This window comes from Hyla sarda, chromosome 1, assembly GCF_029499605.1.
Source record: "Hyla sarda isolate aHylSar1 chromosome 1, aHylSar1.hap1, whole genome shotgun sequence".
Taxonomy (NCBI): Eukaryota; Metazoa; Chordata; class Amphibia; order Anura; family Hylidae; genus Hyla; species Hyla sarda.
Window position 1 is genome coordinate 107,294,342 of NC_079189.1, and position 236,317 is coordinate 107,530,658.

The 236,317-nt window shown below is 42.6% G+C and overlaps 2 protein-coding genes across 8 annotated transcripts; both read right to left on the reverse strand.

Moving 5' to 3' along the window:
- Positions 1-1,701: 1,701 nt before the first annotated feature.
- Positions 1,702-123,228, reverse strand: KLKB1 (kallikrein B1). Of its 7 annotated transcripts, XM_056559366.1 has the most exons (16): positions 123,106-123,218; positions 99,243-99,301; positions 97,379-97,538; positions 93,470-93,576; positions 72,107-72,266; positions 71,121-71,230; positions 62,898-63,057; positions 60,379-60,488; positions 60,146-60,299; positions 58,072-58,184; positions 56,085-56,259; positions 24,949-25,124; positions 23,552-23,647; positions 21,303-21,442; positions 3,064-3,218; positions 1,702-1,899 (listed from the first exon to the last, which is right to left on the reverse strand). In XM_056559366.1, coding segments are annotated over exons 1-16 (1,887 nt in total). In that variant the 5' UTR covers positions 123,108-123,218; the 3' UTR covers positions 1,702-1,889. The 7 variants fall into 7 exon arrangements, with proteins under 7 accessions (XP_056415341.1, XP_056415354.1, XP_056415392.1 ...); XM_056559379.1 differs by lacking the exon at positions 3,064-3,218 and having other exon boundaries at positions 123,106-123,221; XM_056559372.1 differs by lacking the exons at positions 1,702-1,899; positions 3,064-3,218 and adding an exon at positions 4,208-4,382 and having other exon boundaries at positions 123,106-123,228.
- An 11,285-nt stretch (positions 123,229-134,513) lies between these two features.
- On the reverse strand, positions 134,514-205,265 carry LOC130302245 (cytochrome P450 4V2-like). The gene is made up of 11 exons (XM_056551688.1): positions 204,912-205,265; positions 198,798-198,910; positions 174,833-174,918; positions 166,900-167,090; positions 166,447-166,516; positions 162,143-162,269; positions 147,903-148,118; positions 145,396-145,498; positions 142,592-142,726; positions 135,435-135,614; positions 134,514-134,932 (listed from the first exon to the last, which is right to left on the reverse strand). The coding sequence occupies exons 1-11, from the start codon at positions 205,114-205,116 to the stop codon at positions 134,745-134,747; spliced, it is 1,614 nt and encodes a 537-aa protein (XP_056407663.1). The 5' UTR covers positions 205,117-205,265; the 3' UTR covers positions 134,514-134,744.
- Between the last annotated feature and the right edge of the window lie 31,052 nt (positions 205,266-236,317).

The following is a 236,317-nucleotide window of genomic DNA, read 5'->3' on the forward strand; positions in this document are numbered from 1 at the left end:
GAGTCACTGCAATGTCCCAATCAGCCAGGAAGCATAGGAACTGAGAAGTGGTCTGTGGTCACATTCTGAAGAACCACTCCTTTATTGGGGGGTGTCTTGTTAATTGCCTATAATTTCCACCGTTTGTCTGTTCCATTTGAACAACAGCATGTGAAATTGATTGTCAATCAGTGTTGCTTCCTGAGTGGACAGTGTGATTTCACAGAAGTGTGATTGACTTAGAGTTACATTGTGTTTTAAGTGTTCCCTTTATTTTTTGAGCAGTATATATAAGTCTTCCCTATGCTGTGTCTTATGTGAGTCTTTTCTCTGTATATACCCTGCAGGAGTAGTGACAGCTTACAGTGAGCAATCTGTTCCCAGTTTTCCCAGTCCCCTTACTGTCAGCCACTATTTGTTATCGATCTCTGACCCAGCTCCTGTGCTGTGATCCTGTCAGAGTGTCTCATCTATGTATATACAGTTCAGGTCTTTGGAAAGACATAACAGCTTGTTGCAACTAATCTCAGACTTGGCACCTAGCATAATAAAAGCTGTTTCTGCTCCTTCACATGGGATATATTAACCCTTAACTACCCCCATTTGTGAGGGTCTGGGTTTTTGTTAAAAGTCCCATGCAAATCAATGGGAAATACATGTTCCCACATAACTTCCGTACGGCTGGAGATATTTCAATAATACCTGGTACACCTATTACTTATATGTCAAATGAAAAGATATGACAGTTAAATTAACCCTTACTTACACCCTTATATAAAAGATGGGTTTTTGTTTCAAGTCCCATGCGAGTACATGGGTCTTCCAGTACCTTATTCCACAAACTCTGCTCTGCATCTCCTGGTGAATGTGTCAATCCGGCTTGCAAGCCACACCCCATTTCACAAAGAGAGGAGGTCGGGATAGGAGGTTAAGATATGAGGATGGGGTATGAGGTCAGGATATGAGGACGGGATAGGAGGTCAGAATATGAGGATGGGATATGAGGTCGGGATAGGAGGTCGAGATAGAAGGTCGAGACATGAGGTCAGGAAAGGAGGACGGGATATGAGGACAGGATAGGAGGTCGAGATAGGATGACAGGATGGGAGGTTGGGATATAAGGTCGGGATATGATGACGGGATATGAGGACAAGATATGAGGTCGGTATATGAGGTTGAGATATGAAGACGGGATATGAGGTGGAGATATGAGCACGGAATTTGAGGACAGGATATGAGAACATCATAAGAGGTCGGGATATGAGGACAGGATATGAGGACAGGACATGAGGTTGGGATATGAGGTTGAGATATGACAACAATATATGAGGATGGGATATGAAGTCAAAAGCTTCCTCCTTTGTTGATTTTCGTCCCCAACAAGTATGAGGAAGGAAAAACCAGGCAATGCCGGGTACTCAGCTAGTATATATATGTAATAAAAAAATTCAGATACGTTGATTAACCAATGCCCATTTCTCATACTAAAACATGTGCAAATAGCATGTGCACCAGAAAAATGTTGCACAGTAAATGTAACATGCACATTCCCACATGTGTTCTCATATTAACATGTTAACAGCCCTTGATAAATGCCATCCATTATTTCTTGCCCAGAAGACATCTTTGGGGACTCTTAGAAGACCACATGGACTTCTCCCTTTCTAATAGGAAACACTAAAAATAAATATTACTATTTTAATTTTATAAGACACATACAAACTGTAGAATAGACCCTGACAGACCTTTTCATTACACAGTTTTTATATTTCTAACTGGTACAAATAACTAACAAACCAAACATATTCTTGGAAATGTAAGACTGATAGAAGCTTAAGCTCATCTCCAGTATATCATTGCTGTTGTTGAGACTTGCAGAATGTCCATGTCTTCTTAGCAAATATTTAGTCTCAAATTATTCTGGAAAAGAAATGGTATAATAGCGATATAAGTACTTTAATTACTGTTTCGACCAAAAGTCTAAGATCATTTTGCCAGAGACAAGAGATACAATTTTTGGCTTCTGTCTAGCTGATATACCTCTAGCTGATATACCTCTGTACACCTTCTTGTGGTGCTATGGAATTGTAGAGTAGAGTATGCTATTCTACATAAAGGTATACAATAAACTGCACATTTTTTACACTGGATGACATATCACTTTATGCCCTTACACTGGGAGACATTTCAGCCTACCATGAGAAGTATGTTGGGACTAGCTTTTCTCTGCACTGTTTTTGTGGCTTTTCACTATACTTTTTCTTCTTGTCACTGTGCACAAGGAGAAGCCTGTCAATCATTAACGGGTGGGCGGGGGCAGGGGAGCCTAATTAATACTACAGACTAAATTTTACAGTGCTGGACACGTTTGCCAGCATTCATTGTATAAGTTTTGCTAAACTACTCATCGTATCTGCACAAGCTTGAAACATCATGACTGTCGTTACATTATGACCTCAGTTTATATCTATTAACAAGTGTTTAAACAGTACCTGTTTGCAAAAACGTTGTATATAACATAGATAATAACATTGAATGTATATTTGGTTAAAAAATGTCTATATTTTTTGGGTGAAAAAATGCTGTTTTACCCCTGCTTGTCCACCCACATTTCCTGTATTTGATCTCCTCACAGAGACACACAGACAATAGCTGCAGGTACAGCATTTTATCTCCCAAAAATTTACACACTTTCAAACTAATATATATATATATATATATATATATATATATATATATATATATTACAAATATACATATGGGCCCAGATTTATCAAATTGTGTTAGAGAAAAAATAGAGGAGTTTTCCCACAGTGACCAATCACAGCTCAGCTATCGAGATGAGGTAATATGAAAGCTGAGCTGTGATTGGTTGCTGTTGGAAAATCCCTCTATTTTCTCTCTCACACAGTTTGATAAATCTGGGCCATGATGTTAATTATCTACGTTATATAAAATGTTTTTGCAAATGACAGGTACACTTTAAAACTAAAGAGTCTTTACTGGGATGTGCGGTTATATTTACGCATACACACTTTATAAGAAGAGATAAAGAATACCATTTTATAGGATTGGTCATCTTACATTTTTGTATGTTTCACAATCCAGTCTGTAAATTCTGTGACTTTAGTGTAAACTCCTGGCTTGTCAGCTCGAGCGCAGCCTTCACCCCAGCTTGTAATTCCAATTAAATACCACGTCTTGTCCACTTCGCAAGAAAGAGGACCACCCGAATCTCCCTTTAATCAAAACACAATAACACATATACTGATGTATCAGTTTGTAGTGTTTTTAAGTGACATCCACATTGTTGAACAAGTTGTGTGTGCCATACAATGAGAACAATATTGTGTTCCATAGTAGTCCATAGTAAATTCTGACAACCAGCCGCTAGTGGTCTTTGGGAGACCTTTTAATCTGTCTTGGTCTAGTAGGAGAGGAAGGACATATAATATTATGTGGTATTTATTACAGCTGGATGTTGTACTGTATGGTTGCAGAACACCAAAATGTGCAATTTCAGAAGTAATCTCATACTAGGGCCCAAAAGACAGTGAGATACTGCACACACTCAGAGGTTCAAGTTGCACCCTAGATGGCTCTTATTTGAATCGGCTGAGCCGTGCCATCTCCTACTCCACCTAAATATTACTTATAGGGTTGCACTACCCACTTGTCTGGTTTCCCCTTTGCCTCCAGGCATCCTTGTGAAGGATAGGTTACTACCTTTCATAGAATTATCTGCTGACTGCCCTTGGCTGTATATGCACAAACATGCATGTTGCAAAACAAAATATTGACCATGTATAAAGCAAATGGCCTTTGTCATTTTCTTTGCATGAGTGGTATATAGTTGCTTGCCATTTTAAAAGGAAACTTCTGAGAATCTGCATCTGAGAAACTACTCAGTAATACTTTTACTTGTTCTGCTTTGTCTTTACCTGAACGTGTAAGGTGTGTGTACTGTACATATGCTATGTTTGTGATGTTTGGTGCTACCACCATATTGGATTAGTTTCCAGGCTAAGGAATTACATTCAAAATGTGTCAGCTGCTACAATAACATTTTCCATTTATATTTAAATGCTTAATCAACAAATAAACAAGGGTTTATGGACTTTCTGCTAAGGTGGCTTCTTTTATATATCTTTTCTCACTGTCTCAGCTACTTTGAAAGCACCCTTGTAGACTCACTGCTCTTTGCCCCTCTGTCACCAGTACATTCCCTGTGCTGGCTTTTCCATCCAATGCTCTTCCTAGTCCTCAGGGCAGCCAGTCTTCACTGTGTGCTGATCCTTACTGTAACTGTAAGCTGGCACACCAAAAATATATCACATTGGCTCCAACACTTTCTAAGCTCCTGCCTCTTTCTGACTCGCCATCTTCTCCTGTAATCTGGCATCCTGGAAACATTAGTTACCTGATATCATTTTTTCTGACAGGGGGCCTTTCCATTCACTGGTCACTTTGTAGGATACACTAGTTTAATTGGTTGTTACTGCAAATACCTAATCAGCTAATCAAATAGCAGCAACTCAATGCATTTAGACATTTAGACATGCAGACATGGTCAAGACAATTTTTTTATGGTTTAAACTGAGCATCAGAAAAAAGGGGATTTAGGTGACTTTAAATGTGGCATGGTGCCTGGTGCTAGACGGGCTTGTGGCATCCGCTGCAGAACACACCTGTCTTCCTGGTCAGGTGGATGTTGCATCACATATCTGCTTTGGGCCCACTGCTCAGGTTTAAATGTGTTATTTATTACCTTGCAATATATTGTCAATGCACTTATTGCACTTATCTGCTTTATTGTGCCCCAAGGGGTTAACCTGTCTGTGCAGGAGGATGGTAAGGGGATCACATGCTTGCTTAAGCCAACCAGGGCTGCTGCCCTGCCTGCCTCCCACAGGTTTTCTAGACTAGGAGGAGTTAGTCAATGCCTAGTGAGGAGGAGAAGAGAGTAGAGGTCACCTCTATACCTTTGCTGTGGACCTGTACATTACCACATGCGGAGAGGCCTAAGTTGCTGCACAAAATTGGTCCAGATCACAGAATCCCACTGATCAGGACTTCTATTCCAGTCAAAAGCAAGTCTGCCGTGGGGAGAAGAGCCAAGAGAGCCCATGGACCCTGTTAGCAAAGAAGAGGATTACAGGACATAGAAAGCCCCGGGCAACTCAGGTCCATAAATCTACTGTTTTCATTTGGTTGTAAGCCCTAATTCTGAATATCTATGTGGAAAGTAGAGTCAGTGTCTGTCAGCTCCTAAGTCTTATACAAGTTAAACAACCCAAACCAGAAGAATTCTGTCAGGACCGACTGGAGGAGACAGGAAGAGTGAGCCCTAAACTGACCCTAAAAACACTGTCCCTGCCTACTTACAAATCCACCCTAACTGATGGATCGACAACTGGGAGTCAGTCCCTCCTTGCACTAAAGTGCAGTGGCGTAAAAACACATAAAAATACAGTCAGTCACGAGCCAGAAACATTACTGGAATATAGAACACTATATATATACTGGACTCAGATAACTAACATAAACAGATACAGTTCAGAGGACACAGATCAGTGAGTAAGCACAGAGGACACTATAGACCAATGGTAAAGCACAGAGGAAGCACTAATTCAGTGATCATGAACTCTATGATTAGTGCATGTACTAACAAACGCTAAAGATCAGATCAACCAAACAGGATATAAATATAGAACACTGTTCACACTGGACACAGATAACCAACAGACAGATTAGGTCCAGAACACAAGATTGGGAAATGGACACAGGAACGTCTTGGTACTAGAACTAAATCTCCTAGAGTCCATCATGGAGCAAGGAGATATCTTGTACTAATTCTCAATTCTCCAGAGTTCAATAAAAAGGTAACAGGGATGTCTTGCTACAAAAACTCTTAAAATTGATACAAGAAAACACACAGTATGAACAGCTACTTAGCAGAAAGGATATACTAATCCTAAAAACCGACTAATCAAACACAGATAAAAATCTACTATGAGCATGCTATATAACCATGGCTAAACACCCAGAACTTCTCAAAGATAAATACATAGTGCATGCTAAGGTAGACATAGTAGAATTAAAGCACAAACAGATAAGGAGTATTGCAACTTCATAGCAGCATGTCAATCACCAGCTCAGAACCTAGACTGAGCTGGAGATATCTAGACATGCCCACACAGCCATTGGGTGAAAGGAAAAAAGCTTTAAATGGGCACTGTCATCAAATTTATTTATTTTTTTTATATGGTTTAGTACATATATACTACAACATATCTCTAATATATTTTCATTATTTTTTTTTAAATTAAAACGTTTTAATTTAAGTTTGAAAACTTTAGTGGCCGGCTGCAGGCTGGCGTGACGTCACGCCTGAATTCGGACTGATGCCGGCCAGGCATCGGTCCTTATTCATTCAGCCTGCGCTCGCTCCCTGCCTGTCAATCAGACAGGCGGGAGTGAGCGCATTGGCTCCCTGGGCTCACACAGCCACTCCTCCCGCACATGTCGCCGCCGCTGCTGCTGCCCGCTGCTGGACTCTGCAGTATGTATCTATCTATAGAGGAGTGCAGGGTTCAAGGTTTTTACATGGGGGTTGGGGGAGAGCGGGGTTCGGGATTTCAACATGGGGCGGGGGCGAGGGGCAGGGGGTACGGAAAGGGGTAGCGCCCCATGGCCCTAACTTATTGTTGTGTTGTTTTCAACACAGGGTGCCTCCATATATTACTGAAAAAATAATATTTGGGGTAATCTACAGACCCCCTAATATCACTGAAGAGATAGAAGTTCGGCTTCATAAACAAATAGAGAGGGCCGCCCGGGCAGGTACAGTGGTAATAATGGGAGATTTTAACTATCCAGATATAGATTGGGGGTTGGCTAAAACTACAAAGGGGCGTCAATTCCTAAATTTATTGCAGGATAATTTTATGGGCCAGTTTGTGGAGGACCCAACAAGAAGTGATGCCTTGTTGGATCTGTACATTTCCAACAACGCAGAGCTGGTTGGTAATGTAACTGTGCGGGAAAACCTTGGTAATAGCGACCACAATATAGTTACTTTTGACTTAAAATGTAGAAAACAAAGACAGGGGGGGAAGGCAAAAACATATAACTTTAAAAAGGCAAACTTCCCTGGGCTGAGGGCTGCACTATAGGACATAGACTGGGGGGAGGTGTTGTCAAATACTGATACAGAAGGTAAATGGGACATCTTTAAATCAACTCTAAATAACTATACAGCTAAATATATACCAAAGGGGAACAAATATAAACGATTAAAACTAAATCCTACATGGCTGACAAATGATGTTAAAAGAGCAATAAACAACAAAAAAATAGCCTTCAAAAAATACAAATCTGATGGGTCAGCGATAACATTTAAACAGTACAAAGAGCTTAATAAAATCTGTAAAAATGTAATAAAAACAGCAAAAATTCAAAACGAGAGACAGGTGGCCAAAGAAAGCAAAACTAATCATAAATATTTTTTTAGATATATAAATGCAAAAAAACCAAGGACAGAGCATGTAGGACCCCTTAATGATAATGGGGAGGTTGTAACAGGCGATCAAGAGAAAGCGGAGCTACTGAATGGGTTCTTTAGTTCTGTATACACTATGGAAAAAGGAGCTGACATTGGCCAGGTCAGTGCTGGTAACACATCATGTAATGTACTAAACTGTCTTAATGTAGAGATGGTACAAGGTAAGTTAAGTGATATAAATGTAAGCAAATCTCCAGGGCCAGATGGATTGCACCCAAGAGTTCTTAGAGAGGTAAGTTCAGTAATATCTGTACCCCTGTTCATGATATTTAGAGATTCTCTGGTGTCTGGTATTGTGCCAAGGGACTGGCGCAAGGTGAATGTGGTGCCAATCTTCAAAAAGGGCTCTAGGTCTTCCCCAGGAAACTATAGACCGGTAAGTTTAACGTGCATTGTGGGTAAATAGTTTGAAGGACTTATAAGGGATTACATACAGGAATACATAGGGGATAATTGTATTATAAGTGATAGCCAGCATGGGTTTACTAAGGATAGAAGTTGTCAAACCAATCTAATTTCCTTTTATGAAGAGGTGAGTAGAAGCCTTGACAGAGGAATGGCTGTGGATATAGTGTTTCTGGATTTTGCTAAAGCGTTTGATACTGTCCCTCATAGACGTCTGACAGGTAAGTTAAGGTCTTTGGGTTTGGAAATTTTAGTTTGTAACTGGATTGAACACTGGCTCATGGATCGTACCCAGAGAGTGGTGGTCAATGATTCGTACTCTGATTGGTCCCCGGTTATTAGTGGTGTACCCCAAGGTTCAGTACTGTTCCCGCTGTTGTTTAATTTATTTATCAATGATATAGAGGATGGTATTAACAGCTCTGTTTCTATCTTTGCAGATGACACCAAGCTTTGTAGCACGGTACAGTCTATAGAGGATGTGCATAAGTTACAGGATGACTTGGATAGACTAAGTGTCTGGGCATCCACTTGGCAAATGAGGTTAAATGTGGATAAATGTAAAGTTATGCATCTGGGTACTAATAACATGCATGCATCGTATGTCTTAGGGGGGATTTAACTGTCAGAGTCACTGGTAGAGAAGGATCTGGGTGTACTTGTAGATCACAGACTACAGAATAGCATGCAATGTCAGGCTGCTGCTTCCAAAGCCGGCAGAATATTGTCATGTATCAAAAGAGGCATGGACTCAAGGGACAGGGACATAATACTCCCCCTTTATAAAGCATTGGTACGGCCTCACCTGGAATATGCTGTTCAGTTTTGGGCACCTGTCCATAAAAGGGACACTGCGGAGTTGGAAAGGGTGCAGAGACGCGCGACTAAACTAATATGGGGCATGGATCATCTTAGCTATGAGGAGCAATTAAAGGGGTTACAATTGTTTAGTCTTGAGAAGAGACGTTTAAGGGGGGATATGATAAACGTATATAAGTATATTAATGGCCCATACAAAAAATATGGAGAAAAACTGTTCCAGGTTAAACCCCCCCAAAGGACGAGGGGGCACTCCCTCCGTCTGGAGAAGAAAAAGTTTAGTCTCAAGGGGCGACACGCCTTCTTTACCGTGAGGACTGTGAATTTATGGAACGGTCTACCTCAGGAACTGGTCACAGCAGGAACAATTAACAGCTTTAAAACAGGATTAGATACATTCCTGGAACAAAATAACATTAATGCTTATGAAGAAATATAAAATCTCATCCCTTCCCCAATATCGCGCCACACCCCTACCCCTTAATTCCCTGGTTGAACTTGATGGACATATGTCTTTTTTCGACCGTCCTAACTATGTAACTATGTAACTATGTAACTATGTTTCACCACTACAACTCTCAGCATGCCCTGACAGCCAATAGATGTCAGGGCAAGCTGGGAGTTGTAGTGGTGAAACAGCTGGAGGCACCCTGTGTAGATGAAATAAGGGCAGAAGTGTGCCTCCCCCAGCAGGCATCAGTGAAGTCGTGCCTGCTAGGGAAGTTTGCCTGGTAGTGAGTACATACTAGGCAGACAAAAAGGCAGATTTAATATGGTAAAAAAAAATAAAAGCATGGAGGGGTTAGGGATAGATAGGCAGGGACAGTAAAAAAATAGGGCAATAGACAGGGACAGTAAAAACAAAAAAAATAAGGATGGAAAAGATCAAACTGTTCAGACACAACCTAAATCCAATGGCCATGTCTGAACATAACCAAGACAGACATTACATGTTCAAGCAAGAATCTAGATAGTCAGCCAGGAAAATAATTCCCATAGTGCCCTGAAGCAACTGTGATACCTGCAGCAAATCCTATTGAATGGTGCACTACTGTTGAACTGTTCCTGTATATTTTTGCAAGTTTCTGAGTAAAAATTTGTAGTTTTCGCAACTACGTAGTTTTTGCATTTGCGTTTGTTATTACCCCAGTGCTTGGCCCAGGAAGCTACTACCCTTTGAGCGTGGTGGTCAATTCTTTCTTGGCATCACAAACTGTTAGTTGCTATTGCCACACTATTCATGTACTAAAACACACCATCTTAGCCTGGCTTTCCAAAGGCTGGTCTGAGTATTTCAGAAACTGTTGATCTACTTGGATTTTAACAAACAACTTTCTCTAGGGTTTACAGAGAATGGTCCAGAAAAGAAAGAAAATATCCAGTGAGCAACAGTTATGTGGATGAAAATGTCTTGTTGATGTCAGAGGAGAATGGGCAGACTGGTTCAAGATGACAGAAAGGCAACAGTAACTCAAATAACAAATTGTTACAACTAAGGTATGCAAAATATTATATTTGAATGCATAACACATCTAACCTTGAAGCAAATAGGCTCCAGAAGCAGAAGACCATATTGGGTGCTTCTCCTGTCAACTAAGAATATGAAGTTAGGTGTAGAATTTGAGCCCCTTTAAACACGAAAGCCTACCTGAGCCTACCTGAGTATTGAGCATGTCAAGGTGAAAGGTATGATACAAAGGTATGAGCCCCTTAAGGACTCAGCCCATTTGGACCTTAAGGACTTTATTTTTACGTTTTCATTTTTTCCTCCTCGCCTTCAAAAAATCATAACTCTTTTATATTTTCATCCACAGACTAGTATGAGGGCTTGTTTTTTGTGCGACCAGTTGTCCGTTGTACTGCCTTCACTCACTTTACCATAAAATGTATGGCGCAACCGAAAAAATTCTATTTGTGTGGGGAAATAAAAAAGAAAACCGCAATTTTGCTAATTTTGGAAGGTTTTGTTTTCACGCCATACAATTTACGGTAAAAATCACATGTGTTCTTTATTCTTTGGGTGTTCAATATGATTAAAATGATACCCATGATAATATACTTTTCTTTTACTGTTGCCCTTAAATAAAATCGCAAACTTTTTAACCAAATTAGTACGTTTAAAATCCCCCTATTTTGAAGACCTGTAACTTTTTCATTTTGCTGTATAAGCGGCGGTATGAGGGCAAATTTTTTGCGCTGTGATCTGTAATTTTTATTGATACCATATTTGCTTATATAAAACATTTAATCCATTTTTTATTAATTTTTTGGGGAATAAAATGTTATAAAAAAGCAGCTATTTTGGACTTTTTTTTTACGTTCACGCCGTTCACCGTACGGTATCATTAACATTTTATTTTAATAGTTCAGATATTTACACACGCAACGATACCAAATACGTATATAAAATATTTTTTAACACTTTTTGGGGGTGAAATAGGGAAAATGAGACAATTTACGTTTTTATTGGGGGAGGGGGTTTTTCACATTTGTTTTACTTATTTTTTTATTTTTTTTTCCTTTTATTCTTACACTTTAAAAGTCCCCATAGGGGACTATTTATAGCAATCACTCGATTGCTTATACTGTTCAGTGCTATGTATAGGACATAACACTGATCAGGATTATCGGTCATCTTCTGCTCTGGTCTGCGGGAAGGCAGATCAGAGCAGAAGACTCCCGGAAGACAGCAGAGCAAGGTGATGGGACCTCCGGCTGCCATGCTGGATGATCGGATCGCCGCGGCAGCGCTACGGGCGATCCCATCATCCATTTTTGTGACCGCGATACTGCAGATGCCGTGATCTGTATTGATCATGGCATCGGAGGGGTTAATGGCAGACATCCGTGGAATCGCGGATGTCCGCCATTACCGGTGGGTCCCTGGCTGCGATCAGCAGCCGGGACCTGCCGCGCATGATCTGGGCATCGCTCTGATGCTCGCGGTTATGCTTAGGACGTCGTCCTGGTGCGTTAAGTACCAGCTCACCAGGACGTACATTTACATCCTGTGTCCTTAAGGGGTTAAAGCTCAGAAAAATTTTTAAGGGCAAAATGGGTGTTACGAGTAGTTAGGGAATATAATCTGAGTTAGTTTAGAAAATATGGTTTGATGACAGGTACTCTTTAACCTCTTCAGGACACAGGGCGTATGGATACGCCCTGCATTCCGAGTTCTTAAGGACACAGGGCGTATCCATACGCCCGTGGGAAATCCGGTCCCCACCTCTAGCCAGTTGGGGACCGGAGCCGGATGCCTGCTGAAATCGTTCAGCAGGCATCGTGGCATATTGCCCAGGGGGGTCATGATGACCCCCCATGTCGGCGATGGCCGCAGATCGCTGGACAATTCAGCCCAGCGATCGTGGCGGATTCCGGGTCAATCGGGTCTCCAGTGACCCGGTGACCCGGAACAGCCATAGCCAGCAGGGGTGAGGTGGCACTGGTGCCACCTCACGATCGCCCTGATTCGTCGGACGGTTTACCGGCCGACCAATCAGGGCACCTGCTGCGGGTGTCACTCCCGCAACCCGCTCCGCCCCTCTTCCAGAGGACGTGATCGGGTGCGGGAAGAGGACCCCGGCAGCTGGGGACCCCGATCCCCGGAGTCCCTGTTGGGATCGGGGCCCCAGGAGCGGCGGCGAGGGACTGACCTGCAGCAGCGGCGTGGATCAGCAGTTGGAGCTGAGTGACAGCCTCCTGCTGTTGCTTAGCAACTGCTCCCAGCATGCAAAAAGGGCATGCTGGGAGCTGTAGTTATGCAACAGCAGGAGGCAGACCACCACAACTCCCAGCATTCCCTTATGGGCATGCTGGGACTTATAGTTTTGCAACAGCTGGAGGCACATTTTTTCTATGGAAAAGTGTACCTTCAGCTGTTGTATAACTACAACTCCCAGCTTGCACAATCAGCTAAGGTGCATGCTGGGAGTTGTAGTGGTGCATCTGCTGGTTGCATAACTACAACTCCCAGCATGCCCGTTTGCTGTCGGTGACTGCTGAGAGTTGTAGTTTTGAAACAGCTGAAGGCACACTGGTTGTGAAACTCAGAGTTTTTTTTACCTAACTCAATGTTTAACAACCGGTGGGCCTCCAGCTGTTGCAAACTACAACTTCCAGCATGCACCGTACATGCTGGGAGTTGTAGTTTTGCAACAGCTGGAGGCACACTGGTTGTGAAACACTGAGTTAGGTCACAAACTCAGTGATACATAACCAGTGTGCCTACAGCTGTTGCAAAACTAAAACTCTCAGCATGTACAGTCTGTCAGTGCATGCTGGGAGTTGTAGTTTTGCAACAGCTGGATGTCCCCCCCCCCACCCCCAATGTGGACACTCATATGGGTGGAGGTTTACAGTAAGTATCCGGCTGCAAGTTTGAGCTGCTGCAAATTTTCTGCTGCAGCTCAAACTGCAAGCGAGAAACTACTGTGAACCCCCGCCCGTGTGACTGTATCCTAAAAACACTACACTACACTAACACAAAATAAAATAAAAAACACTACATACCCCTACACAGCCCCCCTCCCCTCCGCAATAAAAATGAAAAACGTCAGGTACGCCACTGTTTCCAAAAGGAGCCTCCAGCTGTTGCAAAACAACTACTCCCAGTATTACCAGACAGCCACTGACTGTCCAGGCATGCTGGGAGTTTTACAACAGCTGGAGGCACCCTCTTTGGGAATCACTGACGTAGAATACACCTATGTCTACCCCTATGCAAGTCCCTAATTTAGGCCTCAAATGGGCAAGGCGTTCTCACTTTGGAGCCCTGTCGTATTTCAAGGCAACAGTTTAGGGTCACATATGGGGTACCGCCGTACTCGGGAGAAATTGTGTTACAAATTTTGGGGGCTATTTTCTGCTTTTACCCTTTTTTAAAATGTAAAATTTTTGTGAAAACAAGCATTTTAGGTAAAAAATAATAATATTTTTTTTACATATGCAAAAGCCGTGAAACACCTGTGGGGTATAAAAGTTCACTTAACCCCTTGTTACGTTGCCCGAGGGGTCTAGTTTCCAAAATAGCATGCCATGTGTTTTTTGTTTTTTTTTTTGCTGTCCTGGCACCATAGGGGCTTCCTAAATGCGGCATGCCCCCAGAGCAAAATTTGCTTCCAAAAAGCCAAATGTGACTACTCCTCTTCTGAGACCTGTAGTGCGCAAGCAGAGCACTTTTCACCTCCATATGGGGTGTTTTCTGAATCGTTAGAAATTGGGCTTAAAATTTTGGGGGGTATTTTTCTGCTATTACCCTTTTTAAAAATGTAAAATTTTTGGGAAAACAAGCATTTTAGGTATTTTTTTTTTTATTTGCAAAAGTCATGAAACACCTGTGGGATATTAAGGCTCACTTTATCCCATGTTACATTTCCCGAGGGGTCTAGTTTCCAAAATGGTATGCCAGTGTTTTTTTTTTTTTTTTTTGCTGTTTGGACACCCTAGGGGCTTCCTAAAGGTGACATGCCCCCCAAAAACCATTTCAGTAAAATGTTCTCTCCAAAATCCCCTTGTTGCTCCTTCTGAGCCTTCTTCTGTGCCCGCCGATCACTTTACATAGACATATGAGGTATGTGCTTACTCGAGAGAAATTGGGCTACAAATACAAGTAAAAATTTACTCCTTTTACCCCTTGCAAAAATTAAAAAATTGGGTCTACAAGAACATGTGAGTGTAAAAAATAAAGATTTTGAATTTTCTCCTTCACTTTGCTGCTATTCCTGTGAAACACCTAAAGGGTAAAATACTTACTGAATGTCATTTTGAATACTTTTGGGGGTGTAGTTTTTATAATGGGGTCATTTATGGGATTTTTCTAATATGAAGACCCTTCAAATCCACTTCAAAACTGAACTGGTCCCTGAAAAATATCGAGTTTGAAAATTTTGTGAAAAGTAAAAACTCATCAATTTTATGATGCAAACATAAAGTAGACATATTGTATATGTGAATAAAAAAAATGCATTTTGAATATCCATTTTCCTTACAAGCAGAGAGCTTCAAAGTTAGAAAAATGCAAAATTTTCATTTTTTTCATCAAATTTTGGGATTCTTCACCAAGAAAGGATGCACGTTACCATAAAATTTTACCACTATGTTAAAGTAGAATATGTCACGAAAAAACAATCTCGGATCAGAATGATAACTAAAAGCATTCCAGAGTTATTAATGTTTAAAGTGACAGTGGTCAGAATTGCAAAAAAGGGCTTCGTCCTAGAGGTGAAAATGGGCTGCATCCTTAAGGGGTTAACCCCTTAAGGACCAAGTCCATTTTCCCCTTAAAGGGGTATTCCAGGCAAAACCTTTTTTCTATATATAGCAACTGGCTCCGGAAAGTTAAACAGATTTGTAAATTACTTCTATTAAAAAACATAATCCTTCCAATAGTTATTAGCTTCTGAAGTTTTCTGTCTAACTGCTCAATGATGATGTCCCGTCCCGGGAGCTGTGCATGATGGGAGAATATCCCCATAGGAACTGCACAGGACGTGAGTCATCAGAGAGCAGTTAGACAGAAAACAACAACTCAACTTCAGAAGCTAATAACTATTGGAAGGATTAAGATTTTTTAATAGAAGTAATTTACAAATCTGTTTAACTTTCCAAAGCCAGTTGATATATAAAAAAAAGTTTTGGCCTGGAATACCCCTTTAAGGACCTGAGCAGGACCTGAGCATTTTTTGCACATCTGACCACTGTCACTTTAAGCATTAATAACTCTGGGATGCTTTTACTTTTCATTCTGATTACGAGAATGTTTTTTTGTGCCATATTCTACATTATGGTAGTGGTAATTTTTTGTCGATACTTGCATCATTCCAAAATTTGATGAAAAATTTGAAAATTTTGCTTTTTTTTAACTTAACTCTCTGCTTATAAGGAAAATGGGCATCCCAAATAAATTATGTATTGATTCACACGTACAATATGTCTACTTTATGTTTGCATCCTAAAGTTTACATGTTTTTACTTTTGGAAGATATCAGAGGGCTTCAAAGTTCAGCAGCAATTTTCCAATTTTTCACAAAATTTTCAAAATCAGAATTTTTCGGGGTCCAGTTCAGTTTTAAAGTGGATTTGAAGAGCCTTCATATTAGAAATACCACATAAATGACCCCATTATAAAAACTGTACCCCTCAAACTATTCAAAATGAAGTTCAGAACGTGTATTAACCCTTTAGGTGTTTAACAGGAATAGCAGCAAAGTGAAGAAGAAAATTCAAAATCTTCATTTTTTACACTCGCATGTTCTTGTAGACCCAGTTCTGGAATTTTTAAAAAAGGGGTAAAAGGAGACAAATCACCCTAAAATTTGTAACCCAATTTCTCTTGAGTAAGGAAATACCTAATATATTGATGTTAAGTGCTCTGTGGGTGCACTAGAGGATTCAGAAGGGAAGGAGCGACAATGAGATTTTGGAGAGGGAGTTTTTCTGAAATGGTTTTTGGGGGGCATGTCACATTTAGGAAGCCCCTATGGTGCCAGAACAGCAAAAAAAAAAAAAAAAAAAAAAAACAACAACAACATGGCATACTATTTTGGAAACTACACCCCTCAAGGAATGTAACAAGAGGTTCAGTGAGCCTTAACACCCCACAGGTGGTATTTAATTACTTTTTGTTAAAGTTGGATGTGTAAATTAATAAAAAAAATTGTCACCAAAATGCTGGTTTTCCCAAAAATTTTACATTTTTGCAAGGGGTAATAGGAGAAAATTCAGAGCCAAATTTGTAACACCATCTCTTCTGAGTATGGAAATATCCCATGTGTGGATGTCAAGTGCACTGCTGGCAAACTACAATGCTCAGAAGAGAAGGAGTCACATTTGGCTTTTGGAAAGCAAACTTTGCTGAAATGATTTTTTGGGGGGCATGTCGCATTTAGGAAGCCCCTATGGTGCCAGAACAGCAAAAAAAAAAACACATGGCATACTATTTTGGAAACTACACCCCTCAAGGAATGTAACAAGGGGTACAGTGAGCCTTTACACACCACAGGTGTTTATGCTAAAGTTGGATGTGAAAATGAAAGTATAGATTGTTTTCACTAAAATGCTTGTGTTAACCCAAATTTTTCATTTTCATAAGGGGTAATATGAAAAAAAAGCCTCCCAAAATTTTTAACCCCATTTCTTCTGAGTATGGAAATGTGGATGAAATGTGGATGTAAAGTGCTCTGCGAGCGAACTACAAAGCTCAGAAGAGAAGGAGCGCCATTGAGCTTTTGGAGAGAGAATTTGTTTGGAACGGAAGTCGGGGGCCATGTGCGTTTACAAAGCCCCCCATGGTTCCAAAACAGTGGACCCCCTCCCCCACATATGGACCCATTTTGGAAACTACAACACTCACAGAATGTAATAAGGGTTTCAGTGAGCATTTACACCCCACTGGCATTTGACAGATCTTTAGAACAGTGGGCTGTGCTCTTTCTCTTTACGTCTACATATGGGGTATTTATATACTCAGAAGAAATGGGGTTACACATTGTGGGCTGCTTTTTTCCTATTACCCTTGTGAAAATGAAAAATTTGGGATAACACCAGCATTTTAGTGAAAAATAAAACATTTTCATTTTCACATCCAACTTAAATGAAAATTCGTCAAACACCTGTGGGGTGTTAAGGCTCACTATAACCCTTGTTATGTTCCGTGAGGGGCGTAGTTTCCAAAATGGGGTCACATGTGGGTGGTTTTTTTTTGTGTGTGTGTTTATGTCAGAACTGCTGTAATGATCAGCCACCCCTGTGCAAATCACCTCAAATGTACATGGTGCTCTCACTCCTGAGCCATGTTGTGCGCCCGCAGTGCATTTTACATCCACAGATGGGGTATTTTCGTACTCAGGAGAAATTGCGTTACAAATTTTGGGGTCTTTTTTTTTCCTTTTACCTCTTGTGAAAATGAAAAGTATGGGGCAACATCAGCATGTAAGTGTAAACATTTTTTTTTATACAATAACATGCTGGAGTAGATCCCAACTTTACCTTTTCATGAGGGGTAAAAGGAGAAAAAGATCATTAGAATTTGTTAGGCAATTTCTCCAGAGTATGGAGATACCCCATACGTGGCCCTAAACTGTTGCCTTGAAATACGATAGGGCTCTGAAAGAGAGAGCGACATGCGCATTTGAGGCCTAAATTAGGGATTTGCATGGGATGGACCCAGATGCAAGAATTACACTTGCCTCCGATACCAAAATTACCCTACGGCAGTGTTTCCCAAATAGGGTGCATCCAGCTGTTGCAAAAATTACAGCATGCCTGGACAGTCAATGGCTGTCCGGCAATACTGGGAGTTGTTGTTTTGTAACAGCTGGAGGATCCGTTTTGGAAACACTGCCATATGAGACGGGTTTCATTTTTATTGGGGGAGGGGGGTTAACCCCTTAAGGACGTAGGGTTTTTCCTCATTACCTTCTAAAAATCATAACGCTTTAAATTTTGCACCTAAAATTCCACATTATGGCTTATTGTTTGTGCCACCAATTTTACTTTGCAATGACATTTAGAATTTTACCAATATATCCCCTATAACTTTTTTTTTTTCTGCATACGGGCCGATATGAGGGCAAATTTTTTGTGCCGTGATCTGAATTTTTTATCGGTACAATTTTTATATTGACCGGACTTTATGATCGCTTTTTATTAATTTTTTCATGATATAAGAAGTCACCAAAAAATACGCTATTTTGGACTTCGGAATTTTTTTGCACGTACGCCATTGACCGTGTGGTTTAATTAATGATATATTTTTATAGTTTGGACATTTCCGCACGTGGCAATATCACATATGTTTATTTTTATTTACCCAGTTCTTTTTTAAATTGGGAAAAGGGGGGTGATTCTTTTATTAGGGAAGGTGTTAAATGATCTTTATTAACTTTTTTTTTTACACTTTTTTTTTTGCAGTGTTATAGCCCCCCCCCCCCCCCGGTGGCTATTTCACTGCACAGACCGATCTCATACACAGATCATTGCTGTACATTGACACGGCAAAGATCAGTGTAATTGGCGGTCGATTGCTCAAGCCTGGATCTCAGGCTTGGAGCAATCAATCGCCGATCGGACATGACGGAGGCAGGTTCTAGCTGATCAGGACGTCACGATTTCAACTTTGAACGCCGTGTCTAAAGGGTTAATAGCGTGCAGCACCAAGGTCCCGGCTGTCATTAGCAGTTTTATACTGGGCTGGGCGCAGGGCGTACAGGTACGCACTGCGTCCTTAAGAGGTTAACTTTGTAGGGGCGTGTGTATGTATGTAGTGTTTTACTGTGTTTTACTTATTTTGTGCTAGTGTAGTGTGGTGTTTTTAGGGTATGTTCACACAGGCGGAGGATTACAGCGAGTTTCCCGCTGGGAGTTTGATCTGCAGCGGAAAATTTGCTGCATCTCAAACTTTCAGCGAGAAACTCAAACCCCTGCCTGTGTGAATGTACCTTGTACATTCACATGGGGAAGGGGGGTGGCAAACCTCCAGCTGTTGCAAAACTACAACTCCCAGCATGCCCTTTGGCTGTCCGTGCATGGTGGGGGTTGTAGTTATGCAACAGATGGAGGCACACTGGTTGCAAAACACTGAGAGTTTGTTGCGTAACTCAGTGTTTCACAACCAGTGTGCCTCCAGCTGTTGCAAAACTACACCTTCCAGCATGTATGGTCTATCAGTGCATGCTGGATGTTATAGTTTGCAACAGCTGGAGGCACAATGGTTGCAAAACAGGGATTTAGGTAACAAACTCTTAGTGTTTTGCAACCAGTGTGCCTCCATCTGTTGCAAAACCTACAACTCTCAGCATGCAGTGACAGCTGAAGGGCATGCTGGGACCTGTAGTTATGCAACAGCTGGAGGCATACTACTACAACTTCCAGCATGCACTTTGGCTGTCCATGCATGCTGGGGGGTTAGTTATGCAACAGCTGGAGGCACACTGGTTGCAAAACACTGAGAGTTTGTTACTTAACTCAGTGTTTCCCAACCCATGTGCCTCCAGCTGTTGCAAAACTACAACTCCCAGCATGCATGGTCTGTCAGTGCATGCTGGGAGTTATAGTTTTACAACAGCTGTAGCCACACAGGTTGGGAAACACTGAGTTAGGAAACAGACAATGTTTCCCAACAAGTGTGCCTCCAGTTGTTGCAAAACTACAACTCCCAGCATGCCCAGACAGCCGAAGGGCATGTTGGGAGTTGTAGTTATGCAACAAAAGGAGGAGAACAGTTTGGAGACCACTGTGTAGTGGTGTCCAACCTGTAGCCCTTTAGATGTTGCAAAACTTCAACTCCAAGAATGCCAAGACTGCTACAACTCCCAGCATGCCTGGACAGTCTTGGCATGCTTGGAGTTGAAGTTATGCAATATCTGGAGGGCAACAGTTTGGACACCACTCTGCAGTGGTCTCTAAACTGTGTCCTTCCAGATGTTGCAAAACTATAACTCCCAGCATGCCGGGACTATCCAGGCATGCTGGGAGTTGTAGCTCTGCAGCATCTGAAGAGCCAGATGTTACAGAACTACAACTCTCAGCATGCCTGGACAGTCTGGGCATGCTGATAGTTGCAGTTTTGCAACATCTGGAAGGGCACAGATTGGAGACCACTGCCCTCCAGATGTTGCAAAACTACAACTTTCAGCATGCACACACAGCCATGCTGTCTGGGCATGCTGGGAGTTGTAATTTTTAAACTCCTAGAAGCAGCATTAAGATCACTTTACAGCGATCTTCACTGCTGCCTTTGACGTCGCTGCTGCTGCATCCACTTGCCTGTGCCTCCTTTCTGCCGCTGATCCCCGGTCCCCATGTGTCCTCCAGGTATCTGCCGCCGGTCCCCACCCCCTCCCCCGCATCAACGGCCTCTGCCTCCATCTTCCCCCACTCTGCCCGGACTTCTAGGGACGGGGAGAGCCAGGGAAATGAACTTTCCTCCCCTCGCCTGCCCTGCGATTCGCCGGTAAGTCCTGATCGGCCAATCGCAGGGGATAGGAGGAGCCTTTGGTACTTGTTTCACTTGACGTATATGCCTATTGTTATCTATCACTTTGCTATAATGTTGGACATACCAGATCTATATGTATTCCAAAAAACATGACAAAATGCAGTGTAGAGGTGCTGGGGGTGAGCATCCCTTGCCAAATCTAAAGAGGAAGCCAGTGGTCTTCACGGCCTGAGCACCTACAGCTTTCAGTCTTGATCTTACACTTGGTGGTTAAATCTATGGATTGGCTGCCTTTTTAAAATAGAATTTCTCTGAAACGCCTGAGCATTTCAGAATAAATCATAGTGTGTTGAGTTCCCTGCACCTGTTTTATGAGGGTGACGGGGTAACATTGGGTAAAAGTGTAAAATTCATATGTGAGGCTGGTATAAATTCATAGATGTGGGTTCAAGTTTATAGAATAAATTCATATGTGGAGGCCAGTATACAGCATAATATATGGCGCATGGGAGCCCCATTAACTTATTTTGCTTGCAGGCCCTACGACTTGTCAGGCCACCCCTGTTTCCAGATATTGCAGTATTCATACAGTTCACTTACCTGGCATGAATCAACCTGTCCCTGTTTATATCCAGCACATAAGACCTTATTGCTAATCATTTGTGATGGATAACTTTTTTGACATTCCATGCTTGACTTTGGAGGTATCTCAGCCTTCTGGAGCACATCGGAAGCAGTTCCTTGAATTACATGGAAACACCTTACACATTCATCCATTTCATATTAAAATGGTCACATTTTTGTTTTTGGTCAAACAAATGTAAATTGGATTAACTTAAAGAGGTACTCCAGTGCTGAGCGTTTGGAACAAATAGTTCCGAAAGCTTAGAGCAGGCGTTGGGGCTCGTGACATCACGGCCCCATCCTTTGAGACGTCCAGGCCCGCCTCCTCAATGTAAGTCTATGGGAGGAGGCATGGTGACCACCACGCCCCCTCCCATAGACTTACATTGAGGAGGGGGCGGGGCTGTGACATCACAAGCCCCGACGCTGGCCCTTAGCTTTGGGAACTATTTGTTCTGAACGCTTAGCACAGGAGTACCCCTTTAAGTGTTTTATAACTACATGTTATCTTTTGCATGTTACACAGGGCTGACACATAGCGGATATAATGCTAACATAAAAAAATGGGTTATTGCCTGTGTCACAGGAAACTACAAACCTGTGGATTTAACCTAGATTGTGGGGAAATATGCATTTATGAGGCTAAATCATAGCTGTAGGTGTAGATTTTTAACACTATATAAATAAAAACACTGGGAAGGTAGAAAATAGTACTAAATTGTGTTCAGAACTTGCATGCTTCATTAAATGGGGGAAAACGCTATGGAGATCTATGGGAGAAAAATGTGTCAAACTGGATGAAAACACACCATAGTTACTGAAAAACTGCCACTGAGCCAAAAAATGCTCCACAAGTTAGGAAAAATGCCACAAACAAAATAGTTTGTTATAGCACTCTATATTTGCCTTGACTTCCAGCTAACAACCGGCCACAGCATTTTCTCTCTACTAAGAGTGGAGTGTAATCTTCTTTGTGGGTATTTTTCCCAACAATTATTTTACTGTGGAATGTACTAAGTTGGTGCTTTTCCCTACGTTTTGCTTTATTTACACCTGCTCTGCGCTGTCAGGTTTTCCAGAGCTCAAATCGACCACATTTTATCTGGGAACAATAGTACATTTGTTGGGATTTTTCAAAACTTTCAGGGCCCCGCCCGTTTTCTGAGGCCACATCCCTTTTTTTTTAAATAAAATGGAGAATTGGTTGTGTTTTGGGGATAAATGAGGGCCAATGTTTTTTAAGGGCATTTTACCAGAAATATTACACCCTTGTGAACCTTTTTTCCAGCCAAAATCAACATGTAGTACAAGTATGTTCTCAGTACAACATCTGCTGCAGGTCTTCTGCTGAGTTTCTCAACCATTCACTTGAACAGATCCGCAGTCAATCAGCAAATCTGCCACTATTGCAGATTTTCCACTGGCCCATTGAAATAAATGGTAGCGAAACCTGTAGACGATTTTTTACGTGTGAATTTACCCTAACAGTTAATCTGGTATGCTTTAACAGAGAATAGGCCAAGTGCTGTCCCTTTAAAATCCTCAGCCATGACAATTTCTATCACCAGGACTAATGGTCAGCTAGAGAAGATAACCCCTTCCCCTGTGACAGTGGTGCCCACTGTCACAAGGGAAGGGGGTTATCTTCTTTAGCTGACCATTAGTCCTGGTGATAGAAATTGCTCTTCTTCACAGTCCTACAGAATTTTAGTTTTTTTTTTTTTTTTTTTTTTTTTTTTTATTGTCACGAAAAGGCAGCTGTCAATCACATCCACCTGCCCACAGATGATAGTCTAGGTAGAAATTCTATGTCCCACAATCACAGCATGCAATATGTATACAATTTACTCTGGGTGCCTAGTGCCATATGTGTCACAATGTTACACAATGTGCCATATGTGTAACAAAATAAAAATAAAGCAACTTGGCCAACAGTCTAAAGAACAAATAGATAGTTGTTTATCAGTACATTCTCAGTCCTATTTGCCTACATGATAACAAAATACAAGGCCTTGTGTGGTTTCATCCAGCAGTCTTACCGCTTCCCAGTTGTCCTCTTATATGTTGCTAACCTACCAAATATATGGACATATCCTTTATAATTTGTAGAACAATAACTAGCTAGGGAATCATTTTATAGTGACAACTACTGATTATTATGTGAATGGGTACACACTGAAAGGCTGAATTATAGAACTTCTAAACAGACAGCAAAATACAGTTACCAGACTCATTGGTGTATCCCCATCCTGTTATCCAGCACGTGCTAGGCAGGACAAAGGAGTCTTGAATTGGTGGTAAGCAGATGGCTTGTTGATAATCTAGAATAAACCAATGAAAGAAACAAGATGACAATGTTGCTTTACATCTGATATTTTAATTAAGGTTTAATGTACATGTTATTGGAACACGGTTCTATTTGCCTTGTAATGTGAATTATAAGTTTCTAAAAGAGCAACTCCAGTTACGATCCAGTGACAGGATATGTATTTCAATTTTCATGGCACCTTCTGAACCCAAGACTTGTCTATGGGACTTCTGTCAAATCTGCATCCTGATCACTGTAGTCTCGGGAAAGTCTCTGGCCACGAAGAAGCTGCGGAAGTTTAAACACATATCATGCCACCAGAGTGTGATTGGAGTTACACTTTATATCCAGTAGCATTTACAATCATATCAAACTTTTAAAGTGTAGCCACAATCTTTTTTATAAGTATTTGGTAATAAAAAGGATTGATCTACATTCATTTACACAGGCAGGATGGAAGAGGAAGGCCAGGGGATCAAAGGTTCTACAATGGCTGCCATTGGTTGCCAACATCATCTATCTAATCATCACCACCCTCTCTATATACCTTATAAGGGCAGTATTGAAAATATACTGAAAATATATGATTCTGAGCAAGCAATGGCTGACAAAAGTGTGTTAGCTCAGGTATCTGGATCCCCAGACATCAGTCCATCTTCAGAAAAGTTGCATATTCAAAGAGAGTTGTCTTGTGGCACAGTTGTTCTGCACCATAGGACTTAAATAGTTAAAGGGGTATTCCAGGCAATAAACTTTTTTTTATATATCAACTGGCTCCGGAAAGTTAAACAGATTTGTAAATTACTTCTATTAAAAAATCTTAATCCTTCCAATAGTTATAAGCTTCTGAAGTTTTCTGTCTAACTGATCAATGATGATGTCACGTCCCGGGAGCTGTGCATGATGGGAGAATATCCCTTGCATGATGGGAAAATATCCCCATAGGAGCGGAACAGCTCCCAGGACGTGAGTAATCAGAAAGCAGTTAGACAGAAAACAGCAACTCAACTTCAGAAGCTAATAACTATTGGAAGGATTAAGATTTTTTAATAGAAGTAATTTACAAATCTGTGTAACTTTCCGGAGCCAGTTGATATATAAAAAAAAAGTTTTTGCCTGGAATACCCCTTTAAATATGTTAAGTATTTCTGTCTACTTAATGTTCAGCATGTCTTTATATATATTTTTTTTCTGTTATGTAATAGATATATAATTCAAGAAGTCATCTGTTATATGAAGACATTAAGCCATTTGTGCTTTTATTCTAATAACAACTATTATTTCTTACTCTTATCACAGTAACAAAACACTTACCATTATATGCGATGGGTGTCTTTAGTTTTAATAATGCAATGTCATGGCCACTTTCTGCTCCAGCATAATCAGGGTGAACTATAATTTGTTCAATATCTAAAACTGGTGTAAATGGAGTGATTTCTGACTGGTTTACAATGCCAGCATAGATGTTCCAAAATCTTGGCAGGGGCCACCTAGACAAAAAAAAAAAAAACACATACAGCGGATATTTGTTAAGTTTACTTTATCAAATGCATTTTGTGGTGTGGCGGGGTGGGAGGTGCAGGGCAGATGTAATTACCCTAGTGGCAGATATCATTAACCCCTTGTGTTTGTGATGCCAGGGCATGGTTTATCCTTAACTACCCAAAGGTATACCGCTGGATCCTGGGCTAGGCAGGGGGGCAATGAAGACACTGATGCCGAACTACGGATAACGGTAGCTTTACTGGTACACAGTTGTTACAGGCTATGCAGTACAGCCCGGGCCAGAGGAGGTGACCAGTGACACAGAGACCTCGCAGGCTTGCTGGGACTTGTAGTTGGACGGGAGAATTTAGTGCAAGCCACACTGGGTAGACAGATGACTTGACTTGACTGACTTGTGACTGACAGGACGGTGACTTTATCTTACTTGCACTTGACTTGTGGCTGCAGGACTTGACTTCACTACTCTGGACACACACTCTAGGCACAACTTCACTGGACCTCAACAGGAAGCATGAAAGAGAAGCTAGCTCCATCCAGGGCTTATTGGAGAGTTTGGAAAATGTATTTCTTGCATTTACTGTACTCAGGTGAATGGTGTTTGGTTACATGTTACTGCTAGTCAATCATTGCAGGAGTCCCTAATTCAACCTCTCTCCCAGGAGAAGAGAAGGATCTAAACCTGTTTAGATCCTGTTAAGAAAAACTAGTTTAGGTTTGGCCTTTGCCAAAGCAACATCTTCTACACCCTTCTAGTCAGTAGTTTGACGCTGGGATTAGCCAGTGCCATATGTATATTTCCTATATCTGCTATTGCTAAGCATAATAATACCTAGGCCAGATGTATTAACTTAGCTATCATCGTGTCTACCATCAAGTCACCATTCCTGCTCCAATTCCCATCCACACTGTAAGAATATAATTTACTTTCCTATCTATGAGAGGAAAACCATTAACTCAGGGCTGTTTTAAAATTACATTACATATTTACAATTTATATGCATTGAATATATTTAAACACACAGGTGTTCCGAAACGTTATGCTTAAAAATAAAGCATCCTAAGAAGAAGTCTCCTTTAGTCGATCTTAACCCCTCCAGGACACAGCGCGTTCAGGCACGCCCTGACATCCTGGGACTTAAGGAACGGGATGCCTGCTGAAATCATTCACCAGGCACCCCGTGCAAATCCCTGGGAGGGTCCTGAGACCTCCTTATGTCGCCGATCACCGCAAATCGTCGATCAATTTAGAAAAAAAGGGAGATAGGTGCTGTCCGAGACAGCACCTATCACCCTTTACTAGCAGGAGTGAGGTGGCACCAGGAACTGTCACGATCATCCTGATTCGTCACCCGGGAATTAGGACTCCTGCTGGGGGTGTCACTAACGGCACCAGCTCCACCCCTATTCTGGAGGGAGAGCGGATGCCGCGAGTGGACACCGTCACCTGATGGCATCGGAACAAAAAGTTCAGAATGCCGGGGTGGCATTCATGTGATATTAAAAAATGGAAATATTCCTTGCTTATTGATACCAAGTTATAATACTGTGTAATATTCTTTTATTACCTCAATGCGCCGCTTTGTCCCATTTTCATGTATTGGATCCACATTCAGAAGAGCTGTAATGCAAGACTTTTAATTTTACTGTTGTCTCTGACCTTTCCTAGCATTCCATGCGGCCAGAGACAATATGTCATAGGTCACATGGTCTCCAGGGCTCCGGACTATGTCACAGCTGGTGGGTGGATAGTAAGGGTGGAATGGATTTACTGAAGTAATGCTACCCACCAGCTGCAGATTAGCCATGCCCCCTGGAGATCATGTGACATGTTGTCTCTGTCATGGAATGCTGGGAAAGGTCAGAGACAACAGTAAAATAAAAGGACTTGCACCACAGCACTTCCAGGTGTGGGTCTCGTGCATGAAAAAAAGGACAAAGCAGAGCACAGAGTTAATAGAAGCCTTTTACACAGTATTATAACTTTGCATCATGGTCTGAAAAGCTGGGGGGGGGGGGATTTAGAATACACCTTTAAGGCAAAATATTGCTGTGATTTGAAAGGGTTAAACAGCTTTACTGTTTGTGATTATCCCAACTATCGCCAACTCACCGTCTATGGATTCACTATTGTCAGCAAAGAACTTTATTTAGCTGCAATGTGATTGAAACAGGTTGCAGTTATCTACAACTAAGTTTCTCTGAAGTTTAACACTGACCCCTTAAGAACCCAGAACAGTTTGGTTTAAATAAAACCAATTGAAGTGTATATAGAGGAAAGTGCAAGATCTGGGCAAATCACATGAGATCAAATTATCTACTGTGAATTTCTTTAAAAGAAGCTGTTCATGGGTCAGAAATGTCACATGGAAAGAAAGAACTGGGATATTTTAGATCCATACCTCCAAGCAGAAATCAAAGGTAACACAAAAGAAAGGAAAAAAAGATATAAACCAAATGACATTGACAAAAAATAGACAGGAATGAAAAAGAAGGTCTTTTTGGGGGGGATTTCTAAAATAATATTTTAGGCTTCTCTAAAATTATTGGCACCCTGCTAGTCACTGAAATCTGACTAATTTAACAAAAATAAAAGCAATTCCAAATTGTATTTAAGTGTATATAAATGAGTGAAAAACCTATTTTCTAATTTAACTCCTTAAAAGGGTACTCCGGTGGAAAACTTTATTTATTTATTTATTTATTTATTTTTTATCAACTGGTGTCAGAAAGTTAAAAAGATTTGTAAATTACTTCTATAAAAAAAAAAAAAAAACTTCATCCTTTCAGTACTTATTAGCTGCTGAATAGTAAAAAGGAAAGACAGAAAAGAAATCCAAAAAGAAAAGAATTTCCTCTATAGTATTCAGCAGCTGATAAGTACTGGAAGGATTAAGATTTTTCAATAGAAGTAATTTACAAATCTGTTTAACTTTCTGGCACCAGTCGATTTGAAAACATTTGTTTTCCACTTGTTTCCATCAGAGTTCCCCTTTAAGTGTATATACATTTTATTTCTATCAACTGGTGCCAAAAAGTTAAACAGATTTATAAATTACTTCTATAAAAAAAAATCTTAATCCTTTCAGTACTTATTAGCTGCTGAATAGTAAATAGGAAACTCTTTTCTTTTTGGATTTCTGTCTGTTCACTGTGCTCTCTGCTGACACCTCTGTACATTTAAGGAACTGTCAAGAGCAAGAGAAAATCCCAATAGCAAACATATGCTGCTCTAGACAGTTCCTAAAATGGACACAGGCATCAGCAGAGAGCACTGTGACCTGACAGAAAAGAAATCCAAAAAGAAAAGAATTTCCTCTGTAGTATTCAGCAGCTGATAAGTACTGGAAGGATTAAGATTTTTTTTATAGAAGTAATTTACAAATCTGTAAACTTTTTGGCACCAGTTGATTTAAAAAAAAAAAATTCCACTGGAGTACCCCTTTAACCCCTTAACCTGTTGGGGACGAAGGTCGTATGCATACGCCCTTGCGTCCTGGTACTTAAAGACGAAGGGTGTATCCATACGCCCGTGGGAATTTTGGTTCCCGCTGCGCGCCGGGCGGGGACCGGACCGGGTTGACTGCTGATATCCCTCCGGAGTTTGCGGGTGACGGTGATCGGCGGGCGGCGACGGAGATCGGCGGGGGCGGCGTGAGGCAGAAGAAGACGGCTCCCTGTATCCTACGAAAGTCGGTAAGTTGCCTAGCAACATCTGGAGGGCTACAGTCTGAGACTGCAGCCCTCCAGATGTTGCAAAACTACAACTCCCAGCATGCCCAGACAGCTGTTTGCTGTTTGGGCATGCTGGAATATGTAGTTTTGCAACAGCTGGAGGGCTGCAGTTTGAGACCACTATATAGTGGTCTCTAAACTGTATCCCTCCAGATCTTGCAAAACTACAACTCCTAGCATGCTCAAACAGCTCTTTGCTGCCTGGGCATGCTGGGATTTGTAGTTTTGCAACTTCTGGAGGGTCCCAGTTTGGAAATCACTGTGCAGTGGTCTATAAACTGTAGCCCTCCAGATGTTGCAAAACTGCAAATCCAAGCATGCTCAAACAGCAAACAGCTGTCTCACCATGCTGGGAGTTGTAGTTGCGTAACCTCCAGCTGTTGCATAACTACATCTCCCAGCATGCCCTTCGGCAATTAATACATGCTAGGAGTTGTAGTTTTGTAACAGCTGGAGGCACACTGGTTGGAAAATTCTGAGTTAGGTAACAGAACCTAACTGAAGGTTTACCAACCAGTGTGCCTCCAGCTGTTGCAAAAGTACAACTCCCAGCATGCACGGTATGTCAGTACATGCTGGGAGTTGTAGTTTTGCAACAGCTGGAGGCACACTGGTTGGAAAATACTGTTAGGTAACAGAACCTAACTGAAGGTTTTCCAACCAGTGTGCCTCTAGCTGTTGCAAAAGTACAACTCCCAGCATGCACGGTATGTCAGTACATGCTGGGAGTTGTAGTTTTGCAACAGCTGGAGGCACACAGGTTGGAAAATACTGTTAGGTAAAAGAACCTAACTGAAGGTTTTCCAACCAGTGTGCCTCCAGCTGTTGCAAAAGTACAACTCCCAGCATGCACTGTCAGTGCATGCTGGGAGTTGTAGTTTTGAAACAGCTGGAGGTTTGCCCCCCCATGTGAATGTACAGGGTACATTCACACGGACAGGTTTACAGTAAGTTTCCTGCTTCAAGTTTGGTCTGCGGCAAATTTTTCGCCGCAGCTCAAACTCCTAGCGGGAAACTCACCGTAACACGTCAGTGCGAATGTACCCTAAAAACACTACACTACACAACACTAACACATAATAAAGAGTAAAACACTACATATACACCCCCTTACACTGCCCCCCCCCCCCCAATAAAAATTAAAAACGTATTGTACGGCAGTGTTTCCAAAACGGAGCCTCCAGCTGTTGCAAAACAACAACTCCCAGCATTTCTGGACAGCCACTGACTGTCCAGGCATGCTAGGAGTTAAGCAACAGCTGGAGGCACCCTGTTTGGGAATCACTGGCGTAGAATACCCCTATGTCCACCCCTATGCAATTCCTAATTTAGTCCTCAAATGCGCATGGCGCTCTCTCACTTCAGAGCCCTGTCGTATTTCAAGGAAACCGTATAGGGCCACATATGGGGTATTTCCGTAATTTTGGGGGGCTTTTTCTCCTTTTACCCCTTATGAAAAGGAAAAGTTGGGGGTTACACCAGACTGTTAGTGTAAAAAAAAAAATGTTTACACTAACATGCTGGTGTTGCCCCATACTTTTTATTTTCACAAGCAGTAAAAGGAAAAAAAGCCCCCCAAAATTAGTAGCGCAATTTCTCCTGAGTACGGAAATACCCCATATGTGGGCGTTAAACGCTCTGCGGATGCACAACAAGGCTCAGGAGTGAGAGCGCACCATGTACATTTGAGGCCTAAATTGGTGATTTGCACAGGGGTGGCTGATTTTACAGTGGTTCTGACATAAACGCAAAAACATAAATACTCACATGTGACCACATTTTGGAAACTACACCCCCCATGGAACGTAACAAGGGGTATAGTGAGCCTGAACACCCCACAGGTGTTTGATGAATTTTCACTAAAATGCTGGTGTTACCCTAAATTTTTCATTTTCACAAGGGAAAATAGGAAAAAAGCCCCCCAAAATTTGTAACCCCATTTCCTCTAAGTAAGAACATACCCCATATGTGGATGTAAAGTGCTCGGCGAACGCACTACAATGCTCAGAAGAGAAGGAGCGCCATTGGGATTTTGAAGAGAAAATGTGTCCGGAATTGAAGGCCACATGAGTTTACAAAGCCCCCATAGTGCCTGAACAATGGACCCCCCCCACATGTGACCCCATTTTGGAAACTACACCCCGCTTGTAATGTAATAAGGGGTACAGTGAGCATTTACGCCCCACATGTGTCTGACAGATTTTTGGAACAGTGGTCCGTGAAAATGAAAAATTTTATTTTTCATTTGCACAGTCCACTGTTCCAAAGATCTGTCAAACGCCAGTGGGGTGTAAATACTCACTGCACCCCTTATTAAATTTTGTGAGGGGTGTAGTTCCCAAAATGGGGTCACATGTGGTGGGGTCCATTGTTCTGGCACCACAGGGGGCTTTGTAAACGCACATGGCCCCTGACTACCATTCCAAATGAATTCTCTTTCCAAAAGCTTAATGGCGCTCCTCCTTTTCTGAGCATTGTATTTCGCCCGCAGAACATTTTACGTCCTAAAAAAGGGTTTTCCATACTCAGAAGAGATGGGGTTACAAATTTTGGGGGGCATTCTCTCCCATAACCCTTTGTAAAAATTGTAAATTTGGGGAAGAAACTGCACTTTAGTGAAAAATTTTTTTTTTTCATTTACACATCTGATTTTAACGAAAAGTCGTCAAACACCTGCGTGGTGTTAAGGCTCACTAGACCCCTTGTTACGTGCCTTGAGGGGTGTAGTTTCCAAAATGGTATGCCATGTGGGGTTTTCTGCTGTTCTGGCACCATAATGGCTTCCTAAATGTGACATGCCCCCCAAAAACCATTTCAGCAAAATTCACTCTCCAAAATCCCATTGTTGCTCCTTCCCTTCTGAGCCCTCTACTGCGCCCGCCGAACACTTGACATACACATATGAGGTATTTCCTTACTCGAGAGAAATTGGGTTACAAATTGTTGGAGGCTTTTTCTCCTATTACCACTTGTAAAAATTCAAAAACTTGGTCTACAAGAACATGCGATTTTGAATTTTCTCCTTCACTTTGCTGCTTTTCCTGTGAAACACCTAAAGGGTTAACAAACTTACTGAATGTCATTTTGAAAACTTTGAGGGGTGCAGTTTTTATAATTGGGTCATTTGTGGGGTATTTCTAATAGGAAGGCCCTTCAAATCCACTTCAAACCTGAACTGGTCGCTGAAAAATTCCGATTTTGAAAATTTTGTGAAAAATTGGAAAATTGCTGCTGAACTTGGAAGCCATAGGCGTGCGCACGGGGTGTGCCGGGTGAGCACAGGCACACCCTAATCACCGCAGCCGCAGGACTTTTTTTTTTTTCTCCCTACTAAACCCCAGCCCCACCGGACATCCCCGACAGTCACAATCATACATGATGGGGATGTAGTCCTGAGCTGTGAGCCTACATAATGTAAGCTCACAGTTCAGGACTACATCCCCATCATGTATGGCAGCAGGCAGCAGGGATAGAGCGGCCGGAGCCGCAAATTTAAAAAAAAAATGCATTTTTAAACATCCGGTGTGCCCTGAAAGACTTTCAGGGCACACCGGATGTTTAAAAATGCATTTTCTTTTAATTTGCGGAATTTGCGGCTCTATCCCCTGTCCTCCGGGCCGCTCTATCCCCTGTCCTCCGGGCCACTCTATCCCCTGTCCTCCGGCCGCTCTATCCCCCCTTCCTCTGGGCCACTCTTTTCCCCTTCCTCCAGACCGCTCCTCCCCCTTCCCCGGCCGCGCACACTGCTGCGCTAACTGCAGACGCAGGGGCTGCCCCGCAGCTGCGCACGTCTGCTTACACCTATTGGGTTGATCCTGGCCGCAACTCCTGGCACCGAGTGTCCATTCCTTGGCGTGAGGAAGAAGTGGGCGATGGTGCAAAGTGTGCTGCAGATGGGAGTGGACGTGCCCGGCCTCTGACCCCAACATGGCTGCCGCAGGTAGGAAATGTGAAAAGACCGAGGACGGGAGGGGGGTGGGGTGTGTGTAATATGTATGTATGGTGTGTGTAATATGTATGATGTGTGTGTAATATGTATGTATGTATGGTGTGTGTGTAATATGTATGTATGGTGTGTATTATGTATGTATGGTGTGTGTAATATGTATGTATGGTGTGTGTAATATGTATGTATGGTGTGTGTAATATGTATGATGTGTGTAATATGTATGTATGGTGTGTATTATGTATGTATGGTGTGTGTAATATGTATGTATGGTGTCTATTATGTATGTATGGTGTGTATTATGTGTATGTATGTATGATGTGTATTATGTATGTATGGTGTGTATTATGTGTATGTATGTATGGTGTGTGTAATATGTATGTATGGTGTGTGTAATATGTATGTATGGTGTGTGTAATATGTATGTATGGTGTGTATTATGTATGTATGGTGTGTATTATGTGTGTGTATGTATGTATGATGTGTATTATGTATGTATGGTGTGTATTATGTGTATGTATGTATGATGTGTGTAATATGTATGTATGGTGTGTATTATGTATGTATGGTGTGTATTATGTGTATGTATGTATGATGTGTGTAATATGTATGTATGGTGTGTATTATGTATGTATTATGTATGCATTATATATGTATGATGTGTGCATGTGTATATTATGTATGTATGTATTATATATGTATGATGTTTGTATTTATGCATTATGTATGTATAATATATATATATATATATATATACAGAAAAGTTTTTTGTGGTACTGACCACTGCATAGGTTAGGTCTCCCAAATTTTAATTAGAAAGAATTTTCGTAAAGGGAACCTTTAAAATATTGCTTTTAATTTATCCTTTAAAAAATATACAAAAAACAAAAAACAAAATAATGAATGAAAGATTTTTTTGGAAAAAAATTTTTTTGGAAAAAATCTTTTGAAAAATTATTTTCTTGACCGCCACCAGTGTATATGATTAACTTGTGTTCAAACAATGTTCATAATTCCGTAATAATTCTGAAAGTTCAAACAATGTTCATAAGTTCCTGTGTGTTAAAGGTCTATCGATCAATCTCAGTATCGGTGCCTATTCACATAGGTAGCCGCTGTGCCTGCGTTATTCTCCTTTTCTTATTTCGATATGTAATAAGCGCATCCACATTGGAATACCAGTACAATACAACAACAATTCCGTAATATAGTGCTGTGTTAAATTGCAATTAATCTCATATTGCTATATGCTTGTTCACATTCATGCCGGTTGCGATATATTGGTTATACTCCACATGAGTGTGTTCATTGGTATACAGGGTTAATCACCATCCCGGGCGTGTATCCAACACCTTGTATGTGCGCTTGTTCACACTCCTGCTAATGGATCGTCAATCTGGGTATATGTACGAACCCCTATATATGTGTTTGTTCACACTGCTGCCGGTTGATTGCCCTTCTGGGCGTATGTCCAACACCTTATATAGGTGCTTATTCACACTCCTACTGGTTGTAATATTTGAATAGTTTACAGATTAAAGTTCCTAAATAAATCGTTTTATCACCGGCTGAGGCATATATCCTCCACTGTATAACACTCTCCGATTGGGATCAATTTAATTCACATATGAATATATACGGTCCTGGTTGTTCGTCCTCGTATTTGTTTTATTTTTGTAGTTCTAATATCCACTCTGCGTTATTAGGTTTTAGCTTTCTGTTCACATTGATGTATTCATGTCTCAGCCTTTTTTAACCCTCTACATGAGACATTCGCAGTCACCACAGCACCTCATTCATACAGTGTTATCTGTTAATTATTATTATACTGAGGTGTATATATTCACTGCACTGTGGAGCTCTATATAGTGAATACTCAGGGTGTAATTCATACACCTCGATTCTTCACTATTACTTGTAGTGAGTATATTACTATGTATGTGAACCCATCAATCATCACAATACCAATAAATCACCACATGCATATTTCACACAATTTGTAGCCTTTTTGTTACTCATGCACAAATAGATTCAGGTATGATTGGACGATTGCATATAAACCTCTGAGTACGTAAAGACTCTATTCACATTGTGTTGCGGTCACACATATTGTTCAGCGTATATGGAGCCAATTGCAGATATGAGGATATTATCCAGTTTAATAATTTGTAGAGTTCAAACGTTAGTAGTCATTAATTGTAGTTGTATTTAGTATGCACAGTCTATAATGCGATTGTCAGCAACTTATGACCTTTATCATATTGATATATTTAAATATGCACTTATTTCTTTTTGTTATCCATTTGCATATTTGATATATTTTATACAAGTGTTCCGTAATTATTATTCACTTAGTATCATATTTCCTTTCCCACAGGAATCCATTTACACTTTGCATGCATGCATTGCCTTATATCTTGTTTTAGAGAGGTCAATAGAAAAAAGTGCAAATGGAAAGAAAAAACCTGGTGTAGATCAAGGATGCAGTTCACATTGTCTAGGTTCGACGCGTTTCTTTTGCCAGGTCTTCAGGAACCATATTAGGCCATTTTCTTTCATCAAAAGTATAGAGCCATGTTGTTTGATGTCCGACACTGATGGCGGTCAGCACCAAATGCCGCCATTGTATCTTCCTTAAATAGGACGTCATTCCCACTCCACCCTCCTTCCTTTCTGGTTCTACCTATCACTGCTTGCTACGTCAGTTACCTGTCGTGTCTATGTGCAGAGAAGGTGATTGGGACCAGGTGTATGGGGGAGTGTATTCTGGTCAGGGTTAGGGTATTGCTACACGTTCTAACCAATCTGTCAGTTTTTGTTTAGATGGATTTATTGAGGCTGCAATGATATATTAATACGGAGATTCGCATTGTTACCGAGAAGCTGCAAATTCATTGACCGATCCAATATAACTATGAAAAATTATATATTTATTATTTACTTTATTTTGTTGGTCTTTCTTACTTTCTAGGGAGTATATTAGGGACGTTGGGGGAGGGATTATTTATTTCTCATTTAAATGAAGCTTGAAAATGCTATGAATTCATTCAATCCCTTGGGTCTGACTGAATCCATAAGAAATGTCCATTTAGCTTCTACCTGCAAGAGAATTTTATCCCAATTCCCCCCTCTGGCTGGGGGCTTAACCACTTCCAGTACCTGTACCATAAGTTCTCTAGGGTCACCGTCGTGGCTGCATGAGAAGTGATTTCCTACTGGGGTGTCTCTTCGATGCCTTATATCAGCCAAATGTTCCTGTACCCTATTTTTCAATGTTCTAAATGTTTTACCTACATAGTTGACCGGGCACGGGCAACTCAACACATAGACCACCCCTTTCGTGTTGCAATTTGCCCAATGCTTCAGGGGAAATGACTTTTGATTAGTAGCACTCATACAGTGATTACCCCTTTTGATATGTGGGCATACAATGCATCCACTACATGGATAGGTACCTTTTGCTCCCGTTTTTAGCCAGGTCTCCTGGTTTGTTTCTGGTTCCAAATTGCTTCTAATGAGTCTATCTTTTAAACTTCTACCTCTTCGATATGTTATAGAGGGATCTTCTGGTAGCACTGTTGCCAGTGTCTTATCTGCCTTCAGGATCTCCCAATATTTTTGGAAAATTTCTTTTACCTCCCTCGATTTAACATCATAGTTACCTATTATTCTGAGAATCTCCTCTCCCTCCTGTTTAGGTTTTGGAATCAAAAGTTCTGTCCTAGGGCTATTCAGGGCCCTATGATAGGCTTTTTTCAGGACTTTATTGGGGTATCCCCTTTCCCTCAATCGCTGTCTTAACTCCATAGCTTTGGTTTGAAATTCCGAAAGACTTGAGCAATTGCGCTTTACCCGTAGGTATTGTCCTGTCGGAATACCCTTCCTCAGGGGGAGAGGGTGATGACTCTCCCACCGGAGAAGGGTATTAGTAGCTGTCTCTTTCCTATGAAGCGTGGTCTCAATATTGTTATTAGTTGTCAATTTTATTTTAATGTCCAAAAATTCAATTTCATATTGACTAATTGTGTAGGTAAATCTAAGATTCAATGCGTTTTTATTCAGACTTTGCACAAACTCTTCAAATTTGCTTTTGGATGACGTCCAAATTAGCAGGATATCATCTATAAATCGTATCCATAAACTGATATGTTGTGTCCATTCGATCATTTCGTCTCCGAATACGGTTTGGTCCTCCCACCAGCCTAAATATAGATTAGCGTAACTGGGGGCGCAGGGGCTCCCCATAGCTGTTCCACGCTGCTGGTGGAAGGACCTCCCCTCGAAGACAAAATAGTTTTTAGTAAGGACAAATGATAGCAATTGGATGACAAAATCATTGTGTGGAGTGTATTGAAGTCCCCTAGTTTTTAGGAAGGACTCTGTGGCTTGAAGCCCCAAGTCATGTGGGATGCTCGAGTATAGCGCCTCTACATCCAAAGACGCCAAATAGGACCCTTCCTCAAGTACTAACCCCTCGAGTCTTCTCAGTACATCCATTGTATCCCGTACATATGATGGTAATGAGTATACAAATGGTCTAAGTACTTGGTCCACATATTGACTTGGGGCTTGCGTCAAATTATCAATATGTGGACCAAGTACTTAGACCATTTGTATACTCATTACCATCATATGTACGGGATACAATGGATGTACTGAGAAGACTCGAGGGGTTAGTACTTGAGGAAGGGTCCTATTTGGCGTCTTTGGATGTAGAGGCGCTATACTCGAGCATCCCACATGACTTGGGGCTTCAAGCCACAGAGTCCTTCCTAAAAACTAGGGGACTTCAATACACTCCACACAATGATTTTGTCATCCAATTGCTATCATTTGTCCTTACTAAAAACTATTTTGTCTTCGAGGGGAGGTCCTTCCACCAGCAGCGTGGAACAGCTATGGGGAGCCCCTGCGCCCCCAGTTACGCTAATCTATATTTAGGCTGGTGGGAGGACCAAACCGTATTCGGAGACGAAATGATCGAATGGACACAACATATCAGTTTATGGATACGATTTATAGATGATATCCTGCTAATTTGGACGTCATCCAAAAGCAAATTTGAAGAGTTTGTGCAAAGTCTGAATAAAAACGCATTGAATCTTAGATTTACCTACACAATTAGTCAATATGAAATTGAATTTTTGGACATTAAAATAAAATTGACAACTAATAACAATATTGAGACCACGCTTCATAGGAAAGAGACAGCTACTAATACCCTTCTCCGGTGGGAGAGTCATCACCCTCTCCCCCTGAGGAAGGGTATTCCGACAGGACAATACCTACGGGTAAAGCGCAATTGCTCAAGTCTTTCGGAATTTCAAACCAAAGCTATGGAGTTAAGACAGCGATTGAGGGAAAGGGGATACCCCAATAAAGTCCTGAAAAAAGCCTATCATAGGGCCCTGAATAGCCCTAGGACAGAACTTTTGATTCCAAAACCTAAACAGGAGGGAGAGGAGATTCTCAGAATAATAGGTAACTATGATGTTAAATCGAGGGAGGTAAAAGAAATTTTCCAAAAATATTGGGAGATCCTGAAGGCAGATAAGACACTGGCAACAGTGCTACCAGAAGATCCCTCTATAACATATCGAAGAGGTAGAAGTTTAAAAGATAGACTCATTAGAAGCAATTTGGAACCAGAAACAAACCAGGAGACCTGGCTAAAAACGGGAGCAAAAGGTACCTATCCATGTAGTGGATGCATTGTATGCCCACATATCAAAAGGGGTAATCACTGTATGAGTGCTACTAATCAAAAGTCATTTCCCCTGAAGCATTGGGCAAATTGCAACACGAAAGGGGTGGTCTATGTGTTGAGTTGCCCGTGCCCGGTCAACTATGTAGGTAAAACATTTAGAACATTGAAAAATAGGGTACAGGAACATTTGGCTGATATAAGGCATCGAAGAGACACCCCAGTAGGAAATCACTTCTCATGCAGCCACGACGGTGACCCTAGAGAACTTATGGTACAGGTACTGGAAGTGGTTAAGCCCCCAGCCAGAGGGGGGAATTGGGATAAAATTCTCTTGCAGGTAGAAGCTAAATGGACATTTCTTATGGATTCAGTCAGACCCAAGGGATTGAATGAATTCATAGCATTTTCAAGCTTCATTTAAATGAGAAATAAATAATCCCTCCCCCAACGTCCCTAATATACTCCCTAGAAAGTAAGAAAGACCAACAAAATAAAGTAAATAATAAATATATAATTTTTCATAGTTATATTGGATCGGTCAATGAATTTGCAGCTTCTCGGTAACAATGCGAATCTCCGTATTAATATATCATTGCAGCCTCAATAAATCCATCTAAACAAAAACTGACAGATTGGTTAGAACGTGTAGCAATACCCTAACCCTGACCAGAATACACTCCCCCATACACCTGGTCCCAATCACCTTCTCTGCACATAGACACGACAGGTAACTGACGTAGCAAGCAGTGATAGGTAGAACCAGAAAGGAAGGAGGGTGGAGTGGGAATGACGTCCTATTTAAGGAAGATACAATGGCGGCATTTGGTGCTGACCGCCATCAGTGTCGGACATCAAACAACATGGCTCTATACTTTTGATGAAAGAAAATGGCCTAATATGGTTCCTGAAGACCTGGCAAAAGAAACGCGTCGAACCTAGACAATGTGAACTGCATCCTTGATCTACACCAGGTTTTTTCTTTCCATTTGCACTTTTTTCTATTGACCTCTCTAAAACAAGATATAAGGCAATGCATGCATGCAAAGTGTAAATGGATTCCTGTGGGAAAGGAAATATGATACTAAGTGAATAATAATTACGGAACACTTGTATAAAATATATCAAATATGCAAATGGATAACAAAAAGAAATAAGTGCATATTTAAATATATCAATATGATAAAGGTCATAAGTTGCTGACAATCGCATTATAGACTGTGCATACTAAATACAACTACAATTAATGACTACTAACGTTTGAACTCTACAAATTATTAAACTGGATAATATCCTCATATCTGCAATTGGCTCCATATACGCTGAACAATATGTGTGACCGCAACACAATGTGAATAGAGTCTTTACGTACTCAGAGGTTTATATGCAATCGTCCAATCATACCTGAATCTATTTGTGCATGAGTAACAAAAAGGCTACAAATTGTGTGAAATATGCATGTGGTGATTTATTGGTATTGTGATGATTGATGGGTTCACATACATAGTAATATACTCACTACAAGTAATAGTGAAGAATCGAGGTGTATGAATTACACCCTGAGTATTCACTATATAGAGCTCCACAGTGCAGTGAATATATACACCTCAGTATAATAATAATTAACAGATAACACTGTATGAATGAGGTGCTGTGGTGACTGCGAATGTCTCATGTAGAGGGTTAAAAAAGGCTGAGACATGAATACATCAATGTGAACAGAAAGCTAAAACCTAATAACGCAGAGTGGATATTAGAACTACAAAAATAAAACAAATACGAGGACGAACAACCAGGACCGTATATATTCATATGTGAATTAAATTGATCCCAATCGGAGAGTGTTATACAGTGGAGGATATATGCCTCAGCCGGTGATAAAACGATTTATTTAGGAACTTTAATCTGTAAACTATTCAAATATTACAACCAGTAGGAGTGTGAATAAGCACCTATATAAGGTGTTGGACATACGCCCAGAAGGGCAATCAACCGGCAGCAGTGTGAACAAACACATATATAGGGGTTCGTACATATACCCAGATTGACGATCCATTAGCAGGAGTGTGAACAAGCGCACATACAAGGTGTTGGATACACGCCCGGGATGGTGATTAACCCTGTATACCAATGAACACACTCATGTGGAGTATAACCAATATATCGCAACCGGCATGAATGTGAACAAGCATATAGCAATATGAGATTAATTGCAATTTAACACAGCACTATATTACGGAATTGTTGTTGTATTGTACTGGTATTCCAATGTGGATGCGCTTATTACATATCGAAATAAGAAAAGGAGAATAACGCAGGCACAGCGGCTACCTATGTGAATAGGCACCGATACTGAGATTGATCGATAGACCTTTAACACACAGGAACTTATGAACATTGTTTGAACTTTCAGAATTATTACGGAATTATGAACATTGTTTGAACACAAGTTAATCATATACACTGGTGGCGGTCAAGAAAATAATTTTTCAAAAGATTTTTTCCAAAAAAATTTTTTTCCAAAAAAATCTTTCATTCATTATTTTGTTTTTTGTTTTTTGTATATTTTTTAAAGGATAAATTAAAAGCAATATTTTAAAGGTTCCCTTTACGAAAATTCTTTCTATATATATATATATATATATATATATATATATATACACATAATGCATAAATACAAACATCATACATATATAATACATACATACATACATAATATACACATGCACACATCATACATATATAATACATACATAATGCATATGCACACCATACATAATACATACACAAATCCATAATATATACATAATACACATCATACATAAATACATCATACATACACACATCATACATACAGTATGATGTATTTATGTATGATGTGTATATGTATATATTATGGATTTGTATATGTATTATGTATGGTGTGCATATGTATGTATGTATGATGCATGCATGTATTATATATGTATGATGTATGTATGTGTGTGTATATATATATATATATATATATATATATATATGTGTGTGTGTGTGTAGGTTATGCATGTATGATGTGTGTATGTATTATATATGTATGATGTTTGTATGCATATAGTATGTATTTATGCATTATGTATGTATGTGTGTATATATATATATATATATATATATATATATATATATATATGTGTAGGTTATGCATGTATGATGTGTGTATGTATTATATATGTATGATGTTTGTATGCATATAGTATGTATTTATGCATTATGTATGTATGTGTGTGTATATATTTATATATATATATATATATATATATATATATATATATAATATATATGACAGCAAAGAAGATAGTCCGGCACAGAACTGAAGTATGCAGGTAAAAACTCAGAATTTTATTTCAGCATAACGCAGTACACAGAAGCCTGACGCGTTTCGCTCCGGAGTGCTTAGTCGTAGGTAACAAACAACCACAATGAACGTCTTAAAATACACAAAATAGCGGTCACATGACCATACACATCATAAAATCGTTCTCATACAAAACATGGCGCTGGAGCATCGAGTTGGGAAACACCAATTTTTTAGAACATGTTCACACCTGGGTGCGCCCAAGACATTTGTTGTTACAATAGGATTATTCTAAAGAACAGTATAGACATTTACATCATTGATTCCTGACTTGAGTCGAGGAAAACCAAGTAAAAGTACTCATCTGCAAGAACAGTAATTTAGGTATCATATTTTTTGTTTAGAATATTTATCATTAATATGTATTAATTCATAATTAGATATTAGTTTATATATGTATCATTCTTAATTATGTTGATGATACATTTAAACATGACTATCTATTTGGGGTCTAAGGGCAAGTGAGAGCTAAATCTAATCTCTTGTTTAGACCGAGGGGATGCCTCGTGCCAAGGAGGAATATCCAATATGCCTCCCTGTTAAAAAGTTTATTCCTAAGATCTCCCCCCCTCGGACCCAAAGTAACCCTTTCTACCCCCGATACCCGTAGGCCCGTCACATCTCCTCCATGTACCTCCCTAAAGTGACGGGATAGCATCGACATACCTGTGATATTGCTTTTAGCATCTGAGACATGTTTTCTAAATCTCATTTTTAGAGAATTACTAGAACAACCTACATACTGTATCTTGCAGATGGTGCAGGTGGCTACATAGACAATAGACTTAGTATTACAATTTGTGAAATCCCGTAGTTTATATAAATTACCTGTGGAACACGATGTCACCGTGTCAGTGTTTACCATATGGTCACACGTGAGACATCTTGTATGTCCACATTTCCTATTTCCCACAGTTTTTAACCAATTGTGTTTACTACTCGACGATTTGTTACTCTGAAACAGACTGGGCGAAATTTTTGAGCCTATTGAGGGGCCCTTTTTAGATACTATTTCTATACCTTCCGACACTATTTCTTTTAGTATCGGATCAGATTCCAATACTGGTATGTATTTTCTGATGATACCCTTAATTTGTCCAAAATTTACACTATATGGTGTTACGAAATATGGTTTGGTGACACTTTTGTTTTTACCCACTATCCCCTCAGTGTTATATCCTCCTCTCCTTGGTTGCTTTCTCCTAGAGTAGGTGACTAACTCCTTTCTGGTAATACCACTCACTTTCTCCTGAGCTAAATCAATGGTGTGCTCACTGTACCCTCTATTCTTAAACCTTTTGTGTAGTTCTGATGCTGCCACTCTAAATTTGCTGTCACTGGAGCAATTCCATTTTATTCTACACAGTTCCCCAAAGGGGATATTATCCAGGACATGTTTAGGGTGGCAGGATGAGGCCAACAGTATCGAATTAGTAGCTGTCTCCTTTCTGAACGGGAGTATTTCTATATGGTCTCCTTCACCTACCACTGTGATGTCCAGGAAATTAATCTCCTTTTTATCGAAATGGTAGGTGAATCTGAGGTTAAGATCATTTCTGCCTACATAATGTACAAATTGTTTAAACTGTTCCTCTGACCCTCCCCAAATTATGAGGAGATCATCTATGAATCGTCCGATCCAATATATGTGGCTGCTAAAGGGGTTGTCAATATTGAAAATGAACATCTGTTCCCACTGGAACATAAAAATGTTCGCAAAGGAGGGGGAGTATTTCGCCCCCATTGAAGCTCCCCTGGTCTGAAGGTAGAAATCACCATCGAACACGAAATAATTATGCCTAAGCAAAAATTCCGTGGCGATGGTGATAAATTCCCTCAGACCAGGGGAGTACGTACTAAATCTTTCCATATGTATAGATAACGCCTCCAATCCCTTATTCCAAGGGATGGATGGATATAGACCAATAACATCGCATGTTGCCCATGACAACTCCTGATTCCATTGTATTTTATCCAGGATGTTAATGACATGTTTCGTATCCTGGATAAAAGTGGGGGTAATTTTTGTTAAAGGTTGGAGATAGTGGTCCACCCACTCCCCAAGGCGCTCCACAAGGGACCCAATGCCTGCGACAATGGGTCTCAGGGGAGGTGGAAAAACCCCTTTGTGTACCTTGGGGAGTGAGTGAAACACTGGTGTAATGGGATTGGCTACAAAGAGATATTCTTCCAATTTTTCATCTATAGCTCCCAAAGCCACACCCTCCTTAAGCGTTTTTTTAAGGTCTATTTGGAAGGATTTAGTGGGGTCACCTCTAAGTTTCAGGTAAGTATCCGTGTCTGATAGGACTTCTGTATTAAGTTTCTTATAGAGACCTGCATCTAGGACAATAACGTTACTGCCTTTATCGGCATTACGTATAACAATGGACTTGTTATCCATAATTTCTTTCAATGCTTTACGTTCACATTTGTTAAGGTTATCATAGATTTTAACAGAAGAGGTCCTATCCCTTAATTTCACTAGATCCCGCTCTACCAACTCCTGGAATCTATCCAGGGCTTCCACACGGGAAGCCACAGGATAGAAACCAGGGTTGGCAGAGCGGTATGATTTCTCAATATAATATATATATATATATGTGTAGGTTATGCATGTATGATGTGTGTATGTGTTACGCCGAGCGCTCCGGGTCCCCGTTCCTCCCCGGAGCGCTCGCCTCTTCCTCGTTTCTGCAGCGCCCCGGTCAGATCCACTGACCGGGTGCGCTGCGGTACCGCCTCCAGCCGGGATGCGATTCGCGATGCGGGTGGCGCCCGCTCGCGATGCGCACCCCGGTCCCCGTACCTGACTCGCTCTCCGTCGGTCCTGTCTCGGCGCGCGCGGCCCCGCTCCCTAGGGCGCGCGCGCGCCGGGTCTCTGCAATTTAAAGGGCCAGTGCACCAATGTTGGTGCCTGGCCCAATCTTCCCAATTACCAATTAGTGTGATCACCTGTGCACTTCCCTATATTACCTCACTTCCCCTGCACTCCCTTGCCGGATCTTGTTGCCTTAGTGCCTAGTGAAAGCGTTCCCTTGTCTGTTCCTAGCCCGTGTTTCTGACCTCCTGCCGTTGCCCCTGACTACGATCCTTGCTGCCTGCCTCGACCTTCTGCTACGTCCGACCTTGCTTCTGCCTACTCCCTTGTACCTCGCCTATCTTCAGTATCTTCAGCAGTCAGAGAGGTGAGCCGTTGCTAGTGGATACGACCTGGTCACTACCGCCGCAGCAAGACCATCCCGCTTTGCGGCGGGCTCTGGTGAAAACCTGTAGTGGCTTAGAACCGGTCCACTAGCGCGGTCCTCGCCATCCCTCTCTGGCACAGAGGATCCACCTCCTGCCAGCCGGCATCGTGACAGTAGATCCGGCCTGTTACGCCGAGCGCTCCGGGTCCCCGTTCCTCCCCGGAGCGCTCGCCTCTTCCTCGTTTCTGCAGCGCCCCGGTCAGATCCACTGACCGGGTGCGCTGCGGTACCGCCTCCAGCCGGGATGCGATTCGCGATGCGGGTGGCGCCCGCTCGCGATGCGCACCCCGGTCCCCGTACCTGACTCGCTCTCCGTCGGTCCTGTCTCGGCGCGCGCGGCCCCGCTCCCTAGGGCGCGCGCGCGCCGGGTCTCTGCAATTTAAAGGGCCAGTGCACCAATGTTGGTGCCTGGCCCAATCTTCCCAATTACCAATTAGTGTGATCACCTGTGCACTTCCCTATATTACCTCACTTCCCCTGCACTCCCTTGCCGGATCTTGTTGCCTTAGTGCCTAGTGAAAGCGTTCCCTTGTCTGTTCCTAGCCCGTGTTTCTGACCTCCTGCCGTTGCCCCTGACTACGATCCTTGCTGCCTGCCTCGACCTTCTGCTACGTCCGACCTTGCTTCTGCCTACTCCCTTGTACCTCGCCTATCTTCAGTATCTTCAGCAGTCAGAGAGGTGAGCCGTTGCTAGTGGATACGACCTGGTCACTACCGCCGCAGCAAGACCATCCCGCTTTGCGGCGGGCTCTGGTGAAAACCTGTAGTGGCTTAGAACCGGTCCACTAGCAACGGCTCACCTCTCTGACTGCTGAAGATACTGAAGATAGGCGAGGTACAAGGGAGTAGGCAGAAGCAAGGTCGGACGTAGCAGAAGGTCGAGGCAGGCAGCAAGGATCGTAGTCAGGGGCAACGGCAGGAGGTCAGAAACACGGGCTAGGAACAGACAAGGGAACGCTTTCACTAGGCACTAAGGCAACAAGATCCGGCAAGGGAGTGCAGGGGAAGTGAGGTAATATAGGGAAGTGCACAGGTGATCACACTAATTGGTAATTGGGAAGATTGGGCCAGGCACCAACATTGGTGCACTGGCCCTTTAAATTGCAGAGACCCGGCGCGCGCGCGCCCTAGGGAGCGGGGCCGCGCGCGCCGAGACAGGACCGACGGAGAGCGAGTCAGGTACGGGGACCGGGGTGCGCATCGCGAGCGGGCGCCACCCGCATCGCGAATCGCATCCCGGCTGGAGGCGGTACCGCAGCGCACCCGGTCAGTGGATCTGACCGGGGCGCTGCAGAAACGAGGAAGAGGCGAGCGCTCCGGGGAGGAACGGGGACCCGGAGCGCTCGGCGTAACAGTACCCCCCCCCTTGGGTCTCCCCCTCTTCTTGGGGCCAAAGAACCTGAGGAAAAAAAAGTCAATTTTTCCGTGATGAGGTCCGATGCACATTAGGAGGGGTTCTGTGCGGAAACGCATGAGACAGTCTCTACATCTATTGTATTAACAATAAAAGATTGGACTGTCTCATGCGTTTCCGCACAGAACCCCTCCTAATGTGCATCGGACCTCATCACGGAAAAATTGACTTTTTTTTCCTCAGGTTCTTTGGCCCCAAGAAGAGGGGGAGACCCAAGGGGGGGGGTACTGTTACGCCGAGCGCTCCGGGTCCCCGTTCCTCCCCGGAGCGCTCGCCTCTTCCTCGTTTCTGCAGCGCCCCGGTCAGATCCACTGACCGGGTGCGCTGCGGTACCGCCTCCAGCCGGGATGCGATTCGCGATGCGGGTGGCGCCCGCTCGCGATGCGCACCCCGGTCCCCGTACCTGACTCGCTCTCCGTCGGTCCTGTCTCGGCGCGCGCGGCCCCGCTTCCTAGGGCGCGCGCGCGCCGGGTCTCTGCAATTTAAAGGGCCAGTGCACCAATGTTGGTGCCTGGCCCAATCTTCCCAATTACCAATTAGTGTGATCACCTGTGCACTTCCCTATATTACCTCACTTCCCCTGCACTCCCTTGCCGGATCTTGTTGCCTTAGTGCCTAGTGAAAGCGTTCCCTTGTCTGTTCCTAGCCCGTGTTTCTGACCTCCTGCCGTTGCCCCTGACTACGATCCTTGCTGCCTGCCTCGACCTTCTGCTACGTCCGACCTTGCTTCTGCCTACTCCCTTGTACCTCGCCTATCTTCAGTATCTTCAGCAGTCAGAGAGGTGAGCCGTTGCTAGTGGATACGACCTGGTCACTACCGCCGCAGCAAGACCATCCCGCTTTGCGGCGGGCTCTGGTGAAAACCTGTAGTGGCTTAGAACCGGTCCACTAGCGCGGTCCTCGCCATCCCTCTCTGGCACAGAGGATCCACCTCCTGCCAGCCGGCATCGTGACAGTATGTATTATATATGTATGATGTTTGTATGCATATAGTATGTATTTATGCATTATGTATGTATGTGTGTGTATATATATATATATGATGTGTGTATGTATGTATGTATGACGTATGTATATATGTATTATGAATCAGAACAAAAGAAAAAAGAAAGTTTCCTCCGGCTCTTCCAAGGATAACGGTGCTTGTAGTATTAAACCATCAAACCTTTAATCTGTAAACATTATAAATAGAAAAAGGTGACATCATAAAAGAAAAGTGAAACTCCAGTGTGTTTGGGCTACATATAGCCATGATAAAGAGCTACATTTTGCTCAAAACGTGTTGGAGTTTCGCTTCTCTTATATGATTGATGTCACCTTTTTCTATTTTTAATGCATACAGATTAAAGGTTTGATGTTTTAATACTACAGGCACCTTGAAAGAGGCAACTTTCTTTTTTCCTTTGTTCTGATACACGGGACACGGCCCACTCTCTGCAGTCCGTGCTCTTCTACTATACTATATACTATACTTCTGGCCCACTCTCTGCAGTCCGTGCTCTTCTACCAGCAAATATACTAAAAACTACTACAGCACCGACCCGGTAGCTGAAATAAATTTTTTTTTTATGTATTATGTATATATTTTATATCATGCATGTATTATGTGCCCAATCCCCCACACAGCACCCATAGCACCCCTCAAACACACAGCACCCCTCAAACACACACACACAGCACCCCCCCACACTCACACACACACACACACAGCACCCCTCAAACACACACACACACAGCACCCCCCCACACTCACACACACACACACACACACAGCACCCCTCAAACACACACACAGCACCCCCCCCCACACACACTCACACACAACACCTCACACACACACACACACACACACAACACCCCCAGTGCAACATAATGGGAGTTGTAGTTTTGGTCACCATATATTGTATCAGGGCATGTTGGGAATTGTAGTTGGTAACTGAAAATCCCAGCATTGCATTCCTTGAAGGAATGCAACGCTGGGAGGTGCAGTTACCAACTACAATTCCCAGCATGCCCTGATACAATCTATGATGACCAAAACTACAACTCCACACATCTTGCACTATATAGGAGTACAATTTAGATTATGGCGCAACATCCTGGGAGTCTTAGTTTTGGGTCAGCTGCAGACCCAAAACTACAACGTGCACGCTGCTCCAAGCTTGCTGGGTGCCGCATCACTTTTTCAACCAATTTGGTGCAAAAAAAAATTTCAATTTGGAATATTCCCCCCTCTGTGCCACCATCCTATAGTAAAAGTGTTCTTCTGTTTGCCAAGTAAAGAAAAACATGAGTTTTACCATTCAACTTACTATTTTTTTTCAAATCCACATCAAATGCCTCCCTATAAACACCAGCAACATACACACAAGTGGGAGGTCTAGTCAGGGCTGGTGCATGGATTTTTGACACTCTAGTCAAAACCTAATTTTGACAACCCTTTGGCTCCGCCCATTGAACCCCTTGGCAAATATAAGATCAGGGGTAGAATTAGTCCCGTAAGCCTCATGGTAAATTCTAGACTTGTCCTCCTCCCTACAATTATAACTATACTGCACCTAATGTGGGGGAACTATATTGCACCTAATGTGGGGGAACTGTACTGCACCTAATGTGGGGGAACTGTATTGCACCTAATGTGGGGAACTATATTGCACCTAATGTGGGGGAACTATAATGCACCTAATGTGGGGGAACTGTACTGCACCTAATGTGGGGGAACTGTGCTGCACCTAATGTGGAGGAACTGTGCTACTAACCTAATGTGGGGGAACTATACTACTAACCTAATGTGGGGGAACTATACTACCACCTAATGTGGGGGAACTATACTGCCAACCTAATGTGGGGGAACTGTACTACTAACCAAATGTGGGGGAACTATACTGCCAACCTAATGTGGGGGAAATATATCCCCATCCTAATGTGGGAGATTTATACTGCCAACCTAATGTGGGGGAACTATACAAAAATATAAAATTGTACTATTCTGATCCCTATAGCACTTTTATTTTTCTGTATATGGGGATGTATGAGGGTCATTTTTAGCGCTGTGATTTGTAGTTTTTATCGGTACCATTTTTTTTTTTTTTTTTTTGCTTTTTAGATATTTTTTATGGTATTTGAAGTGACCAAAAATGTGCTAATCTGATTAGTGCACTATTATAACTTTTGGGACCCCACTTCTGATTTTGCCCAGGGCCATGCTAAGCCTAAAACCGGCCCTGGATCCAATCCTCCTACACTATGCAAGCAAGAGTGTGTGTGTATATGTATGTATATATATATATATATATATATATATATATATATATATATATATATATATATATACACACACGCGTGAGCGGAGTGAGTTTGTGCTTTAGGGTGCACACCCTAATGCAGTAGGCTGCGCACGCCTATGTTGGAAGCCCTCTGATATCTTCCAAAAGTAAAAACATGTCAACTTTATGATGCAAATATAAAGTAGACATATTGTATTTGTGAATCAATATATAATTTATTTGTAATGTCTATTTTCCTTACAAGCAGAGAGCTTCAAAGTTAGAAAAATGCTACATTTTTAAATTTTTCTGCACATTTTAGAATTTTTCACCAAGAAATGATGCAAGTATCGACAAAAATTTACCACTACCATAAAGTAGAATATGTCACGAAAAAAACAATCTTGGAATCAAATTTATAAGTAAAAGCATCCCAGAGTTATTAATGCTTAAAGTGACAGTGGTCAGATTTGCAAAAAATACTCCCATCCTTAGGGTTATAATGGGCTCCATCCCCAAGGGGTTAAGGACCCAGCCAATTTTCACCGTAGGACCCGGCAGTTTTTGGACATCTGACCACTGTCCCTTTAAGCATAAATAACTTTGGGATGCTTTTACTTTTCATTCTGATTCCGAGATAGTTTTTTTGTGACATATTCTACTTTAACATAGTGGTAAATTTCCGTCATTATTTGCATCCTTTTTTGGTGAAAATCCCCAAATTTCATGTAAATTTTTAACATTTTGCATTTTTCTAACTATGAAACTCTCTGCTTGTAAGGAAAATCAGAAATATGTCTACTTTATGTTGACCTTATAAAGTTGACATGTTTTTACTTTTTGAAGAAATTAGAGGGCTTCAAAGTATAGCATAAATTTTCAAAATTTTCACAAAAACTTAAAAATCTGAATTTTTTAGGGACCAGTTGAGTTTGAAGTGGATTTGAGGGGCCTTTCTGTGAGAAATACCATATAAATTACCCAATTATAGAAACTACACCCCTCAAAGTATTCAAACGGACATTCAGAAAGTTTGTTAACCCTTTTAACCGTGTTTCACAAGAATAGTAGCAAAGTGGAGGAGAAAAATCTAAATCTGTTCTTGTATACCCATATTCTGAGCCCTCTAGTGCACCCACAAAGCACTTTACATCCACATATGAGGTATTTCCTTACTCGAGAGAAATTGGGTTACAAATTTTCGGGGGCTTTTTCTCCTTTTACCCCTTGTAAAAATAAAAAAAATATGGGTATACAAGAACAGATTTAGATTTTTCTCCTCCACTTTGCTACTATTCTTGTGAAACACGGTTAAAAGGGTTAACAAACTTTCTGAATGTCCTTTTGAATACTTTGAGGGGTGTAGTTTCTATAATGGGGTAATTTATAGGGTATTTCTCACAGAAAGGCCCCTCAAATCCACTTCAAACTCAACTGGTCCCTAAAAAAATTCAGATTTTTAAGTTTTTGTGAAAATTTTGAAAATTGATGCTATACTTTGAAGCCCTCTAATGTCTTCAAAAAGTAAAATCATGTCAACTTTATGATGTCAACATAAAGTAGACATATTGTATTTGTGAATCAATAAGTAATTTATTTGGAATATCCATTTTCCTTACAAGCAGAGAGTTTCAAAGTTAGAAAATGCAAAATGTTCAAAATTTTCATGAAATTTGGGAATTTTTCACCAAAAAAGGATGCAAATATCGACAAAAATTTACCAGTATGTTAACGTAGAATATTTCACGAAAAAACTCTCGGAATTAGAATGAAAAGTAAAAGCATCCCAAAGTTATTAATGCTTAAAGGTACAGTGGTCAGATGTGCAAAAACTGCCGGGTCCTACGGTGAAAATTGGCTGGGTCCTTAAGGGGTTAAAGGGGTACTTCGGTGGAAATTCTTTTTTTTAAATCAACTGGTGCCAAAAAGTTTACAGATTTGTAAATTACTTCTATTAAAAAATCTTAATCCTTCCAGTACTTATCAGCTGCTGAATACTACAGAGGAAATTCTTTTCTTTTTGGATTTCTTTTCTGTCAGTTCACAGTGCTCTCTGCTGACACCTCTGTCCATTTTAGGAACTGTCTAGAGCAGCATATGTTTGCTATTGGTATTTTCTCTTGCTCTTGACAGTTCCTGAAATGGACAGAGGTGTCAGCAGAGAGAAAGTGGACAGACAGAAATCCAAAAAGAAAAGAGTTTCCTATTTACTATTCAGCAGCTAATAAGTACTGAAAGGATTAAGATTTTTTTTATAGAAATAATTTACAAATCTGTTTAACTTTCTGGCACCAGTTGATAGAAAAAAAATAGTTTTCCACCGGAGTACCCTTTAAGGAGTTAAATTAGAAAAAAGGTTTTTCACTAATTTATATACACTTAAAGGGGAACTCCGATGGAAACAAGTGGAAAACAAATGTTTTCAAATCAACTGGTGCCAGAAAGTTAAACAGATTTGTAAATTACTTCTATTGAAAAATCTTAACCCTTCCAGTACTTATCAGCTGCTGTGTAATACAGAGAAAATTGTGAAGTTATTTCCAGTGTGACCACAGTGCTCTCTGCTTACACCACTGTCCTTGTCAGGAACTGTCCAGATTAGAAGCAAATCCACATAGAAACCCTGTCCAGCTCTGGACAGTTCCTGACATGGACAGAGTTGTCAGCAGAGAGCACTGTGGTCAGACTGAAAAGAAATTCACCAATTTATCTGAAGTATATCTGTAGTATACAGCAGCTGATAAGTACTAGAGGGGTTAAGATTTTTTTAATAGAAGTAATTTACAAATCTCTTTAATTCTATGGCACCAGTTGATTTTAATTTTTTTTTTTCCATCGGAGTACCCCTTTAAAGTGAATGGGAGTTGTGTTGCAGTAGCCTGGTACCACCATTACACAATGAACTAAGCCATATGCAATTGTGTATATGCCGGAGACATAGCTCTACCTGCCAACTAGACATGGTCTGTCCTGAAGATGTTAAATACCCCCCCCCCCCCCCCAAAAAATAAAAATAAAAAAAAAAATACAAGCAATTCCAAATTGTATTTAAAGGGGTACTCCGGTGGGAAAAAATGTTTTCAAATCAAATGGTGCCATAAAATTAAAGAGATTTGTAAATTACTACTATTAAAAAAAATCTTAACCCCTCTAGTACTTAGCAGCTGCTGTATACTACAGATATAATTCAGAGAAATTGGTGAAGTTCTTTTCAGTCTGACCACAGTGCTCTCTGCTGACAACTCTGTTCATGTCAGGAAGTGTCCAGAGCTGGACAGGTTTTCTATGTGGATTTGATTCTAATCTGGACAGTTCCTGACACGGACAGTGGTGTCAACAGAGAGCACTGTGGTCAGACTGGAAAGAACTTCACAATTTTCTCTGTATTAGGCTGGGTTCACACTACGTTTTTGCCATACTGTTTTCAATCCGTTTTTCTAAAGAAAACCGTATGGCAAAAAACGGATGGAACAGTATGGAAAAAAGTAAACCGTATGCGTTTTTAAACAGTATACTGTTTTTAAAAGTGCATACAGTTCCGTCAGTTTTTATAGAAAAAAAACCCATACGTTTTTGAAAATTTTGTCAATTTTTAATGGGAGGGGTCTTGGGTGGGGACTTTAGGATTCAAATGCGCATGTGCAAAGTAAAAACATATACGTTTTTCCCGTATGGAACCGTATACATGTGCGTTTCCCACTGACGTCCATGTTAAAAAAAACTTATGCGGTTGCAGTACGGTTTTTAAACCGGAGACAAAATCGTGGTCAACCACGGTTTTGACTCCGGTTTAAAAACCGTACTGCAACCGCATACGTTTTTTTTTACATGGACGTCAATGAGAAACGCACATGTATACGGTTCCATACGGGAAAAACGTGTCCGTTTTTACTTTGCACATGCGCATTTGAATCCTAAAGTCCCCACCCAAGACCCCTCCCATTAAAAATGGACAACATTTTCAAAAACGTATGGGTTTTTTTTCTATAAAAACTGACGGAACTGTATGCACTTTTAAAAACAGTATACTGTTTAAAAACGCATACGGTTTACTTTTTTCCATACTGTTCCATCCGGTTTTTTTGCCATACGGTTTTCTTTAGAAAAACGGAGTGAAAACAGTATGGCAAAAACGTAGTGTGAACCCAGCCTTACACAGCAGCTGATAAGTACTGGAAGGGTTAAGATTTTGAAATAGAAGTAATTTACAAATCTGTTTATCTTTCTGGCACCAGTTGATTTGAAAACATTTGTTTTCCACTTGTTTCCATCGGAGTTCCCCTTTAACCCCTTAACGACGCAGGACGTATATTTACGTCCTGCGCCGGCTCCCGCGATATGAAGCGGGATCGCGCCGCGATCCCGCATCATATCGCGTCAGTCCCGGCGCTAATCAACGGCCGGGACCCGCGGCTAATACCACACATCGCCGATCGCGACGATGTGCGGTATTAACCCTTTAGAAGCGGCGGTCAAAGCTGACCGCCGCTTCTAAAGTGAAACTGAAAGTATCCCGGCTGCTCAGTCGGGCTGTTCGGGACCGCCGCGGTGAAATCGCGGCGTCCCGAACAGCTGACCGGACATCGGGAGGGCTCTTACCTGCCTCCTCGGTGTCCGATCGACGAATGACTGCTCCGTGCCTGAGATCCAGGCAGGAGCAGTCAAGCGCCGATAACGCTGATCACAGGCGTGTTAATACACGCCTGTGATCTGGATGAGAGATCAGTGTGTGCAGTGTTATAGGTCCCTATGGGACCTATAACACTGCAAAAAAAAAGTAAAAAAGAAGTGTTAATAAAGGTCATTTAACCCCTTCCCTAATAAAAGTTTGAATCACCCCCCTTTTACCATAAAAAAAATAAAACAGTGTAAAAAAATAAAAATAAACATATGTGGTATCGCCGCGTGCGTAAATGTCCGAACTATAAAAATATATCATTAATTAAGCCGTACGGTCAATGGCGTACGCGCAAAAAAATTCCAAAGTCCAAAAAAGCGTATTTTGGTAACTTTTTATAACATTAAAAAATGAATAAAAAGTGATCAAAAAGTCAGATCAAAACAAAAATCATACCAATAAAAAGATCACGGCACAAAAAATGAGTCCTCATACCGCCCCGTACGTGGAAAAATAAAAAAGTTATAGGGGTCAGAAGATGACATTTTTAAACGTATAAATTTTCCTGCATGTAGTTATGATTTTTTCCAGAAGTGTGACAAAATCAAACCTATATAAGTAGGGTATCATTTTAACCGTATGGACCTACAGAATAATGATAAGGTGTAATTTTTACCGAAATATGCACTGCGTAGAAACGGAAGCCCCCAAAAGTTACAAAATGGCGGTTTTTTTCGATTTTTGTCGCACAATGATTTTTTTTTCCGTTTTGCCGTGCATTTTTGGGTAAAATGACTAATGTCACTGCAAAGTAGAATTGGCAACGCAAAAAATAAGCCATAATATGGATTTTTAGGTGGAAAATTGAAAGGGTTATGATTTTTAAAAGGTAAAGAGGAAAAAACGAAAGTTCAAAAACGGAAAAACCCTGAGTCCTTAAGGGGTTAATGGGAGCTGCACTGCAGAAACCTGAAACCATCAGTGCACAATGAATGGAGCAATATGTGTATACCAGAGATGTTGCTCTACCTTACAGCTAAGGTGTCAGATGTCCTGTGGATAGCCATCAATTATAAATGCCCGAAAAAACACCCCCTCAAGAATTTTTTAACAGAAACTTAGGCTGGGGTCACACTACGTTTTGTAACTACGGTTCCCGTATACGGCTGGGAGGAGGGGGGGGAGAGCGGGCGGCGCTTAATTGCGGCGCCCGCACTCAGCCGTATAGGGAAACCGTATTTAATGCATGTCTATGAGCCGACCGGAGTGAACCGCAGCCTCCGGTCGGCTGCTTTTTCGTCCGTATGCGGTTTCCCGACCGTAGGCAAAAACGCAGTCAACCACGTTTTTGCCTGTGGTCGGGAAACCGCATACGGCCGAAAAAGCAGCCGACCGGAGGCTGCGGTTCACTCCGGTTGGCTCATAGACATGCATTCAATACGGTTCCCCTATGCGACGGAGTTCAGGCCCCGCGATTAAGCCCCGCTCCCCTCCTTCCAGCCGTATACGGGAACCGTTGTTACAAAACGTATTGTGAACCCAGCCTAAGCTGTGGCCCCAGTAACTAAACATTCTGCACATAATAAAGTTATCTGTATTTGTGAGGATATACTGTAGATACTTACTGCACAACACAATGGGCAGCTGTTACAATCCACTGGTTGCTGATAATGGATCCACCACACACATGTCTACCAGAGGATACTTTAAGATGGATGCTTACTTGCCATGGCCATTCACCGAGAGTGCTACTCCTGCCACCGACAATTCTGCCTGCCTGATCGACAGGCATTCCACATCCTATAAGAGCAAAGAAGAAACTTCTAAACCTTTATTTTGTGAGCTTTCACTTAGATTCATGTATGGTGCATAAATAACCAAATATATAGAACAACTGTAAGAAGTTCAGTTACCCTTCAATATTTTGATGTATTATTTTAGAACAGCAATGAATCACAGTAGGGTTTTATTACTTTTTTAAAGCACAGTTTAGACCTCAATCCACATACACCACTCCTTGATCAACTGTAGTAAGTACAGACAAGGGAATTGAATGTAAGAAAATTGAATGACCAACAGACTTCTTTATAGTTTGTTTATTGATATTCAATGAATTAAAAAAAAAATGTTGCTTTCTCTCAGTAGGAAAATAACTTACCGTATATACTTGAGTATAAGCCAAGTTTTTCAGCACAATTTTTCGTGATGAAAACGCCCCCCCTCGGCTTATACTCGAGTGAACTCTCCACCTGTCAATTCCTTCATCAGTGGTCTTCAACCTGCGGATCTCCAGATGTTGCAAAACTACAACTCCAAGCATGCCCAGACAGCCATCGGCTGTCTGGGCATGCTGGGAGTTGTATTTTTGAAACATCTGGAGGTCCGCAGGTTGAAGACCACTGCGGCCTTCGTCATCATCCAGACATCCCTTTAGTTTTCTACTCGCCTCCCCTGCGTCCGTGATGTCCCTGCGCATGAACGTCCCTGTGCATTGTCGTCAAGGCAACGTTACTAGTCCGGGGTGAGCCCGGAACGGAGAAGAGGGCTTCCCGGTGAAGATGGACAGCCCGGAACGACTAACCCTTCCCACTGGACGGTCCCTGCAGCATTGATGGCCTAGACCAGCTCACCCTTCCTTCCCAGCGAGGGGAGGTGAGTAGAAAACTAAAGGGGGGGTCTGGATGATGACAAAGGCCGCAGTGGTCTTCAACCTGCGGACCTCCAGATGTTTCAAAACTACAACTCCCAGCATGCCCGGACAGCCGATGGCTGTCCGGGCATGCTGGGAGTTGTAGTTTGGCTGTCCGGGCATGCTGGGAGTTGTAGTTTTGCAACATCTGGAGGTCCGCAGGTTGAAGACCACTGATGAAGGGATTGACAGGCGGTGATGATGAAGGGGGGGATGATGACGAGGGGGATGATGCCACGGTGATGATGACGGGGGTGTTAATGACGGTGGTCTGGATGATGACAGGGGGGGATGATGACATGGGGGATGATGTTTTTCCCCACCCTAGGCTTATAGTCGAGTCAATAACTTTTCCTGGGTTTTTGGGGTGAAATTAGGGGCCTCGACTTATATTCGGGTCGGCTTATACTTGAGTGTATACGGTAATTGTAAATAAAACTTCCCACTACCAGCCCCTCTGCTTTGAATGAAGGTTAGTCATTTGCGGTCCTTGGTGGTACTACATCCCTTTGCCACGCTAGCAATTGTCGGCATGGCTTGGGCCTATGAACACAACATCTCAATGTCATGATTAGATACCATAGTCACTTGCCATCAACATGAACCTCCCATCACTATCCAGCATTCTAAAGAGAAGACGGACTTCAAGTAGATCTTAAAATTTTTAATCAAGTTTTAAAAAATTATTACATTTGTTTATAAAACACAGGAGCCTAAAGGATTTAGAAAGAAGGATAAACTTTATGAATTAATTGTTAATGCATCAAATGTATCTGTTAATTTACAGATACATTTGATGCACTAACATATGGCAGATTGCACATGACTGACAAAATAAGAAATACTTATTTGTTCAAATTGTTCAAATCTCATATAAAACAGTAGAGTATACTTAATTTATACATATAAAATATTTACTTTACCTCCAACTGTTCTGGTTTTGCACAGTCTTAAGGAAAATCCTGAATTTCCTCCTTTCCCATATTTTATAGCAGTTGGCAAGCCGTTGGATGACATCATCAATTGGCATTTGCACCTTCATGAGAATAGGTATATTTGTATAAAAGTGTCCATTTACATACATCTGTTATAACATACGTGCTTTTTACTGTTAAATATATTAACCCCTTAAGGACCAGGCCAATTTTATTTTTGCATTTTCGTTTTTTTCCTCACCTTCTAAAAATCATAACTCTTTTATATTTTCATCCACAGACTAATAAGGCTTTTTTTTTGTGTGACCAGTATTCCTTTGTAATGACATCACTCATTTTACCATAAAATGTATGACATAACCAAAAAAATACAATTTGTGTTTGGAAATTAAAAAGAAAACCGCAATTTTGCAAATATTGGAAGCTTTCATTTTCACGCCGTACAATTTACGGTAAAATTTACATGTGTTCTTTATTCTGTGGGTCAGTACAGTTAAAATGATACCCATCATTACATACTTTTCTATTTATTATTTTTAACCAAATTAGTACTTTTAAAATCCCTCCATTTTGACGACCTATAACTTTTTAATTTTTCGTATAAGCGGCGGTAAGAGGGCTCATTTTTTGCGCTGTGATCTGTATTTATTATTGATGCCATATATGTGTATTAATATAAAACTTTTATACATTTTTTTTACAATTTTTTTTTTAATAAAATGTGACAAAAAAGCTGCAATTTTGGACTTTTTTTTATGTTCATGCCATTCACTGCACAGGATCATTAACATTATATTTTAATAGATCAGACGCCGAGATACCAAATATGTTTATAATTTTTTCTTTTTTTTTACACTTTTTAAGGGTAAAATGGGAAAAAGGGACATTTTAAATTTTTATTGGGGGAGGGGATTTTTCAAAATGTTTTTGTTTTTTTTTTCTTACTTTTTTCACTTCTCTTTTACACTTTTTTCTGTCCCCATAGGGGACTATTTATAGCAATAATTTGATTGTTAATACTGTTCAGTGCTATGCATAGATCATAGCACTGATCAGTGTTATCGGTGATCTTCTGCTCTGGTCTGCTCGATCTCAGACCAGAGCAGAAGAAGCCAGGAAGGCATTGGAGGCAGGTGAGGGGACCTCCATCCACTGTGTTAGCTGATTTGATCCCCGCAGCCGTGCCGCTCAGATCAGCATAAAATTTTAAAGGCAAACATCCCAGGGGTTAGGGGTTAAAGGCAGACATCCGAGCGATCGAGGATCGCTACGATTCTCGCGGTCATGATTCTCGCGGTCATGTACAGAGTGTAAATGTACGTCCTGGTGCACAAAGTACCGCCTCAACAGGACATTTACATCATTGGTCGTTAAGGGGTTAAATGATTGTTATAATGATTGCACTTGGCCAGGCTTTGCATTCTGCAGTTACAGGTTGGGGCCAATAAGCTCTGATGGATATTTTATTCCCCCTCAGCCTTCTAACTTGAATTCAGCTTTGTTCTAATTCAGTTCTGTTTGGTTTTTGGCTTTGTAGTTTTGACCTGTTTGTTTAGCTTTTAGCCTAGTCCTTTTTGTCTTGTGATCTGTCTGTACTCATAGTTGGTTTAATCCTATTTTGTTTTGTACTCTGCCACGGTATGGGTCCTGATCCATTGCGTTGCCCTTATATGTAGTGTTGTTTTACTGTGTTTAGTCTTGTGCGATCCACAACCTGTGTATCCTGATCTGTCTAGAATCCTGTTGCATTCTGACCTGTTTGTGTTTTGTAGTCCACCACGGTAGGTATTGATCCTTTACTTCTTGCATTGTCCCTACCTGATGTTGTTTTACTGTGTTTAGTCTTGTGCGATCCAGAATTTGTGGGTCCTGATCTGTATAGTATGCTGACTTCAGTTACTTGTTCACTCACCTTCATTCCTGGTTAACCTGGTTAACTATATCCCCTGGCACTATTCCATGCCCTATGTGAAATTTATACTAAAGGATGACATTTTCAAATTGATCATTTAATTTATTACCCTTCAAGCCATAGGTACATGAGATTGGCCTATAACCTTACTTGTTTTGATTACAATCATTTGGTTTGTAGGTGAAGAACTGGCATCGGATGTTATTTGTACAAAGTTGTTGACAATCTTTTTCCCCATTAACTTCTCCAACATGAAGATTAGTGCCAAGAAAAACTGTGTTGTTAACTGAAGGCAATGGGCATACTACAGAGAGAAAATAATATATGGCACATTAGTTTACAACTTTCACTATAGTCCTGTAATCTTTTGTTATTGTTTTTACCTGAAAGGCTCGTTCTACATGACAGGAGGCTGAATCCTGATACAACATTGTCTTTGAACAGAACATCACTAGGTGCCGATTGTTGTCCTGTCTTTAGATAACAAAGATGTCTAAAGCAAATATAATTAAATAAATTAGAAAATTACTGTACTGCAATATACTGTAAAACCTTACAGCCAACAGCACAGACTAGTACTGCACTAACAACTATCTCAATTGTTTTATCTGTATAGTCACATTTTAAGGGAAGACATGAGGACACAAAAAAAAGTTTCACAAAAAATGTTTTCATTATTTATTCAAACATAAAAGACAGAGCATCATACAATAGTGAGATAGCTCAATATAGATCAAAGTACAGGGTGGGCCATTTATATGGAAACACCTTAATAAAATTGGAATGGTTGGTGATATTAACTTCCTGTTTATGGCACATTAGTATATGTGAGGGGGGGAACTTTTCAAGATGGGTGGTGACCATGGTGGCCATTTTGAAGTCGGACATTTTGAATCCAACTTTTGTTTTTTCAATAGGAAGAGGGTCACGTGACACATCAAACTTATTGGGAATTTCACAAGAAAAACAATGATGTGCTTGGTTTTAACATAACTTTATTCTTTCATGAGTTATTTACAAGTTTCTGACCACTTATAAAATGTGTTCAATGTGCTGCCCAATGTGTTGGATTGTCAATGCAACCCTCTTCTCCCACTCTTAACACACTGACAGCAACACCACAGGAGAAATGCTAGCACAGGCTTCCAGTATCCATAGTTTCAGGTGCTGCACATCTCGTATCTTCACAGCATAGACATTTGCCTTCAGATGACCCCAAAGATAAAGATAAAAGTCTAAGGGGGTCGTATCGGAAGACTTTGGGGGACTTTCAACTGGCCCACATTGACCAATCCACTTTCCAGGAAACTGTTCATCTAGGAATGCTCGGACCTGACACCCATAATGTGGTGGTGCATCATCTTGCTGGAAAAACTCAGGGAACGTGCCAGCATCAGTGCATAAAGAGGGAAACACATCATGATGTAGGCCACTGGATATGTGAAATAGCTACATGATGATGTGTTTCCCTCTTTATGCACTGAAGCTGGCACGTTCCCTGAGTTTTTCCAGCAAGATGTTGCACCACCACATTATGGGTGTCAGGTCCGAACATTCCTAGATGAACAGTTTCCTGGAAAGTGGATTGGTCGTCGTGGGCCAGTTGAATGGCCCCCAAGGTCTCCCGATCTGATCCTCTTAGACGTTTATCTTTGGGGTCATCTGAAGGCAATTGTCTATGATGTGAAGATACGAGATGTGCAGCACCTGAAACTACAGATACTGGAAGCCTGTGTTAGCATTTCTCCTGCGGTGTTGCTATCAGTGTGTGAAGAGTGGGAGAAGAGGGTTGCATTGACAATCCGACATAATGGGCAGCACATTGAACACATTTTATAAGTGGTCAGAAACTTGTAAATAACTCATGAAAGAATAAAGTTACGTTAAAACCAAGCATATCATAGTTTTTCTTGTGAAATTCCCAATAAGTTTGATGTGTCACATGACCCTCTTCCTATTGAAAAAACAAAAGTTGGATTCAAAATGGCCAACTTCAATATGGCTGCCATGGTTACCACCCATCTTGAAAAGTTTTCCCCCCTCACATATACTAATGTGCCACAAACAGGAAGTTAATATCACCAACCATTCCCATTGTATTAAGGTGTATCCATATAAATGGCCCACCCTGTAGAAAGAGAAACAAAGAGTTGAGCAGATGCCAAAAATAAGTTACTCTAGAGTGTTTCTTTTAGAGAGTTTTCATAAAACAACTAAAGCGTAATCCATTTATAGGGATTGTCCTGTTTAGTAAATACATTTTTTTATAAATTAGAGGATTCTGAAATATTAGGGGATATTAGAAGGAGTCTTCTCTTCAGCATCCTCATCTCTATTGTAGCATTAGGAGCCATTGCAAAACTTGTCTCTCGTCCTGGAGGACCTGTCCTGTCCTGCATTATGCAGATAATTAATTGATTAGAATGTGTAATGTAGAATGCTCAATTTCCCCATTGGTGGTGCAGAAAATTGAACACTTATTGGCAGGTTCCCCACAGATTTCTGGTGGCCCAAGTAGCTTGACACTTTATCATCAGCTTATTGTCAAGGGGTCGTCAAACAAGTAAAATTGTCCAAAGTGGATAAATTTGATGTGTTGATGCATTGCATTAGGAAACAGAGCCCTGACGATCGAATATGTATTAAGGAATGAACATCTAAATACTGGCCCTTAAAATTATATATTAAAAAACGGTGTGCACACACCATTTTCGAGCCTGATTTTAAATCATAAGCAGTTTTTTGCATTAGGCCTGTTTTCCTTCAGCCATTTATTACTTAAAATAAGGCTGAAAACAACAGTGGAAACATAGTCTGACTTTTCTCTCAATAAAATGTTTCAAATATTACAGTTTACTTTATCTTCCACAACTGTTAGCTCTATATTGTAATTGCCACTAACCTTTCCTTTGGTTTTGACCAGTCCTCTGTTACATAGGTAAAAAATAAACAGTTTGGGTAGAATGTACAAATCTTCTGACACATATGCACATTAGGTGCAAGAACACTTGCAAGATTTTCTCCAGGAAATTCCATATGCTGAAAAATATCTCTTTGACAATCTAAAAGATAGGATGAAACAAAATGGAAATATATTTACAGATACAGTGGGGTTGGTTTCTCACAGAGCTTCTACTGGATTTATTTCCTTTTTTGATTTATGTATATCGTCTTTTCCTCTGCAATTTTTAGTGATGCTATAGGCTAAGTTTCCTCTTATTTTTTTTTTTTTTTTCTGGCAGTTTTTGGAAAACTGCCACTGCATTTTTGGAGCCAAAGCCAGAAATGTATTCAAAAGGAATAGGACATATAAAGGAAGGACTTACACTTCTCCTCCCTTATGGATCCACTTATGACTTTGGCTCAAAAACTGCAGTGGCAGTTTTCCCAAAACTGCCAAGAAAAAAAAAAAACTAGTGGAAATTTAGCCTTAGGCTAAGTTTCCACTTGGTTTTTTGCACTGCGTTTTTAGGGATTAAAAAAACGCCGGAAAAATTGCCAGTGCAAGTGACGTCATCATGCATTTTTACTGGCGTTTTTTCCGGCGTTTTTTTCATTTGTGTGGAAATTGCACCTTGGCGTTCTTTTTTTTTTTTTTTTTGGTACCCAAAATTTCTTGGGTACCAAAAAAATAAAAAAAAGGATGAAGCAGTGATGGAAATTATTTTTTATTAAGCGCAATGTATATATTTTATAACCCAATTTTTATAATTTTTTTATAAAGTGTGTGTTTCACTTTTTTTAAAATACATTTTTAACATTTTTATGTAGTACTACTACTCCCAGCATGGAACAGACTGTTCCATGCTGGGAGTGATAGTACCTGTACTATAGACATATCGCCCCGGGTGTCAGTCCTGACACCCGATGCGATCGTCCATAATATAGCAGACAAGCGAGCGGGTCTATACATCGCTCGCCTCTCTGCACTATACTCCGGCCATTGATGTCAACAGAAATTTATATTTCCCACCCAGAGCTGTGATTGGCTGGATGGTTGCAGCCAATCACAGCTCTGAGGAAAACATGAATGAATGAGTGGCCGGCCTAGAGTATAGTGCAGAGCAGGGATGTGAGCGATGTATACAGTCACTCCATCTCTGCTATAGACAGGACGATGTGATGGGTCCTTAAGCAGGCACTACTACTCCCAACATGGAGCACACTCTGCTCCATGCTGGGAGCTGTAGTACCTGTATTAATAGACCGATCAAAGCAAGTGTAACTTCTGACACCCGCTGCAATCTGTCTTTTAATGCAGGTACTACAGCTCCCAGCATGAGGCAGAGTGTGCTCCATGTTGGGAGTAGTAGTAGCTGCAGTTATGGAAAGATCACAGCAGGTATCACTTCTGACAGGTATCACTTCTTTGATCCTCCTGTATAATGTATAGATGCAGCGGCCGCTCTCCTATGGTCCCCTGCACGGCCGTATATATACACATGCTCCTATTTCTCACAGAGGGCTGGGATTGGCTGGAACCATCTGGCCAATCACAGCTCTGTGGGAAATATGAATAAGTGTAAATATACGTCAGGGCAGGGGACCATAGAAGAGCGGCCGCCGCATCTATATATTATACAGAAAGATCGCAGCGGGCGATCTGTCTATTAGTACCGGTAGTACTACTCCCATCATGGAACTAACTAAAAAAAATGTAGAAAATAAAACAAAAAAGTGAAAAACACACACACAATACATTTTTATAATTGTCGGCTACATTTTTATTTCCCCGCACACATAAATTGATCCCTGTTTAAAAAGTAATATTTTTTTTTCAATAATATACATTTCGTTAGATACAATTTTTTCCTTCACTACTGTATATTTTTGGAAAAAAAAATGTTAATGGTACCCTACGAAATTTTATTAAAAACAGCTATCTACATCACTTTTTTGGATCGCTAAAGACCAAAAAAGATTAAAAACCGCCTGCAAAAACGCCAAAGTTAAAATCCACATAGCGTTTTTCTTGGCGTTTTCTCAGTCCCATAGATTTCTATTGGAGCAAAACGCCACGATTTTGACAAAAAACACCGGTTTGAGGGAACTACAGCGTTTTTTTCAAAACGCCAAAGAGCGGGAAAAAACACAGAAAAAGTGAAAAAACGCCAAAAGGATTAAAAAAACGCCAAAGTGAAAAAACGCCAAAGTGGAATTCGAAATTTGCGATTTCTCATTGACTTACAGCTAACATCTGGGCGCGGCGTTTTTTGACCAAAAAAACGCCATGCGGCAGAATTGGTGTTTTTCTTGGCGTTTTGCAAAAAAAAAAAAAAACAAGTGGAAACTTAGCCTAAAAGATACATTTTTGTGTTCCTTCTTTCTGTTATCCATTCCTTGACATACCAGTCTCTTCTCCAGTGCAACATTCATCAACAAGGCAATAAATAATGTGGACAAATCTAGTGTAAAATGGGATGGTGTAGCATAAGTCTATCTAGAAAAATATTTAAAACATTTTAATAAATGTGTATCGCCCCATACGTTGTTCCCCAATGCTGACATATGCCAAACAGTTTTTCATGAAAATTTCTAAATTAGAATTTTTCAGCGACCAGTTCAGTTTGAAACTGATTTGAGAGACCTTTCTGAAAGAAATACCCCATAAATGACCCCATTATATAAACTACACCCTCAGGCTAAGTTTCCACTCAGTTTTTCTGGCAGTTTTTGGAATATTGCCACTGCAGTTTTTGAGCCAAAGCCAGAAGTGTATTCAAAAGGAATAGGACATATAAAGGAAGGACTTATACTTCTCCTCCCTTATGAATCCACTTCTGACTTTGGCTCAAAAACTGCAGTGGCAGTATTCCAAAAACTGCCAGGCAAAAAAACAAGGGGAAACTTAGCCTTAAAGTATTCAAAATGATATTCAGAAAGTTTGTTAACCCTTTAGGTGTTTCACAGAAATAGCAGCAAAGTGAAGAAGAAAATTCTAAATCTAAAAATTTTACACTAACATATTCTTGTAGACCCATTTTTTAAATTTTTACAAGGGGTAAAAGGAGAAAAAGCCCCCAAAATTTGTAACCCAATTTCTCTCGAGTAAGGAAATACTTCATATGAGGATGTAAAGTGCTCTGAGGGTTCACTAGAGGGCTCAGAAAGGAAGGAGCGACAATGGGATTGTGGAGAGCAAATTTTGCTAAAGTGGTTTTTGGGGGGTATGTTGCATTTAGGAAGCCCCCATGGTGCCAAAACAGCAAAAAAAAAAAAAAGCCCCACATGGCATACTATTTTGGAAACTACACCCCTCAAGGCACGTAACAAGGGGTACAGTGACCCTTAATACTGCACAGATGTTTGACAAATTTTCACAAAATTTGGATCGTGAAAATGAAAAATGTTATTTTTTTCACAAAAATGCTGGTGTTACCCCAAAGTTTTCATTTTTATAAAGGGTAATCGGAGAAATCTCCCCCCAAATTTGTAACCCCATTTCTTCTGAGTATGGAAATATACCACGTGTGGACGTCAAGTGCTCTGCTGGCACACTACAATGCTCAAAAGAGAAGTAGCACCATGGAGAGAGAATTTGGTTGGAATAGATGTTGGGGGCCATGTGCATTTACAAAGCCCCCATGGCGCCATAACAGTGGACCCCCCCATTACAACCCTCACGGAATGTAATAAGGGGTGCAGTGAGTATTTACACCCCACTGGCGTTTGACAGATCGTTGGAACAGTGGGCTGTGCAAATGAAAATAAAAAAAATTTCATTTTCACGGACCACTGTTCCAAAAATCTGTCAGACACCTGTGGAGTGTAAATGTTCACTGCACCCCTTATTACATTCTGCGAGGGATGTACTTTCCAAAATAGGGTCACATGTGGGGGCAGTCCACTGTTCTGGCACCATGGGGGGCTTTGTAAACGAACGTTGCCTTCAATTCCAGCCAAATTTTCTCTCCAAAAACCCAAAGGCGCTCCTTCTCTTCTGAGCATTATAGTTCGCCCATAGGCACTTTACATACACATTTGGGGCATTTCCTTAATCAGAAGAAATGGGGTTACAAATTTTAGGGGGATTTTTTTTTACTATTACCCCTTGTGAAAATGAAAACTTTGGGGTAACACCAGCATTTTAGTGAAAAAAATAAAATTTAAAATTTTCATGTCCAACTTCAACGGAAATTTGTCAAACACCTGTGGGGTGTTAAGGCTCACTATACCCCTTGTTACGTTCTGTGAGGGGTGTAGTTTCCAATATGGGGTCAAATGTGGGTGTTTTTTTTTTTTTGCGTTTATGTCAGAACCGCTGTAACTATCAGCCACCCCTGTGCAAATCACCAATTTAGGCCTCAAATGTACATGGTGCGCTCTCACTCCTGAGCCCTGTTGTGCGCCCACAGAGCATTTTACGTCCACATATGGGGTATTTCCGTACTCGTTACAAATTTTGCTGGTCTTGTGTTCCTTTTTCCTCTTGTGAAAATGAAAAGTATGGAGCAACACCAGCATTTTAGTGTAAAAAATGTATTGTTTACACTAACATGCTAGTGTAGACCCTAATATTTCATTTCCATAAGGGGTAAAAGGAGAAAAAAAACACAAAATTTGAAACACAATTTCTGCCGAGTACGGAAATACCCCATATGTGGCCCTAAACCATGAAATACGACAGCGCTCCGAGGTGAGAGAACGCATTTGAGGCCTTAATTAGGGATTTGCATAGGTGCGGACACCGATGCAAGCGTTACTCTGGCCTCCTCTAGCACAAATACCCTATGCCAGTGTTTCCCAAACAAGGTGCCTCCAGCTGTTGCAAATCTCCCAGCATGCCTGGACAGTCAATGGCTGTCCGACAATGCCGGGAGTTGACGTTTTGCAACAGCTGGAGGCTCTGTTTTGGAAACGCATTTTTGTTAATTGTGTAATTGTGTTTATGTAGTGTTTTACTTTTTATTTTGTGTAATGTAGTGTAGTTAGTGTTTTTAGGGTACATTCACACTGGCATGGGTTTTCAGTGAGTTTCCTGCTGGGAGTTTGAGTTGCGGTGGAAAATTTGCCGCAGCTCAAACTTAAATTGGGAAACTCACAGTAAAGCCCCACCCGTGTGAATGTACCCTGTACATTTCCAAACTGTGGTCCTCCAGATCTTGCAAAACTACAAATCCCAGGATGCCTAGACAGGAAATGGCTGTCTGGGTATGCTGGGAGTTGTAGTTTTTCAACAGCTAAAGGAACACAACTACAACTCCCAGCATGCACAGACAGCCGTTTGGGCATTGTAGTTTTGCAACATCTGGAGGACTACAGTTTGGAGATCACTGTGTAATGGTTTCGAAACTGTGGTCCTCCAGATCTTGCAAAACTACAACTCCCGGCATACCCAGACAGGCATTGGCTGTTTGGGCATGCTGTGAGTTGTAGTTTTGCAACATCTGGAGGATCACAGTTTGGCAACCACTACACAGTGGTCTCAAAACTGTAGTCCCCCAGATGTTGCAAAACTACAACTCCCAGCATGCCCAGACTGTCTGGACATGCTGGGAGTTGTAGTTTTGCATGCTCTTGAGGGCCACCGTCGATCACTCACCGGCCAGTCAGATCCCTCCGACACTGCCGGATCCCCACATGCCGCCACCGGGTAAGCAACGACTTCCCCTTAGCTCTCACCCCGCTGTGCCCTGCTCTCCCTGGACTTCCACACGTGGGCAGAGTGTCAGGGGGAGGGCACTTACCCCCGTCATCGCAGCAGACCCACCATCACCGCCGCCGGATCTCCGGATCGCCGCGCATCTGCCACACACCCGCCGCCCCTGCATACCCGATCGCTGATTGGGTTAATCAAATGGGGTCCCGGGATGTCGGACGGGAGTGGTTTCCCGCCAGACACCCTGGGACTTTAGCTAATTAACCCGATCAGCGCTGCGGAAGAGCGCATTTAATGAACGCCGCCTTTATACGGCAGAATGCGCAAAGGTATTGCATCATCCGTCGTATAAAGGCGGCGTTCTGCGCGAAGGGGTTAACCACATTTAGCAGAACTTGTCACCTGCCAGAGACAACCGGAGGTGAGGAGTTCAAACCACTTGATGCAGCAGCAGCTGCAATTATGTGAATGACGGGTATACCCAGCCCATTTCAGCAGCCGACGGGAATGCCCGTTGTTCTGCGTTAAGGGGTTAACAACCCTCTTGGAGTGAACATCTTTCTGCATGCTACATATTAATGGTACACAATAATGAGATTTACTTTCAATGTACACTTTGTATGAGATTTTGCACAGACTGGTAATAATACAGCAAAACTAAAAGCTGGGTTTACATTTATCAGTTGCCTCAAGCTCAGTATTTTTTAATGACCACAACTGATGAAAAAAAATTTAAATTATTAAAATATTCTAAAAAAGAAAATCCCAAATAAGGGGACGTTCCCATCAAAATATCAATATATGTTCTGAAAGTTGTTTGCAAAAGATATAAATCATACTAACCAATATTTCTTGTGAAAAACAGATTTGTCATTGACCAGTGTGCTTTATGTTTATTGTCATAGCATCAGGGAAACTCATACTTCTAATATCCTCTCCAGAATTAAAACACATTTTACCAATTAGCTCTTGGAGAAGTAATTGATACACTTGACTTACTTTTTCTCCTTGCACTGTGGATGTTTGCTCTGAGATTATTGAAATCAACCATTCAGGATCATGCTGGATTTGCCAAAATGTACTACTTTTACAGTAAAGAAGAAATCACATCCTTTACTTCTAGTTCCAATAAATAAAAATAAATGGACTAAAAGGCTAGTCATTCCATTCCATACATGCACTCCTTTAAAAAAAAAATAGTTTCACCATCATGAGAAATACCCAAGACGCGTTTTATGATGGCAAACCTTTGAGTAAATTTAAGAGAAGAAAATGCAGTTTTGCGTTCACAATCATTTGACTTTTTGCTGTTTCAGTTTGCCTTTAATTATAAATGTATGTACTAAGGGCAGCAACATGTATCACATGTTAACCCCTTGCAGATGCCTCTGTTTTGGGCCTTAAAGGGGTAATCTGCTGGAACACAATTTTTTTTTTTTAAATCAACTTATGCCAGAAAATTAAACAGATTAGTAAATTACTTCTATTTAAAAATCTTAATCCTTCCAGTACTTATCAGCTGCTATTTGCTCCACATGAAGTTCTTTTCTTTTTAAATGTAATTTCTGTCTGACCACGGTGCTCTCTGCTGACACATCTGTCCATTTTAGGAACTGTCCAGAGTATGAGAGGTTTGCTATGGGGATTCTCTCCTACTCTGGACAGTTCCTGACATGGACAGAGGTGTTAGCAGAGAGCACTGTGGTCAGACAGAAAGGAAATTAAAAAAGAAAAGAACTTCCTCTGGAGCATACAGCTGATGATAAGTATTGGAAGGATTCAGATTTTTATATAGAAGTAATTTACAAATCTGTTTAACTTTCTTGCACCAGTTGATTTAAAGAAAAATGTTTTCCAGCAGAGTACCCCTTTAAGATGACAGCAATTTTTATTTATATCTTTATACTCCTGCAATCCATGAGGAATAACTTACATTTTTTCAGTGTAAGTATAGGAGGACTTGAAAAATATGTTTTGTTTTTATAGCACCATTTTGAGTACAATGGGGGAATAATAAAATAATACAATTATTTAATGGGATTTTTGTTAACTGAACAGTATTACTTTATTTTACAGGTTGATATTATAATGATAATGCCACATTTATGCTTTTCGTATGTAGGACTTTATACACATGAAATATTTTCTTTTTCTTATACACATGTAACCAAACCAGGCTGGTATGTTCAATACTTTACAAATTTTTGGTTAGCAATTACATCAAGTCATGTTGCACAGCTCAACATTCATTCCTGTTCCAGCCCATAATGGAGGTTAGCTGCCAATATATGGCATTACATATAATACTCTGGTTCATGCACAAGTAACTAAAACACAAGGTCAAGGACTGGATCCATATTGCCTGCAGTTTATACACAATTCCTATAACCTTGGAACCACAATAGATGCTTTCCTTTTTACTTACAAGTTTAAGCCATTTCATAGCAGTTCTAAATTAATTCCCCCCACTGCCACAGTTATAGCTAAATAAGAATAAACACAAAATATGTAATAACAATTATTTACCCAGTGAAGACTTGCCACAAGCTTTTAATGAGAATCCACAAATGACATTGGAAACTTGCCTTATTTTCGTTGGCATTCCTTTGCCAGAGTATTTGAAGTAACAATTGTTCCTGGAGAAAAAATGGCAGCAGGGATTATGACCACATTTAATTCTACATGATAACATAAAGGAGTTCTCTACTTTAGGAAATTTCTTTACAATCAGCTGGCTACAAAGTATCCATCATTCTGCTTTGGGTGGAACTCTAGCAGCAAGTGTCTAATTTCACTACAGCACCTCCAGAGGAAATATTAGGCTTTATACAAAGTCATGTGATGTGCATTTTAATTGCTGTCCACCAATAAACAGAGCATCCCCTTTGAGTAACTAAACATTCCCTAATAGTGCATGTGAAAATAGGTCAACCTCTGACCTATTCTACTGATACACCCCTTGCGTAATCTCCAATCTTCTCAAGACCATCACCAGTGCTATCCCCTTTCACACACAACTGTCTACAAGATTTCTCATGTGCTTCCCCCATACTCTGGAACTCCCTAACCTAACACATCGCCCACCACCAAGACTTTCAAAATCAACCTGATAACCCATCTCAAGACAACCTACAGCCTACTATAACCCTCCTGCCACTGCACTGCGCCATGAAGGACTCCTTCTTTTACTGCTCACAGATGACCAGCTGTCTTCTCTCCCTCGCCTTGTAGAGTGCCATTGTGGGCAGGGCCCTTTCTCCCACTATACCATTCTGTTATTTACTCTGTGTCACATACATACTATGTATTTTAACCCTTATATATGCACAGTACCCTGGAACCAAGGATGCTATAAAAATAAATACATAATAATAATGAATAAACATTTTTATTTCTAGATAAAATTAAAGTTTCCCCAATGACAATATCCATTTATTTTATATAGCTGATTGAGTATGAGCTAAAGATATTACCGTATCATAAATATTTGTAGTTTCTGCTATGCCACTTACCGAAGTTGACTGTTGTGGTATTTCTCTGTAACATAAGTGAAGAACAGGCAATGTTCATTATTGGTGCAGCGTTCTCTGCATTCCTCCACACTGGTTACTTTTGAAATATTAAATGTTGTCCCAAGCATGTCAAGTCCAGGGTAAAACTTATCTCTGCAGGCTAGAGCAATTGAGTCAACTGTGTATTATTTATTTTAGAAATAAATAGCAATATTCCGACATAAAAAGATTACTCAACGTATACCATATACTTCTGCAGGATTATTTGATGATGTATACGGTATGTTGGTGCAAGTGGATAATTATCACTGTCAAATGTCCTTATTAAATGACATACACATCTAAATTTTATCTTAAAAATGTCACCATTAAAAGAACATTTTAAATGCTTGTGTTATCCAACAGTTTTACCAGATACAAGTTATGTTAGGATACAATTTATTCATGGTAAATACAAATTGTCTATAAAACTCACATTCTGTCCCCTAAAATGGAATATTATAGAGCTCTTCAGAAAACAAAAGTATACAGAAATAGTTTGTAAAATTAATTCAGAGGTTTTAGATGGGTCCTGTGAAATACATAAACATAGTAGTATATCTTGGCAAAAAAAATTACCTTTCTAATATACTAAGAAAATTGTATTTCCTTTTTTAAAGAACTGATGGCTTATAAAATCATGGCTTTGTCCAAGCTGAAGCACAGACATGGACAAAGTCCAGTAAGTAAGAGTGGGCTTGCATTCCTCTGTACTGACTGATAGGACAGGATAGAGCACAGAGGAGTACTATCAGACAGGAGAGAGCACAGAGGAGACCAATCAGACAGGAGAGAGCACAGATGAGTCCTATCAGACATAAGAGAGCACAGAGGAGTACTATCAGACAGGAGAGAGCCCAGAGGAGTCCTATCAGACAGGAGAGAGCACATAGGAGACCTATCAGACAGGAGAGAGCACAGAGGAGTCCTATCAGACATAAGAGAGCACAGAGGAGTCCTATCAGACAGGAGAGAGCCCAGAGGAGTACTATGAGACAAGAGGGAGCTCAGAGGAGTGCTATCAGACAGGAGAGAGCACAGAGGAATCCTATCAGACAGGAGAGAGTACAGAGGAGTACTATCAGACAGGAGAGTGCGCAGAGGAGTCCTATCAGACAGGAGAGAGTGCAGAGGAGTCCTATCAGACAGGAGAGAGCACAGAGGAGTGCTATCAGACAGGAGAGAGCACATAAGATTGCTATCAGACAGGAGAGAACATAGGAGTACTATCAGACAGGAGAGAACACAGTGGACTGTTAGCCCACCCTCACTTACTGGACTTTGTCCATGCCTGTGCTTTAGCTTTGACAAAGCCATGATTTTATAAGCTATCATTTCAGTAAAAAGGAAATAACATTTTGTCCATGCCTGGGCTTTAGCTTTGACAAAGCCATGATTTTATAAGCTATCATTTCAGTAAAAAGGAAATAACATTTTCTTATGAAGTATATTAGAAAGTTTAATGTTTTGCCAAGATGTACAACATATAAAACATTTTTTTTTAATCTGACAATGCCTATTTAAACTATTGTTAAACAAAATATTTAAAAAAATGACAAACATTTGTAAAGCCGATCAAGGCCCAGGTAGAAATGTCCCCAATCAGCTGAAAAACAAGCCATAACCTTGTATATCAGAAAAGTAAACAATAGCCTTGAAAAATCTTAATGAATGAAATGCTTCTTTATTCTATCACAACATAAGAATTCTGGATGCATTGTGGCACATGCACAGACCTTACTTAACAGATGGACAACCAGCAACATGATTCCCTACCTTACATAATTCCCCGTACATTGTCCAATCTGACCATTTATGTGGGGAACAAATGACAGCTTGAATAATCATTTGGGTTTGAAGCAATATGTGTCAGCCTGTGTGAACAGCCTTTAAAAAAAGAATGCTGATCAACAAGCTTTATAGTAGATTGGTGCACCTTATGGGTAATTATTTCCCCATATAAAAAGACCTTAAAGGGATACTCCAGTGGAAAACTTTTTTTTTAAATGAACAGATGCCAGAAAGTTAAACTTCTATAAAAAAAATCTTTACCCTTCCAGTTTCATTTTTTAGCAGCTATATGCTACAGAGGAAATTATTTTCTTTTTGAATTTATTTTTTTTCTTGTCCACAGTGCTCTCTGCTGACACATCTGTCCATGTCAGGAACTGTCCAGAGCAGCATAGGTTTGCTATGAGGATTTCTTCTACTCTTGACAGTTCCTGATACGGGCATCAGGTGTCAGCAGAGAGCACTGTGGACAAGACAAAAAAGAAACTCAAAAAGAAAATAATTTCTTCTGTAGCATAAAGCTGCTAAAAAGTACTGGAAGGGAAAGATTTTTTTAATAGAAGTAATTTACAAATCTGTTTAACTTTCTGCCACCAGTTGACTTAAAAAAATATTAAAAAATTTTCACCGGAGTACCCCTTTAAGGAACGAAATGCTTTATTTCAGGTACACAAGTAAACAATAAGGTGCAAAATACCTAAACAGCTGTTAAAATTTAGGTTAGATATTTGCAGTAATAAAAAAAAAAAAGCTAATGCTAAAAAATGTAAGACGGGCATTGAAATAACAGATGTGTTTTTCCCTTAAAGTGTGCACTAAAAAACTTTCATTTAATTACATTGCAACAAATTAATTGATGATTAATTCATGATTTTTTTTACAGAGTATTTGTCATGTTGGAACAGGGAGAAGTGCAATTCTGCTCTCACCCAAAACCATTTTCACTGCCTACTTGCGTATCCGCCCTAGACAGCAGATCCACAACTGGACAACATTCCCTGCGCAGAGCAGGGGTGTAACATGAAACAATAAACAACACTGTAAAACTGGGAAACAGATCAGGACAGACAGAGTTAAAAAGCACAGGACAAAATACAAACTTCTTATAGCATAAATCAATTCACCTACCTGGGTAATGCAGCTGAGACGAAGACAAGTTGAAGACTTTTTTGAGAGTAATCCCTTAATGGACAAAAAAGTCTTCAACTTGTCTAGCATTTCAGCTACATTGCCCACGTATGTGGATAGATTTATGCTATAAGGAGTTTTATAGAGCATGCTACCAAAAGTGTTCTATGGTGGTAGTATCTACATGGATTGTGAGGGCACAACTACAGTTTTGAAAAACAAAACAAACTTCAAAACACGGGGGATAAATAGACAAACAGAAATATAATATTCTAACAAGCCGGGTCAAAATCGAGATAGCAGCATATGTACCAAATCATTAACCAGAGACTAAACGTACAGGAAGTCGAGGTCAGAATAAAAAGAATAAAACAAAGCAGGAGAAGACTAACAGGATATTTATTTGAACATAGGATGGGCCTGGATGCTGAGAGCAGAAGTAATAGACTGCAGATCCAGGCCCGCTGATAGGACCAAGCATCTTCACAGCAATGCATGTGCTACGAAGAACACAGGAAAATGTACCCCTGAACTCAGAACCCCACCCTACTCATTACAGTTTACAGAAACAGAGAATCAATGGAGGACACATAGAAAGGAAAGGCTAACAGTTCTCATGTTTTTAAATCCATTCCTGACATTGTATACAATAAAACCTGAACATGGGAACACAGCCTTATTAGTAATTAATGATCAGTAGTTTACTTAGATAGATAAAGTACTATAATAATCATTAACTTTGTTAAACATTCAAGTCAGTGGATGTGAACATATGATCTAAATGGTGGCTTAGCCAGTATAGAAACTGATCTACTGCATTGATCTACAATAGAATTCTACACAACCATTGTACTCTTTAGCCCGGTTTAGTAAAATATGGTATGTTAAAATTTGAATATCAGTAAGTTAGACATTATGCCTTTTTTCAACAACAAAGATGAGTGAAATGAATCTGACAAATCTGAACTTGTTACGAATTTCAGGAAAAATTTGATTCGCAACGAATGTGAATATCGCCATGATTTGATCGTGCAAATCGTTTCATTAAACTCCATTTACTGTGGTCCAGGCTCCAGGGCATCTAAAATGGCAGATCCACATGTGAGGACATGGGGCAAGAAATCATGGGAAGGCGGGATGACCCTGAATCACATCAATCTTTTTTTGAGGACCCATTATAGGGCAAGTTTGTTACCAGCAGCCGCGGTTATTCCAGCTCCAAGTAATGGAAGTGTTAAGATTTTTAAGCAGAATAAAATTACAAATCTGGATAAAATTGTTTTGAAACCAACTGGTGGCAAAACATTAATCTAAGAGTTCCTCTAACTCAGGGTTATGGAACGGACTGTGAAGAAAGAGAACAAAATGATCCATCACTTGACAAAATTCACAGCTTTATTCAATCCTCTATAAAAACAGCATGGCAACACACAATTCACAAGGTATGTACAATCTTGACGCGTTTCGAGCGCATGCGCTCTTTGTCAAAAGATACGTTCTATGATAACCAGTATTACTAAATAGGTCGGGCTCCAGGTGTGCTGCATTAATAAAAAATGACTCCAACATAGGAGTTCCAATAGTTACAACAAAGAGTTAAAACCAAAGATAGAACTTTAGATCCAATTTCAAGCAACCTGGTTTTGTTCATCAAATATGCAACATGTTTGCAAAGAAAGTATTGAGCAGCAAAATATCCATGATGGGAAGCAATAGATGATAAAATCAAGGATATATAAAGAAAATGATGAGGTGCAATATAAATATTTCTTAGTAGGAAAAATATGATGTGTAAATGATGATGCAAAAAACACAAGGTGTAACGCACTGTGTGAACTGTAACAAATGCATGTGAAGATGGATATTGAAAATGATGTGTGATGAGTTAGCGGATGTCGGGAACAATATAATTCCAAAGTATGGTATATGTATATAGGAAAAATATATGGAAGCTTTTGTACATGGACGACTATCGAAAAGATATTAAATATATGTGATAAATATTCACTATTTGTTTTGTCCATGTACAAGAGTTAGTAGATGTCAAAGAATGGTATTAATTCCAACATATGATATATGTATATGGAAAAAAGGGACATGGAAATGTATGTATATGGACAAGTATTATAACAATATTAAATATGTGTAATAAGTATACACTATTATTATGTCCATATGTGAAATTGTTACTAACTCGTCCTGTTCATAAAAATGAAGTTAATAATGAAAAATAAATTCCTTTCTTAGGTTCAAACCATGGGGCATTCTGGAGTTTAATGTAAACTGCCAGAATGCCTCTTGATCCATGAGTTTGCGCTGTGTGTCTCCACCTCTCATGTTCATTACCACCTTCTCTTTGACAAATATTCGGATTGACTGTATGTTACTATTCTGTTCCTGTATGAAGTGTAATGAAGCACTAGATCGATGGAACAGCAGAAATTTCTACAACTTAAACTGCCCCCCCTTTAAATCCATCCTTGATGACCTTGTCACAACCTCTTTTTTGATAGCACTTTTATCACAGATTTTAGTGTTTTTTGAAGTTTGTATTTTTTGCACTTGCATGTTCTGTAATCAGGGCTGTAGGGTGATCGCCTCAGGTGTGCTGTTGCAAGGGGGCATAAGGGGGGTCCAGCACACATTATACTGAGGCATTGATTCCCAACCAGGGTGCCTGGACACACTGGTGGGAAATATGGCTGTAACGCCGAGCACTTCGGGTCCCGCTGCTTCCCCGGAGTCCTCGCGGCGTTACTCTGCTTGCAGTGCTCCGGTCAGCGCTGCTGACAGAGAGCGCTGCTACCCTGTCACCGGAGGGGATGCGATCCGCGGGACGCGACGTGCCCGCTCACGGATCACATCCCATGTCTCTTCTCACCTGCCCCGTCCTTCCTCTGTCCCGTCTGGCGCGCGCGCGCCAGCTCTCTGAAATTTAAAGGACCAGTGCACCACTAATTGGTGCCTGGCCCAATCAAGTCCAATCACTGTTTTCCCTATAAAACATCACTTCCCCTTCCTGTCCCTGCCGGATCTTGTTGCCTAGTGCCTAGTGAAAGCGATCCAGTGTGTCCTTTGCCTGTGTTTCCAGAATCTTTGCTGTTGCCCCTGACTACGAACCTTGCCGCCTGCCCTGACCTTTCTGCTACGTCTGACCTTGCCTTGCCTTGTCCTTTTGTATCGAGCCATCTCAGCTGCCAGAGAGGTTGAGTTGCTACCAGGTGGAACGACCTGGGGGTTACCTGCCGCAGCAAGTCCATCCCGCTTTGCAGCGGGCTCTGGTGAATACCAGTAACCCCTTAGACTCCGTTCCCCTGGTAAGGCCCACGCCATCACCTCTCTGGCACAGAGGATCCACTTCCAGTGTCCTCACCCTCTGCCAGCCCGGATCCTGACAATGGCGCAAACATGTTTCGATTTTTCTGCCCAGGCCTGCGCACCTGTGAGTCACAGGCATGCAGGCCAGGCGGGAGGGAAGTCTGTGTGCAGTGCTGGGAAGGGTGATGCTGCAGTTCCAATCCATGTGTATCCTCCCTCTCCTGTGGAGCAGCTCTGGACTCTGGATTCTCCCTGGACCCTCAGTAGAATGATGTGGATGGAGGGAAGGAGCAGGGGCAGCACTGACAGAGGCCTACTCAGCTTCAGGTAGTGCACCCCACCCTTCTTTCACTCCTCTACACCTCTCTGTCACCGCTCGTAACCTCTTTGTAACCCCTGGACACCCCTCTGTTATCCCGTACACCCTTTTGTCACCCCTCTACACTCTTCTGTCTCCCCTCTAAACCCCTCTGTCACCCCTGTACACTCCACGGTTACCTCTAGACCCCTCTGTCACTCCTCTACACCCCTGTATCACCCCTTTATACCTCTCTTCCCCCATGTACACCCCTCTACACCCTGTTTCCCATATATACCACTCTGTCACTGTGTGTGGTAAGGCTAGTTATAAAAGCCTTGTAGTTTGCAGAGTTTGGAGGAGGCTGGAGTCATTTGTAGGGAGAAGGGGTGGATAATGCTGGAAAAGTGCAGAGCCTAATACTAATATGTTCGTGTTGTAGGTTCTGCCCAAAAGTTTTGGCTGGAACAGATTATCATGGTGTCCTGTGCCAGATGGGGAAGAAAAAAAGAAGAGAATGACTCTGATCAGTGAATATGTAATTTGTCAGTCTCTGCATAAAACTGTACTGCAATCTACATAAGAACCATATTTAAAAAAAAAATTTTTGGTAAGGGTGTCCCGCCAATTTTTTTCCCCAAGGGGTAACCCAAGCCAAAATGGAGGGGGGGGGGGGGGGGGGAGGGTTACAATTTTCTGTTCAGCTCTGTCTGTAATGCACATCATGTAACAATGTTTAGCACTTATCTGATCGCCTCGTAGTTTGCAGACTTTTTATAATTTATGAAAAGTGACTTGTACATTTTGAAATAAAATTTTATAGAATTTAAATAAACAATTGCTGTTGGTAACTCTTGTCACTACATTCTCATTGCCTGAAGGACATTTCTAAAAGAATCTGCATGTCATATTAAATAACAGTTTTATTTCACTAACCCAGCACACACCCTATGCGTGTTACAGCAAGGCAAAGTGTTCTCCACCTCTATTAACCCGTACAGGACCTAGGGCGTATGGATACGCCTTCTGTACCTGGGTCTTAAGGACCCAGGGCGTACCTGTACGCCCGTGGGAATTTCGGTCCCCGCCGCGCGCCGGGCGGGACCGGGCCGGGGTGACTGCCGATATCGATCAGCAGGCACCCCGTGCAAATGCTGTGAATTCACACTTGCGATTTGCGCCGATTCCGGGTCATTTGGGTCTATGGTGACCCGGAATAGAAGGGGGATCGCGGTTGTCTAAGACACCCACGATCCCCCTGTAGCCATAGGAGTGAGGTGGCAGAGGTGCCACCCCTCCTATCTCTGCTATTGGTGGTCTAGACGTGACCACCAATAGCAGATTAGGGGCGGGGGGGTTTACTTTCATTTTCCCCGTTCTGCCCACCCACAATAGGCGAGGCAGGTCGGGGAAATGATGGGGACCGAACGCCGAAGATCCACTTACCCGTCGGTGGAAGCTGCGGGACCGGATCGGCGGCGGTGATCGGCGCGGGCGGCGATGTCGTGCAGCAGAAGAGGACGGCTCCCTGGATCCGATGGAAGCCAGTAAGTTGCCTAGCAACATCTAGAGGGCGACAGTCTGAGACTGTAGCCCTCCAGATGTTGCAAAACTACAACTCCCAGCATGCCCAGACAGCTGCTGGGCATGGTGGGAGATGCAGTTTTGCAACAGCTGGGGGTCTACAGTTTAGAGACCACTGCACAGTGATCTCTATACTGTAGCACTCTAGATCTTGCAAAACTACAACTCCCAGCATGCCCACATAGCTGTTTGCTGTCTGTGCATGCTGGAATTTGTAGTTTTGCAACATCTGGAGGTCCACAGTTTGGAGATCACAGTTCAGTGGTCTCTATCTGTAGCCCTCCAGATGTTGCAAAACTGCAAATTCCAACATGCCGAAACAGCTGTCTCTGCATGCTGGGAGTTGTAGTTGCGATCCCTCCAGCTGTTGCATAACTAGATCTCCCAGCATGCCCTTCGGCGATCAGTACATGTTGGGAGTTGTAGTTTTGCAAAAGCTATAGGCACACTTGTTGGAAAATACTGAGTTAGGTAACAGAACCTAACTGAAGGTTTTCCAACCAGTGTGCCTCCAGCTGTTGCAAAACTACAACTCCCAGCATGCACGGTCTGTCAGTACATGCTGGGAGTTGTAGTTTTGAAACAGCTGGAGGTTTGCCTCCCCATGTGAACGTACAGGGTACATTCACACGGGCGGGTTTACAGTAAGTTTCCTGCTTCAAATTTCCAGCGCAAATTTCTAGCGGGAAGCTCACTGTAACCCGCCTGTGTGACTGTACCCTAAAAACACTACACTACCCTAACACATAATAAAGAGTAAAACACTATACATACACCCCCTTATACTGTCCCCCCAATAAAAATGAAAAATGTATTGTACGGCAGTGTTTCCAAAACGGAGCCTCCAGCTGTTGCAAAACAACAACTCCTAGCATTTCCGGACAGCCACTGACTGTCCAGGCATGCTGGGAGTTTAGCAACAGCTGGAGATACCCTGTTTGGGAATCACTGGCGTAGAATACCCCTATGTCCACCCCTATGCAATCCCTAATTTAGTCCTCAAATGCGCATGGCGCTCTCACTTCAGAGCCCTGTCGTATTTCAAGGAAACAGTTTAGGGCCACATATGGGGTATCTCCGTAATCGGGAGAAATTGAGTTACAAATTTTGGGGGGCTTTTTCTCCTTTTACCCCTTACGAAAAGGAAAAGTTGGAGGGCTACACCAGCTTGTAAAAAAAAATTACAATTTTACACTAACATGCTGGTGTTGTCCTTTACTTTTTATTTTCACAAGTGTTAAAAGGAAAAAAAGCCCCCCAAAATTTGTAACACAATTTCACAAGTACAGAAATACCCCATATGTGGGCGTAAAATGCTCTGCGGGCGCATAACAAGGCTCAAGAGTGAGAGCGCACTATGTACATTTGAGGCCTACATTGGTGATTTGCACAGGGGTGGGTGATTTTACAGCGGTTCTGACATAAACGCAAAAAAATAAATACCCACATGTGATCCCATTTTGGAAACTACACCCCTCACGGAAAGTAACAAGGGGTATAGTGAGCCTGAAAACCCCACAGGTGTTTGGCGAATTTGGATGGAAAAATGAAAAAAATAAAATTTTCACAAAATTTGTAACCCCATTTTTTCAGAGTAAGAACATACCCCATATGTGGATGTAAAGTGCTCGGCGAGCGAACTACAATGCTCAGAAGAGAAGGAGCACCATTGAGATAAAATTTGTCCGGAATTGAAGGCTACGTGTGTTTACAAAGCCCCCATAGAGCCAGAACAATGGAACCCCCCACATATGACCCAATTTTAGAAACTACACCCCTCACGTAATGTAATAAGGGGTACAGTGATCATTTACGCCCCACAGGTGTCTGACAGATTTTTGGAACAGTGGTCCGTGAAAATGAAAAATTTAATTTTTCATTTGCACAGCCCACTGGTCCAAAGATCTGTCAAACGCTAGTGGGGTGTAAATACTCACTGCACCCCTTATTAAATTCTGTGGGTGGTGTAGTTTCCAAAATAAGGTCGCGTGGGGGGGTCCACTGTTCTGGCACCACGGGGGGGGGGGGCTTTGTAAACGCACATGGCCCCCGACTTCTATTCCAACGAAATTCTGTCTTCAAAAGCTCAATGGCGCTCCTTCTCTTCTGAGCATTGTAGTGCGCCAGCAGATCACTTGATGTCCACACATTGGGTATTTCCATACTCAAAAGGAATGGGGTTACAAATTTTGGGGGTCATTCTCTCCTATTACCCCTTGTAAAAATATAAAATGTGGGGGAAAACCAGCAATTTAGTGAATTTTTTTTTTTTCATTTACACATCCGACTTTAGCAAAAAGTCGTCAAACACCTGTGAGGTTTTAAGGCTCACTGTACCCCTTGATGTGTTCCTTGAGGGGTGTAGTTTCTAAAATAGTATGCCATGTGTTTTATTTTTTTTTTTGCTGTTCTGGCACCATAGGGGCTTCCTAAATGCGACATGCCCCACAAAAACCATTTCAGAAAAACTCACTCTCCAAAATCCTATTGTATCGATGCAAGTATCGACAAAATGTTGCCACTAACGTAGAGTAGAATATGTCACGAAAAAACAATCTCGGAATCAGAATGAAAGGTAAAAGCATTCCAGAGTTGCTTAAATGCTTAAAGTGACAGTGGTCAGATGTGCAAAAAATGGCCGGGTCCTACAGTGAAAATTGGCTGGGTCCTTAAAGTTAATAGCGATTCTCTGCGAATAAATTCGTACCGAAACAATTTTTTCCGAAAATTTGGCAAATCGTCCGCATTGAATTTCTCAAAAATTAGCTCATCTCTAGTCAACAACCTACTAGTGCATACTTTACTAATCTGAAATTTTTGATGGGTACAAATGCTAAATTAATGAGATTAATGAAAGGCAATAATTAGAGATAAGCGAACTTTTGAAAAATTTGATTCGATCTGAATTTATTTGCGGCAAATCTATATCTACACTTTGCTGTGTTCTAACATGCATATGGAGTATGCTGGGGTAGTAAATACTGTTATTCAGTATGACATGCAGATTACAGGCATCACTTTTAGAATCACTGCCGCAGAGCGGCACAATTACAGAGCCTGGAGGTGGCATCAGTATGAGGAGACCATATAGTGGCTGAATGATACAGCGTGGAGGTGTTGGCAGCATGAGGAGACCATATAGTGGCTCAATGACACAGCTTGGATGAGGCTGAAGCATGAGGAGACCATATAATGGCTGAATGACACAGTGTGGAGGTGTTGGCAGCATGAGGAGACCATATAGTGGCAGAATGACACATCCTGGAGCTGGCTGCATGAGTAGGCCTGTTACGCCGAGCGCTCCGGGTCCCCGTTCCTCCCCGGAGCGCTCGCCTCATCTTCGTTGTTGCAGCGCCCCGGTCAGATCCACTGACCGGGTGCGCTGCGGTCCCGCCTTCAGCCGGGATGCGATTCGCGATGCGGATAGCGCCCGCTCGCGATGCGCACCCCGGCCCCCGTACCTGACTCGCTCTCCCTCGGTCCTGTCCCGGCGCGCGCGGCCCCGCTCCCTAGGGCGCGCGCGCGCCGGGTCTCTGCGATTTAAAGGGCCAGTGCACCAATGATGGTGCCTGGCCCAATCTTCCCAATTAGCTTAATTGGCTCCCACCTGTGCACTCCCCTATATCTAGTCACTTCCCCTGCACTCCCTTGCCGGATCTTGATGCACTTGTGCATAGTGAAATCGTTCCCTTGTCTGTTCCTAGTCCGTGTTCCTGACCTCCTGCCGTTGCCCCTGACTACGATCCTTGCCGCCTGCCCCCGACCTTCTGCTACGTCCGACCTTGCTTCTGCCTACTCCCTTGTACCTCGCCTATCTTCAGCATCTTCAGCAGCCAGAGAGGTAAGCCGTTGCTAGTGGATACGACCTGGTCACTACCGCCGCAGCAAGACCATCCCGCTTTGCGGCGGGCTCTGGTGAAAACCTGTAGTGGCTTAGAACCGGTCCACTAGCGCGGTCCTCTCCATCCCTCTCTGGCACAGAGGATCCACTACCTGCCAGCCGGCATCGTGACAGTAGATCCGGCCATGGATTCCGCTGAAGTTCCTCTGTCAGTTGTCGCTGACCTAACCACGGTGGCCGCCCAGCAAGCCCGACAGATCGCCCTTCTAACCCGTCAGCTGTCGGAAATGTCCACCATTTCGCACCAACTTCAGTCGCAACTTCTCCAGCAATCTTCTCCTCCGCCAGCTCCTGCACCTCCTCCGCAGCGAGTGGCCACTCCTAGCCTCTGCCTGTCCTTGCCGGACAAATTTGATGGGGACTCTAAGTATTGCCGTGGCTTTCTTTCGCAATGTTCCCAGCACTTGGAGATGATGTCGGACCAGTTTCCTACTGAAAGGTCTAAGGTGGCTTTCGTAGTCAGCCTTCTGTCCGGAAAAGCCCTGTCATGGGCCGCATCGCTCTGGGACCGCAATGACCCCGTCACTGCCTCTGTACACTCCTTCTTCTCGGAAATTCGAAGTGTCTTTGAGGAACCTGCCCGAGCTTCTTCAGCCGAGATTGCCCTGCTGAACCTGGCCCAGGGTGTTTCTTCCGTTGGCGAGTACGCCATTCAGTTCCGTGCTCTTGCTTACGAGTTGTCCTGGAATAGTGAGGTTCTCTGCGCGACCTTTAAAAAAGGCCTATCCAGCAACATTAAAGATGTTCTGGCCGCACGAGAGACTCCTGCTGACCTACATGAACTCATTCATCTTGCCTCTCGCATTGACATGCGTTCTTCCGGATGGCGTCTGGAGCTTCGCCTGGATATGGACTTTGTTCGCACGAAGCGTTTTTTCTCCCCGGCTCCTCTCTCCTCTGGTCCTCTGCAATCTGTTCCTGTGCTTCCCGCCGCGGAGGCTATGCAAGTTGACCGGTCTCGCTTGACACCTCAAGAGAGGACACGACGCCGCATGGAGAATCTTTGCCTGTACTATGCCGGTACCGAACACTTCCTGAAGGATTGTCCTATCCGTCCTCCCCGCCTGGAAAGACGTACGCTGACTCCGCACAAAGGTGACACAGTTCTTGATGTCAACTCTGCTTCTCCACGCCTTACTGTGCCTGTGCGGATATCAGCCTCTACCTTCTCCTTCTCTACTATGCTCTTCTTGGATTCCGGATCTGCAGGAAAATTTTTTTTGGCCTCTCTCATCAACAGGTTCTACGTTCCTGTGACCAGTCTCGCCAGACCCCTCTACATCTATTGTTTTTACAATAAAAGATTGGACTGTCTCGTACGTTTCCACACAGAACCCCTCCTAATGTGCATCGGACCTCATCACGGAAAAATTGAGTTTTTTTTCCTCAGGTTCTTTGGCCCCAAGAAGAGGGGGAGACCCAAGGGGGGGGGTACTGTTACGCCGAGCGCTCCGGGTCCCCGTTCCTCCCCGGAGCGCTCGCCTCATCTTCGTTGTTGCAGCGCCCCGGTCAGATCCACTGACCGGGTGCGCTGCGGTCCCGCCTTCAGCCGGGATGCGATTCGCGATGCGGATAGCGCCCGCTCGCGATGCGCACCCCGGCCCCCGTACCTGACTCGCTCTCCCTCGGTCCTGTCCCGGCGCGCGCGGCCCCGCTCCCTAGGGCGCGCGCGCGCCGGGTCTCTGCGATTTAAAGGGCCAGTGCACCAATGATGGTGCCTGGCCCAATCTTCCCAATTAGCTTAATTGGCTCCCACCTGTGCACTCCCCTATATCTAGTCACTTCCCCTGCACTCCCTTGCCGGATCTTGATGCACTTGTGCCTAGTGAAAGCGTTCCCTTGTCTGTTCCTAGTCCGTGTTCCTGACCTCCTGCCGTTGCCCCTGACTACGATCCTTGCCGCCTGCCCCCGACCTTCTGCTACGTCCGACCTTGCTTCTGCCTACTCCCTTGTACCTCGCCTATCTTCAGCATCTTCAGCAGCCAGAGAGGTAAGCCGTTGCTAGTGGATACGACCTGGTCACTACCGCCGCAGCAAGACCATCCCGCTTTGCGGCGGGCTCTGGTGAAAACCTGTAGTGGCTTAGAACCGGTCCACTAGCGCGGTCCTCTCCATCCCTCTCTGGCACAGAGGATCCACTACCTGCCAGCCGGCATCGTGACAAGGCCCTAGGGCTTCACAATCCCTAAGATTAAAAGATGAATTTTGAAATTTAAATTGAAGATTTATGGTAGCTAGTTCTACTATCAAAATTTTTTAGGCCCAGACCAAGGCCCAGCAGCATCAGTAAACCATAAATTGGCTGAGTGACACAGCCTGTAGTTGGCTGAAGCATGAGGAGACCATATAGTGTCTGAATGGCACAGCCAGGAGTTGGCAGCAGCAAGCAAGAGTAGACACTAGGACTTCCTAAGATTAAAAGATGAATTCTGAAATTTAAACCGAAGATTTTGGGTAGCTACCATAACAAAAGTTTTATTCCCAGACACAGGCCCAGCAGCATCAGTAAACCATATTTTGCCTGAGAGACACAGCCTGTAGTTGACTGAGGCATGAGGCGACCATTGAAATTTATGATTTTTAAATGAAAATTTCACTACTCTGCCTGACATACTTATTGCGTATATGAGAGGAGTACAATACGCTTCACTTCGCTTAATACAGAATTTGTCTAGAACAGCAGAAGGTGTGTACTACTGGGTGTCCTTTCACAGTATATAGATCTTTGACAGATTAAGAGGTACAAATTAGTACACTACTTAGATGTAGGAATGTGGTATGCACTTATGAGGGCAGAAAAATGTGCTAGAGTACACTTACAAATACTTATTTTTACCTGTGTCCCAGATTCCAAAATTCCTTTATAATCAGAAATTGTCAGAATACCACCTGACATTCAAAATAAGAAAATGATACATACGTTCTCTGAAGAAAAGGATCCTTCATTAGATGACAATATGAGTATTGTGTGTACCAGTGACATTATCTCATTGGAGTAAAAATGAACAAAAAGAGGTGCGGTCCTAGTGAAATATTGCGGGGTAATTCAGTAAGATGAACATAAATAATGCACCTTACCATGTGGTGTTGCACTGAGAGTGCAACACCTCCGATGACATATAGACTCTATGAGCCAATGAAGGTAGCAGCCTCCGCTTCCCTTTTCCCGTGACTCTGCGGTCCGGTGAGAAAATGAGGAAAGGATAAAAGATATGGAACCTCCGGACAGCGCCTTCCTTACGAATGGAAAAAAACTTGCCAGAGCGTTAAAAAGGCAAATTTTTATTGGTAAAATGATGCAACTTAAAAGTTTTGAATCCGGACCGGATTCTTCGTCAGGCAGTATGATACGCTCTGGCAAGTTTTTTTCCATTCGTAAGGAAGGCGCCGTCCGGAGGTTCCATATCTTTTATCCTTTCCTCATTATCTCATTGGAGGAACAGGAAAACATGATACAATTTAATTCTGCAACTGAGAAACCACAACAAAGAATAAACGACTTAAAGCCTACTGGAACTGAGGAACTTCAAAATGGCAAATCTACCACATGGGATAGTTAGTGAATTCCAACAGCCGTAGGTCAGTATCTGCTAGTCCTTGGCAATATTGCTTATTTTACTGGTCTGGTACCAACATGGTAATAATGCTGGGAAAGTAACTCAAGGATACCCACATGTTTCCTATAATACACAGTCAAGTTATGGAAACCATATAGTGGCTGAATGACACAGCCTGGAGGTGGCTGAAGCATGAGGAGACCATATAGTGTCTGAATGGCACAGCCAAGAGTTGGCAGCAGCATGAGTAGACCCTAGGGCTTCACAATCCCTAAGATTAAAAGATGAATTCTGAAATTTAAACCGAAGATTTTGGGTATCTAGTGCTACCATAACAACATTTTTATTCCCAGACTCAGCAGCATCAGTAAACCATATATTGCCTGAATGGCACAGCCTGGAGGTGGCTGACGCATGGGGAGACCATATAGTGTCTGAATGGCACAGCCTGGAATTGGCAGAAGCATGAGGAGACCATTGACATTTTAGAATTTTATATAGAAATTTAAGATTTTTAAATTGAAATTGAGAGTTTTGAAATTGAACTCTCAACTCCCAAGTTTTAGTGTCCCGGGCCCCGGCGTGTGGGTACAAAGGAAATAATCTAACAAGGAGTCACATGTCAAATGGCAGCACAATGACAGAGCCTGGAGGTGACATCAGTAGGAGGAGACCAAATAGTGTCTGAATGGCACAGCCTGGAGTTGGCAGCAGACGAGGAGACAATAGGGCCTCACAATCTCTAAGAATAAAAGATTAATTTTAAAATTTCCATTGAAGATGCATGGTATCTAGTACTACCATAAACATATATAGGTAATATCTTAGGCCCAGCAGAACCATGTAGTTGCTGAATGGCACAGACTGGAGCTGGCTGAAGCATCAGTAAACCATACATTGGATGAATGGCACAGCCTGGAGGTGGCTGAAGCATGAGGAGACCATATAGTGGCTGAATGAGACAGCCTGAAGGTGGCAGAGGCAGCATCAGGAGTCCTGAAAGTGACCCGGTAACAGAGTGGTGCAGTAGGTGGCAATACCAGTACTAAAGTGACAAAGGTGGTCCGAAAAAAGGTCTGATGCGGAAGAATGTTTGTAACTTGGGAGCAGCGCCTTAAATCTGTTTGGCACTATCCATATTTGTGAAGTGTTGGTGTGGCACCATGGTCAATCTATTCTCATGCATCAGGCAATGGTGGTTGGAAATCCTGGCGGATCCGTGCTTGATTCATCTTCACAAAGGTCAGACTCTCCACATTTTTTGTGGACAGACGAGTTCTCCTTGGGGTGACTATGGCCCCAGCCGCTCTGATGGCACACTACTGACCGGGCAGGACAGCTTTTGCAGGGAAAACTCTACTAGTTGCGGCCACAAATCAAGTTTGGCAGCCCAGAAGTCCAGCAGATCTTCAAGGTGTGTTGGCATGGGCATGTCAAGGAATGCCACCACCTGCTGGTTCGGGTCCTGCTCCAGGTCTACCTGCTGCTGATGAGTTGCTTTACTATGCGGGTGAAGAAAGCTAGTCATCAGTGACTGTAGACTCAGGCTGCTGCTGATGAAGCTGGAACTGCTCCTGCCACCCCTCCCCTCCCCATCAGCCATGACAGTGGAAGGTGAGCGCAGGGGGCCTCCCGATTCAGACTTGCGAGAGGATGGACGATGGTGTCGATAGGCATCTGCCAACTGACTACATAGGATGCCTCTGTAGTAGGTAATTTTGTCCTCCCTCTCAGTGGGTGTAAAAAAGGCCCCTATTTTGTGGCGGTAGAAAGGGTCCAATAAGGTGGAGATCCAGATGTCATCCCGCTGCTAAATGGTGACAATTCAGCTGTCAGCATGCAAGCTGGTGAGCATGCAACGTGCCATTTGTGCAAGTGCATACTGCCACGGTGTGTGTCTGGGTCCTCTGTCTCACCTTCCTCATAACCCTCTAGCTCCTCTGGCTGCTCCTGCTCCTCCTCTCCTGTCAGATTACAAGAAAAAATGCCCATTTGGTGAAACCTAAACTGTGCTCCACTGTGCCTCTCACCCTCCTCCTCCTCCAGTTCAGCCCCCACAGGGCTCGTGTGGCCGTGAGATGTAGGCGCCACATCTCCAGTGCCCTCACCAGCCATTGTTTCCAACACGTGTTGTAAGAAATGAAGCAGTGGAATTACAATGTTCCTCCCGTAATCCTGGCAACTGACTAATAATGTGGCTTCCTCAAGGGGCCAGAGAAAACAGCCGGTGTCACGTATTAGCTACCACTGGTTCACATTAAAGTTACATAGGGGAGTCCCCCTATCCGCTTGGATCATCAAGAAATCGGTAATGACTTTTCTCTATTCGTACAGTCAGTCCAACATATGGTGGGTTGAATATCAACGTGTGGCAACGTCACAAATCAGACTATGTCGGGATACCATTCTGATGCTGCAGCTCAAGGAGGGTGTGCTTTGCAGTGTATGAGTAGCTGAAGTGCATGCAAATTTTCCTTCCCATTGTTAGGATATCTTGCAAATGTGGGGAACACTTCAGGAATTGTTTCACAACCAGATTGAACACGTGTGCCATACAGGACACATGGCTCAGCCTTCCCAGTCGCAGCGCATGCAAGAGGTTCTTCCTGTTGTCAGTCCCCATGGTTCCCATTTCCAGTTTTTGTGGAGTAAGCCATTCTCTGATTTCTTTACGAATGACTTTTAGAAGTTATTCCCCTGTGTGACTCGCCAAGCAAACCATATGAAGAACAGAGTGACACCGCCGTGCCCTGCACACATGGTATGCTGAAGGGCCACTGAGACTTGTCTGGGCAGTGGAGGCTGAGGACAAGGTGAAGGATGAGTAGGCGGAGTCACACACTGTCACAGGACCAACAGAGTGTGAAGGAGGAAGTAGCGTGACCTGTCCAAGTTGAGGTTGTGGCTGTGCAAGTACCACATTCACCCAGTGAGCCGTAAAGGACATGTTTTGTCCCTGACCGTAGTTACAGCTCCAGAAGTTGATGCTGCCGTGCACTTTGGTACACACCGACAGACTCAAGGACTGGCCCACCTTCTCTTCCACAAAATTGTGCAGGGCTGGTACTGCCTTCTTCGCAGTACCAGCCCTGCACAATTTTGTGGAAGACGGGTTGGCACTCTCCTCCTCAGCTCAGCACAAGCCATCAGTTCTCTGAAAGGTGCAGAGTCCACCACTTGAAAAGGGAGGGACTGCAGCACCAGTAACTTAGACAGAACAGCATAGGACAGAGGCAATGGGAGGACAGGGACTGCTCCCGGGCCATTCTAACTTAGGGTTGTGTCTGAGGAATCCACCGACTGTTGACTGGGGGTTTCAAATGTCACTTGTGATGAAGTGGATGACTGTGTTAACCAATCGACAACGGCAGATGGGTTGCTGGTCGAGATACAACCGCTAGCTGAGAATGGGAGCTCAGGCCTCTCGCTGCAACTCCTGCTGCCACTCGCCCCTAGTCTGCTGCGACCTCTGCCTGAAGGATTTACGCCTCTCCTCTGTGAACATCCTGGCACTTCTCTGCCTGACATACTTAGTGCATATATGAGGGTAGTAAAATATGCTTCACTACGCTTAAAACTGTATTTGTCTACAACAGCAGCAGGTATGGACTTTTGGCTGGCCTTTCACAGTATCTAGGCCCTTGACAGATTAACAGGTCCAAAATAGTACACTACTTAGATGTAGGTACGTGGTATGCACTGACAAGGGCAGAAAAATGCTCTGTAGTACACTTAAAAAAGTATCTGAGTACAACACCAGTGGGTGAGTACTTTTGCCTGGACTTTCACAGTATGTGGGCCCTTGACAGAATAACAGATAAAAAATAGTACACTGCTTAGATGTACGTATGCGGTATGCACTGATGAGGTCAGAAAAATGCACTACAATACGCCTAAAACTCTATATTTTATGAAACACCAGCCGGTAATTACTTTTGGCTGTACTTTCACAGTATGTAGGCCCTTGACAGATTAACATGTACAAAATAGTACAATACTTAGATGTACGTATGCGGTATGCACTGTTGAGGGCAGAAAAATGTGCTACAATACGCCTAAAAACTCTGTCGTTTTGTACAATGGCCGGTGAGTACTTTTGGCCCTCCTTTCACTCTATGTAGGCCCTTGACAGATTAACAGTTACAAAGTAGAACACTACTTAGATGTACGTATGCGGTATGCATTTATGAGGGCAGAAAAATGTGCTACAATACACCTAAAAACTCAGTATTTTTGTATACTACCAGCCGGTGATTACTTTTGGCTGTCCTTTCACAGTATGTAGGCCCTTGACAGATTAACAGGTACAAAATAGTACACTATTTAGATGTACGTATGCGGTATGCACTTATGAGGGCAGAAAAATGCACTACAGTACCTTAAAAAAAAACATATTCTTGTAAAACACCAGCAGTACGCAACAGGCTGCTGTCAAAAAAAGCTGTGTACTAAACACAAAATTGCACTCTGTCACAGACTATTAGGAATGGACTGCTGTGTGTTATACCGTCTACAGACTAGTATAGCCAGTAGATGATTTTTTGTGGAACAAAGACACTGAATTGCACTGAAAAATTATTCCTGCCTCCTCTGCTAAGGTTTATGAAGTTGAGGCAGCTTGTTGAAATGTATGAGGCAACACACAGCTATGTGCCCCTTTCTGTACTATGCTGAAGAAAGGGACTGGGAGGTTAATGCCTGCAGCTGCAGTAAAAATCCTTTTCAGTGAAAAAAACAATGCTCTCCGTCCACGAGAATGCTGATGTGACTAAGATGATATTAAACGCTGCTGGAACGTGCTTTTCTCTGCTGTAACATACACACACAGGCTCTGAGTCATTTGATCCTTCTGCAATGTATTGTAATGAAGTGACTGGCCGCAAGATGGCTTAAAGAAGCTCTCTTGTTTTTGTTTTTTTGCCTATAAAGTATCATGCACATTCAACGTTACTAGTTTTGCAGCACCATTTGTTTTATTCCTGCTGTACCCTTGTGTTTTATTACTCTGATTAAGTCACATGATTACAAGTCTGACTGATTGTGGGAGATTAGTTCCGCAGAGACGGAAAAATAGCAGTCAAAGGCAGAAATATGGAGGTAAGGTTTAAACAGGGTTTCACCAACTAAACAGGGTCTCATCAACTAAAAAAAATTACAGCCTTAAAAACACAAAATAGATCCTCCTTGTCCAGTGTTAACTATACATAAATTGTCCTTGTCTATGCATGTGGCATGCTACCAGCCACCCAACAAAGTAGACAACAAATGTGTTGCTCACGCGATTCACAATGTCCCCTTTTTGAAGCTGCAAATATTGGGATTCAAATTCTTATCAGTGGTGCATTTTCTTCACAGCCTCACTTGCAGAATGACTGCCCCCTAGTCCTAAAAGCATGGTGACGAGCACCTGTGCTGGCCTGGACTGGCCCATGAAGAGAATGAAAGGCCCAACCCCAGATCTGCCTATCATCCCATAAAAATAATGTCCTGAAAAAAAAAGTACTTAAAAAAGCCACAAGCAAGCCAAGGGATTTTTACTGTTTCTGGATTTTCCATATTTTACTCAACTTTCCTTGATGAGATATGCGCTTTCTGAAGCTTGATAGCTATATACAACAGATATCTTGGGAAAATATAGTGTTCTGTGTCCACAATTCCCGTCACTGTGTCAAAGTACACATAGACCAACTAGATAACAGGTTCTTGTATGAAACACTAAAGTGGTAAATGAAAATGGAAGTTCTCACCATATATTCTCTTTGTACAATGTTTTAAGGAATGCCCTGAAATGGCTCCTGGCACCATCGTTTTCGTTAATGTTAATGTTGGACTGTCCTTCAGAAAGCATGCAAACCTGGAAAATGAAAGAGAAAATTATTTTTTTCTTTTATGTCAATATTCCAAAGCAAACATATAGGCCTCATTTTATTTCATAGTAGACATATAAAGCACATTCTACCCCTTATGTTAGCCTATGAATGAACATAAGATAGAAACGTATAAGATTGCAGGCAGTAATATACCACTTGCTCCATCTCATCTGTCTTTTACTATTTTAATTTTCTCTTTTATTTTTTACTAGGATAGACGTCTGTGTATCCCAGACAGTTGCCCATAGCAACCATTCAGATTGTTTCTTTCATTTTAGGAAGGCCTTTTTAAAAGGCTAGTTGCTATGGGCAACTGACTAGTTACTATGGGCAACTACATCACTCCTTTTCTACACCATCTGAAGGATAGGAGCGAGGTGGCAGTGGTGCCACCTCCTCCTATCCCCTGTGATTGGCCGATCAGGACTGACCAGGGGTGACAGTTGAGATCCCCTACTCTGCCCACCCCTGAAAGGCCGGACAGAACGGGGGAAGATGGCGACATGTGGGCACGCGGGGACCGAGGACCGGGTACCGGCGATTGGAGCAGGGGAGGACCGGCAGGAAAGCAGCCACAGTGTCAGAGGCAGCAGTGAAGATCGCTGTAAAGTGATCTTCACTGCTGCTTCTAGGAGTTTCAAAACTACAACTCCCAGCATGCCCAGACAGCCTTTGGCTGTCTGGGCATGCTGGGAGTTGTAGTTTTGCAACATCTGGAGGGCCACAGTTTGGAGACCACTATGCAGTGGACCCAAACTGTGTCCTTCCAGATGTTGCAAAACTACAACTCTCAGCATGCCCATACAGTCCAGGCCTGCTGGGAGTTGTAGTTCTGTAACATTTCGCCCTTCAGATGTTGCAGAACTACAGCTCCCAGCACGCCTGGACAGTCTCAGCATGCTGGGAGTTGTAGTTTTGCAACATCTGGAAGGGCACTGTTTGGAGACGACTCTAAAGTGGTGTCCAAACTGTAGCCCTCCAGATGTTGCAAAATTACAATTAAAAGCATGCCGAGACTGTCCAGGCAAGCTGGGAGTTTTAGTTCGGCAACATCTGGCCCTTCAGATGTTGCCGAACTACAACTTCCAGCATGCCTGGGCAGTCTGGGAATGCTTGGAGTTGAAGTTTTGCAACATTTGTAGGGCTACAGTTTGGATACCACTACACAGTGGTCTCCAAACTGTTCTCCTCCAGATGTTGCATAACTACAACTCCCAACATGCCATTTGGCTGTCTGTGCATGCTGAGAGTTGTAGTTTTGCAACAACTGGAGGCACACTGGTTGGGAAACATTGTCTGTTTCCTTACTCAGTGTTTCCCAACCTGTGTGCCTCCAGCTGTAAAAAACTAAAGCTGTAAAACTATAACTCCCAGCATGCACTGACAGACCATGCATGCTGGGAGTTTTAGTTTTGCAACAGCTGGAGACACACTGGTTGGAAACACGGAGTTAAGTAACAAACTCTGTGTTTTGCAACCAGTGTGCCTCCATCTGTTGCATAACTACAACCCCCAGCATGCACGGACAGCCAAAGGGCATGCTGGGAGTTGTAGTTTTGCAACAGCTGGAGGTTTGCACCCCCCCCCCCATATGAATGTACAGGGTATATTCACATGGGCGGGGGTTTACAGTGAGTTTCTCGCGGAAAGTTTGAGATGCAGCAAATTTTCCAGCCGCAGCTCTAACTCCCAGCGGAAAACTCACTGTGAACCCCCGATCGTGTGAATGTACCCTAAAAGCACTACACTACACTAACACAAAATAAAAAGTAAAACACTACATGTACACCCCCTTACACTGTCCCCCCATCCCCCTCAATAAATATGAAAACATCTCATACAGCAGTGTTTCCTAAATGGAGCCTCCAGCTGTTGCAAAATAACAACTCCCAGTATTGCCGGACAGCCATTGATTGTCCAGGCATGCTGGGAGTTTTGCAACAGCTGGAGGCACCCTGTTTGGGAATAACTGGTGTAGAATACCCCTATGCCCACCATGCAAATCCCTCATTTAGGTCTCAAATGTGCATGGTGCTCTTTCACTTCGGAGCCCTGTCGTATTTCAAGGCAACAGTTTAGGGCCACATATGGGGTATTTCCGTACTCGGGAAAATTTGCCTAACAAATTTTGGGGGGCTTTTTCTCCTTTTACCCCTTATGAAAAGGTAAAGTTGGTGTATACTCCAGCAGGTTATTGTAAAAAAAAATTACTTTTTACACCAACATACTGGTGTTGCCCCATACTTTTTATTTTCACAAGAGGTAAAAGGAAAAAGAAACCATAAAAATTTGTAACACAATTTCTCCTGAGTACGCAGGAGTGAGAGCGCACCATGAGCATTTGAGGTGATTTGCACAGCGGTTGCTGATTGTTACAGCGGTTCTGACATAAACACAAAATAAACACCCACATGTGACCCCATTTTGGAAACTACACCCCTCACAGAATGGAACAAGGGGTATAGTGAGCCTTAACACCCCATAGGTGTTTGAAAAATTTTCGTTAAATTTGGACGGGCAAATGAAAAATTAGCATTTCTTCACTTAAAAGCTGGTGTTATCTAAAATGTTTCCTTTTCACAAAGGGTAATATGAAAAAGCCCCCCATAATTTGTAAACTCATTTCTTCTGAGTATATAAATAACCCAAATGTGGATGTAAAGTGCTCTGCTAGCGCACTACAATGCTCAGAAGAGAAGGAGCACTATTGGGCTTTTGGAGAGAGAATGTGTCTGGAATTGAAGGCTATCTGTGTTTACAATGCCCCCATAGTGCAAAAACAGTGGAACCCCCCCACATGTGACCCCATTTTGGAAACTACACCCCTCACAGAATGTAATAAGGGGTGCAGTGGGCATTTAACCCCCACAAGTGTCTGACAGATTTTTGGAACAGTGGTCCGTCAAAATGAAAAATGTAATTTTTCATTTGCACAGCCCATTGTTCCAAAGATCTGTTCAACACCAGTGGAGTGTAAATGCTCAGTGTACCACTTGTTACGTGCCTATAGGGGTGTAATTTCCAAAATAGTATGCCATGTTTTTTTTAATTTTTTTTGCTGTTCTGGCACCATAGGGGCTTCCTAAATGTGACATGCCCGCGACACAGAGGAAAAAATTAGCCCTCATACCGCCCCATACGCGGAAAAATAAAAAAGTTATAGGGATCAGATGACAATTTTAAACGTATTAATTTTCCTGCACGAAGTTATGATTTTTTCCAGAAGTACGACAAAATCAAACCTATATAAGTAGGGTATCATTTTAATCATATGAACCTACAGAATAAAGATAAGGTATAATTTTTACCGAAAAATGTACTACGTAGAAACGGAAGCCCCCAAAATTACAAAACGGCGATTTTTTTTTTCAATTTTGTCTCACAGTGATTCTTTTTTTCCGTTTCACCGTAGATTTTTGGGCAAAATGACTGACGTAATTACAAAGTAGAATTGGTGGCGCAAAAAATAAGCAATCATATGGATTTTTAGGTGCAAAATTGAAAGAGTTATGTTTTTTAAAGGCAAGGAGCAAAAAACGAAAATTCAAAAACGAAAAAAAACCCGGTCCTTAAGGGGTTAAACTTCTTTTTATGGATTGAGAACCTCTAAACCAGGTTTGCACACCTGCGAGCCCCCTGCTTTTTCTAACTTATGTGGATGTGTCGTTCTTCTACTTTTTTGGATATGTAATACTTTTTTTCCCCAACATAATTGTAATAAAATAAAATAAAGAAAAACATTTAAACAAATTCAAACAATATCAGCCTTCCTCCATGCTGCCTTACCTTTCATTATCATTTGACCAGCTTGCTGGTAGATAAGAAAACATCAGGCAACGGGCACTGAAGGTACAGACCATTTGGCAGTACTCAACATCTGGAGCAAATACATTACCCATGTCTCCACCTTGTAGAAGCACATCATGTTCTAGTTCAGGTACACAGTCTATCAAAAGGAAATTCATGAACTGTGTTATTTTATGTAGTGATATGTTGAGTTAGAGTGGGTTCACACATAGTATTTACGTAATTAGGCGCAATATATATATAATCGACTATAACTTATGACTGTGCTGCTATCATCCACCACTCCACTAAAACATCTACCACTCCATTACAAAACACCATAGTGCCCTGATTTTATATATGGGGAAGCACGTCGGGACATGTTCTGTTGACTGGGACGATTTTTTCTATCATATTATTATTGTTCTTAGCAAACACATTTCAAAGCAATTGTTTGAGTTAGTATAGGGTATTACAGTCAAGGATGTCCTTGAAGTTAGGACTTTTTTGGTGTCTAGACATATACAGCAAGTATTCTGTTTGAAGAATTACATTTATTCTGTAGGAACTACATTTATGTGTCATTCACCTGAGAAGTTTCTATCTACATTGGGGGACATTTATCAAAGCATTTAGTAGTTTTTTTTTTGCTTAAAATTGTCGCAAAAAAGTCGCACTTGCGACTACGCTCTTTTTTCTGCGACTTTTTGCATGTTCAGTGTCCTCAGCAAAAAATAAAAATCTTGCTTACCAAAGCAAAAAGTGATTTTTGACTTGCAGTGATCAGAGATTTATCAAGTGCGAAAGTCGCAAAAAAGTTGCATCTCATGGAAAAACCTACTAAATTTACTCCAGCTCAGGCATGGAGCAGAAAAAGCCACTACCAAAGCAAAAAAAAAGAAAAAGTGCTTAAGTGAAAGAAATTTATCAACAGGCTGAAAGCAGTTGATAAATAAGTCGCACATAAGCAAAAAAATAGTAAGAAAAAATAACTAAAAAAAAGGTATACATAAGCAAACATTGATAAATGTCCCCTATTGTCTTGCACATGGATCTATGACATGTAAGTTATTATACTTAAGTGGTACTTGGTCAATCAAATGGTCAATCAGGGCTTTTGTATTTTTGGGACTGATGTGAGTATTTGAAACTTTAAAAAAATGTTTTTATGTGAAATTCTTATAAAATGTATTTTTTTAGCTTTGTTGGTTGGTATTAAAATGCTTATTAGGAAGAACTACTTACTCCCCTCAACCCACTTACCTACACACTTTACTATTGAGGACAACTAGGGAGCATTATCATGGTTTAAGCGCCGGGGCAAAGTTAGGAGGATGCTGGAAAAATGTTGAGACTAAAATGCATCTTTGAGTTATGGCAGACAGAAATCACCCTGGTAGTCTGGGTTGGATGGGCACACAAAAGGGAGAGTGACTAACAGTGATTAGAGATAAGTTCAACTGTGAGTCATTGGATGTAACTGCACTAAAACCAATTATATGGTCTTCAGGAACTGTGTAGAGCTGGTATGGAATAATCTTGGTCTGTAACAATATTGTGATAACATGTGGTCATGGAATGGCGGAATTACCTCTTTTAACATTCAGCCCCCCACACCACAACACTCGCCCCCCCCCTCCCCCCCCCCCCCCACACACACACACATACACACACCTACCTTAAACTGATTCTAAGGCCATGTAAGTAAAATCATAGAAAACACCTTTACAATTTTAATATTTAAACTGTTAATGATATTTTAGATTAATGCACATCTCATGTCACATTACATCTGATATTTAAGCAGTTTTGGGTAAACATATTTGTTATACATTAGCTAATATTCACAGACATGTTACTTCACCTCCACAAGCCAAATCAAACAGCAAGAGAAGACTCGTCACAGTGTAATAAAATTTCATCCTGTAATGAATCATAACAGATATATAAACCCTTCACAAACAGACAAAATACTGTAATCCTTATTGAAGAAGATTTTGTTTTTAGTTCAAAATTACGAAAAGAAAATGATCATATAAAGTACCTGATGTGCAGATATTAGTTCCCAAGCTGTGACTGCAGTATCTCCCTCTATCCTTTGCCTTTTCATTCAAAAAGGGGGCATGTTTACATTGTATTACAAAACTGTGTGTTTGGGGGCAATGTTTAACTATCTTGCAGTTCAATGCTTGCTTATGCAATAAACCTAGTTAGTACATAATAATCCTCTGCATACAAGAATTGCAACTGAGAGTGTCTTTTTTGACCTGTCAAATACATAGTGCCACTAGTCATATTGTTTTAGCATAAGACTAGTATAGTTTAAAAAAATGTAAACATGTTAGTGCAAAGGGTGATATCATAACTGGGATAGCCTGTCATATAACTCATCACAGGAAGAATTGCATTGAAATGTTTTTGACACAATAAAGTCAGTTTCTTTTGTAGATTTTCTAATGCTTTAACCACCTTTAACCCCTTAAGGACTCAGACCATTTTCACCTTAACCTCTTCAGGACGCAGGGGATATGCAAACGCCTATTATGGTCTACGCCGCTGATCACTCCCGGAGGAAGCGGGGCGAAACGCGTTGGAGTGTTGAGGTGGGGGAACACCGGAGCACACCAGCCATATACATCTTGGTTTGTATAGTGTCTATTGTCCTCGTGCACTGTAACGATTATGTGTTAGTGGTTTAGGATATATAACCCATATAGGACTCCTTCTTATTGTAGTAAAGGCACATGCACTTTGTGTATGGTGCACATTATCTGGTATATGTTGTGACCATACTGTTTACATTGTACTTCATTGCACCATATAGAAATTGCATGCACTGTTTGCACTTTTATACCATACACCCCTATTGTATCTATCAGTATTAGGCTTGGTCTGTCTCTATATTACAATGTTATTTATACAGGATTAGAGTTTGTTACCTCTGTATGGTGTTCCCCCACCGCCTGTCTTTTAATTTTGTCCAATGTGTGTGTGTTTTTTAGGGAGGGGGGGGGTTCTTGCTGTTCATGTATTATATACCCAATAAAATTGAGTCATGATTTTTCTACATTTTGTGTCTGTATATTATTTTTTATTGAGGGGTATTCTGCAGGTTTTTTGTTTTTTTCCGGTTGGGGACTAGACCTGGATGCCTGCTGAAATCATTCAGCAGGCATCCCGGCACATCGCCGAGGAGGGTTCTGAGACCCCCGCCGGTCAATTCAGACCAACGATTTTCGTCGATTCCGTTCCCGACGCTCGCCGGGCAGGGACTGGACCAGGATACCTTCTGAATTAATTCATCCCGGATGATTGCTGAGACCCCCTCATATCGGTGATCGGCACAGTTCCCCGGTAAATACAAATGGCGATCTGCAGCGATTCCAGATCACATGGGTCACGTGTGACCTCATGACCCAGATAAGGATGATGATCGCCGGTGTAACATACACCACCAATCATGATCCGTACAGTACTGGGAGGTGGCAGTGTTGCCAGCCCCCAGTACAGCTGTGATTGGGCGGCCATAGTGACCGCACCAATCACAGCAGTATGGAGAGGGGAGGGAGGGTGAAGGAGCATGTTGCTCCGTCTTGTCCTCCATTATTCAGAGATCTGTTGTGCAGGACGGAGCCCTCATAGTTAAAAAAAAAAGTGCCCCCTTGCCCCCTTTCTGTTGCCCCTTGGCACATAAAGCAATCAGGGACAGTTTAGATTAGGCAGGGACAGGTTTGGAGTAAAAAAAAAATATAGATTTGTAGGTGTCTGCGGGTCCGTAGCACCTTTAGCTGCGTGACCCCTGGGTCACTGCCGTCTGCCGCCGTACTACTGATCATCTTATTATTATTTTTTTTTTGGTGCAGGTGCTTTTTCGGGTTATAGTGGCTTTTTTATTTTTATTTTTTGCCGTTATAGGCGGTCTGTGCCACCCGTATCAGGCCTGTCCTGTGTGGACGGACTGTACCTTTGTGTGTAGCCTGCCCCACGGCCAACAAGCAATAATCTGTGTGCACACCACTGATTAGGTACACGCTTTTTTTTGCGCTAGAAGTTTTTTTTTTTTAGTTTTTTTTTTCCTTTTTAGTTTATATTTTTTCTGTTAGGGCGGGTTTAGTTAGTTAGGTTAGGGCGCGTTAGGGAGGTAGTCTCGCACCACACCAAACACAGCACATACAGAAAGTTTTCCCCACACACATATACACACACCCCCATCCCGTTTAGAGTAGGGAAATGGCCCGCAGGGCGTTTTCAGAGGAGGAGGCATATGCCATACTTGCCTCTGACACTGAAAGCACCACAGAGGACGAGGAAGACCCCAGATTCCTTATTTCCTCGTCCTCCTCATCATCTATTTCTGATGATGGGCCACCAAGGCGGCGGAGGCGCCCCCATGCAGGACCGCAAACCTCACAAACCCGGGCTCACTTTTGGCTTGGACGGGTGGCTGGTTCCCAGTCGATGCAGCCGAAATGAGGACATTTTGGGGCCTCGTGCTGCATATGGGCCTGGTAAAAAAAAAAACAGTGTCAGGCAATATTGTAGTGGGGACTTTCTTTACCAGACCCCGCTCTGCAATATGGCCATGGCACGTCCCCGGTTCAAGGCCATTCAGAAATGTTTGCATTATGCTGATAATGCAGCATGTCCCCCCTAACTGATCCCGTGTATGACCGCCTGTATAAAATCAGGCCGGTCATCAATCATTTCGAGGCCATATTTTGGGAGGCCTATGTCCCTGGAAGGGAGGTTGCTATTGATGAGTCTCTCTTCAGCTTTAAGGGGAGACTCAGCTTCCGGCAATACATCCCAACCAAGCAAGCACGGTATGGCGTGAAGATGTACAAACTTTGCAAAAGTACCTCAGGGTACACTTGCAAGTTTAAAATTGGGCTTAAAATTTTGGGGTCCATTTTCTCCTATTCCTCCTTCTGAAAAAGACAAATTTGGGGTAACACCACAATTTTAGTGTTAAAAATAAAATTTTTCATTTTCACGTCCAAATTCAACACAAAGTCGTCAAACACCTGTGAAGTGTTAAGGCTCAGTATACCCCTTGTTACGTTCCTTGAGGGTGTAGTTTCAAAAATAGTATGCAATGTGTTTGTTTTGTTTTTTTACACCATGGGGGCTTCTTAAATGACACATGTGCTCCAAAAACCATGACAGCAAAATTTGATAAAAAAAATCCCACAGTTGCTCTTTCCCTCTTGAGCCATGTTGTGAGCCCGCAGAGCACTTTATGTCAACATATGAGGTATTTCCATGCTCGAGAAAAATTAGGCTGCAAATTTTGGGGGGCTTTTTCTCCTTATACCACTTTTAAAAATGAAAAAAAATGGGGCTACAAGAACATGTTAGTGTAAAAAATGCAGATTTTGATTTTTCTCCTCCATTTTACTACTATTCTTGTGAAACACCTAAAGGGTTAATAAACTTTCTGAATGTCATTTTTTATTCTATGAGGGGTGTTGTTTCTATAATGTGGTCATTTATGGGATATTTCTTACAGAAAGGCCCCTCAAATCCACTTCAAACTTAACTGGGCCCTGAAAATTTCAGATTTTGAAATTTTCGTGAAAATCTCTAATGTCTTCAAAAAGTAAAAACATGTCAACTTTATGAGGTCAACATAAAATAGACATATTATATTTGTGAATCAATATATAATTCATTTGGAATATCCATTTTCTTACAAGCAGAGAGTTTCAAAGTAAAAAAAATGCTAAATGTGCAAAATTTTCATGACATTTTAGGATTTTTCACCAAGAAAGGATGCAAGTAACGATGAAAATTTAAGTAAAATATGTCACGAGAAAACAATCTCGGATTCAGAATGAAAGGTAAAAAGCATCCCAGAGTCATTAATGCTTAAAGTGACGGTGGTCAGATTTGCAAAATAGGTCTGCATCCTTAACCTCTTGGGGACACAGGGCATATGCATATGCCCTGCATCCCTGGTATAATGGGTTTAAACCATTCTCACTGGCGGGGAACGGGTTAAACCCGATGGGTCCTGGTTGCAACGGGCAGTCAGGACCCAAGTCTAATGCTGGGCACGGCCAATCAGGCCGATGTCTGGCATTAACCCTTTAGACACCATGATCAAAGTTTATCGCAGCATCTAAAACAAAAGTAAAATAATCCCGACAGCTCAGCAGAGCTGATCAGGACTATCGTGACAAAATTGCGACTTCCCGATCAGTTTACAGGACAACGGAAGGGTCCTCATCTGCCTCTCCGTTGCCTGATTGGCGATCTACTGCTCCATGCATGCGCAGCAGGCTAGAGCAGCAGATCACCGGTTACACTGATCAGTGCTTTACAATGGCATAGCACTGATCAATATATGCAATCAGAAGATTGAATGTTTTAGCCCCCTATGAAAAAATTTTTTACATTTTTTTTAAATAAAAGTTCATTAACCCCTTCCCTACTAAAAGTTTAAATCACCCCCTTTTCCCATTTTTTTTATAAAATTATGTAATAAAGAAGAAAAATTATCATATGTGGAACCAAAGCATGCGTATTTGTCCGAACTATTAAAATATTAGGCTAGCCAAACCACACGATCAATGGCGTAAAAGTAAAAAAATACCAAAGTCCAAAATTGTGCATTTTTGGTCACTTCATATACCATAAAATTATTAATGAAAAGCGATCAAAATGTCCCATCAAAACAGAAATGGTACCGATAAAAAGTACCGATGACGGCGCAAAAAATTAGCCCTCATACACTCAAAAATAAAAAAGTTATAGGGGTCATAAGATGCCAATTTACTCCACTACAGCATTATGTCGTGCATTGGGCTATAGGGAGCAAGTACTAGCAGAAAGAGAGCTAGTGCTTGCTGTAAGTGCTGGCTGCCCCCATCACCGGAGTGCATAGATGAACGGGCGCCGTTTATTCTTCTACAGTACAGTACAGTAATAAGGGCTCTCAGTGCTGGGACCTGTGGACCAATCACACAGCATCCCCAGCACTGATATACAGGGGATAGGCGTGGCAGCTGTGGGCATAGCCACGCCTATCCGACTGTTGCTGACTATCGTTAAAAGCATTTTTTTAGCATCATTAAAGCTGCTAGAAAGAAGAAATTTTATTTCTAGCAACTTTGACAAGCTGGGGCTGGTTTAAAGGGGTTAAAACTCCTGACAGTTGAGCTTTAAGGTAAAAATAGGCGGAGTCCCTAAGGGGTTAAGGTGAAAATGAGCTGGGTCCTTAAGAGGTTAAGGACTCAAAACAATCTTTGTTTTTGCACTTTCGTTTTTTCCTCCTCATCAATTTTGCACCTGCAGACCCACGTAAGGGCTTGTTCTTTGCGTCACCAATTGTACTTTGTAATTACATTACTTATTACATAATCTGCGGCAAAAAAAAAGATATTTGTGGGGTGAAATGAAAAAAAAAAACGCCATCTACTTTTTAGGGCTACCTTTCTACGCAGTGCACTTTTCGGTAAAAATGACACATTATCTTTATTCTGTAGGTACATACTGTCACGATGCCGGCTGGCAGGAGGTGGATCCTCTGTGCCAGAGAGGGATAGCGAGGACCGTGCTAGTGGACCGGTTCTAAGACACTACAGGTTTTCACCAGAGCCCGCCGCAAAGCGGGATGGTCTTGCTGCGGCGGTAGTGACCAGGTCGTATCCACTAGCAACGGCTCACCTCTCTGGCTGCTGAAGATAGGCGAGGTACAAGGGAGTAGGCAGAAGCAAAGTCGGACGTAGCAGAAGGTCGGGGGCAGGCGGCAAGGTTCGTAGTCAGGGGAGATAGCAAAGTTCTGGTACACAGGGTATAAACACACAAAAACGCTTTCACTAGGCTCTAGGGCAACAAGATCCGGCAAGGAAGTGCAAGGGAGGAGACTAGATATAGCCAGGAAACAGATGGGAACCAATTAAGCTAATTGGGCCAGGCACCAATCATTGGTGCACTGGCCCTTTAAGTCTCAGGGAGCTGGCGCGCGCGCGCCCTAGAGAGCGGAGCCGCGCGCGCCAGCACATGACCGCAGGAGACGGGAACGGGTAAGTGACCTGGGATGCGATTCGCGAGCGGGCGCGTCCCGCTGTGCGAATCGCATCCCCAACGGCCATGACAGGGCAGCGCTCCCGGTCAGCGCTGACCGGGGAGCTGCAGGGAGAAAGGCGCCGTGAGCGCTCCGGGGAGGAGCGGGGACCCGGAGCGCTAGGCGTAACAGTACCCCCCCCCTTAGGTCTCCCCTTCTCTTTATCGGGTAACTGCCTCCCCTGGGATGAGGACACCGGGAAAGGAAGGAGGGATTCCTCAACGGCAGGCAGAACCGCAGGAGTAGGAATGGGGAGAGAGGGCAGAGGGCGAGACCTGGCACGGGGCAGTGTGACACCAGGACGGGGGCCATGGGGTGGCACAGAGGCTTGCCTGACGGGACTGGGAGGGGGGGAGGGGCATTTCCTGTGGCAGGCAGAGTCCTTAATGACCTTAGGGGGACCGGAAACAGGAGGAACCACAGGGTCACGGCAGGGAGTACTGGGAACCGGTTTTAGACAGTTCTTGGAACAAGAGGACCCCCAACTCCTGATCTCCCCAGTGGACCAATCCAGGGTAGGGGAATGAAGTTGAAGCCAGGGAAGTCCAAGGAGAATTTCCGAGGTGCAATTGGGGAGGACCAAAAGTTCAATCCTCTCATGATGAGATCCGATGCTCATAAGAAGGGGCTCCGTGCGGAAACGTATGGTGCAATCCAACTTGGCTCCGTTGACCGCGGAAACGTGGAGTGGCTTGACAAGACGGGTCACCGGAATGCGAAATTTATTCACTAGGGACTCTCGAATAAAATTTCCAGAAGCTCCAGAGTCCAGGCAGGCCACGGCTGAGAGAGAAGAGCTGGCTGAAGCAGAAATCCGCACGGGTACCGTGAGACGTGGAGGAGCAGACTTGGAACCAAGAGACGCCACACCCACGTGAGCTGGGTGCGTGCGTGCGTTTCCCAGGCGTGGAGGACGGATAGGGCAATCCACCAAGAAATGCTCGGTACTGGCACAGTACAGACAAAGATTCTCTTCCTTACGGCGATTCCTCTCTTCCTGGGTCAGGCGAGACTTATCCACTTGCATGGCCTCCTCGGCGGGAGGCCCAGGCGTAGATTGCAACGGATACTGTGGGAGAGGTGCCCAGAGATCTAAGTCTTTTTCCTGGCGGAGCTCTTGGTGTCGCTCAGAAAAACGCATGTCAATGCGGGTAGCTAGATGGATGAGTTCTTGCAGATTGGCAGGAATCTCTCGTGCGGCCAGCACATCCTTGATGCGACTGGATAGGCCTTTTTTGAAGGTCGCGCAGAGTGCCTCATTATTCCAGGATAATTCTGAAGCAAGGGTACGGAACTGTACGGCATACTCGCCAACGGAAGAATTACCCTGGACCAGGTTCAACAGGGCAGTCTCAGCAGAAGAGGCTCGGGCAGGTTCCTCAAAGACACTTCGGATTTCCGAGAAGAAGGAGTGTACGGAGGCAGTGACGGGGTCATTGCGGTCCCAGAGCGGTGTGGCCCAAGACAGAGCTTTTCCAGACAGAAGGCTGACTACGAAAGCCACCTTAGACCTTTCAGTGGGAAACAGGTCCGACATCATCTCCAGGTGCAATGAACATTGCGAAAGAAAGCCACGGCAAAACTTAGAGTCCCCATTAAATTTGTCCGGCAAGGACAGGTGGAGGCTAGGAGTGGCCACTCGCAGCGGAGGAGGTGCAGGAGCTGGCGAAGGAGATGATTGCTGAAGAAGTTGCGAATGTTGGCGCACAATGGTGGACACTTCCGACAGCTGGTGGGTTAGATGGGCGATCTGTCGGGCGATATCAGAGACAACTGGCAGGGGAACCTCAGCGGGATCCATGGCCGGATCTACTGTCACGATGCCGGCTGGCAGGAGGTGGATCCTCTGTGCCAGAGAGGGATAGCGAGGACCGTGCTAGTGGACCGGTTCTAAGACACTACAGGTTTTCACCAGAGCCCGCCGCAAAGCGGGATGGTCTTGCTGCGGCGGTAGTGACCAGGTCGTATCCACTAGCAACGGCTCACCTCTCTGGCTGCTGAAGATAGGCGAGGTACAAGGGAGTAGGCAGAAGCAAAGTCGGACGTAGCAGAAGGTCGGGGGCAGGCGGCAAGGTTCGTAGTCAGGGGAGATAGCAAAGTTCTGGTACACAGGGTATAAACACACAAAAACGCTTTCACTAGGCTCTAGGGCAACAAGATCCGGCAAGGAAGTGCAAGGGAGGAGACTAGATATAGCCAGGAAACAGATGGGAACCAATTAAGCTAATTGGGCCAGGCACCAATCATTGGTGCACTGGCCCTTTAAGTCTCAGGGAGCTGGCGCGCGCGCGCCCTAGAGAGCGGAGCCGCGCGCGCCAGCACATGACCGCAGGAGACGGGAACGGGTAAGTGACCTGGGATGCGATTCGCGAGCGGGCGCGTCCCGCTGTGCGAATCGCATCCCCAACGGCCATGACAGGGCAGCGCTCCCGGTCAGCGCTGACCGGGGAGCTGCAGGGAGAAAGGCGCCGTGAGCGCTCCGGGGAGGAGCGGGGACCCGGAGCGCTAGGCGTAACACATACGGCTACAGGGATACCCAATTTATGTAGGTTTGGTAGGGCCTTGGGGTGTAGTGTAGTTGGGGTGTTGCTTCAGTAGATGAGGGGTTAATTTAACCCCTGTCACTCGTGACGCCAGGGTGAGGGTTAATACGCTGAGGTAAATCTTCGGCCTATCGCCACCCTTCCCAGAAGCGATAGGTGTGTGCTTAAATGAATGAAGGTCCACAATAGGGATGAACTTGAACTTGTATAAACTTTACTGAGGTACTTACGGTACATCCAATTAACAGCAACAGTCTTAGCAATACAGTCTCTATGTAGTACGGCAGTGATTGACAGATGCCGTCAGATGCAGTGATTGGGAGAGGAACTAGACAGAATCTTTATCCTGACAAAACTTTTATATACATTAGGTACTTTTAAACCTACTAGATATTTTTCTAGACATTATAAACATTTGAGGACTAGTAATCCTACTAGACAATTATAAAGGCTTCCTAGACAATTATGAAGCTATCTGGACAATTATGAAGCTATCTAGACCTTTAATTTCTAGCTTCTAAAAAATTTTAACTAAGCTTACTATACATTTTAAGCTTACTAAACATTTAGGCTGCTATCTGACATTTAGTTGCTAGCTCCTAAAACATTTTGTTTTAGCCCTCTTACACATTTTATGAGGCTAACTTGACATTAGTACAACTCTCTATACATTTAGCTTCAAGCTAACTAAACATTTTTTATTATCTCACACATTTTTTTTTCTTTTTGCCAACAATGAGTTACCTGTTAGTACACGAAAGGTATACTGGCTAGCCGGAAGCTAGGTCACAGTAAGATTGGCTACTAGGGTCTATTGGCTGCATGCTACTTACCCCTAGAGCACTTCAAAATAACCTACCTAGGTTACCTTTAGAACTACGTGTTTAATTCTAGGCTTGCAAGAGAACCTACTGGCCAGGTAGAGCATCTCACACACGTAATGCAGAAAAGAGAAATATGAGTGCACCTAACAGTGGCAGGAATTGGGTATCAATATGCTACAATTCCTAAGTGTTTTTTGAATGTGAGATACATTTTGTTTTTGTGTATGTACTGAAATAGACTGAAGTAGTACATTTAAGTGAGTAGTCTAGAGTACTATGTGTGTAAGTACTATCTTAAGGATAAGTTACCCTATTATTTTCGTTGAGACAGGTGCTAGCGATTGGCGACAGCAATATTACTACCCTCGGAGGAGCCGAGGTGTCACCTACTGAGTAACTACTAAAAGACCTTTGAGCATTTTTATACCTTTGTATGTACATGTGTACAAGTATTATCTACATTATTGGGTTTGGTGTACACATGCATATAGCGGGCAATTTTCTGTGTACAACCTTTACTTACTTTTTATGTACACAGACATGAAGCTATCTTCCTTGTGTACAAGAACCATATACATTTTTATTATACATTTACTAACACTCCAACAAGGTTCAGGCGCATACACCTGATAAGTGCAACATTTAGCAGAGAGTCCCATAAATATAGGATTATATACATAGAACGGACGTGTAAGGATCTGCAGTCCACCTACACTAAGAGTTCATGGGAAAATATACAAATTGGCATGTAAGGATCAGCAGTCCTCCTACACTAAGAGTTCATGGGAAGGGAAACGAAAACACGTCCGTACCACAAATCAGCCGGGTACAGTCCTTATGAATCTCCTACTGGCTAGGAGTCTCTTGACTTAATAGTCAGGCACAAAGCTTAGTGGTTACGTTGCTGAACTTTGAACTGGAACAATCTTAGCACAGTCCTGCTAGGCACAATTCTTGAACTCGGTTGCTGTAAAACAAAAGTGGTTAATAAAACAACAAGCCATTACTTTGAAGTCCTTTAGAGGATATTCTTCCTCACTCTTGTTGTGCCTCTCCTGGTTCCTCTGTACCTCCCAACATCAGGGGCAGGTATTGAATTAACATAGCTCTGCCACACCACATTGGAGGGTGGAGCGGTTGATAGTAGGATTCAAAGAGGCTATAGGCTTACTAGAATCAAAGTGGGGCAATAGGGCTTGAGCACCATCTCCAAACTAGGATGGACCCATGACCCTTTTGTCGGTACCTCAGGAACAGGCAAACTGTCATGGCTCCAAGAGGGTCTATGGACTGATTTTGGTGGTCGCAACTTTGGCCTACTTTCCTGATCCTGTGCAGGACTTGGCTCTTGGCAGTGTCACGATTCGGCAGGCTGGAGGTGGATCCTCTGTGCCAGAGAGGGATTGGCGTGGACCGTGCTAGTGGACCGGTTCTAAGCTGCTACTGGTTTTCACCAGAGCCCGCCGCAAAGCGGGATGGTCTTGCAGCGGCGGTAGCAACCAGGTCGTATCCACTAGCAACGGCTCAACCTCTCTGACTGCTGAAGATAGGCGCGGTACAAGGGAGTAGACAAGAGCAAGGTCGGACGTAGCAGAAGGTCGGGGCAGGCAGCAAGAATCGTAGTCAATATGGCAATAGCAGGAGGTCAAGTACACAGTATGGACAAATACAGTAAACGCTTTCTCTAGGCACTAAGGCAACAAGATCCGGCCGGGGAGTGCAAGGGCAGTGATCAGATATAGTCTGGGAGCAGGTGGAAGCCAATTAAGCTAATTGGGCCAGGCACCAATCATTGGTGCACTGGCCCTTTAAATCTCAGAGAGCTGGCGCGCGCGCGCCCTAGAGAGCGGAGCCGCGCGCGCCAGCACATGACAGCAGGGGACCGGGACGGGTAAGTGACCTGGGATGCGATTCGCGAGCGGGCGCGTCCCGCTGTGCGAATCGCATCCCCGACGGCCATGACAGTGCAGCGCTCCCGGTCAGCGGGACTGACCGGGGCGCTGCGGAGAGAGAGGCGCCGTGAGCGCTCCGGGGAGGAGCGGGGACCCGGAGCGCTAGGCGTAACAGTACCCCCCCCCTTAGGTCTCCCCTTTTCTTTGTCCGGTAACTGCCTCCCCTGGGATGAGGACACCGGGAAAGAGTGGAGGGTTTCCTCAACGGCAGGCAGTACAGCAGGAGTGGGAATGGGGAGGGAGGGCAGAGGGCGAAGCCTGGCACGGGGCAGTGTGACACCAGGACGGGGGCCATGAGGAGGCACTGAGGCCTGCCTGACGGGACTGGGAGGGGGGGAGAGGCACTTCCTATGGCAGGCAGAGCCCCAGTTCTTGATCTCTCCTGTGGACCAATCAAGGGTTGGGGAATGGCGTTGAAGCCATGGTAGTCCAAGGAGAATTTCGGAAGTGCAATTGGAGAGGACCAAAAACTCAATTTTTTCGTGATGAGGTCCGATGCACATTAGGAGGGGCTTCGTGCGGTAACGCACGGTGCAATCCAACCTGACTCCGTTGACCGCGGAAATGTAGAGTGGCTTGACGAGACGGGTCACCGGGATGCGGAATTTATTCACCAAGGAATCCAGAATAAAATTCCCAGAGGCACCAGAGTCCAAGCAGGCCACGGCTGAGAGGGAGGAGTTGGCTGAAGGAGAAATCCGCACGGGCACCGTGAGACGTGGAGAAGCCGACTTTGAATCAAGAGACGCCACACCCACGAGAGCTGGGTGCGAGCGTGCGTTTCCCAGACGTGGAGGACGAATAGGGCAATCCACCAAGAAATGTTCGGTACTGGCACAGTACAGACAAAGATTTTCTTCCCTACGGCGATTCCTCTCTTCCTGGGTCAGGCGAGACCGATCCACTTGCATGGCCTCCTCGGCGGGAGGCCCAGGCGTAGATTGCAACGGAGACTGTGGGAGAGGTGCCCAGAGATCTAAGTCTTTTTCCTGGCGGAGCTCTTGATGTCTCTCAGAAAAACGCATGTCAATGCGGGTGGCCAAATGGATAAGTTCTTGCAGGTTGGCAGGAATCTCTCGTGCGGCCAGCACATCCTTGATGCGACTGGATAGGCCTTTTTTAAAGGTCGCGCAGAGAGCCTCATTATTCCAGGATAATTCGGAAGCAAGAGTACGGAATTGGATGGCGTACTCGCCAACAGAAGAATTACCCTGGACCAGGTTCAGCAGGGCAGTCTCAGCAGAAGAGGCTCGGGCAGGTTCCTCAAAGACACTTCGAATTTCCGAGAAGAAGGAGTGTACAGAGGCAGTGACGGGGTCATTGCGGTCCCAGAGCGGTGTGGCCCATGACAGAGCTTTCCCAGACAGAAGGCTGACTACGAAAGCCACCTTAGACCTTTCAGTAGGAAACTGGTCCGACATCATCTCCAAGTGCAGGGAACATTGCGAAAGAAAGCCACGGCAAAACTTAGAGTCCCCATCAAATTTGTCCGGCAGGGACAAGCGGAGGCTAGGAGTGGCCACTCGCTGCGGAAGAGGTGCAGGAGCCGGCGGAGGAGATGGTTGTTGCTGCTGTAGCTGTGACTGAAATTGCTGTAGCTGTGACTGAAGCTGCTGTAGCTGCGACTGAAGTTGCTGCGTCATGGTGGTCAAGTACGACAGCTGGTGATCTTGTTGGGCGATCTGTCGGGCTTGCTGGGCGACCAGCGTAGTGAGGTCAGAGACAACTGGCAGGGGGACCTCAGCGGGATCCATGGCCGGATCTACTGTCATGATTCGGCAGGCTGGAGGTGGATCCTCTGTGCCAGAGAGGGATTGGCGTGGACCGTGCTAGTGGACCGGTTCTAAGCTGCTACTGGTTTTCACCAGAGCCCGCCGCAAAGCGGGATGGTCTTGCAGCGGCGGTAGCAACCAGGTCGTATCCACTAGCAACGGCTCAACCTCTCTGACTGCTGAAGATAGGCGCGGTACAAGGGAGTAGACAAGAGCAAGGTCGGACGTAGCAGAAGGTCGGGGCAGGCAGCAAGAATCGTAGTCAATATGGCAATAGCAGGAGGTCAAGTACACAGTATGGACAAACACAGTAAACGCTTTCTCTAGGCACTAAGGCAACAAGATCCGGTCGGGGAGTGCAAGGGCAGTGATCAGATATAGTCTGGGAGCAGGTGGAAGCCAATTAAGCTAATTGGGCCAGGCACCAATCATTGGTGCACTGGCCCTTTAAATCTCAGAGAGCTGGCGTGCGCGCGCCCTAGAGAGCGGAGCCGCGCGCGCCAGCACATGACAGCAGGGGACCGGGACGGGTAAGTGACCTGGGATGCGATTCGCGAGCGGGCGCGTCCCGCTGTGCGAATCGCATCCCCGACGGCCATGACAGTGCAGCGCTCCCGGTCAGCGGGACTGACCGGGGCGCTGCGGAGAGAGAGGCGCCGTGAGCGCTCCAGGGAGGAGCGGGGACCCGGAGCGCTAGGCGTAACAGGCAGGATACAGAAGATGATGAATTTGGCTCTTTGCGGTACACAGAAGATAATCTTTGCTGTTGAGGCTCCTCCTCCTACGTTGATGGAGGCTTTAGGAGCGGGCCATTTCGGCCTCAAGTTAAAGGGATCGGACTCCCAATCAGTTGACGGGAAATACTTGAAAGGAAGCTGTGTTGGGGCAGTTGGTCTTGTGACCGCAGCAGCCCATTCCCCTCGAAGGCTCTGGACGGTGGTGTACTCCACAATTTCACCCACCTCCAGGGTGTAGAACTTCTTGTGTAGATATGGCCTTTGTACTGCTCGCCGTTTTACGAGGATGGTCTGCCCAGTGTGGCAGTTAAGAAGTGTCCCATAACATCTGACCTTGTCAAACTTTGCCATAGTTGCTCTTCTTCTTTCCAATGGCTCCTTCCCTTCTCGGAGGGTGATCCCATCTGCGTATGTACAATGCCTCCATTTCTTTGGTATTTTCTTGATACCGCACTTTTTCTTCATGAGGCAAATGCACGTGTTTAGGGGCATACAATTCTTTGTGTCGGGCCTTTAACTTTTCCATCAATTCGGCCAGCTCTACTTCTTGACGGGCCCTTTCTCTCCAGGTATTGGCTGAAGTACCTTGTGCATATATTCGATCAGCTCCGGCTTATCTCCAAACACCTATTGCGGCAATTTCGGTGAGCACGGTCGTGCACTTGGCAAAGCAGATGGAGGTATTTTAGCTTCAGGGTTGGAGGAGGAAGAGTAGTCAGCCTCTGGCGGGGTACTCACTGCAGACTCCTCCGATGGGATCTCGGCCCACGAGCACCAAGTTCTGTGGTGAGGGGACAGTCTCACCGGCGATGCACCTCCAGGTGTCCCTGCGCTCTCAGCTGGAGGTGTCTCTGGCCAATAGTCATCATCATCAGGCAGTGGGGGAAGATTGCAGGCCCCCTCTTCGTCTAATGACAACCGCTGCAGACGGTCAGCAAGTTCTTGGAAAAGTCGGGCTGCGACTGCCACAACTTTCCGCTGTTCCAGTGCCATTTTGCCATCTTCACCACGTGGAATGCTGCTCTCCGCCATGTCTGCACTCTCTGGCTCCCTGTGCAGACTGAAGAGGTCGCTGTGCGTGGTGTCTTTTAAAGTGGGCTTCCCAAAAATGGCAGACGGCAGGAAGGACATCATCGGTGCAGCTCTCGACTTCCGGTCCCTCCAGAGACGACTCCTGTATCGCCAAGTTCCCTTTCGGCTGTGATACAGCAACTTGGCAGCCATGCCCAGGGGAGGGGCGTGGCACAGTGCGGGCCTTCTTCGCGCGCTTTTCCGGCAGCAGTTTAGCTCCGCCTGTGCTGACCGGACCGAAGGATCGGAGGATGAACTGATTGCGCAGTTTATACTTACTTTTCTCGTGGCCCCCTTGTATGGTGCACCACGGACACCGCTCCCGTACACAACAGCACAGTTTACAGCACATGAATAAAGTTCCTTGCTTGGGGGGGAGTACACGTTCACAGTAGTAGGCACATACCCGTGCAACGTCAAAAAGGCTTTGTGGTGGGGCCTTGGGGGTGTAGTGTAGTTGAGGTGTTGCTTCAGTAGATGAGGGGTTAATGTAACCCCTGTCACTTGTGACGCCAGGATGAGGGTTAATACGCTGAGGTAAATCTTCGGCATATCGCCACCCTTCCCAGAAACGATAGGTGCGTGCTTAAATGAATGAAGGTCCACAATAGGGATGGACTTGAACTTGTATAAACTTTACTCAGTTACTTGCGGTACATCCAATTAACAGCAACAGTCTTAGCAATACAGTCTCTGTGTAGTACGGCAGTGATTGACAGATGCCGCGGACCAATAGCTTATCCAAGAGGTTATTAGAATTAGGATTGATGCAGAGATCCGTCCGGATTTAGGGGTCTGTTTAGGTCCAGTGATCTTGCAGACTTAAGAGGGTTTGAGATAACTCACAGTTTCGCAAGATGGCCGTTGCCGCAAGGCTTGAGCCTAGTCTGCTGATGACAGCTGCGCAGATCCTCCTCTATCAGCAGCCCACGAGGAAAGAGCGCGAATAATGGCCGCCGCTTCCTTATATGGGCAGGGCCGTTTTGGATTGGTCCGAGTCAGCTGTCACTCACCATTACAATGCATGGTGGGTGATCACCTGACTTCCTCCAAAGGTCCTTGAACCATAAAATCATAGAGTTTTGGAAACGCACCACGTGACCCGCAGGTCCTGCGACGCTACAACAGGATAGGGATACATTATATACATATATACACTTAGAATTTGAATAGTTTTAACTATTTAAAGGGTGACAAGGGGCTAACTATAGATGAGGACCCCACCGGTAACTAGGGACTCTGACTTTGGGGACCTCACCACAAGGTAACGGATGCAATCCGGTACCGGGATACAACATAGGTTTCACTTATTTTACTACTTAAAAAAAATATATAACTGCATGCACCAAAATTGTCATCTTCTGACCCCTATAACTTTTTCATTTGTCCGCATATGGGCAAGTATGAGGGCTCATTTTTTGTGCTGTGATTTGTAGTTTTTATTGGTACCATTTTTGTTTTGATGGGAGTTTTTGATCGCTTTTTATTAATAATTTTATTGTATATGTTGTGAACAAAAATTCACAATTTTGGATTTTGGTATTTTTTTTACATGTACACCATCGACCGTATGGTTTAGCTAACCTTATATTTTATTAGTTCGGACATTTACGCATGTGGCAGTGCCACATATGATTATTTTTTTATTAGATTATTTTATAAAATAAAATAGGAAAAGGGGGGGGGTGATTCAAACTTGTATGGGGGGGGCTTATTCACATTTATTCTCTTATTTTTTTTACCACTTTTAACTTTTTTTTTAGCCCCATTAGGAGGCTATACCTTGCAATCTTTTGATTGCATACACAGGCATGGAGCAGTAGATCGCTAATCAGATGATGAGGAGGCAGGTAAGGACCCTCCCATCGTCCAGTAAGCTGATCAGGACATTGCAGTTCTGTTGCGATAGTCCTGATCAGTTCCGCTGAACTGCAGGGATAGTTTCACTTTCAGTCTAGATGTCGCAATCAACTTTGATCGCGGCTTCTAAAGGGTTAATGCTGGGCATCGGCCTGATTGGCTGTGCCCGGAATTAGCCGTGGGTCCTGGCGGCCTGTAGCAACCGGGACCCACAAGGTTTAACACGTTCTCCGCTCGTGAGAACGGGTTAAACCCCATGGGTCCCGGTTGCTTCTTAGGCTCGGAACATCACATTGTAGTCAGCATATCGCCGGTTGCAGTTGATGTCCCACCTCAGCCGGTGATAGGCTGAGCGCACTGTCATGTAAGGAGCTGGCCCAAGCTCCTTACATCACAGAACACTGTGAGATAAAATAGATTTATGAGTCAGGTTGGTACAATCATTATTATTCCCAATTTGTATAGTTATGTTTTACTACATACGCCATATTCTTACTGAGTTGTGACATTGCCTATGTTCTGTGCTCTGTAGCTTTTATCTTTACCATTTCAGAGTAGATGGGAGTTTTTGATCAATCTATATTCCATTTGTTTGTATTATGTAATGTAACAAAAAATGCAATTCTGTTTTTAATTTTTTCCTTTACACCATTCACCGTGCAGGATCAACAACATTGGGAGTCATTTACTGAAGTCATCCTGGCAGTTTTTTCTCAGGGTTTGTGCCTGAATTGTGTCGCACGTTTCGTACGCCAGAATTTGCAACCAAAAATGTTTTTTTTAAATCTAACCAACTCTTCACTCAGAAAACCAGGAAAGGGGCCTGGCCACTGGTTAAAGGGACATGACCACCGAAAAATGGGCGTGTCCCCAACAGTATAAAATGTGGCAAATTTGAGCTCTGGAAAACCCAACAGCTCAGTGCAGTTGTAAAAAAAAAAGCAAAACATAGGGAAAAATCCCTATTTTATTAAAAACCATGGAAGAATACCTGTCAGGAAAAAAAACTAAAAAAAAAAACTTCATTCTTAGTAAAGTACTATGGAATTGGCGGGAGTACCAAGTAAACACACAACCTTACACTTTATGAAAAGATGTTTGAACTCTGCGGTGTCTGTGCACTATTGTTTATATTGATTCTTTCTTAGTTCTTGAGTTCTTACTACAACCCGGTTGTTGTCCTCAAGACAGTTAGGCATGGTATAAGACCTCTATGTATATTACTGCTAGGTATATCAAATGTCTGACTAGTTCTTTGGTTCACCTTCAGTAGCCAAATAATATAATATACAAGTGTTTTGTGTGACAGTTGTAACGCCATGTCTCAAGGTGAATTCTCTATTAGCTATGATGGTCCTCACATGGCTCTAACTGTTAAATGCTGATTACCATGACTGTACTTTGGATGTTGTTCCTACGTGTTGGCTTTTGTTTTTCCCTTCCTTATGACCCAACTGCATTGTGAATCGTATTTGGTTGTTTACATTGTGAAAATCAATAAAATATGTTTAAAAAAAAAAAAGATGTTTGAACTCAAAATTGGATGTATAATTCTATATAAATGAAGCTTTCCTTGCAGGCATAAATCATTGTATTATTGAATTTAAAGGTAGAAGAGCTAGAGCATCGCTAATGTCACCTATTAAAGTTATCAGGTTTCCAGCTGTTGTATCCCAAAAATGACAAGTACAAATAATATTGAATTCAAGTAGAGAAAACATCCATGATTTGTATTTTGATCTACTTGCTTCTCAGCATAAATTCAAAAACTAACAGGTTGTTAGTACTGAATACATTTTGATCAAAAAGTACAAGCCCACTCGCCACGTCAAGGCCACCTATTTAGAGTGGGTCCCTAACCTCCCTAGCATGAAATGGCGTACCACTAAGTGGCGACCACCACGCCACAGCACCAGTGTCCACAGGGAGAACGACCAACTGGTAGAGCAGCCCCAATGCCACTCAGACCAGTCCCAGGGCCACGCCTCCCCTCAGACGCGGTGCCACGGCAGCAGCGGATGCCGCTCAGCACCACACCAGTGGGAACTAGGTGTAAAAGCTCACTTACCATTGCTGACAGTCAGACTGGGAGGCTGCCAGAAAGGAAGGGGCCCTGTGCAGCTTCCTGCTAATTATATAGGGCTGGGCTGTGGGGGAGTAGCAGAGTGCAGACCAAGTAAAAACAAACAAAAAAAGAAAGGGCTAGAAAACACAATGGGAATTCAAGTAGAGAAAACAGACATGGTCGCACATCCACAATTTGTATTTTGATCTATTTTCTTCTCAGCATAAATTCAAAAACTTACAGGTTGTTAGGTGGGGTGTGGTGCTGTGTGGCATCCATTGATGCTGTAGCACCGTGTCTGTGGGGAGGCGTGGCCCAGGGATTGGTTTGAGTGGCATTTGGGTCACACTGCCAGTGGGTCGTTCCCCCTGTGGACACTGGTGTTGCGGCGGTGGTGGTCACCTCCCAGTGCTATGCCATTTTAGGCTATGGACGTTAGAGACCCACTCAAAATAGGTGGCCTTGACATAGTGAGTGGGCTTGTACTTTTTGATCAAAATGTATACTAACAACCTGTTAGTTTTTGAATTCATGCTTAGAAGCAAATAGATCAAAATACAAATTGTGGATGTGCGACCATGTCTGTTTTCTCTAGCTGAATTCACAAATAATATTGAAATGGGGAGTCTCTTTACAATGAGAAGCATACACCGGCTTGGCAGCATATTTATAGCTGATGTAGATAATCATTCTGCATTTTTATAATATGAAGATAGATTATTTTATATCTCTGAAGGGACTCATCTAGCTAACAAGATGTCAGTGTATGATATTGTCTGTGATAATGTGCAGAGCGCTGACACTGTGAGATATGTAACATTATCAATTCTTCCTCGTCCATTTTACACGAGGGTACTGAATCATCCTCTATGCTATGCTTGTCACACACATTTGGGAATTAGTTTTTTACAAGTAGTAAAATGGTACTGAGAATGTTGTTACTAGAAATATCCTAGCCCAGTGCAAATAACTTATATAACTGCTTTCAGAACAAAGAACAGTTGGGTGTTTTTGATTTCACAAATCATAAATTATATATATTTATACTAGTTGAGTACACGGCGTTGCCCGGTTTTTCCTTCCTAATCCTTGTTGGGGAGGAAAATAAACAAAGGAGGAAGCTTTTGACTTCATATCCCTTTCTCATATATTGTTGTCATATCCCAACCCCATATCCCATCCTCCTATCCCGACCTCCTATCCCGACCTCCTATCCCGATCTCCTCTCTCGACCTCCTATCCCGTCCTCCTCTCCCGTACTTATATCCCGACCTCCTATCCCGTCCTCATATCTCAACCTCCTATCCCGACCTCCTTTCCTGTCCTCATATCTCGACCTCCTTTCTCAACCTCCTATCTCGACCTCCTATCTCGACCTCCTATCCCGACCTCCTATCCCGTCCTCCTATCCCGGTCCTCCTATCACGACCTCCTATCCTGTCCTCATATCCAGACCCATAATATGTGTACCAGGTATTGAAAATTCTCCAGCCGTACAGAAGTTATATGGGTCTGGACATTTCCCATTGATTTGCTTGGGACTTTAAACGAAAACCCTGACCCTCAAAAATGGGGGTAGTTAAGGGTTAAATTAACTATCCTATATTTTAGGTGGACATATAAGTAACATGTGACCAAGTATTATCGAAATATCTCCAGCCGTTTGGAAGTTATGCAGTAACATATATTTCCCATAGACTTGTATTGGACTTTAAACAAAAACCCCACCCCTGGCAAATGGGGGTGAGTAAGGGTTAAATTACGTATCCTATGTTTGTTGTTGACATATAAGTAGCATGTGTGCCAAGTTTCATGTTAATATCTTCAGCCATTTGGACGTGATGCTGGAACATAAACACATACATACACACATACACACACATTGGGGGAGATTTATCAAAGGAATTAGACTGGTTTTTCCCTTCTAAATTTGTCGCACAGAAAGTCGCAGTCTAAATATGTGCGACTCTTTTGCGACTTTTGCTCTAGAAGATTTTTAGAACATGATGCATTCTAGTCTATTTTAGACAGCAAAATGCATTGGTGCTGAATTTAACAAAATCGACTTTTCAGCGACAAGTCACATCAGCTGAAAGTACGCTGAAATGTCAGACCATGTTGAAGCAGGTTTAAATACAGTCTTAAATAGAAGTAATTTACAAATCTATATAACTTTCTTAAGCGCAGAATGATCGTTAAAAACTAAAATTTTTCATTTTAGCACAAGTTGACAACATTGAAAGGGGCTAAGTAAACTGATTACACTGTAAAAGAACTGAATAAATAGTGATATAAAACTGATTAATGTCTGCATTCTATACTCATTCTATAAGCTTTGACAATCAGTCTAAACAATCACTGTGGAAATTTTATATTCATGTCTACATTGCCTCACCACTCTTCATACATGCTTGTAAGACCTAAAATTGATCCACATGCCACTTCACTCCACCCCGCTTGGACTTGTCTCCTAACTTCACAGAAACAACAGCTACTGAATAGTGATGTCGCGAACATAAAGTTTTCGGTTCGCAAACCGGCTAACCGGGTGAACCACCATTGACTTCAATGGGCAGGCGAATTTTAAAACCCACAGGGACTCTTTCTGGCCACAATAGTGATTTAAAAGTTGTTTCAAGGGGACTAATACCTGGATTGTGGCGTGCCGGAGTGGGATCCATGGCAAAACTCCCATGGAAAATTACATAGTTGATGCAGAGTCTGGTTTTAATCCATAAAGGGCATAAATCACCTATTATTCCTAAATGGTTTGGAATAACATGCTTTAGCCCCCTTTAGGCAGCACATAGAGCCCCCCTTTAGGCATCAAATAGTTAGATTCCCCCTTTAGACAGCACATAGATTCCCCCATATTAGGGAGCACACAGAGCCCCCCTTTAGGCAGCACATAGATTCCCCCATATTAGGCAGCACATAGTTAGAGCCCCCCTTTAGGCAACACATAGAGCCCCCCTTTAGGCAGCACATAAATTCCCCCATATTAGGCAGCACATAGAGCTCCCTTTAGGCAGCACATATTTAGATCCCCCCTTTAGGCAGCACAAAGATTCCCCCATATTAGGGTGACACAATTTGCCCTGCAGGCAAAAAAAAATGGCAACTGTGACGTGAAATAACAGTGACGACCGATTTTATTTAACAGCCAAAACATTTTTTTTTTTAATTTGCACAACTATCACACCTAATGTGATTTGCACTAGGGTGACACAATTTGCCCTGCAGGAAAAAAAAAATGGCAACTGTGACGTGAACTGACAGTGACGACTGATTTTATTTAACAGCCAAAAAAGGTATTTTTTTTTAATTTGCACAACTGTCACACCTAATGTGATTTGCACTAGTGTGACAATGAGCAAAAAAACTTGCCAGCGGAGTTCCCCTTTTATGCAGTGGTCCCCAACCAGGGTGCCTCCAGCTGTTACAAAACACACGGACTGATATCTTTCAGCCCTTTGAATACTGTAGTAGTTAGTTGCTTGAAGGAACTTAAGTTTGATTCTGGAGTACCCCTTTTAACCAGCGGTTCCCTCCCAACCAGGACTGATATCTTTCAGCCCTAAAAAGGGCTTTTTTGGGTGCTGTCCTTAAAGCAGATGTTACACTAGTGCTTTAGGAGTAAACTGGACCCTGAATACACCACCTAGCAGCAACCTAGCTATCACTTTCCCTATACAGCAGGAGCAGCTTCTCTAACCCTCCACTTCCTAAGCCTGCAGCATGCTGAATGAGGCTAAAATGGCGTCCGTGCAAGAGGTAGGAGGGTCTGGAAGGGAGGGACTGCTGCTGATTGACTGTAATGTGTCTGCTGACTCTGGCTCACAGGGTCAAAGTTTACTGGAATGTTAAAGTATAGGGGGCGGATCAAACTTCACGTATGTTCGCCCGGCGATGCGAAAGCGAACATGCGAAATTCGCTGGGAACTGTGCGCCAGCGAACAATTCTCGACATCTCTACTACTGAACCTGTAGCCCAAACAGACCTCTGTAGGACTCGCTCTAGACTTTGCAGACTCTAGAATGTTGCACAGTGTTCTGGGCCTCTATAATTATTACTATCAATAGATAACAGCAAAGAGATACTATAGGCCCAGATTTATCAATCTGTTAGATAGACAACTACTGAACTGTTTTGTCCATAACAAGCAATCACAGTTCAGCTTTCATGTCCTCACGAGCTCTGGTAAAGTGAAAACTGAGCTCTGATTGGTTGGTATGGGAGAACACTTGTCTCCAACAGATTGATGCTGTGTGTGTGTATGTGTGTGTGTGTGTGATGTGAATCAGATTAACTCTTTAATTTTTCCCTAACACATGATGCAAAGAACATTAAAGTTTATCAATACACTGTTCATCATGTTATCAGGATGGCATATATATATATATATATATATATATATATCCAACAAAGAAATGTTGCAGCACTCCAACGAAATATCCAAAAGAAACTGTTAGTTTATTCACAACATGTTACCAACAGCAACGTTTCAGCTCAACACTAGAGCCTTTTTCAAGCATAGTGACAATCAACAAGTAAGGGGATTTTATACCCAATCACAAATCATTTCCAATACAGTCAATAAACATCAATAAAGTGCAAAATATCAAAATTACATACATACAGTGCAATACAAAGTGCATATACAATTCTTCATTTAAGAGTACTCATAAGTACATATGGTGTAAAGTGCTTATACAGACAAAATTTTAAAACCAGCGCTTGAAAATTAATATTACAATATAATTGAGCTTCAATATTTATCAATATCACCTGTAAAAATATTCATTTGTACCATGTGTGTAAGGAGAAGACTTACATGCTTCGTAGCTATCATGGCGCCGTTGGCTTGTGGCAAATCGCCGTGCGCATGCTCCAGATCCTGCGTTCATGTGACACAGTCACGTCAGCATCTGGTCACATGACTCGTCTCTTAGGAAACCGCCGACGCCCACTGGCATCAGCGTCTTTCCAAAGATGTATAAAAGAGACTGGTTTACATCATGTGACCTGTTATCTGGATACCATTGACGCTTGTAGGCTGTCAGTGGTAGACTAGGGTTTCTATCACTGCCTAAACTAAACAAAGATTCTTGGTCACTGGCTGGGCAAACAAGCTTACTCCTATCTCATACAATATATTATTTACACCGAACAATTACTGTATTATATTCAACAAAGTATACTTAAAAACTCCCAAATTAACAATAATTAATAGGGGGTCTCCAAGTATGTGCACCACCGTCTCTCATTATACGGATATTGTGATGAAATTAATCAAAATTAAATCAAGATTTTTTTTTTTAAATTAAAGAAATTAATAATTTAATAAAAAAATACAAAAAATATTTTTTTTATATTATTTATTAAATAAACATAAAAAAATAGAAATAAAAAACAAAAAATAAAAAAATGAAACAATAAAAGAATGAAAATATTATTTTTTTTACATTTTGTCTGTATAAGCACTTTACACCATATGTACTTATGAGTACTCTTAAATGAAGAATTGTATATGCACTTTGTATTGCCCTGTATGTAGGTAATTTTGATATTTTGCACTTTATTGATGTTTATTGACTGTATTGGAAATGATTTGTGATTGGGTATAAAATCCCCTTACTTGATGATTGTCACTATGCTTGAAAAAGGCTCTAGTGTTGAGCTGAAACGTTGCTGTTGGTAACATGTGGTGAATAAACTCACAGTTTCTTTTGGATATTTCGTTGGAGTGCTGCGCCATTTCTTTGTTGGATATCCTAATGGGTCCCGATCAGACCTAGGACGCTTGGCACCCACATGCATTGTTTTGGAAGTGCTGCAACCACTCTGGTATTTATATTTATATATATATATATATATATATATATATATATATATATATATATAGATATCCAATAAAAACAGCACCTCCAGAAATGTATAGAAAAAAAGAAATCGGGGTGCCCGCATATTCTGAACCTCGGTCCACTGGTTCCTCAATGCATACAAAAATATAGAAGCGGCACACCACAGGTAGACTTCAAAGGAACGGTGAGTTTATTCCATGATGTGAGAGACTATGTTTCTCCAGCCTCACGCTGGCTTTCTCAAGTGCTTAATAAGTGACACATATGAGGCTTAAATAAGCCAACCAATTACAGAGTTGTGACATCATCACATAGTGATTATCATATATAAACAATGTGTAAAACCATAAATTATTAAGACATCGTATACAAAAATGTGTTACATAAATTCAAGTACATGTGTGTCAAGTGCAGATCCACACCTGCTTGTCACCCGATCGTGACGTGTAACATAGTGTCCATAAAAAAAGTCCATACTTCTACTATACCTAGAATACCTTCTGAGCCGCTCTCATGACACCATCCTTCCGGGACACCGATATCTCGTGGTTACAGCTGATTAGGCTTCCGGAGTAAAGGTACGTCACCAAGCGTCTATAGCAACCTCCGAATCGTCACGCCAGTCTCGCGATCAGCGAGTCTCTCACATCATGGAATAAACTCACCGTTCCTTTGAAGTCTACCTGTGGTGTGCTGCTTCTATATTTTTGTATATATATATATATATATATATATATATATATATTTTTTTTTTATTTTTTTTTTTTTTTTTATTATTATTATTATTATTATTATTATTACTATGTAGCCCCATTTCCCTGTGTATCTATTAGATCTATTTAGATTACTATTGATTACTCCCGAACAGGGGCGGACACAGACAGCAGAGGGCCCCTGTGCAAAAAATGTGTGCTGTAGATATAGGGCTCCCCTTTAGGCAGCATAGATTTAGATCCCCCTTTGGGCAGCATAGATTTAGAGCCCCCTTTAGGCAGCATAGCTTTAGATCCCCTTTAGGCAGCAGATATTTAGAGCCCCCACATCAGGCACTGGCAGCATACTTACATCTACCGGCGGGTCGCGGGATGCGGGGACTTCTTGGAGGTGCGCGCTATAAGTCATGTGTGCACGTCATCACATGTGCCGCTCAGGAAGTCGGCGTAGCGGAGCAGCGCTGCACTTGCAATGACGTCACTATGCGCACCTCCGCCAGGAAGTACCCGCAGGCAGATGTAAGTAGCTATTAGCAGAAATCTCCTGCCCGGCGCCCCGGGACTGCATGTCCCGGGTGTCGGGACACAAGAGCAGGGCTGCCATCCGGCCTGGGCCCCCTGGACACCCCTCACAGTACCGTCAATTGCACATATCGTGTTGCATGTCCTACGACATATAACATGATACCAGTATCAGCATTACAAATTGGGCTGCTACCCCCATGCATTCTCCCCCTTGATCAACCTCCTGTGCCATTTCAACCACTCCCCACTGTGCTATTTCATTTGCCACCCCCCTGATCCTCCCCATGCCACTTTATTTCCACTCTCTGATCCCCCCTGCCACTTTATTTCCCCCCCCCTCTGATCCCATTCCCTGCCATTTTATCCCCCCCTCTGATCCCCCCTGCCACTTCATCCCCGCTCTGATCCTCCTGCCACTTTATTCCCCCTCCCCGATCCCCGCTGCCACTTTATCCCCCCTGCCACTTTATTTTTTTGTTTTGTGTAGGTTTTGTGTAGGTTTTAACCCTTACAGTTACAGTCGCCTGCAGATCAGCCAGATATTGTGGCAGCAGTGGTGGCCGGTCACAGGGGGCTCAGTCATGATTGTGACAGCTGCGACCATGATATTTATACCACTTGTGTATTAGAGCCATAATACTTTTAATTTTCAACTTTCAGACCTATATGAGGCTTGTTGCTTTTTGTGCCACCAATTTTACTTTGTAATGGCATCAATCATGCTACCATGAAATACACAGTAAAAAAAAAAAACGCCATTTTGCCACTTTTGGGGGCTTCCGTTTATACAAAAAGTAGTATACGGTACTTAAAATCATCCTCTTCTGACCCCTATAACGTTAGCATTTTTCCATATACTGGGATGCGTGAGGGCTCATCTTTTGCGCTTTTATCTGTAGTTTTTACTGGTGCCATTTTTGTTTTGATGCGACTTTTCAATCGCTTTTTATTTTTTTTATGGTATATGAAATTACAAAAAATTAGCAATTGTGGACTTTGGTACTTTTTAACAATTATGCCATTGACCGTGTGGGATAATTAACATTATATTGGAATAGTTTGGACATTTATTTATTGATTCTTAAATCAATAAATGTGGTGGGTGTGTTAAATGCAGTGTGTGGGAATTATATAGTGCAGTGTTTTCCAAACAATGTATCTCCAGCTGTTGCAAAACTACAACTCCCAGCATGCCCAGACAGCTGTTGGCTTTCTGGGCATACTGGGAGTTGTAGTTTTGTAACAGCTGGAGGCACATTGTTTGGAAAACACAGACATAGTAATTTGTGTGTGAGTATGTAGTATAGATTACCTTCACATGATACACATTCCCCTATACAGGAACTTCTTCCTGGGCCTCCATTGCATAGTAGTCAGGCTCCTCCCACCCATGTGACTGATCACATGGTAATGACATCACCAAAGGTCCTCTGCCTCCCATACACAGCCCGACGTTCGGCAGTTATCGCTCCATTGTGCTGCTGTGGTCTGTAAGAGCCTTATCCAGGGAGGAGAGGACAGATGGCAGAAAGTATTTTGCAGCTGCCAGTGAAAGCAGGAGGCTGCTGCTTAAACAGCAGTATTCTGTGCTGGGGCTGCTGCAGGGGGGTGCAGCAGGGGCCCGGCCCCCCTGGGAGATGGGGCCCCTTACTGGAGTACTGGCTGTACCCCCCTGATGGCGGCCCTGCACGAGAGATAAAAATGCCGCCTGCATCATTCAGGTCCCATGGTAGGGCCGGCCTAGCATGAGAGGGGGCCTGCCGCCGACGGGCCCCCTCTCACGCTGGGCCCCTGTGCAGTTGAAAATGTTGCACATGTGATATGTCCGCCCCTGCTCCCAAACAGCAGAGACATTGTAACAGAGACTGAAGATTCAAGCTGTATCACAAATTACAATGTGTAAAATTATTTATAGCATGAAAAATACATATTGCTTGTGATATATTAGACAGTGACAAATACTGTTGAGCCTTCATTGCAATGGAACTCTACAAAGACATAAACTAAAATACAATGAAGGAGATTTATCAAGCTCCGTAGTAGATTTTTTTTGTGTAAAAAAGTTGCACGTACTTGTGCACATTCAACTTTTCTATACATGCTGCGACTGTTCAATTTTTGCTTATTCCAAAGCACATTTCAGAAATTTGATCACGTAGTAATATTTTTTTACTTTGCAGTGGTCATGTATTTATAAAATGCGATAGTCGCTATTTATGAAGAAAAAAAGTTGCATTTCCATTTAAAAGTTGCATGTGTATTCCAGGTCCAACCAGGCTTACAGAAAGTGTATGCGTCTGCAGAAAAGGACATTAACACCCACTTTAACAACTGTTCTTGTTCTGCATCATGAAACAAAGCTACTACATTAATGTAAATTATAGAAAAAAATAATTATATAACTAATAACTTTATAAATTTTAAGGTTGAAAATACACACTGCACATCTTACATGCTGGTGTACATGCTGGCGTACCCACTAAAATGTAAAATTAATGTTGTGTTAAAATAAAATAAGGCACAAAATACTTGTGTAAGAATTTTATAATTGTGTAAGAAGCTTCATGTACATTTTGGGGTGGGTAACGTATTGAGCCATTTTTTTTTGTGCCTTCACTATTGTTGCCTGTTGGTTTTTTAAATATGTCCCCATGTACTTTAATGACATTACCATTTGAGGCAAGGAATAATTACAAACATTATTGTTATAGTGTCAATATTGACATCACGCTAGGAAAAATGACAACAACAATTCTGACATCCTCATAATAGAATTGGAGGAAGAACAATCACTCTTTTGATTTTTATAGGAATAAAACTCTGAAGGATGATAAACGCTATTGTATTTATCTTTATTCACTGACAAAGTCGTGCCACTACAAGAATGAGTGAAGATGTCCATACGCATTAGATAAAGATGATGAAATGGATGACCTCAACCAAACAATTGTTCATCTGGGGAAATATAACAACTAAGCATAATTTTTTCTGACAAATGGCAGACTGTTATCATCTGAATGGAAGTCAGCCAATAGTCAGACAAAAGATATTTTGTTCAGGAAAGATTTTTCCTTCACGGAAGGAATATTCCCAGATTGCTCCTATAAATTTTTTTATCCTTAGTCATTGGTCATGTATAACCAGTTTGGGTGATGTACTGTAATGTACAATATAGACTAAAATGTGTATGACTTTGTTTGCAAATAATCATTCATCCATCAGACAATCATTTATTCATCAGTTTCTGAAGCATCAATCTACTTCTATATAATGTGTATGGCTACCTTAACCCCTTAAAAAAGTAATCTCATAGAAAAACTGGATAAGTTTTAAATAGCGGGGGGTCCGAGCACCTGGGCCTCCGGTGATCTACTATACGGGCCCTCTTGCTCTCCCTTGGAGCGGCACGTCACGACTTCCACCCAAAGCAGGGGCCGCCATGCCCCCTCCATATATCTTTATGGGAGAGCCATTCGGCCATCTTCGGCTCTCCCATAGAGATATATGGAGGGGGCATGGCAGCCCCCACTTCAGGCGGGGTTGGGATGCGCCGCTCCCAGCGCTTGGAACCCCTGCGGATAGGGGATGCGTTTATTTCAATGAGATATCTTCTTTAAGGACAAGCCCATTTTGGCCTTGAGGACCCAGGACATTTTGATTTTTGCATTTTAGTTTTTTCCTCCTTCGAAGAATCATAACTCTTTTATTTTTCCCCTACAGGTGGCTGATATGATCGCCCGTGTTGCAGAAGATCAAATCAGCCACCAGAACTGCCACGATCAATATTAGTCACAGCATCTGAGGGGTTAATGGCAGACATCAGCGCAATCACTGCAATAGCAGCTGGGCACCCAGTGATACTAAAAGTGATGCCGGTAATCTGCATGTTATTCTGAATAACAGTATTATTTCACTACCCCAGCACAATCCATATGCATGTTAGAACAAAACAAAGTGTTTTACACCCCTATTGAAGCTCTCTGTAGTCCAGAAATAGCCGTTTTTTATATAGATTCGCCGTGAATAAATTTGCATCGAAACAATTTTTTTAGAAAAAATTTGGCAAATCGTCCGAATCAAAATTTTCAAAAGTTCGCTCATCTCGACATCTCATACAAAAAGATTACTCTCCAAAAAAATAGGGGGGGGGGGGCCACCTTTATAACATCAATAAAATATATGAAGGACACCCATTATTTAGAGAATCAAAGGGTATTATTTGCAGAGTCTAGATTCTACGGAATTGAGAGAATCCCCCCACATTGGAGTGGGGAAGGGATATAAAGCACAATCAAAAGCTGACGGAAAGTGAATTTTTCATTTGGACACTCAAGTGCCAGACCGCTTTTTTTTTTTCTTAAATGTTTGCTCTTTTGTAATATGTATGGTATATATATGTATGTAAGTTTACCCCTGTTTTACTGGTAAATAATTATGATTACTCTGTGGAAATTAATGTTTGACATCCTTATTTCAAACCATGAAAATAATACTGTAAAATGTTTAAGTTTATTTGACAGAAACGCTAGACAGAGGTCAGATAGAGATTTTTTTATGTTGCATTTTTTATATAGAGCTGTTTAACATGGTGGTAGTATCAATATAAAGTGAACCTGCTCAATGCTGATAGTCCGTGGTGAAATAACAAACAGTTGAAAAGAAATAAAATTGCAACCTGGAAGTCACCTAACAGACCAATCTCTGGCACAAGAAAGTGACTTGGTTGAGCTTGGTTGAGTCGCAGTCCTGGACAGTCTACCAGCTGCCTGAACTAACATAGGCATCAATATTCATATTGTTATTGACTGTCAGCAGGATTGCCAGTACAGACTTATCGATTAGGCAGAGGAGGCAGGTACAAAACCTACTGTTACACCTCTGTCCTACCATTTATCTATAGAACTAACTGTCTTTTTTTACTTTATGTGGTCTGAACTAGTGTTGAGCGGCATAGGCCATATTCGAATTTGCGATATTTCGCGAATATATGGCCGAATATTTGTCATATATTCGCTAAATTCGCATATTCGTAATATTCACGTTTTATTTTCACATATGCGAAAATTCTCATATGCAAAATAGTAACATAAGCGAAAATTTGCATATGCGAAAATTCACAAATGCGAAAATTAGCGTAAGAGAAAATTTGCATATGTGAAAATTAGCATATGCACATTTTCGCATATGCGAAAATTCGTACGCCAGTCTCACACAGCAGTATTAGAGCCTTCTTTACACCACACAAGCTGGAAGCAGAGAGGGATGATCACTGTGATGTGTACTGTGAAAAAAAAAAATGAATATTTGTAATTGCGAATATATAGTGCTATACTCGTGAATATTCGCAAATTTGCAAATATGCGATATTCGCGAATAAAATTTGCATTGCGAATATTCGCGAGCAACACTAGTCTGAACTAACTGTCTTTTTTCAGCTCCAATGGCTGTCCTGTGACTTCGGACTGCTTTGGGCAGCCCAGCAGCATAGGTGTTCGGCCCACTGCAAGACTGATTGTAATATTAATTATGTTTTGCACTTTATTTAAAAAATTTATATATTTTTATAATTATCTTATTGTTGTTATTCTGATTTATGTTAAATGTGTTACTGTACCCTTAAGGAGCAGTGTAAACCTCATGTGACCTTGTCTGCCAATGGGAACCCCTAAATTCTTCTCCATATAGTGTAGTGGGGGGAGGACTAGTCTGAGCCACAGTGTGGTTAAGGTTGTTGTGTGTAGAAGCCACAAGGGAAGGCCCAGATCAAATTTATTCAATACGGTCATTCTGCAATGATTACATGTGCAGTGTTCCCGTGTCTGGCCCAGGAGAAGCTGTCTCCAACCTCGGCCCGTGTATAGGATAACGGTGCCTTGGTATCCCAAAGTGATAAGGTATATTCCTAACACCCCAATGGCTACCACACTATGGGGGAGATTTATCAAAACCTGTGCAGAGGAAAAGTTGCCCAGTTGCCTATAGCAACCAATCAGATCGCTTCTTTCATTTTTAACAAGGCCTCAGCAAAATGAAAGAAGCAAACTGATTGGTTGCTATGGGCAACTGGGCAACTTTTCCTTTCCACAGGTTTTGATAAATCTCCCCCTATATATCTATCCAAGCTTGTGTACTGTAGGTCATATAAGAGACAGTTTTTTGGGAAGATTACAGTGTGACCAGATGGTAACTCTGGAGTATATATCTTATTTTTAGAGCAATATAGTAAGGAATGCACATTTGTGTTCACTATTGTTTTTTATTCTGTCTTTGTACTCTCGCTAGGAGCGTACAGAAGGAGAGAGTAAAAATCCCAGGATAGCATTGTTGCATTTTGATTTCTCTTATTTTCTGCACATTTTAAATGTTAGCACATAGGGGGAGATTTATCATTGCTTTTAGAGCGTTTTTAGAGCATTCAGGCGCAAGCAGCATATTTTGAGACTTTTATGCGTCTTTTGATATAGACAGTTTCACTCTTTTTGCCTATCTGTAGAACATTTTCTTTTTGACCATGCAGTGGTCATGCATTAATCATTTGCAACTTTTGTCAAAAGTCGCTATTTTGTGCACAAAGGTACTTTTTTAGGCGCAAAGCTACACCACCTACCAGTAGGTATGAGAATAATTTCTACACAATCCAACCTTTAACCCCTTGTGGACAACAGCGTCCCACTCCCCTTCTATGACACGTGCTCAGGAGCTGAGCGCGGGTCATAGCTTGGTGGTCCTGGCGGCTATCTGCTACCAGGACCCATCTCTAATGCCAGACATCACCGATCATAGTAATGCCCGGCTTTAACCTCTTAGACACTGCAATCAAATTTGATTGTAGCGTCTAAAATGCAAGTAAAAATGTCCATGTAGCTCTGTGAAAGTAAGTAAAAACACCTAACCTGCCAAATTCAGGACCCAGGAAAGTGTCTACTTCCCTCCCTCACAAGCGTCTAGAAAAAGTGTATGTGGTAGAGCTTTTCCCACCACAGCAGAGCTGCGCAAAATTCATCATCCTGCTGCACCTTCTTGATAAATAAGATGCACGCTAGTCAGACCCACCACCCAAATAATCATGGGAAAATAGCTCTACCGTACACATTCTTTGATAAATCTGGGCCATAGTATACATTTCATCAACATCTCTAAGTGCAAGTGTATCAATCTTTTGATATCTTCAGACTATTGAAAAGGGTGGACTTTGGTAGAGATGTGTATAGAAGATGGTCACTGTGCACATATGGATCGCCACTAGGCAAATTATTGGGGGTAGTGGGAGTTTTTCATTTACTTTGAGTTGTTGGAAAAATATTTCTTTGGCAGAATTTGATAAAATGATGTATTATAATGTATAATATAGAAAATGTATAAATAATGTAAGTCACTTGTTTGAAGTGTGTCATTTAAGAGATTTTAATAAGTTTCAAGATATCTTTGGAATTTGGAATTTAAGCTTAGGAAGTCATAAAGTAGTAGTATATGGAGTAGTAAATAAAACCAAGGACATGTTGCACATGTTCCAGGAAGTAAACCAAGATATAAGAGATATTGGAAAAGAGTATTAGGAAGCATCTCAAAGTGGGACAGAAAATGTATATTTATGAATGTTCCAGGAGCATCTACTAATGTTAATTATAAAATATACCAGCTAAAAATTGATTGTGGTCTACATAATAATCTGAAGAGATTAAATAGGATATAAATAAGAATCAACACCTGCTGATGTAGGTGTTGACAAGAAGGCATAGATTTGTTGTATATACTGTAATATGAAGATGTCCCGTATTCATTATTACAAACGTATTGGTTAGAGGTATTTAATAGACTAGAAAACAAACTATAGACTGCAATGCCAATTGATCCAGTAATAGTAATCCTTGGTAACACTTTAAAGATTAAGGAGAATACCGGTATGGTCAATTAGCTTTTATTTTTAGCAAGGCTTTTGGTTCTTAGAGGTTGGTTTGCACCTATGTCCCCAGTGTGACAGCCTGGGAGAATGTAATAAATCAAATATGTCGCTATGAATTAGTCTTCAATAATGGGGAAAAAAGTTTGTAAGGGTTAAAAAGAATATATATATATATATATATATATATATATATATATATATATATCTTATTCATTATTTTTTTTCCTCTCAAGGGGATGGGGGGAATGGTGGGAGGAGATATGGGAAAATCTATGTAATCATTTATTCACAGTGGATTGCATTCTTATTGTCTAAGTTTATAAAGATTTATATATAATCATCAATGTATACATCATTGGGAGGGAGCCATACATCATTAGACAAAAGTTAAAGATTTTTCTGGTTTGTGTGGGCGACCCTGCTATCAGTTTACCTTTGATGTTTTATTAGCAGAACAGTGAAAAACATAAGCAGTGACATAACATAATGCAAAAAATTGCTTGCTTAAAGGAGTAGTTTTATGGATAAAAATGTATCCCCTATCCACAGGATAGCGAATAAGTTCTAGATCGTGGGGGTCCGAATGCTGGGCCCCTCTGCGATCTCCTGTATGGAGCCCCGGCTCTCCCCTGGGCCTCCACGCCCCCTCCATATGTCTCTATGGGAGAGCCGAAAATAACCGAACAGCTCTCACATAGAGATATATGGAGGGGGCGTGGCGGCCCCCACTTCGGGCGGGGGTAGTAACACGCCATTCCATACAGGAGATCGTGGGGGGCCCCAGCGCTCTGACCTCCCGCAATCAAAAATGTATCCCCTATCTTTTATCCATGAGATTTCTCCTTTATGGTCTATTCACACGTACAGTATTCTGCGCAGATTTGATGTGCAGGATTTTCTGCTGCAGATTTCAATGTAAACTGAACGACTGAACAAAGTTTGAAATCCTGCTCATCAAATCTGCACAGAATACTGTACGTGTGAATAGACCCTTAAAGAGGAAGTCTTCCTTGCGTAAGCTGTTCACCATTGGTTCAGCTCCTAAAAATGTATACAAGTCTGGCCAGCCACACATTATTCCTGCTCATTCCAATAACTATATGACAGTGAAATACAATACATGACTGCACAGAGTCTGCTGCTGCTCTTATCGGCTTTGCAATCTGGCTAATTAAATTCTAATTGTAAAATTTGTTCCGTGATAGTGAAATAAAACAGGATGCAACCTATGTGATATCAATAAAATAAGGATTTAATAATTTCCTTTTCTTTTTTTTATGTGGATGATCTGCAGGGAATATTATGATTTTAAAGCAGAGCATCTTCAGAGACTAAATGAAAAGAAGCCAAAATCCAGTAAAGTTCTGACAAAATTGAATAATGGTCAAAAGTAAAACATTACATTTACAGGTGCTATACAGCACTGCAATCATTTTTTTATTAACTATTTATAATGTTACAAATTCATTTACTGGTCTTCTTTTTCACTTAAAGTTTGTCTTCTGTCTTTAAGTTGAATCCAAATTCCTTCTTGTGGACGAAGGATGAGCTCTCCTACAAGACCCAACTCTTCACGTTTTTGTTTTGCTTCAATCCAATAATTTCGTAATAAGGTAGATAGAACAACTTTTTCCTCCATTAAAGCAAAACGTTGTCCTATACGGTTTATAACAGAAAAAATAACATACAAAAAGAAATAGATTATAGCAATAAAATGTAAGTGTTAAATGTACTAGTTAAATATTTCTTTGTCCTTCAATATAGAAATGTAGTAATGCAGTCATTTAATATCAAATGCACATACAAATCAGGTCACAGACTGGCAATATGTAGTTTTTAGCACTATACACAACAGCTTTCACTATAACTTGATGCTCTGCTTTATCTGCCCCAACAATATACACTATATGGTCACATAACAACTACAGATATAGACATTTTTATCTTGAGTGTGTTAACCCCCACAGCATAGCACTGTGTAAGGATATCCTAATGCACCATGAATCAAATTAAGGCCAATAATAGGGGTGTAATATTAAACTTTGCGTAACATCTCAATTTTAGGAGAGCAATACAATATCTTAGCACACCATAAATCAAGATGAGGATGGCTACATCTGTATGTGAGCTTTTTGGACATAAATCTGCTTTTACTTACCAATACAGTTTCGGAGTCCTGCAGAGAAAGGAACATAAGCATATGGGCTGCGTCCATTGGAAGCTTCAGGAAAAAAACGCTCTGGCCTAAATTCTTCTGGTTCTGGGAAGTAGTGCGGATCTCGATGTAACGCATAGGGAACAATTAATACATTCACTCCTTTGGGAACCTTAAAACCCCCTGAAAAAAAATTAGATTTGTGTAAACATTGAATTTGTTATAATGATACAATGACTTACAATGTAATATGTATTGTATTCCAAAGGGGTATTCCAACACTTAGAGGATAATGACTGATCACAGTGGTTCTGACCACTGAGACCCCTTGCGTCTCACCTTAGAACAGCTATCTCTGGCAGTTCCTTAGACAATGAATAGTGCGGCAGTGGCATGCATGTGAGACCTTTTACTGTATTTCAAAGTGAGACCATGGGGGTCCCATTGGTCAGACCTCCCCCCCCCCCCACACACACACACCTAAAGGTTGACTGGCAATTTTTAGTCTGGGGGACAAACACACAACACTGGCCCATGAGTAGCAGCTTATTCATAACTGAAATATGTCAGTTCCACGCCAGTTATGGAGCAGTAGATCCCAGCAGACAGGTGCAAGGGAGATATAACTGACAGTACATTTAGTGCAGTTGATACATAAAGGTACGACAAATAGGTACGACAATTTTCTATGCAAGACAATACTATATGGGGGAGATTTATCAAAACCTGTGCAGAGGAAAAGTTGACCAGTTGTCCATGGCAACCAATCAGATTTCTTCTTTTATTTTTCAGAGGCCACTTTCAAAATAAAAGAAGCAATCTGGTTACTATGTGCAACTGGTCAACTTTTCCTCTGTGCAAAGAGAGAAAAAACAGGGAGACAGAGGACAGCGTCTCGTGTATTATCCTTGACACCAGCAGTCCAAAATAGGACTCTAGGGGCGTAGGCTTTATAGAGTGTTCGCTCACCAGATTTTAGAAGAAAGAGTTACCCAAGTTGAGATGGTGGGTGAAGGCAAGCTGCAAGCCCGAGGTCCGGATGGGGGAGGAAGGAGTCTTCTCCCATAAATGTGTAGACAGGAAAACAGGAAAAAAGGACCCAATAAGGCGCTGCTCCCAACCAAAAACAGGCAGTACAAGGTAGTAGACGGAAAGTGCCAGAGGTACTGTATTTATTTCATCCAATAACGTGTTTCGGAGGGTATCTCCTCCTTCATCAGATTAGCATAAGAACAGACATCACAAACAGTGTATTTATACACTAAAACGGGCGCCCAAATTAAGTGAACGGAGCCAACACAAAATTTTAAAAATGTCAATACAGAACATAAAATTCATCAGATCAGACAGCAAAAAGCACAGTATAATAGAAGCAAGCAGCATACATAGAATAAATACCATAATTTCATAAAGTATAGTATCACAGGGCAGTGTGACTGCAGGTCAAAGCATGCCCTGTGATCCCGTGCTCCAGCGGTAATAGTTAGAAGCGAGGGTGAATGAATGGAAAGTAAACAAACGTAATGTAACATTGTGCACATCCGCTCGTTTGTTGCGGAGCAGGTAACCAAGGACGCGTTACCAAGGTTCGGGGCATAAGCGGCTTCGTAGCATGTAGGGAGAGTGTATCCAAGAACGCGTCACCATGGCCGGGACCCATGAGGGAGCAATTCACCAATCCCAGAGAAGGAAGATGAACACAGTGGAGTGAAACACGTCGTTCACTCTTGCTGTCAGGAGCAGTGTCCAGTGAAGGTCACGGGCCAATGGTGGCGTTCCTGGGGAGAATCATAGGATAAATGGGTAAGTAACACATGGGTAAGTACTCTTTTCTTGTTACTTACCCATTTATCCTATGATTCTCCCCAGGAACGCCGCCATTGCCCCGTGACCTTCGTTGGACCCACCTCTGACAGCAAGAGTGAACGACGTGTTTCACTCCACTGTGTTCATCTTCCTGCTCTTTGATTGGTGAATTGCACCCACGTGTGTCCCGACCATGGCGACGCGTCCTTGAATACACTTTCCCTACATGCTGCGAAGCCGCTTATCCCCCTGATCCTTGGTAACGTGTCCTTGGTTACCTGCTCCACTACAAACGAGCGGATGTGTACAATGTTACATTACGTTTGTTTACTTTCCATTCATTCACCCTCGCTTCTAACTATTACCGCTGGAGCACGGGATCACAGGGCATGCTTTGACCTGTAGTCACGCTGCCCTGTGATACTATACTTTATGAAATTATGGTATTTATTCTATGTATGCTGCTTGCTTCTATTATACTGTGCATTTTGCTGTCTGATCTGATGAATTTTATGTTCTGTATTGACATTTTTAAAATTTTGTGTTGGCTCCGCCCACTTAATTTGGGCGCCTGTTTTAGTGTATAAATACACTGTTTGTGATGTCTGTTCTTATGCTAATCTGATGAAGGAGGAGATACCCTCCGAAACACGTTATTGGATGAAATAAATACAGTGCCTCTGGCACTTTCCGTCTACTACCTTGTACTGCCTGTTTTTGGTTGGGAGCAGCGCCTTATTGGGTCTTTTTTTCCTGTTTTCCTATCTACAACTTTTCCTCTGCGCAGGTTTTGATAAATCTTCCCCTATATCCCTAAATAATAGACATATAGTTTCAAAATACCAGCATACAAGGAGCAGATATTATCACCACACATATTACCCCCATACTGTTACTACTGACCCAATCCTGTTCACCATTATCAGAGGAGGGGTTTCTTTACTGTCAGAGCAGTGAGACTATGGAACTCACTGCCACATGATGTTGCGATGACTGACTCAATAAATTATTTCAAGGGGGGGCCTAAATTGTCTGGAAAAATATAATATTACAAGCTATGGATACCAGCTTTGTGGGGAGAGAATGTTGATCCAGGGAATAATTCTGATTGCCATCTGGAATTTTTTTTATTTTTTTTTGCTAAGGGGCAATTGGCATCAGCCTCATAGAGGTGGGATTTTTCTGTATCAATACAGTAGAGTTGTAGGTTAGCTAATAGAAAAAAAATTGTTCATTTTTTTCAACTTATGAACTATGTAACTATGTATACCGAGCATGCTATAACCAATAATAATATACATATTACCATCACATGGTTACTCACCAAATCCTCCTGTATACTGAGACCAGTATTACCAATAATACCAGTATACAAGGATAAATATTTTCACCATACATATTACCATCATACTGATACTGACCAAATCCTGTATACTGAGACCAATATTACCAATAATACCAGTTTACAAGGAGGAAAATTTTCACCATACATATTACCATCATACAGTTACTGACCAAATCCAGTATACTAAGATAAGAGATGAGCAAATTTTTGAAAAATTTGATTTGGCCGATTGCGGCAAATCTCTATTGAAAATGGCTATTTCTGGCCTACAGAGAGCATTAATAGGAGTGTAGAACACTTTGCCTTGTTGTAACACGCATAGGGTGTGTGCTGTGTTAGTGAAATAATACTGTTATTCAGTATGACATGAAGATCAGAGATGTCGCTATTAGAATTACTGTCGCAGAGCGGCACAATGACTGCCTGAAGGAGACATCAGCATGAGGAGACCAAATAGTGGCTGAATGACCCAGCATGGAGGTGGTAAGAGGAGACCATATAGTGGCTGAATGACCCAGCGTGGAGATGGCAGCAACATGAAGAGAACACAAAGTGGCTGAATGACACAGCGCGGAGATGGCTGCAGCATAAGGATACCATTTAGTGGTTAAATGACACAGCGTGGAGGTAGCGGCAGCATGACGAGACATACAGTGGCTGAATGACACAGCGTGGAGGTGGCAGAAGCAAGAGGAGACCATATAGTGGCTGAATGACACAGCGTGGAGGTGGCGGCTACATGAGGAGAACATATAGTGGCTGAAAGACACAGCCTGGAGGTGGCGGAAGGAGTGTAGAACACTTTGCCCTGCTGTAACACGCATAGAGTGTGTGCTGTGTTAGTGAAATAATACTGTTATTCAGTATGACATGTAGATCAGAGATGTCGCTATTAGAATCACTGTTGCAGAGTGGCACAATGACTGCCTGAAGGAGGCATCAGAATGAGGAGACCATATAGTGGCTGAATGACACAGCATGGAGGTGGCAAGAGGAAACCATATAGTGGCTGAATGACACAGCGTGGAGGTGGCAGCAACATGAGGAGAACACATAGTGGCTGAATGACACAGTGTGGAGGTGGTGGCAGCATAAGGAGACATATAGTGGCTGAATGACACAGTGTGGAGGTGGCGGAAGCATGAGGAGACCATATAGTGGCTGAATGACACAGCGTGGAGGTGGCGGCAACATGAGGAGAACATATAGTGGCTGAATGACATAGCCTGGAGTTGGCGGCAGCATTAGGAGAACATATAGCGGCCTAATAACACAGCCTGGAGGTGGCGGAAGCATGAGGAGACCATATAGTGGGCTTAATGACACAGCCTGGAGTTGGCGGCAGCATGAGGAGAACATGTAGTGGCCTAATGACACAGCCTGGAGTTGGTTGCAGCATGAGGAGACCATAAAGTGGCTGAATGACACAGCCTGGAGTTGGCGGCAGCATGAGGAGAACACATCGTGGCTGAATGACACAACGTGGAGGTGGCATTAGCATGAGGAGAACATATGGTGGAAGAATGAGACAGCCTGGATCTGGCATCAGCATGAAGAGAACATATGGTGGCAGAAAGAGAAAGCATGGAGGTGGCATCAGCACGAGGAGAACATATGGTGGCAGAATGAGACAGCCTGGAGATGGCATCAGCATGAGGAGAATATATGGTGGCAGAATGAGACAGCCTGGAGGTGGCATCAGCCCGAGAAGAACATATGGGGGCAGAATAAGACAGCCTGGAGGTGGCATCAGCATGAGGAGAACATATGGTGGCAGAATGAGGGTGGCCTGAGGGTGGCAGCAGAAGCATCAGGAGTCCTGAAAGTGACCCAGTGACAGAGTGGTGTGATGGGTGGCAATACCAATACCTGGTGACAAAGGTGGGTGAAAAAAAGGAGAACTTGGCATCAAATGTGTGGCATCGGGCGGGTGGCAGGATCAGAATAGTAGTTGAGGCAGGCAGGCAGAAGAAAACGGTCTCTTTTGTAAAAGTGTTAGTGGGCAAAAGTAAGTATTAAGGATATGCATTACGTAAAACTTAACTTTTAATAATATGCTTAGGATAAAATATATGTACAATTCGGTGGTCACTACGCAAGCAAGTGAGCATGCATCGTGCCATTTGTGCAAGTGACTCGGAGGGACTCCCTGCCTCCATCTCCACTGCATACTGCCACGGTGTGTCTGTGCCCTCTGTCTACCCTTCCTCACAACCCTTGAGCTCCTCTGGCTGCTCCTGCTCCTCCTCTCCTGTCAGATGGCTAGAAAAACCGCCCATTCCCTGAAACCTAAACGTTGGCACTGCCGTGCACTTTGGTACACTCTGACAGGCTCAAGGACTTGCCCATCTTCTCTTCCACAAAATTGTGCAGGGCTGGTACTGCCTTCTTCGCAAAGAAATGACTGCTTGGGACTCTCCACCTTGGCTCGGCACAAGCCATCAGTTCTCTGAAAGGTGCAGAGTCTATCACTTGAAAAGGGAGGGACTGCAACACCAGCAAATTGGACAGGAGCACATTCAGCTTCTGTGCCGTTGGATGAGTGGGCACATACTGTTGTCTTTTGAACATGGCCTCGCCAATTCATTGCTGGCTGAATGACTGACTGGAAGTAGGAGGAGCAGGAGCATCTGGAGTGACAAAAAATGGATATAGAAGAGGCAAATTTTCACACCGGTCAGGTGTAAACAGAAGAGGGATACTTCTCAGCACTGTCCACAAGCCAGGTAGGTAAAATACTTTTTTTTAATACATGTAACGCGTTTCAAGGATGCTCCGTCCTTTTCCTCAGACATGCTCAATATGACTAAAAACAGAAAATATATGCTCATTTGGTCATGCCAGTGACACCGGAAATGACCTCATAATTGATTTGCATAAAATGACGTCTTTCCATATAATACAATATAATATAAAATAAAAACACTTGGTTATTAGTAGTTAAATAGTAATAAATAGATGAACAATGCTCCGAACCTGTTATTGGATTGTTTTGTCTATTGTCTCATTTAATCCCCTTGGTCACAAAGAGTTAAGAGAGTAAATCCAAAAGGATTCCCTGTTCACTAGCTTTTGGAAGCGATCATTGTGTTCTAAAGGGATGCTTTCCAGAATAGCTAGTTTCAAACACTTATGGTTATTATTATGTACAACCATAGTTTTGGAGGCGGAGCCGTGCGTCACAGTCATGCCGGCACACAGCCCCGTCTCCAAAGCAATTTTTTTTAAATCAACTGGTGCCAGAAAGTTAAACAGATTTGTAAATCACTTCTATTAAAAAATCTTTACCCTTCTAGTACTTTTTAGCAGCTGTATGCTACAGAGGAAATTCTTTTATTTTTTAATTTCTTTTTTGTCTTGTCCACAGTGCACTCTGCTGACACCTAATGCCCATATCAGGAAGTGTCCAGAGCAGGAGAAAATCCCCATTTTATTGTGTATATGCAAGTTCTCCAATAAAGAAATACCCTGCTTTTGACTTCAACCTGGATGCGGGATGTTCTTCTTGTACATTTAGTATTAGGCTTCCTTTGTGCCACCATAAAGTTTTAGGTACCTCTGTGTCCCCATATAGCATTTGGTTCCTTTGTGTCCCAATATAGTATTAGGGCCCCTCTGCATCCCCATTTAGTATTATGCCCCCTCTGAGCCCCCATATAGTAAAAGGCCCCCTCTGTGCTCCAGTCTTATATTATATCCTCTCTTAGGTCTCAGTGCAGGCAGCCTGGTACAATAACACTGCCTTCTCCAAAATGTTCCCAGCAATCTGCTTTGCAACACTGTTTGCATCTTTAAGATACTCAGCCAGGGATCAGGGACAATTATTCCAGATCCGTAAGTGGGCCCCCTTTAATCTGGGGACCTGATCATTGCACAACTGGTGGATGAGGCCTTAGATATTTAAAGGGGACCCCCTTAGGAGGAATGTGCCACCTGCCCAGCCTACCCGTCCCACTGGCTTTAGGCAGACACTTATTCCCTAATCAGAATACCCCTTAAAGACTCATACTGATAGTGCAGTCTTCACAAATGGTGCGGGCATAGAAAGGAACTGAAGGAAACAATCTCAAGGCCTCCTTGATCACTGCTTCAAGATATCGTAGATTCTTAACATCCTCCATTGTGACAGGCCGAGCAGATCCCCCTAAAATATAAAGTAGAAGTTAACTTTAAGAAAACATTTTTAAAAGTTTTACTATAAATTAACATATAAATAATAATACATTTTATTCTGTGTAAACTATTTTTGAATATTGGGGAGATTTATCAAAACCTGTCCAGAGGAAAAGTTACTGAGTTGCCCATAGCAACCAATCAGAGCGTTTCTTTCATTTTTCTGAGGCCTTTTCAAAAATCAAAGACGCGATCTTATTGGTTGCTAAGGACAACTGGTCAGCTTTTCCTATGGACAGGTTTTGATAAATCTTCCCCAGTGTACACAGGCTATTTTTTTTTATCACATACTAACAAGCAATATTTTACAAATAAGTGCAATTTTTAACTGAATAGATCATTTTCATAGGTTTTGTCTTACAGAAAAAAAATACTCCTTCCTGGCATCACTTGAATGAATTTAACCCCATACTAATCTTAAAATTTAAAGGAGTTGGCGACAGATTAGTAGAAAGAATCTGATATTTTTTATTACTACTTTTTTATACAGCCTGTGTCTGATTTTGTATTTTCTTGGCAATTGAGTGAGGCTAAGCTGCTGTAACTTACTTTGTTCATGGATAGTAGTGGTACTGCTATATAATAGACTTTTATTTTTATTTTTGGTTAATCCTAAAGTGTCTGCCTATACATAAGATAACAAAATCAGCAGAAATGTGCAATTTTTACCATTGTTGGAAAATTATACATGAACAATTCTTTGGGAAGGCTCACAGCAGATAATTGCCTGTTTACCAATGTGGTCCATCTCAACCTGTATGGGATGAAAATGGTGAATGGCATGATCAGCCATCGGACAATCTGATATCTGAAACCTTACAGTGTAAGGGCTCATTCCTGCTGCATGTTTGAAAGTGGGCGGGTTCTCCGTGGATGTCCACAGGAGATTTTCGGCTGTAGAATTTCTGATGCAGAAAATCCACCACAAGCCCCATTGAAGTCAATTGGGTCTGTGGCGGATTTTCCGCAGCGGAAATTCTACAGTCAAAAATCTGCTGTGGATAACCATGGAGAGCCACCCCCTTTCAAACATTCAGCAGGAAACCCACAAAGAAATCCGCTTGTGTCAACGAGCCCTAAAGCTGACCGTATACTTTGGACAGCTGTCAGCCAGTATCTTTACTTAGGTAAGCATGCATGTTTTCTGAATGAGGAGAGGGAAGGGGTAAACTAATGCCAGACAAATTTAGTACTGACTTATCTCCCCTGAGAACAAATGATCAGTCATCTCATAAACATTAGCTGGTGGGCCAGTTCCTGCAAAGCTCAGCATCCAGTTATGTCAGCTATATAAATGATTACAGGTGTTGTCTGATTAGACACTGGATCTTGCCACAGGAGGGCGTAAAAGTGATTCCCACATTGCCCTTAAAGGTTCCCAGAGGCAGCTTTTAGGTTGTGTACCTTTTGCTGAGAGATCATTGACTGCTATACATGCCTCTTCAAAACACTCAAAGACATTTTGCATAGTTAATAGACCTTTGACAGGTGGTGCATTACTGGACTTAAAAAAGCAGAATGGCGGTTTCAATGAATTATACAGCGAACAGGCTCCAGAGAGACCACCAGTAGAGAGGAATGTATGACCCTTCGATAAGCCTGTGCAGCTCCTACCATCCAGACATAGGGGGCACCTTCATTACACACCCCTGTCACTGCCTGGACTATTTCCCTAAGTAGATGTAAATTTGGTGTCAATTACGTGTACTGCCATTCAAGCCAGTCACAGTTGCCTTAATTTATTTTCAGATGTTTAGAGAACAAGAAAACTGGATTGATACAGACTAGAGCCATATTGTTCCTTGTTAGTGACTGATCTAGGTTCTGTTTGGGATCCAACAACAGTCGGGTTCCAGTATATAGGCTTCAATCCTGCCTTTGCTGTGTCATGACAAACTGCTCCAATTGCTGGTGTGGTGATCTGGGGAGCCATCACATACAATGGCTGGACATCCTGACATCCTGATGTATGTGTTGCCTCTCATAACAGTGCTTTACACTGGCATTTTTCAGCAGGATAATGTCTACCCATGCAAGGGTTTCCCCAGAATATCCCTGTTAGATTGCAATGCATCCTTGGCCTGTCCAATTGCCAAATCAAGCATTTATGGGACCATCTGGGACTCCAGCTTAGGCAACCTACTTGGTGTAGTTAAGGTGATTGACATTGTCATCCCTCAAAGTACACCATAGCTTCAAGCTTCCTTTCTATGGCATAGAAATGTATTCATATACATACTGGGTGGGAATATGTGTGGGGCAGAGGTGGGGCCAGGGGTGGAGTCTTGCTGGGGGCCCTTGCTTTATTTGGTTTGTGGCCCTGAGTGGTGTTAGTCCGCCCCTGCTACTGTCAGTATTAATCTTTATCATCAACCCCTCTAAATGAGCTCCCTTGATAGTCGCACAGATCTGATCTTTTATAATGCTGAATCTATAGAATTAACATTTTTCTTTTCTTAAAAAAAAAAAAAAAAAAAAAATTGCAGGAATAAAAGATATTACTTGCAGGTATAGTATAGTTAAGAATTGATATAGTTTAAAATAACCAAATTTAAACTTTTTCTATTCATTTATGATGTACAATAAGAATAAGTGTATGAAGACCAGAAAGAAGGATAAACAAATGGCATAAAAACTTACCAAATATTTCATCTAACTCTTTATGGACTTGTAGCTGTGCCTCTGGGTGAGATCCCAGCAAATATAAAGACCAATTCAGAGCAGCAGCCGTTGTGTCATGGCCCTGTGAAAAGCATAGAAATGCATGTCATCATTTTATTAAAGAGCATTGGTGATATAACAGGACTTTCCGTAATAGCTGTATATGATTTTTTGTAAATACAACAAGGCCATGAAACAAATGATAAGGATCATGGCAAACTGCGTAAGGTATCCATACTCTGATCAAGATGCAGGAATTGTTGGTTATGGTTTTGAAAGAGGGATCACTTGACATTGGGAAATGGAGTGGAAATGCTGTAACATATACGGGGACATTTATCATTGTTTGCTTTGGTAAGCGAGTTCTATAGTCATTTTTTTTTGTTTTTGTTTTGCTTATGTATGACATATTTATCATACTATCACAGGGGGTTGATACATTTGGCTTACATAAGCAAAAACCAATAAATTACTTTAGAATGCAAATTTTTATAGTACACATAAGCAAAAACCAATAAATAACTTCAGAACACCACTGGGAAACACCACCTCATCTCCTCTGTGTTTATTAAAAGTTTTTACAACTTTTTTTTCCGCCAAAATGTACTAAACTATTTATTGTTTGTTTGTTTGTTTTCTTATTTCAGATCCGTGTATGCAGAGGACTTCTTTGTCTTCAGTAGACTATGTAGATGACCAGTGTTTTTTTTTATTAATGAAATGCTTAAAGAGGGCTTGTAGGGGGAGTTTTTTTGGATTTTTTTTAAACTTGTTGTTTTTTTAAATTAAATTTACTTTACTTTCTTAGTAATGGAAGCCGTCTTATAGACCAAATTCATTACTAAGCAGGGTGATAGTGTTTAGCTTAGTGTTAGCCTCAAAAACAACTAGTGCTATCCCCAATTTATACCCCAGTACCCACCGCCACAGGGGTGCCTGGAAGAGTCGGTACCAATAGGCCCAGAGCATCAAAATTGGCACTCCTGGGCCTAGGTGGTAACAGGCTGGCGTTATTTAGGCTGAGAAAGACCAGTAACAATGGTCCTTGCCCACCCTGGTAACGTCAGTCTGTTGCTGCTTGGTTGGTTTCTGGCTGAGAATGAAAATATGGGGGAACCACACACGTTTTCTGGAAATATATATATATATATTTTTAAGCGTGAGGTTCCCCCTATTTTCATTTTCAGCCAGATACCAACCAAGCAACAACAGCCTGATGTTACCTGGGTGGGCAAGGACCATTGGTACTGGCCCTCCCGAGCCTAAATAACACCAGCCTGTTACCACCTAGGCCCAGGAGCACCATTTTTTACCCTCTGGGCCTGTTGGTACAGGCTCTTCTTAGCACCCCTGTGGCAGTGGGTTCCAGAGTAATAATTGGGGGTTAGCGCTAGTTGTTTTGGGGGCTAACGCTAAGCCCAGGCTTAGTAACGGATTCCATCTATAAGACAGCTTCCACTACTAAGCCTGTAAATAAATAAAAATAAAAAACACAACATGTTTAAAAAACTTTTATTCCAAAAAACACTCCCCCACAAGCCCTTGATAACCATTTTATTATTTAAAAAAAAAACATGGGTCAGCTGGAGGCACCCCATTTCTAAACTGGAGACACCCCATTTCTAAACTACAATGTCCATGAGGGGGGGGGGGTAGTGTAGAAAAAGCTGGAGGCACCCTGGTGTTAAAAATAGCTTAGTCGCACATGCGTCTTTTTGTGCGACTTTTGTAAGCAAAAAAGAGCTTTAAATCCCTTGATAAATCTCCCTCATGGTAGTTATATAGCTTAGAGGGGACCTTTCAGCTGTACTAATGTAAGGTATGAAATAACAATGATGGAGCATCTTTTCTTAGAATATTGCATTGTGTCATTCCTTTTCTACACTTCCTAAAAATGGAAAGATACAGTTTCATTACCCTTCTTTTTGTTAGTAAGGTGGGCTAGATGTGAGCAGATCTACAAAGGATTGTTTGGGGTCCAATTCGGCAAATCTGAATGTCAGATTTGATTCTGATTCAATAGTGCCTCTATTGTCCTAATGCAAAGTATGAACAGGAGCGGAAAATCCTGTCAAAGGTAGAAGTCTCTGTTCCTGTACATAACACTGAGTGGCTGTGATGCATACAGCAACTCTGCTTACTTCTATGCCACTCAGTGTACAGGAGCAGGAACAAAACAAATCCATAATGAATCACAAAAGGTTTAGATTCAAACCAATTCATTTGTTGTAAAATTTAGACCACTTCATATTCATGCCAATTGATCAGTTTATCTCTATGTCTGTCTTTTCCAAAATTGATTGGATAGAAGAGTGTAGTGGTACAACCTTTCAATAAAGGAAATAGTAACACCCAGTTTTCAATTTATGTGCACATATCCAGGAGAAAAATATAGAATTCTATGAAAAGATTTATGAGAGTTTTTATTCTAGGTGGGAAAGGCTAAAACACTGTGAAGTTGCTCATTAAATTGTTACCAATAATACCTCAAACATAAATGTATCAACTTCTTCCCGAATGTCCTGGTAACTTAACGCATTCCCTGAGTCATCTGTTGTATTCAGAAGCATATCTAGGAAAGCACTTCGCTTCTTTCTTTTCTTTTCAACTCGCTTCTTTCTTTTCATGGAGTCTAGTTCACTGGTTAAGTTTTGTCCCTCAGAATCTTGTGTCTTCAGCTCATTGGCCCTTTCTTGAATTACCTTATTTATTGAAAAGATATATTTGAAAATGGGTCTTTAATACTCAGCACATTTATTGCATTTAAAAGCCTTTTTATTGAATTTTACTACAAAAACATTTAAGGGGTATTCCAGGCCAAAACCTTTTTTTATATATCAACTGGCTCCGGAAAGTTAAACAGATTTATAAATTACTTTTATAAAAAATTCTTAATCCTTCCAATAGTTCCAATTGTTGTTTTCTGTCTAACTGCTCTCTGATGACTCACGTCCTATGGGGATATTCTCCCATCATGCACAGCTCCCGGGACGTGACATCATCATTGAGCAGTTAGACAGAAAACTTCAGAAGCTAATAACTATTGGAAGGATTAAGATTTTTTAATAGAAGTAATTTACAAATCTGTTTAACTTTCCGGAGCCAGTTGATATATATAAAAAAAGGTTGTACCTGGAATACCCCTTTAATATACAATTTGTTGTCTGCATAGCATTATCTAAAAATGCGCAACTGCTAATTTAAAACGTATAAATTTACTATCCAAAATTTTGTAGAATCTATTGTTTATTATTGTAGAATATTAATTGAAAATACCATTGCTTTTAGTTGATCACTTACCATCCCAATTTGCTTTCATATATTTCAATATAATCAGACATGAAAACAATGTTATTTAAAAAAAAATAATAATAATATGCAAAGCAGCTTTTTGACACCACCTTTTAGACATAACTTTCCCTTAGAACATAACTATAGATTAAGTAAGCCAAACCAAAAACTCCCCAGAAGAAGAAGTTGCCCATCTGTAGACAGCTGTTTTGGGGTTGTTGTCTTCATTAGTACAAAGCATGGTGGGATAATGTTTCTCCATGACAAGAGCATTATAAAGATGTGTGGAGACTCATAGGCCATCATTGATCCCATCACAAGAGCTCTCTCTGTAGCCAACCATCATCCTGCTCTGTAATGCTTAGGGCCATTAACCTTGAAATAACCGTCCACAGATGGGCAACTTCTCCTTTCTGGAGTTTTTGACTTGTCATGTTCTAAGGCTTCTTAACGGAACTACCTTCAAAAAAGAGCTTCTTTGACTATACTTCTTATAACACTCTTCTCAAGGAGAAATGTTTGAACTGATAGCATGAAAAAGTAGTGTCCCATTGTAGGATGATGACTGTGGCAAACCAGCAAGACGTTAGAAGAAGACTGGTGATGATGGTTTACAAGTTTTTCCTATGCATATTGCATAGGAACATGCATCAGAACTTGACGATTGTGGATTTAAATGCCACTGCCATGGATCCCTGAGAGGTCTCTGCTTACTTGTCACAAATTACACAATCTTTCTAAGTACATTGCATAGGAAGATTGTGTTTCTAGCTCTTTATGACTTGTTTACACCTCTGGCCGGCAAGCTAGATGTCGGATGGAATTACACTATTGGGGGATAATGAATTCTCACTTGGCGATGTCACCTTTCTTTTGGGCTGTCACCAATGTGTGATAGCACCGCCCCCCTCCCCAGCACCCCAATACCAACCGCACTGTACCTGGCAGACAGGTTTATTTTTTGCCACTATCTCTACAACATTAACAAGAAGTGCTGCATCCACTTCGCTGTCATTCTCTGTACAGATGTGCTCCCAACCATGAATGAGAAATGCAGAATGTCGCATACATTCGAATAGAGCTGTGTTTCCCAAACTGTGGCTTGATAGCTCTTGTAAACCTACAACTCCCATTTGTAGATTAGCAACAGCTAGAGAGCCGCAGGTTGTGGACAAAGAGCCCCGCTGCGATGCCTTGGCATAGAGTGGGTGACTGGATGCTACTGTGAAGGGGTTGCAGCTTTCTTTCTGAAGATTAGACAGGATTATTCTTTAAACATTAACCTTGTTGTACTTTCCACATCTAATCACAGTTATCATTTACACGTTGTACATAATTACATCAATATTCTGTACTTTTCTTTTGTATTTGGAAAAAAGGAAGGAAGTAAACCATACATTTTGCTGAACTTTTTTTTTATCATATACTGAATAATAGATATAATTGGCGTCCATTCAAATAATTACATTAATTACAAAATTCCTGCTTCTTGTATATTAGTAATGAAAGTGCATTATATTTAGGTATCCTGTTTCTATGTAACACCCTGTCCACTGTCATTTACTCTATATATTTCTGTTTACAATGTAGGCTAGAGAGGCACATTAAATTGCTGGTCTTTTAGAGGATATTTTTCTATGGATATAAAGGCATATTAGTCAGAACTATAACAGGATAATTATGTAAATCATTGAGAGGCCTCATATGGTTGCCATGGTTGAAGTAGGCAATAAACTTGTTTATTGTAAGTAAAAGTGAATTTATAAGTAGTTTGGGTGATTGAATCAAAAAAATCAGGGTGACAGAAAAAAAATAACAACTCATAGCCCCAAAACTCAGTGGGCGACATTTATCAAGCACATCACCATTTTTCTCACTAAATATATTTCCAAAAGTGCTATTGACATGAAACCAAAACAAATCAGCTCAGAAATTAAATTATGTGTTATAATGTGAAATAAATAGGGAAAAAGTATTGAACATACTTTCTGATATTTATTTAATACTTTGTACACAATCATTTGTTGGTAATGACAGATTGAAGATTCCTCTTGTATGGAGAAACTAGTCACATGAATTGCTCTGGTGTGATTTTGGCCAATTCTTCCAAACAAATAGTCTTTAACCCTTTAAGGACCAAGCCCATTTTGACCTAAAAGACCAATTATAATTTAGCATTTTCGTTTTTCCTCTTCGTCTTCTAAAAATCGTAATTCTTTTATATTTTCATCCACAGACTAGTATGAGGGCTTGTTTTTTGCATGACCAGTTGTCCTGCTTATTGAAATCACTCACTTTACCATAAAATGTATGGCGCAACCATAAAAATACTATTTGTATGGGGAAATTAAAAAGAAAACCGCAATTTTGCAAATTTTGGAAAGTTTTTGTCACGATGCCGGCTGGCAGGTAGTGGACCCTCTGTGCCAGAGAGGGATTGGCGTGGACCGTGCTAGTGGACCGGTTCTAAGCCACTACTGGTTTTCACCAGAGCCCGCCGCAAAGCGGGATGGTCTTGCTGCGGCGGTAGTGACCAGGTCGTATCCACTAGCAACGGCTCACCTCTCTGGCTGCTGAAGATAGGCGCGGTACAAGGGAGTAGGCAGAAGCAAGGTCGGACGTAGCAGAAGGTCGGGGCAGGCAGCAAGGATCGTAGTCAGGGGCAACGGCAGAAGGTCTGGAAACACTGGCAAGGGACACACAAGGAACGCTTTCACTGGCACTAAGGCAACAAGATCCGGCAAGGGAGTGCAAGGGAAGTGAGGTAATATAGGGAAGTGCACAGGTGATAACCCTAATTGGAACCACTGCGCCAATCAGCGGCGCAGTGGCCCTTTAAATCGCAGAGACCCGGCGCGCGCGCGCCCTAGGGAGCGGGGCCGCGCGCGCCGGGACAGAACAGACGGGGAGCGAGTCAGGTAGGGGAGCCGGGGTGCGCATCGCGAGCGGGCGCTACCCGCATCGCGAATCGCATCCCGGCTAGCAGCAGGATCGCAGCGCCCCGGGTCAGAGGACGTGACCGGGGCGCTGCAGCGGAGGAGGTGAAGCGAGCGCTCCGGGGAGGAGCGGGAACCCGGAGCGCTCGGCGTAACAGTACCCCCCCCCTTGGGTCTCCCCCTCTTCTTGGAGCCTGAGAACCTGAGGAGCAGACTTTTGTCAAGGATGTTGTCCTCAGGTTCCCAGGATCTCTCTTCAGGACCACAACCCTCCCAGTCTACTAAAAAAAAAATTTTTCCCTCTGACCTTTTTGGCAGCCAAAATCTCCTTGACCGAGAAGACGTCCGAGGAGCCGGAAACAGGAGTGGGAGGAACAGATTTGGGAGAAAAACGGTTGAGGATGAGTGGTTTGAGAAGAGAGACGTGAAAGGCATTAGGGATACGAAGAGAAGGAGGAAGAAGAAGTTTATAAGAGACAGGATTAATTTGACACAAAATTTTGAAAGGACCAAGATAGCGTGGTCCCAACTTGTAGCTAGGGACACGGAAGCGGACATATTTAGCGGAGAGCCATACCTTGTCTCCAGGGGAAAAAACGGGGGGAGCTCTTCTTTTCTTATCCGCGAACCTCTTCATGCGTGAAGAAGCCTGTAAGAGAGAATTTTGGGTCTCTCTCCATATAATGGAAAGGTCACGAGAAATTTCATCCACAGCGGGCAGACCAGAGGGCAAGGGGGTAGGGAGGGGGGGAAGAGGGTGACGGCCGTACACCACGAAAAATGGGGATTTGGAGGAAGATTCAGAGACCCTGAAGTTATACGAGAATTCGGCCCATGGAAGGAGATCTGCCCAGTCATCCTGGCGGGAGGAAACAAAATGTCGCAAATAATCACCCAGGATCTGGTTAATTCTTTCTACTTGTCCATTGGACTGGGGATGATATGCAGAGGAAAAATTTAATTTAATCTTGAGTTGTTTACAGAGAGCTCTCCAGAATTTAGACACGAATTGGACCCCTCTATCCGAGACAATCTGCGTAGGCAACCCGTGAAGACGAAAAATGTGTACAAAAAATTGTTTAGCCAACTGAGGCGCAGAAGGAAGACCAGGAAGAGGAATGAAATGTGCCATTTTGGAGAATCGATCAACGACCACCCAAATAACGGTGTTGCCACGGGAAGGGGGTAAATCAGTAATAAAATCCATACCAATCAGAGACCAAGGCTGTTCGGGGACAGGCAGAGGATGAAGAAAACCAGCGGGCTTCTGGCGAGGAGTCTTATCCCGGGCACAGATAGTGCAGGCTCGCACAAAGTCCCCAACATCCGTCTCCAGAGTCGGCCACCAATAGAAGCGGGAGATAAGTTGCACAGATTTCTTGATGCCCGCATGACCTGCGAGATGGGAGGAGTGACCCCATTTGAGGATTCCGAGGCGTTGGCGTGGAGAAACAAAGGTCTTTCCTGGAGGAGTCTGCCTGATGGAGGCAGGAGAAGTGGAGATCAGGCAGTCAGGTGGAATGATGTGTTGCGGAGGGAGATCAACTTCTGAGGCATCCGAGGAGCGAGAGAGAGCATCGGCTCTAATGTTCTTATCGGCAGGACGAAAGTGAATCTCAAAATTAAATCGGGCAAAGAACAGAGACCACCGGGCCTGGCGAGGATTCAGCCGTTGGGCCGACTGGAGGTAGGAGAGGTTCTTGTGGTCGGTGTAGATAATAACAGGAAATCTTGATCCCTCCAGCAGATGCCTCCATTCCTCAAGTGCTAATTTAATGGCTAGAAGCTCTCGATCCCCGATGGAGTAGTTCCTCTCCGCTGGAGAGAAGGTCCTAGAGAAAAAACCACAAGTGACAGCATGCCCGGAAGGATTTTTTTGTAGAAGAACAGCTCCAGCTCCTACTGAGGAGGCATCAACCTCCAATAGGAAGGGTTTGGAAGGGTCAGGTCTGGAGAGCACGGGAGCCGAAGAAAAGGCAGACTTGAGTTGTTTAAAGGAGTCTTCTGCTTGAGGAGGCCAGGACTTGGGATCAGCATTTTTCTTGGTTAAAGCCACGATAGGAGCCACAATGGTAGAAAAATGTGGAATAAATTGCCTGTAATAATTGGCGAACCCCAAAAAGCGTTGGATAGCACGGAGTCCGGAGGGGCGTGGCCAATTTAAGACGGCAGAGAGTTTGTCTGGATCCATCTGTAGTCCCTGGCCAGAGACCAAATATCCTAGAAAAGGAAGAGATTGGCATTCAAACAGACATTTCTCAATTTTGGCATAGAGTTGGTTGTCACGAAGTCTCTGAAGAACCATACGGACATGCTGGCGGTGTTCTTCTAGATTGGCAGAAAAAATTAGGATATCGTCCAGATATACCACAACACAGGAGTATAATAGATCACGAAAAATTTCATTGACAAAGTCTTGGAAGACGGCAGGGGCATTGCACAGTCCAAAGGGCATGACCAGATACTCAAAGTGTCCATCTCTGGTGTTAAAAGCCGTTTTCCACTCGTCCCCCTCTCTGATGCGGATGAGGTTGTAGGCGCCTCTTAAGTCCAATTTAGTGAAGATGTGGGCACCTTGGAGGCGATCAAAGAGTTCAGAGATGAGGGGTAAGGGGTAGCGGTTCTTAACCGTGATTTTATTAAGACCGCGGTAGTCAATGCAAGGACGTAGGGAGCCATCTTTTTTGGAGACAAAGAAAAATCCGGCTCCGGCAGGAGAGGAGGATTTACGGATAAAGCCCTTTTTTAGATTCTCCTGGACGTATTCGGACATGGCAAGAGTCTCTGGGGCAGAGAGAGGATAAATTCTGCCCCGGGGTGGAGTAGTACCCGGGAGGAGGTCGATAGGGCAATCATAAGGCCTGTGAGGAGGTAGAGTCTCAGCTTGTTTTTTGCAGAAAACATCCGCGAAGTCCATATAGGCCTTAGGGAGACCGGTTACTGGAGGAACCACAGAGTTACGGCAAGGGTTACTGGGAACCGGTTTTAGACAGTTCTTGGAACAAGAGGACCCCCAACTCTTGATCTCCCCAGTGGACCAATCCAGGGTTGGGGAATGAAGTTGAAGCCAGGGAAGTCCAAGGAGAATCTCCGAGGTGCAATTGGGGAGGACCAAAAGTTCAATCCTCTCATGATGAGATCCGATGCTCATAAGAAGGGGCTCCGTGCGGAAACGTATGGTACAGTCCAATCTTTCATTATTTACACAATTGATGTAGAGGGGTCTGGCGAGACTGGTCACTGGGATGTTGAACCTGTTGACGAGAGAGGCCAAAATAAAATTTCCTGCAGAACCAGAGTCCAAGAAGGCCACTGTAGAGAAGGAGAAGGCAGAAGCAGACATCCGCACCGGCACAGTAAGACGTGGAGAAGCAGAGTAGACATCAAGGACTGTCTCACCTTTGTGCGGAGTCAGCGTACGTCTTTCCAGGCGGGGAGGACGGATAGGACAATCCCTCAGGAAGTGTTCGGTACTAGCACAGTACAGGCAGAGGTTCTCCATACGGCGTCGTGTCCTCTCTTGAGGTGTCAGGCGAGACCGGTCGACCTGCATAGCCTCCACGGCGGGAGGCACAGGAACAGATTGCAGGGGACCAGAGGAGAGAGGGGCCGAGGAGACGAAACGCCTCGTGCGAACAGAGTCCATATCTTGGCGGAGTTCCTGACGCCTTTCAGAAAAACGCATGTCAATGCGAGTGGCTAGGTGAATAAGTTCATGTAGATTAGCAGGAATTTCTCGTGCGGCCAGAACATCTTTAATGTTGCTGGATAGGCCTTTTTTGAAGGTCGCGCAGAGGGCCTCATTATTCCAGGACAATTCTGAAGCAAGTGTACGGAATTGTACGGCATACTCGCCAACGGAAGAATTACCCTGGACCAGGTTCAACAGGGCAGTCTCAGCAGAAGAAGCTCGGGCAGGTTCCTCAAAGACACTTCGGATTTCCGAGAAGAAGGAGTGTACAGAGGCAGTGACGGGGTCATTGCGGTCCCAGAGCGGTGTGGCCCATGACAGGGCTTTTCCGGACAGAAGACTGACTACGAAAGCCACCTTAGACCTTTCAGTGGGAAACAGGTCCGACATCATCTCCAGATGCAGGGAACATTGGGAAAGGAAGCCACGGCAAAACTTAGAGTCCCCATCAAATTTATCCGGCAAGGATAAGCGTATCCCAGGAGCGGCCACTCGCTGCGGAGGAGGTGCAGGAGCTGGCGGAGGAGATGACTGCTGAAGCTGTGGTAGCAACTGTTGTAGCATAACGGTCAGTTGAGACAGCTGTTGGCCTTGTTGCGCAATCTGTTGTGACTGCTGGGCGACCACCGTGGTGAGGTCAGCGACAACTGGCAGAGGAACTTCAGCGGGATCCATGGCCGGATCTACTGTCACGATGCCGGCTGGCAGGTAGTGGACCCTCTGTGCCAGAGAGGGATTGGCGTGGACCGTGCTAGTGGACCGGTTCTAAGCCACTACTGGTTTTCACCAGAGCCCGCCGCAAAGCGGGATGGTCTTGCTGCGGCGGTAGTGACCAGGTCGTATCCACTAGCAACGGCTCACCTCTCTGGCTGCTGAAGATAGGCGCGGTACAAGGGAGTAGGCAGAAGCAAGGTCGGACGTAGCAGAAGGTCGGGGCAGGCAGCAAGGATCGTAGTCAGGGGCAACGGCAGAAGGTCTGGAAACACTGGCAAGGGACACACAAGGAACGCTTTCACTGGCACTAAGGCAACAAGATCCGGCAAGGGAGTGCAAGGGAAGTGAGGTAATATAGGGAAGTGCACAGGTGATAACCCTAATTGGAACCACTGCGCCAATCAGCGGCGCAGTGGCCCTTTAAATCGCAGAGACCCGGCGCGCGCGCGCCCTAGGGAGCGGGGCCGCGCGCGCCGGGACAGAACAGACGGGGAGCGAGTCAGGTAGGGGAGCCGGGGTGCGCATCGCGAGCGGGCGCTACCCGCATCGCGAATCGCATCCCGGCTAGCAGCAGGATCGCAGCGCCCCGGGTCAGAGGACGTGACCGGGGCGCTGCAGCGGAGGAGGTGAAGCGAGCGCTCCGGGGAGGAGCGGGAACCCGGAGCGCTCGGCGTAACAGTTTTGTTTTCACGCGTATTTTTCTATTATTGTTGCGCTTGAAAAAAATTGCTAACTTTTTAACCAAATTAGTATGTTTAAAATCCTTCCATTTTGACGACCTATAACTTTGTTTCCGTATAAGTGGCGGTATGAGGGCTCATTTTTTGCACCATGATCTGTACTTTTTATTGATACCATATTTGTGGTTATAAAACTTTTATAAATTTTTTTAGATTTTTTGGGGAATAAAATGTGACAAAAAAGTAGCAATTATGCACTTTTTTTATTTTTACGTTCACGCCGTTCACCGTACGGGATCAATAACATTATATTTTAATAGTTCAAACATTTACACATGCGTCGATACCAAATATGTGTATATATATATATATATATATATATATATATATATATATTATTTGTTTTTTTACACTTTAAGGGGGTAAAATGGGAAAAAAGTTAATGTACGTCACGGTGCGTTAAGTACCACGGCACCACAACGTACATTTACATCCATTGTCGTTAAGGGGTCATGGTTCCGTGGGCCTTTTCTATGAATCATGATTTTCAGTTTTTTCTATAGGATGAATTGAGTCAGGTGTTTGGATCAAATCCTAGGCCATTCTACCAGCTTTATTTTCTTACTTTGAAACAATTTGAGAGTTTTCTTGGCTGTGTGTTTGGGATCATTGTCTTGCTGAAATGTCTGCCCTTGTTTCGTCTTCATCATCCTGGTAGATGGCAGCAGGTTTTTATAAAGAATGTCTCAGTATATTTGCCCATTCATCCTTTCTCGACTTATGCAAAGTTTTCCAGTATCATTTGCTGAAAAGCAGCCCAACTCCATGATGTTCCTACCTCCAAACATCACTGTTGGTATGGTGTTTTAGGATGCCATTTCCATGCCATGATGTGTATTACTGCATCCAAATAGTTAAATGTTGCTCTCAATTTCGCTCACTGAGCTTCAAAATATTTTTTATTCAGCAATTGAGTTTTGAGTAGTAGATGTGCATACAGGCCATGGCAGCGGAGTGCATTACTTACTGTTGTCTTTGAGACAACAGTACCTGCAAATTCCAGGTGTTTTTGAACTTCACAAGTGTCCTTGGCTTTTGGACAACTCTTCAGATTATTCTTTTTATCTCAGAAATCTTGTGAGGAGCACCTGGTCGAGGCAAATTTATGGTGAAATGATTGTATTTCCACTTCTGTATTGTGGCACAAATAATGTTCACTGGACCATTCAAAAGCTTAGAAATTCACCTGTAACCAACACCATTGTTATGATTTGCAACAATTAGGTTGAGATGTGTCTTGTGTGACACCTGTGACAATGAGACCTTTTGTAGGCCATTACTTGGAACTGAACTAGCTGATATTAAAGGAGATGTCCAGTGCGGACTATTCCTATTCCATCCTGCCCGGCTGCAAAAAAAGAGAACAAAATTTTCCCTTACCTTCCTACGTTCCCCCGGAGCTCTGCAATAGCTGATTGGTCAACCGGGCTGTCTGCTTCCTCCTTTCTTTACCTCGGGACATCACACAGTGCTTCAGCCTATCATATCGCTGCGGCCAGTCATAGGCTGAAGTGCCGTGCAATGTCCCGGGCTAAAGGAGGTAGGAAGCAGACAGCTCGGATGACCAATCAGTGACCAATCAGTTGCGGAGCTCCGGGGAACGTAGGAAGGTAAGTGAAAGTTTTTTTTCTCTTTTTTTTTGCAGCCCAGGCAGGATGGATTAGGAATAGTCCGTACCGGACATCTCCTTTAACACTGAAAAGGGGCTGGATTGCTTTTAATTACTGATAGATTTCAGCTGCTGTCTTGGCATTCCATGCCTTTTTCTTCCAGTGTCCAATACTTTTTCCCTGTGCCATTTTACATTATTACACATAATTTAATTCCTGACCCTATTTGTTTTGGTTTCTTTGTATGCATAGATTACTTGGGTTATTACCAACATCTGTTAAAATTGCATGTAAATAGCACCTTTGGAAAAATGGTGATGTGTTTAACCCCTTAAGGACCGGAGGTTTTTCCATTTTTGCATTTTCGTTTTTTGCTCCTTGCCTTTAAAAAATCATAACTCTTTCAAATTTACACCTAAAAATCCATATGATGGCTTATTTTTTGCGCCACCAATTCTACTTTGTAATGACATCAGTCATTTTGCCCAAAAATCTATGGTGAAGCGGGAAAAAAAATCATTGTGCAACAAAATTGAAAAAAAAAAACGCTGTTTTGTAACTTTTGGGGGCTTCCGTTTCTACGTAGTACATTTTTCGGTAAAAATGACACCTGATATGTATTCTGTAGGTCCATACGATTAAAATGATACCCTACTTATATAGGTTTGATTTTGTCGGACTTCTGGAAAAAATCATAACTACATGCAGGAAAATTAATACGTTTAAAATTGTCATTTTCTGACTCCTATAACTTTTTTATTTTTCCGTGTATGGGGCGGTATGAGCGCTCATTTTTTGTGCCGTGATCTGAAGTTTTTAACGGTACAATTTTTGCATTGATAGGACTTATTGATCACTTTTTATTCATTTTTAAATGATATAAAAAGTGACCAAAAATGCACTATTTTGGACTTTGGAATTTTTTTGCGCGCACGCCATTGACCGAGCAATTTAATGAATGATATATTTTTATAATTCGGACATTTCCGCATGCGGTGATACCACATACGTTTATGTTTATTTTTATTTACACTGTGTTTTTTTTTTTATTGGAAAAGGGGGGTGATTCAAACTTTTAATAGGGGAGGAGTTAAATGATCTTCATTCACTTTTTTTTTTCACTTTTTTTTTGCAGTGTTATAGGTCCCATAGGGACCTATAACACTGCACACACTGATCTTCTATGTTGATCACTGGTTTCTCATAAGAAACCAGTGATCAACGATTCTGCCGGATGACTGCTCATGCCTGGATCTCAGGCACTGAGCAGTCATTCGGCGATCAGAATGCGAGGAGGCAGGAAGGGGCCCTCCCGCTGTCCTGTCAGCTGTTCGGGATGCCGCGATTAGCCGCGGCTATCCCGAACAGCCCGACTGAGCTAGCCGGGAACTTTCACTTTCACTTTTAGCCGCGCGGCTCAGCTTTGAGCGCGCGGCTAAAGGGTTAATAGCGTGCGGCGCCGCGATCGGCGCTGCGCGCTATTAGAGGCAGGTCCCGGCTTCACTATGACGCCGGGCCCGCCATGATATGACGCAGGGTTACTGTGTAACCCCGCGTTATATCAGAAGAGCAGGACCAAGGACGTACCGGTACGTCCTTGGTCCTTAAGGGGTTAATATGCATTTTTCATGTAAGTGTTAATGAGAGGAGAGTAGTCATTCCTAAGATGTAGCATCTTGATAGCTGCAGCTTAAAGGGGTACTCCCGTGGAAAACTTTTTTTTTTTTTTTTTTATCAACTGGTGCCAGAAAGTTAAACAGATTTGTAAATTACTGCTATGAAAAAAAATCTTTATCCTTCAATACATTTTATGGACTGTATACTACAGGGGAAATGCTTTTATTTTTTGAATTTCTCTGATGTCATGACCACAGTGCTCTCTGCTGACCTCTGCTGTCCATTTTAGAAACTGTCCAGAGCAGCATATGTTTGCTATGGGGATTTTCTCCTGCTCACGACAGTTCCAAAAATGGACAGCAGAGGTCAGCAGAGAGCACTGTGGTCATGACATCAGAGAAATCCAAAAAGAAAAGCATTTCTTCTGTAGTATATAGCCCCTAAAAAATACTGGAAGGATTAAGATTTTTTAATAGTAATTTACAAATCTGTTTAACTTTCTGGCACCAGTTGATTTAAAAAAAAAAAGTTTTCCACGGGAGTACCCCTTTAACACAAACAAGCTGTTATTTTTTATCAAACCTTTCCATCCCAATTTTTTGCTTATAAAGACTTTTCAATAGGATTTTTTTAACCCCTTAAGGACTCAGCCCATTTGGGCCTTAAGGACATTTAGTTTTTTCCTCCTCGCCTTCAAAAAATCATAACTCTTTTATATTTTCATCCACAGACTAGTATGAGGGCTTGTTTTTTGCGCAACCAGTTGTCCGTTGTAATGCCATCACTCACTTTACCATAAAATGTATGGTGCAACCAAAAAAAAATATACTATTTGTGTGGGGAAATTAAAAAGAAAACCGCAATTTTGCTAACTTTGGTAGGTTTCGTTTTCACGCCGTACAATTTACGGTAAAAATTACATTTTTTCATAATTCTTTAGGTCAATATGATTTAAATGATACACATGATTACATACTTTTCTATTACTGTTGCATTTAAAAAAATTGCAAACTTTTTAACCAAATTAGTATGTTTAAAATCCCCCTATTTTGAAGACCTATAATTTTTTCATTTTTCCATATAAGCGGTGGTATGAGGGCTCATTTTTTGCACCATGATCTGTACTTTTTATTGATACCATATTTGCTTATAAAACTTAGAAAAAAAAATTATAAAATTTTTTGGGAATTAAATGTTATAAAAAAAAGCAGCCATTTTTGGACTTTTTTTTTATTTTCACGCCGTTCACCGTATGATATCATTAGCATTTTATTTTAATAGTACGAATAGTACGCGATCACAGATGTCCGCCATTACCGGCAGGTCCCTTGCTGCTGTCAGCAGCCGGGACCTGCCGCACATGACCCGAACATTGCTCCGTTGCTCGTGGTTGTGCTTAGGACGTACACCCGGCGTCGTTAAGGGGTTAAAGAACTAGGTGCATAGATGTGGCCACTAAAATATTACCTGCCTTGCGTTATATTTGTATACCCTGTTCCATCACGTCTTTTACAGAGCTATACTGCCCTATTAAAGGGGTACTCCACTGGAAAACATTTTTTTTAATCCACTGGTGCCAGAAAGTTAAACAGATTTGTAAATGACTTCTATTGAAAAATCCTAATCCTTCCAGTACTTATCAGCTGCTGTTATGATCCACAGGAAGTTCTTTTCTTTTTGAATTTCCTTTCTGCCTGACCACAGTGCTCTCTGCTGGCATCTCTGTCCATTTTAGGAACTGTCCAGAGTTGGAGTATATCCCCATAGAAAACCTCTCCTGCTCTGGACAGCTCCTAAAATGGACAGAGGTGTCAGCAGAGAGCACTGTGGTCAGGCAGAAAAGAAATTCAAAAAGAAAAGAACTTCCTGTGGATCATAACAGCCACTGTTAAGTACTGGAAGGATTAAGATTTTTTAATGAAAGAAATTTACAAATCTGTTTAATTTTCTGGCACCAGTTGATTTAAAAAAAATGTTTTCAAGTGGAGTACCCCATTAAGGAATATACCATACAGGGTACACAGAGTTCCTTTAAATTCATACTTCAAATTTTTAGGAACTCTGTGTGATCCGTGCACATGTCCTTACATGTTCTTTTTCATGATGAGATAGCAGACATCAACTTACACTGTCAGTAAATGAATGGAGAATGTTCAGGTTCTTATCATGTTCCTTTCCTTCTTTCAGCTTTGAGTACACAAAGTCTGGCCATAACCAGGGCATTTTCTGCCTACGGTGGATGATATCACTCATCCTGTGATAAAACAATAAAAATCCGCTGAAATTATCACCACACAGTCTTGAAGCATATATCTATATTGCATTTAACCAGTACATTTCATTGACATAATAAAGTTTTTTAAGGTTTTAAAGTTTTAGCTTTGGTATCCATTTGGGAAAGCTCGTTCCACACACTATCATTCAAAGCCTTAGGATTTCTGTCACTTTTAATGGCAAGACATTCACAGCATGCAAGTATGAATCTTGCCACCATAATGAAGAATTTTAGATGAACCCTAATAGGTCACTTGCATCCACTGTGATAATTTTGATTTATGCATCCTCTAGTGTGAACACAGCCTTAAATAAATTACAAAACTCACTTAGTGTTATCTTATTACAACTAAAAAATATATTGTCTTGTGGCATTCAAATTTACATGTTTAGTATAGATATACAAGATACTTATATTAATATTTATAGAAAGAACACAATTGGTCATTTAGTGGCTCAGGTTATTACCAGAGTGGATGGATCATATAAAAGTTAGATGATGGTCTGAGATTGCTATAATTTAGGGTCATAACTGGTTTCTGTCTGCTTTCTTTTCTAGGCTATTACTTGTTTTCAATACATTGTATATCAGGGTCCATGCGTAGCTGTGCAAGCCCTTATCTAGGGACTGGGGAAGGTTCTGCCCTGAATTCCTGGCAACTGCAGAGCCTCTCTGCAGCAGCGGTACTCTAATCTAGGGGTACTACCTGCCAACTGGGGGGAGGGGGTTAATCTTGGGGTACTACCTTTCTACTGGGGGAGGGGGTTAATCTGGGGGTACTACCTTCCTACTGGGGGGAGGGGGTTAATCTGGGGGTACTACCTCCCTACTGGGGGGAGAGGATTAATATGGGGGTACTACCTGCCTACTGGGGAAGGGGGTTAATCTGGGGGTACAACCTACCTACTGGGGGGAGGGGGTTAATCTGGGGGTACTACCTGCCTACTGGGGGGGGGTTAATCTGGGGGTACTACCTGCCTACTGGGGGGAGGGGGTTAATCTGGGGGTACTACCTGCCTACTGGGGGGAGGGAGTTAATCACTTAGCAAAATGGAGAGTTAGTCTGTGTTTTTTCAATTCTGGCGCAAATTCTGATGCAAAATCTGGCGCAGACAGAGTTTCTGGCACAATGTGACAGAATCTGGCGCAAAACCCGACAAAACATGTCAGATTTGCAATAGTAAATGAGGACCAGAATGTTAATATATATATTTTTTTAAACAAGACATTTGTGTGACTGCATAGTAGGTTATGCCACTTTATTAATGGGTTCTCACTTGAGAAAACAAAGAGTGAAACTAAAAGATCTATAAAGGACCACTTGAGAACAGACTTAAAGGAGTACTCCACCGCTAGACATGTTATCCCCTATCCAAAGGATAGGAGATAGCATGTCTGATCATGGGGGGTCTGGCTGTGGCGACCCCCTGCGATCTCCTCAACGGCGCTGTGGCTTTTCGATCATGGTGATCATGACATTATGCCATGCCCCCTCCATTAATGTCTATGTGAGGGGGCATGACCGCTAGTACATAGCCGTAACCCCTCCTCCCATAGACATGAATGAAGGGGGCGTGGCGGCTGTGTTCGCCAGTCACCCGGAATGGAGCAAAGTTTGCTCCGTGCACTGGATGACTGGGGTGCCGTGGCAGATATACTTTGGATAGGGGATAACATGTCTAGCAACAGGGTACCCCGTTAAGAGAACTGGGGGGTTAAAAAAGGAGCTTAATACTTTTTCAGGCAAGCAATCTAGATTGTCTTTTAATTCTGCATGACAACTTTTCATACCTGAATTTTACTCTGCTGTCAATGGTTATATTCCTGACAGCTGTGGATCCTCTGCTACAGAACTCTAACACTATATATCAATACTTCATATCAATTCTGTCTCTGGACTTATTTAGCTATTTCTTAACCCCTTAAGGACCCGGGCTTTTTCCGTTTTTTAATTTTCAATTTTTCCTCCTTAACTTTAAAAAATCATAACTCTTAAAAATTTTCACCTAAAATTATATATAATGGCTTAATTTTTGCGCCACTAATTCTACTTTGTAATCACATTAGTCATTTTACCCAAAAATCTACGGTGAAACGGGAAAAAATCAATGTGCGACAAAATTGATGAAAAAACACCATTTTGTAAGTTTTGGGGGCTTCTGTTTTTACGCAGTACATTTTTTGTCAAAAATGATACCTTATCTTTATTCTGTAGGTCCATACGGTTAAAATGATACCCTACTTGTATAGGTTTGAATTTGTATCACTTCCGAAAAAAATCATGAATACATGCAGGAAAATTTATACGTTTAAAATGGTAATCTTTTGACCCCCTATAAGTTTTTTATTTTTCTGTGTTCAGGGCACTTTGAGGACTCATTTTTTGCGCCGTCATCTGAAGTTTTTAGCGGTACAATTATTGTTCTGATCAGACTTTTTGATCACTTTTTATTCACTTTTTTGTGGTATAAAAAGTGATCAAAAATGCGCTATTTTGGACTTTGGAATTTTTTCGCGCGTACGCCATTAAACGAGCGGTTTAAAAAGCAGTATATTTTTATAATTCGGACATTTCCACACGCGGCGATACCACATATGTTTATTTTTATTATTATTTACATAATGTTTTTTTTTATTTTTGGAAATGCCGGGTGATTCAAACTTTTATTAGGGGAAAGGATAATTGAAAGGGTTAATGATTTTTTTACACTTTTTTAATGCAATATTATAGCTCCTATAGGGGGCTATAACATTGCATTAACTGATCTTTTACTCTGATTGATCCATCTCCATAGGAATGGATCAATCAGGGTTTTCGGCGATTGAATGCTCAAGCCTGGATCTCAGGCTTGAAGCATTCATTCGGCGATCGGACAGCACAGGAGAAGGTAAGAAGACCTCCTCCTGTGCTACAGCTGTTCGGGATGCCGCGATTATACCGCGGCGATCCCGAACAGCTCCCTGAGCTAGCCGGGCACTTTTACTTTCGTTTTTAGCCGCGCGGCTCAGCTTTGAGCGCGCGGCTAAAGGGTTAATAGCGCGCGGCACAGCGATCAGTGCCGCGCGCTATTAGAGGCGGGTCCCGGCTTCACTATGATGCCGGGCCCGCCGCGATATGATGCGGGGTCACCGTGTGACCCCGCGTTATATCGCAGGTCCGGGACTCATGACGTATGCATACGTCATGGGTCCTTAAGAGGTTAAGGTCATAGTGTAAATATAAATCAACACCTACATCAATGTTTACATGCTACCTGGCTTTAACAGCAATATTTATATGTGTTTACATGTCAATATAGATATAAATAGTTGTGGTGTCCCAGTACCAGAATGGGTCCTGTCAGGTAAACATTGCTACAGGTTCCTGCGCTAGCCCTGCTGCTCAGGTGATGCTTTCATATTTATTTTAGCCTATGTCTGTTAATTTATATTGTTTTGCACTGTATCTTTAACAAATGTACAGGATATCTGTAGGGAGGTATCATGCGGAGTACCCATGTGACCCTTATTGTCCAATGGGAGCCCCCCTAGCTTGGCCATATATAGTGTAAGGGGGGAGGAATTATTCAGTTTAGGAGAGTTTGCAGAGCTCAGTGTGAGCTGCAGTGTAGAGGAGAGACAGCAGGAGTGTGAGGTGATTCAAGGGAAGCCTAAAGAAAACCTTTAAGCAAGCAACCACTAAGACCATTAAGTCTAAAGTCCCAAGCCTGCAACAAGTAAAACCAAGGCGGTGTACAGTACTACAAGTCACAGCAAGTCTACAGGGCTCCCAGGGTTACTCTGCATCTCCTCTACTCTAATGTGCTCTGTGAGGATTGTAACAACTACTCCTGCCTCAGTGAAGACAGTTATCCGTAACCTGGCATCAGTGTATTTATTATCCCGTGTCTGGCCCAGGAGAAGCTATCTTATCCTTGGACCGTGTAGGTTAACGGTGCCCTGGTATCACAAAGTGATACATCTAACCATCCCGAAACACCAACAGAATCCATACACCCTGTACCCTAGTCAGAAGCACTAGGGCGCCATCACATAGTGATTTAGATGTTCATTGAGCTTTATTTTTCATGGAGAATGAAAGAAAATGTCTTAAAGCTCATTTAATTATTCTTTAAATATTTCTTAAATATTGTAGGAACAAAAAGTAGATCCTTACTTATAAATTGCTTGTATATACTCAGAACTGCTGTTACTCTGGGCGTGCAATTTCTTTCCCATAGCAGTTTCTAGAGAACAAACAACAACAAAATACTTCATATAAAAAACTGAAAGGAAATATGTCAGCAGTTTTTGCAGTTAAGAGCTGCATCTCTAAATCTCTATTATATTTCTTAGCCAAGTGTCAAGAATGCTGGGCTAAACTGCTCAAGTGCCACAGCCTGGCATATATTCTCGCTCATCCTCATCTCCCTACTCCTACATGACTCATGTACATCAGTTAAGTAGGAGCTAGGAGATGAGGGTGAGCAAGGATGTGGCATATGAGCAGCTCGGCCACAAATCCTTGGCTAAATTTTGCAAACACTATGCATTCCAAAGGTAGAGTTTTCTTTTATACCTTAACAGAGAGAGAGAGATTATTTGACATGATACATACTGTTAAACCTACCAGATATTATGTCTAAAGCACACAGGGTTACATCCATAAAGCAATTGAAAGCTGCTTTGTTCACTTTTCCCCTGAATTTTTCCACCAATACTGTTGACTGCTCATTCATGACTTCCAAAAATTCAGAAAGGATCGCAAAGTGAAAAGTTGGAGTTATCATTTTCCTTCGTGAATGCCATTTTTTACCTGTGCTGGAGTAATTTGAGTAAATATCAGATTACACATTTATACTGGACAGACTTTTGTCATTTTACTTCATATAATGTGGCAGTACAAAAAAATTGCAGACATGTCAAAAGTTTTAATTTGATCGATCAGGGTCTCAATCTCTGAGTTGGCGCTCAATGTGTCATTTTGCAGGTGACAGGCTTCATAGATTATAATAAAACCTGTCTCTTGCAATGAGCACAGAGCCAGGGAGTAAAGAGTTTCACCGGCTATGTCTAGCAATGGGTGGGAAATAATTCCTGAGAGCCCGACCAATCAAGACAATTTTTTATCATAGTAAAGCTTTAAAGGTGGCACACAATTTGCAGAATACTGCAAAGTAAACAAACTTACATGTGTTCCAAATACTGTATGAACAGGGAGTTCTATTTTCACAAACAAATACAGAATAAGTGGCTACACCACCTGGAGAACTGTAGGTAATGAATATGGAACGAGCAGCTGTGTTTCCAATACATTTATGCTTTATAATTAAAAAAGAAAAATCATTATTGCATTATATTGAAATAAGCCCTTGGCCTAAATCACCTTGATGGCAAATCTCCTACTATTTTGTGTTCACAGCTCCTATGTGTTTCCATGGTAACAGACTACAAACCCAGTGTAGTCTCATTTTTAGTGTTGTGTTATTACTCATCTGTTGCTCTGTCTTTAATTCCCTGTAAATTAACAAGAAGAATGAAGGTTTAACAGGCTGCAGTCCCCCATTTCCAGTATCCTATGGAACACTTATTCATATGTTCCCACTTCCTTTGCTCGACACTTTGCCCTTCCCTGATACTTGTCTTTTTTTTTTTTTTTGCTCACTCATCATTGCCCCTGTACCCTAGGTTTTCTGTCTCTGTCTGTGTGCTAGTTCTGTGTCTGACTTCTTAAAGGGTCAGAATGCATCAATCCTGTTTTGCTCCATCCAATGCCTACCTGTCATAGGCTTTTTAAGTACCCTTCCTTCATTACTCAGTGCCTGAACAACTTGGCCATTTGGGTCATGATGCTTTCAAAGGTGCTAATGTATCTGCCATCTGCCACAATTTTCGGCCTACCATATCTAACCAGTTCAACTACAATGTCCATCGTCTGCCTTGGTACCTCTAGTTGGTGTCTCTTGTCCATCATCCTTTCAGTCATTGAAAAACTCTCAAACTCCTCTCTGTGATTTAGTCCAATTCCAAATCCAGCAGCCTAGAGGGCCCACTAATCTGTACAGGCCCAAAGGGTTAGAGGTAGGAAAGTAGCACGTATCTGTAGGATCAACCTACACACAGGGTTCCCCTGTAATCTGTTATCATGTCAGCACTACATGGGCTATAAACATTAAATGGTATGATAATTCATTTAAATTACAAATATTACTAGTCAAAAGTAATGCAAACAAATTGATGGACTTAGTGAAACAGATTTTCATTCTTTTTCTCAATACCTGTTACACTATAATGACCTAATGCCTATTTCTGGCTTGTTGTAGGTGTGTTAGCCTTGTTGAACCATTGCAGTCCACTAATAAAACTGAAATTACTGTCCAACCTTGAACATATGAACATTGACCTCTTCAAGACTTGTTTATTTTAATAGCATGGAAATAGTGCTGTAAAATAACCTCATTGTGCTCTAGTAGTTGTATAGATGATTTAACATGTTATGGCAGATTAACAGTGTCATTCATGTAATCCTATAAATTGTAAATATAAATTGAGTAGAGTCTAACTTACTGAGCAATAGAAGCACTTAGTAACTTTAAATATTTCCTTTTTCATACTAATACCCAATATATCAGACATGCTAAGCTCTCATTGTTACAATGTGTTTCCCTAATTTTGTGTTATGTAAAGCATTGCAAAAATGTTTAATAATAATAAAAAATAATAATAATCATAAGGGGCCTGATTTCGGGGTGGGGGGTCCAGCTGCTGGGACCCCAGCCCCACGATCTCTGCCGCAGCACCCTGGTCATCCAGGGCACAGATCGATCGCCACTCCTTGTCGGATGACAGGCGACCACAGCAATTATGCCCCCTCCATTCATGTCTATGGGAGGAGGCGTGATGGCTATGTACTAACCGTCACGCTCCCTCCTATATAAATGAAGGGTGGGGGCATGGTGTAACATCACAAACACAGAATCTCTAAGCTTCCTTGTTCATGAACACTGCGGCGCCGGTCCCAGCAGCCTATGGATAGGGGATAAGTATCTTGGGGCGAAGTGTCTTGGGGCGAAGTACCCCTTTTACAAGTGGCTAAAAATGTACTTAATAGGGACAGGCCTCATACAGAGGCGTGGCCTCCCCATTAACTGAATTTACTACAATTTACTCCTGTTAACAGGCATAAGTCATATATGAGATCTACACCAGCTCTGAGATTTGTTGAGAGGCTGGCACTGGTCTTAGTTAATCTTAGAAACTACTAATTTGTAATTTACTTATGCCCTATTATTTATATAGCACCAACATGTTTGATAGCACAGTACAGAGATTGTTATCTTTTTTTCTGTCCACAGTGTCATTGGGGCTCATATTCTCATTGTCTTCTTTCATACACATATACATACATCCATGTATCCTCTATACCATGTTAGTGAGTAAGGCTGGGTTCATATATGTCCAGCGTTCGGCATAGGTGAACTCAGCCTAGATCTTGAGGTAACTGATGCCATAACTGATGACAACATGCATCAGTTGTCATTAGTTTTCTGACATCCGGCATCCATTTTTTCTGGACGCCGGACAGGGGAACGCAGCAAGCTGTCGGGTGCCGTCCATTGTGTCCAACCATCCGGGTTCAAAATGGAGACGCTGGATGATTGTGAACGGTCCCATTCAAATGAATGGTATCAGTTCTAGCATCAGTTTCCTTCCGGTGTACGCCAGAGTGAAACTATGCTGGACGCCTGATATATGTGAACCCAGCCTTAGTCAAGTACCCAGAGAAAACGCCTGAGAAAATAATTTTCTAATAGACAAACTGTTGCTTCCTTTTTAGAAACCTGCAGGTAGGTGCTAGCCTGTACTGAGTGTGACAATAATAATTGCTTCGCCCCAAGATGGCAAAATCTGTGTACACTCAATTAAGGAAGTATTTGGCTCACACACTATTTTACATACAATATTATTCTGACCTTTTTTTGCAGCTTTCTTTTTGTATTTGAGTTTTTTAGCCCTTTTTTAAAATCATCTTTCTAAAAATGTTACATAATACAATAGCAGCAATAAAATGAAACTATGAGGAGTTTTATCCATTGACTTTTAGGTTCATACATTAAAGGGGTATTCCAGGAAAAAAACTTTTTTTTTTATATCAACAGGCTCCAGAAAGTTAAACAGATTTGTAAATTACTTCTATTAAAAAAAATCTTAATCCTTTCAATAATTATCAGCTGCTGAAGTTGAGTTGTTGTTTTCTGTCTGGCAACAGTGCTCTCTGCTGACATCTCTGCTTGTCTTGGGAACTGCACAGAGTAGAAGAGGTTTGCTATGGGGATTTGCTTCTAAACTGGGCAGTTCCCGAGACACCAGAGACATCAGAGAGCACTTTGACAGAAAAGAACAACTCAACTTCAGCAACTCACAAGTACTGAAAGGATTAATATTTTTTAATAGAAGTAATTTACAAATCTGTTTAACTTTCTGGAGCCAGTTGATATATATAAAAAAGTTTTTTTTTCTTCTGGATAGTCCCTTTAACTTACATTACTGTTAGGACGTTAAGTAATTTATGGTGAATTGTATGATGGTGAATTGCCTTGACACAGTAAAGAGACATCTAAATTTTAACATTTAGACTAATATGCGTTACTACTAGTATCAGGCTCTTCTTCTTAATCAAGAACAAACATGTCTTTATAACACTGTGTTTGCCTTCTCTATCCTGGGCTCAATGTTTAACTCTTGTGTCTACCTTTGTGTGTATGGTAAACGTTAGTCTTGCCCTATTCTTCCCTGAGAGCAAAGATTTTGTCCTGCCAAACCTCTCTTGCAGCCTTTCCTAATGATTGTACTTTTTGATACTAATAGGGACACCATGAAATTCTGAGCAAAAGGCCAAAAGTAGATGTGTCCTTAAAAGGTTAAAGGGGTTGCATGGATATATTTTCTATATTTAATGGTGCTCAAAGTGAGGTAAAAATCTAAGAAAAACATTGGCCCAGATTTATCAAACTATGTGAGAGAAAAACTGGAGTGATTTCCCCACAGCAACCAATCACAGCTCAGCTAACGAGCTCTGGTAAAGTGAAACCTCAGCTGTGATTGGTTGCTGTGGGAAAATCACTCTAGTTTTTCTCTCACATAGTTTGATAAATCTGGGCCAATGTTTTTTTTAGATTTTTACCTCACTTTGAGCACCATTAAATATAGAAAAAATATCCATGCAACCCCTTTAACCTTTTAAGGACACATCTACTTAGCTGTAAGTCAATGAGAAATCGCAAATTTCGAATTTCACTTTGCGTTTTTTCACTTTGGCGTTTTTTTTATTCCTTTTGGCGTTTTTTCACTTTTTCTGCATTTTTTTCCGCTCTTTGGCGTTTTGAAAAAAACGCTGTAGTTCCCTCAAACTGGCGTTTTTTGTCAAAATCGTGGTGTTTTGCTCCAATAGAAGTCTATGGGAGTGAGAAAACGGCAAGAAAAACGCTATGTGGATTTTAACTTTGGCGTTTTTGCAGGCGGTTTTTAATCTTTTTTGGACTTTAGCGATCCAAAAAAGTGATGTAGATAGCTGTTTATAATAAAATTTCGTAGGGTACCATTAAATTTTTTTTTCCCAAAATATACAGTAGTGAAGGAAAAAATTGTATGTAACGAAATGTATATTATTGAAAAAAATAACTAATACTTTTTAAACAGGGATCAATTTATGTTTGCATGAAAATAAAAATGTAGCTGACAATTATAAAAATGTATTGTGTGTGTTTTTCACTTTTTTGCTTCATTTTTTACATTTTTTTTAGTTAGTACTACTACTCCCAGCATGGAACACACTGTTCCATGATGGGAGTAGTACTACCTGTACTAATAGACAGATCGCCCGCTGCGATCTTTCTGTATAATGTATAGATGCGGCCGGCCGCTCTTCTATGGTCCCCTGCCCTGACGTATATTTACACTTATTCATATTTCCCGCAGGGCTGTGATTGGCCAGATGGTTCCAGCCAATCACAGCTCTCTGTGAGAAATAGAAACATGTGTATAGATACGGCCATGCAGGGGACCATGGAGAGCAGCCGCTGCATCTATACATTATACAGGAGGATCACAGCGGGTGTCAGGAGTGATACCCGCTGTGATCCTTCCATAACTGCAGCTACTACTACTCCCAACATGGAGCACACTCTGCTCCATGCTGGGAGCTGTAGTACCTGCATTAATAGACAGATCGAACCGGGTGTCAGAAGTTACACTTGCTGTGATCTGTCTATTAATGCAGGTACTACAGCTCCCAGCATGGAGCAGAGTGTGCTCCATGTTGGGAGTAGTAGTGCCTGCTTAACCCCTTAAGGACTCAGGGTTTTTCTGTTTTTGCACTTTCGTTTTTTCCTCCTTACCTTTTAAAAATCATAACCCTTTAAATTTTCCACCAAAAAATCCATATTATGGCTTATTTTTTGCGTCACCAATTCTACTTTGCAGTGACATCAATCATTTTACCCAAAAATTCACGACAATACGGAAAAATATATAATTGTACGACAAAATCGAAGAAAAAACGCCATTTTGTAACTTTTGGGGGCTTCCGTTTCTACGCAGAGCATATTTCCATAAAAATGACACCTTACCATTATTCTGTAGGTCCATACGGTTAAAATGATACCCTACTTATATAGGTTTGATTTTGTCGTACTTCTGGAAAAAATCATAACTACATGCAGGAAAATGTTTACGTTTAAAAATGTCCTCTTCTGACCCCTATAACTTTTTAAATTTTCCACATACAGGGCGCTATGAGGGCTCATTTTTTGCGCCGTGATCTGAAGTTTTTATCGGTATGATTTTTGTTTTGATCAGACTTTTTGATCACTTTTTATTCATTTTTAATGGTATAAAAAGTGACCAAAATACGCTTTTTGGGACTTTGGAATTTTTTTCCGCATACGCCATTGACTGTGCGGTTTAATTAACAATATAATTTTATAGTTCGGACATTTACGCATGTGGCGATGCCACATATGTTTATTTTTATTTTTATTTACACTGTTTTATTTTTTAATGGGAAAAGGGGGGTGATTCAAACTTTTATTAGGGAAGGGGTTAAATGACCTTTATTAACACTTTTTTTTTTTTACATTTTATCTGCAGTGTTATAGGTCCCATAGGGACCTATAACACTGCACACACTGATCTGCTATGCTGATCACTGTCTGTATTAACACGCCTGTGATCAGCGTTATCGGCGCTTGACTGCTCCTGCCTGGATCTCAGGCACGGAGCAGTCATTCGCCGATCGGACACAGAGGAGGCAGCTAAGGGCCCCCCCAGTGTCCTGCAAGCTGTTCGGGACACCGCGATTTCACAGCGGCGGTCCCGAATAGCCCGACTGACTAGCCGGGATACTTTCACTTTTGCTTTAGAAGCGGCGGTCAGCTTTGACCGCCGCTTCTAAAGGGTTAATACCACACATCGCCGCGAGCGGCGATGTGTAGTATTAGCCGCGGGTCCCGACCGTTGATGAGCGCCGGGACCGACGCGATCTGATGCGGGGTCGCAGCGCGACCCCGCTTCATATCGCGGCAGCCGGCGCAGGACGTAAATATACGTCCTGCGTTGTTAAAGGGTTAAGGACACCTCACAGTGGATGTCACTACTGACACCCTCTGTGATCGTCCTGTCTATAGCAGAGATGGAGCGGCTGTATACATCGCTCGCATCCCTGCTCTGCACTATACTCCGGGCCGGCCACTCATTCATTCATCTTTTCCTCAGAGCTGTGATTGGCTGAAACCATCCGGCCAATCACAGCTCTGGGTGGGAAATATGAATTTCTGTTGACATCAGTGGCCAGAGTATAGTGCAGAGAGGCGAGCGCTGTATAGACCCGCTCGCTTCTCTGCTATATTATGGACGATATATGTCTATAGTACAGGTACTATCACTCCCAGCATGGAACAGTCTGTTCCATGCTGGGAGTAGTAGAACTTCATAAAAATTTTTAAAAATTTATTTAAAAAAAAGTGAAACACACACTTTATTAAAAAATAATAAAAAAAATGGGTTATAAAATATATACATTGCGTTTAATAAAAATCACTGCTGCATCCTTTTTTTTTTGGTACCCAAGAAATTTTGGGTACCAAAAAAAAACCCACCAAGGTGCAATTTCCACACAAATAAAAAAAACGCTGGAAAAAACACCAGAAAAAAACGCATGATGACGTCACTTGCACTGGCGATTTTTCAGGCGTTTTTTTAATCCCTAAAAACGCAGTGCAAAAAACCAAGTGGAGACTTAGCCTAACACATTCAATCCATCTATCAAACTCAAAATGGACTTCTCTTTACAAGATACTGCAACATTTTTTGATTTGCAACTGCATCACTGGACTAATACGGCTACTCAAATTTACTATATATATATATATATATATATATATATATATATATATATATATATATGTATATATGTGATTTAAATTTATTTGAAATATTCAAGTACTTGTAGAACCATAGAACAATTGTAAATACTGTATACTCAGTTCAGAAATATTATAAAATACCTGGTAAGAAGTCCTGTGCCAAGCCAGGGATGGAGAAACTTGTATGGATATGCCTTGTCCATATGCTTTGATGTACTTAATACTGGCTATAAAATATTAATAAGAATATTAAAGTACGAGATGAGTAATATCCCAAATACAAGTAGGTAACCCCGCAATCAAGCCCAAGCTCTGCACGGGCAAAACTTTCATGGTTCTGGCTAGAGATGAGCAAACTTACAGTAATTTGATTCGTCACGAACCTCGTGGCTCGGCGGTGGCTTACTTTAGCCTGCATAAATTAGTTCAGCTTTCAGGTGCCCCGGTGGGCTGGAAAAAGTGGATACAGTCCTAGGATACTCTCTCCTAGGGCTGTATCCACCTTTTCCAGCCCACCGGAGCACCTTAAAGCTGAACTAATTTATGCAGGCTAAAGTCAGAAACCGCCGTGACTAATCGAATTTCTGTAAGTTCGCAAAGTTTGTGACGAAACAAATTGCTGAAACTTTAGCTCAAAAAAAATGCTCAAGATGAACTGTTAGGATATGTTAATATGGCAGAATTTCCATTTTAAATTCTGAATTGGAATTCTGCACAGAGATTCCTAAAGGAATTCTACTGCACAAAAATTCAAATTCTGTTGTACAAAGAAAGAATAGACAAGTCTATTCTTTCTGTGAACAACGCACAGAATATATTGCCATGTAAGGGATGGTGTATGTTATGCTATGCAGACAATGGGTTGTGGAGATCCTTAAAGTGGTCCTCCGGTGGAAAACAAATCAACTGGTGTCAGAATTTTTTTCCCCTTTTTTTCTACATTTTTTATTTTAATTTTGCAATAACAAAAAGAATTCTTCATAAAATTATTTTCCCTTTTCATTAGTTCCATCAATATCACCCCTGAGGAAGTCACCAAGAGAGTGACGGAACGCGTGGGGTTGCGGTCTCCCAGCCCTCCTATCATCCACCATTGCTCCTTCGTCTGTGGTTTGCTTGCCTTTTTGTATTGTTTCTTATATTGTATTTTTGTACTGCATGAATTTACTTTGACCATTATTACTTTTGGGTTTGTCATCAACCTTGTTTTAAACAACAAAAATTTCTGTGGAGCTATTACTATTTATATTCATATTATGTGTAGACAGGGTGAGGGCCTACTTCCCCTTCCCCAGTGATGTTGCCAGGCTTCTGTTTGAGCCTTTTAATTGCTTTTAGGCGTTTGTGTCTCCTTTCTTATGTGGTTTTTCAATAAAGCTTTTTTTTATATCAATTTTTTTTGGGTGTGCACTATATGCAGTCTACATTTCCTTAGATAAGGATTGTTATGCTATGCAGACAATGGGTGGTAGAGATCCTTAAAGTGGTCCTCCGGTGGAAAACAAATCAACTGGTGTCAGAATTTTTTCCCCCTTTTTTTCTAAATTTTTTATTTTAATTTGGCAATAACAAAAAGAATGCTTCATAAAATAATTTTCCCTTTTCATTAGGTCCATCAATATTAGAGAAGGTTTTTTTTTCCCTTTCCTTTTTTTTTATATATATTTATTTTTCATTTTCTTTTCCCTACCTATCACCTTTCTCCCCTCGCCAACGGGGAGTGTTGCGCCTTCGCGCCCCACTCTTCCCTGACTATCATGCGCCATTGCTGATGTGTTTATTACACACCCTCAAGGATCAACCATTTCGGGGTTATTTTTAACAACTATTTTCCAATTTTTTTTTTTTATTATTAGTTTATTTTGTTAATGATAAGAAAATCACTCATTCTTTTATTCACTCATTTGCTCCAGTGGTAGAGTCCTCATTCGCTCATGTTCCATTCCATCATGGGGAAAAGAGAAGCCCAGAGTTAGAGGGAGGTGGAGAAATCATCTGGAAAAAAAGGAGGGCAGAAAAGAAGATGGAGGAAAAAAGAGAAAGAACATTTTTTAATGACCCCCCCTCATTCTGCAATTACATCTGATCCTGGTCTGACAGAGCACCTCCCTTTACAAGTATACAGTCATAAATCAACAACACCAAATTGGTCCCCTAGGAGTCTCAGGGCAAATAATATATAAATCACAATTTTAGGGACAGGCCCCTCAGGACTGCCCTAAACTAGAGACTGCCTACAGTCTTATTAAAACGTAGCTTTTATTCATTCTTTATATAAAAGAAGAACTTAACGTGCTTGTGGTATGTGCAGTGAAGAAATGGGGGGGGTTATGGATTAACAATCCGGCCAACCTGAATACGTGCACTTAAGTGCAAGTTTGCTTATCACTACTTAAACCGATCAGCAGTTTATCCGTGTGCCGCTGCTGACAGCGCTACCGCGCCTCTCAGTCACAGCAGAACACTGTTACACTGCTAGAAAATGCCAATATTTATTGTGCCGCTGAGGATGCCGATATTAAATGCCAATAGGAGGCATTCATTTTAATATCGGCATCCTCAGAATACCTTAATCGCAGGACACTCATAGTATATGGGGAAAAACTCTGCTCCTTCCCTCTCACATCTTGGACACTTATATTTTTGGGATTTATCTATTTTTCCCCAAAACTGTGCTGTATAATATAATCTGTGTATAAAGAATTTTGTTATCCTATATGAAATATGTTTAATAATATTCAGGTTCTCTTCCCAAATCACCCTCCATTCCCTATCTGTTACTTGTCCTGTATCTTTTTACCACACCTTTATACTAAAGTGCCTCACTCCCTGGTTTTTAACGTCCACCATTATTTAATATATATTCGAGATTATTTATTTATTTGTGTCTCCCCTTGAAATCTTCATTATCAAACACTCACAAACTCTTAACTCCTCTTTCTGATCTATTTTTTTCACTGCCTCCCTTAACTGTGCATTTCTAAATAGTGACATCATACTATTGGGAATTTCACATTGTGCACTCAGGTCCTCGAATAATCTAAGTTTCTCTACTTCCAAAAATTATGCAACATATTTCAAATTATATCTATCCCAAAATCTCCACTCCTGCTCCTCAAATTCCTTAAATTTCATATTATTAAATAACCTTGTGCAATCTAAAGAACCTTCCACCTTCATTACTTTCTTCATTTGTGCCCATGCCTTATCCACCATCTCTGCTTTTGGTTCCCTCCCACCCAACTTAGATTCTAGGAATTCTCCCATATTCTCGCACACCTCCTTCTTTTCTTTTACCATATTGACGAAGGAATCTATTTCCTTCCAATTTTTTATATACTTCAACTGTGCCGCTTTGTAATATAATCTGAAGTCTGGAACCGCTAATCCTTCATTCCTCATTTCTCTACATAAGTGTCCTAATTTCATTCTTGTTTTTTCCCCTTCCATACCAATTCTCTTTTCATGGTTTTCATTTCCTTAAATATTCTTTCTCCTAACCATACCGGACTATTGTTCAGCACAAACAGGAGCTGGGGCAGAATTACCATCTTTAAACTAATCCTATCCACCATGCTATGTGGTAAACCTTTCCATTTTTTTTATTTTTGTCTTTATCTTTCTAAGATTGGGCCACACATTTAATTCTGGATATTTAAAAATTTGCCTTCCAACATTTATGCCAAAGTATTTAAACGTTTCTCCTTCTCCTACTATCTTTAAAGGGGTACTCTGCGGCCCTGTGTTGGAAACTCCGCTCCCCAGCATCCGGAAGTTTATTGTTCCGGAAGTTTATTGTTCCGGACGCTGTGTGCGGGCTTTCGTGTTCAGGGCTGCCCCTCCTGACGTCACGCCCGCCCCCTTCCCATAGACGGCCATCGCGCCCCCTTCGCATAGACTTTCGCTGAGGGGGCGGGCGTAACATCACAAAGGGGGCGGGCGTGAGGTCAGGAGGGGCGGCCTTAAACATGGAAGCCCGCACACAGCGTTCAGAACAATAAACTTCCAGACGCTGGGGAGCGGAGCTTCTGAAACAGGGCAGCGGAGTACCCCTTTAATCTCCCATGGGATATTTGTTCGTCTAATGTCATCAATACAGTTTTATTCCAGTTTATACTCAATCCCAATTTATTCCCAAATTTATTTCCTTTATAATCCCTTCAAATACCTGTTGCATATTCCGAATATACAACAAAACATCGTCTGCAAAGAGTGATATTCTGTCCTCTCTCCCCCGACATCCTAACCCCTCCATCTCCTTCATATTTCTAATTCTTACTGCCAATGGCTCAATATATAGGGCAAAAATATGGGGGGGACAGAGGACAGCCTTATCTGGCTTCTCTAGTCAGCTGAAATCCTTCCGCCTGGACACCATTTACCAAGACCATTGCCCTGGGAGAATCATACAAAATTCCCATTAATTTCATAAATTATTTTCCAAATCCATATCCCCTCATTACAGTTAAGAGGTAGGACCACTCCACCCTGTCAAAGGCCTTGACAGCGTCCAATGACAGGATGGAGCAGTCCCCCCCCCCCCCCCTCCTTCCATTTGCAAATTTCCAAACAATCTTCTCACATTATTCACCGTAGTTCTTTCACTCATAAATCCACACTGGTCTTTTGATACTAATAAAGGTATTACCTTTGCCAATCTCGCTGCTAGAGTCTTTGCCAATATCTTCATATGGGTGTTCAGCATTGGCCTATTCGCATCGGGCTCACATTAGTTTTTCCCCAGTTTAAGCGTTATTACTGCCTCCTTCATCGAAGGGGGTAGCCTTCCTCTCTTTAAGATATCTCTGAACAGCTTCACTAATCTGAGAAATAAAATATGCGCATACTTTTTATACAACTCGAATGGTATCCCATCCAGACCTGGAGCTTTTGAACTGGGTGCTTCTTTTACCACCTTCCATACTTCCCTTTCTGTGATCTCACCTTCCAACATTTCCCCAGCTTTCTTTGTTAGTTTTGGTAGTTGACATTCATCCACATATTTTTGTATGTCTTCTTGTTCTATTTTTATTTGTGAGGTATACAACTCCTTGTTGAAATCTAAAAAGACTTTTGTGATTTCTTCCTGTTATCTTACAATCCGCTCCCCTTTATCTTTGACAGCTGCTATTGATGTTTTTCCTTTTCCTTCTTCTATAAATTTGGCCAGCCACCTCCCTGGCTTCCCTCCTTCTAGATATCTCTTCTGTTCTAACTGGAACAGTGTTTTCTTTGCTCTTTCTGTCAAAAATTCTTTATACCTCCCTAATGCTTCTTCCCATTTTCTTCTATCTTTTTCCAGTCCTGTTTTTCCTCCTGTACTTCCCTTCTTCTCTCTTCTTCCTCTATCTTCAGTTTTTTCTTCATTCTTACAGTTTTCTCCATACAGATACCTCGCAGTACCACCTTAAATGCATCCCAAACCATCCCTTCTGAAGCTGTTCCATCATTAATCTCAAAGTATGTTTTTATTTTGTCCCATACCTCACTATCCTCCCCCATACTTCTTTCCAAAATGGATCTATTCTCATATTTGTCTGACGTATTCTTCTATTTACCATTAAAAGCATTAGCGGTGCTTGATCGGAAATACTCCGAGGTTCATATTTTATACCCTCAATCCATGGGATGATTTCCTTGTTGCCAATTATCATATCTATACGGAATAATGTTTTCTTAGATTTATTGTAGCATGAGTATTCTCTCAATTCTGGGTTTCTCTTTCTCCAGTAATCCACCCATCCTAATTCCTCCATCATTCTTTTCAATCCTGTCATTCCTCCGCTCAGATTTTTTCTCCCTATCCTTAATCTATCTCTCCCTTCATCCATTACTGCATTAACATCTCCCATCACCATAATTGGGATACCTCCTTTATCATTGGCAAATTGACATAATTCCTTAAATACACCTAATGAAAAGGGGGGTGGCACATAGACGAAAGCGAACAGCAACCTTCTCCCCTCCCATAGTAATACCAAAAATACATATCTGCTTTCTTTATCTATTTTTGAGTTTAACACTAGTGTTGAGCAGCATAGGCCATATTCAAATTTGCAATATTTTGCGAATATATGGACGAATATTCGTCATATATTCGCTAAATTTGCATATTCGTAATATTCGCGTTATATTTTCGCGTGCGTGAAACTAGTTGCTGTCCCCTGCCTGGATCCATCTCCAGCTCCCTGTGCAATAAAGAATTGATTCATCCCAGCAAGGTATTGGTGAGTGCGTTTTCCATTCTGCTTCTACATACAGTATATATCTGCTATTTCTTATTGGATAACTGCACCACCATTTGGAGAATCACAGCATACAAAACTCTCGGTACACCTCTTGACTGCCCTATTGACACCACCAATTGCGGTCTCTAAGACTAGTATTGCCGGATATTCACATTCTTCTTTTGGACTTTATCAACTTTTAATGAATGCCTAAACATATCCTCCCATTGGTTAAAATCAAACATTGGAATGTATGAGGAGTTGTCCTGGTGCCATGTGACTAGAAGAATAAAGGTTTTTGGTGCAGAGAGAGAGAGAGAATGAGCATCCCTACCAATATGTAGCTTTTGTCTTTTTGTTTTATATGAGTGACTTTGGTGATTGCACGACAATTGCTCACAGACAAAAATGAAGATGCCGGGAATATTACTATAACATTTGCTGGCTCAAGGTCTGGGATCCCAATTGCGTTTATAGGGGCGATCAATAAGAAATCCCAATATGGATGGCCAGGAACTGCATAAAGTCTGCAGGCAAGGCTATTGCTTGCAAATGTGTATTCCTGCTAGTCCATGTCGGTTGTCTCTATGTAACTCAATGGGTTAAGAAAAAGCCCTTGTTTGGGATGCTGTGTATGCTTGTGATGAGTGCCTGTAACTAATATTCATGTGGGTGTAATGTGCTTGGTATCCATGCTTTGATGGGAAATTAAGGAATGAATGAGCAGTCGAAGGGGAGGTAGTTAAAGGAAAAGTGTCATATTTTTTCTCCCGCACTATCCAAAGGTACCGATGGATAGTGCGGGAGACGCTGAACATTTTGAGTCCTACCTTGCCCGGATGCACTACGCGGTTCGCCCATTATAGAAGTTTTTCTGAATATTTCAATTAGCTGCTAACTGGCATGGGCGGGGTTACTGCCTTCATTTGGCTCTGTGACGTAACCGCCGCCCATCCCACAGCACCGCCCGGCTAATGAATATTCATATAATATCTTATACCCACCTTCTCATCCCGGCCAATAATGCGCATGTGCGGGATTTCCTACTATACCCGGAAGCGGTCTTCAGTGCTGCTTCATTATATTGCTAATAGATGGTAGGCATGAACTTGCCTACAACCTTACTCCAGCGCTGCTCCAGAGTAATGAAGCAGCGCTGAGCACCGCTTCCGGGTATAGTAGGAAATCCCGCACATGCGCATTATTGGCCGGGATGAGAAGGGGAATGTAAGACATTATATGAATATTCATTAGCCGGGCGGTGCTGCGGGCCAGGCGGCGGTTACATCACAGTGCCAGATGAAGGAAGTAACCCCGCCCATGCCAGTTAGCAGCTAATTTAAATATACAGAAAAACTGCTATAACGGGCGAACGACGCAGCGCATCCTGGCAAGGTAGGACTCAAAATGTTCAGCATCTCCCGCACTATCCATCGGTACCTGTTGATAGTGCGGGAGAAAGCATATGACAGTTTTCTTTTAAGGTATGGCATTATTAGGGAGGAGTCCCAGTGCACAATAGTTATGAATGTGAGGGTGTAGCAGTTATACCAGAACTTAGGATGGCAGATATTAAACATATTGGAATTTATGTTTGGCAGGTATGAAGGGGATTACTTACTGATTATAGTGTGAAAACATGGCGGTGGGTAATCAGGAATTTAAATAACATAATGGGCCTGCTTACCGGGATTGTGTCTGGAGGGGATTGTGTCTGTAGAGGGTATCAGGACTTTGTCCGGCGGAGGCCTCTACTGAGTTACGGGACTTTGTCTGCTGGGTAGCAGCAGCTATGGTAGGACGTAACGTCTGCTGGGCAATTACGTGTATTACCATCAGTAGTGCAAAACATGGTGGATAATACAATATATATCGTGGTAAAACTTGAAACACCTGGTCAGGGCCAGATTAAGGCTGCCTAGAAGACGGAGCACTTCATTATGATGCCCCCCCCCCGACAGTTCCCCCACATTAGGTGCAGTATAGTTCCCCCACATTAGGTGCAGTATAGCCCCCCACATTAGGTGCAGTATAGTTCCCCCACATTTGGTGCAGTATAGTTCCCCCACATTAGGTGCAGTACAGTTCCCCCACATTAGGTGTAGTACTGTTCCCCCACATTAGATGTAGTATAGTTCCCCCACATTAGGTGCAGTATAGCCCCCCCACATTAGGTGCAGTATAGTTCCCCCACATTAGGTGCAGTACAGTTCCCCCACATTAGATGCAGTACAGTTCCCCCACATTAGGTGTAGTACAGTTCCCCCACATTAGGTGCAGTATAGCTCCTCCACATTAGGTGCAGTATAGTCCCCCACATTAGGTGCAGTACAGTTCCCCCACATTAGGTGCAGTATAGTTCCTCCTCATTAGGTGCAGTATAGTCCTCCACATTAGGTGCAGTATAGTTCCCCTCCACATTAGGTGCAGTATAGTTCCCCACTTTAGGTGCAGTATAATTCCCCCACATTAGGTGTAGTATAGTTCCCCCACAGACATACAGCCTTCAGCCATATGCAGTGAATGGCTGGAGGCTGTATGCCTGTTTACTGTCCCACTTCAGCGTTCCGGCCACCTCTCCACCAGTCCGGGGACCCTGGGGACCGGGATCACGATCTACTGCTATGGCCAATGGGCCATAGCAGTAGGTCCGGGGACCGTAGGAGCGGAGGTCGGAACAATGAAGATGACGTGCCACTGGTCACTTATCATGCGTGCACGTCCTCCTCGATTCGCCACTCTGCTTTTCATCTATGGATGCACGCACGGGACGTCAGCGGCCCCTGCGTTTTTAAAGTTAACGCGGGGGCCGCCACAGAGAGGTAACCACCGAGACATCCTTGTGTCCTGAAAAGATTTTTCGGGATACAAGGATGTCCTGAATGTTATCATATATAATACATCAAGGGTATCTGACCAACACACTCCATAACCATCTTATCTGTTTCAGAGACTATGAGTCGAATTCATCTAACTAAATACCAATATACCAATATAAGTATGTCCTTGTCTGACTGTACATATTACATAACCATAGATAAAGTAAAGAATATAACTAAGAACCCTATGTAAAGTTGTGCCTAGTTCAGATCCTGCAATTGTTAATCATTTCCTTAAACCCATGATTGAGTATGTGTCAAAAAACAAGCGAGGAAAGAGAAGCTTACATATGATGATTCCGTGCAGATGTATCTAACAGCTGTAGAGATGAAGCTAGAACAATATGCACCGGATGTTGTAAAAGACTGTGAGTCCTGAGTTTTTATAGTGCAATTGTGCAAACAAATGACCTTGATGAACTGAAAGAAGACTGAGCTAAACGTTTATAAACATCATTAAATGATTGGACAGATAACTAATTGATCTAATGACATGATATCTATATATTCTTTGATAACTGATAAATCTATGTCTGTACATAACCATGGTTGTTTCAGAGGAGAAGATAATCACACCGGATTGTTAGGATGTGACATTGTAGGAGGAGAATCAGTGGGAGAGCATGGTGTCCTGTACAAATAGCAGGGTGGAAAAAAAGCATCTTAGTGGATGATAATGTTATAAGGAAAAGGAATATTTGGTGTAAAAATATAAAAAGGGTAGGCCTAGCCAGCGGGATGAGTAAATGTTAACTACCCTAAGGTATGTGATACTTGGGGATCAAATTTAACATTAGTTTCTAGAGGTGGTAGTTGTTAATTCTCCATAGGATATAGATTGCATAGCTTAGTTAGTTAAATTCAATTGCTTAAGAGTGTTGAAAATGGGTTTTGGGAATAATATATAATATCATTTATCTGATATTAGTAGAATTAGTTTTTGTTTAATGTATGTATCCAATCCATTGAGGTGGATTATGTTTAATAAAAAAAAAAAATTTACAAGTAGCACATAAATAAACGGTATACATATTGTCAGTATGTATAAATAGGGATGGGTGAATTGAATCTGATGAATCCGAATTCAATACGAATTTCAGGAAAAATTCCATTCACAACGAATACGAATTTTGCCGCAATTTAATCGCTTCATTAAAATTCATTTAGTGCGGTCCAGGCTCCAAAACATCTAAAATGGCGGATCCACATGTGAGGACATGGGGCAAGGAATCCTGGGAAGGCAGGAAGGGATGACCCAAAATCACATGCAGCATGCAGCCTAACAGCAGCCAGCCAACCCAGTGATGTCACAACGCTATATAATCGGCAGCTATCTTGTGGACAGTCATTTTAGCCTTTTATTGCAGAGAGAGAGAAGGACAGATAGCAGTGTGTTGCACAGAAAATAATTTTTACAGCAGCAATTCACCTCCCAGTCACATCAACGTTCTGTTGCAAAGAGAGAGGGACAGAGAGCAGTATGTGTTGCACAGAAAAGGTTTTTTTTACAGCAGCGATTCACCTGAAGCCCAAATCCAGCCTAGAAGCACTGATAGAGAAAGCAGTGAGACTGAGAGAGAAAGTGCAATTTGGGATGTAGTAGACAGCGACTGTCTGCTGCAGCACTGGTGTGGATTTCTCTTCTGTCACGACCACAGTGCTCTCTGCTGACCACTGCTGTCCATTTTAGGAACTGTTCAGAGCAGGAAAAAATTCCCATAGCAAACATATGATGCTCTGGACAGTTCCTAAAATGGACAGCAGAGTTCAGCAGAGAGCACTGTGGTCGTGACATAAGAGAAATCCAAAAAGAAAACATTTCCTCTGTAGTATACAGCCCCTAAAAAGTACTGGAAGGATTAACATTTTTTAATAGAAATAATTTTCAAATCTATTTAACTTTCTGGCACCAGTTGATTAAAAAAAAAAGTTTTCCATGGATTACCCCTTCAAGGGCCTAGATACTGTGAAAGGCCAGCCAAAAGCACACACCTGCTGGTGTTGAAGACAGGACTGTGGAGCACATTGTCCTCCCCTCATATATGCACTAAGTATGTCAGGCAGAGAAATTCCAGGACGTGGAGTGGCAGAGGCCTAAATTCCTTAGGCAGAGGTCACATCAGACTAGGGGTGAGTGGCAGTAGAAGTCGCAGTGAGAGACCTGAGCTCCCGGTATCAGCTATAGGTCGTGTCTCGAGCAGCAACCCATTTGCCGTCATTAATTGGGTTACTCGGTCATCCACTTCATCCCAAGTGACATCCCAAGGGACATCCCCAGTTCACAGTCAGTGGGTAGTATAGCAATTGTTTGTTTAAATGATATTAAATATTATTTAAAAATGTACAAGTCACATGCAGATTACAGACGTCGCTATTAGAATCACTGCCGCAGAGCGTCTGGATGTGGCAGCAGGGTCGGGAGACCATATGGTATCACCATTGAAGAGATTAAAGAGATTTTTTAATTTAACTTTCATTTATTTTAATTTTAATTTATTTAAATTCTTTTTTGAGGACCTATTGGAGGGAAAGTCTGGTGCCAGCAGCTGCGGTAATTACAGCTCCAAGTAGTGGAAGTATTAAGATTTTTAAGTAGAAGAAAATTACAAATCTTGAAAAAATTATTTTGAAACCAACTGGTGGCAAAACACTAATCTCAGAGTTCCCCTCACTAAAATTTATGGAATGGATTGTTGCAGAAATTTCTACAAATTAAACTGCCCGCCTTTTAAATCCACCCTTTATGACCTTGTCACATATACCGTATTTATCGGGGTATACCACGCACCGGCCTATAACACGCACCCTCATTTTACCACGGATATTTGGGTAAAAAAAGTTTTTTACCCAAATATCCGTGGTAAAATGAGGGTGCGTGTTTGCGCGTGTATACCCCGATACACCCCCAGGAAAGGCCGGGGGAGAGAGGCCGTCGCTGCCCGCTTCTCTCCCCCTGCCTTTCCTGGGGGTCTAGAGCCCTGCTGCCGGCCCTTCTCTCCCCCTGGCTATCAACGCCGCTGCCCGTTCTGTCCCCCTGACTATCGGTACCGGCGCCCTACTGCCGGCGCCGATAGCCAGGGGGAGAGAAGCGGCGCCGACAGCCAGGGGGAGAGAAGGGGCAGCGGCACCCATTGTCGGCGCCGCTGCCCCGTTGCCTCCCCCCATCCCCGGTGGCATAATTACCTGAGTCGGGTCCGCGCTGCTGCAGGCCTCCGGCGTGCGTCCCCTGCGTCGTTGCTATGCACGGCGCGGCGCACTGACGTCATGCGCCGCGCCGTGCAGCGCATAGCAACGACGAAGGGGCTGCAGCAGCGCGGACCCGACTCAGGTAATTATGCCACCGGGGATGGGGGGAGGCAACGGGGCAGCGGCGCCGGCAATGGGTGCCGCTGCCCCTTCTCTCCCCCTGGCTATCGGCGCCGGTACCGATAGTCAGGGGACAGAATGGGCAGCGGCGCCGATAGCCAGGGGGTGAGAAGGGCCGGCAGCAGCGCTCTAGGAAGGCAGGGGGAGAGAAGCGGGCAGCGACGGCCTCTCTCCCCCTGCCTTTCCTGGGGCGGTATCGGCGTATAACACGCACATAGACTTTAGGCTAAAAATTTTTGCCTAAAAAGTGCATGTTATACGCCGATAAATACGGTAATACTACGTCTTTTTTATCACAGATTTTAGTGTTATTTGAAGTTTGTATTTTTTGCACTTGCATGTTCTCTAATCAGGGCTGTAGCTCCGATGAGGTGAGTGAGGCGATCACCTCAGGTGCACTGTTGTAATGGGGCGCAAGGGGGGTCCAGCTCACATTACACTGAGGAATTGATTTCAAACCAGGGTGCCAGGACACTCTGGTGGTAAATATGGTGCTAACATTTTTTTGATTTTTCTGCCCAGACCTGTGAACCTTTGAGTCACAGGCATGCAGGCCAGGTGGAAGTGAAGTCTATGTATCCTCCCTCTCCTGTGGAGCAGCTCTGGAATCTGGATTCTCCCTGGTCCCTCAACAAAATGACGTGGATGGAGGGAAGGAGTAGGGGTAGTGCTGACAGAGGCCTACCCAGCTGCAGGTAATGCACCCCCACCCTTCTTTCACTCCCCTACACCTCTCTGTCACCCCTCCTAACCTCTCTGTAACCCCTGGACACCCCTCTGTTATCCTGTACACCCCTCTGTCACCCCTCTACACTCTTCTGTCACCCCTCTTAACTCCTCAGTCACCTCTATATACCCCATGGTTACCCCGTACACCCTTCTGTCACCCCTATACACCCCTCTGTCACCCCTGTATGCCCCTTTGTCACCAATGTACACCCCTATACAGCCTTGTCTCCCATGTGCACCCCTCTGTCAATGTGTGGGGTAAGGCTGGTGGCATTGTGTGTGGGTAACCAAGAGGCATGTGTGTGCTTGTGGGGGGGGGGGGGGGGGCTGGAGGCATTTGAGTGAGACTGGAAACAGAGAGATATCAAAATCTGTGCAAAGGAAAAGTTGCTCAGTTGCCCATAGCAACCAATCAGATTTCTTATTTAATTTTGCAAAGGCCCTGTTAAAAATTAAAGAAGCAAGCTGATTGTTTGCTATGTGCAACTGGGCAACTTTTCCTCTGCACAGGTTTTGATAAATCTCCCCCCTTGTGCATTGTGCGAAGGCTGGTTGCATTGTGTTTGGAGTAGGCTGGAGTCATTTGTAGGGAAAAGGGGAGGGAAATGCTGGAAAAGTGCAGAGCCTAACACTAATATGTTTGTGTTGCAAGTTCTTCCCAAGAGCCCACAGATTATCATGATGGCCTGTGCCAGTTGGGAAAGAAAAAAAAAGAGAATGACTTTGATCAGTAAATATATCATTTGTGAGTCACTGCATAAAACCGTACTGTTATCTACATAAGAAACATATTTAAAAAATTATTCGGTAAGGGTGTCCCGCTAATTTTTTTCCCAAGGGGTGCCCTAAGCTAAAATAGGAGGAAGGGAACAATTTTCTGTTCTCGTCTCAGGAGCAAAAAGAGCTAGCTACAGTTCTGTCTGTAATGCACATCATGTAACAATGTTTAGCACTTATCTGATCGCTGTTATAAGTGCGTTGTAGTTTGCACACTTTGTTTAAAGAGGTTTTATAATTTATGAAAAGTGACTTGTAAATTTCATAAATAATCGTAATTTTACATTCGAATAAGCTATAGATAAATAAACACTTATTTACATAAATAAAAAGCTACACAGCTGTCTGGATTGGAGTGTGAATGTGGGAGATTTGTAGGATAGCTTAGATATGAAGAGCGCTGTGAAGAAATTCTTACAAAAACATCATGGGTGTCCATAGCCTTTAAATCATTTAACCCCTTAAGGACCAAGCGATTTTCTGTTTTTGCACTTTAGTTTTTTCCTTGTTATCTTTTAAAATTCATAACCCTTTCAATTTTTACACCTAAAAATCCATATGATGGCTTATTTTTTGTACCACAAATTCTACTTTGTAATGACATCAGTCATTTTGCCCAAAAATCTATGGTGAAACTAGAAAAAAATCATTGTTCGACAAAATTGAAGAAAATTGTTACGCCGAGCGCTCCGGGTCCCCGCTCCTCCCCGGAGCGCTCGCTACACTTCCCTCACTGCAGCGCCCCGGTCGGTTCCACGGACCCGGGGCGCTGCGTTACCACCTCCGGCCGGGATGCGATTCGCGATGCGGGTAGCGCCCGCTCGCGATGCGCACCCCGGCTCCCGTACCTTACTCGCTCCCCGTCAGTTCTGTCCCGGCGCGCGCGGCCCCGCTCCCTAGGGCGCGCGCGCGCCGGGTCTTTGCGATTTAAAGGGCCACTGCACCGCTGATTGGTGCAGTGGTTCCAATTAGTGTTTACACCTGTGCACTTCCCTATATCACCTCACTTCCCCTTCACTCCCTCGCCGGATCTTGTTGCCCTAGTGCCAGTGAAAGCGTTCCTTGTGTGTTCCTTGCCTGTGATTCCAGACCTTCTGCCGTTGCCCCTGACTACGATCCTTGCTGCCTGCCCCGACCTTCTGCTACGTCCGACCTTGCTTCTGTCTACTCCCTTGTACCGCGCCTATCTTCAGCAGCCAGAGAGGTTGAGCCGTTGCTAGGGGATACGACCTGGTCACTACCGCCGCAGCAAGACCATCCCGCTTTGCGGCGGGCTCTGGTGAAAACCAGTAGTGACTTAGAACCGATCCTCTAGCACGGTCCACGCCAATCCCTCTCTGGCACAGAGGATCCACTACCTGCCAGCCGGCATCGTGACAGTAGATCCGGCCATGGATCCCGCTGAAGTTCCTCTGCCAGTTGTCGCTGACCTCACCACGGTGGTCGCCCAGCAGTCACAACAGATTGCGCAACAAGGCCAACAGCTGTCTCAACTGACTGTTATGCTACAACAGTTACTACCACAGCTCCAGCAATCATCTCCTCCGCCAGCTCCTGTACCTCCTCCGCAGCGAGTGGCCGCTTCTGGAATACGACTATCCTTGCCGGATAAATTTGATGGGGACTCTAAGTTTTGCCGTGGCTTTCTTTCCCAATGTTCATTACACTTGGAGATGATGTCGGACCAGTTCCCCACTGAAAGGTCTAAGGTGGCTTTCGTAGTCAGCCTGCTGTCTGGAAAAGCCCTGGCTTGGGCCACACCGCTCTGGGACCGCAATGACCCCGTCACTGCCTCTGTACACTCCTTCTTCTCGGAAATTCGAAGTGTCTTTGAGGAACCTGCCCGAGCCTCTTCTGCTGAGACTGCCCTGTTGAACCTGGTCCAGGGTAATTCTTCCGTTGGCGAGTATGCCGTACAGTTCCGTACCCTTGCTTCAGAATTATCCTGGAATAATGAGGCACTCTGCGCGACCTTTAAAAAAGGCCTATCCAGCAACATTAAAGATGTTCTGGCCGCACGAGAAATCCCTGCTAACCTACATGAACTCATCCATCTTGCCACTCGCATTGACATGCGTTTTTCCGAACGGCGTCAGGAGCTCCGCCAGGATATGGACTCTGTTCGCACGAGGCGTTTCTTCTCCCCGGCTCCTCTCTCCTCTGGTCCCCTGCAATCTGTTCCTGTGCCTCCCGCCGTGGAGGCTATGCAGGTCGACCGGTCTCGCCTGACACCCCAAGAGAGGACACGACGCCGCATGGAGAATCTCTGCCTGTACTGTGCTAGTACCGAACACTTCCTGAAGGATTGTCCTATCCGTCCTCCCCGCCTGGAAAGACGTCCGCTGACTCCGCACAAAGGTGAGACAGTCCTTGATGTCTACTCTGCTTCTCCACGTCTTACTGTGCCTGTGCGGATGTCTGCCTCTGCCTTCTCCTTCTCTGCTGTGGCCTTCTTGGACTCTGGATCTGCAGGAAATTTCATCTTAGCCTCTCTCGTCAACAGGTTCAACATCCCGGTGACCAGTCTCGCCAGACCCCTCTACATCAATTGTGTAAACAATGAAAGATTGGACTGTACTATACGTTTCCGCACGGAGCCCCTTCTAATGTGCATCGGATCTCATCACGAGAGGATTGAACTGTTGGTCCTCCCCAATTGCACTTCTGAAATCCTTCTTGGACTTCCCTGGCTTCAACTCCATTCCCCAATCCTGGATTGGTCCACTGGGGAGATCAAGAGTTGGGGGCCCTCTTGTTCCAAGGACTGCTTAAAACCGGTTCCCAGTAAACCTTGCCGTGTCCCTGTGCTTCCTCATGTAACCGGTCTCCCTAAGGCCTATATGGACTTTGCGGACGTTTTTTGCAAAAAACAAGCTGAGACTCTACCTCCTCACAGGCCTTATGATTGTCCCATTGACCTCCTCCCGGGCACTACTCCACCCCGGGGCAGAATCTATCCTCTGTCCGTCCCAGAGACTCTTGCCATGTCTGAATACGTCCAAGAAAATTTAAAAAAGGGCTTTATCCGTAAATCCTCCTCTCCTGCCGGAGCCGGATTTTTCTTTGTGTCCAAAAAAGATGGCTCTCTACGTCCTTGCATTGACTACCGCGGTCTTAATAAAATCACGGTTAAGAACCGCTACCCCCTACCCCTCATCTCTGAACTCTTTGATCGTCTCCAAGGTGCCCATATTTTTACCAAACTGGACTTAAGAGGTGCTTATAATCTCATCCGCATCAGAGAGGGGGATGAATGGAAAACGGCATTTAACACCAGAGATGGACACTTTGAGTATCTGGTCATGCCCTTTGGTCTATGCAACGCCCCTGCCGTCTTCCAAGACTTTGTTAATGAAATTTTTCGTGATCTACTATACTCCTGTGTTGTTGTATATCTGGACGATATCCTGATTTTTTCTGCCAATCTTGAAGAACACCGCCAGCATGTCCGTATGGTTCTTCAGAGACTTCGTGATAATCAACTCTATGCCAAAATAGAGAAATGTCTGTTTGAATGCCAATCTCTTCCTTTTCTAGGATACTTGGTCTCTGGCCAGGGACTACAAATGGACCCAGATAAACTCTCTGCCGTCTTAGATTGGCCACGCCCCTCCGGACTCCGTGCCATCCAACGTTTTTTGGGGTTCGCCAATTATTACAGGCAATTTATTCCACATTTTTCTACCATTGTGGCTCCTATTGTGGCTTTAACAAAAAAAAAATGCCGATCCCAAGTCTTGGCCTCCTCAAGCGGAAGACGCCTTTAAACGACTCAAGTCTGCCTTTTCTTCGGCTCCCGTGCTCTCCAGACCTGACCCATCTAAACCCTTCCTATTGGAGGTTGATGCCTCCTCAGTGGGAGCTGGAGCTGTCCTTCTACAAAAAAACTCTTCCGGGCATGCTGTTACTTGTGGTTTTTTTTCCAGGACCTTCTCTCCGGCGGAGAGGAACTACTCCATCGGGGATCGAGAGCTTCTAGCCATTAAATTAGCACTTGAGGAATGGAGGCATCTGCTGGAGGGATCAAGATTTCCAGTTATTATTTACACCGATCACAAGAACCTCTCCTACCTCCAGTCTGCCCAACGGCTGAATCCTCGTCAGGCCAGGTGGTCTCTGTTCTTTGCCCGATTTAATTTTGAAATTCACTTTCGGCCTGCTGATAAAAACATTAGGGCCGATGCTCTCTCTCGTTCCTCAGATGCCTCTGAAATTGAACTCTCTCCTCAACACATCATTCCTCCTGACTGCCTGATTTCCACTTCTCCAGCCTCCATCAGGCAAACTCCTCCAGGAAAGACCTTTGTTTCTCCACGCCAACGCCTTGGGATCCTCAAATGGGGTCACTCCTCCCATCTCGCAGGTCATGCGGGCATCAAGAAATCTGTGCAACTCATCTCTCGCTTCTATTGGTGGCCGACTCTAGAGACTGATGTGGTGGACTTTGTGCGAGCCTGCACTATCTGTGCCCGGGATAAGACTCCTCGCCAGAAGCCCGCTGGTTTTCTTCATCCTCTACCTGTCCCCGAACAACCTTGGTCTCTGATTGGTATGGATTTTATTACTGACTTACCCCCATCCCATGGCAACACTGTTATTTGGGTGGTCGTTGATCGATTCTCCAAAATGGCACATTTCATCCCTCTTCCTGGTCTTCCTTCAGCGCCTCAGTTGGCTAAACAATTTTTTGTACACATTTTTCGTCTTCACGGGTTGCCTACACAGATCGTCTCGGATAGAGGCGTCCAATTTGTGTCTAAATTCTGGAGGGCTCTCTGTAAACAACTCAAGATTAAATTAAATTTTTCTTCTGCATACCATCCTCAATCCAATGGACAAGTAGAGAGAATTAACCAGATCTTGGGTGACTATTTACGACATTTTGTTTCCTCCCGCCAGGATGACTGGGCAGATCTTCTACCTTGGGCCGAATTCTCGTATAATTTCAGAATCTCTGAATCTTCCTCCAAATCTCCGTTTTTCGTGGTGTACGGCCGTCACCCTCTTCCCCCCCTCCCTACCCCCTTGCCCTCTGGTCTGCCCGCTGTGGATGAAATTTCTCGTGATCTTTCCACCATATGGAAAGAGACCCAAAATTCTCTCTTACAGGCTTCTTCTCGCATGAAGAGATTCGCAGATAAGAAAAGAAGAGCTCCTCCCATTTTTTCCCCTGGAGACAAGGTATGGCTCTCCGCTAAATATGTCCGTTTCCGTGTCCCGAGCTATAAGTTGGGACCACGCTATCTTGGTCCTTTTAAAGTTTTGTGTCAAATTAATCCTGTCTCTTACAAACTTCTTCTTCCTCCTTCTCTTCGTATCCCTAATGCCTTTCACGTCTCTCTTCTTAAACCTCTCATCCTCAACCGTTTTTCTCCTAAATCTGTTCCTCCCACTCCTGTTTCCGGCTCCTCGGACATCTTCTCTGTCAAAGAGATTTTGGCCTCTAAAAAGGTCAGGGGAAGAACTTTTTTTTTAGTGGATTGGGAGGGTTGTGGTCCAGAAGAGAGGTCCTGGGAACCTGAGGACAATATCCTGGACAAAAGTCTGATCCTCAGGTTCTCAGGCCCCAAGAAGAGGGGGAGACCCAAGGGGGGGGGTACTGTTACGCCGAGCGCTCCGGGTCCCCGCTCCTCCCCGGAGCGCTCGCTACACTTCCCTCACTGCAGCGCCCCGGTCGGTTCCACGGACCCGGGGCGCTGCGTTACCACCTCCGGCCGGGATGCGATTCGCGATGCGGGTAGCGCCCGCTCGCGATGCGCACCCCGGCTCCCGTACCTTACTCGCTCCCCGTCAGTTCTGTCCCGGCGCGCGCGGCCCCGCTCCCTAGGGCGCGCGCGCGCCGGGTCTTTGCGATTTAAAGGGCCACTGCACCGCTGATTGGTGCAGTGGTTCCAATTAGTGTTTACACCTGTGCACTTCCCTATATCACCTCACTTCCCCTTCACTCCCTCGCCGGATCTTGTTGCCCTAGTGCCAGTGAAAGCGTTCCTTGTGTGTTCCTTGCCTGTGATTCCAGACCTTCTGCCGTTGCCCCTGACTACGATCCTTGCTGCCTGCCCCGACCTTCTGCTACGTCCGACCTTGCTTCTGTCTACTCCCTTGTACCGCGCCTATCTTCAGCAGCCAGAGAGGTTGAGCCGTTGCTAGGGGATACGACCTGGTCACTACCGCCGCAGCAAGACCATCCCGCTTTGCGGCGGGCTCTGGTGAAAACCAGTAGTGACTTAGAACCGATCCTCTAGCACGGTCCACGCCAATCCCTCTCTGGCACAGAGGATCCACTACCTGCCAGCCGGCATCGTGACAAAAATAAGCCATTTTGTAAATTTTGGGGGCTTCCGTTTCTACGCAGTACATTTTTCGGTAACAATGACACTTTATCTTTATTCTGTAGATCCCTAAAATTAAAATGATACCCTACTTATATTGGTTTGATTTTGTCATACTTTTAGAAAAAATCCTAACTACAAGCAAGAAAATGAATACATTTAAAATGGTCCTTTTCTGATCCCTATAACTTTTTTTTATTTTTCCACATACGGGGCTATGGGAGGGCACATATTTTGTGCCGTGATCTGAACTTTTGATCGGTACATTTTGTTTTGATCGGATACGCCATTTGCGCATACGCCATTGACTGTGTGGTTGAATTAACAATATATTTTTATAGTTCGGACATTTATGCACGCGGCGATACCACATATGTTTATTTTATTATGTTCATATATTTTTATATGGAATTTAGAAAAGGGGGTGATTTTTACTTTCAATAAGAAAGGGGTTAATGTGTGTGTTTTTATACTTTTATTCCACTTAGGGAACTTTTAGGAGGAATCATTTGATTCCTCATACAGATGAATGTGGTTCCATAAAACCACATTGATCTGTGTGCTCTGCGCTTTATTTATAAAGTCCTGGTCATTGTCAGAGCCACAGCAGCAGGAGGAGAGGTAAGCCTTCCAGCTACCTCAGCAGTGGATCACCCCCCCCCCCCCTCCCCCACACACACACACACACACACACACACAATTGCGCTGTGGGGGGGCAATCCACCCAACTGGACCACCAGGGATGGGATAAAGGCACCTTTAGATGCCGCTGGCAACTTTGACAGCAGCAAACTAAAGGGTTAATAGCCGCCCGCAGAGATCGCCACGTGATGCCTATTAAAGGAATCAGCTGGGGGCCGGCCGGTATGATGCGGGCCATACCCCGTTAACGGCATATGGGCGAGTATACAAGTCCATGGTCATTAAGGGGTCAATTAAAGTGCTGATTTGACTCTAAGTAAGGTTTGTGTTTATAATGTGAAAGTGTCCAAAACATTTTATCGTGTTTCATTCAGGCTTCAGTTTTCGAGAAGTTTTGTAGTTTGCAGACTTTGTTTAAAGACAATTTATAATTTATGAAAGTGACTTGTACATTTTTAAATAATATTTAATATAATTTAAATAAATAATTGCTATACATAAGAGCCAGGTAAGAAGTCCAGAATGGAAGGCAACTCTTGTCACTACATTCTCATGGCATGAAGGACATTTCCAAAAGAATCTGCATGTCAGATTGAATAACAGTATTATTTCACTAACCCAGCACACTCCCTATGCGTGTTACGGCAAGGCAAAGTGTTCTACACCCCTATTGAGGCTCTCTGTAGCCCAGAAATATACTTTTTAATTGCAACTCGCCATAAATAAATTTGTATCGAACCAAATTTTTTCGGAAAATTAAGCGAATCGACCAAATAAAATTTTTCTAAAATTCGCTCTTCTCTAGACATAAACATAGATCTAGTAGACAGGTCCCTTCCTAAACATAAGTAATTGTTTAGTTCTGACCTTATTAATGTATGTACAGTCACTAAAACAGTTGGTATGATGTAGTGTCCATAAAAAATGTCAAAATATAGATACATGTAGCCAGGAAAGGTGAACCTTGAGGTATAAAGTGAAATTATAACTAAAAGAGGGGAAATTATATGGTAATTTTTATATATGTATATGTGTATATAAAATTTTAATTCCCTTTTGTGTATTCCATAGTGTGTCTTCCCTCCCTCCCTTATTCCTCTTTGTATGGTTTCTTTCAAATGCATTCTACTCTTTGATATATATATATATATATATATATATATATGAAGAAAATGGAAGCAGCTCAACCCAAAAATAGAAAGAAGATGCCAGGTGCCAGCAGGTCGTTGTCCCAGGTGATGGGTCAATTGTAGATACCAAGCAAAAAATTCTGCAGCACTCCAAATGCAGTGAAAATGTGGTGGATTTATTTAGCCCAACGGCATAGCAACGTTTCGGCTGCCCACTTACAGCCTTTCCCAAGCTTGAGAAAGGCTGCAAGTGGGCAGCCGAAATGTTGCTATGCTGTTGGGCTAAATAAATCCACCATCTTTTCACTGCATTTGGAGTGCTGCAGAATTTTTTGCTTGGTATATATATATATATATATATATATATATATATATATATATATATACACACACATTAATATAGGTGTGTGTGTGTGTATATATATATATATATATATATATATATCCACGTAAAGTGATACGCTTGTGTTCAGTAGCCATTGGCTGGCCCAATGACACAATTCTGTGAGGCTGGTATGCAATAAATTCCAGGGCTGGTTTTTATCCCCAGTCTGGCCTTGATGGCAGCAATCTTTTTTTCTAAACCATCTAAGAAAAATAAAATCCTGTCACATAACCCCTTTAACCCCTTAAAGGGGTACTGCGCCCCTAGACATCGTATCCCCGTCAGACTCAGCACTGCACAGGTGGTTGCTGAATGTGAGATTGCGGGGGTCCCCAGTGGTGGGACCCCCGCCATCACACATCTTATCCTCTTTTGGATAGGGGATAAGATGTGTTAGGGCCGGAGTACCCCTTTAAGGACTGGGCCAATTTTCATCTCCTCCTCTCCTTTTAAAATCTATAACTCTTTTTCATTCCCCCACAGACCATAAGAGGGCTTGTTGTTTACGCAAACAATTATACTTTGTAATGACATCTTTCATTTTACCATGAAATGAACGGTGCAAACAAAATAATATTTTTTTAGGGGTGGAAAATTATAAGTAAACTGCAATTTTGTAACTTTTTGGGGGGTTGGTTTTTATGCAGTGCATTTTTTATGGTAAAATGATACATTATCTTTATTCTGTAGGTTAATGCGCTTAAAACAATACCCAATTTATATCATATAGTTTTTTTTTTATTATTGTACTATTTTAAAATAAAATGCTAACTTTTTAAACCAAAATGCATGTGTCATTTTCTGACCCTTATAACTTTTTTTTTTTCTGTACAGGGAATGTACCAGGGCTCATTTTTGCACTGTGATCGGTAGTTTTTATCTGTATTTTTGTTTTAATGGGACTTTTTGATGCTTTTTATTAACTTTTTTCCAATATATGATATGATTAAAAATCAGTATTTTTGGTGTTTGTATTTTTTTTTTTTTTGTTTGTTTGTCTTTTTTTGTTTAGTTTTTTACGCTGTTTACCGTGCGGGATCATAAACATTATATTTTAATAGTTTGGACATGTACGCACGTGGAAATACCAAATTTGTTATTAATTTTGTTTCCCTTTATTTTTTGTAAAATGGGAAAATAAGGGGGATTTGATTTTGTATTGGGGGAGGGGTTTTATATAATTTTAGAAACTTTTTATTTTTTTTTATTTTATACTTTTAAGTCCCCATGGAGGACTTTTATATGTAATCATTAATTAATTTACTGTATAATGCTATGCCTATGGCATAACATTACACAGCCACACTACGTCATTGAATCAGTGATCGGGCTTGTGAAGGCAAGTAAGGGGACCCTCCTCCGCCATTTTGGGTGGTGTAAAATATTGTATCTGCCATTAACTCTGATTACACCCCTGAAGCACTGTGTTTATGTAATGTGAACCAAGTCTAACATAAATATGTCAAAAATTTGCCATAAGTGTACAGTAGGTCTGCCTAAATAACAGTTTATGTTCCTGTAATTTATCCTCTTTGTTATGAAAACATGTTGCGGCATTTAATGTAATTACGTTATTCCATGTATATGTATACTTATATGATATAACATCAGTTATTTTTTCAAGAATCTAAAAGCTTCTCACCTCTACAGTTTCAGCATGGTATAATATCAGGAAAGGTACTGGTCCAACCCATATTTTCATCAGTGGGAGGTGACGGAAAGCTTCTGTGTGCTTTACCATTTCAAGGAAAAAATCTAATAAAACATGTTGTTAACCATAAACAAGACTTCAAATGGCATTCCAGAATAAAAATAAAAATACATTAAATATGAGAAATTAATATAGAAAAAACTATACTTACGTACCCCCACTCCCCTGCAGGTTTTCAGTACATCTCCAACATTGGCCAAGACAAAACATTACTGCAGCCAGTGATTGGATGAGCTAGCAAGTCGTGCTCTAAGCTCTCATCTCAGAAGCAGGCCAATTGCAGGATTGGTGGTGGACTGAAAGGAGATGAACGGGAGCTGCACTGGGGGATCAGTGGTAGATAAGTATGGATTCTTTTTTGTTTTGGTACAGCCCTGGCAGCTTAACTATAATTTCTTTCTTTTTGCTTGAACCATAAGTCAATGAGGATGTCTGCAAAGGATTCTGCCTGCAAAGGATTCTGCCTGCCTCGCTGACCTTGGTTGATAGTCCTTTTCAAAACAGGAATAAATCTATTATTTAAGATCAGAGGGGTAGGGGAAAGTCACCAGAGACCACCTCATTGACTCGTGGTTTGATCAGTATGAAAGTGAGGATAGTGTGGTGCCCCAGCACCAATGGCTGTCCTGTGGGCTGCTGTTCTCCTCCGGCATGCCTACTGCTCTTGTGTTGGGCCCACTGTTGCATTGTTTATCATCTTCATGCACTTTATTGTATTCACTGTGTTTACGGTATTCACGATGTTATATATGTACTGTACCTTTAAGCAAGAGATGCAGTAGTGACCAGGTGACCTTGTCTGCCTAATGGAAACCCCCATATTCTCCTGTATATAAAGTGGGGGGGGGGGGGTAGGGGTTGGCCCAGTTGAAAGTGCGCTAAGCTCCTGTGCAGTGCTGCATGTGAGCTACGGTGTGGAAAGGAGGCGGAAGACGTGTGTGGTGAATCCAGAGGGAAGCCTAAGAAAAACTCTAAATCAAGTCAGCCCCGCCATTCTGCAAGTGTTCCCTGTACAGTTGGTAAGTCAAACCCTGGTGGTGATAGTAATTGGACCTTGTCAGAACCCTAGTCAGTGTGGGATATCTTCAAGTCTTAAATCTCAAGTCTATACAATTCTGTAAGGTAAAAAGCACCATAACTCCCAGCAAGGCAACAGGGCTCCCAAGGGTTACACTGCATCCCTTCTACTCTGCTCCGTACTGTGTGTTGTACCATCTGCACCTGCTCAGTAAAAGACAGTTATCTGTAACCAAATGTCAGTGTGTTTCTTACCCCCTGTGTCTGGCCCAGGAGAAGCTGTCTCCACCTAGGACCATGGATAGGCTAATGGTGCACTGGCGTCACTAATTGACAAGTGTATCTTGCACCCCCGTGTAACCACAATAGGTTCCCTTCAAAGAGGTAGGCCATTATTAAAATGGTAAATATGGGCAGCAAACTCTGTAGTCTAGAGCTAATGTAATCTTATCGGTCTGGGCAGAATGGGCTACAAATGAAAAGTGAAAAACTCTGATCAAAGAAAACATCTCCTGAGAGGTGAATGCATTTAATAGAGTTTAATAGAGTTGCTGCTCTAATTTAGTGAACCTGCCACTGTCATGTTTGGTAAACCTATATATATATATATTAAGTTTCTACCTCTCTATTATAGGTAACCTGTCACTGTCTTTTACAATATATAGTATTACTAAAATGCCAAATTATAGTGGATAAGCATTCTTTTTAGAGTGTACATGCACTGGGAACTTTATATCAGTGTTTCTCAAGCGTGGTCCTCAAGTACCTCCAACAGGTCATGTTTTCTTGCTTTCCTTAGTCTTTCACAGGTGATATAATTATGGTCAGTCTAGGCATCACCACAGTTATATCATCTGTGAAAGACTAAGGAAATCCTGTAAACATGACTTGTTGGGGGTAATTGAGGGCCGTGCTTAAGAAACACTGCTTTATATGCTTTGCCTGTAGCAGTATATACAGTTTCTATCTGATTTGGAGAATATCCTTCTTCATGGAGCCTATGAGGGCTTAAAGGAGTACTGCACTGTAAGTGTCTGATTGCAGGGGGCGCGACTGCTGGGACCCCCAGCAGTATCCTTCTCGGTGCCCAGCTCTCTTTGTATATGGAGCCATCTCCGCTCCATGCAATGAGACTGTTGACCCCTGCACGAAGCAGTGATCAACACACCCCCTTCATGTATCTCCATGGAAGAGCTGTAGATAGACTAACACTGTATTTCTGCTCTTCCATAGAGATGCATTGAGAGAGAATATCAGTCTCTGCTTCGTGCATGGGTCTACACAGCTCTGTGCATGGGAGAGCCAGGGTGCTGGGCAGTAGATCACAGGGGTCCTAGTGGTCGGACCATCCCCCCCTCCCCCCCCCCCACGATAAAACACTAATGCCCTATCCTTTGTCTTACACTGCAATACTCCTTTAATGTTTCCAAGAGCAGGTGCAGTGTATACTATAGACAATAGCTGAGGCTATACCCATGTTTTATTTTATGTAGGTGTATCCATCACTAATATCGCTATACAATAGCGCATTCTTGGCCATACTGGCCATTCCTGGCCATGAAATCACTATGAAGATATATAATTCTTTAATTGTTTGGTGTGATTATTGACTTGTGCATATAATTGATTACAAGATGTACATATTTCTGGAGAAAAATCCTGTCTTGTTCCTGAAGCCATGGCCTGTATATCTTTGGACAGATACAAAATACAAGAAGTGTGAGCAGAGTAGGGCTCTGTGCCGTGAGGACAAGCAGGGCTCTGTGTACTGAGGACAAGCAGGGCTCTGTGCAAAGAGGACAAACAGGGCTTTGTGCAGTGAGGACAAGCAGAGCTCTGTGGACTGAGAACAAGCAGGGCTCTGTGCACTGAGGAAAAGCAGAGCTCTGTACACTAAGGACAAACAGGGACGCTGTGCACTGAGGACAAGCAGGGCTCTGTACACTGAGGACAAGCAGGGATCTGTGCAGCGAGGACAAGCAGGGCTTTGTGCAGTGAGGACAAGCAGGGTTCTGTACACTGAGGACAAGTAGGGCTCTGTAGACTGAGGAAAAGCAGGGCTCTGTGCAGTGAAGACAAGCAGGGCTCTGTGCACTGAGGACAAGAAGGGCTCTGTACACTGAGGACAAGCAGGGCTCTGTGCAGTGAGGACAAGCAGGGCTCTGTGCAGTGAGAACAAACAGGGCTCTGTGCATTGAGGACAAGCAGGACTATATACATTGAGGACAAGCAGGGCTCTGTACACTGAGGACAAGCAGGGCTCTGTGCACTGAGGACAAGCAGGGTTCTGTACACTGAGGACAAGCGGGGCTCTGTGCAGTGAGGACAAGCAGGGATATGTGCAATGAGGACAAGCAGGTCTCTGTATACTGAGGACAAGCAGGGCTCTGTACACTGAGGACAAGCAGGAATCTGTGCAGTAAGGACAAGCAGGCATCTGTACAGTTTGGACTCGCAGGGTTCTGTACACTGAGGACAAGCAGGGCTCTATACACTGAGGACAAGCAGGGCTCTGTGCAGTGAGGACAAGCAGGGCTCTGTGCACTGAGGACATTCAGGGCTCTGTGCAGTGAGGACAAGCAGGGTTCTGTGCACTGAGGACATGCAGGGCTCTGTGCAGTGAGAACAAGCAGGGCTCTGTGCGGTGAAGACAAGCAGGACTATGTACACTGAGGACAAGCAGGGCTCTGTACACTGAGGACAAGCAGGGCTCTGTGCACCGAGTACAAGCAGGGCTCTGTGCAGTGAGAACAAGCAGGGCTCTGTGCAGTGAGGACAAGCAGGACTATGTACAATGAGGACAAGCAGGGCTCTGCACACTGAGAACAAGCAGGGCTCTGTGCAGTGAGAACAAGCAGGGCTCTGTGCGGTGAGAACAAGCAGGGCTCTGTGCGGTGAGGACAAGCAGGACTATGTACACTGAGGACAAGCAGGGCTCTGTACACTGAGGACAAGCAGGGCTCTGTACACTGAGAACAAGCAGGGCTTTGTGCACTGAGGACAAGCAGGGCTCTATACACTGAGGACAAGCAGGGCTCTGTGCAGTGAGGACAAGCAGGGATCTGTGCAGTGTGGACAAGCAGGGTTCTGTGCACTGAGGACAAGCAGGGCTCTGTGCACTGAGGACAAGCAGGGCTCTGTGCAGTGAGGACAAGCAGGGCTCTGTATACTGAGGACAAGCAGGGCTCTGTACACTGAGGACAAGCAGGGCTCTGCGCAGTGAGGACAAGCAGGGATATGTGCAGTGAGGAAAAGCAGAGCTCTGTACACTGGGGACAAGCAGGGGCTCTGTACACTGAGGACACGCAGGGCTCTGTGCAGTGAGGACAAGCAGGGCTCTGTGCACTGAGGACAAGAAGGGCTCTGTACACTGAGGACAAGCTAAGCTCTGTGCAGTGAGGACAAGCAGGGCTCTGTGCACTGATGACAAGCAGGGCTCTGTACACTGCGGACAAGCAGGGCTCTCTACACTGAGGACAAGCAGGGCTCTGTGCAGTGAGAACAAGCAGGGCTCTGTGCAGTGAGAACAAGCAGGACTATGTACACTGAGGACAAGCAGGGATCTGTACACTGAGGACAAGCAGGGCTCTGTGTAGTGAGGACAAGCAGGGATCTGTACAGTGAGGACAAGCAGGGTTCTGTGCACTGAGGACAAGCAGGGCTCTGTGCAGTGAGGACAAGCAGGGATCTGTATACTGAGGACAAGCAGGGCTCTGTACACTGATGACAAGCAGGGTTCTGCGCAGTGAGGGCAAGCAGGGATATGTGCAGTGAGGAAAAGCAGAGCTCTGTACACTGAGGACAAGCAGGGGCTCTGTACACTGAGGACAAGCAGGGCTCTGTGCAGTGAGGACAAGCTGGGCTCTGTGCAGTGAGGACAAGTAGAGATCCGTGCAGTAAACACAAGCAGGGTTCTGTGCACTGAGGACAAGCAGGGCTCTGTGCACTGAGGACAAGCAGGGCTCTGTGCACTGAGGACAAGCAGGGCTCTGTGCAGTGAGGACAAGCAGGGCTCTGTATACTGAGGACAAGCAGGACTCTGTACACTGAGGACAAGCAGGGCTCTGCGCAGTGAGGACAAGCAGGGATATGTGCAGTGAGGAAAAGCAGAGCTCTGTACACTGAGGACAAGCAGGGTCTCTGTACACTGAGGACAAGCAGGGCTCTGCACACTGAGGACAAGCAGGGCTCTGCACACTGAGGACAAGCAGGGCTCTGTGCAGTGAGGACAAGCTGGGCACTGTGCAGTGTGGACCAGTAGAGATCCATGCAGTGAGGACAAGCAGGGTTCAGTACACTGAGGACAAGCAGGGATCTGTGCAGTGAGGACAAGCAGGGTTCTGTACACTGAGGACAAGCAGGGCTCTGTGCAGTGAGGACAAGCAGGGCTCTGTGCAGTGAGGACAAGCAGGGCTCTGTACACTGAGGACAAGCAGGGCTCTGTACACTGAGGACAAGCAGGGCTCTGTACACTGAGGACAAGCAGGGCTCTGTACACTGAGGACAAGCAGGGCTCTGTACACTGAGGACAAGCAGGGCTCTGTGTAGTGAGGACAAGCAGGGCTCTGTACACTGAGGACAAGCAGGGCTCTGTGCAGTGAGGACAAGCTGGGCTCTGTGCAGTGAGGACAAGCAGGGATCTGTGCAGTGAGGACAAGCAGGGCTCTGTGCACTGAGGCTCTGTGGCATCCCTGGCTCAAACAACAGGCTGAGTGCCAAGCAAGGAGCCTGCACAATGCCATGTTTCTCCCACACATACTTTCAGCATTTTTTCACCAAAAACAAACAATTTCTTTAAATCAGCGTGTATTACAAATGTACATATAATGTTATTATCTACATTATATAAAAAGTTTTTGCAAATGACAGGTACACTTTAAGTTATATGCTGGCTGTAAACATTTCTTTGTGGTAATTAACAAAATGCCAGTAATAAAAGGAGTGAAGCACTTAGTTGTCATGGAACAAAAGGAGTAATGCTTAATCATGATAATATTATAATTTCTAAAACTATAAAGAAGAAAATACCTCCACCATTTGGCTTGAATTGCAGGGCATTTCCAATCAGTGGATAGGTAGGGCTGAATCCAGGAATTGGTTTCATTATTTTCCATTTTCGGATATACTCAATAAGGAAAGGAGTCACAGAAATGGCCAACAAGGTCAGCAATACAATAGCTGCGGACAACCAGATGAGGAGATGCACATCTTCACTAAAAGCCATAACTGACATTCAGCAATATCACCATTAGAGAATTTCTTCAATATGTTGATCCAAACTAATATAATGGGAGTCCTTGTTACTAAAGAATAGTTTGCTACCAGTGCATTTTCTCGCATCTAGGTACATGCAGAAATGAATGATCTCTACATGCATCACATGTTTTCATGACAATATATTATGACTTCCTGATAAAGCAATTGTGAATCATTAACAATCCTGTTTTATCTAATCTGGATAGTTTAGTCTAGATATATTGTTGCATGCCAAGGCTGTATTTTCAACAATGACCCTGTAGTTCCAAACTTTATACATCATGTGGTAACAGGATTTTTCAGTTTTAGGTAAATAAACTTAAAGGGGTTATCTAATCTTGCAAGATTTTTCCATGTGATAGGTCATGAATATTAGAATGGCAGTGGTCAGGCACCCACGCCATCACCTGTTTAAAGGGGCCCCATAACTGGTGCAAATGCTGCAGCCTCTTCAATGTTTACCTTTGTGCACGCTTTGAAACACTATACTCCTTAGTAGTGTGGTGCAAGGTCCTGCCGCATTGTCATATTCACTTAAATGGAACAACACTGCAGTGCCTTGCACCACCACTATTAACAGTACAGCGATGAAAGGACAAGAGGAAGTAAACATTGCAAACTCACACTAGCGCTGCTGCCCCATCAAACATCTCATTGATGAGGATACCAGGAATCCCCCACCCCAATTAATGTTCAAGGCCATTCATTTTTTAAGGCTTGATAATAAAAGTGCCCAATTCTTCCTAATGTATTCGTGTTTTAACTACAATTTTAAAGCATTACTGTCAATAAAAAAATCTTGTGACATATTGAAAGTTCTGATCAGTTAGGTTTCCCCCACTCCCACTGATCAGTAAATAAAACTTGGAGTAATGTGTGGAACCATGCTTAACTCCTCAGCTCGGTGTTCAATCTGTCTTAATCAGGCTCCATAGACATAGATATCCATAGATAAAATTAAACTAATCTTCTGCAATGAGTGCCAAGCCAGGGAGAAAAGCTGTGCACTTCTTCTGCCTATATCTAGCGATTGTTGGGGTCTCAGCACTGAGACCTGACTTATCAAAACTTTTCACATGTCTGCATGACATGTCATAGGTTTTTTGTATGAAAGTAATGCTTTAACCCCTTAAGGACATAGGGCGTATCCATACGCCCCCGTTTCCAAGTCCTTAAGGACCGAGGGCGTATGGATACGCCCTGAGCATTTCCGGCCCCCACCGCTAGCCGGAGGGGAGCCGGAGCCGGATGCCTGCTGAAATCGTTCAGCAGGCATCCCGGCATATCGCCCAGGGGGGTCATTATGTCCCCCCATGTCGGCGATTGCCGCAGATCGCTGGACAATTCAGTCCAGCGATCTGCGGCGGATTCTGGGTCAATCGGGTCTCCAGTGACCCGATGACCCGGAATTACTGGCTGATCGGGGCCGTCAGAGACGGTCCCGAACAGCCAGAGCCTGCAGGAGTGAGGTGGCACTGGTGCCACCTCACGAACGCCCTGATTCGTCGGCCGGATTACCGCCCGACCAATCAGAGCGCCTGCTGCGGGTGTCACTCCCGCAACCCGCTCCGCCCCTCTTCCGGAGGACGTGAGCGGGTGCGGGAAGACGACCCCGGGTGCTGGGGACCCCGATCCCCGGCGTCCCTGTTGGGATCGGGGCCCCAGGAGCGACGGCGGCGGCGGCGAGGGACAGTCCTGTGTGGATCGTTGGAGGTGAGTGACAGCCTCCTGCTGTTGCTTAGCAACAGCTCCCAGCATGCAACAAGGGCATGCTGGGAGCTGTAGTTATGCAACAGCAGGAGGCAGACCACCACAACTCCCAGCATGCCCTTATGAGCATGCTGGGACTTGTAGTTTTGCAACAACTGGAGGCACATTCTTTCTATGGAAAAGTGTACCTTCAGCTGTTGTGTAACTACAACTCCCAGCTTGCACAAACAGCTAAAGTGCATGCTGGGAGTTGTAGTAGTGCATCTGCTGGTTGCATAACTACAACTCCCAGCATGCCCGTTGACTGTCGGTGACTGCTGGGAGTTGTAGTTTTGCAACAGCTGAAGGCACACTGAGTTATGTAGCAAACCAGTGTGTCTCCAGCTGTTGCATAACTACAATCCCCAGCATCCCCAGCCAATGTAGTATGCCTCCGGCTGTTGCATAACTACAAGACCCAGCATGCCCTTCCACTGTCCGTACATGCTGGGGGTTGTAGCTTTTGCAACAGCTGAAGGCACACTGGTTGCAAAACACTGAGTTTGTTACCAAACTCGGTGTTTCACAACCTGTGTGTCTCCAGCTGTTGCAAAACTACAACTCCCAGCATGCACTGATAGACCGTCCATGCTGGGAGTTGTAGTTTTGCAACAGCTGTATGTTTCCCCCCCCCCCCCCCCAATGTGAATGTACAGGGTATACTCACATGGGCGGAGGATTACAGTAAGTATCCGGCTGCAAGTTTGAGCTGCAGCAAATTTTCTGCCGCTGCTCAAACTGCCAGCGAGAAACTACTGTGAACCCCCGCCCATGTGACTGTACCCTAAAAACACTACACTACACTAACAAAAAATAAAATAAAAAGTAAAAAATACTACGTATATACATACCCCTACACAGCCCCCCCCCCTCCCCTCCCCAATAAAAATGAAAAACGTCTGGTACGCCACTGTTTCCAGAACGGAGCCTCCAGCTGTTGCAAAACAACTACTCCCAGTATTGCCAGATAGCCACTGACTGTCCAGGCATGCTGGGAGTTTTACAACAGCTGGAGGCCCCCTGTTTGGGAATCACTGGCGTAGAATACCCCTATGTCCACCCCTATGCAAGTCCCTAATTTAGGCCTCAAATGCTCATGGCGCTCTCACTTTGGAGCCCTGTCGTATTTCAAGGCAACAGTTTAGGGACACATATGGGGTATCGCCGTACTCGGGAGAAATTGTGTTACAAATTTTGGCGGATATTTTCTGCTATTACCCTTTTTAAAAATGTAAAATTTTTGGGAAAACAAGCATTTTAGGTAAAAAAAAAAAATTTTTTTTACATATACAAAAGTCATGAAACACCTGTGGGGTATAAAGGTTCACTTAACCCCTTGTTACATTCCCCGAGGGGTCTAGTTTCCAAAATGGTATGCCATGTGTTTTTTTTTTTGCTGTCCTGGCACCATAGGGGCTTCCTAAATGCGGCATGCCCCCATAGCAAAATTTGCTTTCAAAAAGCCAAATGTGACTCCTTCTCTTCTGAGACCTGTAGTGCGCCAGCAGAGCACTTTTCACCCCCATATGGGGTGTTTTCTGAATCGGGAGAAATTGGGCTTCAAATTTTGGGGGGTATTTTCTGCTATTACCCTTTTTAAAATGTAAAATTATTGGGAAACCAAGCATTTTAGGTAAAAAAAAAAAAAATTTTTTTTACATATGCAAAAGTCGTGAAACACCTGTGGGGTATTAAGGTTAACTTTACCCCTTGTTACGTTCCCTGAGGGGTCTAGTTTCCAAAATGGTATGCCATGTGTGTATTTTTGCTGTCCTGGCACCATAGGGGCTTCCTATATGCGGCATGCCCCCAGAGCAAAATTTGCTTTCAAAAAGCCAAATGTGACTCCTTCTCTTCTGAGACCTGTAGTGCGCCAGCAGAGCAATTTTCACCCCCATATGGGGTGTTTTCTGAATCGGGAGAAATTGAGCTTCAAATTTTGGGGGGTATTTTCTGCTATTACACTTTTAAAAAATTTAACATTTTTGGGAAATCAAGCATTTTAGGTAAAATTTTTTTTATTTTTTTTACATATGCAAAAGTCGTGAAACACCTGTGGGGTATTAAGGTTCACTTTACCCCTTGTTACGTTCCCTGAGGGGTCTAGTTTCCAAAATGGTATGCCATGTGTGTTTTTTTGCTGTCCTGGCACCATGGGGGCTTCCTAAAGGTGACATGCCCCCCAAAAACCATTTGTCGCTCCTTCCCTTCTGAGCCCTCTACTGCGCCCGCCGAACAATTAACATAGACATATGAGGTATGTGCTTACTCGAGAGAAATTGGGTTTCAAATACAAGTAAAAATTTTCTCCTTTTTACCCCTTGCAAAAATTCAAAAATTGGGTCTACAAGAACATGCGAGTGTAAAAAATGAAGATTTTGAATTTTCTCCTTCACTTTGCTGCTATTCCTGTGAAACACCTAAAGGGTTAATACACTTACTGAATGTCATTTTGAATACTTTGGGGGGTGTAGTTTTCATAATGGGGTCTTTTATGGGGTATTTCTAATATGAAGACCCTTTAAATCCACTTCAAACCTGAACTGGTCCATGAAAAATAGCGAGTTTGAAAATTTTGTGAAAAATTTCCAAATTGCTGCTGAACTTTGAAGCCCTCTGGTGTCTTCCAAAAGTAAAAACTCACAAATTTTATGATGCAAACATAAAGTAGGTATATTGTATATGTGAACCCAAAAAAAATTTTTTTTGAATATCCATTTTCCTTACAAGCAGAGAGCTTCAAAGTTAGAAAAATGCAAAATTTTCATTTTTTTCATCAAATTTGGGGATTTTTCACCAAGAAAGGATGCAAGTTACCATAAAATTTTACCACTAAGTTAAATTAGAATATGTCACGAAAAAACAAACTCGGAATCAGAATGATAACTAAAAGCATTCCAGAGTTATTAATGTTTAAAGTGACAGTGGTCAGAATTGCAAAAAATGCTCCGGTCCTTAAGGTGAAAAAGGGCTCGGTCCTTAAGGGGTTAAATATGCCAGTGTACGCTTCACTCCCCAGGTCGATTCTCACTCCATTTGATTGCAGGAAGAGAGAGAATAATGAAGCTTGTATACAGCAATTATTCAGAATGAGTGCTGAACCACGGAGTGAAGAGCTAAATCACATGCTTCTCCCATCTATATTTTCACATCGATGGTAGGCTCAGCATGGAGACAACTGATCAAAATGTTTGGCACGTTTGCATGACAGGACAAGTTGTTTATTATGAAACATGTTGGTGGTAATATCTTCAGTGGTGATACATTTCATATATCTATGTGTATAAACCTTGGAGCTGACATAAATACGGGGTCTTAGCTCAGGTTTGACTCTATATTTTCTTTATAGATCCAGCACATCAGGCTACACATTTATCTCAGGGTGCATTCACACCACAGCTGTTCATTTTTGCACCATATCAGGTTTTTTGGCCAGACTGAAACCGTGGTATGCAATGGTTCTCAGTCTGGCCACAAACCTGGATAAAGTGCAAAAATGAGTCGACCGGAGTTACTATATGACTCCGGTCATCACATTTAAATGAATGAGATTCAGCACGGGCCCAGCAGGGAAATTTCAAAACCAGTCGCTGTCATATCGATGGCGGATTCACGCCAAATCTCATTCATTTAAATGCGCTGACCGGAGTCAGATAGTGACTCCGGTTGACTCATTCTTGCACCATATCCAGTGCGGCAGCCAGATCGCTAAAACATGGTGTGAATGCACCCTAAGTCTGGTTGTGAACTGATCTATAGGGTCTGTGTGACTAGCTGACCTTGCCTGTATTATATTGAACCCATTCTTGGCTTATAAATAATAGACCCACCATCTTGGTACAGTATTGATGGACATTGTTGTTTTATGACTTTTATGTGGGCGCAAGGACATCACTGTCACTTTTTTCTTTTTTATATTTTTAAGAAGCATTAAAAGTTATATTTTAGGCACTCCCCCTAGTACTTTTTTATCCTAGTAGGTGCTTTTGTTGTTTTATGCATATGCTGGCATTTCCTGCACTTGGAGGGATTCTTACATGGGACATTTCCAAACTATACATGTCGCTTAACAGCGGTAACATGTTAGTAATATTTGATCCTTGTATACTGGTATTACAGTGATCTGTCAAGTTACCACAGTCTTAGGTTTTATATTTTCAACATGCAATGGTTCTTTCATAAACATTACTCAATATTAAATATCAAAAATAGTGCGAATCCGTGGCTAATGCAATTGGCTAGAAGAACCGACCAATAAAAGTGGGCATTTCACTAGTAAAACTCCTTTATTATAAAAAATACATGCACTGATTTGCTGTCTAGTCTAGTGGCACCTCCTTACAGTATAGCACAGTACTGCTTATTACCTGTGCCAGGACACGCTGCTCCTTTGAACACCAGTCGATGGAAGCTCCATTTTGTTTTCCTTGAACATATGGAAATTTATAATTTCCTGCACAACTTCAAAGTGGCAAACTTGCGCAAAATTTTTGTGCAAGCGCTGGGTTTGAGTAAAAAAAAATTTCACTAAAGTGGAGTTTGCACAACAATTTTGTGCAAAGATGGGTCTTGCGCAAAATATTTGCCCAATTTTGCCACTCTGCACTGGCACAGGGAATGTTACATTTCCTATGTACAATGCAAAGTATCCTGAAGAAGCTTCTGCCCTTTATGTATTAAATTATTTATATAATTTACTTTATGTAGGTATCACTTGGTTGCATTTGATGGCTTACACGTTTTGTAAACAATTGTTGAAATTTTTGTGAAAAATTCACCGAATTTCACAGAATTTCCCCCCAAAATTTGAATCAGTCCGAATTTATTTGTGGCAAATTGCTATTAAAAATGGCTTTTTCTGGGCTACAGAAAGTCTCAATAGGGAAGTAGAACACTTTGCCTTGTCCTAACACACATAGGGAGAGTGCTGTGTTATTGAAATAATACTGTTATTCAGTATGACATGCAGATTACAGGCATCGCTATTAGAATCACTGCACAGAGTGTCTGGATGTGGCAGCAGGGTCATGAGACCATATGGCGTCACAATTGAAGACATTAAAGAGATTTTTTAATGTCATTTTTATTTAATTAAATTTTAATTTATTAAAAAAAAAATTTAATCCTTTTTTAAGGACCCATTCTGGTGAGCATCTAGCTGGCGGTCCGCCACGAGGTAGGCTACCACCTGTTCCAGCCCCTGCCTCTCAGCACAGTATTTGAAACTGCGAATGTTTCATTTAATCAGTAATGATTCATTGTTATCGCTCCAACCTGTTTAATTGGATTTTTGTGGTAATTCCACAGGTAATATATGACAAAGACCATAGGGCCTCACAATTGAATAGATTGAAGAGATTTTTTAAAATTTAAATTGAAGATGTTGCTTAGATTCACACATTTAATGTCCCGGGTGCCTGAAGCATTTACTTTGAACTAATACTGTATAAAACCCAATATACCAAGGAGTCACATGGTGACACAATGACAGAGCCTAGAGGTGGCAGCATCAGCATGAGGAGACCATATGGCAGCACAATGAGAGTGCCTAGAGGTGGCAGCGTCAGCATGAGGAGACCATATGGCGGCACAATGAGAGAGCCTGGAGGTGGCAGCATCAGCATGAGGAGACCATATGGTGGCACAATGACAGAGCCTGGAGGTGGCAGCAGCAGTATGAGGGTTGAGTCTGAGGAACCCACCAACTGTTGACGGGGGGTGTGGGATGTCACTTGGGACGAAGTGAATGACCGAGTGAACCAATCACAGCTGCTGGGTTGCTGGTCAAGACACGACTGCTAGCTGACACCGGGAGCTCAGACCTCTCGCTGCGACTCCTTCTGCCACATGCCCCTACCTCTGCCTGCACCTGATGAATTTAGGCATCTGTCACTCCTCTGTGCATGTCCTGACACTTCTCTGCCTGACATGCTTGTACACCAGCTGCGTGTGTATATGTTACACATATGAGAGGAGGACTATGCGCTCCACTAGGCTTAAAACTGTATTAGACTATGGAAATAAGTGTAGCTTTGGCTGGCCTCTCACAGCAACTAGGCCCAAAGTAGTTTAACAGGAAAAATATAAAGGACACCACGTAGGTGTACATACAGTTTACACTTATGAGAGGAGGACTAGATGCTCTGCTACAAACTGTATAAGGCTACAGAAACAAGCGTGTAGCTTTGGCTGGCCTTTCAAAGTAACTAGGCCCAAATTAGTTTTACAGGATGAACACATACACCATATAGGTGTACAGTTTACATTTATGAGAAGTGGACAATACGATCCGCTTAAAACTGTATTAGGCTACAAAAACAAGTGTGTAGCTTTGGCTGGCCTTTCACAGTAACAAGGCCCAAATTAGTTTAACAGGAAAATATATAAAGGACATCACGTATGTGTACGTACAGTTACACTGATGAGAAGAAGACTATGCGTTCCACTACAAACTGTATAAGGCTACAAAAACAAATGTGTAGCTTTGGCTGGCCTTTCACAGTAACTAGGCCTAAATAATTTTTATAGAAAAAAAAACATACACCACGTAGGTGTACGTACAGTTTACACTTATGAGAGGTGGACAATACGCACCGCTTAAAACTGTATTAGGCTACAAAGACAAATATGTAGCTTTGGCAGGCCTTTAACAGTAACTAGGCCCAAATTAGTTTAAGGCCCCTTTCACACTATGATATTCTTCCGTTTAAATTTCCGTTGCCAACGTGCGTTGCAAAATATTATCAAAATATTTTACAACGTCCGTTATAAAATCCCATTCAAGTCTATGGGATTTAATGATCATCTGTCTTTATCTATTTTATTCCGTCACTAGTAACGTCCGTTATAAGCGACGGAAGCTTGGACGGAACATGCACTAATTTTTCCTCTGTAACTAGAAACCGATAAATTAGCAAGTTAGCAAATACATCCGTTATTGTCCATTATTGTAACGGACGTTATTTTTACTGAGCATGCTCAGTAAGCCCCTGAAGTCACATGGGACCTGTCCCCGCCCCCTCTCTTCATCTCGAGCCTGCAGAAACAGCACTTTTCCACAAGCCTGCCAGAGACAGGAATCCAAAGCAATCTTCGCAAAAAAAATGGAGCGAGCAAAATCTCTTTCTTTTTTTTTATTTTTATATATTTAATAATCAAGAGCAATAACTTTGTTTTAGGTATCACCATAACCATAAGAAAATGAAACCTAAAAGCAGTTCCAAAAAAGTGAGTCATAATTCTTTATGTGATTTTTTTTTCTTTAATAGCAAAATATATAGTTAAAAAAAATACATCGGAGGAACACAGTGATGCAAGTAGCCCAAGTGTGAGTATTTAAAAAAGAAAAAATATTTTCTTTTTTTCAAAATGTTTTTCTTTTTTTTCTTTCTTTTACAGTCAGCAGATTGTATTCCTTATTTAAAACAATTTTTATTTTTTATAGCCGCCACATAAACATAGGAGCAAGCAAAGCTCTTCCACTGTGTCCAAAAGGTCCCAGTCCAAAAAGGTGAATTATCTCTTCTATTGTCAATGTTTGACATCATATTTGTTACATTTATTTACATGTTTTTATTCATTATTTCAACAGAAACATTTTGTAGAAAGGAGGTAAACATCTGAATCGGAACACAGTGACCATAATCAGAGTAGAGCAATTGTGAATATTTTTCATCAATTTTTTTCAAATTTTTTCCAAATGTTTGTATTTTTTATTTTTTTATATATATTTATATATATTTTTTGCTTTTATAGGCAGCAGATAGTGATGATGACACATATATTCCACCAGAGTAATCCGAAGTGGAAACTGTCCCTCATATATCACCCCCCCCAAGCCTCCCAGGAGCCTTCCAAAGAGCCTGAACCAGTATGTATTCTTCCATCTATATTTATATATGTGTGTATATGTGTTTATGTGTATTTGTGTGTATGTGTGTGTGTGTGCATGTGTGTGTATGTGTGTATGTATATGTGTGTTTTTTTTTTTAAACATTAGTTATATGGTAATTTAAAATTATTCTTTCATTTTAAATAGCGTCCCGCGCCAACAAGAGGAAGATGCCTCAGGGTCCAAGGCAGAGGACGTGGTCGTGTGAGTATTTTTAAAATATTCTATGTTTGTGTGTACTTTAAAGTCAGTTGCCTATACCAATAATCACATTGTTTCTAGAAAACCAATCTGATTGATTGTATAGTTAACTGAATACAAGATATTTATTCCAAAAATAATATCCAAACCTTTTTATTTTCAGGGTGGCGCTCGGCACGGTCGGACGACCATTCAATTTGAGCAGGACGAGCCTCAAATCCTGATTGATGATAACCTATTAATTGGGATGATTGAGGCTCGTCCTGCTCTATGGGATTCATCCGACCCAAATCACGCCAAGCGCCAGTACTCCAAGGCTCTTTGGATGGAGATTTGCAGAGCACTCTGTGAATCCTGGGAGGACTTCTCAAGTAAAGAAAGATGGAATGTCGGTAAGTATATTTTAAATATGTTGAAAAATGTATTTACTTTTATGTTTAATTTATTAACAATTATTCTTTATTTCAAGGTGAACAAATAAAAAATCACTGGCATTCCATCAGGGACCGATATATGAGGGACCTACAGGAGGAGGAGTCAAGGCCCAGCAGCTCCGGGGCATCCCCACTCCTCGGATTCCTCCAGAAGTGTCACAATTTGCGGAGGTATGTTTATTTAATACACTCATTTTTTTTTCTTTATTTTCTTTTTATTTATTCTTTAATAACCTTATTTTTTATTTCTTTATCTTTCATAACACATTCCAGTGTCCTTCAAAAAACTGCTCCACCCTCCGCCATGATGGCTGAAGCTCCACCCTCCGCCATGATGGCTGAAGCTCCACCCTCGCCCCCACCCCACCCACCGCCCACGACACTGCTGATCAGGGGCAACAACCATCTCCCCTACCAGCTTCCTCATCGTCAAGACCGAGTCGCCAAAGGATCGAAGCATCCTTTGGAGATTTGGTCCGGCCGATGACGTCTGTAGGAGACAGCATGGGATCATGGAAGATCTCATTAAGCTCACAAAGGAGAGCTTAATGAGATTGGACAATAGAGTTGAACTCTTAAGGGAGGAGTTTAGCCAGTTCCGGCAGGCGGGGGCAGGGCCGTCAACTGGTCCCCCTTCGGAGACTCAACTCTATCTCCAGAGCATGGTTCCCATGGGGGAGAGACTGCCTTTGAGAAGCAGTGTCAGTTCTGCAAGGAGTCAACAGACCTTTTGATTAGACTCTGCTGCCCCCCTCCCGACCCTCCCACAACTCCACCAAACCTCCCGACCCCCCCCTCACTCACCTTATTTAATGTCCCCTGAACAAAGCACTATTCGTTCCCCTGCCCGCCACCATCCCCTCCCTGCCACCGTTTCACTGCCCGCCAACTTTCCCCTGCCCACCACCGCTCCCGCTCCCCTCACCGCTCCCCTTCACATGGCCGTTTCCCTTCCATTTCCACTCCCCGTCCATACCGCCATCACCTTACCCCTCCCCGTCCACAGCCCATGTCCCACTCCCTGGGACATTCCCAGCATTTGGGCCATTTTTCTACCCCCTCCAATACGATGGTTCAAATACTGTCCCAGGGAGAACGCTCATCATTTTCATCTCCTAATTTTCCTCTCCCACAAAATATTCCCACACCTTTCCAACAATATACTTATTCCCATGCACAATCCTACTCCCTGAATACCCCTATTGTGCCCAGAGTGTTCTCACAAGGTATCATTGACTCCTTGCAGCCCCCGGAGGACCCCAGTTCCCAGTAACCTTCCCTAGTCCCCCCCCCCCCCCCAGCCATCTTCTCTCATGGAACTCTAGGATCCAGCCTTTCATTATTTTCTTTTCCTCCTGTTTCTGGGAAAGATGGTTGAGAAGCGATCCAGCCGCCATGACTGCTCCATAGGGCTCCTCACCCGGCTCCTTTCACTTAAAAAAAAAGTTTGAAAAAAAATAAGAAACTTGTATATAGTTTTTCATTGTTTTTATTTAAAATCATTTTTTTTTATTAAAGTTGTTTTTTGTTAAAAACATTTATTGACTTTGTCTTTTATTTATGATATATACATTAACACATTGCTAGCATGATAGGGGAGGTGACATTCTGTACGCCACAGTGTCACAGTCTGACACTTGTCATACAAATTATCCCCTCCCACATCATGCAAGCAATGTGGAAAACACAACATGATATATACATTAACACATTGCTAGCATGATAGGGGAGGTGACATTCTGTACGACACAGTGTCACAGTCTGACACTTGTGCGTACAAATTATCCCCTCCCAAATCATGCAAGCAATGTGGAAAAAACAACATGATATATACATTAACACATTGTTAGCATGATAGGGTAGGTGACATTCTGTACGCCACAGTGTCACAATCTGACACTTGTCATACAAATTATCCCCTCCCACATCATGCAAGCAATGTGGAAAACACAACATAATATATACATTAACACATTGTTAGCATGATAGGGGAGGTGATATTCTGTACGCCACAGTGTCACAGTCTGACACTTGTGCGTACAAATTATGACCTCACAAATCATGCAAGCAATGTGGACAAATGCAATATCAAAAGTTAAAAATTACATAGAAAATGAAGTCAAAGAAAGTTCAGAACATCCGATCCTGCCATGACACTCTGCCAGTTTCAGTCAAGATATAATTTGCAAAATCGTCTCTGAGACGCATGACGGCCTGGGTAGATCTTCTGGATATCTGCTGTACTGCAGGTAGAGATGAATCCACTTCTACTGGGTCACTGGTGGAAGGCTCCTTGGTTAGGAAAAATTTGTGGAGAACCACACGTCCGGGTGCAGTTGGATTGACCGCATAAAGATACGCCATTTGCCAGCAAAAAGGCACACTCCACATAGCGTCTTGCACGTGACAGTCTGTAGTTAAAAATCCTCTGGCGATGGTCGAGTCCTCGGCTGGAGTAGGGCTTCAGCAAGTTGGTACACATTTTGAAGGCCTCATCTCCAATAAATACAAAAGGCATTGGAGGTCCATCAGTCCCAGGAAAGGGCCTTGGTTCAGGAAGTCCCACAGGGCATCACATGTGGTCTGGACAATCCCTGAGATGGTGGAAATTCCCAGTTGAAACTGGAAGTGGAGCGATGAAAAACTCTCACTTGATGCCAGGAACCTGAAGAAAGAAAAAGGGTTTTGAGTATTTTGTATAATTGAATGAAAAAATGCAAAAAGAGAAAAAAAAAAAAAAAATGCTACCTAAAAAAAAAAAAAAAAAAGGACTACATACCTGAGGGTTACGAAGAGGCATTCCTCTGGTGAAATGCTCCTCCTGAGGTGGGTGTCTTGGAGACGGATGCGTTCACTGATGCGTGATAGAAGGTCATCGAATGTTGATACAGACATCCGTAGGCATCTTGCAAACTTCTCAGGGTGCTGGCGCAGCTCCACATACAAAGTGCTTTGCACACCATGGGTCATACGTGCCGCTGTGATGGGATGTATCCAATATCTTCTGCGGCGTTGGTTGCGACGTCTTTTGGCATCTAGATATATTCTTCTTATTCTTCGAGCACGCCACAGCAGAACATCAATACCGTAGGAAAGGTTGGTGGGAAACATTGTGAAATTCTTCAGACAGCAACAGTACTCTTCCTCGCAAAGCTGAAATTCAGACTGCTGCCAGATCATTGAAGCCCCCTTTTTATATCCCACCCTTGGAGTCGGAGGTGGTGCTTCGAGGTGTGAATTGGTGGGAGAGGTGTGAACAGGTAGAATAGTTGTGAAAAGGATTTACTAACGGACGTTATTGATGTATGCTATAACGGATAATAATGGACATTAACAGATAATCAATGATCCGTTACAATAACGGAACATTGAAAAAATATTCATCCGTAGTTGTCCATTAATTCATCCATTAATAGACGTCCATTTTCAAAGTATAGAATACACAAAACGGAGGTTTAAGAATGGAGAAACACTGTATAGTGTGAAAAAAGCCTTACTAGCAATCGTTGGTGTCTGCAGAGTCTGCGCTGCAGCAGGTCCTTGGTCAGAATTCGCAGAGCCGGACGCAGCCACCGGGATCTCCAACACATCTGCGCACATGGGACTTCCTGTTTTGGTCCCTTCTGCAACGGACTCCGGTAAAATGGCCACCGGCCGGAAAGACGTCATCAGTGCAGCTTTCACTTCCGATCCCACAGTAACAGGAGGGAGATCTTTAGTTCCTCCTTGCACACTGAAGAGGCGTCACCGCTGGGGACTGACGGGATGGAGCTGCGACCGCTCCCGTGCGAAAGAAAACAGCCTACGTTTAACCATTTAAGGTACTGACTTTTCATACTCTGTGCAATGGCAATTAACAGTCTTTCCTTCACCTCCCCCTCTTCTTCACCAGCGGCTGCCAGTAGCACTTTGCAATTAACACAGTCCTGTACACATTCTGGCACAAACTTTTTTGCATCGGCATGTGATTTATTGGACACAATTCAGACTCAGACTAGGGGGGAGGACTTGTGGATTTATGGCTATGGCACACACCCGTATCCTGTTTGTGATGCCAAAGTTGTGGCAAAGCCACGGGGTGTGAAGTGAAGTGTATGGGGCAGGTGTGGTAGCTCAGGGGCAGGTGTTGTGAACCCCTTGGTGTTCATGACGCCAGGGCGTGGTTTTAACCGAGAACCACCCGAATGGTAGCATCGCTAGTCCTAGTTTAGGCAGGGCAAATAATAGTCCAAGGCCAGGTTAGGGTTATACGGTAGCTTTATGAGGTAGACAGATTGTACAGTCTATACAGTTTGGCCAGGATCCCATAAAGATGACCAGTAACACAGGGGACCTCGCAGCTTGCTGGGACATGCAGTGACTTTGAGAGACTTTAACACAGCCACACTTACTATAATAGACTTGACTTGACTGAAGATAGTGACAGCAGACAGAGATGACTTGACTTACTTACTTGTGGCTGTAATTTAGGCTTGTGGCCTCCAGATGTGCTGGACACTGGCTCTGAGACATCTGGACTGGACTTGACCTCAGGATCTAAGAGAGTGATTGTAGTATCTCCCTCTCTTATAAAGGGGGGCTGAGCAAGAAGCCAATAGGCTAGCTGCTGGTCATCTGGTCCCCTGGTGCTCTCTGGGTAATAAAACATGTGACAACATATGATAACTATTATCATGTGATTTATAACCATGTGACCATATCAAAGGTCCTTTACATTCAATGTACAACTAATTACATCATGGGAGAACATAGGTGAGCCCTGAGGAGGTACAGGGACTCAAGCTGATAGGAATGTGGAATGATATCCTGTACTAGGACATCACAATAGGAAAACTAGAGAGGTCCTTGACACCTTAAACATATTTTTTCCTAGTGGCTCCAGTTGACACCTAACTTAATGGCTGCCTTTCTCCCCTTTCTGAACTTCTAAATGTATGCCTTCTTGCACTTTTATGACATTATATGTTCTAAAAACAATTGGTATATGCATTTTCACAATTTATTATTAATGTTGTTCTGTATACATATGTTGGTTTGTTGATATTGAATCTTCATTATTTGGTGCAATGGCCTGTATATGCCTATATATACCTTGCAGATATTGATGTGATCACACATATACCTATTAACCATTTTTTGGTGATTATATGTGTTTGTCCAATTTTTGGTATTTATTTACATTTGAATAGAATCATTAAAAGTTATATCTTAACCTTAAGGACTGCATCCCGAGTCCTTAAGGACGTAGGGTGTATCCATACGCCCATGGGAATTCCGGTCCCCGCCGCTAGCCGGTTGGGGACAGGACTGGGATGCCTGCTGAAATCATTCAGCAGGCATCCCGGCACATCGCCGAGGGGGGGTCCTGAGACCCCCCCATGTCAGCGATCGCAGTAAATCGCAATTCAGACGTGATTTTCTGCTATTCCGGGCTGATCGGGTCTCTGTAAAGTAAAAATATGTCCATTTTATTATGCCAACATAAAGTAGATATATTGTATTTGTGAATCAATATAACATTTATTTTGAATATTCATTTTCCTTACAAGCAGAGAGCTTCAAAGTTAGAAAATAGCAAACATTTTTTACATTTTCATGACATTTGGGGATTTTTCACCAAGAAAGGATGCAAGTAACAACGAACATTTAACACCAAAATAAAGTAGAATATGTGACGAAAAAACTATCTCAGAATCAGAATAATAGGTGAAAAGCATCTTCGGTCAATTCGTAGAATTTTCTGAAAAAAATTGGTTCGGTCCGAATTTCTTTGTGGTGAATATGTATTAAAAACTGTTATTTCTGGCTTACAGAGAGCCTCAATAGGGGTTTGGCTAATAGCATGCAGCACTGATCGCGGTGCCGCGCTCTATAAACCCTTTAGACGCGGCATTCAAAGTTAAACGCCACGTCTAAAGTGAAAGTGAAACAATGCCGGTTAGCCTAAGGAGCTGTTCGGGATCGCCGCGGCATCCCGAACAGCTTACAAGACAGCTGGAGGATCCCTACCTGCCTCCATGCTGTCCGGCGCAAAAAAAGAACCCTCATACCGTAAACGTATACATTTTCCTGCATGTAGTTATGATTTTTTTCAGAAATCTGACAAAATTCAACCTATATAAGTAAGGTATCATTTTAATTGTATGGACCTACAGGATAAAGAAAATGTGTAATTTTTCCTGAAAAATGTACGGCATAGAAACAGAAGCACCCAAAAGTTACAAAATGGCGTTTTGTTTTGTTTTTTTCAATTTTGTCTCACAATGATTTTTTTTTCCGTTTCGCCATAGATTTTTGGGTAAAATGACTGATGTCATTACAAATTAGAATTGGTGGTGCAAAAGCAAAAACGGAAAAACCCCTGGTCCTTAAGGGGTTAAATATGAATTTTAAAATTAAAATTGAAGATTTATGGTAGCTAGTGCTACCATGAAAATTTGTAGGTAATGTCCCAGGCCCAGCAGCATGAGTAAACCATATAGTGGCTGAATGGCATAGCCTGTAGTTGGTGCATATGAGGAGACCATATAGTGGCTGAATGGCACAGCCTGGAGTTGGCAGCATATGAGGAGACCATACAGTGGCTGAACGGCACAGCCTGGAGTTGTTGGCAGCATGAGTAGAACATATAGTGGCTGAATGGCACAGCCTGGAGTTAGCGCATATGAGGAGACCATAAAGTGACTGAATGGCACAGCCTGGAGTTGGCGGCATATGAGGAGACCATATAGTGGCTGAATGGCACAGCCTGGAGTTGGCAAGAGCATGAGTAGAACATATAGTGGCTGAATGGTACAGCCTGGAGTTGACGGCATATGAGGAGATCATATAGTGGCTGAATGGCACAGCCTGGAGTTGGCAGAAGCATGAAGAGACCATATAGTGGCTGAATGGCACAGCCTGGAGTTGGCGGCAGATGAGGAGACCATATAGTGGCTGAATGGCAAAGCATGGAATTGGCGGAAGCCTGAGTAGAACATATAGTGGCTGAATGGCACAGCCTGGAGTTGGCGGCAGAATGAGTAGAACATATAGTGGCTGAATGGCATAGCCTGGAGTTGGCGGCATATGAGGAGACCATATAGTGGCTGAATGGCACAGCCTGGAGTCGGCAGAAGCATGAGAAGACCATATAGTGGCTGAATGGCACAGCCTGGAGTTGGCAGCAGCATGAGTAGAACATATAATGGCTGAATGGCATAGCCTGGAGATGGCGGCATGTGAGGAAACCATATAATGGCTGAATGGCACAGCCTGGAGGTGGCTGAAGCATGAGGAGACCATATAGTGGCTGAATGGCACAGCCTGGAGTTGGCAGAAGCATGAAGATACAATAAAGTGACTAAATGAGACAGTCTGGAGATGGCAGCAGCAGCATCAGGAGTCCTGAAAGTGACCCAGTGACAGAGTGGTGCGGTAGGTGGCAATACCAGTACCCGGTGTTGTAGCTGGGTGAAAAAAGGTCTAATGCAGAGGAATGTTTATAACTGGGGAACATCGCCTTAAATCTGTTTGGCACTATCCATATTTGTGAAGTGTTGGTGTGGCACCATGGTCAATCTTCTCTGCTGCATCATCGATTGGTGGGAGGAAATCCTGGCTGATCCATGCCTGATTCATCTTCACAAAGGTCAATCTCTCCACATTTTTCATTGACAGACGAGTTCTCCTTGGGGTGACTCTGGTCCCAGCCGCACTAAACACCCACTCTGATGGCACACTACTGGCTGGGCAGGACAGCTATTCAAGGGCAAACTCTGCTACTTGCAGCCAGCACCTGCTGGTTCAGGTTTTGCTCCCGGTCTACCTGCTGCTGATAAGTTGCTTCCCTATGCGGGTGAAGAAAGCTACTCCTAAGTGACTGTAGACTCAGACTGCTGCTGATGGAGCTGGTACTGCTCCTGCCCTTCCACCCCAGCAGCCATGGCAGTGGAAGGTGAGCGCAGAGGGCCCCCCGAGTCAGACCTGCGAGAGGATGGACGATGGTACCGATCAGCCAACTGACTACGTAGGATGTCTCTGTAGTAGGTCAGTTTGTCCTCCCTCTCAGTGGGTGTAAAAAAGGCCCCATTTGTGGCAGTAGTGAGGGTCCAATAAGGTGGAGAGCAAGAAGCCATCCCGCTGCCGAATGGTAACAATTTGGCGGTCACTACGCAAGCAAGTGAGCATGCATTGTGCCATTTGCCATGTGTCTAGGTCCTCTGTCTTGCCTTTCTCATACCCTCTAGCTCCTTTGGCTGCTCCTGCTTCTCCTCTCCTGTCAGATGACTAGAAAAACTGCCCATTCCGCAAAACCTAAACTGTGCTCCACTGTGCCCCTCCCCGTCCTCCTCCAGTTCATCCCCCTCAGGGCTCATGTAGCCGTCAGATGTAGGCGCCAAGTCTCCATTGCCCTGACCAGCCATCGTTTCCAACACATGTTGTAGGAAATTAAGCAGTGGAACTGACTAACAATGTGGCTTCCTCAAAGGGCCTGAGCAAACGGCAGGTGTAACGTATAAGCTGCCACTAATAGTACACTACTTAGATGTAGTTATGTGGTATGCACTTATGTGGGCACAAAAATGCACTACAGTGCACTTAAAGAAGTAGTGGAGTAAAACACCAGCCGGTGATTACTTTTGCCTGGACTTTCCCAGTATCTAGGCCCCTGACAGATTAACAGGTACAAAATAGTACACTATTTAGATGTAGGTATATGGTATGCACTTAGGCTAAGTCTCCACTTGGTTTTTTGTCCTGCATTTTAAAAGATTAAAAAAATGCCTGAAAAATTGCCAGTGCAATGTACGTCATCATGCAGTTTTTCTGGCGTTACTTCCGGCGTTTTTTCCGGCGTTTTTTTCATTTGTGTGGAAATACCATCTTTTTGAACATGGCAGTTTTTCCTGCTTTCCAAGTTCTATTTCGTACACAGCTAAAAGGGATTAATATTAATGGAAGGTATCTGCCCCCTCATGATGTCATTTCCTTTTGTAGAGTTCTACTTAAATCCGCCCCGGGAGATGCATTTTTGGTCTTTTAGTGGTTTTGAAGGCAGTGTTGATTCAGAATGTCTGATCCCCCTGGAAGATTGGCCCCCAATGATGCTGCAAATTGTTTGCTGTTGCTTTTGGCACGCAGGATCCAGTTAATGCCTCGGGTTTGTGCTTTATTTTAAGATATTTTTTGTGTGAAATGTTTTTAAACTGTCAAATTACATTTTTTTGTTGTGTAAATTTTTTTTTTTGTTAGCCTATATCTCGTAGGAGACACAGATACTGGGTCTATCCTCTCCATTGGCGTATGTGTTATGAAGGCACTTTCTCCATTTGGTACCGGACTTTGAGAAGGTATTTCCCTTTTTATGTTCAGCTTAACCTATGTTTATTTTAAGTAATTTTTAAATTGCATCATATATTATTATTATTATTATCATTATAGTTTTTTTTTTGTTTTTTTTGAATATCTATTTTTTACTCATGAAACTTGTGTATCAACCTAGGCAATATGTTGCTGTTTTTATTTATTATATAAATATATATATATTTTTTTTTTAGGTACCCTGCACATTTTTTTATTTTACACGAATGTCGATTTCTGCTTTTGACAATTTGCTCAGCATCTTGAGGCCATCGTTGACTCTTCGGGAGACCTACATGAGGAAGCCAATTACACCTGTGTTTAGGCTCCTGATCACATTAAAGTATGTATTCTAACCCTTTGTATGGTGTTTGCTTAAATGTTTTCTTTCACAAATCAATTGTTGCCCAAAGGTAACCATATTTCTACCTAACTTGGATGTTAAACTCATAATCCAGCCAGTAATTGGCATCTGATGTATTCTCCCCCGGAATTTGTATAGTTGTTAAAATTCATAATCTATTGCTCTTTACTGACACCTCTGTGTTTGTCTGGAACTCTTTGCTGCAGGATCGTTTTGCTATGTTTTATTATTTATTGCTATCTACATTTTGCCACACAGACACAGGGGGCAGCACAGAGCATTGTGGTCTGAGTGTACAAAAATAACAAACTTCCTGTGGAGTATACATAAGGTGAAATAATTGATATTCCTAATGTAACAAAATATGACCAATTTTCGTGGAAAAGTAGTTTGTGTATTTTATTAACAATGGAGTAAAACTGTAATGTTACATCTATATACAGTGACCCCCCGACCTACAATGGCCCCGACATATGATCAAATCTATACGATGGCCTCTCAGAGGCCATCGCATGTCGATGTCAGCATCGACATGCGATGCTTTTTTATGTCGGGGCCATCGCATTAAGTGCTATCCGGCAGCGCCAAATGCTTAAGCTGCTGCCGGATAGCAGCTTAATGTTCCCCGTGTGGTGTGGTAAGTATTACTTACCCCTCCACGATGCTCCGGGGTGCCCTCCGGGTCCAGCGCCGGTCTTCCGGTGTCTTCTCGGCCCTCTCCGATGACGTCAATACGCTGCTGCACACGTGATCCAATAGGAATGGCGTACACAGTGGCGTAATGACGTCGCTATGCAGGCCCAGTAAGGCCTTGCGGAAGAAAGCAGAGGACCGGAGAAGACAGCAGAGGACCGGAGAAGACAGCGGAGGACTGGAGAAGACAGCGGAGGATCGGAGAAGACAGCGGAGAGCCCAGCAGAGGCCCGGGAACACCATCTCGAGCGGCAGGGACAGGTGAATACAGCTTCCTATACTTTACATTGCACGAATCCCTCAACATACGATGGATTCGACAAAGGATGGCTCGTTTGGAACGAATTACCATCGTATGTTGAGGGACCACTGTATTAGACTATAATTTTTTTTTTCTCTTTCAGATTCCTGGCTGCTGGAGAAGCTTTTTCATCTCTGCACTACCAGTTTTTTGTGGGCAAAAGTACAATAGCCTATATAGTAAAGGAGACATGTACTGTGATTTGGGAGAAGTTAGGCCCATTAGTGATGCCTGCACTTACTTTTGAAACATGGCTCAAAGTAGCTGCTGGTTTTGAACAAGTAGCAATTTTTCCCAACTGCCTAGGTGCAGTGGATGGTAAACATATCCGCGTCCAGAAGCCGCCACATTCTGGTTCTTTATAGTTTAATTATAAAAGATATTTTTCAATTATTCTGATGGCTGTGGCCGACATTAACTATAAATTTGTGGCGGTGGATGTAGGTGGATATGGGAGCTCATCAGACTCAAGGGTGTTGCAGGCCTCAAAGATTGGCCGCCAACTTCTCTTGAACCAGATTTCTTTGCCCCCTCCCAGACCTCTTCCTGGAACCTATGATCCAGCTCCTTTTGCAATGGTGTCTGATGAGGCTTTTCGGCTCTCCACCAACCTCTTGAGACCATTTCCAAAGCGAGTCTTAGATTCCAGGAAGAGGATCTTTAATTACCATCTAAGCCGAGCCCGAAAGTGTGTAGAATGTTCTTTTGGCATAATGGCAAACAAGTGGAGAGTTCTTCACACTGTAATCTGTTTAAATGTAGAGACCATTGATTAAGTAGTGAAAGCATGCTGTGTTCTTCATAACTATGTCCGTGACCATGATGGTTTGGAGATAGATTTTGAAGAAAATCTTGCATCCTTTCCCACCTTGATCAGCGGGAATACATCTAGGCCATATTTAAGTGGTTTACGTGTGCGAGATCGTTTTGCAGATTATTTTTTGTCTCCTGAAGGTTCGGTGCCCTGGCAACAGACGTGTCTTTCTGGCAGTTAATCTTATTTTTAGTAATTTTTTTGGGTTAGTATGAAGTAATACTAATCTTTATTTTATTTATTTATAATTTTTTTTGGGTTAGTATGAAGCAATACTAATTTATTATTTTTTTTTATTTTTTTTATAGGGATTACCTGAAAAAATAAAGAAACACTGGACACAGGGGTTTGTTGAAATATTTTTTTGGAAAGAAAATTAAGACCATACTGATCAAGAAATAGCCAAATAGGGGCCAAAATTAAGACAAACAGACCCTCAGGGTCTAAAAGAAACAGAGAAAAAAAAAACATAACATAAAGTGTGTTTAACATTATACACAACATAACAATGTGAACATTTTAATAAATTAACCAAACTAGTCCTGTGTGGACCGAAGTGAAGCGGTGAAGTCAGAGTAAACTTCACTATGTTGCTGGTGAGGAGGTGGAACAGAAGGGTTTGGTTGCTGGTATTATGGTGGTGTATGGCTCTGAGGATATGACCCATACATCTGAGCTTCGTTCCTAATAGCATACTGTGAAGCATCTGATGAATAAAAAAACGGAGGTCTTGTAGGGGGGAACATAGTGTGCTCCACGTGATGCCACTCTATTTGCGTACCACAGGTTCTTCACCTCTCCTGTTTTGAGCTGATTGAGTGCACTTGGTCATCATGTGAAGCAGTAAGTTTGGTGCGGAAGGGGGATGGTATGGTGGGACAAAATACTCAGTGCAGCCTAGTATAATGGTCATGCATCGTGTTCTAGTTGGGGGGCACTCCCTCCGTCTGGAGAAAAAAAAGTTTAGTCTCAAGGGGCGACACGCCTTCTTTACCGTGAGGACTGTGAATTTATGGAACGGTCTACCTCAGGAACTGGTCACAGCAGGAACAATTGACAGCTTTAAAACAGGATTAGATACATTCCTGGAACAAAATAAGATTAATGCTTATGAAGAAATATAAAATCTCATCCCTTCCCCAATATCGCGCCACACCCCTACCCCTTAATTCCCTGGTTGAACTTGATGGACATATGTCTTTTTTCGACCGTACTAACTATGTAACTATGTAAATCCATTACCCGCAATCTCTGTGCTAGCGCCCTACCAAATGCGTCACTATCATCCTCCGTCCGCTGACGGTGTACCAGAGATATGATTTCATTATTTAACTTCTGATCAGGATGGACTCTGCGACGCATACTTGTGCGTTGGTATGGCCTTCTTGTTGCAGTTAAAGTAACACGCACAATAGGGGATGTTGACCTGGGGCCTCGGCTTTCACTGTGCCCTGCAACCTCACCGTCTTCCCCTACATCTGTTGAATCCAACAACACTGGTTGTGGCATGGGCTCATTTTCTTCAAAAATGAGGGATGGTTCTTGTTCCTCAGGAGTTAAGTGGCCCTCATTGGTAGTGGTTTGTGTGCCCTGTTCATCATGGGTTTCTTATGTGGCAGCCAAACCCTCTTCCTCGGACACAAAATTCATGTTGCTCTCTGTACTACAATGTATCAAAAAAAGGATTAACAATTATTTTAATTTTTCTGAACACTGACACACTTATTTGTTTGGTTATTAATTTGTTTTGTCTTTCATGGATGATTAACCTTGTATTGACCAGGGCGAGAAACATCAGCTGCTGGAAATATTTGTAATTTGCGGCCGTCGGTGCTCCACTCCCACTAGCTCCATGCTTGTTATATTCCTTACGGAATCGATCACGTAGGGACCGCCATCTTTTAGTGACAGTTTCCTCTACAAAGATAAAATTACAAACAATTGGACACATGTTTGTGCAAAATTTAATGAATTATCAATTGGATATCATGTGAGGAAAACAAAATACAAGGCTCTGGATTTTATTTTGACTAATAAGGTCTACTTCAGATTTGTAATGCTATGGTCTGTATTTTTATTGTAAAACTAAACTTTCATTTTTGTCATCATTAGACACATGCCAGGACCACCATAATGTACATCATCCTGGGACAGTGTTGGTTAATGGGGCCACAACAAAACTGGATTCACATTACTCACACTCAAGACACCAGATATGTTACTACCTTTTAGCATTTTATAAAGTATGAACAATGTCATATGCAAGGTTCAAATTTTTTCAGTAATATTTTAGTGATCAAATGTGTAAAAATCACAAACCAAATTTGTTTTTGGTAAATAAGGAATTTATAAACGTATTGCAATTTGTAGATTTCAGGATCACATTCAAAATATTCAAAATAGTGTCATAAATATTACAATTTCATTAAATAATATGTGTTTGTGTAGAACATAACTATTGGACTGATGTCAGACACAATCAGATTGTTTCATTCATTATGTAGAGACAATATTCTCCCAAAAAAATATAAGGTAATTGGTTGCTATGGGCAACAGTCTACTTGACTTTTAACATTGTTGGACTAAATATGATGTTAAAAAATTAAAGTAGAAAACTCAAACCTATTGCCCCTTGCTCCCTGGAATTTTTGCTGTCCCATGTGGCAAAAAGGCCCTTGATTACCTCGGTCCATTCCTCCTCCTTCCAAAAAAGATCCTTATGTGACTCAAGGGACTTGTCCCATAAAATGGAATGTGGTTCTACCTATAATTTGTGTAAGTAATCCATTTTAAAATTCATGAAACAAAGCAAGAATTATGAGAAGTAAAACACACATTAGCAGCATTGCTTTGGTAATGAGCACACACAAATATACCTAACTATAATGTTCACACAGTCTCAAAATAATACCAACGCACATAACATTATAAAAATAAGAATATTATCATGTGTGTACTTTACAAACCAACAAGAAAAACACATTGGGATGAGCCTTTGTAGCTTTGCTTTTATTAAAAGCTACCAAAAATTTGCTGGGTAAATCAATATACATTAAGGTAACTATTTTGCTACGTAAAAATTTAAAAAATATATAAGGACCTACTTTACCTTACCCACCACACACACACACAAAAACAACAAACCCCACATAATAACACACACTTAAACATATACTAATGGTCGTAAATAACAAACTCACACATACAGAAATAAGTATACTTACAAGCTGAATAAGCTTGTCTACATTAAATGAGACGCGGGGTGGCATGCTGCTCAAAAATATACACACAACCAACAATGTCCAGCCTCTGAATAAAACTTTTGGCTGACTAAAGAGAAAATGGCTGCTGTCCTGGAAACAGCCCCTTTTTTTCTCAGGTTAAAAAACGCCAATAAAAATGCCAAATGCAAAACTAACATGGCGTTTTTCTTGGCGTTTTCTCACTCCCATAGACTTCTATTGGAGCAAAACGCCACGATTTTGCGAAAAAACGCCGGTTTGAGCGACATACAGCATTTTTTTCAAAACGCCAAGGAGATGGAAAAAAAACGCAGAAAAAGTGAAAAAACGGCAAAAGGATAAAAAAAAAAAACGCAAAAGTGAAAAAACACCAAGTGGAATTCGAAATTTGCTCTTTCTCATTGATTTACAGCTAACATCTGGCCGCAGCATTTTTTGGCCCAAAAAACGCTATGCGGCAGAATTGGCGTTTTTCTTGGCGTTTTGCCGGAAAAAAAAACAAGTGGAGACTTAGCCTCATGAGGGCAGAAAAATGCGCTACAGTACGCTTAAAAAAGTATTTGAGTGTAACACCAACCGGTGAATACTTTTGCCTGGCCTTTCACAGTATCTAGGCCCTTGACAGATTAACAGGTAAAAAATAGTACACTATTTAGATGTAGATATATGATATGCACTTATGAGGACAGAAAAATGCGCTACAGTACGCTTAAAAAACGTTTGTAGTTAAACACCTGCCCGTAATTACTTTTGCCTGGCTTTTCACAGTATCTAGGCCCTTGACAGATTAACAGGTACAAAATAGTACACTACTTAGATGAGGGCAGAAAAATGCACTACAGTTCGCTTAAAATTCGTATTTGTGCACAACACCAGCAGTACACCACAGTGCTGCAGCACACTGTCGCTGTTTACTAAACCCAAAATTTCACTCTCTCAAAGACTATTAGGAATGGACTGCTGGGTATAATACCGTCTACAGCCTAGTATAACCAGCAGACCATTTGTTGTGGAATAAAGACACAGAGTTGTGTTGAAAAATTATTCCTCCATCCTCTGCTGTTTCTCAAGCTGAGCCAGCTTGTTCAAGTGTATGAGGCAACACACAGCTCTCTGCCCCTCTCTGTAATACACTGCTGTTGAAAGTGACTGGGAGGTTAACGGCTGAAGTAAAAATTATTTTCTGTGAAAAATGCACTGCTCTCTGTCCACCAGAACGCAGGGGTAACTGGCTGCTGATAGGCTGCATCCTGAAAGTGATTCAGGGTCATCCCACCTACCCTCATTCCCACATTCCCAGAGTCCCTTGCCCCGTGTCCTCACATGTGGATCCGCCATTTTAGATGCCCTGGAGCCTGGACCGTACTAAATGGAGTTTAAAGGGGTACTCCGGTGAAAACCTTTTTTCTTTTAAATCAACTGGTGCCAGAAAGTTAAACATATTTGTAAATTACTTCTATTAAAAAATCTTAATCCTTCCAGTACTTATTAGCTGCTGAATGCTAAAGAGAAAATTCCTTTCTTTTTGGAACACTGATGACATTACGACCACGGTGCTCTCTGCTGACATCTCTGTCCATTTTAGCAACCGTGCATAGCAGATGTATGCTAAGGGCAGCATGGTGGCTTAGCGGTTAGCACTGCTGCCTTGCAGTGCTCGGGCCTTGGGTTCAAATCCCACTAAGGACAACAATAAATAAAGAGTTATTATTATTATAATGACGCCAGCAAAGAGCACTGTGCTCGTGATGTCATCAGAGAGAATTCCAAAAAGAAAAGAATATCCTCTGTAGTATTCAGCAGCTAATAAGTACAGGAAGGATTAAGATTTTTTTAATAGAAGTAATTTACAAATCTAGAGAAATGTAGATATGCGTAGCTCAACCACAGAAAAATGAGCGAGGTTAACTAAAAGCTCTCCCCCACAGAGAGATGCAGAAAAGTGAAAAAATAGAATATTAGTCCTCAGCTCAATATCAGGAAAAAGATTGATGGGGGATGTCTGGTATCAATAATAGAGAAAAAACACAATTAATGTATAAATGGTATTTAATAAATATTAAATAGTGCGTTCCCGCAGGGCCCTACGGTAGCGCACAATTGGTTAAAAAAGAAATATAAAATACAACAAATAGTTACACTACAGAGCGAGTGTATCTATTATGGCTGACAGCCGTATAATGATACACTGGGTGATACACTGGGTGATGATGTGTTAAAATGTTACTCTGATCAGAATAATAGTAAATTCAGTGTGCACAAAAATAAGAATAAAAATAAAACGTTCCTCCTAGAAAGAAAAATGGTTTGATAGAAAAAATGGATGATACAAGAAAAATAAGTCCTGTAAATGAAAAGTGACAATCCTGTAAATGATGGAGTTATGACCTGTAGAATGGGTCCTATAATTGGCCTAAAATAATGTCCTGCAATAAATAATGTCCTGCCAAAAAGCGTATACTGTATATGATGATACCATATGAATTGTTTGAATAGTGGATATTGCAATTAAATCGCTGTTGCCGGTTTCTCCACTCCACAGCCTACAAATAGAAATAAAGTCACTGGCACGATTGTGCCACTCACCGCACCGCTGGTGGACAGATGGATGATGAACGAATAAGCTCTAGCCGGGGCGGCGTGATGGTCGCGGGATATACAGCCGTTCTCACCGGCGAGCTGTCCCTTGGCGTCAGGTGTACTCTAGCCGGGGCGGAGTGTTGGTCGCAGAATATCCAGCCGCTCTCACCGGCGAGTTAACTCTTGGCGTCTGACGTAGCAGGTCAGCTGATGGCAGGTCAGCTGACCTTGTGCGGGAGGTTAGTTGGTGCTAAATGATGTTGTATAGTAATACTGCATGCAGATAGAGATGTTGATCCAATGGTGGAGGGTTCCAACAGCCATCAGCTGACCTGCTACGTCAGACGCCAAGAGTTAACTCGCCGGTGAGAGCAGCTGGATATTCTGCGACCAACACTCCGCCCCGGCTAGAGTACACCTGACGCCAAGGGACAGCTCGCCGGTGAGAACGGCTGTATATCCCGCGCCCATCACGCCGCCCCGGCTAGAGCTTATTCGTTCATCATCCATCTGTCCACCAGCGGTGCGGTGAGTGGCACAATCGTGCCAGTGACTTTATTTCTATTTGTAGGCTGTGGAGTGGAGAAACCGGCAACAGCGATTTAATTGCAATATCCACTATTCAAACAATTCATATGGCATCATCATATACAGTATACGCTTTTTGGCAGGACATTATTTTTTGCAGGACATTATTTTAGGCCAATTATAGGACCCATTCTACAGGTCATAACTCCATCATTTACAGGATTGTCACTTTTCATTTACAGGACTTATTTTTCTTGTATCATCCATTTTTTCTATCAAACCATTTTTCTTTCTAGGAGGAACGTTTTATTTTTATTCTTAGCTTTATTTTTATTCTTATTTTTGTGCACACTGAATTTACTATTATTCTGATCAGAGTAACATTTTAACACATCATCACCCAGTGTATCACCCAGTGTATCATTATACGGCTGTCAGCCATAATAGATACACTCGCTCTGTAGTGTAATTATTTGTTGTATTTTATATTTCTTTTTTAACCAATTGTGCGCTACCATAGGGCCCTGCGGGAACGCACTATTTAATATTTATTAAATACCATTTATACATTAATTGTGTTTTTTCTCTATTATTGATACCAGACATCCCCCATCAATCTTTTTCCTGATATTGAGCTGAGGACTAATATTCTATTTTTTTATTTACAAATCTGTTTAACTTTCTGGCACCAGTTGATTGAAAAGAAAAAAGGTTTTCACCGGAGTACCCCTTTAATGAAGCTATTTGCGTGATAGAATCGCGGCGATATTCGCATTCATTGCGAATTGACGTTTTCATGAAATTTGTAACAAATTTGGATTTGTCAGATTCGATTTACTCTTCTCTAATGGCTACCATCAGCACCTCACAATAGTATTGCCAGGTGCCAATGGGGAATAGAGCCCCCTCCCTCTGTTTACCACCTAACACCATAGTCAATGATGACCGGTTAAGGGCTAAATGGTCAGGATCGTGGAAAGCTCCAACACTGGCCATTGCAAGGGGATGCAAGCAACACACGGCAAACTTCATGTTGCTCCCGAGCCTCCCGTTCCACTATCGCTGCTGGAGGGGCACCATATAAATATGATGGCTAGTAGCAATATCCACTACTAGCCATGTCTTACAAGGCAGGGTCGCTAAAGAGCCAGTACAAAGTGTCAAATGATTTCTGTTTCAGTTGCCCAGGGTCAAGTGTTCAAATCCCACTAAGAACAACATCTGCAAAGAAAAAAGTTATGGCTCTTAGAAACTAAAGATTGGCTGCATCTTCAACCCCTCTAGGAGACAGGACTTATTTGTACGTCCTGAGCCTGCTCCCGCGATTGGAGGAGCTGAGTGCGTTTAATACCTAGTGGGTCCCGGTTGCTACGAGCAACTAAGACCCATAGCTAATGCTGGACGATGATAGCAGCGTCTTAAATGGGAAAAAAAACTCTTGCCAATAGCTCAGTGGAGCTGATCAGGACACCAGCAGCAAAATTTCGGGGTCCCGATCAGCTAAGAGGACGGTGGGGGATCTCTCAGGTCTCTTAACTTCCTCCTCGCTGTCTGATCAGCACTTCAATGCTCCAGTAAGCCAAGGCAGGTTGGAGGAATAGAGCGCTGATAACACTGATCAATGCTGTTCTATGGAGCAGCATTGTTCAGTGTTTGCAATCTAAAGAATGCAAGTAATAGTTCCCTATGATGAATAAAAATAACAAAACGAATGTACAAATAAGGTTAATGAATGTGAATTAACATCTTCCCTAATAAAAGTTTTAAGCATATGTACCTACAGAACAAAGATATCATGTCGTTTGTACTGAAAAATGCCCTGAAAAGTAGCAAAATGGTGTTTTTTACTTTATTTTATTTTTTTGCCTTGCAAATCATTTCTTTTCTTTTCTTCACTGTAGATTCGGTGGTAAAATGAGTGACGTTATTGCAAAGTTAATTTGGTGTCGCAAAAAACAAGCCCTCATATGGGTCTGTAGGTGGAAAATTGTAAGCAGTATTATTTTTAGAAGGCTAGGAAAAAAAACAAAAGTGCAAAATGAAAAATCCCAATGTCCTTAAGGGGTTAAAGGACTTGTGGCCACATAAACAAGTTGTGCAGGTCCTCAAATCAAAAGAAAAGATGAGAATTTTTCCTGTTCAGTCATTTGTGCATACTTTCTCCACCTGCTCCTGCACTTTACCTTCACTTTACAGCAACAATATTAATAATTTCTGCTGACAGTTATCTCCTCTGAATTCCCTATATATGGGAGAGGAGGGGTAAACCATCCCCAGACAGCTATGGCTGCAGCTTATATTAACAAGGGACCCACTCTAAATAGGTGGCCTTGACGTGGCGAGTGGGCTTGTACTTTTTGATCAAAAATGTATACTAACAACCTGTTAGTTTTTGATATTATGCTGAGAAGCAATCAGATCATTATACAAGATTGTAGATGTGCACCATGTCTGTTTTCTACCCGCATTCACACTGTGTTTTCTATCCCCTCCTTTTTTTTTTTTGTTTGAACATGTGCTGCTCTCTTCCCCACCCCCTCAGCCCAACCCTATATAAGTAGTAGTTAGCTACAAAAGGGCCATTTCTTTCCTAGCAGCCTCCCAGTCTGACTGGGAGAGCATGGTAAGTGAGCTATTACACCTTGTTCACACTGGTGTGGTGCTGTGCGGCGTCCGTCGCTGCCGTGGCGCCGTGTCTGCGGGGGGGTGCGACCCATAGACTGGTTTGAGTGGCATTGGGGCCGCTCTGCTGGTGGGTCGTTTCCCCCCCCGTGGGCACTGGTGTCGCGGCGATGGTGGTCGCCGTCCAGTGCTGCGCCATTTTATGCTAGGGACGTTAGGGACCCACTCTAAATAGGTGGCCTTGACGTAGCGAGTGGACTTGTACTTTTTGATCAAAAATGTATACTAACAACCTGTTAGTTTTTGATATTATGCAGAGAAGCAATCAGATCATTATACAAAATTGTAGATGTGCACCATGTCTGTTTTCTACCCGAATTCACACTTATATTAACAAGGACTTACGAGAGTTGGGAG

Bases quoted from the DNA above. Each gene is read 5' to 3' on its own strand.
- KLKB1 (XM_056559366.1), bottom strand. The intron at 71,231-72,106 runs GTAAGTGGCATA...TTTTTTCTCCAG, and splicing joins TACCACAACAGTCAACTTCG to GAACAATTGTTACTTCAAAT. The intron at 25,125-56,084 runs GTAAGTATCTAC...TTTTTTGTCTAG, and splicing joins GCTGCCCATTGTGTTGTGCA to GTGGCCCCTGCCAAGATTTT.
- LOC130302245 (XM_056551688.1), bottom strand. From the start codon at position 205,116: ATGTCAGTTATGGCTTTTAGTGAAGATGTGCATCTCCTCATCTGGTTG. The intron at 174,919-198,797 runs GTGAGAAGCTTT...AATATTTTATAG, and splicing joins ACCATGCTGAAACTGTAGAG to CCAGTATTAAGTACATCAAA. The intron at 142,727-145,395 runs GTAAGTTTTTAT...TTTATATTTTAG, and splicing joins AGAGTTAGATGAAATATTTG to GGGGATCTGCTCGGCCTGTC.